General features: G+C 48.5%; 1 protein-coding gene across 1 annotated transcript; it reads left to right on the forward strand.

The window, feature by feature from the left end:
• Window positions 1-16,517: 16,517 nt before the first annotated feature.
• On the forward strand, window positions 16,518-221,256 carry TCERG1L (transcription elongation regulator 1 like). Its single transcript, XM_065894682.1, has 13 exons — window positions 16,518-16,817; window positions 18,833-18,979; window positions 19,746-19,957; window positions 56,154-56,305; window positions 98,461-98,470; window positions 153,405-153,486; window positions 157,057-157,145; window positions 167,390-167,544; window positions 180,042-180,111; window positions 201,729-201,864; window positions 213,357-213,446; window positions 217,377-217,495; window positions 221,100-221,256. Exons 1-13 carry the CDS (start codon window positions 16,578-16,580, stop codon window positions 221,254-221,256), a joined length of 1,659 nt encoding a protein of 552 aa, XP_065750754.1. The 5' UTR covers window positions 16,518-16,577.
• The last annotated feature ends 67,102 nt before the right edge of the window (window positions 221,257-288,358 follow it).

The raw sequence follows: 288,358 nt of genomic DNA on the forward strand, positions 1-288,358 counted from the left end.
AGGATGCTTCATCAATCACCATGGCAAATGGAAGCACCGCAGCCTGAGTCATCCTGGTTAAAATGAAACCAGGAAAACGTGGACAACCACTGGGATGGTGCAGATTTAGGTCATAGTGCAAAGGTCATGCCCACCTTGTCATTAAAATTAGCAACGGGAAGATTTAGGGTCCTGTTTGCTAACCTCCACTTGGTGTCTCACGGGGTGGACATCGAGAGATGGGACTTCAGTCCGGGAGGGAGGAAGCCAAGTTTTAAGAGACGGTTACCAAGTGGTCCACGTTGCTCCAGGTCACATACGTGTTGATGTGTAGGCGTATGTGATAACTACTGGACCTGTTCCAGAGTTTCCACAGGATGGTTCTGCTGTGGTCATCTTGATGATAGGTCTATGGACACGGCTTCAAGGCTCTCCTTTCTTCTGCTATTTTCTTATTCTGTGACATTGGTTCTCAGCGTTGGGTGGAGGGATGTTTCCCCTCAACGGCAATGTCTGGGGACATTTTTTGATAACTATGACTTGGAAGGTTGCTACCGGTACTCACTGGGGAGAGGCTAAAGTTACTAACCATCCTACAATGGCCAGGACAGCCCCCATTCCAGGTTTTTAAAAAAACATTTGTAACAGCTTCATTGAGATACACAATACATCACCCACTTAGAGCGTGTATTTCGGTGCTTTTTGTATATTCACAGATAGGTACAACTATCACTTCAATTGATTTTAGAACATCTTCATCACCTGAGAAGAGACCCCCCCCCCACCCAGACCATGTAGATATCCGTCCTCAATCCTTACATCTCCTCCAGCCTTAAGCAGCCACCAGTCTGTCCTCTGTCCCTAGAGACTTGTCTATTCCAGACCATTCATAAAGGTTGGATCATATCATATGTGATCTCTTGCGACTGGCTTCCTTCACCTAGCATTCTGTTTTCAAGGTTCATCCATGTTGTAGCAGGTGTTGGTACGCCTTTCCTTTTTATGGGGAAGGTTCCATTGTATGGATGTGCCGCATTTTGTTTATCCATTCATCAACTGATGGACATTCAGCTTCTCTCTGCCTGCCTAACTGATTTTTGACAGAGGTGCAAAAGCGACTCAAGGAAGGAAAGATATTCTCTTCAACAAATGGTGCAGGAGTGGTTGAAATAATGTAAAAGCAAAACAAACAAATAAACATGAACCTTTAGCTAAATCTCATGCCTTCTTCAACCGTTAACTCAAAGCGAATCATGAACATAATGTAAAATATTAACCGTGAAACTTTTAGAAAGAAAAAGAAGCAGAGGGACAAATATTTTATGTCTAGGGCTAGACACAGAGTTCCTAGACTTGACACTACAACTATGACCCACAAAAGGGAAAAAAATAATAAAATGGACTTAACAAAATTAAAATATTTTGCTCTATGAAAGACCTTGTTTGGAGGATAAAAAGACACAATAAAGACTGAGAGAAAATATTTGCTAATCACCTGTCCAACAAAGGATTGTTATGTAAACCATACACAGAACACTCATAACTCAATGTTAAAAAAAACCAAACAATCCCTTAGAAAATGGGCAAAGATATGAGGAGATATTTGACCAAAGAGGATATACAGATGGAAAATCAGGACATGAAAGAAATTCAAAATATCACCGATTAGGGAAATGCAAATTTAAACCACCAACTACATGCCTATCAGGATGGACAATTTTATTTTAAAGTGAGAGCACCAAGTGCTGGCGAGGTTGAGGAGAAACTGGATTTCTCGTACAGGAATGTAAAATGGTGACGGTACTCCAGAGAACAACTTGACAGTGTCTTAAAAAGCTAAACTCTCATATGACCCAGAAATTGCGTTGCTGGCTATTCATCCCAGGGAAATGCGAACATGTTTATACAAAAGCCCATGTATGAATGTTTATGGATGCTTTATTCATAGTAGGCAAACATGAAAACAGTCCAGATGGCCTTCCGTGGATAAATGGCTAAAGAAGTTGTAATGCACCCACACCATGAAATACTATTTACCTGCAAAGAACAAACTCCTGACGCATACATCAACCTGCGCAGACTTCCAGAGAATTACACTGAGTGACGAAGAACAACCACAAAGGCTACATATGTCACATGATTCCACTTACACAACATGCCCGAAATGACAAAATTATAGGAATGGAGAATAGATTAGTGTTTGCCGGGAGCTGAGGAAGAGCCAAAATAGCACTGAAGCGGATGTGGCTGTAACTGGGCGACAGCGGGTGTCCTCGGGATGGTGGAAGTGTCCTGTTTCTTGACTGTGTCTCTGTCAGTGTCCTGGTTGTGATGAGGTTCTATAGTTCTGCAAAATGTTATCGTTGGAGGAAGCGGGGTGAAAGTACACATGATCTCTGTATTATTTCTTACAATGGCATGTGAATCGACAATTATCTCAAATAGAAAGTTTAATTTTTAAAAGCATAAAACAAGCGGTTCCATATAATAGAACTTACCCTCCCTAGGAGTCATTTATAATACTTATGCTTTTGTGAGACAAACTTACATAGAGTGAAACACGTAGATCTTGAGCGTAAAATTTGATGAGTTTTGATAAATGTTCACACCCATGTAACCCCATCCACTCAAGATACAGGACTCTCCCATCATCCCAGAAGGTTCCTCTGGGTCCCCTTCAAGTCAGTCTCTACCCCCATAACAACCTCTGTCCTAATTTCTGTCACTATACATAATTTTTCCTGTACTTGGATTTTGTAAAATATGGACTTATTAAGTTTGTATTCTCTTATGTCTGGTTTCTTTCATTCCGTGTATCTTTTTTGGTATTAATCAATCTTGTAGGTATCAATAACATACTATTTTATTGATGAGTGGTAATCCATTATCTGAATAAGCCACAAGTTGTTTTTCCATTTTCCTATTGATGGACATTTGGGGTGTTTCCAGTTTGGGACAGTTATGACTAAGTCTGCTAAGACAATTTGGACGAGTCTATTGCAGACCTATGTCTTCATGTATCTCAGGTACGTAGCTCAGAGTGAGACTGTTGGTCACATGGTAAATGGACTCCCAAAGTGGGGAACAACCAGTAAAATTCTTCTCTGTAACGCATGAGTTCTGGTTACTTCACAGCCTCATGGTGTTTCGTACGGTCAATTGGTCAGTTTTGTTTGTTGGTTTCTTTGTTGATTTTAGCCATCCTGGGGAGGTGTGACATGACACCTCCATTGGGTGTCAATTTGCATTTTCTCTGGTAATTAATGACATTCAGCCAATTTTCATGAGCATATTAATATTTAACTAGCATCAGTCATTTGTATACCTGATTTTGTGAAACGACTAGTCAGGTCTTTTCTTACTGGATTGTTATTTCTTTGTTGTTGATGTGTGGAAGTTCTTTATATATAATGGATATTCTTTATATATTCTGGATTCTTTTGTCAGATATATGTGTTATGAATTTTTTTCTACCAGTTTGTGGGTTGTGCTTTCATGTTCCTGGTGGTGTCTTTTGAAGAGGAAAAGTTTTAAATTTTGATGGAAACTAATTTATCCATTGTTTCTTTTATATTTCATGCTTTCTGCATCCTCTTATATTCTTGTCAGCTCTGAGGTTGGGAAGATTTTCAAACATGTTTTCTTCTAAAAAGCCTTAATACTTTTGGATTTCACTTTTAGTTCTATGACACATCTTGCATCAAGTTTTATGGAGTATAAGGTAGGGGTCCAACACTTGTTTTCTTGTGCTGTGTTTCATTCTTTTATCCAGTAGTTTCAACACCATTTGTTGAAAAGACTTTTGAACAGTTTTCCCTATTGAACAGTTTGTCACGCCTTGGCTATTCTTGATTTTTACACTTGTATATCTATTTTAGAATTAGCATATCAGGTATATATAAAGTATGTATATATCCTCACCTTTGATTTTTTTTTTTTTTGCGGTACGCGGGCCTCTCGCTGTCGTGGCCTCTCCCGTTGCGGAGCACAGGCTCCGGACGCGCAGGCTCAGCGGCCATGGCTCACGGGCCCAGCCGCTCCGCGGCATGTGGGATCTTCCCGGACCGGGGCACGAACCCGTGTCCCCTGCATCGGCAGGCGGACTCTCAACCACTGCGCCGCCAGGGAAGCCCCTGATTATTTTGTTTGCATTAAAGTATGCATCACTTTGGGAAGAATTGACAGGTTTCAAATATTTAGTCTTCCTAGCCATATATATAGTCTATCCACTTTTAAAGTTTTTTTTTTAAATAAATATCTCAAGAAGTTATACAATTTCAGCCATAGAGAAACTATACATTTTTCGTTGTTAGATTACTGTTAGGAACTTCATCATTTTTGTTACTATTTTAAATACTACATAATTTTAAATTATATGCTCCACTTGCATTTATTATGAAAATGCAAATAACTTTTATATACTGATTTTTCAAAACTTGCCAAACTCTATTTTTATGCTTTCAGTATTTGCTCTAGAAATTCTAGCATGCATCTCTAACTTAAAGTTGAAATTTAATAAATATCTTTACTTCACCCCAGATTTCCATGCTACTTCTGTGCAGTGAGGTAGTTCTAGCTTAATTTTAACCCCCACCAAGTATGGTTGGGTTGGTGCAGGCGTATGTCCTGCCCGCACCTTTACCGCAGCACTTACTCTGCTCAGTCTTGCTGGGGGCGCCCCTGACCTTCCTCCTGGCATCATTTACCTTCTTTCTCTAGAACCTCACTATAACTCCCTTTAGCGAGAGGCCCTTGAAGTAAGCACTCCCCGTTTTTATCAGTTTTCACACGTTTTTATTTTGCCCTTGCTTTTGCATTCCACAGATGTTGGGTACTGTGTTCCACATTTATCAAAAAAGGTGAATTTTGTTAACACCTTTAAAATTTTTTCTATACACTTGCTGATTTCTGTATTTGTCAAGCTGGTCTGTTGGTTAGTAAGAGGGATGCGTTCAAATTTCCCGGTGTGTTTACTCATTTTGTCTACTTAAAAATTTCTGCTGATAATTATTTTTTATATTTTGAGGTTATGTTATTAGGTACATATACATTTAGAACGGAATTATCTTCTTATGTCATTATATGCCGCTTCTCTTCAATCTCTAGTCATCTTCCTTATTTTAAATTATACTTCGATATCAGTGTACCTAAACCAACTTTCTTTCGGCTGGTGTTTGTAGCCAGGGCTGTCCCTAGTGTTTGTGGGGCCCTGGGCAAGTACTTTATGTGGGGTGCTATCTATAAAACTAATTTAAATTAAATATATATTAGAAACCCATGGGTCCATTTGAGGTATCATGATTTATCCACGAAGATTTAGAACAATGGACAGAGACGCAGCTTTATTCTCCAATCAGTGTACGTGAAGATGCTTGGTCGTTGGGAGATACCATCTCTTACTGTTCAGGTCCAGGAATCTTCTCTTTGTTGTTTATTGCCAAGGGCACCATTCCCGGCCAATTTCTTGTTTCCCAACAGGAGAAAAAGATGGCAATGCTGTTGTGACTCGCAGTGCGTGGCCCTGGGGACCTGTGTGCTTGGACCAGCCCGCGTCTCTCGCCCCTGTGGTTTAATACTGTGTGTGTTACTTCCTGCATCGTGACTCCAGAAACTGCTCTGTCGGTGCTGCTGGCCACGAACCCTGGCTTCCAATGAGCCACTCAGAGCTTGTCCCTGGGCTTCCTTTGCGGTGATCACACTCTCAAGTCTGCTTCAGAGCACACAGGGGATGAGCTGGGGTCTGTCACACTTCCAGACACCGGGGACTTGTGATTTCTGTACACTCTGGAAAATATTTGGTCATCATCTCTGAATATCGTGTCTCTCCTCTCTTCTTTTTCTCTTTCCTCACTTCTGGGAACTCTTACTAGACACACATTAGCCCTTTCACTTTGTCCTCCATGTTTCCTCTCATCACTTTCACATCATCCGGTGCTTTCTCACTGTGGTGTTTTCTGGGAGATTCCTTCCTCCCCTCATTCATTTACCTCTTCAGCTGTGTCTGATCTGCTTTTTAATCCACATGCTGTGTTTTAAACTTCAAACACAGTGTTTTTCATTTCTAAAAGGTTTATTAAATCAATTTACAAATTCACCTAGCTGTCTTTTATTATCTCTTATTTTTTAGAGGCAACTTTAGTGAATTATTTTAAACTATTTTGGAAGAGCTCACTAAAATATTTAAATGTTATTTGAAGATGTCAAGCACACCTATTTTATATTCCATGTCTTTTCATTCTAACACTCTTCATCTTCTGGGGTCTGATGCTTCTGTTTTAATCTTTTCCCGCAAACCTCCATCGCCTCTTTCCTCCTGTGCTTCCTGCTTTGCGATGTCCCTTTGATCGTCTCCTGTGACATGTCTCTGGGGACTGCATTTACTATTCCTTCCTCGAGAGGGTTTGTATTCCTTACTGCCAGGTGCCTGGGGCCACCTCCCATCAGGGACCACTTCAAATATGTTTTTTTTTTTCATGTGGGACAGTCCGTAGTTATAAATTATCCAAGGAGGCATTCTCCACCCACCAGCTGGAATCCGATGCACAAAGAGCAAGTTTCTGACTATCTCTGTTTGCAGGACAGTCTTCCTGGTGGCTGTGTGGTTCCTGGACAGCTAGTCCAGTGCTCTTCCTTCTATCAACAAGACCAGGACAAATTACAGATGGACAGACTTGTTTGGGGAGGAAAGAGGGTGCCCTCGGGGCCGTCACCCCGAAAGGCCCAGCCCGGCCGGACCCAGACCCGCCTGGGAGTCTTGCGGGCAGCCTGCTCCCCACAGCGGCAGCACAAGAAAGCAGGGGCACTTGGTTACCGGGGGCAGCAAACGCCCAGGTCAGATGACGGATTCAGCTTAATCATGTTTCCATTTTGGGTTCTCTTGTCATTTTTAGCTTCCAGGGATCTCTCTACCTTTTCTTTTTTCCCCAATTCAGCCCTGTCTCTCTCTTTTTAATTAAGTTTTAATCATACTTTAAAAAAATGTTTCATACTAGAAACTCTGTTCAAGACACATTTCATTTGACAAGTGTACGGATGAGTGCTGGTCTGTTGTGTTCCTGGTTCCAAGAACACAATGCACGCGGCTTACAGTCTAGAGATTCCTGTGCTCAGGGCAGGGAGTGTCCAGATGACTTGGGAACCCCAGCGAGTGCCCTTCTTCCTCCCCACACCCTGGGGTGTCACTGTCACTGTCCTGGGGCACCTGCAGCTGCTCCACCTGAAGTAGGAGGATGAGGTGGTGACAGATGGCCCTGGGACAGGTCGTGGGGGCCAGGCGCCTGCAGGCAGCTTCTCAGCGGCTACTGGAGGAGTGCGACTGGAGCAGGGGCCGCAGGGAGCCTCTGAGGGCTGTGCGGGAAGAGGAGAGGGGAAAACTCGGGGAGGTGGGGGGCTCTGACCATCCGAGAGGCAGCGGGCCTTTGGGAGAGCCGGCCACCCTGGGGCTCAGACCCGCTCCTCGGCTCAGCCCCGGTCACTGAGCTGACCTGTACCCCCGGCCCACCACGCCCAGGCAGGTCCCGGTGAAGGTCAGAGGCTCCCTGAGCGAACCCCTGTGCGGTGCCCACACCCACGCGCTACCCAATCGTATATTAAAATCAGAAAAGGTGACACTGCTGCACTGGGCTGAGAGCTGCTTCCGGCCGAGGGGCCACGGACGCGACTTGCTCCCCAGCGCTGGCTTCTGCGTTCGCGCAGACGGTCTCGGGCAGAAGCGCAGCAGCTCCGGGGCAGAGGCCCACTCGGCCTCCCGGCAGCGTGGTGATGCAGCATGGCTGTCACTTCGGGTGAACATTTAACCTTCACAGACTCAAACAGTCACCCTGGTCAGAGAAAGAGAGGGTGGAGAGGAGAGGCTGGGTGAGGGCAGGCGCCACTGGTTAGAACCACACAGCTGGGCTGGGCTCCCGGGGCCCTGCCAGGCTCTGGGCGGGTCTGGGTCCCGCCGGGCTGGGCCTTTCGGGGCGACGCCCCCGAGGGTGCCCTCTTTCCTCCCCAGACAAGTCTGTCCATCTGTAATTCGCCCTGGTCTTGTTGATAGAAGGTAGAGCTCTGGACTAGCTGTCCAGGAACCAGGACGCTGGTCTTGACTCGGCTGCTGGAGGGGCCTCAGGCACCCGGGGCAGCAGCGGGGACTTGGTAAGGAGTGCACAGCTCCCCGGGTTCCTGGAGCCCCAGCATCCAGCGTCGTGGATGTCTCCTCTCCCACAAAGCAGAGGCCACGGCAGCGTCCAGAAGGGTCTGGGGGCCCGGCCTGGGCTTGGTTCTGGAATGCACAAATCTGTGTCTGGTCGAGCGAAAGGACTCTCACCTTGAAATGAAGAGCATGGGGTCTGGGATGATTTACCTGCTTCCCTCCTTCAAGGCTGTTTTCTCCTATATGTCATATTGTGTTGTATTGTCTCGTACCGTAGGACCTTTGCCTTGTTCTCTGTGCTGAGGAAGGTATCCCTAAGAGGGTGGCCATGTCTGGCTGGCCCGGTACCTAGCCAATGGACCCCAGGCAGTGAGCCGGACTCCCAGAGTTCGGGTGCCCAGGGGTGGGCGAGGCCCTGAGTCAGTTTTGCCGGTTGGGAGAGCAGAAAGCCTGCTGTACGATCACCGTCTGGTGGTAGGAATGGCCCTCAACGGCACAGGCTCTTTGGGCTTTTGCACATTTTGTTTTATTTGGGGATGGAGTTCAGAAACCTTTGCACACACGTGCTCTTATTATCGACATTTGTGTGCCTCCCTAAAATCACGGTTGAAAGCCTAGCCCCTAACGAACTGCTGTTTGGAAGTAGGGCCTCTGGGAGGTGATCGGGTGATGAGCTCGTGGAAGAGGAGAGCCCCTATGATGGGATTCGTGTCCTTATAAGAATCCCAAGAGAGCTTGCTTTCCTCCTGCCCTCGGCCATGTGAGGACACAGCGAGAAGACGGCCACATCTGTGGGCCAGAAAGCAGTTCCTCACCAGACATGGAATCTGACGGCACCAGCCTCCAGAACTATGGAAAGCAAAGGTTTGTTGTACAAGGCAAGTCTATGATATTCTGTTGCAGCAGCTGATGGACTGAGACACCTTATCTCTCCATAAGACACCTTAGGTGTCTCCATAAGACACCTTATCTCTCCTTGAGCTACTGTGTTCCAGGCAGTGGGGACACAGCCCCGACGAAGTGGCTTAGGAGCGGTATACATGCTGCTGGACAGAGACGCGAGGTCAGAAGGGCACACGTGTACTTTATTGACCCTTTATGAGCCTCAGCGACATCCTACTCAGTGGATCGGCTGGCAAACATCCCCAGATGGTCTCCCTCGCTTTGCCTCCATCGGATCCCTGCTAAGTTGATGTGACTCACCTCTAGCTTCCGTTGGGGGAAACTGAGCCTGCAAAGGTGGCAGGACTTGTCCAGAAGCAGGCAGCCACTCAGGACACACGGATCGCAGACTGAGCTCAGAGATCCCACGCTGCATGTTAACACTGGCTTGATCCAACTCTGTCTCACGTGTGGACAACTGAGGCCCAGGGATGTCAGGGACTCGGCCAGCAGGTGCCGGGGGCAGGAGGGCCCTGAACTGCCTGATAGGGCTTGGAGGCTGGGCCGTGGGGTCTCTGCCCCCCGCAACCACTTACAGACATCCTGTGGAATGGCTTGCGTGCAGGGCAAAGGCTGCCACTTGGCTGAGTCATCCTGCCTTGTCTGATCTCCTGGTCACTCTGGGAAGCTCACAGAACAGGTTGTTGAGCAGCGAGATGGCCCAGCTGTCCTTCCACCGGCGTCCCTACGAAAACCTCACTCCTGGTCCCCGGTTTCATGTATGCACCTCGATTTTACTACTTAGCTCCTTAAATAATCAAAACTTTTGCCCTGTGTAGAGTTCTGAACATAGAAAAAGGTCAGAAGTTGGATGCCCCCGAGATTGGTCCCAAGGCAAGTCTATTTCAATATATTTATTAACGAGTTGGAGAAAAGGTTAAGTGGCAGAATGTGGTGAACGCACAGAATTATTTAAGTTAACAGTTCAGGGAAGGAGAAACACAGACTATCTTCTGTGAGATTGTACTTTTTCCTTAGCCTAAGAGTATCTCATCGAGGTGAAAACCATGAAGACAGTCAGCGGTGCAGAGAGCACTTTAGGCATATCCACCTTTTCTCCTGTTGAGACATAACTCACCGTTGAGGTTAGAGAATCTGGATTTGAAGGATGACGATCCCTGGGTCCAGGAAAGCACGCTGCTGGTGAAATCGAAGACTTGTAGAGAACAGCTGCCCGGCTCTACCCTGCCAACGTGACGGGAAGCGTGTGAACACGTGTGAGGTCAAGGATGGACGATGTGTCACCCTGTCACAACCGACCGCTGGCGACCGGTCTGCTGAAGGACCCCACTCCCACCCTCCTCAGCGCTCTGAGCGCCGGCACACGGCTCACACCACGGGTTGGATCCAGACGTGGACTAGCGAGCCCACGTGGCAGGCCTGACATCCTGGTGGCTTGGTTGCTGCTGGCAGGCGGGGGAGGGGTGCCGTGATCCTCGGCATTCCGGTCAGCTCTGCTACTGGGAACGGTGAGGGCCATCCTCTCCCCAGGAATCTCGTTTTTCTGGTGCCTCCGAAGAAACGTGTTCTGGACTATGTCATGAATTCAGGCCCTGTGCTTTGGAGTTGGTGCTGATTTGAACCTGGTTGGAACTGCAAAGTGTAGCCTCGGACAGAGGAGGCTGGTGAGCCTGAGAAGGCAGAGGGATGCTCTCAGGGCACTAATTGCTGAAGCAGCTCCCCTGCTCCAGTCGGGCACAGTGGGGCTTCCCCGACCTCCTGTTACCTTGTGCTCCCGGTTTCGCCTCCTAACAGAAAGACTGTGTTAAAAACGCACTTGATAATCTACATTCTTTCCCACTTCAGACCAAGCTGCTTCTCCTCCCGAATTATTTCCAATCAGCAGGGCTGTTGTAACAAGTCTCCCAGTTGTGGCCCCTCTTACGTGTCAGCGTGTGGCCTGGCCACAGTATAATTAAGCAGAGTAACGGCCAAGTGTGCCCTTCACAGGGACATGGACGGTGGGAATTCCCGCCCCCTTCTCCGCTCCAGTTGAGAAATCCAGGGAACGAGCGCTTCACGTGGGACAGGTTGGAGCAGGGTTAGCACACTGGCTTCATCTGGTGTGAGATCAGCATGCTTTGACGAAATAAGATAAAACTATACACAAGCACAAATGTTTGTGTCCAAATAGGAAGTTCGGGTGTTTTCTGACAAAAGCCCTACTTAGCACACATCACGATGGCTTTCTAGCTGTCTGGTCAGGCTCTGTAGAGAAAAGGCAAACGATTTCATGTCTCCAGACGCCACAAATCATGCCACCAGATGTGTATGTCGAGAATAAGGCCGATGAATCGTGTGATTTGTGAGAACGCACGGCACCAAAGGTCTTCCTGTCCCTCCTTGTCTAAGTACCCGTAAATCATGTCCTGATAAGATTAAAGGCCTCCGTCCCCTCCCCCAGCAGCTGGGATCACCAGAGAGCCCTGGGAAAGGAAAGGGCACAGGAAGGGGCCAGAAGCAGAAAGGATGGGCTGGAGGCGGGGTGACCTCAGAGGGCATGCTGGGCCAGGCCCTCTCCCACCATTGGCTCGGGGCACCTAGGATAAGCAGGGCACTGCTCTTTGTTGTCACCTCTTTGGGGTTGTCACCATCTCCCAGACTCTAAGCTTCATGGGGGACATCTGTCTTCCTCACCGTCATTCTCCAGAGCCCAGGCTGTCTTGGTGTGGGTCCCAGGAAGCTGTCCTTCTGGGTGGACCCCAGTCCCTCTCCTGGCCGGGCACCCTTATGCAGGACACAACCTGCAAAGCCCTGGCTGGGTTATTGTCTGTTGGATGGGACGTGGTCAGACAGCTGGCCTGTCTTTGCACCCACTGGGGGCTCAGTAACGATCCCAGGCTGGGGTTTCAATCCAGCATGAGGAGTATTCTGTTCTAGTCACTGGACACTCAGCTGTTGTGGAGAGGAGAGGAGAGAGCACACAGTTCCTGCCATCCGGGGCCTCTGCTGAGCCGACCCGAGATCAGTGTGGACCTGGGGAAGTGCTCCACGGAGGGCGGCGGGTCTGGACGCAGGGAGGGAGGCCTCTGCGCTGTCCTGAGCATCCCTCAATAACTGCCCGGGGTGTCTGGTTTTCAAGGTCTTCACTGTGTCCCACACGGCATCTATGCACTCCAGTGTTTGCGACGTTTTACCTATGACTTAGATCGATGGATGGTGGGAAGTTAGGTGGGTAGACGGGTAGTTCTTTACAGCTACCAAATGGACCGGCTGCTGTGCAGGCTGCGCTGCTGTCCCACGTGGGCTACTGATTCCCACTCAGGGCAGACTCACCCCCACTCCTACACGTCCTCCGTGAGCTTCCTCTAGGTATTTTCAACGATGTGGGGAACCCACTCACGCTATGATGCTGAGTGAAAAATAAGGTTTAAAACGATTTATTATAAAATGCAATTTAATATAAAACGTAATACGATCAGATGCTAAAATATATGCTAACATATATTACTATATGTAATATATATACAATATATATTATCATGCTATATAGAGAGAGATGAGAAGAAAAACATACTCTGGAGGGGAGGTCGACGAAAGGTTCATGTTCCTTTTCCCTGAGTGGGTTTGATTCATAATGCTTTTCTATATTTTCCAGATCTCCTGCAATACCACATCTATAATAAAAACAATAATAATACCCTTTAACAGACGAACACACTCCTGCCCATCCAGGGTGGTTTCGTGCTACCACCTGCCTCGGTTCCCCTCCGTGTGTCCTAGAGAGCTTCACTCCCCATGACGGGGACCCCCCGACGGCCTCTCCTCTCCCACTCTGTGCTCGCCTGGGGTGACCCCATCCACATCTCTGATCTCAGCCACCACCGCGGAAGGCTACCCCTCTCCATCCTTGTGCTAATTCCAGTTCCGTGTCTTCATCCAAGACTTTGCTGCTGACTCCAGGCAACCGCGACACGGATGGATCTTTCCAGGGGTCCCTCGGAGACTTCCCAGTCGTCCTGTCTGGAGCAACCTCTCCTCTCTGCTGCCCATCCCCAAAGGCCCCTCATATGTGGGAAGGGATGCTCAGCTGCAGACTCCCGAGTTTGGCAGAACTTTGGAAAAATCACTCTTACGCCCGCTCCGTGTCAGCCCACACCGAGTCAGGTATCAAATCACCAATTCCTCCTCCTGAAGATGCCAGTCTCCCGAGGCAGTGGTTCGCTTTCGTGGCTTTCATCCAGGGCCTCATCATAGCACAGTTGGCGAGCCTTCAGCAGGGAGGGACCCAGTCGGATCAGCGTTGGTTTTGGAAAGATGTTCTGGCAGTGTGAGCTGGTGGGCAGGACAGGGCCGCGGCTGAGGCAACATCTCAGTTCTCCACCCCACACGTCCCCACTCCCGCCTGCCCCATTGCTCTGGGAATTACTTTAACTCGGCAGGCCTGGAGAAGGCACCTCATGCTTCTCCCTCTCTTTCTTTTGAGGTGGGAGTTTCTCTTATATTTTACTTAGAAAAAGAGTAAAAAAAAAAAAAACTTGAAAAAATCCTTCTACAAGCTGCAAAATCTTACTTCATCCATCTCTCCCTAACACCCAACATTCTTTTTTCCAAAAAGGTGATAAACAATTCAGAACTCATTAGCATATGAGGATAATTCACACTTTTCTCGTGCTGTGGATCTCGTCTTTCTTCAGTCTGTCACAGATTAGCTGGAAATTTCTGCTGGTTTTGCGTGAAAAATACAGACAGACTTAAGGCTGTTTTTATTGGTTAGGAGAACTGGAGACTAGATTGTGTATAAAACCCATTACAAGGAGAATTTGTCACTGATTTTTATAGGGAGATAAAGGGCCTGAGTTTACGGGGCGCTAACCCCCTGGGGGCACTGATAGGTAAGCACACCTGTCCACCAGTGGCACAGCTCTACCTGGCATGGAGCCTCCATGCACAGATGGGAGGTCCCCTGATTTCTGGTCCTCATGGAGAACAAGTCTTCCTGCTTTAAAAGAGTCCTCTTAAATACCCATTGGAAAGACAGTACCCATAGTAAAGGGGGCTTCTCCTATCCACGGGGGTGTCTGGTTGTTCCTGGGTCGAGTGGGGTGTGTGAGGAAAACCTTGAGATGAATGTGATTAAAACAAGAGCCAGAAATAGGGGATAAGTCCATCTCCTGGTTCCCCTGTCATATCCATTAACTAATTAGTGAAAATCGCTCTGCATCTCTGTTGTCCTCTGCTGTGTTCCCAGAATTCAGAGCACAGCATGGTAGGGAAAGGGGTTCAAAACACTGTAATAGATGAATACAGTCAAGCCCATGGCAGGAAGCAGCAAAGGAGTTTGGGCTACTTTGAGATTCTTTGAATGAACATACTTGTAATTTCCCAGCTCTTGTTCAGAGCCGATCAGCTGCCCAAGGCATCCTGTGCTCAGGGCACTGGAAAGCCCAGGGAGGGAATAAATACAACCAGTTTACAAGAGCATACTTTAACAGAACCACTTCAAGGACGGGGCTGTGTGGGAACGGGTGAGACTCCCCCCAAAGCACCTGCTGAAGCACCCCCAGATCATGGCTAAATCCTGTTTCCTGGGAGTGTGGGTTCAGTGTACACTGCACTTGCTTTTGCTGAGGGCAGCATGCAAGCCCGGCACTGCCAGCCTCCAAACAATGGAGAAGGGATGAATAACTCCCATTCAAACAGGACCCTTTAAGGGTTCACCTTAGCCCGCCCAAAGACACCTGCCCCAGTTCCTTAGTCTGGCTGTGGCCACCGAGATCAAGACACATATCAGGAGTGTGTGCACATACAAATATATGCGCATAAATTAAGGGCTTAAGCTGAATAGTAACAGTCTTCTAATCTGCAGAGCTTTCTGACTGTAGGTGAGAAAAAACAAAATCTTGCCAGGACTTTTGCATCAAAGAGAGAGATAAACTTGCTAATTGAAAAATGGTTTGCCTGGAGGAAAACACGGAGATGCCAGCTATGTAAATTAGCATATGCCAGGATCTAAAAGAAATCATGCCAGGCCAGGAGGAAATAAGCAAATTAGAAGAATGAGGAAACAACCCTAGAAGCAAACCGAAAGCACTCTGGTGCTTTAGTTTATCTCAGGAGGGAGGTCGACGGATCAGTCCAGAGGTGAGGCGAGCCCGTGTTTGGAGAGTCCCAGGTGTGTCTGTGGTGTACCTGGGTGGGTGCATGCTCTCCTGTCCAGGTCAGGGTGGGCTTTTCATACAAGCTCTTAAAAGCATGCCTCATAATAGCTTCCTTCTGCTTTAGGCGGCAGGAAGGCCCTTCACCAAATGCTCCTAAGAAACACCGTGCTTGCGCTGTTGACTGTGGTGGGCTTTCTCCGGCGTAGCGACCTAAGCAGTTTATTAGCACGTGGAAGTCTCCAACCAGCTCTGGGCGACGAACAGCCCACAGCTGGGCGGGGTCTCAGAGCCCCGGCATCACAAGGAGATACCGCGCGGGACCGGGGTCTGCGGCAGGAGGGAGGTCAGCCGGGGCGCGCGCCGCCTGGCGGCGACCGCGTGTGACCCGCGCGGAACCAGGCTCTGCTGTGCGGACCGAGCGAGGGTTCTCGCAGGAGGGGTGATCCTTGGCCTCAGGCAGCCCAGGTTGCACTGAAGAGGCCGCGTGAGGTGGGTAAAGGAGGAGTACAATTCTGGGCCCGGTAGAATCCAGGGCCAGTTCACAGTGGGCAATCCCAGCGACAACCGTCTGTCCCGTGCAGAGGCCCAGAGGCGACCCGCCTGGAGTGTGTGGCGCCTGAACTAGTAGAGCGTGGGGTAGGGGCCGCCGGGGCAGAGGACCCGCTGGGGTCGTAGGAAAGTGTTTGGCAGATTTTCCAGGGAGAGAAATCTACCTGTCCCCAGTGGCAATCCGTGCCCGCCGGGCGTCGGGGGCTGCAGGCAGCATCCCCTGGGGACCCTCCGCCCTCGACCCAGGTTACGCCAGGCATTGAGCGGCCCGCGCGCGATCCCCGTCGGCGCCCCCAGCACCGCCCGGCGGCTGGACGTGCCTGGCTCAGGCGCCGCCACTTTGGCCTCGCCGCTGCTGGTGGACCCCGTCTCCGGCCTGGCCGGGTGCGCCTTCCCCGGCGTGCGCTCCGTCCGCGACAGCCGGCGGCCTCCAGCGGCCGAACCTGAGCTCCGGGCGCGATCCTCGGGAGCCCCGCGCCTCCGCCTGCTCCCCGCCCCCGCCCCCGCCGCCGCGGGGGTCCCGGGGTGAGTGCTGGCCGGAGCCCGGAACCTGGGGACGCTGCGAGCCGGGGCCGGGCCTGGGGGGCGGCGGCGGCGCCGGCGCGGGCGGCAGCGCTAGCAGAGGAGGAGGAGGAGGGGCTCCCGGCGCGGGGCAGGGGCGGAGCGTGCGGCCGCGCAGCGGAACCAAGTGAGTTCGCACCGGAGCCCGCGCCGCCGCCGGCCCGTGCCTCTGGCGCCCGCCGCCCCCGCCGCGCCCGGAGCCGCCGCCCGCGCGGGGATGTAGGATGCTGGTGGGCGCCGGGCTCCAGCGGCGGCGGCGGCAGCTGCAGCAGCCGCAGCAGCCTCGGCGGCGGCAGCCTCTCCTCTGGCCGATGAACGCAGACCCGCCGCCGCCGCAGCCGCCCTGGGTTTGGATGGTCCCCGGCTCGGCCGGGCTGCTCCGGCTGGGAGCCGGGGTCGCGCCCCCGCCAGGGCTGCTTGCCTCGGCCCAGCCCTCTGCCGCCCCGCTGCTCCCGGGGCTGCCCGGCTGGCTGCCGTTGCTGCCGCTGCCCTCTGCGCCAGACCACGCCGCCGCCGCAGCTGTGCACCACTACCCCTTGCTCAACGGGCAGGTAATGTGTCCCCCGGCCCCCGGCCCCGGGTTCGGGGTCGCCGGCTTCCCCCCTGGCCCCTGGGCGCGGCCCTCGCCCCGCTCCGGCGGCTCCGGCCCTGTGGCTTGCGCTCTTTCCTCCCGCGGTGGTCCTCGGCTCCCCAGCCCATCACGGCGCAGCCTGGCAGCCATGCATCGGCAACAAAGTTCATGCTTCGACGTCTCGTTCTGCCTCTCGGCAGTTTTTGCAGTATGTCTTCCCGGTTTCTCAGACGAGCAGTTTGGAGACCCGCACCCCGAGCCCAGAGTTGGGACCGCCTTGGCCACAACTTTCGCCCGGGCCGGGGTCGTTGTCCAGAGCGCGGTGCTTAAGTATCGCCTCCGGAGCCTGGCGTTGCAGCTGCCAACTGTGGCCGACTTACCGAATAGAAGTTAATACTTTTACAGTCTCTGACAGGCTTGGAAAGCAAGCTGGGAATCAATAGCTGTTTCTGATTCTGATCTAGTTTTTTATGTTTTTGTTTTTTTCATTTGAAAATAGACTCAGGACAATGCTTAAGAAAATTCAAACCAATGGAAGCCTGCGGGGAAATCCTGCCTTTAATACTGAGAAATGCTACCGGTGATTTCCACTCCCACCCTAGGTCTGCCTGAGTCGACCAAATTACCTAGTGTCATATTGCACTTTAGAAGAGTTTGGCGTTTAAAACCTGGAATTAAAAAGAAAAAGTGACTGTGCCTTTGATTAATGGTGTAACAGAGCAAGGGAAGCTGGTTTGGGCAAGATCCATTGTTTGCTATCTAACTAGGCAGATGCATTTAAATCAGAGAATAACATGTATTTTATTCCAATGACTGTCCTAATTAGCATATTCAAATGAGTGGATGTTAGAATACACCACATAATTAATTTAATTCCAATATTATATTGTGAGCTTTTCTAAAAGATGTTGTTACCTCTCCTAAATTGGTCTTTACATGTAATGATACATCACATATGTGGTACTGGATATGGTATTTTGATGTGTGGTGCTGTTCACGTTGGGGATTTTTTTGAATAAGCGTTGGTAGCTTTTTTGATATTTTGAAGGGGTTGTCATATGCGAGTGCTACCACTAGAGGTATATGGTGTCAAGGAACTACATTTTATTTTTTTTCCGTATAGAAAATGCTTTTCTTTTTCTTGTGTAAATTTAAAACGAAAAATCTCCCCCAAACTTAGTATTAATCTTTAAAATATTTTGTGCTACCATATTTTCTGTTAAATAACTATTTAAACCAGAAGAACATTTTCACATAACAGGAAATTCAAAAATGCTTTTATGATTTTAGAACAAATGCGTACTGAAGTATTCCGTACCATTGAACAATGATCTTATTCTCCACTGATAAGGATTCAGTTAATTTAATTAGAGAGACTGGCTCCTAAATTGTCTGCCCCCTTTCAACGTTTGCTATTTTTTTCTGTGTGTTGGGATCTTCAGTTATGTGATAAGCTCATTTATGTTTTCTTTGCCTCGGAATCTATTTGCATTTGCGAACCTTGGGAAACTTTGAATCCTGACCTCTTATTTTAAAAATATTACTTGTGCCTGTTTTAAAAATGATAAATATAATTAATATAAAATGATATATGGAAAAGAATATCATAAAATATAGCTCTCTGCTTGCTTATAAAAAGAATTCAAGAATTGTAAAAGGAATACCCAGCATTTCACCTTCCCATTGTGGTTTTTCATATTCTCAGGGCAGAAATCCATCTCTTACCATGTTCTCATGGTTTTGTGCTTAGAAGTTCTTCCTTAATATTAGAGAAAGCAGTGTTGTAAATGCATTGTGATGATTCAGATATGAAAATTTTTATGAATTTTGAATGTTTGTGGGGTTTTTTTTGGACTGGGAAAAAGGAGATTTTTCTCATAATCAAATACATGCATTTTAAAATTCCCTTTTAAAGCAGCTATCCCAGCATCTTTTGGTACAAAGGAGAGTTGATGTAGGCTAATGAGCACACCCTTCTCTTTTCTTGGGTTTCAGTGGCTGTTTGGTGGTCATTCTCCATCGATTGGACTGTCCCCCTCTTCCACTGTGGAATTGGTGCCCATTTTCCCACATGTCTGCCCATCTTCTCTTCCACTTCCCATTGGGAAAAGTTGGATAGACAAAAGGATACCTAATTGTAAGGTAAAAATGCAGCTAGCCTGATTGGATAAATGGGCTGTTAATTTTTAAGTTGTTGGGTATTGCCGTAACAGAAATCACTGTGTAATTTTAGTTTCTAACTGCAATAGATCAACCATCTCGGTCTGGAGAGAAGTCTTTTCAGAATAAGATTGGTCTGTTCAAAAGCACCAGTAGATGGTGGTGGTGGGGGATTTTGTTTTAGCTTAGAATATTTGGTTTCCATAGGATAATATAAAATTCCTACTTCTGAATCAGAAGTACTAGTTTTTGAATTTTTCAGTTTTTAAATCCATAACTATTGTTCAGAATCTAGCCCTAAACCTTATATAACTCAAGTGTACGTTTTAAAAGTAAGTTTTCCTTGGTATTATTGCTTTGAGTGTTCGTCTTTCTGATGGTTTTTCTTGGCTTTTGAATTCAGACATACTGGCTCCACTTGGTTTACCTGAAAACCAGTAGAAAGTAGTACACTGACTTGTTCTACAACACACTGCTTGCCTCACTGGGGGGGGGGGTGTGATTCTATATCTGTTAACTGGCTGCTGGGAGGAACTAACCAAGTCAATAGCTGAAGACCAGCCCAGGAGACTTAACTAGAAGGTGATTGGTATCAGAGCCCTGTGGATCTTCAGGTTTTAAGATAGTGGCTTTATAGAATCTCCATGCATAGAATCTCCAATATTCAATGTAAGACAAGTATTTTACAGTCTTCAGCTTTTATTCTGTGCATGGTCTTAAGTGTTATGCTTGCTTTCTCTTTGGACAGATCTTTTTTAATAATTCCTTTGCTCTGGACTCAACATGGATATATCCAGAGGAATCAAGATTGTTCCATGGGCCTGAGAAGCCTCAACTGTTGGCAAATCAAGTAGCCATGTCTCTGTCCAGGCCAGCTCCTGCCTCTAGGCCTCTTCCCACAGTGGTGTTAACACCTCAGCCTGTCCCAGGTTGGTGCCCAAATAGCTGTAAGAATGTGTGGTTGTTTTTTCTTTGTTTGCTTTTGCTTTAGCTACAAATTAGCTTTGGGTGTGAAAACTATGTCGCGTTAATGAAACAGTTCTTTCAGTAGAATAGAATTTCCTTTTTCATGGGCATGATTCCTTTTCATAATGAAGTTGAGGTTGGGGTAGATCATTCACTGTGTTTTTGGAGAATGGAATCTGTTTTAAGGCGAAGAGATGGCTGAGGGGATTTGTACAGAATCATATTTTTGGTGCTGTTTTTAGAGTTGGACCAAATCTGCTGCTAGCTTTTAGTAGGAGCCCTAACTGACCAGGCAACTCATTTAAAAAATGTTCCTTATGTGGGGGGAGGTGCTCAGCTCCCTGGTCCGCAGGACACGGGCGCGTGTAAGACTTTTATACGTTTTGCCTTCACGAATATGGGGTGATATTGGCGACAGTCTATGAACGTGTGCTGTTTGGAAGATGGGTTTCGTTCTCTCTTTGGAGTCTAGTGACCTAAAAGAACAGTTGTCCTGCAACAGACTCCCATGAAATAATCCCTGGTTGAAAGATGGTATAATAAACCTATATAGTAACAAGAGAATAAAATCATCTTATGAATTGTTTAGTTGATTTTTAAAATCGCCTTAACATATGATCATATTAGAAAAGCAGATGTTGCTCATGGGCAAATTATCTTGCAACACCTTCCATTACGGAATATTTTATGGCTTCAGAATTATATTATCTTCCTTGTAATTTCCTACCTACCAAGATTGTCCCAATATATAGCACTAAAATTTAGTAATAAGGACACGTATCTGTGGATAGTTCAGAGCTGGTTTAGGAGACATTTATTTTCTTCTCTCTCTTTCTACCTTATGTATTATAATTTGTTATGTGTCCTGTTTAGTAATAAGTCAGGAAGAACACTCAAGTCGTTGTGTTTTTTCATACGCCTGAATGATTCTTGACTGAAACTTGCCTTCTGTCCTTGTAATCATCTATTACTGAGCTGTTAAAATCTGAATAAGCGTCATACATACATACACTTATAAACATTTTACACGAAGATGATCACATATCCTTTTTAATGAAACGATGACAAAGGATGATCAGATAGCATGTAATATATGGTATTCCAGGGCTTTAGACGTCTTTTTCGGTATATGAAAGGATAATATTTTACTTTCCTAATGCACTGGCAATGCTGTCACCAAAATAATCAGCACATTTAGTTTAAAAAACAGTGAAATTAGTTTAACTGTTCCAACAAAAACTTTGAGTGACCTTTCCTCTGTCCGCTCACTCTTGAATAGCATGTAGACATTTGCATTATACCTCTGTCCTCTTAGAAAACTCATACTGTGAACACGCTAGCTACCAATTTTGTCGAAGAAGCTTATGGCAGGTTATCATAGCCATTGTATCATATGGACATTTTGACCTGCTGTTGTATGGCACCTGTTTCATACTTAAAGCATATTCATGTTAATTTTACCTTTTGACTTTTTTTTTTTTTTTTTTTTGCGGTACATGGGCCTCTCACTGTTGTGGCCTCTCCCGTCGCGGAGCACAGGCTCCGGACGCGCAGGCTCAGCGGCCATGGCTCACGGGCCCAGCCGCTCCGTGGCACGTGGGATCTTCCCGGACCGGGGCACGAACCCGCGTCCCCTGCATCGGCAGGCGGACTCTCAACCACTGCGTCACCAGGGAAGCCCCACCTTTTGACTTTTTGACTAAGCCTTTTTAAAGGACAAAATAAAACAATATTTCTTACTAACATGGTCGATCATAGAATAACTGTCCGCCCCATCTAACATTTATCAAATTTCTGCTTTTATTCTTCCTTGGATTTTTTTTTTTTTCGGACTCATGAACCATAAGAATACAACATGCTTTACTTATCTTTTGGAGAATAATGTATCTGTGCCCAGAGGTATTTTACTAACAGTCGTATATGCATTTGTTCTGAGATGGCGTTTCTGAACTGCTTCATGAAAATTTTGATTTTTTGATACATTTCAGATTCTTAGAAATTACTATTCTAGAAACATGTATTAAGTGACTGTTAGTCCAAAGAACACATTTAGGGTGTTGTTTATATGTTTGTTGTTTATATGTTACTAACTGTTTAACCGGGAACCTGGAAGGGGGAGCAAGTAAAGGTGGAAGGTAGGGTAGCTCCCAGTCCGTTAAAAGTTAAGGTACATTGTTTCAATTTTAATCTAATTAATGAGAAAATATAGCCTCATTAAAACATTTTATATGTAAATTTTCAGCTATGTTGTTAAAAGTTATTGTTATAATTGCTATTAAGTCTTATATCTTGCTATATATTGATAAATTGAAATATTATATTGGTTTACATTACATAAAGTTATGCATTTATAAATATAAATATTTATATACACTATATTAATCTATAATGTATGAATATATTGTATGATTGATATTTTAAGCTGATCCATTCGTAAATTGTTATATTCAGAAGCAGATGGCCTCAGAATCTTAGATATATTTTATTAATCTATAATGTATGAATATATTGTATGATTGATATTTTAAGCTGAGCCATTCGTAAATTGTTCTATTCAGAAGCAGATGGCCTCAGAATCTTAGATATATTTTATTAATCTATAATGTATGAATATATTGTATGATTGATATTTTAAGCTGAGCCATTTGTAAATTGTTCTATTCAGAAGCAGATGGCCTCAGAATCTTAGATATATTTTATTGATCCCCTTTCAGTTAATCAGCGAAGCACTATTGGATTTCCAGGAGAACCAGGGGAGTGAGTCAGACTCGCCTCATTTTATTTTTTAATTTAATTGAATATTTTTTTTAGAGTTTTTTAACATCTTTATTGGAGTAGAAGTGCTTTACAATGTCGTGTTAATCGCTGTTGTATAACAAAGTGAATCAGCTATATGCATATGTATATCCCCACATCCCCTCCCTCTTGCGTCTCCCTCCCACCCTCCCTATCCCACCCCTCTAGGTGGTCACAGAGCACCGAGGTGATCTCCCTGTGCTGTGCGGCTGCTTCCCACTAGCTAGCTATTTTACATCTGGTAGTGTATATATGTCAATGCTTCTCTCTCACTTCGTCCCAGCTTACCCTTCCCCCTTCCCTTGTCCTCAAGTCCATTCTCTACATCTGCATCTTTATTCCTATCCTGCCCCTAGGTTCGTGAGAACCATTTTTGTTTTTTTTAGATTCCATATATATGTGTTAGCATATGGTATTTGTTTTTCTCTTTCTGACTTACTTCACTCTGTATGACAGACTCTAGGTCCATCCACCTCACTACAAATAACTCAATTTCATTTCTTTTTATGGCTGAGCAATATTCCATTGCATATATGTGCCACATCTTCTTTATCCCTTCATCTGTTGATGGACACTTAGTTCGCTTCCATGTCCTGGCTATTGTAAATAGAACTGCAATGAACATTTTGGTACATGACTCTTTTTGAATTACGGTTTTCTCAGGGTATATGCCCAGTAGTGGGATTGCTGGGTCGTATGGTAGTTCTATTTTTAGTTTTTTAAGGAACCTCCATACTATTCTCCATAGTGGCTGTATCAATTTACATTCCCACCGACAGTGCAAGAGGGTTCCCTTTTCTCCACACCCTCTCCAGCATTTATTGTTTGTAGATTTTTTGATGATGGCCATTCTGACAGACTCGCCTCATTTTAAACAGGCTCATCACATTTTCCTTTCTTGGATAGATAGTACATTTGTGTGATAATCATTCTTGACAATGGCATTATGTAGCATGAGCTCCAATGATGTGACACTAGAAAGTGGTTTTGTTTCAGTAAACATGTGGTCTGTTGAACTGAGTTAGAAGGTGTGATGGGCAGAGACGTCGGGTGGGTGACCTCTGAGGCTCATGTTAATATTGCTCCCCTCCTGATCTATGGTTGGTTAAGAAGTAACTGCACTGCAGCAGTGTCTCATATAATATTAGCACAACTTGAACAAATTTGGGTAAGTCATCTAAAATTTAATAAATGTTTTGAAGGACTTTATTTTTGATATATAGTAGACTCACTTATGTTAACGATAGAGATAATGATTTGCTGTTATACTCAGACCTGAAGAAAGCCTGTTGGCCACTTAGAAGCGTGAAGGTCAGTCGTGTTCCCACCTGCATTCATCAGAGGAGCTCCTGCAGGCGGTGCAGACATGGGCTCTGCTAGGCGCCCTTGCAGCTCATGTTCTCCTGGGGAAGTGCACTCTGTAGATCATTACCCAGCACTGCCTTCCTAGGGGCTCTCTGCAGACGTCCGAGGAGGGTCTCAGGAGGGTCATCAGGGAAGGTCTCCAGGGGATGATGTACCTGAAACACACCACAAAGATCAGCAGAACCTGACCAGGGCAGGAGGGGGAATGGAGGAGTAGAACATGTAAAGTCACAAACTCATGACAGATGTTTCGTCAGGTGATGACCAGCAGTTAAGCAGCCTAAACCAAGGAGGAGAGTGGTGGTGGGATGCGGCAGTGGTGGTGGGATGCGGCAGTGGTGGTGGGATGCGGCAGTGGTGGCCCAGCTCAGGGCCACTTCGTGCAAGATGAATCCCATCATCCCACGGGACCTGTGTAGTAAGTCCTGGGCGCTCTCCGGAGTATCCTGGGCTGTTCCATCATCCTTCAGCTTGGGAGCCACATGGTTTCTTCAGGAAAGTGTAAATTTGTCCTCAAGAAGCAGAGCAGACAAAGAAAGGGCCGAGTCTTCTCACCGAAAAGTAAATGCAAGCGTCCAAAAATATGCAAAGTTACAACTGTACTGGAAACTAAAGTCTCCAGTGAGTAACTTAGTGGCTTTTTAAGGAATTATCCCTAATTACAGTGTGAATGGGTTGAACTGAGAAATAAGCTGGGACTCATTCATTCCCAGTCATCAGAGGTTGATGCAGGAAAGGCGAGGACGCATGAGGACACAGGCACCCCCTCCTCTTCAGGAGTCTCTGCACTTAGGATGAGACCCCATCACTTGGTCTCCAATCTCAACATCTCCCTTCTCCCATGCAGTGCTAAGTCCCTCTTCATCCCAGGGAGAAATGGGCTTGCATTGCTTCTAAGGATATGAGGTTTATCACAAGTAGAGGTGGGAGTAGGGCCAGCGTGGAAATCGTGCTTTCCAAAGCATCCCTGTGCTTCACTTCTAAAAATAAGAACTTCAGAGTCCTTCAAGTTATTCAGAAATACAAGTGCTTAGATTCAGAGTATGAGGCAGGAGAATAATTTACTCAGCTTCTGTCCAGTAAGGACACATGGCATTATAGTTTGCTGGAAACTGGAGATTTGTCTAAAAGTTGTCTGTATCACATTGCCTTTTGGCTGAAGATCAAAGAGCCTGATTCTACCAATATCTTGTTGGAAAAAAAATACTGGCTGTGCCATTCAAAGATGACTAGAGAGAGAGGGAGGGAAAGTGGAAGATGAGGTGGGACAACAGAACCTGTTCTGCTTCATGAAAGATTTGTTTACTCAAAAGATGCAGAAGAAAGAAAAATCTGGGAAACAGCTTTTGTACAGGAGCTTGTAAGCATTTTGCATAAATCACCTTTCAGTTTACCTTAATATGAACAAAAGAGCTTTATAGAAAAGCAATAAAAGAAAAATCGAAAGCGAGCTGGTGGAGGTATGAAATCACGTGGCAAGACGGTTTGAACTGGATGATGGCAGACAACATAGACAGATTCTCAAGCATGTGTAGCTGTGGCAGTGAACAAAGGGATGGTAATCATGAGAAGGTGACAGTGAGATAGAGAGCAAACAACACATCAATGTTGATTTGATCTCCTTGAAAAACAAATACAATGTGACAGACATAGTAAATGTGGCCGTGACATATACCTTGCTCACTGTATCCTGGTGGAGTTTACGAATGGGAGAGCTACTCCTTCCAGGAACACCGAAGTGGGCACAGCTTCAGATCAATGTACAGCACTAGATGTGATCACCTAATGTGGAAAACTTTAGAGAATTAGGAGGAAAAACGTTTGTGATCAAAGTAATATATGCCCAACAAGAAAGGCATCCATACGCAAAAGCAAGGAAAAGACCTTCTCAAACAACCGATGGATAGACTTTTTTCACGTCTAATGTTCTCACCTCAAGTTCTACTTTGTCTCAAGTTAATGTTGCTGTCACTCTACATTTCTATTTTATCTTGCTTATCAGTGTTTACCTTGTCTTTTGTTTTAAGCTTAGGTCAGTCGTTTAAAGGCACAGTCTCTTCTTTTGCCTTTAAAAGTGGAGTTTAGCATACCTATATTTGAATTCCTATTTTTATGTTTTTTCTGTCATATTATTATATCCTGTTTTTTTTTTGTTTGTTTGTTTTTTTGTTTGGGTTTTAGTTTTTTTTTTGTGGTACATGGGCCTCTCACTGTTGTGGCCTCTCCCATTGCGGAGCACAGGCTCCGGACACACAGGCTCAGCAGCCATGGCTCACGGGCCCAGCCGTTCTGCGGCATGTGGGATCTTCCCGGACCGGGGCACGAACCCGCGTCCCCTGCATCGGCAGGCGGACTGTCAACCACTGCGCCACCAGGGAAGCCCTATATCCAGTTTTTTATAGTGTTTTGTTATTTCTTTATTTTAGTCTGTTTTTATTCTTTTGCTGTGCCATGTATGTTTTGTTTGATTTTGTTTATTTTTGTTTTTTATGGTGATTTGGAATATGTTCATACTGATCCTATTTTCTCAAGCAATTACCAGTAAGATTTTTAAAGAAACAGATTTAAGCTTTATGTTTCCCTTAATTTTCAAATTATGACAATACTATCACTTTAGAATTCTTTTATAGACTATGAAAAATTTGGGAAAAACTTATATCATAAATTTTTTTTTCTCTTCAGTTTCCTCCACTAATTGAGAAATTAATCGAAAGCAAGAGCTAAGAATGGGGAAGTCAGGTTTCAAACTATCTATAATCGTCAACAATTTTTGTCAGTAACATAGAATATATGTAAATGTTCATTAATTTGGTTACAGGAATGACTGAAATTTTCTAAGCAACTTTTTTCCCCCAAACTGAAGCTGAAAAGAATAATTATAATCTGAATACGTAACCTCAAATTATGTTGGTAAAATTGGGAAGAGGAGAATTGAGAAATCTGAGGATACAGATTATTTCAAAATCCCTCATATAGTTAAAAGAAGCTGAAACACTAGGAAACTCTCATGCTGGAAGCCCAGAAAACAAGGGTATTTAAGACTGACACGGGACAAGACATCCTGCCCCACAGCCAGCCTTATACATATGAGTAAAAGCAACAGCCACCTACCACTGGTGCAGGGACCAGGTATGGAGAGTGACCCTCTTCTGTGATGCAGGAATTTGGTGATGGCTGAAAGTTAGGGGGACACAAATATTAAGACTGTCAGACACCCTAGAACTTACTCTCAGAAAAAGGCATCGTTAAAGGATTTTGAAGCCTCTGGGGCATGGTAGGAAACTGTGGCAAGAAAATTCAAATCCAGGTCAACACCTGAATACATTGACACATCTCATTCAGCTTGACAGAAGAAGGGGTGTGCCCATTTCCAGGAGTCAATCCTAAGTACCTCATTCTCTATTGTTCTAATCATGATGTCTGGCATTGAATAAAAAAGTTACAAGACACACAAACAAAGCAAAAAATGATAAACCATTGTCAAGAGATAAAGTAAGCAACAGAACCAGATCCTAAGATGACATATTTTGGAACTCTCAGACAGGGACTTTGAAATAACGATGATTAATGTATTAATGAGTCTAATGGAAAAGGCGGGCCACATGCATGAAAAGATAGAGAATTTCATCAGAGCTATGGAAAAGATAAGAAAGCCAAACTGAAATACTAGAAAAAATAAAACGTGGTATCAGAAATGAAGAATTACTTTGGTGGACTCATGAGTAGATGTGATACAGCCAAGGAAAGTATGAATGAATTTAAAGATAGGTCAACAGAAACTACTAACATTGTAACACAAAGAGAAAACAGTGAAAAAATGGAGCATACTTTCCCAGAGCTATGAGATAATAGCAAATGGTTTAACATACATATAATTGAAGTTTCAGGAGGAGAGAAAATGAGGGGGGAAGAAAACATTTGAAGTCACAGTGACCAAAGGTAATAAACAATTAATAAAAGTTATCAAAACATGGATCCAAGAGACTTAGAAAACCCCAAGACTGAAAATGTGGCAAAACATATTCAAACTTCTGTTTCCAAGGTTAAGAGAAAATCTTGAAGACAAACAAGGAAAAAAAGACACATTACACAGATAGTAACAAAAATTTAAAATTGCAGGAGTTGTATTGTAAGAATCTATACAAACCCCAAAGCAACAAAGTGACATCTTTAAAAGACTGAACTAAAAATCTCTCAGTCAAGAACTTTATACAAAGCAAAAACAATTATCAAAAACTAAGGTGAAATGAAGATTTTTCCCAAACTAAAACTGAAAAGAATTAATTGTCGGTAGACCTGCAGTTCAAGAAATTATGAAGAAGCTTATCAAGCAGAACTAATATAATAGCAGAGAGAAACTTGCATCTGTACAAAGAAATAAAGAGTACGTTAAGGTAAAATATATATTTTGCCTTGTTTTTAATTGCCCCAAAAGATAATTAACTGTATAAGGATAAGTAATGGTGAGTGATGTAGTATGTGCATATAGCATATGTGAAATCAAAACGATGTCAACAATCACAAAAGATGGGAGGAAGGGGGCTTCCCTGGTGGCGCAGTGGTTGAGAGTCCGCCTGCCGATGCAGGGGACATGGGTTCGTGCCCCGGTCCAGGAAGATCCCACATGCCGCGGAGCAGCTGGGCCCGTGATCCATGGCCGCTGAGCCTGCACGTCCAGAGCCTGTGCTTCGCAACGGGAGAGGCCACAACAGTGAGAGGCCCGCGTACCGCAAAAAAAAAAAAAAAAAAAAAAAAAAAAAGATGGGAGGAAGGAATTGGAAGGATATAACTGCAAAGCTCTCATCATACATTAAGTGGTATGATGTTATCTGAAGGTGAACTCTAATTAATTAAAATACATATTATAAAGCATATAGCAACCACTTATTAAAAAGTTATAACTAATAAAACAATAGAATAACGATAAACAATAAAATTGGAATCATAACAAATACTCAACCCAAATTCAGTCAGAAAAAGAGAACAAAAGATCAAAGCACAGAAGAAGTAAATAATTAAAAAAATAATAACTACAATATGGTATATTTAAATAAAAAGGTGTAGAGTCACATACAGACCGAAAGTGAGAGGATGGAAAAAGGCTCTCCACACAAATGAAAATCAAAAGAAAGCTGGAGCAGCAATACTTTTTCAGACAAAATTGACTGTAAAATAAAACCTGTAGCAGGAGACAAAGGAGGACACTACATAATGATCAAAGGATCAATCCAAGAAGAAGATGTAACAATTTTAAATATACATGCACCCAACGTAGGAACACCTAAATATATAAGGTAAATGTTAACAGACATAAAAGGAGAAATCAACAGTAACACAATAATGGGGGGAACTTTAACACACCACTTTCACCAATGGACAGATCATCCAGACAGAAAGTCAATAAGGAAACACAGGCCTTAAATGGCACATTGGACCAGATATACTTAGTTTATATTTATAAAGCATTCCATCTGAAAGCAGCAGAATAAACCTTCTTTTCAAGTTCACATGGAACGTTCTCCAGGATAGATCACATGCTGGGTCACAAATCAAGCCTTGGTAAATTTAAGAAAACTGAAATCATATCAAGCGTCTTTTCTGACCACAATGCTATGAGATTAGAAATCAACTACAAGAGAAAAAACTGCAAAAAAATGCAAACACATGGAGGCTAAACGATATGCTACTGAAAAAAAGAGAGGAAATCAAAAAATACCTAGAAACAAATGAAAATGAAAACATGATGAACCAAAACCTGTGGGATGCAGCAAAAGCAATTCTAAAAGGGAAGCTTATAGCAATACAAGCTTATGTCAGGAAATAAGAAAAATATCAAATAAACAACCTAACCTTATGCCTAAAGCAACTAGAGAAAGAAGAACAAACAAAACCCGAAACTAATAAAAGAAAATAAATCATAAAGACTTATGATAAACCTTAAATAAATAAATCATAAATCAGAGCAGAAATAAATGAAACAGAGACTTAAAAAGCAATAGAAAATATCAATGAAACTATAAGCTTGTTCTTTGAAAAGATAAACAAAATTGATAAACCTTTAGCCAGACTCATCAAGGAAAAAAGGGAGAGGGCCCAAATCAATAAAATCAGAAATGAAAAAGGAGAAGTTACAACTGACACTGCAGAAATACAAAGGATCATAAGAGACTACTATGAGCAACTATACACCAATAAAATGGACAACCTGGGAGAAATGGACAAATTCTTAGAAAGGTAGAATCTCCCAAGAGTGAATGAGGAAGGAATAGAAAATGTGAACAGATCAATTACCAAAATCGAATCAGTAATTTAAAAACTCCCAAAAAACAGAAGTCCAGGACCGGTTAACTTCACAGGTGAATTCTACTAAACATTTAGAGAAGAGTTAACACCTGTCCTTCTGAAACTTCAAAAAAAATTGCAAAGGAAGGAATATTTCTGAACTCATTCTATGAGGCCACCATCATCCTGACACCAAAACCAGACAAAGCTACCACAAAAAAAGAATATTACATGCCAATATCACTGATGAACATAGATGCAAAAATCCTCAACAAAATACTAGCCCACTGACTCAAACAATACATTAACATTATTGACTGTAGACGTATTATTGCCACAGGCATTAGTTTCTGCAAAAATCCCTTGGTCAATAATGTGTTAAAGGATCATACACCATGATCAAATGGGATTTATCCCAGGGATGCAAGGATTTTTCAATATCTGCAAATCAATCAATGTGATACACCACATTAGCAAATTAAAGAATAAAAACCATACGATTGTCTCAGTAGATGCAGAAAAAGCTATTGATAAAATTCAACATCCATTTATGATAAAAATTCTTCAGAAAGTCGGCATAGAGGGAACATACCTCAACATAATAAAGGCTATATATTACAAACCCACAGGTAACATTATACTCAATTGTGAAAAGCTGAAATCATTTCCTATAAGATCAGGATGCCCACTCTTGCCATTTTTATTCAGCATAGTTTTGGAAGTCCTAGCCACAGCAATCAGAGAAGAAAAAGAAATAAAAGGAATCCAAATTGGAAAAAGAAGGAGTAACACTGTCATTGTTTGCAGATACATAGAAAATCCTAAAGATGCTACCAGAAAACTACTAGAGCTCATCAACAAATTTGGTAAAGTTGTTGATACAAAATTCATATACAGAAATCTGTTATATTTCTATATACTAACCATAAAATATCAGAAAGAGAAATTAAGGAAACAATCCCATTCACCTTTGCATCAAAAAGAATAAAATACTTAGAAATAAACCTACCTAAGGAGGAAAAAGACCTGTACTCCAAAAATTGTAAGATGCTGATGAAAGTAATTGAAGATGACACAAACAGATGGAAAGCTATACCATGTTCTTGGATTAGAAGAATCAGTGTTGTTAAAATGACCATACTTCCCAAGGAAATCTACAGATTCAGTACAATCCCTATCAAATTACCAGTGGCATTTTTCACAGAACTAGAACAAAAAAATTTTTAATTTGTTTGGAAACACAAAGACCCTGAATAGCCAAAACAATCTTGAGAAAGAAGAATGGAGCTAGAGGAATCACGCTCCCTTACTTTAAATTATACTATTGATAAAAAGCTACAGTAATCAAAGCAGTATGGTACTGGCACAAAAACAAACACATAGATCAATGGAACAGGGTAGAGAGCCCAGAAATAAACCCACACACTTATGGTCAATTAACCTATGACAAAGGATGCAAGAATATACAATGGAGAAAAGACAGTCTCTTCAATAAGTGGTGCTGGAAAAACCAGGCAGCTACATGTAAAAGAATGAAATCAGAACATTCTCTAACACCATTTTCAAAAATAAATTCAAAATGGATTAAAGATGTAAGACTGGATACTATAAAACTCCTAGAGGAAAACATAGGCAGAACACTCTGACATAATTTACAGAAATATATTTTTGGATCCATCTCCTAGAGTAATGGAAATAAAAACAAAATTAAACAAATGGGACCTAATTAAGCTTAAAAGCTTTTGCATAGCAAAGGAAACCATAAACAAAACAAAAGACAACTTACAGACTAGGAGAAAATATTTGCTAACGATGCTACCAACAGATTAATTTTCAAAATATAAAAACAGCTCATACAGCTTAATATCAAAAAACAAACAACCCAATAAAAAAATGGGCAAAAGATCTAAATAGACATTTCTCCAAAGAAGACATACAGATTGCCAACAGGCATATGAAAAGATGCTCAATATCACTAATTATTAGAGAAATGTATATCAAAACTACAATGAGGTATCAGCTCACACCAGTCAGAATGGCCATCATTAAAAAGTCTACAAATAATAAATTCTGGAGAGGGTGTGGAGCAAAAGGAACCCTCCTACACTGGTGGTGGAGATGTAAATTGGTACAGCCATTATGGAGAACAGTGTGGAGGGTCCTTAAAAAACTGCAAATAGAGTTACTCTATGACCTTGCAATCCCACACTTGGGCATATGTCTGGAAAAAACTCTAATTCAAAAAGATACATGCACCCCAATGTTCATAGCAGCACTATTTACAATAGCTAAGACATGGAAGCAACCTGAAAGTCTATGGACAGAAGAATGGATAAAGAAGATGTGGTACATATATACAATGGAATGTTAGTCATAAAAAAGAAAGAAATAATGACATTTACAACAATGTGGATGGGCCTAGAGATTATCATATTAAGTCAGATGGAGAAAGACAAATAATATATGATTTCACTGATATTTGGAATCTAAAAAAAGATACAAATGAACTTATTTAGAAATAGACACACAGACTTAGAAAACAAACGTATGGTTACCAAAGGGTATAGTGGGGATGGGGGGAGAGGTAAATTAGGAGTTTGGCATTAACATATACACACTACTATATATAAAATAAACAACAAGGATCTACTGTATAGCCCAGAGAACTATACTCAATATCTTGTAATAACCTATAATGGAAAAGAACCTGAAAAAGAATATATACATATCTGTATAACTGAATCACTTTGCTGTACACTTGAAACTACCACAACATTGTAAATTAACTATACTTCAACAAAAGTAGAACTAAGCCAAAGTAAAGAAATACAAAGGTATAAACTTTATAATTAAAAGGAAAGATTTTCATCCTTATATATATTATGTCCACAAGAAACTCATTTTTAATATAAAAACCTAGAGCAGATGAAAGTAAAAACATGGAAAAGATACAGCATGCAAATCAGAAGAAAACTGGAGTACCGTATTAATATTAGGTAAATTAGAATTCAGAACAAGAAGTATTGCGGGAATAGGAAGGGACACTCCATAACTAAAAATTCATAACTAAATACATACCAAGAAGGCATAACAGTTCTAAATGTGTGTGCATCTAGCAAAAGAACTTCAACATACGTGAACAAAAACTAATCAAACTTAATAAAGAAATGGACAAATCCATAATTATGTTTGGAAATTTCAACACTCATCTCCCAGAAATTAATAGGGCAAGAAGGAAGAATATCAATAAGGATTTACAGAATTTACACAATACTATCCAGTAACTTCATTAAATTGACATTTATAGAATACCTAACAATAATATAATACATATATTTTTTTGTATATATGGAACATTCATCAATACAGACCTTATTCTAAGCCACAAAAATCAACAGATTTTAAATAAAAATATACACAATTTGTTCTCTGGCCACAGTATAACTAAATTAGAAATCAATAACAGAAAAATACCCAGAAAAATTGCCAAATATCTGGAAATTTAAAAAAATACTCCCGAATAGCCCATGGGCCAAAAAGGAAGTGGCAAAGAGAATTACAAAATATTTTGAATTGAATAAAAATGAAAATCAATTTTAAAAATATTATCACAGAGCATAGCTCCAACAGTGTTCAGATGGAAGCTTATAGCACAAATGCCTATATTAAAAAATAAATTTTCAAAAACTATTAGCAAACCAAATTCAACAGCACATTAAAGGGATCATACACCATGATCAAGTGGGATTTATCCCTATGATGCAAGGTTGGTTCAGCATATCCAAATCAATAAATGCGATATAGCATATTAATAGAATGAAAGATAAAAATCACATGATCATGTCAATAGATGCGGAAAAAGAATTTGACAATAATACAACATTCTATTGTGATAACAAACCCCAAAACTTCAGCAAACTGGATATTCAGGGGCCATACTTCAATATTACACTGACAAAGGACATCTATGAAAGAACCATATCTAACGTTGTATGTAAGAGTGAACACCTGATGTTTTCTCTCTAAGATAGAGAACCAGGCAAGGGTTTGTGCTTCCACCACTTCTTTGCAAAATTATACTTGAATACCTAACCAATGTAATAAGGCAAAAAGAAAAGAAAAAAAAAGCATGAAAAGCATACAGATTGGAAAGGAAGAAATAAAGCTGTCTCTACGTGCAGACAAAATTATTGCCATATCCACCATCTCAAAGAGTCTACCAGAAGCTGCTAGTACCAATAAGTGAATTTAGCAAGGCTGCAGGATGCAAGGTCAGTGTGAAAATTCCATAGTATCCCTGTATGACCAGTAATAAACAACTAGACGTTAAAATAAATAGCAGTCTCACTAAAGCACTAAACCCAGAAAATATTTGCGGATTAATCTAACAAAATATGAATCCTGAAAACTACAAAACATTGAGTGGAGAAATCAAAGACTAATATATGGAGTGATATTTTGTATTAATGGGCTGGAAGACTCAATAATGTTAAGATGTCAGTGCTCTCCAAATTAATCTATAAATTCTGTGTAATCCCAAACAAAATCCCAGTTTCACAGAAATTAACAAGCTAATTCTATAACTGATATGGAAAGCCAAAGGAAGTAGAATGGCCACGACAGTGTTGAAAATGAACAGCAAATGTGGAGGTCTCCTATGGAACAGATTTGAATGCTTACGATAAAGCTACAAGAATGAAGGCTTCGTGGAACTGGCAAAATCGGAGGAACAGAGATCGGTAGAACACAATCATAGACCCTTCAGAAATAGACACACACATACATGGTCAACTGATTTTTTTACAAAGGTGCCAAAGCATTCAGTAGAGAAAAACTTGCCTTTACAATAAATGGTTTTGGAACAGTTGAACATTCATCTTTAAAATAAACAAACAAACCTTGATAAATACCTTGTATCATATATAAAAATAGCTCAAAATAGCTTATAAATCTGATTTTAAAACCAAAGTCCTAGAACTTCTCAAACGAAACATAAAAGAAAATTTTCTGACCTTGATTTAGGCAAAATTTTTTTAGATATGACATCAAAAGATGAACCATAGAATAAAATACATTGATAATTGGATTTCATCAAAATTATATACTGTTGCTCTTTGAAATGACTTTTAATAAAATGAAAAGAAAAGCCACATATTGGGAGAAAATATTTGCAAAGCATATATCTAATAGAGAATTGATATCCATAATATACAAGGAACTCTCATAAAACAATAATAAGAAAACAAGTAACCCAGCAAAATATGTGATCAGACACATCACCGACAGAGGTATATAATGTCAAATGAGCACATGAAAATATGCTCAATGTTATCTATCATTAGGGAAACAAATAAAATCTGGAATGAAGAGTCCCTACACACGTACTGGAAGGGCTATCTATTCTATACCCAGAAATCTCACTCCTAGGTATTTACCCAAGAGTAATAAAGAGGTGTTTCCACACAAAAACCTATACAGAGATGGTTATAATGGCTTTATGAGTAACAAAACCTGGGGACAGTCCAAACAGCCATTAACTATTGCATGGATTGACAAACTCAGGCACATCCAAACTGTGGACCACAACAGAAACCACCAGGAATGGACTTCTAACACACGCGGCAACATGATTGAATCCTAGTAGATGGTGCTGAGTGGAAGAACCCAGAGTCAAACATTTGTATCATAGATGATCCCTTTTTTTTTTTTTTTTTGCAGTATGCGGGCCACTCACTGTTGTGGCCTCTCCCGTTGCGGAGCACAGGCTCCGAACGCGCAGGCTCAGCAGCCATGGCTCACGGGCCCAGCCGCTCCGCGGCATGTGGGATCTTCCCGGACTGGGGCATGAACCCGTGTCCCCTGCATCGGCAGGTGGACTCTCAACCACTGCGCCACCAGGGAAGCCCGATGATTCCCTTTTCATGACGTTCTAGGAAAACAAAAACTATAAGACCAAACACAGATCAGTGGTTTCCAGGGATTGGTGGGAGGAGGGTACTGACCACAGAGGGGCAGAGGGCAGGTTTTGGGGTTGTGGACAGTTATCTGATTGTGGTGGTGGTTACATGACTGCCTTTGCAGAAATTCAGAGAACTGTGCACAAAGAGAATGAATTCCACTGTAGATAAATTACACCTGAATGCACCCAACTTTTAGAGAAAGAGAGACTTAAAGAGACATACCCAGTAAAATGTGTGTTTATTTGATCCTTGTTTGAACAAGGCATACAAAAAATTGTGAGACAACAGGAGAAACTGGAACAGTTGACTAAGTGTTTAACAGTTTAAAGAAATGATTGTTTAAATTTATGTATTTTATTTATTTATCTTTATTTTTGGCTGCCTTGGGTCTTCGTTGCTGTGCTCGGGCTTTCTCTAGTTGCAGCGAGTGGGGGCTACTCTTTGTTGCGGTGCGTGGGCTTCTCGTTGTAGTGGCTTCTCTTGTTGAGGATCATGGGCTCTAGGGCACACGGACTTCAGTAGTTGTGGCTCGCGGGCTCTAGAGCGCAGGCTCAGTAGTTGTGGCACACGGGCTTCGTTGCTCCGCGGCATGTGGGATCTTCCCAGACCAGGGCTCGAACCCATGTCCCCTGCATTGGCAGGTGGATTCTTAACCACTGCACCACCAGGGAAGCCCAAGAAATTATTAATTTTGTTAATTTGTAAGTGTTGTTAGAGTGCTATGCTCATGCTTTTAAAAAGAACCTGTATGTTTTAGAGATGCCTGCAGAAACATATATAGCTGAAATAAAATCTGTTATGTTTTATCAGTAATCCAGGTGTGGGTGCTAGGAGTGCAGGTGTGAAGATGAAACAAGCCCAGTCATGAGCTGATAATTATGGAGGGTGGGTGATGGGATGTGGGATTTATTATATAATTCTCTATTATATTACTGTTGAAAACTTTCATAATAATAATTAAAGAAAAAAGAGTAAAAAGTAATATCATGAAGGACACTTCAAGAAATTGCAAAGAGTGATTTTATAGATTTCATATACCTGCCACAGTGCAACAAAACTGAAACCTTAAAATAAGCTATAAAGAGATGCCCAGCAGTCTTGAAGTTAAAAGGCTGCCCCCAAAATAAATGAACGAAACAGAAATCAATATTACAAAATAAACCTTCTATAAAGTAACCAAACATGATGTGCCCATATTAGAAGTCATAATATGTAGCCAACAGTACTGCAAGGCAAAGGTAGAGCCAGAAATGATATGTGAACTATGAAAGCATAGGCACAGAATAAATCAGCTTAAATCAAGGCATTAGAAAAGTTTCCTTAGCGAAAACTAAGGAAAATCTGAGGAAGCAAATGATAAAAAGTAAAGGCAAACATTTATAGTTTCAAAAACGGAAATGAATTAAATTGATGAAAATCTCCCCTCCTGTGATCAGAAAAAAAGAAACGCATTCAATGGAGACATCTCTGCTTGATATCAGCCGCTTTTTAACAATTAGATGAACTGATTTCTGGCAGCTTTTCAACTTGAATCACGATGGAGCAGCCCATCTACACGCCCACAGGTCTCCTCCCTCTTCTACCTGGGCAAGTGTGTGGGAACCTTATCCTCACATTTTCTCTTAGCCTGAGTCCCCTCTACACCCTGACACTCCATGGATTTTATGGGTAAAATCTCTCAAACTCCGAGGAGAATCTTCTCCTGATACAGTTTTTTTCAGAACATAGAAAACGGTGAGGCATTAATATAGATTATGAGGTTGGTTACCCATTTTACCCATGTTTTTCAAAAATAAGAGAAAAGAAGAAGCAAACATATTTTATGGGCAGATCTCAGTTGTGAAGTTAGCTGTACAAATCCTAAAAGTATTATTGAAAGTTTAACTGTATAGTGACATTAACACCTGCCAAGGTTAAGTGGAGTGTATTTCATGATTGTAGAAATTGTGTCACAGTAAGAAAGGCATTGACAACAGCATCGTGGCCATGTGTTCATTTCATTAGACTACAGGAAGATGTATCGTGTGATAAGAGTAAACAGCCATTAAACAATCAGGAAAGTAAAAACTGAACTGTAATTCCTTAACATGATACATAATATTTATCTAAAAACTGCCATATCCCGTGGCAAGCATCATTGCCGTTCCCATGAGAATCAGTCACTATTTTTTCTTTACTTTGACTGTTTTCTGGAAGTTCCAGCCAGTGCAGTAAGAAATAAAACAGAAATGCCACTTGGGTTTATATACTTTTTTGTATTTTGAAAACTCACAAAATTCAACTTAAAAACTCTCAGAATTAAACAGCCGGTTCATCAAAATGGATTGATAAAATATAAACATGCAAAAGACAACATAGTCCCTACATATTAATAGTTATTTAAATATAGCAGCAGGGATGAGCCTCTCTTCACACAGCATGGGCAATGCATAAAGTTCCAGGGCACACTGTCAACACAGGTATACAGATCAGAGCCTTCACTATGAATGAAACCTAAAAAAGAAAACAAAGAATTTGCCGACTTTGATATTTTTCAACTGGAGAGACTCACTGTGAGCTTGGATAGGAAAATGGAACATTGTGATCATATCAATTCTTCTCAGATTAATTTATGGATATAATATAATGCTAATTATATTACTTTTTAGAACATGAGAAAATCATTTAAAATTGTTGATCATGGAAATATGCATGAGATGAACAAATATATACTTTAAAAAATCTATGAGGGACTTCACTTATTATTCTATTTTATTTATTTATTTATTTTTGGCTGCATTGGGTCTTCGTTGCTGCGCTTGGGCTTTCTCTAGCTGCGGTGAGCGGGGACCGCTCTTCGTTGTGGTGTGCGGGCTTCTCATTGTGGTGGCTTCTCTTTGTTGCAGAGCACGTGCTCGAGATGCACGGGCTTCAGTAGTTGTGGCATGCGGGCTCAGTATTTGTTAGTTACTCTGAGGCATGTGGGATCTTCCTGGACCAGGGCTTGAACCCATGTCCCCTGCACTGGCAGGTGGATTCTTAACCACTGCACCACCAGGGAAGTCCCCAACTTATTATTCTAAAGTTACCTCATTTTTTAAAAATGTGGTACTGATATACTAATCTACATATAGATTAATGCAATGAGTTTTAAGAGAATTGTTATATAGGACAATATTCTAATACCATAATAAAAGACAGACATAAACAGATGACTCACAGAATGATTATAAATGGTCATTATGCAATATATGGTTTACTCACAAGTAATTCAGGTAATGCAAACTTAAACCACCAAATATAATACTCCCCTATTAAATTAGCACAGACTTTCAAAAAGCCTTGGTGCTCCTTGGTGTTCGCAATGGGGCAATAGAATGTACACCCATTCGTACGTGGTATTAAATGTAGTGTGTACTGGGTCATGGAAGTTGGCTTTCAGATCCTCTGAGAAAATTAATATAATTTCACTCAGTGGTTCTCCTTCTATGGCAAGTTAAAGGAAGAACAAATATGTGTGCACAGTGATTCAGCACCTCAAAATTTATACCAAAAAGGAAAAATAAAATCTCAGACGTCCATGACTAAGTAACTGGTTAAGTGAGTTACAATATAGCAATAAAAATGAACAATCTTCAACCATTAGTAGAATCACGTTCGGAAGATTCTTTAGACAGAAGAATGCTTTTGTTTTAGTAAATTTTTAAAAGCAGGTTACAACACGAATGAACAGGATGGTACCAGTTTTGAGAGCATTGTACACACACAGTTCACACACATGCTGATGAAAGGCGGAAGGAAACATCCATAAGTGTTCATAGTGGAAATTTCTGAATGCTGGATGTAATATCTTTTATTTTTCATTTTTACTGAGCATGCATTACTTAGGTTATACAGAATTTGCTTATACAGTATAATACAGAATGCCATAAAGTACATGAAAATACTTCTTTCTTCTTCATGCCATTGAAAATGAGAATATTCGGTGCTGTTTGAGCCTCTCATCAGCCGTGTGACTCTGACAGCAGTGTAATGGAGTTGTGTCCATCTTGGAGTTGCTGTTTCCACAAAGAAACAGCCCCGCTGAGGCAAAGCTTGATTTTTTTTAGCCACTCATCATATCTGGGTAAGGAGGAGTTCTCCATCTTACAGCCGCAGCGTTAGACGTCTGGAAGAACGCTGGGCAGAGGTCTCTCATTTCCTCCTTGGAACTACCCTGTGGGGCCTTGGGGTCCAGCGCAGGTGGCAGCAAAATGGTGTCCCCACAGAGCGCCCCTCCTGAACGGTCCGGTCTGACTTCACCTGAGATCGTACGTCCAGGTGCTGGTGCCGGTGTGGGTGTGGAGTGTAAAGTGTAAATAGACTACTCACTCCTAGTCGGGGATCAGCCTCACTCACTAGGAAGTCAAACCATGATGTCCCCGCTGTCCCTCTGCCTCAGCCCTTAGACTGGGGGTTGGGGGGTGACCCGATGCCTCGCGATTTCTGGAGGAAAAGGATAAACAGATACACCTTTCAGGTCCCCAATTTTACTTAGAAAGTCGGGGGAGACACTCTACCTTCCTATCATGGAAAAACATATTTCAGGAGAAGATGCAGATGTGTTTGACTCTTAGAGATAACAGGAAACCCTCAAGGGCACTTCAGCCTTGTGGTGGCCAATTTAGTGCCTGTCCTCCACCCAGCTGGTGTACTCATGCCTCCCTCCAGCTCCTGAGAAAACTATTTCTGGTGCTGGCAACCAGGGCAGGGGGATGCCTGTCCAAAGGCCAATTCCCCCCGTGACAGCCAGTGGGTAAGAGCTTTTCCAGACAGAGGGAGGGGGCTCCATGCAGAAGCAATACAGTCAGCTCTGGCAGTCATCTTGAAATTGGTCATCGGCGGTCTGACCAGCATCTTCTTGATCGTTTTAGGTACAGGGAATCTTCAGTTCCAGGGTCGGTTTGTTCGCATTTTCTTGAGGCCAGGTCTCGGAATCGTGGCAGCTTATGTCCTGGCTCCAGCCTGGGTCATCACGGAGTTAACTTCCTCCACCTGGCGGGGGTTTCCGTATCTACAAGACAGCTCCCAGGATACGGCTCAGAATATGATCTATAGCCCTTGAGGAGGAACTGAAGGTCCTTGACTATACTTAACGACTAAACTATTATGATTTGGTCTCCTTTGATCGTTTTCCTCTGTTTCTGCATTTTCTCACTTCTCTGATTAAACTTATTCTTTGGCTAAATTTTTTCCACAGACAAAAGGCAGGCAGAGGACGTGGGGTCGGGGGGAGGGAAGGACCCTAGGGTCCTGCTCCGCTTCAACTCCACTAAGTATTTGCAGACATCGCTAGTGTATCGGTGCTTTGCCGTACACGATGCACTTTTGTAACACAGTTTTGCATTCTACTGTGATTTACTATTTTAATATATATTTCTCAGTAATAGCGTAAATTAGTAAATGTTATCTTGAATGAATGTTTCAGAATCCAGCAGATGAGGCAATGTTTACTGAACATCAGTGCGCCAGAGAAAACGATTTCCAGATTTTCACTGTCTGAAAATGTTTTGTAGGCACTTTGGCATCATTTCTTGATAATGCTTTCTGAGACTTCTTATAGGCGTCTTGAGCTAAATCGTCAGTCTTTCACTTGCCTTAAAGGATGCAACGCTGCCTTACAGAACCACAGAAGAGTTGATGAACAGGAGAAGGATTTGTTTCTTTCCTTCTACTCTCGGGCTCTTTAATTTCACTTTTTAAATTCTGCTTTTACCTTTGCTGTCTAGGACTTCCGGTGCGGCATCTAACGCAGGAGTGGCGGTAGGGACTCTGCGGTGCCCGTTTCCAAGGGATGCTGCTAACCCTTCCCTCTGTCAATGACATGGATTGTAGATTTTATTAACTACCTTTCCCCGAGCTTAGGAAAGCTCATTCCATTGCTAGTTCGCCAGTGGTTACGTTTTGTTATAGTAATTTAGATATGACTGAAAAGACTGGTCAGCTCAGTGGCCCGTACCCACTTATCTCTAGAACTGTGTAATAAGAAATATTCATCAGAGTATACATTTTTTCTCAGATTACATACCCTGTGGTCTGATAGCCAGGAAAAGAGCTAGATAGATAGGTTCTTAGATTTCTCTTGAGTTACAGATGATCACCACGACTTTATTTCAGTCAAAATTTAGGTTCAAGGCCTATAAGAAATAAATGGTGAGAAATAATGTTTTGGTGAAAATTAAATATTCCGCTTCCCCTACCGTGATTTTCTTCCTTTAAGCATTCAGTGTCAATGTCATTCAGGTAAGAACGTGTGTTCTTAACAGGGCAGTAGCCTTGTCTGTCTAATTTACTACTGAACCTCCAGTGCCTGCTAGAGTGTCTTGTCTCTAACAAGCACATGGCAAATATTAAATCAATAATCAATACCACAGATACGGAATGAGCCCCACCGTGGACCACGCGCTGGCATGTGTGCTGGTGGTTACTGCAGTAAACAAAACCGATGAAAACCTCTGCTTCCCTAGGTCTTACAGCTCAGCTTATTGTGTTAATACTTTAGTGTCTCACTTGTTGTATTACTAGACTAAAATACTCTTAGTGGGAAGTTTTCAGATAGGGAGACCTAGTCTTTCAGGTGTGACCCTTAGGGCTACTGTCCGTGGTTTCTGTAATGAAGAATCAGTTCCCTTCTGCTTCCAAATATCACCAACACTACAATCTTCAAAAAAAAACTGCATCAGGAATCACAGAAAATAATGTGTGTTCCTAAAACTCCCTGCATGCCATGGCCATCTGTGTCATAACTGTATTTCTTGAATGCATGTAAATGTGGCTTCAGTTAGAATTCTGAGAAGCTTGAAAGCTTAAGGTACTCAGTATCTAGCTATCACGTGAGGTCTCGGAGATGAAGATTTGGGTAAAATCTTTCTCAGTGCCTTTGTGGAAGAATGGTTTTACATTTGTATCCAGCAGTATTTACCTTTAGGTTTTGAAGTTGGTAAGTAGGGGCAGACCAGGTGTTTTGGACCATGACATTTATGGAACTCTCTGTCCTCTTTAAGGAAAAGAATACAAAATCCCTAGTCGGAGTTAGGGCTGGAGCCTTGGTAGAGTTTGTATGAACGAAGACCCTGGAGCTCAAGCCTCACCAGCTTAAGGCAGATCTATCTGCCTTTGGAAAGAATAGAAATATGAGTGTTTCCCAAAGTCAAGCCTTGCGTTTTTTCTCGTGATGATGACCTGGTGGTCTTGAGTCTTACTTACAGTTTCCTTTTTCCTCTGGCATCAACTCAAATGCCGTTTATGTAAACAACATATTATTCAATCTTTAAGGAAAATAAGTATTCATTTCAGGCAGTATTATCCTCAGTAGAGTGGATTTTTTACATTGGAAATGAACCTTGAATCTCTTCTGAACTAATTAGCCTATTTGCATCCATTCCCTGTGATAGAGAGACAAACCTACTTGTAGATGTCCTCATGCCATGCAGGCAGTGCAGGGCACTCGTCAGAGGCGTTACTGCGAGACCGTGCACGTGATGGACACTCACAAATGTCCGTTGATTCAGGAAAAGGAAGATTGGATGCAATGTGGGATGCAGAGAATGGGGTTTTACCATTTGCAATAGAAAGAAGAAGGCTAGTGACTGTTGGTGGTAGATTGTTGCCCTTGAGATCCTAAGAGGCATATGGACTTTGACGGATGAGCGAAAAGGAATCCTCAGAGGACCATGGCAACTTTATAACTGAAACCTTGTGATGGACGCTGAAGGCCAAGATATCAATGTTGAGACACAGAAGGAGGGGCAGGGCTACAGGATTCAGTGGATGGCGAACCTTTTCTGTATGCTGGAGGGATGCGCAAAGACAGGGCCCAGGAGCCCTGACTCGGGGTGCCTCTGGCCGCAGAGCCCCTGGTGACAAGTCCCACCGCTGCCTGTCCTGAGCCTGCCACAGGTGGCTCTCCAGGGCTACGCAGGAGGTGGCTCTCCAGGGCTACGCAGGTAAACGTGGTTGTTTCCACACAAAGGAAACAGGTGCGTGTGTATCTTCCCAGAGGCACCGATGTCACGGGTAGCTTAGTATTAAGGATGCAGGCTGGCTCTGCTCGGCTGCATTACAAAGGGAGACTCTCTCTTCAAGGAATTCCCGGTGGGAAGAGGAAACACCGCCTGAGAGGGTGGCTTCACCAGGACGATGGAAGGCGGAGGAGGGGCTGGAAGTGGGTTTGGATGCGTTTGCTTGGGTGTCACGGCCACCTGAGACCCGCTGCAGCCGTGAACGCATCCATGTTTTATGCCTTCGGACTGTTTATGTGCTGTTTCCCTGTCACGGTCGGGGTGGATCTGTGGAAGCGTGACCATCCTCTCTGGGACGCTGGATGGCCGGCGCTCCTCCAGGTCCATCTTGATTTTCCATCTCCTTTGCTTGGAATTTCCATGGATTCCAGGCTAACGTGGCCACAGTCTTCTCTTTGCGTTGGGTACAGTAAACGTGCCGCATAAGTCTGTCTCACCAGTGTCACTTCTCCAGGGACCCTGCACTTTGCTCTCAGCTCTGATGGTATGACTTTTCTTTGGCCTTTCCTGGGATGCTTTAGGCCATAAGAAATCTAGGTGTGACAGGATCCCTGGAAGTTATTGGCAGGAATGACAGTTACAGGTAAACGTATTGCCGCAAACAGTTACTCTCCTGCCTGCCTGCCAACTGCTGCGTTCCTTTCTTCTTTCTTCCCGCTTCCCTTCCTCTGTCCCTTTGTAAAGTCGACACATGTGTCGAATGCCTTAAAATTGTAAGAAAAATGCCGAGTTTTTCTTTGAACATGAGCTACGTGCAGGCACTTTATAAGGACCTTGTTGTGCACGGGGATGACCTCACCGAACCCTCACAGGCCTCTGTGGAGCAGGTAACAGTGTCCTCACCTGCCCTGGGGGACACTCGTTCTACGGTGAGGCTGGGCCAGTTTCCGGGAGGGCAGTGTCGAACCAGATCCACGTGGGCTGCCGGCACTGGCAGTTCTGAGCCTGCCCCAGGCTCCCTGGGCCGGGTCTGCGTGTGAGGGGAGAATTCTGTTCCCTCCTGTTCCTGTGTCAGCAGGGATATCACCCCCAACCCAACCCCACCGACGGATGCCTTGATTCTGCAAACGCAAATACTCGTCTCACTTAGGGCATCAGTTCCACAAGGACAGGCACAGTTGCGCCCTATTTGCTGAAACCTGGATTCAGTGCGGCACATTTGAGCAGCAGCTACGTATGATGAGAACATTTTTCTGAAAATTCCTGTCTTAGACATTCCTGTTCTCAAACACCGGGCATCTTCACTGGGGTTATGTATGGAGCCCTGATCCAGTGGCTGTTTCCTGGGAGTGTGTTTGGGTTTTGAGGAGTGGAGATGTCAGTGTGGACGTGACCCATTAAAGCCCCTTTCGCCGCCCCGACGAGTCCTGTGATGGGCCGCACACCGTTACCCGAGTGGGGCTCGGGGCGGAATCCACCCTTGGCAGGTGCTGAAGGGAAAGGCGGGTTTGGCGTCCCCATTACGAGGCTGTCAGTCATCTTAATTTCATAATGAGGAGAGACACCGTCAAGCAGGAATATTCCTAAAAACCGTCAGCTGGTTGATTGCGTCGCTGTCTAAATGTGTCTCTGAAGAGAAAGACGCGAGCTGAGCATCATTTCCTGTGCTTTATTACTGCCGTGGGATGTTACGAGACAGGTAAGAGGTGAGTGTAGATCGTGTGCATTGAGCATAATGAAGTGGTTGGAAAACAGCTGCCGGGTGCTGAACAGCGTGGTGTTGGTAAACGCCCCGCAGAAGCCCTTCCCACACTTGTGTTGTGCAGACAGACGGGATTGTGTCCTCTTTGAAGGTCAACAAAACCTCGGGCTGCCTGTGACGGATAGAATCCATCTGCTGCAGCTTTCACAGGGAAACGCGTTTATTTCGAGGCAGAAGGTTACGTTTTTGCCGATGCCACTGCGTTCCATGGAGAATGACACTCTTTTGGGGGACAGCCACGTGCACCCTGGGACCCTCCATGGGACAGGTGTGGCCGGACCCCCGAGGGTGACCCTGCTAAGAGTAAACTCAGAGGTTGGAGAATCTGCTTGGACCCACTGAACCCACGAAACCACTTACGGGATGAATCCTTCAGGAGACAAATGTTGCCTGGGAGCCACTCGGTTGCTGTGGACTTGTTAAGCACCTGCTCTATACCCGGTGCCTGGATGTGTCCCATGAGCACAGTCCTGCCCTCAAGGAGTTCATGAGTGTGTGGTCCGGGTGTTCTGGTGGAAAGTGCGTCTGTGGGAGGGGCAGTTGCTCTGCTGAGCCCGCCCTGGGGTCCAGCCCTGGGGTCCGCTTGGCCAGAGTGCATGGCCGTGTCACAGCCCCTTCCCACCCCAGGCCCCTGAGCTGCATGCCCCACTCCTTCCGCAGTGGACCTGGGATTCCAGAGCAGGCGTGGGCCGAGAGCGGGAGGCCGCGCCGCCGGGGCTCCTTAGATGCCAGTGTCAGCCGGTCCGTTGTTTCCTCATGAAGATATAGTTCCTGCGCGGCTGTCTTCCCGTCTTCTTCCCTGACTCGGTTCATTACAGCATCAGGACGGTTCCATTACCCAGTGTCAGGGGCGGTTTGTTCTTCGGGGCGGTGTAATTAATCTCTAGTTTTAATAAAGTGAATATTCAAATTATTGTGTACCAAGTTACGTGAAATCATAAACATAACAATAAATTAGGATTTCTAAGCTGATGCATGAAGCTGAGTGAATTTTCCCCCTCTTAGCATTAGGTAACTCATATGTTCCTGCTGGCACCGTCCGCCATGGCGGTCGGGGGGTGGGGAGGGCTGGTCCATGCGTGACCCTCCCGAGGGGTGACTCTGCTGCGGTGCGTGGACTTCTGTCCCATGGAGGTGGGTGCTGGTTCACGGTGACCAAGTGGGTCCAGCACACCGTTGGCGCTTGTGTCATCAATGTCCCCGACAGAGACACACATCAAAGCCATGCCATGTGCTTCTCTGCTCTGTGGGAGGGGACCCGGCTGAGAGGGGAAAGGGCCGGACGGATCCTGGCTGGGATTCAGCGCCAGCTTCAGGGCCGGGAGCACCTTTCATCCTATGGTCGGTGACCTGGAGGGATCGCCAGTCCTGGGGTGGGGGCTCCGCCAAGGGGTCTTCAGGGTCGGTGCCCACAGACTAGACGTATCAGGGGTCACTGGGGTGTCCCAGTGCTGGGGCACAGCTGGAAATGTGTACGGATGTGCGGACAAAAAGCTGGAGTAAAATGAGTCAAACAGCGGCAGTGCCTCCTTGGGAAGGGCTGGTTCCTGATGAAGTTTTGAGTGAGACAGTCAGACCGAAATCCACCCTTTGCAGAGCAGTTCTGTGCCAGACATGCCTGCAAATCCAGAAGAACCCAGAGGAGGCTCTGTGGGCAGATGAGGGGGATTTGTACGGGAAAGTCCTCTTCCAAATGTCAGAAATGGGGGGAGGCAGCCCAGATGGGTTTAGCAGAAATGAACACGTGCATTTGGGAGCCGGGCTTGTGTTACCGAATTAAGTTGTGTGGATAACCCCCAGCCCGGCTGGACCAATTGCCTTGGAGGGAAAAGGTTCTTTGCCCCTTCGGATTTGTGTAGCCAAATAATGAAACCGAAGCTGAGATGGATGCAGCGCCAGCTTTTTTCAGTGGCCAAAGAATGGAGAAGCGGGAACTTGGTTCACAGGTCGACTTCTTGCCCACGTGGGGAGGGGTTTGATTTTAGAGTCAAGACAAAGGGAGGAGGGGTGAGGCCGAAGATGGGGAGGCCCATGCAGGGCTCTCCCAGGGAGCAGGCTGCCACCCCTTTGTATCCTTTTTCGGTCCCTGACTTCCAGTCATGGCATCATTCCGCTGGGTGTGTCATTTAGTCACTAATGTAGTAAAAACAGCCTAGCGTGAGACCCCGGGTCTGTGGGAGGTCAGGTTCATCACCGTCTTGGTCCCAGCTGGTTCCATCTGGTTTTTGGTTTTCTCTCCGTGTAGCTTCCTTTCTTCATCTCCAGACCCCGAGACTTAAAGATTTACGTTAGTTCCTGTTGGGGGGCAGGGAGGCGACGGGTTCTGATTGATGATCCAGTGTCAGCTGTGGCCACGCTGGTGCATCTCCCCCGAGCAGGCGTCACCCTGAGAGGCGGTGCTGCGATGCTCCGTCGGTCCACAGGTTGGACTCTGTGCTGAGCATCATTTTAGGAACTGAACGATGCTTCAGAAAGTGAAGACGTAGGTCCTTCTAGAAATGCTGTTTCCCAGTCTTCCCTTTCCAGTGCTTCTAGGTGCAGGACCATGAGGTAGGTGTAGTCACGGCCCAGCAGGGGAAATGAGGGGCGAAACTTCAGAGGGCTGTCACTTTTGTATGACACGCCAGACCAACACACTGCTGTTCTAGCATCCAAACAGTGGGAAACGGGAGATTCAAACAGAGAGTTTTACTTCTCCTGGGGCATTCCTCACAGCAAACTGTGCACATGTATCCCTCTCACTGCTGACTCTTACTTAGGGACACATCCTGACATTATTTTCCTATTTCCTGATAAAATGGAGAAGAGGGGTTTCCAGGCACCCGCTCACCCCTTATGCCCAGGCTCACATCGCGGCTGAGCCAGGCCACCAGCGGAGCGCTGTAGCTCTCTGGGTCCCCCGGGCAAGGCAGATGCACACGTAGGTGATTGTGTCAAAAGGGGACACAGAAAGGGGGCTCTTGGGTCAAAGGGCATTGTCGGAGCCCTCCCTCCGGGGCAGGAGGCAGCAAGGTATGAGACTCTGTTACTTGTGGGTCAGCATGTAACGGGGGTTTGGGGGAGATGAGAGGTGTCGCCTGGGAAGGCGTTTGTACTTGCTCCGTGGTGTGGGGGGCTGGCGGCTCTGACAGGAGGAGAGGAGAGCCCCCCCTCCAGCTTGCAGGTTACAAAGGCTCCGAGGCAGGGCACAGTCTGGCAGAAGGGGCAGGGCGATGCCAATGACTGTGAGTGCAGGTTGCCAGGGTCGCCCACCCGCTACCCGTGGCTGTTCTTGGCAGACACACACTCCGTCAGCACCGGGGTGCTGCCTAGGTGCCGGGGTGGCAGAAAAGACAAATGTGGTGCGTGTCTTGCACAGCTCACAACCCGCCAGAGCTGATCATGAAACAGATACTTTGCTGGGCAAGGTGAGAGCAGCCTTGGAGCTTGGGTGACCATCCAGCCCAGCTTACGGGTTTGCTTCCTCGGAACGTGGAAAACTTTACCAGCACCAGGAGCGAGATGTCTCCTTCAGAAAACTGCCGGAATGGCAAACACCAAGAAAGGCAAAGCAAAATCAAACACGTGTGCGGGAGCTTGGCAACGGCTTGTCACTTAGACACCAAGGCCCGTCACTGCTCTTCCTAAAAGGAGCCGGGTAAGCACTGACAGAGCTGGGCGCCAGGGCACAGGGACACGACGCCCTCAGAGCGCAGGGGAGGAAGGAAGAGCCTGTGCTCTTGACTCTGTTCCCCCTCCCTCCCCTCTGCCTGTTGTCAAAGCCTCACATGCTGCCAGAGACCCCACACCCTCCTCCTGGCAAAGCCTCCACATATGGACCACTGCCTGAAGTCACCCCCTGACCGGTCCTGTCTGCAGAAATAATTACCAGTTGGCAGATACACCGCCTGAAGGATTCCACCAGAGCTGAATCATATGCTAAACGGACATAATAAACGAAATTAGCCAATGACTGTTTGCTGTTTTGAGGACGTGGCTGAGAGGAGAGCACAGCATCTCCTGTGTATCAGGTGAGGTTCCTCTTCATCGGAAGACCTGCTGCCATCCTGGTGTTTCCTCCATACACTCTGCATCCCAAGGTAAAGGTCTTCCTCTCTGCGTGGTGTCCTCAGTGTCAGACGCTACAGGCGAGGCCTCCATCCTGCTCTTTTGTAAAGATTTGGAAGCTAAAGGTCTAGCATCTTATCTACTCTGCAGCCCACTAGTGGTTATAATTCTGGGGCTCCTCTGGTGCCAGAGCACGCCTTCCACACCAAGTATTCCTCCAGTAGGGATGAGGTCAGTGTTGTCTCCAGCACTGCCCTTCCCTTCTTGCTCTGGGGAATGCGGCCAGCGACAGAGAACCTGGGGCTGAGAGCAGCTCTGTTCCAGTGCAGGCCTAAGAGGAAGAGAAAACCCAAGGGAGCAGGAACAGACCAGACTGTCCAGCCTGAGCGGACACCCCTGAACTTGCACAGTCCCCAGTTAGCATCTCAGCCTGAGGCCGGATGGTTAGAGCCCCTGCCTGTCCCGCCGTCCCAGGACCACCAGCCTTTCTCTTCCTTTTTTTTCTGTTGAATCCTGGGAAAAGCAAATCCAGCTGCTGGCTGGGTTCCAGTTTTGGAGGCAGGTACCGGGAGAGGTCAGTGGTCAGGGTGCCTGTGAGCACAGGTGGCCATGCAGAGCCTGCCCGCCCTCTCCTGTGAGTCTATCAGTGTGTCAGTGACCGAAGGCCCCTGTGCGGATAGCAGGGTGGCCTCTGGTGGCACAAAGGAGAAAGTCCTCCAGACGCTCCAGCCCGCCCAGGAGTCTAGCTGGGATAGGGCACGCGTTCAGCCAGGTGGGGCCCCAGTGCCAGCCCTGCAGAGGGATTTGGGCAGACCCGCCTGGCCTTGAGTCAGTCACTGAGTCCTGCTCTCCGGCGACAGACAGGGACCGCAGAAGTTCTCTTTCGTCCAGCTATCCTGGGGTCACAAATGCAAACAAAGCCCCTTTGCAGGTCAGGCCATCAGAGAGAGATCTGGAGGGAGGTGGCCGTGACGTGACGGAAGAGGCAGCACAGGGCGGGATGGCTGCAGCCCCCCGCCCCTGCAGCTGCCTGCCTGCAGAGAAGCACAGGGTTAATTACTGTTTTGCCTAAAACATTGATTTTTATTAGTGATGCTGATGGGATTGCATTTCTGGCTTATCTCTTAGCTGGCTTAGCAGGGTTTTTTGGCTGGGCCTCTTATCTCAGTTTATTTACTCAACTAAGGGATTCTCTGCTGTCCTTTGGGGAAAGCAAGTTATGATAATTACTTATCAGTCGACACAGTTTATTGAGTACCTGCCTCATCTTCCAGGACTCAACTCAAGAAGCATCTCTGTGGGAGCAGCTGGCGTCCCAGGGCCCCTTCGGCCCCGCCTGTCTCCTGGCGGGTGATTATCTGTTTGCAGCAGTGTTTCCTATGGTAGCGTCTTCCTGGCCGAGCTGTGTGCCATCTGGCAGGTGGAGATGCTCCGTAAATGCCTGAGCTGGGGGCGGGGGGATGGAGTGGGAAGCAGGAAGTTGCCAGCAGCTCCCGCCCACACGGTGCTCCAGATGGGGATCAGGGGTTACCATTGGTCAGAGGAGGTTCCTGAGCCCCCCTTCCCACTTTGCAAGTTACCTCTCCCACCTGCCGGCCAGGGTTGAGCTCATCTGTGCTGTGTGTCCTGGAGGTTGGGAGCCAGATCCTGTTCCCACACCAGGTGCCTGGGTCTAATATCGACACACAATGCACCTGCGCAAGGCCTGAAGCTGGTGGGAGCTTGGCGGTGATAAGACCCCTTCTTTCCATCTCATCTCATCCACCAACTATGACAGTAATTTTGTCGACGTTGGTTATTAACTTTTTACCTCCACTGATATTATGCAGTCGATTTTGTGAACTAACTGGTGAGTGGTGCGTTTTTATATGGACCCAGATGGATTCAAAGCAGGTTAAAAACTATCTTTCCAGCGTCCTTTTTTAAAGAGGTAGATCAGGTTTACTTATTCTTTTTTCCTTTTTGGTTGACTTGTCATTTCTGACAGCAAAGTCATGCGATGATAAAACTGTCCCCACACTTCGATCTGTACAATGCTCTTGCCGTGGCACTGTTTCTTTTAAGTCACTGTTGTTACTTTCTCATTCTTGGCTGAAGGGTCATCTTCGTTTTGAACAAAAGATCGAGTTCATTCAACAAATTCCTCAGGTAGCCTGTCACTGGGGTCATTGAACTTGGCTTTGAGAATCGCAGTTCTTTGAAGCCCTGTGTCACACCAGTGGAGCTGTCTCTGAACAGGGCCAACAAGTGGTTAAATTGCAGTGGAAACACCTGTGGTAACATAATGTCAATAAAGGAGTCTTGAAGGAGGGAAGCTGAATTTACAAAGAAATATTTGTGTACAGCTTCATAGTGTGTGGACTTTCACAGAATTGCCTCATTAAACTGACACATGCACACTCCAAATGCTCACCCTGTTTGGCCCTGAACAAGCATCCTGGAATGGGCAATAAATGCAGAAATTAACCTTTTACACACAGTTGTTTATAATAGGCAACACCTATTATGATGGGGGCTGGCTAAGGGAGCGTGGCAGATTTGTGTGGCGGTTCCACTGCCTGGAATACTAGTCTCTGATTAATAACTGGACTTGGGAAGGCCATTTAATGACAGGAGAAGTGGGAGGGCAGTGTGTGCAGTGTACTGGTGGTCCATCACCGGTACAGCCAGACCATGCCTCTGGAGACTCCTGGTTAGCTGCATGACAGAAGATCAACAGTGTTCAGCTGGGAGACCATAGGGACATTTTTAGATGCTTATTTACTCCATTTTATACCTTTTCTAGAATGTGTTTTTATTGTTAATTAAGACAATATACATTGAATAGTGTGGTATTTTTGCTGACTTTGAATCTGTATGTGACAACAGTGAGACACCACGACACACCTGCTGGAATGTCTAAAATCCAGGACATTGACACCAAGTGCTGTTGAGGATGTGGACTGACAGGAACTCCTTCATGGCTGGTGGGGATGCAAAACGGTGCAGACACTTTGAGAGACGGTCTGGAAGTTTCTTACAAAGCAGGAGTTAGTCTTACCATATGACCCAGCGGTCACACTCCTTGGTATTTACCCAAATGAGTTGAGAACTCATGTACAAACAAAGACATGCACACAAATGTTTATAGCAATTTTATTCATAATCATAAATACTTGGAAGCAACCAATATGTCCTTCGGTAGGTGAATGGGTAAACTGTGGTACATCCAGACAATGAAATATCACTCGGTAATAAAAAGAAATGAGCTATCTTGCCATGAAAAGACACAAAGGAACTTTGAGTACATACAGGCACACCGCTGAGATGTTGCTGGGTTGGTTCCAGACCACTGCAGTAAAAGGAATATGGCAATAAAGCAATTTTTTTGGTTTCCAAGTGCATATAAACGTTGTGTTTGCACTTAATACAGTCTGTTTACTGTACAATAGCATAATGTGTAAAACAATGTGCATACCTTAATTAAAAATACCTTATTACTAAAAATGCCCACACAATCTGAGACTTCATCGGGTCGTAATCTTTGTGCTGGAGGGCGTTGCCTCGATGTTGACGGCTGTTGACTGGTCAGGGTGGTGGTCGCTGAAGGCTGGGGAGGCTGCAGCAATTTCTTAAAATAAGGATCTACCGCATCAGTTGACTTCCTTTCAAGGATGATTTCTCAGTAGCATGCAATGCCATTTGGTAGCATTTTACCCACAGTAGAACTTCTTTTGAAATTGGAGTCAATCCTCTCAAACCCTTTCACTGCCTTCTCAACTAAGTGTATGTCATCTTCTTTATCCTTTGTCTTCATTTCAATAATCTTTAGAGCATCTTCACCAGGAGCAGATTCTGTCTCAAGGAACCACTTTCTTTGCTCATCCCTAAGCAACTCCTTCCTCATCCATTAAAATTTTGTTGTGAAATTGCAGCAATTCACTCACATCTTTGGCTCCACTTCGAACTCTAGTTCTCTCGCTGTTTCCACCACATGTACAGTAACTTCTTCCACTGAAGTCTGAACCCCTCAAAGTCACCCATGAGGGTTGGAACCGTCTTCTTCCAAACTCCTGCTACGGTTGATGTTTTGATCCCTTCTCACCAGTCACAAGTACTCTTCATGGCATTTTGAAGGATGAATCCTTTCCAGAAGGCTTTCCATTTACTTTGCTTAGATCCACCGGAGGAATCACTGTCTATGGCAGCTGTAGCCTTGTGAGATGTGTTTCTTAAGTAATAAGGCTTGAAAGTCAAAATAGCTCCTTGATCCGTGGGCTGTAGAATGGATGTTGTGTTACCACGAAAACAACATTAATCTCCTCTCCATCTCCATTAGAGCTCCTGGGTGACCAGGTGCATTGTCAAGGAGCGATCATATTCTGAAAGGAATCTTTTTTTCTGAGAAGTAGATCTCAACAGTGGGCTTAAAATGTTCAGTAAACCGTGTCGTAAACCGATGTGCTGTCATCCAGGCTTTGTTGTTCCATTTATAGCACACAGACAGAGTAGATTTAGCATAATTCTTAAGGGCCCTGGGATTTTCAGAATGGTAAATGAACATTGGCTTCAACTTAAAGTCACCAGCTGCATTAGCCTCGAACAAGAGAGTCAGCCTGTCCTTTGAAGCTTTGAAGCCAGGCATTGACTTCTCCTCTCCAGCTATGAGAGTCCTAGGTGCCATCTTCTTCCAATAGGAGGTTGTTTAATCCACACTGAAAATCACTAATGATCTGAGCTAGATCTTGTGGGTAACTTGCTGCAGCTTCTACTTCAGCACTTGCAACTTCACCTTGCACTTTTGTGTTATGAGATGGCTTCTTTCCTTAAGCCGCATGAACCGACCTCTGCTAACTTCAGACTTTTCTTCTGCAGCTTCCTAACGTCTCTCAGCCTTCATAGAATTGAAGAGAGCTGGGGACTGGCTCTGGATTAGGCTTTGGCTTAAGGGAATGAGGTGGCTGGTTTGATCTTCTATCCAAACCACTCAAATTTTCTCCACATCAGCAATAAGGCTGTTTCTCTTTCTTATCATTTGTGTATTCACTGGAGTAGCACTTTTAATTTCCTTCAAGAACTTTCCCTTTGCATTCACGACTTGGCTAATGGTCCAAGAGGCCCCACTTTCAGCCTGTCTCAGCTTTCGACATACCTTCCTCACTGAGCTCGGTCATTTCTAGCTTGTGGAGATGAACAGGCAGAGCACATGGGATTTTTAGTTTTGCATTTGGCAAAACTCATAGAATGTACAACATGAACAGTGACCCCTAATGTAAGCTATGGACTTTGGGTGATAATAATGTATCAGTGCTGGTTTATCCATTAATGGTAACAAATGTAGCACCCAACCCAAAAGGGCGATAAGAGGGGAAACCGGGTGTGGGGGAATATGTGGGAATTCTCTGTACTTTCTGCTCCGTTTTTCTGTAACCCTAAACCTGCTCTATAAAAAAATTAAATTACATTTTAAAAATCTGTAAATGCCCATCATAGGACATTTGGAAAATACAGAAAAGCAGAAATAAAAAGAAATTCAAGGATCTGGGAGTGAGCGTGCCCTTTCGATTTAAAGTGAGAGATGTGTGACTCTGTCCCTAAGAGCTAGAACATGCTTGGCATCTAACTGACCAAATGAAGTTTGTTGACCGAATGACTGTATAGTGTAGAAATGGAAATGACGGTATCATCGGCTTTGTTTACTGAGCATCGTATTGTGAGCTGCGGCAACGTGCTTCTCTTTAAGGCAGGAGTGTCCCCTGGTGACTGTGAGCCTTGTGAGGACACACGGCTCTGTGCACAGGTGACATTCGGGTGGGTAAAGAGCTCATCACACTTATTTCAGGGACAGTGGCCCAGGGCACAGGCTTCCAAGAACGGGGGTTGCCACGGCCTTGTTTTCTGGCTGCTCATATGTTGCATGATGAAATGGCATCATCTCCGGGGACACCGGGCATCCGGTGCTGACCTCCCTGTCCCCCCTCTGCAGGTGGTCATCACAGAATTCTTACGCCTGTCGGCAGCGGCCCCACCTTTGCCATCACCACTGCCACCGCCACCATGGTCTCCGTGGACCCCGAGGGACTTGGGGGCCCATCCCCCTCCAGCGTGCAGCCTTGCCACTTCCTGACCCTGGCGCCCATCAAAATACCCCTGCGGACCACACCCTTCTCTGGTAAGTACACAGCCTGGTCTCTCAGAGCCTTGGGTTGCTTCGGAGTCCACAGCATGGAGACCAAGGCAGGGACCTGCCATCCCCCAGATTCATGGTTCCCTGCGTGCTGGGGGCGTCGGGGGAGGGCTCATCCTCAGATCACGCAAACGGACCTCAGTTCCCTTGACCAAGGTCATGTTAGTCAACCCGGGCATTTTCTGCCATAAAGCAAAGTGTAAAGTTTCTGTTTGAAGAAATGAGACATTCCTTTACTAACTCTTCATGGGGAGTGATGCACATGACTGAGAAATTTCTAATTTTCGTGTGTGGGGCTTGGAAAAAAGCAAAGGCAACATGATGGAAAACAGTTAAGCATCGGAGTTAATAAAACACAAAAAAGTACAAAACTCAGACTCGCATGGGGCCCTCACTGAGCCATCCCTCCTGGGCTGGCCAGCTGGGCCTGCTCTGAACACATGGAGTGGGGTCCTCCCCACCACGGCGGGACTGGTGCAGAGGTCCACCGAAGCCCGTGGCTGAGGAAGAGACAGGGTAACCACCAAGGTTTGGAGCTCACCCGTTCAGCGGGTGTACTATTCTAAGTCCGCGGGGCGGAGGCGGGGCTGCCATACATTCTGGTGTTGTGAGCGATGCTGAGATGCAGGATGAGATGCGGAAGGCCTGGTCCTGGATTGGTTGCAACTCTGTTGTCCAAACATGTTCTCAGCTGTACGCGCACATCTGCTAACTGTCACCAGCACTCCACGTGTCCCAGCTGTCCTGGTGAGTGCATGTTTGGGTCTGTCCTTAAGTGTCACAAAAACAGCGTTGACTTGGAATAACCTTTAGTAAGTACTGGAGTCTTGGGAGCCAGCACTATTACTTGGGTTTTAGTTTTTCACATGATACAGTAAGACTTGGATAGAAATTCTGTGGAATTATAATATTAATTCTATACTAGAGTTAACCCTAGAATTGTATATTAGCACTATATCATTAATTGCTAGGTTATCAGTGATGGAAGCATCTCTAGATTGTGAGATACATAATCTTTTTTTCATGGTAGAGATAGATTAACCTGGTTTCATTACTTTCCAGTTTGGGGAGTGCTTTTGGTTTTCTGGTCATGTTTCTAGTAAAGCTGATGTGGTCTTCTCAACACTGGACCTTGGCTTCTGTGTTTCTATGTTGACCGATATATTCGTTGGTAATAGAATGTTGCATTCTCAAGAACAAAATCTTATTTCTGTTTCAGTGTGTTAGTGAACATGCAGTTAGGGTGTGACGGGGAGAATAAATAAAGCACATGGATAATCTCCTGTGTGGAACATAATTTACAGCTGTGTCAAGATTCTGGTTTTAAAATCCATCAGTCCACTGGCATTTATTAAGGATGACTTACTATTTTCTGAGCAAATTAATCTTAGAAAGAACCCAAAGCCAAGCCCTGTGTACCCCAGGGGCGGCTTCACTCTTCATGTCTCTTATATGATTTATAAAGTGACATAATCATTAGGCATCTTTCCATGTTGGCATTTTATAAGGCTATATAATCAAATCTGCCATAATGTGCATTCAGTTAGAAAAAGACAACCTCCATGTGATCTATCTTGTACAAAACTGCCGAAGTGGACAGTCAGAAGATGAAGGGGCCCTACGTAACAGGTGCTTCTGAAATGGCCTTTGTCTTGCTGGCGTTGGTCCCTTTGATCTGAAACTACAGGGGTTGAAACTGGGGCTGCGGGTCTGGACGAGTGACCCCAGCCCAGTGGGTGGTCCCTGAGCTCTTTGGCCAATCCCAGTGTTGGATATGGTACTGCCAGGGCTGCCCCTATAAGTGGTTCTCTGGCAGGGAGGACCACCTACCCACCTAGAAGTGTTGCCCTGACTCTCCTCTTTTTATTTTTTGTTTTAAAGGAGTAAAACTGTGGTTTTCTTTTTTTTTGAAGATGTTGGGGGTAGGAGTTTATTAATTAATTAATTAATTTTTGCTGTGTTGAGTCTTTGTTTCTGTGCGAGGACTTTCTCTAGTTGTGGCAATCAGGGGCCACTCTTCATCGTGGTGCGTGGGCCTCTCACTATCACGGTCTCTCTTGTTGCGGAGCACAAGCTCCAGACGTGCAGGCTCAGTAGTTGTGGCTCACAGGCCTAGTTGCTCCGCCGCATGTGGGATCTTCCCGGACTGGGACATGAACCTGTGTCCCTTGCATTAGCAGGCAGATTCTCAACCACTGCGCCACCAGGGAAGCCCTGGCTCTCCTCTTGATGTTAGAAGGCATTTGAGAGAGACTGGCTAGGTCCGTGATGAAAACCTTCTCAGAATTTCCCTTGAATACTTTCTGAAAACCAAGCCTTGAAGGAGACTGAGGGCAGACAGTTTGTCCATCAGAGCTGGGGTTTTTTAACCCCTGTCAGTAGCCCCATGGAATGTGAGCCAGTGAGACTGAAGAGTGGATTGTCCTGATTCTCAGTGGAGGTCCAGGTATTCTGCTCAGAAATCCCTAACCCCCCTGAAAACAGATGGAGTGGAGGAGGGATGGGGATAGGAGAAAGGACGGCTGGTGGAGGGAGGGGGGCCAAGGGGATAGAATGGCATCGACAGAAAGAGAGATTTCATAGGCCCAGAAAAACACACCTCTCTGGGAAGTTTGCTCCATATTCAAATTGATTTTATAAAAGCACATGAACTTTAATTTATCTACAGATGAATAATCCTGCTTTTATTCAGAAGATAATAGTTCCCATTTTAGATAAATGAGTTAGACTATTTTATTTACACCCTAAGCTTGGTGATAAAAGCCAGATAACCTCAGAAGCCCTATGTGGTTTAGCTTTATGGTTCTCAACTGGGGGCAGTTTTGTCCCCAGCAGATACTCGCCAGTGACCAGAGACATTTTTTGGTCATTGAAATTTGGTGGTTGCTACTGGGATCTAGAGGATAGAGACCAGGGATCCTGCTACACATCTGACAGCAAAGGACAGCACCTGTGGTAAAGGATTATCTGGCCCCAAATGTTAGTAGGGGCTCCATCAAGAAACCCTAGTTCGTGTTCTAGATGTCTACTTAAATCGCGGAAACCAGGACTGGTGTATGAAGAAGAAGTTCTGGTCCAGTAACTGTAGGACCCAAAAGGAAGAAGGCTCTGTGCTGGAAAGAAGATCAGCCACGAGAGTGGCTGAATCATATGCCTTTAACAAGGTTTAGGATTTCGAGTAAGACACCCTATTTAAAAAAACCCTTGAAGGAGATTGGTTCAAGATGGCGGAGTAGAAGGACGTGCTCTCACTCCCTCTTGCGAGAGCACCAGAATCACAACTAACTGCTGAACAATCATTGACAGGAAGACACTGGAACTCACCAAAAAAGATGCCCCACATCCAAAGACAAAGGGGAAGCCACAGTGAGATGGCAGGAGGGGCACAATCACAATAAAGTCAAATCCCATAACTGCTGGGTGGGTGACTCACAAACTGGAGAACACTTATACCACAGAAGTCCACCCACTGGAGTGAAGGTTCTGAGCCCCACGTAAGGCTTCCCAACCTGGGGGTCTGGCAACGGGAGGAGGAATTCCTAGAGAATCAGACTTTGAAGCCTAGCGGGATTTGATTGCAGGACTTCGACAGGACTGAGGGAAACAGAGACTCCACTCTTGGAGGGCACACACAAAGTAGTGTGCGCATCGGGACCCAGGGGAAGGAGCAGTGACCCCATAGGAGACTGAACCAGACCTACCTGCTAGTGTTGGAGGGTCTCCTGCAGAGGCGGGGGGTGGCTGTGTCTCGCCGTGAGGACAAGGAAACTGGCAGCACAAATTCTGGGGAGTACTCCTTGGCATAAGCCCTTCCAGAGTCCGACATTAGCTCCACCAAAGAGCCCGGGTAAATTCTAGTGTTGGGTCGCCTCAGGCCAAACAACCAACAGGGAGGGAACCCAGCCCCACCCATCAGCAGACAAGCAGATTAAAGTTTTACTGAGCTCTGCCCACCAGAGCAACAGCCAGCTCTACCCACCACCAGTCCCTCCCATCAGGAAACTTGCACAAGCCTCTTAGATAGCCTATCAGAGGGCAGACAGCAGAAGAACTACAATCCTGCAGCCTGTTGAACAAAAACCACATTCACAGAAAGATAGACAAGATGTAAAGGCAGAGGGCTATGTACCAGATAAAGGAACAAGATAAAACCCCAGAAAAACAACTAAATGAAGTAGAGATAGGCAACCTTCCAGAAAAAAGAATTCAGAATAATGATAGTGACAATGATCCAAGACCTCAGAAAAAGAATGGAGGTAAAGATCAAGAAGATGCAAGAAATGTTTAAAAGAGACCCAGAAGAATTAAAGGACAAATAAACAGAGGTGAACAATACAATAACTGAAATGAATAATACACTAGAAGGTCCCATTTGTTTATTTTTGTTTTTATTTCCATTTCTCTAGGAGATGGGTCAAAAAGGATCTTTCTTTGATTTATGTCATAGAGTATTCTGCCTATGTTTTCTTCTAAGACTTTGATAGTGTCTGGCCTTACATTTAGGTATTTAATCCATTTTGAGTTTATTTTTGTGTATGGTGATAGGTAGTGTTCTAATTTCATTCTTTTCCATGTAGCTGTCCAGTTCTCCCAGCACCACTTATTGAAGAAGCTGTCTTTTCTCCACTGTATATTCTTGCCTCCCTTATCAAAGATAAGGTGACCACATGTGTGTGGGTTTATCTCTGGGCTTTCTATCCTGTTCCATTGATCTATATTTCTATTTTTGTGCTAGTACCATACTGTCTTGATTACTGTAGCTTTGTAGTATAGTCTGAAGTCTGGGAGCCTGATTCATCCAGCTCTGTTTTTCTTTCTCAAGATTGCTTTGGCTATTTGGGGTCTTTAGTGTTTCCATACAAATTGTGAAATTGTTTGTTCTAGATCTATGAAAAATGCCAGTGGTAATTTGATAGGGATTGCATTGAATCTGTCAATTGCTTGGGGTAGTATAGTCATTTTCACAATGTTGGTTCTTCCAATCCAAGAACATGGTATATCTCTCCATCTGTTTGTATCATCTTTAATTTTTTTCATCAGTGTCTTACAGTTTTCTGCATACAGGTCTTTTGTCTCCTTAGGTAGGTTTATTCCTAGGTATTTTATTCTTTTTGCTGCAGTGGTAAATGGGAGTGTTTCCTTAATTTCTCTTTCAGATTTTTCATCATTAGTGTATAGGAATGCAAGAGATTTTTCTGCATTAATTTTGTATCCTGCTACTTTACCAGATTCATTGATTAGCAGTTTTCTAGTGGCATCTTTAGGATTCTATATGTATAGTATCACGTCATCTGCAAGCAGTAATAGCTTTACTTCTTTTCTGATTTAGATTCCTTTTATTTCTTTTTCTTCTCTGATTGCTGTGGCTAAAACTTCCAAAACTATGTTGAATAATAATGGTGAGAGTGGGCAACCTTGTCTTGTTCCTGATCTTAGTGGAAATGGTTTCAGTTTTTCACCATTGAGGAGGATGTTGGCTGTGGGTTTGTCATATATGGCCTTTATTATGTTGAGGAAAGTTCCCTCTATGCCTCCTTTCTGGAGGGTTTTTATCATAAATGGGTGTTGAATTTTGTTGAAATATTTCTCTGCATCTATTGAGATGATCATATGTTTTTTCTCCTTCAATTTGTTAATATGGTGTATCACATTGATTGATTTGCGTATATTGAAGGATCCTTGCATTCCTGGAATAAACCCCCCTTGATCATGGTGTATGATCCTTTTATTGTGCTGTTGGATTCTGCTTGCTAGTATTGTGTTGAGGATTTTTTTCATCTATGTTTATCAGTGATATTGGCCTGTAGTTTTCTTGCTTTGTGACATCTTTGTGTGGTTTTGGTATCAGGGTGATGGTGGCCTCATAGAATGAGGTTGGGAGTGTTCCTTCCTCTGCTATATTATGGAAGAGTTTGAGAAGGATAGGTGTTAGCTCTTCTCTAAATATTTGATAGAATTCTCATGTGAAGCCATCTGGTCCTGGACTTTTGTTTGTTGGAAGATTTTTAATCACAGTTTCAATTTCAGTGCTTGTGACTGGTCTGTTCATATTTTCTATTTCCTCCTGGTTCAGTCTCGGAAGGTTGTGCATTACTACGAATTTGTCCATTTCTTCCAGGTTGTCCATTTTATTGGCATAGAGTTGCTTGTAGTAATCTCTCACAATCCTTTGTATTTCTGCAGTGTCAGTTGTTACTTCTCCTTTTTCATTTCTAATTGTGTTGATTTATTCTTCTCCCTTTTTTTCTTGATGAGTCTGGCTAATGGTTTATCAATTTTCTTTATCTTCTCAAAGAGACAGCTTTTAGCTTTATTGATCTTTGCTATTGCTTCCTTCATTTCTTTTTCATTTATTTCTGATCTGATATTTCTGATTTCTTTCCTTCTGCTAAGTTTGGGGTTTTTTCATTCTTCTTTCTCTAATGGCTTTAGGTGTTAGGTTAGGTTGTTTATTCGAGATGTTTCTTGTTTCTTCAGGTAGGATTGTATTGCTATAAACTCCCCTCTTAGAACTGCTTTTGCTACATCCCGTAGGTTTTGGGTTGTCGTATTTTCATTGTCATTTGTTTCTAGGTATTTTTTGATTTCCTCTTTGATTTCTTCAGTGATCTCTTGGTTATTAAGTAGTGTATAGTTTAGTCTCCGTGTGTTTGTATTTTGTACAGATTTTTTCCTGTAATTAACATCTAGTCTCATAGCGCTGTGGTCAGAAAAGATAATTGATACGATTTCAATTTTCTTAAATTTACCAAGCCTTGATTTGTGACCCAAGATATGATCTATCCTGGAGAATGTTCCATGTGCACTTGAAAAGAATGTGTATTTGCACAGCAAAGAAAACCATAAACAAGACAAAAAGAGAACCCTCAGAATGGGAGAAAATATTTGCAAATGAAGCAACTGACAAAGGATTAATCTCCAAAATTTACAAGCAGCTCATACAGCTCAATATCAAAAAAACAAACAACCCCATCCAAAAATGGGCAGAAGACCTAAATAGACATTTCTCCAAAGAAGATATACAGATTGCCAACAAACACATGGAAGAAGGCTCAACATCATTAATCATTAGATAAATGCAAATCAAAACTACAATGAGGTATCACCTCACAACGGTCAGAATGGCCCTCATCAAAAAATCTACAAACAATAAATGCTGGAGTGGAGAAAAGGGAACGCTCTTGCACTGTTGGTAGGAATGTAAATTGATACAGCAACTATGGAGAACAGTATTGAGGTTCCTTAAAAAACTAAAAATAGAGCTACCATACGACCCAGCAATCCCACTACTGGGCATATACCCGGAGAAAACCATAATTCCAAAAGAGTCATGTACCAAAATGTTCATTGCAGCTCTGTTTACAATAGCGGGGATTTGGAAGCAACCTAAGTTTACATCAACAGATGAATGGATAAAGAAGATGTGGCATATATATACAATGGAATATTACTCAGCCATAAAAAGAAACGAAACTGAGTTATTTGTAGTAAGGTGGATGGACCTAGAGTCTGTCATACAGACTGAAGTAAGTTAGAAAGAGAAAAACAAATACTGTATGCTAACACATATATATGGAATCTAAAAAAAAAAAAATGGTCATGAAGAACCTAGGAGCAAGGCAGGAATAAAGACACAGACCTACTAGAGTATGGTCTTGAGGTCATGGGGAGGGGGAAGGGTAAGCTGTGACGAAGTGAGAGAGTGGCATGGACATATATACACTACCAAATGTAAAATAAATAGCTAGTGGGAAGCAGCCGCATAGCACAGGGGGATCAGCTCAGTGCTTTGTGACCTCCTGGAAAGGTGGGACAGGGAGAGTGGGAGGGAGGGAGATGCAAGAGGGAAGAGATATGGGGACATAATGTGTATGTATAACTGATTCACTTTGTTATAAAGCAGAAACTAACACACCATTGTAAAGCAATTATACTCCAATAAAGATGTTTAAAAAAAATACACTAGAAGGAATCAATAGCCAAATAACTGAGACAGTAGAACGGATAAGTGACCTGGAAGACAGAATGGTGGAATTCACTGCCGCAGAACAGAATAAAGAAAAAAGAATGAAAAGAAATGAAGACAGCCTAAGAGACCTCTGGGACAACATTAAACATAACAAAATTCACATGATAGGGTTCCCAGAAGGAGAAGAGAGAGAGAAAGGACCCAAGAAAATATTTGAAGAAATTATAGTCAAAAACTTCCCTTACACGGGAAAGGAGATAGCCACCCAAGTACAGAAAGTGCAGAAAGTCCCAGGCAGGATAAACCAAAGGAGAAACATGCCGAGACACATAGTAATCAAAGTGACAAAAATTAAAGACAAAGAAAAATTATTGAAAGCAACAAGGGAAAAAATGACAAATAACATACAAGGGAACTCCCATAAGGTTAACAGCTTATTTCTCAGTAGAAACTCTACAAGCCAGAAGGGAGTGACATGACATATTTAAAGTTATGAAAGGGAAGAACCTACAACCAATATTACTCTACCCAGCAAGGATCTCATTCAGATTTGATGGAGAAATCAAAAGCTTTACAGATAAGCAAAAGCTAAGAGAATTCAGCACCACCAAACCAGCTCTACAACAAATGCTAAAGGAACTTCTCTAAGTGGGAAACACAAGAGAAGGAAAGGACCTACAAAAACAAGTCCATAACAATTAAGAAAATGGTAATAGGAACATACATATTGATAATTACCTTAAACATGAATGGATTAAAGGCTCCAACCAAAAGACACAGGCTAGGTGAATGGATACAAAAACAAGACCTATATGTATGCTGTCTACAAGAGACCCACTTCAAGCCTAGGGACACATACAGACTGAAACTGAGGGGATGGAAAAAGATATTCCATGCAAATGGAAATCAAGAGAAAGCTGGAGTAGCAATACTCATATCAGATAAAATAGACTTTAAAATAAAGAATGTTACAAGACACAAGGAAGGACACTACATAATGACCAAGGGATCAATCCAAGAAGAAGATACAACAATTATAAATATATACACACCCAACATAGGAGCACCTCAATACATAAGGCAACTTCTAACAGCTATAAAAGAGGAAATCAACAGAAACACAATAATAGTGAGGGACTTTAATACCTCACTTACACCAATGGACAGACCATCCCGACAGAAAATTAATAAGGAAACACAAGCTTTAAATGACACAATAGACTAGGTAGAATTTAATTGATATTTATAGGACATTCCATCCAAAAACAGCAGATTACACTTTCTTCTCAAGTGCGCAGGGAACATTCTCCAGATATATCACATCTTGGGTCACAAATCAAGCCTCAGTATATTTTAAAAAATTGAAATAGTATCAAGCATCTTTTCTGACCACAACGCTATGAGATTAGAAATCATTTACAGGGCAAAAAACATAAAAACCACAAACACATGGAGGCTAAACAATACGTTACTAAGTAACCAAGAGATCACTGAAGAAATCAAAGAGGAAATCAGAATACCTAGAGACAAATGACATTGAAAACACGATAATCCAAAACCTATGAGATGCAGCAAAAGCAGTTCTAAGAGGGAAGTTTCTAGCAATACAATCCTACCTCAAGAAACAACAACCATCTCAAATAAACAAGCTAACCTTACACCTAAAGGAACTAGAGAAAGAAGAACAAACAAAATCCAAAGTTAGTAGAAGGAAAGAAATCATAAACATCAGAGCAGAGATAAATGAAATAGAAACAAAGAAATCGATAGCAAAGATCAGTAAAAGTAAAAGCTGGTTCTTTGAGAAGATAAACAAAATTGATAAACCATTAGCCAGACTCATCAAGAAAAAGAGGGAGAGGACTCAAATTAATAAAATTAGAAATGAAAAAGGAGAAGTTACAAGGACACCACAGAAATACAAAGCATCCTAAGAGACTACTGCAAGCAACTCTATGCCAATAAAATGGACAACCTGGAAGAAATGGACAAATTCTTAGAAAGGTATAACCTTCCAGGACTGAACCAGGAAGAAATAGAAAATATGAACAGACCAATCACAAGTAATGAAATTGAAACTGTGATTAAAAATCTTCCTACAAACAAAAGTCCAGGACCAGATGGTTTCACAGGTGAATTCTCTCAAACATTTAGAGAAGAGCTAACACCCATTCTCTTCAAATGCTTCCAAAACAATTGCAGAGGAAGGAACACTCCCAAACTCATTCTATGAGGCCACCATCACTCTGATACCAAAACCAGACAAGGACTCTACAAAAAAAGAAAATTACAGACCCATTACACTGTTGAATATAGATGCAAAAATCCTCAACAAAATATTAGCACACAGAATCCAACAACACACTACAAGGATCATACACCAGGGCTTCCCCGGTGGCACAGTGATTGAGAGTCTGCCTGCTGATGCAGGGGACACGGGTTAGTGCCCCAGTCTGGGAGGATCCCACATGCCGCAGTGTGGCTGGGCCCGTGAGCCATGGCCACTGAGCCTGCACATCCAGAGCCTGTGCTCCGCAATGGGAGAGGCCTGTGTACCGCAAAAAAAAAAAAAAAAAAAAAAAAGATTATACACTATGATCAAGTGGGATTTATCCCAGGGATGCAAGGATTCTTCAATATATGCAAATCAATCAGTGTGATACACCATATTAACAACTTGAAGGAGAAAAACCACATGATCATCTCAATAGATGCAGAGAAATCTTTTGACAAAATTCAACACCCATTTATGATAAAAACTCTCCAGAAAGTGGGCATAGAGGGCACCTACCTCAACATAATAAAGGCCATATATGACAAACCCACAGCAAACATCATTTCAATGGTGAACAACTGAAAGCATTTCCTCTAAGATCAGGAACAAGACAAGGATGTCCACTCTCACCACTGTTATTCAACATAGTTTTGGAAGTCCTAGCCACGGCAATCAGAGAAGAAAACGAAATAAAAGGAATACAAATTGGAAAAGAAGAAGTATAACTGTCACTGTTTGCAGATGACATGATACTGTACATAGAGAATCCTAAAGATGCCACCAGAAAACTACTAGAGCTAATCAATGAATTTGGTAAAGCTGCAGGATAGAAAATTAATGCACAGAAATCTCTTGCATTCCTATACACTAATGATGAAAAATCTGAAAGAGAAATTAAGGAAACACTCCCATTTACCATTTCAACAAAAAGAATAAAATACCTAGGAATAAACCTACCTAGGGAGACAAAAGACCTGTATGCAGAAAACTATAAGACACTGATGAAAGAAATTAAAGATGATACCAACAGATGGAGAGATATACCATGTTCTTGGATTGGAAGAATCAATATTGTGAATATGACTATACTACCCCAAGCAATCGACAGATTCAGTGCAATCCCTGTCAAACTACCAGTGGTATTTTTTACAGAACTAGAACAAAAAATCTTAAAATTTGTATGGAGACACAAAAGCCCCTGAAGAGCCAAAGCATTCTTGAGGGAAGAAAACAGAGCTGGAGGAATCAGACTCCCTGTCTTCAGACTATACTACGAAGCTACAGTAATCGAGACAATATGGTGCTGGCACAAAAACAGAAATACAGATCAATGGAACAGGATAGAAAGCCCAGAGATAAACCCACACACCTATGGTCAACTAATCTATGACAAAGGAGGCAAGGATATAGAATGGAGAAAAGACAGTCTCTTCAATAAATGGTGCTGGGAAAACTGGACAGCTACATGTAAAAGAATGAAATTAGAACACTCCATAACAACATACACAAAAATAAACTCAAAATGGATTCGAGACCTAAATGTAAGACCGGACACTATCAAACTCTTAGAGGAAAACATAGGAAGAGCACTCTTGGACATGAATCACAGCAAGATCCTTTTTGACCCACCTCCTACAGTAATGGAAATAAAAACAAAAATGAACTAATAGGACCTAATGAAACTTAAAACCTTTTGCAAAGGAAAGGAAACTACAAACAAGCTGAAAAGACAACCCTCAGAATGGGAGAAAATATTTGCAAATGAATCAACAGACAAAGGATTAATCTCCAAAATATATAAAGAGCTCATGCAGCTCAATATTAAAAAAACAAGCAACCCAATCCAAAAGACCTAAATAGACATTTCTCCAAAGAAGACATACAGATGGCCAAGAAGCACATGAAAAGCTGCTCAACGTCACTAATCATTAGAGAAATGCAAATCAAAGCTACAGTGAGGTATCACCTCACACCAGTTAGAATGGGCATCATCAGAAAATCTACAAACAACAAATGATGGAGGGGATGTGGAGAAAAGGGAACCCTCTTGCACTGTTGGTGGGAATGTAAATTGATACAGCCACTATGGAGAACAGTATGGAGGTTCCTTAAAAAAGTAAAACTAGAATTACCGTATGACCCAGCAATCCCACTACTGGGCATATACCCAGAGAAAACCATAATTCAAAAAGACACATGCACCCCAATGTTCATTGCAGCTCTATTTACAATAGACAGGACATGGAAGCAACCTAAGTGTCCATCGACAGATGAATGGATAAAGAAGATGTGGCACATATATGCAATGGAATATTACTCAGCCATAAAAAGAAACGAAATTGGGTCATTTGTAGAGACATGGATGGATCTAGAGACTGTCATACAGAGTGAAGTAAGTCAGAAGGAGGAAAACAAATACCATATACTAATGCATATATGTGGAACCTAGGGAAATGGTACAGATGAACCAGTTTGCAGGGCAGAAATAGAGACACAGATGTAGAGAACAAACGTATGGACACCAAGGGGGGAAAGCCGGGGGTGGGTGGGTGGTGGGATGAATTGGGAGTTTGGGATTGACATATATACATTAATATGTGTAAAATGGATAACTAATGAGAACGTGCTGTAAAAAAATAAAATAAAATGAAAAATAAACCTGAAGAAAGGCAAGTAAATAAATACATACATACAAGCCCCTTGACCAGTTCCAAACTCAATGGGAAAGTGGGTTTTCTCTTCCAGAGTGTCGCCAGCGGGTGCAGCCACGTTAGTCTTCGCTGCTGCTCTTCGGCAGGAGCCCGTGCACACCGGGGCTCCTCAGTGGCCTCGTGCTCATGGCAGTCTGTTCACTCGCCTGCCCCTTCCCAGCCTGTGAGTCACCCGCTGGAGGGCCCTGTCGCCCTGTCCCTGCCCAGCCTGCAGCGGCTCCGGGTGGTTTACCGAACCTCAGGTCCATTCTCTGTATTGGACATCCAAAGGATGAATCCAGCTGATACCACTTATTCACCTAATCTCTAACGCTGTTTCTCTCATGCTTGCTCCTGAATCAGGGGCACGGCAGAGGGAAGCGTGGGCAGAGCAGAGGGTTTACTGTTAGAGGTCTCGTTGGAGGGCATTCACACGTGGGCTGGGAGCCAGCGGTTGAAGGATGAGCAGACAGGGGCGGGGGTGGGGTGCTCTCTTCGTTTCCTCCCAGCAGGTCTCAGCTAATCCACTTTGCCTCATTCCCATCTATTCCTTGAAGCCTTGGAATTTCAGGTTATAGAAGGAACACTTTCGGGGGAAAAGCATGTCTTGTATCCCATCTATTTCTTAGTTTTTAAGGAGAAGGTGGAGTTTATCTGGGGGGAATGGAAGACGTGCGGAAGGATTTGCCCTAGGGAATGGCTTTCCTGGCCCTCTGCAGGCTGGAGCCCTCCGGACCTGCACTCCCTCACCTGCCCCCTCGATGCTACAGGGAAGTGGGAAGTGGGAGCCCACATTCGGGAGGATACAAGCACCAGGCAACTCCAGCATCTGCCCCTCTTTGATGAAATAAGCGAAGTGATTCTTTTTTAAGAATGATGGTAGCTATTTTCAAAACTTAGCCCACCATTTCATAAGCATTGAAGTGAAAAGGATAAAATATGAGTGAGAGCTGTGGCCTCCAGTACAGCAAGTGACTAGCAAATATAACTATTAAAAAGTACCATCTGCCTTGGAAGCCATTTACCACCTGTTCTTTTGCTTCCAGAACAATTTAATGGTCTAAATTTAACATTTTGTCCTGCCACAGAACAGCTGGGAAGTGACGATTCTTTTTTCAATGAGGAACTTATCCGCCAGGCTACATAACAAGGCAGGAAAGTCTCCAAGACACTCTCCATGCAGCCTCTGTGGGGCTGTCCACTCATCCCATTAGCGGAATTCAAGGATGCTGAAATGGGCTCTGTAGCCACAGTAACCCAGACGTTTGGAGATGCAGCCTTTTCTCTTCTTATCCAGGAATTGTTTCCTCCTCCAGTATAATAAAAAATGTCATAATACATATTAACATTTTGGAGATTTGTAGAGACAAAAATACTGCTGCAATGTCATTACTTATACCCCAGAGTGCCTGAGACTCAGCTGCCTTCTGTGAGAAAGACATACGTGTTTCTAATGAGAGAATGAGCTGCTTTTATTAGAAAAATTATTGGATTTAAACAAACAAAAAAGGACTTCGTATAGTTTGCTACCCACAAGTGAACTCATACTATGGATGCAAGATACAAATAGTCAAGCAGGTGGTAACGCGTTTGGGCCGTGCCGGGTGCAGAAGTGTCTAAATGGAGATCCAGCTGTGAGCCCTTCCTATCAGCAAGTCAGCTTGTTTAAGGTTGTCCCTCTACAAAAGTCCTCCTGTGACCTGTCTGCTGCAACCTCCCTGAGGAGCTGCCATCACTTGAGCTGTATTCTTCGTCTGCACTGTTGGCTCCAATTCACTCTTTCTTTGAAAAGAAAAATTGGCAACCCAGCACGCACAGAAAAGCCTGTCTGTGTCTATGCCAAATATAAAGAACACTGATACGGGCTTCCCTGGTGGCGCAGTGGTTGAGAGTCCGCCTGCCGATGCAGGGGACACGGGTTCGTGCCCCGGTCCGGGAAGATCCCACGTGCCACGGAGCGGCTGGACCCGTGAGCCATGGCCGCCGAGCCTGCGCGTCCGGAGCCTGTGCTCCGCAACGGGAGAGGCCACAACAGTGAGAGGCCCGCGTACCGCAAAAAAAAAAAAAAAAAAAAAAAAAGAACACTGATACAGTAGACTCCCAAGTACCTCCCACTGAGCTCAAGAAATGGATGTTTCTGTACCCCTAGCGGTCCTGGGAGCCTCAGCCCTCCCCAGCAATAATTACTCTCCCGAATAGGTGCCAGTCGTTGCTGTGCTGCTTTTGAGAAATCTGTTTACATATAAGCATTATTTCTAAACAATATATTTCATAGTTTAGGCGCTTTTTGAATTTTACATAAACGTCATCATAGTTCGTGCATTCTTCCGTGATTGCCTTTTTTGCTCAAAATGATGTGTTGTTTTTTTGTAAAGTCCCCGCCGAGGGGGGACTTTGTAGTTGTAATGCAGTCACATTCACTGTGGCATAGCATTGGCTGGTTTGTATGAATCCACGCAATGCATCATCCATTCCGCTACTGGTGGCATCTGGACCGTTTCCTGAAATGTCAGGAACAATTGCCCCCTCTTTCCTTTTGGAAGCACTTTCCTCCCCTTCTGATCGTCCTTCCAGGTTTGGGGTGTGGGGGGGTCTTTGCACAGATCTGTAGAGTCTGGGGTGTGCAGGACCCTCCCTCTCTGGTGTCCTGAGTGTTCTTATCCTAGGTAGTAACTAATCCCAACTTCATCTCTGTCCCTGTTTCTCCCTTGAGTGCTAGGTTGATAGACCTAGTTTCCCACTGGACACATGCAGTTCCTGATGGATACCTCAAGCTGCACTTTTCTATAAAAGCAGTATTGATTTCCTACCTGTGCTCCTGCTTAGGAAACAATGCAAAACACCTGGTTTCTCCTGTGGGCTTCTGGGAAAACCCCCTCTGCCACTAGCACCCTGTCATTCCTAAGTAGCACCCCAGTGTGTCCAGTGTCAGCACCCAACACCCCAGGGTCATCCTTGGTGCCTGGTGACCTCACATCCACCCGTCAGCGCCATCTTCCCTCCTAATCTGCATCCCAAGTCCCACTTCCTCGTCCAAAGCGACAGCATCTCTTGCCTGAGCGCACTGCACAGAATCTCTCTGCTTCCACTCACCCTTATCAGCCACTGTTTCCTACAGGAGGCAGAGTTCGCTTCTCAAAAACGTACAGCAGGCCAAGCCTGCTCCTGCTTGAGACTCCCACCGACTGTTCCTGTGGAGCTTAGAACAAATCCCAGACTTCTCCCCAGAGTCTCTGGAAGCCACCTTTCGTGGCCCCAGCCTGTGCTCTTGCCACCGCTGCTGGCCACTCTCCCTCCTCCCACCGAGCCTCAAGCACACTCAGCCTGGCTGCCTCGGGGCCTTTGCACAGGCCACTGCCCTGCCTTAGAGGCCCTCCTTCACCGTTCAGGCCCAGCTGAGAAGCACCCCTACTGTCTCATCCTAAGGACCCTTGGGAACCAACTCCCTCTCATCACCTGTTTACTTCCTTGATAGCGTTTCTCATTGTCTGGAATTATCTCAGTGTCTGTTCCTGGCTTGTTTCCCTCTGCTGCCCTCCCTCATCCCCGGATGTGTGAGATCCAGGATGACAGGGGCCTCTGTGTCTTATTCACCATGAGTTCAGGGCCAAGGTCAGTGCTTGGGGCAAAACGGTCTCCCCTTTGCCTCTGCGGAAGGGGCAGTCTGCTCCCTGTGTTCTCGAAGACAGAGGGGGGGGGGTGGGCCTGCTTGAAGATGTTCGTTCAGCACCCCCGCCCCAGCCCAGTGAGTCCTCACAGACAAGGTGGGAACCGGGGCAGCCATCCCCACGCCAGGGCTCCTCGGTGGTGCTCACGGCCGCAGAACCTGGCTGCTGACGTCGCTGTCCATCTTGGCGTTGATCGGGACGTCCACTCAGGATGCCCAGCAGAAAACCAGGCTACTCTGTGAAGGACTTCAAAGGATGGCCAACACCCAGGTGCTACATCCTTGAAGACTGGTGTGTCCTGAAACCCCACATTTTCACCCTGAAAGTTTGCATGGATCCCATTCTTTAAACTGGGGGACAGAGTGGGAGGTAATTAAAGACCTTCTTACCTAAGTTCCAAAGCCAAGAAGGGCAGAGCGAACCTGGAACTCAGCCCCGTTTCCTGAGGGCCTTGCCTTTCTTTCGTAGGCATCACCATCAACCCCTCCTACCATTGATCCCTCCCGCTAGCCACAGTTCACATTGAGCCATAGAGCCATTGAGCTAGAACCCATGACCTGATGACGGAGACTTTGGCTGGGCTGTTGGCACTATAGGGACATTGACCAAATTCAGCTCTGTGACCAGCCCAGGCAGAGAGGGTGGCCAGGCCACACGCACACACGTGATGCGTGTGGTCTGATCCCTGGAACGGGCCTGAGCTCTTCCAGCGGGTGGGCATTTTTAGAAGAGACCCTAGAAAGACTGAGAAGATAGGTTGGTCTGCAGACAGAGGAAGGAGGAAGGAACCCTGATGGTTGTCGCTTTAATGGAGAGCATCCTTGGTTGCCGCATTAGGTCCCGTTGCTACAGCCACAGGTCAGAGCCTGGTCTTGGTGAGTTCCCGGTAACGAGAGCAGCCACCCCCTCCTGGGCTGGGCTGTCTCATTTGATCTGTGATAACAGCGCCGTTGGAAACAGTATCCGTGGCATCTAGTTGAGGATGCGGGAGGGGATGAGGTGCCGGATGTGCACTCGCTGGAGGCCGTGGTCCAGGAAGCACCTGGGAGCATCTTCGGGCCCAGCTGCTTTGGGCCACACACACAGAGGACACTGCCTTGTGGGAGTGCGGGGTCTGTGTTTATTCACTGGCCCAAGTCAGGGAGGCAGCTGGCATTTTGACCCTGGGTGCTTAAACTTCTGGAGCCCATGGGGAGCTGCTTGAAGCATCCTCAAGGCGCCCAGTCCTCTGGCAGCTCCAGCTGTGGAGAGCAGCTAAGGAAGGGCGAGGACACCAGCACAGGGTCAGTGTCCGCCCTGCCTGTGATGCTGGGTCACGCGAGAAAGAAGTGAGTGCTTAGGAAACTTTACCTAAGGAAGCTACGCCCTGTTGAAATATCCTGTTGGTGGTTTGCAGTTTATAGACGCCGATAGTTAAGAGAGCGAGCTTACTTAGCTAACAACATACGAGCTCCTCATTTCCTCAGGAACTCAACTAACAGCTGTACCTGTCAGCCACTGCAGGGAGTGGAGAGGGGAGGGCGCTGCTTTGAAGCAGACCCTGGGCAGCGCTGGCTTCAACCACTCGCCTCTTCTTCCCTGATGTATTTAAGAATGGCTGTGCTCGAACCTAGGTTATGACCAACGTCCAAGATTCAGTTCGCCATCCGTGTGTCTCCTGAGCTCCCAGGGTTCTTGGGATGAGACTTCTCAAGCTCGGATGCACAGGACGTTTTTCCATTCGGGAGGACTGATGGTGGGGGAGCAGCACGGAGCCCCCGCTTTGTGCTGGGGTCCCAGGCTTCCCCTGGCACCTTGTCTCAGCGCAGGTTGGGCCCATCCAGGGATGGGCTGCAGGCCCACCTTCATGAGAAAAGGGATATGAAAAGGATGCTCCTGGGAGGACCCTCAGAAAGGAGTGAGGATAAGATGGTAGAACTACCACCTACATGCTCACTGCTGGGCTCCCATCTGGCCCTGCTTGCATGGCCTTTCCTCTTGCTCTGTTCACATCCTGGCCTCTCATTGGAAGTCCAGTTGAGAGCTGACCTTGTCCGTGGTGACTGCCTTGACCCCTTCGGTCCACCAAAACCTTTCCAGCCTTCAAACTCCTGTGCTCTCCTTGTCTCACCTGTCACTTAACTGACAGCCAAGCTGTTCACAAGAGTGCGCTTCATCTCCACGCTGAACGTCCACGGGGCTTAAACCAGCACTTAAACCAGCTCTGAGGATATTTCTCAGGTGGGAGGCTCAGCCACTAGAGGACAGGCAGTGACTTCCATCGGTCACGTTAGGCTGGATTGTTACAATTAAATCGCTTTGTAGAATAGCCCCCTCCTTGTTTATACAGCACGTAGAGAACATGTTTTTTCCTGTTCTCCGCTGTGTAAATACAGTCCTACTGACTGAAGAAAGAAACAGTCATCATCCGGTACATGTCCTCCTAAAGGTGTTATTGTGTTTCCCTGCACACAGCTGCTCAGCCTTACTGGGGAGACATGGGTACTCATGATCGCACCTCTAGCCACAGAAGGAGGCATCGGCTACATCTCATTTGCTTTCTGCTGGGGAGAAAACAACCATGCTCTGGGCGGCCGTTCAACATAAAAGAGAGTTAAAGGCACAGAGCCCGAGAAGGCCCACAGTGCTCACAAATGACCCACATCTGGGGGCTTACCTTGACTGGGGCTGGGAAGTCGCCCAGGATCACCTATCGCTATGCACTCAAGCGTGGGCTGGAGAGGAGCCTGCACCGGCCAGGTGCCAGGTGTTTACGTCCCACTAGTCCCAAGGAGTGAAGGGTGCAGGGAAGGCTGGGCAGGTGGAACCTCAGAGCCAGGGAGGTCTGGCTCCCAGGAGATGAGGCGAAGGGGAGCCCATCGCTTCAGGACAGAGGAACAGTTCCTGATCGTCTAGAAAAGAGCTGACAAAATGGTCCAGACCCCACGCCGCCCTCTCCACTACGCCCAGCCTGGGAAAGCTTCCTGCTCTCCACTCTGGTCAGGTCAGCCGGCAGCCCTCGTGGTCAAGCACGTGGTTAAACCACAGGCCCAGGGGCAGTGCTTGTGCACGGGGTCCAGTCTGGGCGTTCGGGCAGGTGTGAGCTGACTTCTGTGAGCAGAACTCTCTCAGGGGAGGAGAGCAGTGTCTGAATTATTCTATGAGCGCCGTACAGGACTGTCTGCTCCCAGGTCCCCAGCTGCTCTTGTTGTCCTGCAAAGATTTGAAAGGAAGGAGACTCGGCTTCCACTAACTGTCCCCTAAAGCAGCCACCGGTGTGCACATGCGGGCGGGGGCCGAGGTCAGGACACGTGTGCCAGGAGAGCCGGCAAGGACTCATGCGCCCCAGGTTTTGACAGCAGATGTATGTATGTAGTTTGCTAATTTACACACGGGGAAGGAAAACACGCACATCTGAGGCTTTTCAAGAAAGAACTGAAACTGTGATAGTGACCAAAAGAACAGAACGTGCTTCTTGTGCTGAAAAGGACCCCTCTTGTCTGGGACTCCCAGACGCTGGGCTTTAAAACGATGCCCTGGAGCCCGCGGAGCCCGCTGTCAGTGGCACTGACGTTTAAATGCTCTGTGAGCCTGGAGGATGGCTTTCCCAAGCCGGCCGTCTTCCCTTTGTTATTCTGTTTTTTAATTGGGACGTTGCATTTGCTAAGGTGGCAGGGACAACCTGCGCAGATCTGCTTAGGATCGTGGACTCTGCAGGGGCAAAGGGAGTGGAAAGAATCTGAATTTTCTTAAATAGATTCATTTGCCCCATTCCCCACTCAACACATCAGCCAGCCACCCCACGTTCCTGAGCAGGTCAGCGCCCACTGCATCGCGCCCTTGGGGGGCTGGTCGTCACGCGGGAGCTGGCCCAGGCACACAGAACCTGCAGGGCTGTCTCAGGCTGGGTGGCCCCAGAAGAAGACTCTGGGATGGAGACTTTATGTGAGCCTGCGTGGAGGAGGGGGCGTGTGATAGGAAAGCAATAAGGCAGCAGGAGGTCTACCACGTTCTTCTAGCAAAGGAGGGAAGAAGCTAGGCTCTTGCCCGTCAACGTCTGCCTGCGTTTGGTTGAGGGCAGCTCCGGGTGGCTCAAATTCCCTGGTATTTCTGCTCACCCCACACCAAGGCCAAAACCGCCCCCCACCAGACACAGCCCTGAGGCAGAGAGAGTCAGTCCTCGTGGTCGCAGGAGGAGGCCTTTGGCATCATGGGAAGGTGAGGGCTTCTGGAGCGTGGTGGGGCAGCCTGTGGACTGCGGACCCTCTGGGAGCCAAGCTCCCAGGGATGCAGGGAGGGATGCGGTGCGCTTGGTTTGTGACCTGACCTCTCTAAAGGTCATAACAACCAAAGATGAAGTGTGAGGTCATGAAGACCTGTGGACTGTTATCACAGCTGTGACATTTCTTACCAAGTGTGGCTGTGGGGCCTGCATGCCGTCCTGTGTGTGAACAGTGAAGGGGACTCCCTTGGTTCACAGTGAATTGAGATGTTGGCCGGGGAAGGAGGCCTCAGGTTCCAGGCCGTCCTTCAGGGCTCCCCCAGGCTTCTCTTGACCTTCAGGACGGCCCTCTGTCTGGGTGGCGGGGCGGTGGCAGTGGCCAGGCAGACGCAGGAGCCAGGTGAGGAAGCAGATGCGGCTGTGCTGAGTGATGGGTGCCAGCACTGGGCTCAGCCCATGGAGCCATCCAGCACACGGTGGGTGTTCAGTGAGCGGCCGTTGAATCAAGAGGTGCCTGTGGACATAAGAAGAAAACACCACCAGAACCACCGTGACAGCAGGGCTCTACGGAGGTCCAAGTCCCAGCCCCACAGCGGGCGGCAGTGGGGACCTGGGGTGTGGCGAAGCCGGGAAGAGCCCCGTGGCAAAAGAGCGCCGTGATGTTAAAGATCTTGGCAGAAAGAGATTTCAGCCTGGGGACCCCGTTCAAAAGGGCTCTGAAATCTAAGGGGTCCATCCGCTTCTCTCTCTGGCATTGCTTTGGTCAGTGGTGAAATGAGACGCCAGAGTGAGGTCATCCCTGAGATGCCCCCGGCGCTACTGAGCCATGAGACCACAGAGCAGGATCCATGCACCCCGGTGCAGGGATGCAGGAGCCTGGCACCTTCCAAGGTCAGGGCAGACCACAGCCAGGATGCCAGGTGCAGCCTTTTGTGAATATCTTCCTGGTTCAATGCTCTTGCATCAACCCCGTTGGGTCTTTGTAGTGTACTTAAGTGTCTTGTGCAGTCTTTATTGGGTTAGTTTATTCTGTTTTGGACAGCCAAGCAGGGAGGGGGCTACCAAGGTGACACGAGTGTGAGATGCTAGAGGTTGGACCAAGCAGATCATGATGGGGGTTGGGGAGCGGTCTGAGTTGGGGTCTGAATTCAAGGTCCACTCAGCAGACTAGTTGCCGAATGTTTGTGGATGTGCGAGAAAGATGGAGTCAGGGGTGGCATCGAAGATTTGTCCTGAGCAACTGAGCGAGTGGAAACGCCCTTCATCACGCAGGGGCCATCTGAGCAGGGCTGTCCTGGGAAGGCAGATCCGGAGTTTTCTCTGACCCTGCTTCTTCCTGTAGCACCAGCCTGCGTCTCTCTTTCCTTAAACAACCTTCCTCTGAGTAAGCCGCCTGTTCCTGGTTATAATTTCTGTCTTCCTGTTTTCTTCTGAGCTCAATCCAAGCAGGTTTTGGCTTCTGCACTCCACTGAAACTGCTCTTATAGACGCGTCACCAACAACTTGGATTTTCCTATTCACATGGTGCATCCTCTGTCCTCCTGTTACTGAACTTTATGCCATTTGACAGAGTTAATCACTCTCTCCTCCTTGACACACCCTTGTTGGATTTGCCTCCGGGTCACCATGAGCCTGGTTACCCCACTTTCCTGGGTGCACCTCCCCTTGTCTGTGCTGTGTGTCTCTGGTGACCCCCCGTCCTCCAAATACAGAGCCGACCTGTGTTCAGTCCTTCAGAGTCTCCACTCAGCTTCTCCAACAAAGCCACCTGAGTTGATGGGTACAACTTCCAGTGAAATCGCCCAGTCTCACGGCTACATCGTCACCTCTACAGCGTCCCCCCCAATTCCAGACGCGCGTGGGCCAGACGTCCATGCGACATTCCTACCGGTATGTTTAGTAACCACCTCGCACTGACAGATCTCAACCTGTGCCCGAGTGTCCTTATAATTCCAACAAATAAGCTATAATTTTTATTGTACTCATTTTTCCTCAAGGCAGCCACTGGGGAAAAATAAAAAGAAAGGGGATGTAGGGTATGAAAGTGGAGGGTATGTAAGGGGCAACGGCTGGGGGCGGGAGGCAGGGACACTTGTGGCTCTTTGGGCATCCTTTGGTAGTAGTTTTGTGGTCACCGAGACTGTGGCCTTGTTCCTGGAGAGGCTGTGTAGACGTTGGTAAGAGGCCTTGGTCTAACAGAGAGGAGCTTGTGTGTACTACCCAAGCCATCCGATTTGCGTTAATTATGTGTATGTAGCTGTCATTTGCCACATGTCATAGAGTTATGACATTTGTTAAAGATTCATTTGGACTTATAAAAGGATATATGCAAGATAAATAACCCAATTAATAAATAAACAAAGGATCTGATAGATGTTTCTCCAAAGGAGACATACAAATGGCCAATAAACACGTGAAAAGACGCTCAACATCGTTAGTCGTCAAGAAATGCAAATCAAAACCACAGTGAGACGCCACTTCATACTCACTTCATGGCTGAAATAAAAAGATGGACAGGTGTTGGTGAAAATGTGGAGAAGTTGGAACCCTCATACGCCGCTGGTGGGGATGCAGAATGGTGCAGCCACTTCTGGAAAACAGCCGGGCCATTCCTTAAGTGGTTAAACAGAATAACCATTAAGACTCGGCAGTTCCGCTTCTAGGCATATACTCAGGAGAGATGAAAACGTATGTCCACACAAAACCGTACACAAACGTTCACAGCGGCGTTATTCATAACAGCCCCAAAGTGGGGCAACCCAGGTGTTGTTAAATGTAGTCGATCCAACAATGGAATACTAGCAATAAAAAGAAATGATGCACTGACACAGGCTACAACATGGATGAACTTTGAAAACATGACGTTAAACGAAAGAAGCCAGTCACAAAAACCATGCATCGTACGATTCCATTTATATGAAATGTGCAGAATATGCAAATCCATAGAGACAGAGGGAGATTAGTGGTCGCCTAGGGTGAGGGTGGGATGGAGGCCTGGGTGGAAAAGGAGAGCGATTGCTAGTGGGCCCGGGGTTTCTTTGCTTGGGGGGTGGGGGCGGTGGCAAAATATTCTGAAATGGTTTGTGGTGATGGTTGCCATTCTGTGAATCTAGCGAAAACCAGCGTCTCGGACGGTTTCAGCGGGTGAATTGTACGGTATGTGAATTATACCTTAGTAAAGCTGTAGTCGAAAAACAAATATACACACAACCCCATCTCGCTCCCCTCCCCCCCGCCGTGTGCAGATTCGCGGGGAGTTGCGGCGCGTCCTTCTGGAACAAGGTGACACGTGAAACCCACTTCAGGTCCCAGTGGTTAAACGTCCCTGCTGGAGGGAGAGCAGGCGTGGTCTGTCAAGCCCATTCATTTCGGTGATCTTTCTGTTTAAATACGTTTTCAGGTCGTTTCCAGCCCTTTCCTGGTAGCTCTGCAGATCTGCGTGATTGTAGCTGTTGTTACCTCTGAGGCCGGGGTCCTTTAGCAAGGGGCGCTCAGGCCCTGAGGGGTGGGATGCTAGCTGCCCCGCTGTGTTGGCCTGGCCACCTGAGGTTCCGGCGCCTCGCCCTCGGGGAAGGGTCCCCTGGGCACTGGGATGGAGGGGTGGAGATTCAGGAGGAGAGGCTGTGGGTCAGCTGGGTGGAGGGATGGGGGATGGGGGAGAGGACTCAGAGGCCGTGGATGTCAGGCCTGGGCAGTGCCCGGATCCCGTCAGCGAGAGGAGGATGCTGACCTCTTGGGCAGCGTCTGCGCCTGTGCAGTGAAGACAGGGGGCGCTGTGACCGGCAGGGCCTCCCGGGACCCTTCTTTTGGAATGGGCGAGAGCAGGAGCGCTGCTGAGGGGACCCGTGACCAGAGTGTGTACCCGGACCAGAGGTGCACGCACATCTGGTCCGCACACACCCTCAGGCACATTTAAGTAACTGGTAAACCTGTGGCTTGAAATTGATTTTATGGTTTTCCCAGTGGCACATAAACTCACTTTAGCATCTTTATGCACGTTTACGGGAGCGGTTCCCTATGTCCCTCTTCCGTAGAGATAACATGGGGAGGTGACCTATAGTCTAGCTTTGCTCGTAGCTAACAGTCCCGGCTAAAGCCTTCTGAAGATCCTTCATTGACTTAGAGAAGGAGTGAAATCTGGAAACGCACAGGCTTTGCCTGCGGGAGGGGCTGAGTTTACCACAGCTGCTGTTTATTTCCCTTTTTTTTTTTTTATCCAAAGAGCCTTTTCCTCCTGTGTGTGTAACGCCCTGCCCTCCCCGGTGCCCCGGACTGGACGTGGCGGTGACGCTTCTGGCTGTGGTCGGCACAGGCGGTAGCCCCCGTTGCTCCCCAGAGAACACACAAGAGGGGCCACGTCCTTCTCAGTAGGGCAGAGCAGAGGCGGGCTGGGTGAGGTTCCAGCCAGACAGAGGCCGGGCGTCCGTCCACAGGGAGCCCCCTTCCTGCCCAGCGCTGCCCAGACGCGGCTGACAGCACCGCCTGCTGAAGGGATGGATTCCAGCACCTCCTGGCAGCCGCCTGTCCCCCGGCCCTAAACCCCTGTGTCTGCAGGTCTGCCCCCTCCGTCAGCCATTCTGGAATGTTCCTGGCTCTTGAGGGAGGGCAGGCCCCATGGAGCTGTGGAGAAAGCCGGGCCCCTAGATGCTCAGGGTCGTGGCTCCCACTCCAAGGGTGAGGATATGGCTGGGGGATGCGTCTCCGTAGCCTCCGCATCAGTAACCCTTCAGGGAAACCTCACGCTCATTCCACGTGTGAGCCAGAACCAGGAACTGTGTTGGTCTTTCTTACTCATTTCAAAGATTATATAGGGATCAGAGGACCTGGCGTTTCTCTCCAGAATCCGTAATGTTTCCTCCGGTTTGCTCAGTGACTCACACAGATTTACAGTTGTGTGCAAGCGTGTGTGTGCTTGTGTGTCCCAGGGTGTGAGATGGTGTGTGTGGGTGTGATTTAGGCCGAGGCTGGAGGCCAGGTGACCATTGCTGGTGCTGGTGGGCGGTGGAGAGAGGGAGCTTTAAGGGGCAGATTTGGGAGCCGTTTGGGAAACAGTGCACGGACAAGGCTTGGGGGTCTGTCCAGGATGGACGTGGGGAGAAGAGTCCAAGAGGATCTGTCCTAAAATCTCCTTGATGTGCTCTCATCCGGGAGGAGTTTTACTCACTCGTGCTTCTTCTCGTCGCTTTTGTCCCATCTTGTCCTATCTTGTGCTTCTTATCAAGTTGTAAATTCCTCTGCCTCAGAAACCCTGTCTTGTTTCCATGCCCCATGGGGCTCGTCCGTCAGGGCTATGGGTGTGTGAGGTCATTTAAGGGAGGGACCCCTGGAGGGAGCAGGGGATAAACACGTGCCCTGTGGACACACAGACCTGTGGACACACGTCTCAAAGTGTGATGACCGTGCACAAGAAGAGCTAAGGCATATACTCAAATACAGAATAATTTCTAGTAATTAACTGAAATAAATTACGCACATAGACACTTTGCCCCAGCCCAGCATAAGGCAGGTTTGAGTCATATGGCGCTAGGTGCCCCTTCTAGTGAAAGTGTGCCAGTTGCTGTGTGTGGTGTGGTGTGGAAGGGGGTGCTGGGTGTGTGCTCTCATGGCTGTGCACATGCATGGTTCATGTTTCCATCTCTACCTGAGATGGTGTTGTGTTGCATCCACGCGCAGTGTTCCGTGAACTCACGTGTCCGCATCTCTGCACACGCGTGAACTTGGGAATTCTTTGAGCCCAGGCTCCTGAGTGCTGGGTGCCAAGGACGTCAGGGGAGGGGTCTGCGTTTATGTTTGAACGCAGAGAACTGGTGACTCTGTCCTTGGAGAGTACAACTCGGGATACCAGCTGATGCATGAAGGCACATGAGGGTGTGGAGGGGAGTTTCACGGCCCCCCGCTTTCCCTTTGCTCCACCATCCTTTCTGCCACCGGCAAAGCCCCTTGGCTTCTTCCGGCCGGCTTCCCCACTCTATCCACGGCCAGGCGTACACTGCAGCCCGAGGGCCGCCCCAGCCGTGTGGGCCCCGCCCTGCACCCCCGCCGCTCGCGAGGCTCCAGCATCAGGTCCTGGCCTGGCATGCGGACCTGTCCCCACCCCGGCCTCTGCTCCCTCTCCAGCCCGCCCACCGTGCTGGCTCTTCTCTCCAGGCCCAGCGTTCTCTGCATCTCTCGGAACCCCCAGGCTTCTGTCCTCAGTGGTCCTGGCCGACACTTGCTCAGCCTTGAATGCTCAGCTGGTGTTGCCCCAGAAAGCCTTCCCAAGTGCACATGGGTTACGTGTGCTGTGGTCAGCACTGTGCCTGTCCCTGATTGGCCGTCGTCACCAAACTGTGAGCCTCTGAGGGCCCAGATGAAGTGTGACCCTCCCTCCTGCCCCGGCCCAGCCCAGCACTCAGGGTGGCCAACAGCACCGTGGCCGGGATGAACATGCTGCACGGCGGTCACAGCATCGCCCCCCAGCAGTGACCCTGGGGACGAAGACCTCAGAGCCTGGAGGTGCTCGATCTTCATGGGGGATACTGACTGTTGGAGGCCCTCCGCCCTCACGTCTGCCCCCCATAGAGACCTCTGCCGCCCAGGCCAGGCTTCTAGTCAAGTACTATCATCCCCAACGCACAGGACACCTTGCTCAGATTACAGCAGCCCACGCACGTTTCCTAAACGTGTGCAGTGCCGCCGTATCCCCGCCGCCAGCGCACACCTTGGGCCAGCCCTGTGTGAGGACTTGGTACCAACTGTTAACCAGAACAAATCACTCTGGCGGCTTTGGGCGGCCCCACCTCTGGTCTGGACGGCGGAGCACCGCGCGTGGTTTTCTGGGAGGGTCACGAGCTGTGCACTTCGCGCGCCTGCCGCCGTTGCCGCACTAGGAGAGCTGCGCCTTTGTGGGGAGGGGCTGCAGATGCAGGAGGACGCCTCCGGAGGAGGGGGCTTTACTGCTGAGGGCAGCTAGGAAGCTAAAGCCAACGCAAACCTCTCACAGTGATTTTGTAATTTATTATTTTAAACCTATTAACAAGCTATGATGTCGGCTGTTACTTCCAAAAACAATTGATTGAACTCAGAGAATTCCGAAGAGGTTAAGCTGGCAGCGCTGCCCCATGGATTAAGTGCTGTGGTTAATATCGCTCCTGCAGCCTCCTTTCACTTGCCTCTGTAACTATGTTTCACCAACACTCCTTCCAGTGTGTTGTGGGTCACGGCGCCCTGCTTCTCACGCCAGTGGCAGAAATACCAATGAGGCCCTTTCGAGAAAGCGTGAGGCCCTGCTGGCCTTTCATCAGTGCAGATGTGTCACCAAGGAATCCTGATTTCTCCAGTGGGGAGGATGGGACTGAGGTCAGGCTCATTTCCAGCGAGCCTACCTAGGGCCTGGGCGTGATTGACAGTGATGGCACCCGTGTATCTCTGTCTCTGGGGCTGGAACATGGCTTTTTCCAGGCGTCACCACAACGGCCCTGAATGGGGCTTCTCTCTCCTGGGTCCCCTGCAGGACCTGCTTCTTCCCGTGATCTCCTCAGCTTCTGCTGCTCCCGGGCTGCTGCCCCAAAGCCACCGTGTCCTGGCCAGGAAGACACCTGGCTCCAGTTGAGCTCGTGAGATCGGAAATGCACCAGGTCTTTCGTGGCTCCCCCAACCCGCAAGGGGAAGGACATCAGTAGTCTAGGCAGCAGCTGAGCCGTCCTGGGGTCACCTGGGCCCTTTAGTCTATGGCACTATTGTGGCCACACAGATGACTCTGTCCAGAGGGAAAGACAATTCAGATTGCTCCATGATTTCAATGGCCATGAGCTGGAGGAAGCCCTCCCCAGCCAGTCGTCTTGACCAGAACCCATCAAGGATGTCCCACCACACTGGGACACCCCGACACTGAAGTCCCGGCTGGGCTGGTAGGGGACACAGCATCGGGAGTGAGCTGGCTGCTGTCTGCTCTCCGGGCAAACTTTAATTTTAATTGTACCTCCAGCCCCCTTTTTGTAAATCTTGGTGACATCACACTGGTATCCTTTACCCATCACACCTTAAATAACCTTTGCAGGCTGCCTCCCTCAGGTACCCCCAAACCACCCCTCCCACTTTACACAGTTCAGTCCCTGGGGCCGCCCGATTCGAACCCACATCTCCCGTTCTCGTGGACATGTGCCCAAACTCCCAGATAAAGCGTGTGCCCGCTATATGGCATGATGCATCCAGCACTTCTCATCTGTGGCTCTAATGTCATAGGTTTTGCACATGTATTTTTACTTATGCCTCTGGGCACATGGGGACAGAAGACTGAGATGGAGAGTGAGGGTCTCCTGCCGCAGGACCTCACCCACCTCCTGCCCCACCCCAGAGGCAGCTTCTTTCTACGGATGCTACTTGTTAGTTTTGCATTTTTGTCAGTTAACTTTTCCACTGTAACTAGACCGTTGACATTTTTATTTCTTGATTTCTCAACTTTAGACAACGGCTGTTGATGTCATATGAGAGATGAAGGATTTTGTTGGTCATCTCCGGCTGCATAATGGAAAAGTGAGCTTTTGATGACTAACCAAACAGCCCGTGTAACGGCTTAAAAGAATGACCACTCATTTAACTCATGACTTTGTGGGTCGGCGATTTGGGCTGGGTTCAGGCAGGTGGTTCTTCTGCTGGTACAACACTCAAAAACTTTGTGGGTTTTCCATGCGTCAGATTCAACAAAAGCCACACCCACGTGGATTGTTGAGACAGACCTGTCAACAGTTACAGGGCTAGGCTTCTGTATGATTGCACCTGCAAAACTGCTTGGAAGCCTCTTTATCTAGCCGCTAGGCATCGCCCTAAATCGTTCAGAGGTCTTTTTACCAAAGTGTTTTCCAGTAACTTCTTTTATTTGGCCTTTGGCATAGGCTTCACTTCACTTTGAAGATCACTTACCAGCTGGGGGTGAGTGATCACTTACCTCCCAGCATGGAGGGAATGAGAAAGAGTTTGCTTTTTCCAGCTCAGCAGGTCATAGCCCCTCTCAGTCCCACTCGCAAATTGCACAGTTCTTCCTTTAGCTTGTGTCCTCCTCTCACATCTCGTCACCCGCAGACAGTGGGCTGTCTGGTACTTGCAGCCTTTGGCCTGCAAATCGTCTTCCAGGGTCAGTGACTCAGGTCCCTGAGTGTATTTTCCATCTTCCAAATGACCACAGGCCATGGCCTTGCTGATTGTTTCGATGCTACATAACAGGATCCGGCATCCACTTTCCAACCGGTCCTGATGTAAATGCCACGCTTTTTAGGTTTTTGCTCTGGTGGCTCTTTCCATACCACTTTCTGTGACAGTCACCTACTGCTACATAATAAACTACCCCAAAACCTAGCGGCTGAAGACAGCTGCTGTTGATTTAGCCCACGAAGCCCTGGGTCAGCACTTGGGGCCGCGCTCAGCTGGGTTGCTCTTCTGTTGCGCCCGGCCGGTCCCTCGTGCATCACTGGCAGGGGCCGTTTTGCCCTGTGGTGGCTTATCCAGGGTGGCATCACCCACATGCCTGCTGGTTGGTTTCAGCTGAGAGGAAGGGGGATGGGCCACGTGCCCCTCCTCTCTGAGACCGCATTTTCCACATGGAGGTTGCAGAACGCTAGGAGCCGCAGGAGGGGGCAAACATGGAGGTTGTAGGATGCTAGGAGCCGCAGGAGGGGGCAAACCGCGCTTGCAGGCACTTTTCAAGTCTCTGCTCGAGTCACATTTGCTCCTGTCCCATTGGCGGTGCAGGTCTAATGGTCAAGGTGAGGGCTGGGGTGTGTGCACATCCAAGGGGCTTGGACGCAGGGAGGCGTGAGCAAACAGGAGTCCGCTGTCTACTGCCACTGCCTCTCAAGAATTGAGTTCACTTACACAGTCCCACACCACGATGCTTATATTGTCTTCGATATTTCAAACCAAATACTCTTTCAATAAATTATAGGTAAATAAAACACTTAAACTTCCAATTCTTCTTCCATAAGATGGCGAGTTTCTTCCCTAACATGGTGACTCTCTTGTGCATAACATGAGGGTTTCAGCCTCCCCATTTCCCTGCCAGCCTTCCCATTGCTAACCTCGGTCAGCTACACTTTTACATGGTCAAGGGTATATTCTACAGGAACCGTGGAGATTTTCTGGGTTCATTCATAGACTGGTTCTACAAGTTAATAAATAAGTAGGTAAATAAATACATTTTCAGTGTTATAATTAAGTAGATGCTGTTCCGGAGAGAGTCCCCCTGGGACTACGCGTTGTCATCAGAGCCAGACAGATGTGTGACGCACCTATAATTGCTTAAAATTATGCCGGGTAACGCCATGGCTTTCTTACGTCTTTGGCTGGCTGTCCTGTCATTCCTCGTTTCTCTTCTCTCACATGTTGCCAATATCTTTTTCGAATTGCTCGCTGTGCTTTTCTATTCTGTTCCTCTTCTTTTTCCCCCGGGGCCCTTCCTTCCTCAGAGCATCCATCTCTGTGATTCACATCCTCCTGGCAGTTCCCTCGGGGCTGGGATGCTAGAGCTCCATGTCACTGCTGTGCTGGCTCCGAGCCACCATCTCTCGAATTCAGAACTTCTCCTTTCCTCGTCCACGGCCACCCTTTCCCAGAGGATATCCTGAAATAATGTCCCAATAGGTCTGATCTCTTTGATGCTTAAAATTCCCATTTGCCTTCAAACTTGGTTGATAGGTTGTCGAATTATAGAACATTTGCTTGAATTGTTTTTCCCTAGAAATTTTGAAGACATTCCTCTAATGTCTCCTAAATTCTGAACTCTCAAAGGGAAAGACACGTTCCAGTTGGTGTTACTTTATAGGTGACTTGTGTTTTCTATGTGAAAAAATACAGTGGTAATGGTGTCACATTTCTCTTTGACGTGTAGTGATTTTCTAATGATATATACACATTTTAAAAATATTCTTTAGCTCTGGGAAATTCTCTTCCATTTATACACACACACACACACACACACACGTATTCACACATGCTGTTAATATATATGTTATATCTTTATGCTATATTTACAGCTTATATACTACATATAGTATAACATAGTATATGGTATAACATATAGTATAAAATGCATATGACATATAGTATAACATAAATGATCTGTTCTACGTAATTTCCCCCCTCCGTGTGTGTGCTTTGTTTCTGGGTCCCTATCACTGGGCTGCTGGCTGTCCTGGATTGTTCCCCTTGGTCTCTTCTTTTTGCTCATGTTTTCTGCCTCTTTGACTTCTTTTTCACATTTTGGGAGAGCTCCTTGTCTTTGTTTCCCAAATCTACTGAATGTTTTTAAATGTCTGTCTGCGCGTCAGAGCACCTTTCTGCATCCTCTAAGTGCGTCTTCCTGTTCCCGTGGCTCACGTGGTGTCTGCCCTGCCTGCCCTGGATGTGGTCACTCATCCTGCTTCACTGTCAGCTCTGCTCAGCTCCCCACCATATCTGCCCTCACTGCTGGGTCTCTTCACGTTTCCCTCCCGCGCTCGGCTGTTCTTTCCTAGTTGAGGCTAGGGTCTCCTCTGCGCTGGAGTAACACGGCCAGAGCCTCTCAGGTTTCAGCCACATTTACCCGATGCCCCTGCCCCCCCCCTCTCCGGGGCCTGAGGCCTTAGCTGCGTCTGCCCCTCACCTCCCTGAACCCTGTGGACCCCCCTGGTAGAGGGACCCCGGCTCCCCCTCCTTTCATCACTTCATCCCCTTGGTGCTTGTATTTCGGGACGGACGGGCAGCAGGCACACGCACCCCTCCATAACCTCGAGGCATCGGGATGGGCGTTAGTCCTTGAGAGCACTGGATTCATGTCCTCCCACGAGACTCAACTCCATCCGGGTGGGGAATGCGTTGGTGGTCATTGTCACATCTGCACACCTCGTCTCAGGAATAGACCATCATTCATTCATTCAGCAGGCACTCATCGAGGTCTTACTGCTGCCAGGGATTGTGTCGGGTGCTTGAGGTTGTCAGCGTATGAAAAAGGCCAAACTCTCTGCTCTCAGGAAGCTTCCAGGGTAGCAAGAGGAGGTAGATAGTAAGCACAATAAATCAGCCCCTAAATGTGCTCAGTAAATGAATGAAGGGGACAGCACTGGGCACGAGAAAAGCATCCCTAACTCCCGTGCTGATAACAAAACACCTGCAGCCAGAGGGAGGACACAGCCGTGCGGCCACATGGCCAGGGCACTGCCCTGGTCCCAGCAGCTTCTGTGCCCAGGACCGGCATGGCAGGTCACTGTGTCCCCCAAACAAGGCCATGTCTCTGCACAGAATTAAAGTCGGGGGGTGACATGGTGTTCCTGGGCTTCCAGGGATGGCATTCTAAGATCCCGGGTCACCTCCCATCACAGGGATGGGCAGCGAGAGTGGTCCAGGGGAAGGACTCTTTCCCCAACCCCAGGGTCGCCTTTTCTGACCCCACCCGACCTGTGCCTGACCGGCTGGGATCGCAATCCTCTGTTTTCTGGGCACCTTATGACCTCCCCCCCACATTGTAAGGGGTCGTGAGGACCCTGGAAGGGTCTCGGTGCTGAGCCGAGCTGGTGCAGGGTCTCAGGAAGGAGCCACAGCCCCCTTTCTGCAGGAGCCTGGGTGAAAGTCAGGCGGCTAGATGTCCACAGTGCAGGAAGCAATTTCTCGCCGGCATGCCTGGCGTCGAGGGCTTTGAGGTCAATCCCATAAAAACCCCTCTGCTCTCTGCTGATCCGCTGACCTCTCATTACTTGGTGTCTCAGCAGTTGAGCTCTGAATGGCAGAGGCGTTTGGCAGTCCCTGCAGATAGAAATTGCGGACCGTGACGATTGGGAAAGATATCTGATCGTGAACAAAGTTGTTTCCACTATTTGACTACTTGTCAAAATCTATGAAAAGATTTCTTTTGAGGTAATAAATAAACACAACAAACGGGACGTATTCTTTGTTTGACGTGCTTTTATTTTGGGGAGATAAGATCTACAGTGACATTTAATGCTCGGTTTTATTCTGGGTGCCCCATACATGCCTTCGGCGGCTGTACCTCTATCTGCTTATCTTTGGTTTCCATATCAGCCAACAAGTTAGGGACTGCTATTCATTTTTTTTTTTTTAATGTCTGATAAAGGCTGCATTCAAGTGAAGGCATGGAATTACATTTCAGAAAGGGGGCTGCGGATATGACTTGTGTCTCTGGTGAGAGCGCAGGGCTGTTCCACCTCGGCTCTGACCTGCACTGTGTCCCAGCTGCGTGGGTCCTGCAGCCCCCATGGCCTGTCCTTTGGGAAAAGGGCTCTGCTTGCCCAACAGCAGATGGAGGGGCACACGCGCTCCTTGGGGCCTTCGCTTTTATGTTCTCAGAGCTCAAGCGTGCGGCGGGCAAGGGGACCCGGGACAGCCAGCCTGCGTGCTGCCGCGCGGTGTGGGCCAGGGACGCCCTCGCGACCAGGAACGATAGCTCATGGCCCCCCTCCACCCCAGGGCACAGTCTCTGCGGGCATAGATGCCCTGGGCCCTGCAGTGCTCGATGGAGGCTGCAGCCAGCCCTCCTTCCCTTCAGCCCAGCCTTCGTGATGGCAAGAGGGTTGGGCCATCCGGGGGCCTGTTTCTAGCCGGTGGCCCCGGCGCTTCTAGAGCAATCACCACCAGACTCCCAGGAGTATACTTCTGGTCGGGCCCTTGTTCCCATCGCTCACACTGACGCTGCAGGATCACAAGTACAAGCGTCATCTCCTACTTCCCACGGAGTCTTGGGATGCTCGAGTGACCCAACCGTGGAGATGAACACGGAGAGAGGCTCGGCACGGACACACGCGCAGCTTCCAGGAAGCCTCTCCCTGGATGAGGCTTCTTCCCGATGTTCTGTGGGGTGCCCACTCGCTGGCCTCGCCGCCCGGCACTGATGCCACCCTGTGTGCGAGCTTCTGTGCGTGCTGGGCTTCGGGGGGTCTCAGGGGAGAGCCCCTGCCCCCCGTTTGGCACTGGCTTTGCTCCATCAGAACTTCTTTTAGGGTGAAAGCTGCGTACCTTCTCAGAAATGTTTCAAAATATCAGATCCAGGGAACAACCAGTGTTAATTGTGCCCCAGTGAAGATACCTTAATGAGATGGCCCTGCAGACTGGACAGCACACAGAGATGCACCCCAAGTTTCCGCCATGGGGCAGCGCCAGACAGAAGGGCAAGGCTGACCCAGGCCTGGGTCGGGGTGGCTGCAGTGGGGGGCTGGGAGGGCAGCAGGAATCGGGCAGACCCCAATGTCACCAGTAGTTCCATGATTTTCCAAAACACAAAAAAGTCTTTTGATGGAGATAAAGTCATTTATTTCACCATGCTTGAGTTCGGAATGCTCTAAATGAAGATTCAAAAATGGATACGATAGCTAATCAAAGAGCACGTGATTAGGGGCGAGTACAGCTCAATTGTCAGTACGTGTGGTGGAAGAGCGTTGAAACTTGCAAACTGTTGGGTGTCACTGGGTGCAACCCCTCTCCACCTGCAGGGGAACATTTAGAAGAGAAGCGATTTGGCCGGTGGAACTGCGAGACTGACATTCTTCTACCAGCTGACCCCTTGACCAGCTGCTCAAGCAAAGAGTGTGGACGGCTCCCCAGTCACTGCAGGCGCGAGCACAGGTCTGGCCATTAGGAGTCCCAGACACATTCTCCAGGCCTGCCTAAAGTCACTGGCTTGTTTTAGTGTCTCAAAATAAACCATGAAAGTGCCCCAACCCTGCCGTTTGCATTAAGGCTGTGAAGTATTTTGCCCTCGGTGCTTCATCGTATCCCTGAAAACTCTCTGCGTGGGAGATGTGGGAACCCCTCAGTCTCTGCCCGGATATAGGCTCGGCCAAGCAAGACACGGTCGCACTTTCAATCCTCTGTTCATTCAACAGAGATTTATTTACTGTCCACCTGCTTCATGTCAGCACAGAGGGCGTGGGGCTAAGCGGCGTGGCCCCTGGCCTTGCCACGAACACAGTTCTGCAAGTAGTGAAAAACACCTACTGCCACAAACCACCAGGCACACCTACTTCAGGTACACCTGAGAGATGTAACGCTTCCTTTTGGAAAACATCAATACCCTTTTGAAGTACTACACAAAATGGTGGAATTTTATGTATGTCCCTCAAATTATCCATCTGCAATTTTAATTCATCAGGTACAATGCAGGTAAATATTAAATTAGTGGATGCATTAACTCATTTTCCTTTATTTATTCATTCACTCATTTCAATAAGTACTCTTTAAGCACCTGTGTGCACAGGGCCGTTTTGGGTACCTGGAAAACCTTGAGAAACAAAATAAAAGTCTCTGCCCTCGAGGGGTATACACTGCAGCAGACGAAGCAAATGATAAACAAAAGATAAAGTATGTCAGGGGAGGATTATATGGACTGTTGGAAAGGGATAGCTTTATGGAAAACAGACTAGCAGAAAAGAGGAGGAGGCAAGGGGCGCAGAGGGACTGTCACAGTTTAAATGGGGGTCGGGTAGGTTCACTGGGAAGATGGCCTTTCGGGCAAAGCTGGAAAGAGGTGAGGGGCTCAGCTGCGTGGCTCACTGGGGGAAGACCATTCTAGCAGAGAGGACTGCCACCACGGAGATCTAAGTCAGGAGAGAGTCCGATGCGCTCAGGGGCCAGCAGGGAGGCTAAGACAGGGGTGGTGGGAGATGGGCCATGGAGGAGGTCTCGTAACTGAGTCCAAGCTCATGCTGCTCGATGCACAACATGTTAAGGAGTCGAGAGACAAGCTGTTGGGACAAGGAATGGTGACTTTATTCAGAAATCCAGCAAACTGAGAAGGTGGGGGACTAGCGTCCCAAAGAACCATCTTCCTCAAGTTAGAATTAGTCCTCTTTTATACTAAAAGGAGAGGGGGTGTGGTTGGTGGCTGCAGACTTCTCGGTTCTGGAATCCTTCGTTCCTGCAGCTGTCTGTGTAGGTCAGGTCACGATGTTCCTGTAAACCTCCGACAAGACAAATGGTATTCTCTGTTCTGCAGCTTTGTATCTCTCTGTGAAGGGAAAAGTGTTATACCTTTAAAGGTCAAAGCGTTGAGAATATATATTTCACATTCTTAACTTGCAGCAAAGGCAATAGAATACAAAGGTTAAAGGAAAAGAAACAGATCCAGTATGGAGTCAGATTTGCTCTTGCCTGTTACGTTTTCAAGACTGACTTTTACTGCAAGTGAAGTGGGGCCTCTACGGGGCTGGGACAAGGATGTGCCACTACGTTCCATAGTTAGAAAGTACTGCTCTGGCTGCTAAGAATAACCCGTGTGGGGGCAAAGGGCAAAGCCGATGTTCACCTGATAAAATTTACTGGAACAATGGATTGTCTCTCCATGTCAAGTTGTTGATTCATGTAAAACAAATGGATCCATTGAAGGTTTTGATTTGTACCGGCCTGTAGGGACATATAGATGTTGTCACTTGCCTGCCTTAGTGGTTTTCTTCTCAGAGTCTGAGTTCCTGGTGGATTCTCCTTGTAGACACAGTTGCCTGTATGCACTGTCCTCACCCTGGGTCATCCATAGCTGTGAACCAAGACAGGGAGAGAGCTGATTAAAAGATTTAGAGCTCTTCCATGCTGCGGGGGTGGCTGGGATTGAACGGATGCCAGTTTTTAGCTGCAATCGTGCTAAACGCTACGATGCTGTGATAGGAGGATGCGAACATCACCTTCAAAGACGGTTATCTAAGTAAACTCTCCATCTCCTTCAGTCCTCCTGTCTTCGAGCCAGGAAGCCCTGGTTTCCTCAAAACTTCCCCATAAGAGGTTTTAATAATTTTGCTCCATAGGCTTCATATTTCATTCCACGATTTCAGCAATTTGGTGTGCTTAACGGCTAGTGATAAATTGCGAAAATATTATTTATCATCGCAGTCATTCATGAAATTACATTAGTAAAATTAGCATATTTTACTATGAAGTGTATTTCCAACAGTGTACTTGAAAGGTGTATTGGATCTTTGGGATGCAATGGATTGGGATTGATTGGAGCAAGAAATAATCAAAATAAAAATACCTGATGGTCAGCTTCCAAGAATTTTTAAAGAATTAAGTAATTTCTTACAAGTTTAATGGAAAGTAAAAGTACAGATTCTTTTTTTTTTTTTTTTGTGGTACGCGGGCCTCTCACTGTTGTGGCCTCTCCCGATGCGGAGCTTGTGGCCTCTCCCGTTGCGGAGCACAGGCTCTGGACGCACAGGCTCAGCGGCCATGGCTCACAGGCCCAGCCGCTCCGCGGCACGTGGGATCTTCCCGGACCGGGGCACGAACCCGCGTCCCCTGCATCGGCAGGCGGACTCTCAACCGCTGCGCCACCAGGGAAGCCCCAGAATCTTTTTTTACTGCAATATATTTGATAGTTTCAAATTTTATATTATAATGTACCATTAAAAATGGATTATAAAGTTACATATAGAAACAGTGCTAACTAGGAAAAATGTCTGGAGAGAAAAGGACTAGTAAACTATAGAACTGAGAGAGAAAAGTCACAAAAAAGACAGAGAGACTTGAATGCATAATCTAAATTTCATATGTATATATGTATGTGCATATGTGTATATATACATGTGTGTCATACACACATGTATGAACACTATCTCTTGTTTATAAAAATATAATGCTGTGAATAAAGAAACAAGAAAACAGAACTACATGAGTTAATAAACTATTGAATAAATATAATATTGGTTTTATTATTACATTTTTATTTACGTTTATTTGAAAAACACAAATTTAACAGTGAGATCTCAATATTTTACTGTATGGCTCCCGCCCTCCCTTCGGTACTGTATTACCACGTGCAGAGGCTGCTGTTAGCAGGGTAAAGTATCTTTTTGAAAACATTTTGAGAATTTGTATCATTTCCTTTATAGAGTTAGTATGATCCGACCAACACTTTTCCTTGGAGGAATTTAGTCTCAGGTCATAGGAAATTGACTCTAGGCAGAGCTCTTTGTTATATGGGTAGCAGCCAACATCTCCAACAGTACTGTATATATGCTATTCTTTGAAGTAACTCTTTTATGTAACCTTTTAAAAAAGCTATTTACCAAGTCTACAGAGTAACATGAAATGCTGACTACACATGGTGTATTTCAGATGTGGAGACTGGAAGCTGGTGGGGAATTTCATGAAACCAGTCTCTGTCCCTGGCCTCCTGTCTCGAGAGCTAAGGCGGGCACTTGTGTGATGGAGATGGGATGGGAGGGGTTTCCAGGCATCCTTGAGCAGCTCCTGGCGACAGCTTTCCATGCACACACTCCTTGAGGAGTCAGCACTGAGAACACAGTAGCTCTTTCTTGGCAAGTTTCTACACACTGCAGTTTAAAAGAGAAAGAACAAAAGCTATTTTAGAACTTTTTTCAGAACTCATCAAACGAAAATGAGCTATGGACCAAAGCACAGGAAATGGATTCGGTTGCACAGACTTCCTCAAAGCCTCTCCTGGGAGGCACATACTGGTTTTAGGTACTTGAGGTGTATCAGTTAGCTATCCTGCCAGTGATGCCGCATAACAAATAACAAGATCCTGGTGGCAGGCAGCAATAAGCGTCAGCTGGACAGCTGCTCGGCGGGTCGAGGGTTGGCTGGCAGTCAGGATGGTCTCATGTAGAATGACAGGTGCTCCACATGGCTCTCATCCTTTTGGCTGCCCGCCAGCCACGTGTCATAGGGATGCAGAAGCGTGAGAGGGAGAAAGCCCGATGGCACAGGTTCTTCAAGCCCCAGCTGCATCGCATCAGTCAACGTGCCACCAGCCCCAAGCCTCCTGGCTGAAGGCCAGGGAGGAGGCGGGACTGCCCCTCCCAGGGTGGAGGGGCTCTGAGCCTTCAAGGCTGCACAGAGTGTCACTACCACACGCGGCAAGTACACCCCCTCGTGAGCCTTGTCTCCTGAGTTCTCCTTCCACTAAACTAAGATTTTGCAGTCTCTGTGTGCAAGTGCTTTATTCTCTTTAAAGATTCAGTCTTTTCAGAAGGAAACTCCCTGTCGCGGTTGGTTAAGACGGTCTCCTTGGATTATTCACTCTTCGGGTGACTTTGGGTCGTGTCTGCCCCTCCGGGAGAGAAGCTGTCGGCCCAAGGAGCTGGGCATCCCAGGTTGCGTGCCTACGGCTGCCGTCTCACTCCAGCACAGTTGGCTTTGCTGAGGTGTGACTCGGTGTCCCCTGTCCCTCCCTGGGGATCCACCAGGGTCACCAAGTGGCAGAATATTTGTGTCTTTTGCAAATGATTGTTTTACCTAGTGTTCCTTCCCCTGCTAGAGATTTGCCGCAGGTGAGAACTGCCCGGATTCTGCTTCTTCACCTGGTCCCCTCTGAGGAGCCCGTGAGAGACATGGCCATGAGGGACCTGAGTGGGGCTGGTGGGCCAGGAGTCGGACAGGCAGGCAGGAGAGCCAGGCACAGGCACGCGGTGGACGGAAGGATTAATGACAGAAGTGGCGCGTGGTTTTTGAAATAGTCCGAACCACAGAGATGTATACATAGTGAGCGTGAAAATACTCTGTACCCAGTCTGATCTCACTCCCCTGGGAATGCGGCAGCTGCTGGTAGAAAGTATGGCGCGTGGTATTCTGAGCTCTCCTTTTTCTGTTAATATAAGCACACACACTCATGCACGCACTCACGTCCTCATCCTTCTACGAAAGGGAGAACACTGACTTTGCGTGTCTGGTAGCCGTCGTTCTTGGAAGCTATCAGCTCTGTTTCCATTCTACGATGATTCCCTCGGCTTATAACGAACACGTGTTTTTACTGTTTATTGGTGTGCAGGCTACTAGCCTCAGGAGTCATCCAAGGCCAGGGTCTGAACACAGCTGGCTGGGCTGCAGGTGAGTTTAGGACAGTGGCCCCGGGGGAAGCGGGACAGGGCGGCCAGTGAGCAGAGGAGGAGCTGTGCCCCTGTGGGAGCCTCAGGCCCTGCCAGCTGCAGCCGGGCGAGCTGTTGCCTCCCAGGGAGGACGCCGAGGTAAGGGTGCTGTGCAGGGAGGGATGCGTCTCTGAACGCCCTGTGGGCTGGGCGCTGGTTCAGAGCTTTCTCCAGGCTGAAGGGAACGTTCTGAGCCAGCGTGACTCACACTGTCATGCCCTTGGGATCTGGGTGACGAGCAGATTCTGATCCCCGCGTCCAGGGGTGGTCTGAGAGCCTGCAGGCCTGATGGTCTCAGGCTGCTGCTGCCGCTCGGGCACAGGCCACCCAGAAGCAGCGCCCAGCCTTTGTGGCCCCCGACATCGGGAAAGATCGGCCGTTCAGTGCTCCATCACACATGAGTGAGGTTTCCCGTTGACACATATTTACATATTAACAATTAGAATCTCAAAATTGTCCATGAAAGTGAAGGTCCCTCTTCACTTTAAAGGTATATACATGCATACATATGTATATCTCATACACTCGTGCATATATGCAGACACGTGCAGACGCTTGTACGTATGTTGTATTATTAAGGGTTCTATAGCCTGAGATTGTAGGATTATAGTGAGATTTATTATACAGTAGTGGCTCTGGGATTATGGCTGCTGAGAAGTCCCACCATCCCATCTGCCGGCTGCAAGCTGAGGCCCAGGAGAGCGGGTGGGAGGTTCAAAGGCCTGAGAGCAGGAAGGCGGATCCCAGCCGTGTCTGAAGGCCTGAGAACCGGAGCGCGAGGACAGGAGCAGAGGACACCCCAGCGCTGGCTCAGGCAGAGCGCGGCTCCTTCCTCCACTCTCTCCCTCCATCTGGGCCCCTGCGATGGACGGCCCCCCTCCCTGTGGGGAGCGCAGGCTGCTTCACCCCCCCACCCCCGCGGGGAGTGCAGGGTGCTTCACCCAGGCTGCCGCTCCCAGGTGGCCGTTTGCTCTCAGGTTGCTGACGCCTGGTAGGAGCACAGCTCTAAAAAGTGCTCCCGCTGGGCTGTGTAGACAGTCAGCTCATCGTGTTGGGGACTGGGGGCCGAGTCTTGATTATCCGTGACCAGCGTTCCCCTCTTTGCAGATCAGAGAAACTTCGGGGCCAGTTGTGGGGGGCAGGTTCTGTTCTCTTAAACGCAGTAAGGGTTGTGGGGGGGAGCCAGACAGGATCCCGTTCTTCCAAGGTCACACTTGTACTCGAATTAGAAGGCTACTCATCCACCCCTTGATTCTTAGTCGTTCGCTTTTCTACGTAGACTGTCCCTCTATTTCTTCGGTGATTTAAGGCTTTCATTCCCCTCCCAGAATCAGAGGTTCATGACTGTGCTAATTAGTCGTTGGCATTTCTGCTTCCCGGCGCACAGCCTTTCCGTTGCTCTGTGTCAGGCGTGTGCAGGGAGCGATGCTGAACAGCCTTCTTGCTGGAGGATGAATGTGCCAGTAGGTACTTTGGTGGCAAGTGAGGGCGGGAAGCATAAGACACGCGAACGTCGCTGACTGCCGACGTTCATGCTGCTTAAAGACCTTGATATTTTATTGAAGGCATTTAGCTTCCTCCCCAATCCATCTATTTGGGGAGAAATAAAAAAATCTGTGTGGAATTCTGAAGGAAGAGCTAACCCCCAGTTTTGTTGTCCTGGGATGTGGCCCCTGCCGGCTTGGAGTGACTCTGACCAGAGGTTACACCGGGAGGAGAGATTCAAAGGGTCACTGAGAGCTACCGTTTCCTTACTCTGAAGTACACAGAAATCATCCAGAGTCATACTCCTGGGATGTTACTGAGAAAGCAAAGGACAGGTGGGGCTGGGCAGGAGAGGTGGTGGCCTTAGTGGGGGGCTGGTGAGAGAGGATCAAAGTCGGGACGAAGGGAGGACTGGGTTGATGAGGGCAGAGGTGGGAACTGCCGGGGCAGCAGGAGTGAGACATGGTTGAGTGTCTCCAGCAGGTGTGTCCAGGCTGCTGCTGAATTCGACTTTAAAGATGCTGGTGCCCGGATGAAAACTTGAATGCTAGACGGACACCATGAGCAGAGTTTCCCTTTTCTGTTAAAAAATGAGAAATAAAGAACATTATTGGTGACTAACTGGATTTAGGGGACAATGACCTGGAGGTACTTCCAGGTTCTGAGTTAGCTTCTGAATTATCTAATAATGATATAAATTTGTTAGTAAGTACAGTAAATAATAACTAAGACTACTGTCATTGCTGAATATATTTTATTATAGTCCAGTTTATTGAGCATCTATTAATATGCAAGGCATTGTGTTACATACATTATCAACGTCTGTAATCCTCTAACAATATCCTCTAATGACTCTGCAAGGCAATTGTTGTTATATTCAGCTTATGTATTTGTGGTTGATAGATTAATTGGGAATATTTCAGTAAGTCTGAACTTTTGTGAATGCAGCCAGGGTAGCCTTAACTTTCCATGTGCTTCTTATGAAATAATGCAAACACAAGAATATACAATAAAACGGAGGTTTTATAGAAAAAGAAAACATTCGTAAGTGATCAGTGTTTTAGCGAGTATGACTGTAATCTTTTTGTAATAATCACAGCACGCCTCTTAGGCCGTGTGCTCCTGTCCGTAACCTGTTCGTCTGTTCAGTCCAAAATGGCCAATTCAGAGACAGCCAGCTTGATGGACTCTGAAGCTTCGGCTGGACTGGTTGTTGGGCTCGGTGGAGAGTCAGTTCAGTGAAAAGCACAGGTATTTGTGGTTTCAGACGTGCTCGGGTTCCGCCTTGGAGGCATTGCCATCTCAGGTCTGTGTCAGGTGTGTGTGAGGGATGGGTGGGCTCTCCCTTCTGCTCCAGCCCTGACACCGGGGATCCGCAGCCCCGCCTGGGAGCGGGCAGAGCCTGGGGCTGCGTGGGGGGCCGACTGTGTCCATGGCCGCCCGTACCTCCTGACCCCCAGGTGCATCCCGCTCCTGAGTTTCTCAGCTCTGCATGCAGCCCGGGAGGATGAGAAATGGAGGCGGCCTTTCCCCAGACCACCCTGCCCGGGCACAGAGATGGGAGCCCTCCACGGGGACAGGTGCTGGCGGCTCACCCCTGGTGGTGACTCCTCACTAAAGGGAATCTCCCTGCCTGAGACCCGTGGCCACCGCCATGGCAAGTTCTGGACAGCAGGCCTCTGATGGGCTGTGGCTCTCTCCTGGGGCCGCCAGCCTTGCTGTGGTGAGGAGGCCAGAGGCAGGGGACACACCGGAGGGAGGACGTGAGTAGCGGGGAGAGAGTGGGAGGCGCGTCCCCCCTGCTCCCGGAGCCCACCTGGCCCGGCGCAGCGACCTCCCGCAGCTGGTAGCTGACACGGAGGCCAGCAGGTGTAAGAATGTCCCACATTCCGGTCTTTGTTTGGCTTCTGTGCTTTTATTTTGAAGCAGGAAAGCTCAGTTCCTTCCAAATTTTGCACAAACATTAAAACACAACATTTTCTCTGTCCATATGCCCTGAGGCATAAACAGGATTCCTCTTTGTTCAAAATGAACCCAGTTTGCATTGCTCGGGCTTTTAAACTTATAAACGATAATTATTATTTTTGATTACGTGTATTTACTGTGTGGCTAATTTACCTTGAATGCCTTGACATTGAACTTGTGGATGTAGTTTTCTCTCCTTCACACCAGCTGTTGCACCGATTATTTCTCACTTCCTTTAGTTGTCTGCTCCGTAAGACGGTGCTTCAGGTCCTCAGCTGCGGAGCAGGAAAAACTGCTTCTTCTCGATTCTGATTTCCATGGCTCTCATCTTAATTTTTATGGCTCTGAAGGAAAACTTGAAAACCCAGTCATTTTCTGGATTCTCCACTGTGCTTTGAAAGGTGGTTACCTGTTTCTAAGACTGACAAGAATTCTGCCGAGTGGAGAAACACAGGGCAAGTTAGGTGCTTAAGGGACATTCGTATGTGGAGTCTGGGGTTTGTGACCCTGAGGTGTGTATCCTTTAAGTCATTTCATCTCATTCAGATGATTTAAAACAAAGTCACTAATTTTGAATCTGCATTCACGCAGCCGAGAACACTTATTTTAGCCTAACTTTGGGTACCGTTACACACACAAAGAGCACTGCTCGTGTGAGGGACGGTGTGTGATACCCAGGGATGTGCAGCGACATGGGAATTTTTCTTCATCTGCATCTCAGGGGGTCCATATTCTAGTACTTTGGGGGGACCACTTCTGTACTGGTTGTGAGATTTGGGGGCTTCCTTCTGATGTGTTGCTTCGGGTGTCAGCGTTAAATGGCAACTGGGTCTTGAAATTAATCGAAGCCTCTCCTTGTCTGGAATAAAAACAAGTGGGAGTGTCACAAGGGCAGTGCTCTGAGCTGGTGTCCTTGGAGCCCTTTCGTTATGAGGAAAATGAGGACGGCCTGCGTTCTCCCCAACCCCCGCCCCCCGGTCTTGAATGCGCTTGTTCTCAGATCAGGTGCCAGTCTTCTTAGATCATTACTGATGATTCGGGCTATAGTTTCTGGTCTGAGCAGCTTGGCCAGGTCACTGTCTCTGGGCTTCGCTGTTGGATGTTCGTGTCTGGGGTACGTGGTCCATCACAGAGGAAACTTCATCAGCCTGTAGCAGTTTGGCTCTCCTCGCAGTGTTTGTCCTCTGCTAAGCTGGTAAGATGCCCGAGGCAGAAGGAAGCCCGTGCTCGTCCAAGGGGAGTGAGTTGGAATCCCAGTGCTGCAAGCTTGGATCCTGAACAAGGGCTGCGCCCTCAGCACCTCCTTGTTCCCACCTGTGAAATGGGACGAGCAGCTTTCCCCTCAGTGACATGCTGGTGGCATTAATGAGCAAAAGTGCCCGGACCAGGACTTGGTGCGGGACAGACACACTGCAGAGTGATGTGGGTTATTCTTCTTATTATAAACCATGTTGTCATTGTCATGTTATCTCCAAATTATTATTACTGTCTCCAGTGATCAGAAACACTTTCTACTTACCACTGTATTCAGAATTCCTAAGGCAGAAGTGCTCTCATTAGCGTAGAAACAGTGATTTTATGAAGATTGAAGTTTGCCAGACTTGCTTTTTTTTTTTGGTTATTTGCACAGGTTATTGGTGTTTTCTTATGTTTTATCTGGGAGATCTGGGGGAGGGACTTGGGACAGAGTGACCAGGAGGACCCTTGGGCAACGCCGGGTGTTGGAGGGGCTCGGTGAGCGAGGGGCAGACTGTGAGGGGGTGACCCTGACCCTGACCCGAGAGCTGAACCAGACCTGCAGGCCGATGGGTCCCAACGATACTTCCCCAGGATGCCCGTCACCAGCATCTAGTCTCAGAGCAGCCATGCGGGCAGAGCCAGGGTAGACCCTGCGCCCTTTGTCTGTCAAGTCACTGCAGTAAGAGCAAAGTTTATCTGATTATCTTGTCACTGGCTGGGGCGGGGGTTAAAGGGGGCAGGACACAGACTCAGAGCAGAGTCTAATGTTTCAGGAAAGTGCCCTGGAATAAGAAAGCTGACCAAGCAGTTACGGGACCCCAACTGGGTCAAAGTGTGTGTGTGTGTGTGTGTGTGCGTGTGTAAGCCTCTGTGTCGGAGTGCTGTGTGACCCTGTGTGAGTGTGCATACACACATACTTTGTTTAATTTTTGTAGTTATTGGTTTTTAGGGTAAAGACTTTGGGATCTGTTTATATTCTAAGAGTCAACAGAGAGCAATTGAAGACACAGAAAAGGGTGGTCTTCAAAGAAAACTTGAATAAATCACAGTGGTGTCGCTTCACCCTCCCTGGGGCAGAACACAAGCCCAGCTGTGGTAATGGGGGAGCCCTCAGGGGCGATGCCCAGGGGAGCAGAGAGGCGAGATGGCCCCAGGCACCCGGCGGTGGGCCTCCGGCGGGTCTTCCTGTACCGAGTGGGACGCTGCTCAGCTGGTCCTCTGCCCCACTGCCCACTGGGACGTCTCTGAGGCCCGTGGCCGCCAAAGCCTGATATGGAGCCATTAGTTAACAGTGAGGAACTTGACCGAGGGAAATGGTGAAACGCAGCTCTGACGAAGTGCACAAATCATGTCTGGTCTCTGCTCCCTTAGACGCACAGCTGATTGGGAACTTTTGGGGTCCCCGCCCCTCCTAGTTGATTCATGGGGAATTAAGAACTATGCTTGCATGCTCTGTGGCCCCAGGGATGGGGCTGGGGACAGGTCGTCACCAAGGATGGAATTCTGCCCCAAGGTCAATGACACAGGACAGGGAGGGCAGGTGATTGACTCGGCATAGCCACTGCCCCCGCCTGACGGGACCCCAGGGCTCCTCTCATGACCTCCCCAGAAGGCTCTGAATTGGGAAGGACCCTGCCCACATGTGAGAGGGGGCAGGAGGGGACCAGGCGAGAATGCCCACGTGAGAGAGACCATGCCAGTGGCTGTGTGCGTGATGTCCTCTCCTGAGAGGGACGGTCCCAAACGGCCAGGCCACATCTTGATTGTTTCACGGAGCTTCACTCTGCAGAGATCCACTGCACTGAGCAAGCCACCCGAAAACCTCGAACTTTCTCCTCTCTCATCAGGAAACTTAGTGCCCTGGCCACACACACCCTGTGGGTGCCTCCTGACTTAGACGGAGAAATTACAGTAAGTCTCCCGTCTGCCAATAGAGATACGCACCTTTCTCAGAATGCTGGACTGTGTGTAAAGGAGCCCACGCGTTTTTCAGACTCGTGGGCCATTAGAGCAGCACGAATTCACGCACGGATAGTAAACAGAACATTGTCCCAAATATAGCCATCGCTATCCAAACAGAAACACCCCGTGTGAATAATTCTGAGGTGTTTGTCAGAGGGGGGACATCTCTGGATGCGTCATCGTGTTTGCCAGGGTAAAGCCAGCACCTGCAGAGAGACAACATCTCAGCGGCCTGGGACCTGTGACTGTTTCGTTTTTACCACGTAACACATCACACAGTTGAGCTCCAGACGGAGGAAGGTAGCCCGGGTTTGGGTTGCTGCAGAATGTGGACTACTGCCAGGGCTTTGAGGGATTCAGTGGGTTTCCGTGTTCCCTGAGGGCTAGGACTTGTGGGCCTGGGGGGACCCGGGCGGAAGGGATCACCCTGTGGCCGCAGCTGGGCTCCTCCATTCACTGCAGGTTGAGGCCAGTGTAGGTGGGGGTGCCGCGCAGGCTCTCGTGCGAGACGGGGCCAGCAGTCCGCAGAGGGACCCCCGCTGCTTCCTGGACGATGTCAGTGCAGCAGACAGTGGCCACGCTGCCTCCTGTCTGAGGAGGACGCATCCTGGGGTCTGTGTTTAGTGGCAGCCCGGGGACTTGCCTGGCTGTAAAAAACATGGTACCGAGTTCATTTTGCGAAGAGCTCAAATCTGTGTGGTTTTTTTAATATTTTATTTTATTTCTTTATTTTTGGCTGCGTTGGGTCTTCGTTGCCGCACGCGGGCTTTCTCTAGTTGCGGCGAGCGGGGGCTACTCTTCCTTGCGGTGCGTGGGCTTCTCATTGCGGTGGCTTCTCTTGTTGCGGAGCACGGGCTCTAGGCGCGGACTTCAGTTGTCGTGGCACGCGGGCTCAGTAGTTGTGGCTCGCTGGCTCAGTAGTTGCGGCACTCAGGCTCTAGAGCGCAGGCTCAGTAGCTGTGGTACGCGGGCCTAGTTGCTCTTCGGCATGTGGGATCTTCCCGGGCCAGGGTTCAAACCCGTGCCCCCTGCATTGGCAGACGGATTCTTAACCACTGAGCCACCAGGGAAGTTCTCAAATCTGTTTTTAATGAACAATAAAAGCACATATAATTTTTAACCTGTTTGGCATATTTTAAGAGTGTGCTACTTTTGGATGCTGTATGCCTGTTATAAACCTTTTGGAAATCTCCCACTTGGAGACCTGGTTGGAAGAGCCCGTCTTTTGCAGGCTCCCTGCTGCTGCTCGGAGGAGGTGGGTTTCTGGGGATGGTGCTCTTTTCTCCTGTGCAGGGTCTTTCTCCACTGCCTTCCCTGCCCTCTCCCTGGGGGGTTTCTCCTCATGGCACCTCTTGGCGGTTTCTGTAGAAGTTGACATTGAGAGGAAAGCCCCTCGGTTCTATGTACTGGTGTTACCATCTCAGGACTGAATCTCCTCCCTAATGCATAACAGCATGTTTCTCAGCATTAAAGCTGTGTTTGTATATACACAAGTAGACTAGTGTAGCATAAAAGAAGAAGTGTGGTTAAAGTTTTGAATTCACAGGAAATATCTTCTTTAGGAATCTTTATAAGTTAAATGCATAGAAATATACAATTGGCGTTACCAATGAAATTGGCTGCTAATAAAGAGATGGTTTCCTTGATAAAACTTTAAGACACATTCTGCTCAGAATGTCTCTAAAAGGCATAGGTTTCAAAATTCTGAATGTGCTCTTTCCCTAAAATCGGCTGATGAACTTTGGAATCAGCGCTTTCCTTGAGCTGCAAACTTTCCGGAGAATTAGGTGGGACATTGGGACTCAGTCATGGAGAGAAAAACACTTTTGAATTTACTTCCTTCTTTCCTTGGGAGACCAGGATCTCTATCCTCACCTGTTACTTGGACACAGAAGCTGCTCTACATCTGAGGTGACCTGCTGACGTGTGACCTGCCCACCCACACTTGTGTTCTGGGGTCAGTTTTCTGGTGTCTGCAGAGTGGAGGCTGCCAGTCAAAGTGTCCTCTCTGTTCATTCTCGGATCAGTCCAGGCCGACAGGGAACGGTCCCCCGTTTGGTCCGTGCCTGGGGTGTTAATCAAGTCTAGGAAAGACAGGGCATCGGCCAGTATTGTAAAATCACACTTACAGAGCACCAAGCATTTATTCAGCACTTACTTAACTAAGTAGTAATTCAGCACCTATGAAGCACTTACTTCGTGATGTGCACTCTTTATACATCTTACCTCCTGTGACCCTCAAGTCAAGCCCAGGGAAAGGTGCTGGTCTTATCTCCACGGTTTACAGGAGAGGAAGCCACAGCCCAGGTAGCTTACGGAAGAACTCCGAGGCGGTGAGTCCAGAGCCGAAGTCCGTGCTCTGGGTCACGATGTAAAACGTGCACAGTGGGTCTGGGGAGCTGGGGTTGAGTGTGAAAGGGATGCAGGGCTCCAAGGTGTCACTGGCAGCGCTGGCTTCTGTTCTGGGTTTTGTTTTTATTTCGCCAGCATCTCCGTGGGATGAGACCCAGGCACATTTTCCAGGTTACAAAGACAGGATGGCAGAATCTAGACAGTGTCTGTCTGTGCACGTGTGTGGTGTGTGTGTGGGTGTGTGTATCCCGCACTCTGCTCTGTGCTGGGTGCCAGGGACCTGCCGAGCAGGCAGGGGTCCACCAGGGCTGGGGTTCAGCCCATCCCCCAGGAGGGTCCTAGGGCGGCAGAGGGCGGCCTTTCAACCACAGCCTTTACGGTAACAATCGACTTTAATTTTGCCTTCCAGTTGTTTCATAACTGTTTTGTGGTGACAACTCTGGTTTAAATCACTTAGTGTGGCATAAATGGGAGATGCAGGTAGATGAGCCTTAACTCCCATGGCCGTGGCCTTGGGGTGCCTGCCCATAGGTGGACTCTGTGCCCCAGAGGCTCCTCGGGGGGAGCGGCTGGGGAAGCTTTCCCCGGGGGATTTGGGGATGTGGACAGGGAGCAGAGAGGAAGCCGCCCAGGGGCCTGAGCACCACACCCTGTGTAGCTCAGGGTCGGAGACCATGGGCTGCTGACTGGTCTTGGGCCAAGGGCCATGCAACCCCCAACAAATATTTATTGAGCACCTACTGTGTGCCAGGCTCCATGACCAGCACAGGGATCACCTGGGGGAGAAGGAAATGTCCAGGCAGCCCGTTGCTGGTGGGGACGACTCAGACCAGAAGTCCACCACCCAGCCTCTGCGTGCGCATACGTCTAAGAGTGGTCTGGTCCTCCAGGAGTGCGGCCGGGGCTCTGCCTGGCGGGAGGAAGACGGGCAGCTCCTGGAGGTGGCATCTGGGTCAGAGTCTGAAGGATGCACAGGACATATTATACTTCTCTAAGGGACAAGGGCTGTCTGGGAAGCAGGGGACTCTGGCCACTCGGTGAATTTTCAGTGCGGCTGGAATGCACCAGGGCTGCTGAGCACGTGCTTGTGTCTTTGTGGAGGACAACATGGTGACTTTAGAAGTGATCTGGGTCCATCTGGGACAGCAGAGCTACTCCAATAACCTGCCCGGCTTTGCCCAAATGTCCCTTGACACTGATGGTCCAAGTTACCCACTGAGGGCTAACTGAAGATGGGAAGGGACTCTGAGGTCTGGTGAATCAGCTTCACGTGGGAGCTCAGGACCAGCCGACCTGGCTCAGACGTGAGCCCCGGCCCCTCAGAACCCCACCCTTCACTTGGCAGGGCCTCAGAGCCACGTGCAGGGGATGCCAGGAAGCCTGTGGGTATCTGCAAGGAGCTGGGAATTCACACAAAAAATGCCCAGTTCTTCAGTCAACAGAGTCACTGAGTTTTGTTTCGTTTTGTTTGTTTTACATGGAAAGCCCCTCCCCATTCTGACACACAGGGAACCTCTGCTGGGTTAAACTGATTCACAGCATCCCCACTGTAGGACAGACCGGTACCTGGGCGGGTTTCTCAGGACCCGGGAATGCGCAGTCCTCCCACTAAGCATCCCAGCCTCTTGCGGGGCAGGTGTCCGGTTTTCCCCGTTTTTGTCTCGAGCTCAGCACGTCAGTAGCCCTAAGCTTCTGCTGACCTAAGTTCTCACGTTCACGTGTCAGTCGCTCTTTGAATCAGGCATTTGTTGAGCAAACAAAGCAGAGACAGGACACAGCAACCACATTTGTTCAGGGCTTACCTTGATCCAGATGCCCTTGTAAGTGCTTCGCTTAAAGAAGTTCACTGAACCTCCCCCGCAGCACTGGACACAGCTCTGGGGATTGTCTAGATCTGCAGAAAGGGACTGGAACACAGCCTGGCTGGACAGACAGAGAGCGGCCCCATCTGAGCCAGAACCCGACTGAGTCTGCGGGGCTCCCGGAGTCTGAGCTCTTAGCTGCTCTCCGATAGTTTACTAGGAATTTGAAGAACAGAATCGTGTTTAAGTACCTTATAGAAGTTCACAAATGGCTGGTCCTAGTGAAGAATTGTTTTATAATATGAGCTACGGCTCCAATTACATCTGTTTTCAGTGTTTGAATTTCTGTAGAAATGTCCTGGATTTCCAGCCCTCCCAGCATCTCAGGGAAGATCGAAATGCAGGCGTTGATTCTGTAGAGTCTGGGTGATCCTTTCTCCCACCCTGAAATGCAAGACATTCCGGGGTGTTGGGACTGCACCAGCCACAGGAGGGGCCCCGCCTGGACTCTAGGGGGCTGCAGCCGCTCCACACCCCCCATTGCTGATGCCGCCTCTGATTGAGGCCGATTAGGAAATGGTTTTCTGGGCTGCCTGCCTCACAGGGGTGGAAAGGGGCATTTGGGGGCTGATTAGTGATTAAAGTCTGCAGATCCGACAAGCGCTGAAGGTCTAACAGTGGGCTGTGGGGAGGGTGTATTTGGAACCTTTCTATAAAGAGTGATCCAGGGGCACAGCCCCGCAGGGGCACCTTTGTCACCTGTCATGGCATGTGTCACCCAGAGCCTGTACCATATCCTCTTGAACTGTCCTAACTACTCACGCCTTAGCAATTTTCATCTTATTGTAAAATGAGCTTTTATTTGCATCTGTGGTCACTCGGCATTCACAAGTTAATTAGTTGTTTTATCAGCCATCAGTAAATAACAGGCCTAATTTAGTAGTTTCAGGTGTAATTAAGAATCTTGGAATAGCAGACTTCTATATGTGCAAATTAGAGGGACCCTGAGACCCTTCAAAGAATTATCGACACACATTTGTCAAATCACCTGGAACCTCGCCTCTTTTATTTTCCCTTCCTTTTTGCATGCTAAATTTAATTATGGGTTCATTAGGTAAGGTCTAATAATTATCATCTTACAGGTGCCATTTCTAAATGAATGAAAGTTCCCATCATGCATTTGGCTGGATGAATGAGTTTCCCATCATGCACTCGGGATACTCAATATCAGGTCATGGATGTGGACGTTGAGGAGGATTTTCGAGATCTTTTCTATAAGACCTTGCAAAATAAACTGAGCCATGGGTCTGAGGGCAATGGGGAGAGGGGACGGCTTTCTTGCCTGGTCTCTGAAGCTGAGTTAAGATGGTGTGAGCAGGCAGAGAGAGAGGACAGGGAAGCAGACACAGCTTGGCTGACCTTACCCGCACCTCAGTGCATCACTCAGGGGATGAGACGGTCTCCTGTCCACCTGAGAGATGAGGGTAACGAGGCTCACTGCACCTTGTGTCTCAAAGCCTTTGTGTGTTGTGTCTGAGTTTTGCTAGAGTGAGAGCCAAACCAAGAATTAAATGTAGCTGGGAGATTTTAGCAGTGGGTACAAACGTAAGCTTCCAGCCCAGAAAGCCAACTCAGGATGCTAAAGTGCTCCCCTAAAATAATCTAGGCTTCTCTGGTGAAACTTTTAATAATCCCATGAGAATAATAATCGTAGTAACAGCATTTATCTTGCTCACCTTGCAAGCCCTTGGGGAAGGCACTGGTAGGTGCTGCTATGATTCTCTCTCCAGATAAAGACGCTGAGGCACAGAGAGGTTGTGCCTCTCTTCTGGGGCCACACAGCCAGAGGGCCAGAGTGATTTCTCCATGGAGTCCCCTCCCTGTGCTTCCCCAGGCAGCACCAGCTTCCACAGAAAGAATGCATGGCCCTCAGTGTGTTTGTGTACATGTCTGTACGAAGACTTAGACTTACCGTGTCTTATCATCTGTCGTTGCTTCGTAACCTGGAAAAAATAAGAAAATCTATGAATGGTTGTATACCCGCTCAGCAGTAGCACAAAGAGGATTTTCCCCAGGACTAGTTCTATGGACATTTCTGTCTGTTTGATGACTTGGATGCTTTACAGTTCTGGCATAATCCTTTCAATCAGAGAAATGGGTGCTGCCAGCCACTGGGTGTCCAGGAGGTGCCTATGGGTGAATGGCCAGGTAGCCAGCTCTCTGGCACTTCCTGGGGCAGAGCCCACCCTCAGGCCTGAGTCCACATCCCAGAGTCATCTTCCTCCGCTTGGGCAATTCCTGTGCGGTGGCTGAGCAGTTAGAGCAGCATTAGGGCAGTTCGAGGCTCTAAATGTTAATGACGTACACTGTATGGATGAAAGAAGCCACTTAAAATCTTTCTTACAAATTTCCACCTTTGGCTGGAACTTGGGCTGCAGCCTGACTTTTCTTCCATGGGTCTGGGAGGTGAATGAAGGTGTCACTGTGCCCCAAGGTGTAACACGTCGTGGCAAGTTATGAGGTTCTATCAAATCTAGCACCTGAGTCCTGGGCCCTGCAACTTTCTACCACCCACGGGTCTCCCATTATGCCGCACCTCTCCACACCATGGATTCTTGTTTTAAAGGATTTTGCCTGCAAAATAAACTGCATCAAAGGCATAGTTCCTTTTCCAATTTGAATTGGGTATTAATGGTTCTGATTTGAATCAACATCTTTTCATCTGCCTGTTGGCCATCCGTATGTCTTCTTTGGAAAAATGTCTGTTCAGGTCTTCTGACCATTTTTAATTGGGTTTTTGTTTTTTTGATGTTGAGTTGTATGAACTGTTAATATATTTTGGATATCAACCCCTTAGCGGTCATATCATTTGCAAATATTTTCTCCCATCCCATAGATTGTCTTTTCATTTTGTCGATGGTTTCTTTTGCTGTACAAAAGCTTTTAAGTTTAATTAGGTCCAATTTGTTTATTTTTGCTATTGTTTCCTTTGCCTTAGGAGACAGATCAAATATATATATATATATATATATAGCTGCAATTTACGTCATAGACTGTCCTGCCTGTTTTCCTCTAGGAGTTTTATAGTATCTGGTCTTACATTTAGGTTTTTAATCCATTTTGAGTTTATTTTTGTATATGGTGTTAGAGAATGTTCTAATTTCATTCTTTTATAGGCAGCACCACTTATTGAAGAGACTGTCTTTTCTCCATTGTATATTCTTGCCTCCTTTGTTATAGATAAGTGGACCATAAGTGTTTATTTCTGGGCTCTCTATTCTGTTCCATTGATGTATGTGTCTGTTTTTATGGCTGTACCATACTGTTTTGATGACTGTAGCTTTGTAGTGTAGTCTGAAGTCAGGGCGCATGATTCCTCCAGCTCTGTTCTTTCTCAAGATTGTTTTGGCTATTTGGGGTCTTTTGTGTTTCCATACAACTTTTAAAATTATTTGTTCTATTTCTGTGAAAAATTGGTATTATGATAGGGATTGCACTGAATCTGCAGATTGCCTTGGGTAGTATGATTATTTTAACAATATTGATTCTTCCAATCCAAGAACATGGTATATCTTTTCATCTGTTTGTGTCATCTTCACTTGCTTTCACCAGTGTCATAGTTTTCTGAATACAGGTCTTGTACCTCATTTAGGTAGGTTGATTCCTAGGCATTTTATTCTTTTTGATGCGATTATAAATGGGATTTTGTTTCCTTAATTTCTCTTTCGGAGAGTTCACCATTTTTGTCAGTGTGCTGAGCTCTTTCACTTCACCTGTACACTGTCGCCCCAGGATCCTCATGGGTGAGGGTTGTGCTCTCTGAAACATGCAAGATGGTCCATGAAGCCCCCACCACCCCTCCAGACTTGGGGGCTGTTTCCTCAGTTTGATAGCCCCTGCTCTTCAGTTACTAACTTCAAAGTGCAGGAGAACTTCACTGAGGCACTCAGCAGAAAGGGGAAGGAGCTTTCCGAGAACACCTGGTGACATTGGATTGATGGACCCTCAGAACGTCGTAAGCTTTTCCAAGAGTGGGTTTTAACTTGTCCACATGCAAACAATTATTGTGGTTCTCTGTATCACTTTGCCTGTTGGCTGATTTCATTCTAAAACTGTCTCCTTTCGCTGATGGGATGTGGCAGGTTGTGGCGGAGGTACCTGCTTCCCAGCCTTATGTATACGGGTCCATAGATAAGCAGAGCAGACGGGGCAGGGAGATAGACAGAGAGAGAGGGAGGGAGGGAGGGAGGGAGAGGGGCTAGACCATGTAAAGGGGACACTCCATGGGAACCTGTCTTTTGTGCTGCCCATCTACACTCTCCTTCCGGGATGCCATCCCCTGCAGGGCCTTGATGGGGGATGGGCTCTCTCCCCTGGGTGCCTTGACTTCCAGGCGGAGGCAGGCCTGTCAGCGTCCAGTGCACTCCCTTCTTTCACCCTGGAACCCCCGATCCTGTGGCTCCGTGCTCAGTCTCTGGCCAGGAGTTGCTCCCTGGGAACCACATGGAGTGATGGTCAAATGTGCATGGCAGAGCTCAGGGAGACCCAGGAGGCTCCACTGAGAAGATGCACGAGGTGAGGTGGGCGTTTAGAACGGACTCTGCTGATTCTGATCTCCCTGCAGGGAAACCAGCCACTGTCCAGAGGACCATGACACCTCCAGCTCAGTTCCAGGACACAGCAACATGAGCAAGAGTTGAGGGAGGCCCCGGAGTGGGACCTGGATGGGCGTCCGGCCACAGGTCACAGGTCAAAGGGGAGTCGGGGCTGGCAGCCTCACCTTCCCATCAGTGATGGTCTGGCACTAGAAAAGAGACATCTGGCCCAGAGATGAGGAGATTGAAACTGGTTAGCACTGGACAGTGTCGGGGCCCTAACGAATGGTTTAGGGCTTAGACACCATGGTCCTAGAATCAGAGGTCTAGGGTTCAAAATTAAGCTTTATCATGTAAAAGCTGTTTGATCTTAGGAAAGTTACTTTACCTCTCTGTTCCTCAGATTCTTTACTATAAAATGTGGATATTTATAGTGCAGAGGGTAGAGGGAAGAATTTAATTAAATGCTACAAGTGAGGATAATTAATGCAGGGCCTTGTACCAAGTAAAGCTCCAAAAGTGTGAGCAGTTATAGTGAAGATGGTGATGGCAGCTGCCATGGTGATGGTGAGGCTGATGGTTTTGGTGATGGTGGTCATGGTAGTGGTGATGATGATGGTGATGGTGATGGTGAGGCTGATGGTGGTGGTGATGGTGACGGAGGTGGATCTGGTAGCAGTGGTGGCAGTGGTGGATGATGTATGTCAGTGTTGGTAGAAGTGCTGTGTTTAAGGGCAGGGCCCCATCACAGTCTGGGTCCAGAACACCAGGAAAGGAATTGCAGCAGGAAGCCCTTCGTCATCTCCTGGGGCGATGGTGGGGTAAGACAGAGCCGTGGGTACCTGCATGTTCAGGTGCCCAGGCACTGTCCTGATTTGGGGCATCTGGTCTAATTTTAGTCCTACCTGCTGCAGGCCTGAGGGCCCAGGATGGTCCTTGTCCCCACCAGGCCATCCTAGTTTTTGTACTTGCAGCTGGAGGGCTGTAGTGCCTCTGGCATCAAGCCCTGGGCCACACTGGGCCTGACCGCACTGCACCAGCCACACAGCATCCCTGGACCGTCTTCCCTGCCCTGCTGCGCTACCCTTTGCTGCCGACCTCAGAGCACAGATGCATACGCTACAGGCAGAGTCCGAAAACAAGCATCAGCAGGTCCCCAGGTGGGACTGAGTCAGAAGGGGAGACTGAACGCAAAGTCTCCAGACATTTTATTTTGATTAAAACATTAAAGTGTGTGGCAGCTCCTCATGGAAATTGTAAATCTTTACAGGCAGAAAATGAGAAAACAGGAAGAACGTGAAATAATGGCTTGGTGTTTCCCAGGCTTGAAGCGCCTACTTGATTTTACAAGGGAGCTGGGTACTGCTGCTCCCAAGTTAATTTTCGGAAAATGAATTATCGACGGCAGATTTAATTTTGCTAATGAGCAAAATATGTTTGTAACCTGGGCCTGATGGGGTGGTTAGCAAAGCCGGAAGAAGGAATGCTAAGATGCTGGCGAGGGGGTGGGCACCCCGAGGGAGAGGGAGAGGGAGAGGGAGAGGAGGATGCAGCCCCAAGACAGCTGCCGTGCTCCTCATCCTGTAACCTGGGCCTGATGGGGTGGTTAGCAAAGCCGGAAGAAGGAATGCTAAGATGCTGGCGAGGGGGTGGGCACCCCGAGGGAGAGGGAGAGGGAGAGGGAGAGGAGGATGCAGCCCCAAGACAGCTGCCGTGCTCCTCATCCTGTAACCTGGGCCTGATGGGGTGGTTAGCAAAGCCGGAAGAAGGAATGCTAAGATGCTGGCGAGGGGGTGGGCACCCCGAGGGAGAGGGAGAGGGAGAGGGAGAGGAGGATGCAGCCCCAAGACAGCTGCCGGGCTCCTCCTGTAACCTGGGCCTGATGGGGTGGTTAGCAAAGCCGGAAGAAGGAATGCTAAGATGCTGGCGAGGGGGTGGGCACCCCGAGGGAGAGGGAGAGGGAGAGGGAGAGGAGGATGCAGCCCCAAGACAGCTGCCGTGCTCCTCATCCTGTAACCTGGGCCTGATGGGGTGGTTAGCAAAGCCGGAAGAAGGAATGCTAAGATGCTGGCGAGGGGGTGGGCACCCCGAGGGAGAGGGAGAGGGAGAGGGAGAGGAGGATGCAGCCCCAAGACAGCTGCCGGGCTCCTCCTGTAACCTGGGCCTGATGGGGTGGTTAGCAAAGCCGGAAGAAGGAATGCTAAGATGCTGGCGAGGGGGTGGGCACCCCGAGGGAGAGGGAGAGGGAGAGGGAGAGGAGGATGCAGCCCCAAGACAGCTGCCGGGCTCCTCCTGTAACCTGGGCCTGATGGGGTGGTTAGCAAAGCCGGAAGAAGGAATGCTAAGATGCTGGCGAGGGGGTGGGCACCCCGAGGGAGAGGGAGAGGGAGAGGGAGAGGAGGATGCAGCCCCAAGACAGCTGCCGGGCTCCTCCTGTAACCTGGGCCTGATGGGGTGGTTAGCAAAGCCGGAAGAAGGAATGCTAAGATGCTGGCGAGGGGGTGGGCACCCCGAGGGAGAGGGAGAGGGAGAGGGAGAGGAGGATGCAGCCCCAAGACAGCTGCCGGGCTCCTCCGGTCACGCTCCCAGGGCTAAGCATGTTCCTAGTGTCCGCAGTGTCAAGAGTCGCCGGGTTTAAATGGCTCAGCAAAGCCACACCACCTGTACGGGGCAAAGCCTGGATGCGCACCCCCTAGTTTCCCCAGATGATCTTCTTTCTCCTGTTTCCCCCTTGGCATTTCCCATTTTGCTGTCTCTCTGCCAGGAGGGGCTTTGCAGAGAGGGCCCCTTCAGAGGTGGCCCAGGTGAGAGCGGGGACTAAAGCGAGGACGGCAGCTTCTCAGCTCTGCTTGGGGTGGGATCAGGGCTGGGGGTTGGCGAGGAACCAGGAGGTGCTGGTGTCGGCCTGTGAGCTGACACTCCCTACAAAGCTGGAGCCCTTGGGGAAAACGCGTCCCTCCAGCCTCAGTGTCTGCATCTGCAAAATGGGCACAAGAACAGCTCCCAGCGTTCTTGAAATGATGGCTGTACTGAGAGAGAGAGGGTGTCAGGATGCGTGAAAGTGTGTTATACTGAATTTCAGATCAGGCCTTTTATATTTCTCCTGCTAATCTTTATCTCCTGGATATTGGTTACAAGAATACCTTTTTGAAAACTAGGAAACGTATTTTTCTAGATTTCAAAATTCTCACTTTTGTTGGTATGACCTGACCAGCCCAGTGAAATTATGGTGTCTTCATCGTACAGTCTGATGCATGAATGCTGCATTTGTAGGTATACAATATAGCCGAACTATAGCTATTTGGGCCGATGTAGCGTTAAGATTCTGATATATTAAACAACGATATTTATAAAGCATTTATTTCTGAAAATTAATATTAAAAACATAAAGTATTCTCTCAGCTTAAAATCAATACTTTATTTAGATAATTTTAAATGTTTTATTTCATAACTTATTTTAATAAGTATTTAAATAATTATAAAAAATAGTGATTATTGTAATCCTCTTCTGTGGTGCCGGTCATTATGCAGGGAAGACAGATAGGGGTGTTTAGCTGTCAGAACCTACACAATTTGATGACTCTTCGGAGAGGTTGGCAGGTCTCACAAGGGGTAGCGATTATTTGTTTTATATCGCTAAGTACATTTATCTAGAATATTTGCATTTGTGATAATAGAATTTTTGTAGTCATCATGCCACGTGCATATAAAAATTTCCATTCCTCCAAGCTCTAATAGTGATTTCGTAATGATTTTTAAACAAAACTGCTATTTTTAATCACAATTACGGTATGCAGGTAAACACTCCCCTTACCGTTACACTGGAAATTATCCGAGAACTAAGTTTGCGTTTGTACGTAAATGGTTCATGGTTTCCCAGATTTTCTCATATCTGTGAAGGATGGGCTGAGAAGGGGGGTTCTGCTGCAGGCAGACTGTGTTTCCCTGTGGTCAGGCAGGGGACAGATGACGCAGCACCTAGACATCAGTGCTGTTGATATTTGACTCTGACCATGAAACTCTGTCTGCTAAGACATCACCTCCACAGAGGCCCACTCAGAGCCCAGGCTGGAGCGCGTCATCTCTACCGACCTGGTGCTTCTGGACATGGCTGGAAGGGGGGAGCCAAGCTGGGGAAGTCCAGGACCGTGGACCCTCCCAGGCATGGAGGCCAGGACGACTCAGGGGACGGCGCTGTCACAGCTCAGGCAGAGAGCTTTTCCAATTGAAGTAATCCGGAGATCCTCCCTGCAGGAGGGGCACTGGATTAGGGGATCCCTTAGGGGGAGGATCACTGGATTTGGGGATCCTTCATGGGGGAGGGGTGTTGGACTGGGCCGCAGCAGAGGTCGGTGGAGGAAGGCCCTCCCGGGCATTGCAGCCAGTGTGACTCAGATGACGCGGCCGACGGTGGCTGATGAAGCTCAGGCCTGTCCTCTTGCAGTCCTCAGGGTCCCGGGGGCTTGGGTGAGGCTGGTTAACATTGTGTCTGGGATTTAATTCATAGAGATGACTTGTGACCACATGGAGAGACAAGTGCCACTGAAAGGCCAGAGCCTTCATGGTGGCTCCTCAGGAGAGGGCTCAGGACCGCTGGGTTGAATGTTCTCTGTGGGCTTTGGGTGCGGGTGGTCTCCTTCAGCAGGGGAGATGGCACTGCTGTGGAGGCAGGTTGGGAGATGGCTGTGCGGTGTAGACTCTGGGTCGGCTGGTGTGCTCAGAAAGGTGCATTCCAGGCCAGAGACTCCAGGAGAAGTTGTTAGGTTGGCCCTGTGGTCCATGGAGGCTAAACAGACCAACGGTCCCCAAGAGAACAGGGTGGGACAGCCCAGGTGGGAGGGGTGGGCCGGCCTGTGGGGCAGTTCAGGCCCCTGGGGGTCTCTCAGCCCTGCTTCTCCTGCCTCAGCCCTGAAGCTGCCTGGCCTGGGGGGGCTCTCGTTCGGAGGTCAAGCCTGTCTCCAGCTGATACTGGTGCCCTCTTTCTTCCTTACGTCAATGCCACCCTGCCAAAGACCCACTCGGGAACCTTGGTTTTTCACAGCTGGCTGCCCCTGGGCCTGCTGAGTCTGTGTCCGAGGGTGGTCACCGGGAGTGCCCTACGTCCGCAGGGGCGGTGCTCGCGTCCAGGCTGGGGTTGCACGTTCCCAATCTGCGTGACCCTTCTCTCCATGTTTAGTTTTTGCCAGTCCGCGTTCTTAAACCCCATGCAGCTCTTCCTTGCCCACTGGTTGCAGCCAGGACAGGATAAAACGGCTGCGACTGAGGCGAGAGAATGCTCCAGCCTGAGTGGAAGGGGGCATTTTGTGACCGGCTTCTGGTGGAGGAACTGAGCTGGCACTGTGCCTGGGGACGCTCCTGGCAGCACGGCCTCGGTCAACAGCAACCCCCTCTCCATGCGCAACACTTCTGCTGATTTCAGCTGGTTTGGAGAGCACAGGTGACAACACCGTGTCTCCAACAGAACCTTCCTTCCTTCGGGGAAGCTGGCATCACCCTGCCTGGAGCAGAGGTTGAAGTGGGGACCCAGGTGTTGGGATCGGAGAGGGGTAACCTCCCCACGAATAAGCATGCAGCTTTCTCTGGGCTCTGCCGACGGGCAGCGTGTGTGGAGCGCCCAGTCCCAGAGTCATAGACAGGGACACAGCACCCCTGGAAGATTCCTGGATCGGGTCTGAGGCCGGGCACTGAGGAAGGCGCCAGCCATGGATGCCGCATAGACCTCTCCGCGGTTAGGAGAGTCTGGAAGACCGTCTGCTCCCTGGCCCTTCGTGGCCTCCCTGGCAGCGAAGTGATTGTCCCAAACCCTACAGCGCCCCACCCCTTGCCTGGATGCACCCCATTCTCTCCCCACCTTCCTAATCCTCTGTGCAGTGAAACCAGCGCTTGAGCTGCTTCCCGGGAGGTCTGTGCCCCGGGGCTGCCCCAGGCTCCCCTCCGCCCCTCGTTGATCTCAGCCCTCCCTCCAGGCTCCAGGAGCAGGGGGCACTTTCTCATGACTCTCTGGCTCCCATCACGGTCACTCGCTGGGGATACAGCCGCCCTCCCCACTGGCCGTGAGCTCAGCCACGCGGGTCCCTGTCTGGGACCACGAGCCCCACCGCCTGGCTCACAGTTGGCCTCCACAAATGCCGGTATGTGCACGAAAGGTCCACGACTCTGCCTTTTGTCGTGTCCTGAAGCCAGGTCCCGCCCGTCCCAGTCGTCAGAGGGCCGTGGAGGCAGGGTCCGAGCTCCCTGAGACTGTTGTCTATCCACATGCCCGTGTCCGAACCAGCAGCCTGTGTCCCCCTGGAGGACCCTCTGCTGTTCCTTGCTGCCTGAGTCCACTGGGTCATGGATCCCAGTCACCAGCCCAGCTGTTCTGGCGGGACCCCTCAGCCGTTCTTGGGAGGCCCCTTTCTTGTGAGGCTGGTTGGTGCCCAAGGCACTGTTTACGTGCGTCTGTGCTCTTTTGTTCTAGAATGCAGACCTGCCAGCTGGTTCTCCAGACCGGGGAATCTTAAGGGCAGGTGCAGGGGGCTGCAACATCCATCCATCTCTGCCCCTGCAGAGATCCCCAGGGCTCTGCAGACCCCGCAGAGGCTCAGGGGTGGGGCGCATGGGAAGAGAGCTGTCACCTGGGCCCTACGCCGTCGGCCACGTGCCGGACGCTGTGTCCGGGGCTCCCTGTGCCTCTGGGTCCCCTTGGGCACTGCATGTTAGAAACAGTCAAGTCCCTGCGATGCTGGGGCTGAACGGCCGGTGTCCTCAGCGAGGAGGCCCCTGGGTCGGGGGTGAGGTGCTGCGGTCCCAGGAAGCAGTGCCCCCTGCAGCTGGGCTCCTTAGGAGGAAGTCTTTATTTTTTTCCAAATAAAATTTCAGCCTGTGAAAGCATTTCAGTGTGAGAGAGAGAGGCAGGAATGAGGCAATTCTACAGAGAAATCATCGTGGGAATAATTTACACCTGATGTCGTTGCGGGGCAGACACTGTTCCCGAGTCTCTCTCCTTCCCCGTTTTCTCTCACTTTTTGACCTTATTGCCATTTTTTGACATTAGGAGAGATTGAAAACCTGTTTAGATTTCATTACTTCACATTTTAGAAGCAAGTGACACAGCCAGTGGCCACGATGTGTCTAACATGCTGCACGATGAGACCTTCCTTCCCTGTTTAATTATGCAGCTTCCCACAAAAGAGAGCTGTCGGGATGAAAGGGTAAAGCACTAAGATGAACATTTTCTTTCCCTTGTTAAGGGAATCGCTTATCAGGAACAAAGGCAATAAACCAGGTGTGATGAGATTGGGTTGAGGGAGGATGGGTCTGCTAACAAAATGAGCCAGTTGACTCGGCTGGGTCCCCAGAGCCACCCCAGGACAAGCAAAGGGGCAGGGTTGGGGGGTCAGTCCCAGAGACAGAGACGGAGTCTGGATCCCGAATATAGGCAGGCTGAGCCCTGGCCTTGCGGGAGCCTGACCCTGGAGTCCAAGAGTCTCCAGCCTTGACAGGAACCTCTTCCTCCACCCACTGATAAAGCCAGGAGGTGGGCGGCATTATTCCCCAGATCCCTTCTTAGTTCAAAGGACCAAGTAACGTTTACACCTTTGAATATCTCAGTGTTTTCATTCCTGTGCAAACCCCTTGATGGTTTCAACTTATACCGACTTGGAAGCAGGAACCGTCCTTGTAACCTCTTCTAGGAAGAAATCTATTTCAGAAGGTGTACAGGGTTGGATAGCATCCCCTCCCACAAATTCATGTCTACCAGGAAGCTCAGAATGGGACTTAATTTGGAAAGAGGGTCTTTGTAATATCATTAGTTAAGGATTTTGAGATCATCTTGGACTTAGGATGGACCATAAGCCCAATGTAAGGACTGGTGTCCTTACATGAAAAGGAAGAACACACGGAAACTTAGGGACCAAGGCATGTGAAGACAGGCAGAGATGGGGGTGATGGGGCCATAAGACAAGGATGCCTGGAGCAGCCAGGAGCTGGAAGGGGCAGGAAGGACCCTCCCCTAGGTCCTCAGAGGGATCTCAGCCCCGCCGACACCTTGACTTAGGACTTCTGGCCTCCGGACTGTGAGATAATAAATTTCTGTTTAAACCAGTTTGTGGTAATTTATTTTGGCAAACCCAGGACACTAATACACTGGGCAATGTGACATTTTTTGGAAAAATTAGGGGTGTGTGTGATGCATATGACACAGCACGGGACATCGTGACCACCCCCCACCTTAGACATCTTCCCCCCACTCCCTAAGTCTTGCTGCATCTTCTGGTCTGTCTGCGCTGCTTTATCTATGCAGAGACCCTTTGATGTCCAGGCTCTCACAGGTCCGGTCCCCAGGCAACCCACTGGCCTTGCAGGCCAGTTGCGAAGGGCTGATGGAAAATATACCCCACAAGGGCGGGGCAGGGGGAGGGTGGGATGAATTGGGAGATTGCGATTGACATATATACACTAATATGTATAAAATAAATAACTAATGAGAACGTGCTGTATAGCACAGGGAACTGCACTTCGCTGTACAGTAGAAACTAATACAGCATTGTAAAACAACTATACCCCAATTAAAAAAAAAAAAGAGGGGCCTCTCCCTGAAGGCTTCTGCTCTGAAAACACTGCAGGTTTATTGGTTTGTTGTATCCTCCAGAGGAAGAATGTTCCACCAAAGTCCTTCAACTTGAGGACACGTGCATTTGGTTCACCCCATCCTTCCACCCACAGAGCTAAAGGGATGGTCAGCTGTGAGCTCTGCTGCCATCTGATAGGACTCCTCCCTTTGGGAAGGGCTGGACAGGTGTTTGCTAGCGCCTGGGATGGGTCTGACCCTCTCACCCCATTTCTCAGTCGTGCATATGGAGGTGGCGAGGACAAGTCACTTGGCAGGGTTTTCGGAACCTGCCGAAAACAAGCTTTCTCTTCTCTGTGGCTCTGGTTCATGGTCAACATCCTCTCCTGGAACCCGTCCCCGGCCACCCCCTTCACTTCCACCCAGAATACACTCAGTTTGCACAGGCCACAGAGAAGAGAAGGCTTATCGTAGATGGGAGGAAACAGACCCCTCCAGGCAGGCTGACCCAGCCCCTCCCAGCCAGGGCCCAGCGGGACCCTTCCCACGGCACAGAGGGTGGTGCACACCTGCGGCCCAAGCACCTTTTATTGTTGGAGGTCTGGTAACAGCACTGGTAGCTCATGAAGGTGCCATGACATTGGAAGTGAATGCAATTCAACAGAGAAGCCCAGTAGGGCTGGATATCCTAGCTACACGCCCACGGCCGACTTCGTCAAAATATTCCACTTATACGACGTAATGGAATCCACGCTGGGTGGCAGCACACCCAAAGGCCAAATGACCCAATTAAAATGACAGTAATTAAGAGCAAACATTATGGGCTTCCCTGGTGGCGCAGTGGTTGAGAGTCCGCCTGCCGATGCAGGGGACGCGGGTTCGTGCCCCGGTCTGGGAAGATCGCACATGCCGCGGAGCGGCTGGGCCCGTGAGCCATGGCCGCTGAGGCTGCGTGTCCGGAGCCTGTGCTCCGCAACGGGAGAGGCCACAACAGTGAGAGGACCGCGTACCGCAAAAAAAAAAAAAAAAAAAAGCAAACATTATAATTCATTGTCTCTTACAAAAATATCCACTTTATCCTTGGGTGAGCCAGTGTCTACAGCAGTGGACCTCCGTACAGCTTAGAACCAACGCCAGTGTCTACAGCAGTGAACCTCTGTAGCACTTAGAGCCACGCCATTGTCTACAGCAGTGAACCTTCGTACCGCTTAGAGCCACGCCAGTGTCTACAGCAGTGAACTTCCGTAGCACTTAGAGCCACACCAGTGTCTACAGCAGTGAACCTCCGTAGCACTTAGAGCCACAGCAGTGTCTACAGCAGTGAACCTCTGTAGCACTTAGAGCCACCAAGTGAGTTGAGGGCATGATGTTGATGCCCCGGACCCCCATCCTGGTTGCTCAAGGGGACCTACATGAGGACCCTGACGGGGGAGCCCTGAAGGGTTACCAGCGATGCCGAGACCCAGGAGCCCTGGTGATCTGTGGACACCTGAGAGGTGGAGCCCGTGACATCAGCCCACTTCTTGGGCTGTGACTTAATGTCCCCACCCCGTGCCAGCTGTGCTGTGCCGAGACACTAGCCATCCACTCAAGGTTGCTCCCCCTGCCAGGTGCAGCGTTGTAGCTGGAACGTGGCTGCTGGCTCAGGACTGCGTTTCCCTGCTGCCCTGAGGTGAGGTCATCCACCGTGGACCACACACCGGCAGACTGAGCAGAGTGGTGAGACCAGCTCCCTGGCACGGTGGCCAAGAACGGGACCTGCCTTCTCCACTCTTGTCCCCCACCTAACTTTCATTCTAACTCCTCTGAGACTCTGGGGATGGCAGGACCCCCAAAGGAAGGGACCATGTCCCTGAGTCATTGGTTCTTACGCGGGATGACTAATCTCCAACCTGAGTGGGTTGACACAGAGCGACATTTTCGTGGCAGAGCTAACAAGGCCTAGACTGCATTTTCTTAAGGTGAAAACATCTATGCGTGCCTGGCTCCAAGCTGGGTATTCCACTGGAAATGGTGTGTCTTATGACAGAAGAGCAGTCTTGGGGACCGCTTAGCCATCAACCTCACTAAACACGCCATCCTTCACCGAGATAAGCTGGTCTGAGGAGCTGGGCCCCCGTGGGCGTCACCGTGGAGCATGCTGAAAGTCATAAGGCAGACCCTCCTCCCACACGGCTGCTCTCAGGGAATGGAGTGCGTGAAGCTCTGAGGCTGGCCGTGGGGCTCAGGCGTCATTCATAGATGCAGTCACTGCTCCTTGAGAAGCTGTCACAGTCATTCACACTCTTCAAGGGCTGTTCTCAGTGATTATTGAGTTTAGAAGTGGCACTCCCAGCGGTGTCGTGATAAACCAAGCAGACAGACGTGCGTCCGCATGGCCTTTGCCCCCGCCCCCCACCTCTCATCGCCCAGGAATCAGAAGAAGCCTCTTCACCCCAAACTACCACTTAGGATGGAGACTGATTGACATAAGTCACCAGGCAATTTTAAGCTGAGATGTGTGTCTCTGTAGACTAGAAACTTAATTATTTAAATGTTTACATTTTTTCTAATTAAACAATAAATTGTGAATATATTCTATTTCAGAAATGGAAACAATTTAGATGTAGCTTCTGCTCCTCAACCCTATCCTTCTCATAAAGGAGACTTCTGTTAGCAATTTGGGGTGATAATCAAATATTTCCTACTCCTTATGGCATTCACATGTATTCTTAAAAATATGAAGGATTTTTTTAAACGAGCGTGGGGTTGTATGGTGCATGTATTTCTGACTTTTTACGTAGCAATGTACCTTGAAGATCCAAATACAGTGACGTAGAAACTGTATGACGTAGAAGCTGTGAGATGAGGCTTCATTTCTCAACCACACCCACTCAAATGCGAGTCCTCTCTGGTCCAGTTATATTTTATAGCACAGCGTATGCACAGTGATGGGATGCCACAAAACAGAATTCACCTGAATGCTTGTGCCTTTGGGCGGGGACGCGGCACCCGCCCAGCATGTCTGCACGTGTGGAAACAGCTTTAGGTGTGGCGACTGTCACCGGTGAGACTACAGGAAAGTGGAATTACGTTTCTGTTCTTCTATAGAGCGATGCGATGATGTTACAAAGTGATCCTATGGAGCAGGACAAGGATGCAGCCTGAAGATGCAGGAGCAAAAATAATTTTAGAAAAATGAAAGGGAGTCGATGTAAATATTATGTTATTTTTCTGGATTTGGTGATACATATATACAATATTTGGTGATATATATACATATACATATACTTTTATGTTATTTTTCTTAATGAGGGCCCAGCATCTACATGAGCCTTCTACCCTGAATCATCTCAGCTGGGTTGGTGTGTTTATCGGTAAAGGTTAGAATGTAAACACAATATTCACTAGGGTTTAGTGATTGTCTCTTAATACTGGATTATGGGTAGTTTTCTCTTTTGCTTCATTTTGCATTTTGATCCTTGACAAACGTTGTGCGGTTAGGGTCAGAGAAAAATAGAGGGAGAAGGGAACCCTTGGGTGATGCTTAGGAAGAGGGAACTGAGTTGGGTCCCCACTGAAAGCTGTGATGAGACCTCTGGTGTCCGATGCTGAAGGACCGGGAGGGAAGTGCCGTGTGCACAAAGGGGAGGCGTGTGTGGGTGGGTCTCCCAACCGGGCTGTGCTCCCATCGGCAGCTTCTTATTGCCCTTCTGCTTCCCTGGAGAAGCCCCGACTCTTTTACTGTCCTGCTGCCCAGTTCCCTCATTCTACCTCCCTATTAGGGCCCTTCCTAAGTACCTCCTACTCTAAAAAGTTCTTCCTCTTCTCTTAGTATCGCTGGTATCAACAACACAAATTTACCCACTTATACTAAGAGGTGAATAAGTGCTACGTGATGTTAGTAGAAGTGATTGGTGCTTGTCTTTAGAATGTTTATGCATTCTAAACATTGCTTGGTGGTGGCATCCCAGCCAGTCTGGCCAGGCAAAGTGAATCCGTTCAGGCCGCAGAAAAGCTGAGACTCTGGGCAGTGACCCCGAGGGGTGGGAAGGTGGGCTCCTGCCCCCGCGGCCCCTCCTGCCCTGTCTCTAAGTCTGCACTGGAGCTCAGGCCGTGTTCACAGACTTTCAGGACCGTGGAGACTGGCCCTTCCGAGCCCAGAGAGCGGAGACGTCCCCGGCACATCTGGGCCGTCTGCAGGGACTACTCCAGCCTCAGGCGTGGGTGCACCAATCACACTAACGCCCCCCGTGACCCAGGCCTCCAGCGTCCTGCCTCCTCTTCCTCTTGGGAGGGGCCCGCACGCCTGCAGACGTGGGAGGTGACTGTACAGAGGCCACATGCCTGCGCCTCTGTCTCGGGTTCAAGGAAGACGGTGATCATCCAGGCTTGGACGAGCAGTGACCAGAGGGTGTTGTCACCAGGTATGCAGATGACGCTGAGCCTATGAAAGCCCCGTCTCCAGGGCAGCGGTCAGATCTCCATCTGCTGGGACAGATGGAGACGCACTTTACAGTGCGTGGAAGTGGAAGTTACTTTCTGCCCTGACATAAAGCACCCCGTACCCACAGCTGCTGGAGACAGAGGCTACCCCAAACTGAAGCTGTCCGGTGGTCAGGCTGTCAAGAGGCTGTAGCGCTGACACCCTGGCATCCACCCAGGGACGGGTCGTGAGCTAGCTTTGTCTGTTACTGGTTCATACTGTATTCAGAACATCTTATCACTTTCATTTCTCCATTAATTTTCCCTTGTTATTGTGTCCCCTAAAATGTGAGTTTCATGAATGTTGGACTTTTTACCAACTGGCACCCCAGTAGGGCTAACGAAAATGTGGGCACAGCCAGTGGTCAGGGTGCTGACCTTCATCCTGGTTTAGGGTGTCCACTGCGTACCAGCCCCCGGCCAGGCTCTGGGGACGGGCTTCCTGTACCCACGTGACATGGTTCTTCGAGGACCCCCAGTCCAGTTGAGACTGGGATGCAAGCGGCTGTGCTCACCCCCTCTGCACTGCCAGAGGGATGAGAGAGGCGTAAGCAGAGCTGACGGCCCCGGCTGTGCAGGGGGGCTCTGCAGAGGGGCGATGCTTGAGCCAGGCATCCCTCATAGGGTGCATAGAGCAGGAGGAAAGGATAGGCTTGGGGAACCACAGTGAAGCATCCCAGGCCAAGGGAAGAACGAAACCCACAAAGAGGGCTGGTGTGTGAGGACCACATCCTACCGCTGATGGGCGCTCCAGGCACCCAGTGGCAGGCGGGGCTCTGTCTTGGTCCTGTGGGCCCCTCCCTGGCAGCCCTCAGGAAGGGAAGCTGGGAAGACCATCCAGGAGAGTCTCTCTAGAGATAAGTCAGCCTTCTTGTGGTCCATTTCAGGAAGGGATTCCCAATGCCAATCAACCGTGAAATTAGGGGAGTTCCTTGTTTCAATGTCAGTTTGATTTCGTTGGCCGGTCTGGTTATACTCACGATGTTCTAAGCCTTTGAGACGAGGGATTTGGTGAGGTGCCCTTCTGTCCGTCAGCACTTGTTTCTGAACTGAAATGTGCACCCACATGTAAGGAAGACGGCACGCCCACCTGCCAGGTGAGGACGGACAGGCTGTGATTCGGGCATGGTGCTCACAGCATCAGGCTCCCGCGTGGGTTTGCTGATCCCCATTTCACCTCTGTTACCCGCACTTGTCAGAACAAGTCTCAAGCACTTGACCTTGAAACACAGCCTGGGCCATTGTCTCGAAGGTGAATTCTACAGACACCAGAAGGGCTGGGTTGCCAGGGCTGTCTGCCTCTGTCAGGGACCTCAAGAAACGGAGTGGTAAAAACCTTGGTGGGTTGGATTTGGTAACATGTGTATCATCAGCCACATTTTACCATCTTAAAATAGCATGTGTGCATGCATGTGTGTGTATGCAAAAATATATGGACAGTACATGCACGCCCCAGAGATTTTGCAAGTTTGGTTCCAGGCCATTGCAATAAAGCAAATACAGCAATAAAGCCAGTTACACAGATGTTTTGGTTTCCCAGTGCACATAAAAGTTATGTTTACACTATACTTCAGTTTATTAAGTGTACAATAGTATTATGGCTAAAACAACAATGTAGATCAGCTCCGTGCTTTGTGACCACCTAGAGGAGTGGGATAGGGAGGGTGGGAGGGAGGGAGAGGCAAGGGGGAAGAGATATGGGAACATATGTATAACTGATTCACTTTGTTATAAAGCAGAAACTAACACCATTGTAAAGCAATTATACTCCAATAAAGATGTAAAAAAAAACCAATGGAAATACCTTAATTTAAAAATATTTCCGTTATAAAAATGCTAATTATCGTCTGACAGTGCAAGGTTGCCACAAACCTTCAATTTGTTAAAAAAACACCACACCTTCAAAGCACAATGAAGCAAAGTGTAATAAAGCGAGGTCTGCCTGTACCTAAATATGTGCGTATAGGTCCAGGGATAGACTCAGGTCCCTGCGGGCAATTAGTGTATGATGGGAAGGCATTTCAAATCAAGGGGTGAAATGGATTGTCAGGGTGATGGTGTTGAGTAAACAGGGAAGCCACCTGCTGAATTACAGAGGTGTATCCACACCTCACACCTTCACCTGAATAAAGTCCAGATGGACCTAACAATGGCATATGCAGAATGAAACCGTGAAACTCCCAGAGAAGAATCACGGGAGAATTATTACCAACTTTTGGAGTGAAGCAAGTCTTTCCCCAGACAACAAAAACCCCGAAGCTCTAAAAGAAAAGAATGGTAAATTAAACCCCTTAAAAAACTGGGGGCGTAGAAACCATAATCACAGGGAAAGTCAGAAGGAAAACAGTATTTTGCCATTCTTATCCTAGACAGAAGGGCCCTTAAATCTATAAGACAATAGAGCCACAACCCAAAAGGGAGAAGAGCAGAAGCACGAGTGTGTAGGTCGCAGAAGAGGAGGCACAGCACGGCGGCATTGACAGCCTTGGGAAGGTGCTCAGACTCGATCGTAATGATACCGTGTCTGCTACCATCAGATGTAAGTTCCACGGGGCAGGGAATTTCATCTGTTCTGCGCTCTTCCAGGCCAAGGACAGTGCCGGGGACACAGTAAGTTCTCAAAAAGTATCTGTCGAATGGAGGAGTGAAAGTTAGGTGAATCTCTTTTAAGACCTGCATTTTCATTTCTCAGGTTGGCACAGGTCATGAATGTCCCCTTGTGAGGCCAGGACGCAGGAAGCCAGGGACTCGCCTCCAGGTGGGAGGCTCGGTCATTCATTACAATTAAAGATGAGACGGTCAATTTGGCCACGTTATCAAAATCACAAGTTCGTGTAGCTTCTGACCCAGCTACTCCCCTAAGGGGACTGGGCTTCAGTAAACTCCCTGGTGCCGGGTGGGTGTGTGCAACGCTGCATGTTACAACAAAAGACTAGAGAAAACAAACGCTGGTGCATCCATGAAATGGGTATCTTGGCTGCTCAAAAGGTCAGTGTGTGCTTTATTCACCTGGATCCCAAAGACACAGTAGTATATCTATAAAAATTTTAATTGATTTAAAAAGAAGAGCCCCGTCCTACCCACACATGCAAAAAATCCAAACTCGAACCACTGAAACATTTGTGTGAGACATTGTTTGAATTTTTCTGTAATAATTGTCCTGAATTCATGTTAATTATGTGCCCATTACTGAATGTAGAAGTAAGTGAAATGTAGAAATTTAGCTGTTTTTGCCACACTAATTAGATGTTGGGGCTGCCTTACCAGTAAAATTATTTTCGTTTATGTTCACCTTACTTCCGAAGCTCATTTCTCCCTGACTGCTGCCCATATATTTCCAAAGTAGATAAAGTAATTGTGTAGGCAAGAGGGAGATTTTATCTCCCTGTAAAAACTTTGAAACCCATTTTCTAGGTGTTCTGCATGGAAATCAGCAGAGCCTATTCATTTTTATTGTATTGTATCCGGCGGTACTTTGATTCCCACTATTTCAACTCGTAAACCTGGCCGTCAATGAAACTAATTGCATCAGAAACAGCCAGGGAACATCACAACCATTCAAAACACATAAATAACACCCCCAATTAGCCGCCATGACAGCCAAGCCCTCCATCTTCTTGTCAAAAGCTGTGTGCTCCTGGCTCTAATTGCACCGAGGCGGGCGATGGAGGTGTCTGCAGTCTCCCAGCACAGAGTGTGCTGGGGACAAAGGATAGGCTGCCTTTCAGGAGAGTAGGAACATCCTGGGGTGCAGAACGCGCACTTAACTCACCTCCAGATGGACCCCCTTCCGTCCATTAGGCAGGAGGCAGGCTGGGAAGGTGTGGGGCTCATGCTGACCGGATAGGCTGTGTGGGGGCACCCCCTCTGCGGGAGACCGTGCGGTCCTTTCCTTCTTTTGACCTGTTCACCTTGAGTCCCCCAAAGCAGGGGACAGAGCATGTCGCAGGGGAGCACAGCACGGGCCTGCGTGAGAGTCCCCAGGTGACCCAAACACCACCATTTAGGGCAGTTTTGTGGGTGAGGGATAGGGAGTGCGGCCGGCGGGAAGTTGGGAAACTGAGGACCTGAGGAAGACCAAGGAGACCCTGGCCACAGAGGCACATACGTCAGCCTCTGGCTTTCCGTCTCGGAGTTAAGGACACAGTGCCGGAGAGATTGGCTGCCTCCTGCGAACTTGCCCTCCTTACAAGGAGCACAGGGAGGGACCGGGCAGTCCTGAGTGAGGCCACCAGGTTGACCGTCAGCAGAGCGGAGTGCCAGGTGGGATGCTCCCTGCTGGGCCTCTTGGACGTCCATTGTCGTGTCCTGGATGACGGGAGGGTCCAGGACAGCTGTGGGTTAGCGTGGACCCTGACTCCGAGGTCACGCAGCCCTAGTAAATACCTGATCCTCCGTGAATCACCCCCTCCTCCAAAAGACCCTCCTGCCCCAGAGCTGGGGTCAGGGTGGCGGTGACAGTGAACTTGACCCAGGTGCCCTGCCATCGCCGAGGTTACTGTCTTTGCTATCTCCAGATTCTGTCCTTCGTCCAGCTTTCAGCCTATGCTTCTCTGTTACCATTGGAGCCACTGTGTGTGTCAGCTCTGGTGGACTTGCCTCTGGTCACAGGGCCAAAGCTGTGTGCTGGAGGGAGTGAGGGAGTGGGCTGGGTGGGAAAGGACCCTCATGGGGTGAAAGGCCACTGGCCTACAGCTGGCAGTGTGGGTTGGGGACTAGATAGCCAGTGGCGGCTCCCCAGATGCCTCTCTCATCCCCAGCTTCCAGGTCTTCAAAACTCTTGCATAAATATCACTTTGCATTAAGCTAACAGCCGTTCTGTGGGGTAAACAGAAGTATTATCTTCACCCCAGTGAGACTGGTGAGAAAAGGCAAAAACAAGCCAATGAGCAACAAGGATGTTGAGGGCATCTCAGTGGTGTGTGCGATGCCCAGTGTAGAGGGGCAGACCCAGGTCTAGAAGCTTCTGTGCTGAGGCCGTTCTGCCTGTCCTCAAACCTGATGCACAAGGACAAGGATCTTCCTATCGACCACGTTTAACGCTCGGCTACCTGCAACCTGTCCTCATCCTTTTGTAGGAAAATAGGTTTTCTTTTTCTTTCTGGAACTTTCTAGATAGATCCTTATCACTGCTGCTCCAAAATATCTCTTTGATGTATACAGATGTAACTCTGTAGCCATTAAATCTGAAGCTTTCAGAAACCCTCCCCTGTCACTCTCTGCTCTCTTTCTGGGCCTTCTATTAATTGGATGTTCAACTTCCTGGATTAATTCTCTATGTCTCCTTGTTTCTTACGTTTTCTCTTTTTTCTTTTGAATGAAGTAAAATTCACATAACATAAAATTAACAGTTTAAAAGTGAACAATTTAGTGGTATTTGGTGCATTCACAAAATGTGCAACCACGACTTCTGTCTAGTTCCAAAACCATTTCATCACCCAAAAGAAGACCCCTCATCCATTAGTTAGTCAATGCTCCCCACTCCTCCCTCCCTCAGCGCCACACAGCTACCAAACTATGGCCTGTCCTATGGGTTTGCCTAATCTGGATATTCCGTGTAAATGAAATCACATAAGGTGACCTTTTGTGTCTGGCTTCTTTCGTGTAGCATACTATTTAAAGTTCAACCATGTTGCAGCAGGTGTCAGTACTTCATTATTGTTTATGCCTGAATAATACTCCATTGTATGGATAGACCACTTTTGGTTTATCCAACCATCCATTGATAGACGTCTGTGTTATTTGCACCTTTTGGCTATTATGAATAGAGCTGCTATGAACATTTGTCTGTAAGTGTCTGTTGAGTACCTGTTTTCAATTTTTTGAGAAAATTTCACACCTAGGAGTGGAATTTCCAGGTCTTCTGTTGATTTATGTTTAACTTTTTGAGGAACCACCAAACTGTTTTCCACAGCAGCTACACCATTTTACATTCCCACCAGTAATGTACAGAGATTCCAATTTCTCCATATCCTGACCAACACTTACTTTCCTTTTTCTGTTGTTATCATTCTAGTGTCTAGTGGGTGTGATGTGGTCTCTAGCCGTGGTTTGGATTTGCATCTCCCTAGGAACTGGTAATGTAGAGTATCTCTCCATGTGCTTGTTGGCCTTTTATGTATCTTCTATGGAGAAATAGCTAGTTAAGTTGTTGCTTATTTTTAAATTGGGTTGTCTTTTTCTTGTTAAGTTGCAAGAGTTCTTTATATATATTTTGGATCCTACACCTTTATCAGATACCTGATTTGGAAATATTTTCTGCCATTCTGCAAGGTGTCTCTTCACTTTCTTGATATTGTCCTGTGATACACAGAAGTTTTCAATTTTGGTAAAGTGCAATTTATCTACTTTTTTTCTTTTGTTGTTCATGCTTTTGGTGTCATATCTAAGAATCCAATGACAAGTCCAAGTTCATGGCTCTATTTTTAAAATCTTTATCACATTCCTCTCTAGTTGGGGATATTTACTTGATAGTGCCTTTCAAACCTCTAGTTATTATTTTTCTGTTTGGATGATATATATCCATATCTATATTAATATACATATGTTAATATAAATATATACATATATTATGTTTATATACATTACAGAGTAAGAAAGTGCTCTTTGGGAAATATAAACATAAATATATATAAATATAATAGGATATATATATATATAGTTTCCTAGAGCTTATTTATGTTTTCTGATTGTTACTTTTTGATAGCACTTTGTTCTTGTTTCATGGATAAAGTACCTTCTCCGGTCCCTCTAAGGACACTATGTAAACGTGCATAGACCCTAGGTGGGATGTCTTGCCTTCTCCTCTGTAATCTGAGATCCACTGTCACCCTTTGCCCTGTGTTTACAGTTGACCTTGTTCTTTCACACAGCAGACTTGCTCAGGTGTCCGGCAGTCCTGGGCTGCCCATCCACACTTTAGAATCAGCCAGTAGAAAAGTGAGCTCCCGCTGTGATCTCTTGTGTTCCCGCAGAGCCTCTGTAGACAGATCTCACCTGAGATGGGGTGTGGGTGTGCTGGGAGCTCGCCTTTTGGTAGAGGGCTCCTTAGCTGGCTGGTGCAGAGGGCTTTGCTCTGGAGTAGAAACCCCACACCCGCTGCCTCGGCTCTTGCCAGGCGTTGCGTCCAGTCTCTTGCTTGTCTGCTGATTTGTTCCTCTTCGTTTGGTTGCCCTCTGCAGGGGAGAGGACAGTTGACAAGCACACTTACCTCTTCCGGGGATAGATTCATCCATCTGTGTGCACATTTACTCAACCATTCAACACTTATTAAGCACCTACTTTGTGTCATTCACAGTTGATTTAAAGAAGATTTAAAGATGAAAAGGCATGGAGAGGGTGTGGAGAAAAGGGAACCCTCCTGCACTGTTGGTGGGAATGTAAATTGATACAGCCACTATGGAAAACAGTATTGAGGTTCCTTAAAAAATGAAAAATAGAATTACCATATGATCCAGCAATCCCACTACTGGGCACATACCCTGAGAAGACCATAATTCAAAAAGAATCATGTACCATAATGTTCATTGCAGCACTATTTACAGTAGCCAGGACATGGAAGCAACCTAAATGCCCATCGACAGATGATTGAATAAAGAAAATGTGGCATATATATATATATATATATATATATATATATATATACATACATACAATGGAATATTACTCAGAGTTATTTGTAGTGAGGTAGATGGACCTAGAGTCTGTCATACAGAGTGAAGTAAGTCAGAAAGAGAAAAACAAATACCATATGCTAACACATATATATGGAATCTATAAAAAAAAAAAAAGGTTCTGAAGAACCTAGAGGCAGGACAGGAATAAAGACACAGACATAGAGAAAGGACTTGAGGACACGGGGAGGGGGAGGGGTAAGCTGGGAGGAAGTGAGGGAGTGGCATGGACATCTATACACTACTGAATGTAAAACAGATGGCTAGCGGGAAGCAGTCGCATAGCACAGGGAGATCAGCTCGGTGCTTTGTGACCACCTGGAGGGGTGGGATAAGGAGGGTGGGAGGGAGACGCAAGAGGGAGGGATATGGGAATATATGTATATGTTTATCTGAAAGCAGAAACTAACACACCATTGTAAAGTAATTATACTCCAAAAAAGATGTTAAAAAAAAAGAGCTCCTTCTGTTTTCAAGGAGCTCACAGCTTTGAAATTAGTCATTTAGAAGTGATATGCGGGAATAGAAATATGTATCACGGATTTTCAAACACAGAAGGACATGAGGTCTTTACTCCGAGTGGCACTGAGTGCAGGCTTTGCAGAAGAAAGGAGCAGTGGTGCTGACAGTTGTGGAGGAGGGAAGGACTTTGTCAGGCAGAGAGGGAAGCAAATTCCAGCAAACAGAAAACTCTAGTGCAGAGGCACAGACACAGGGAGTGTGGAAAAGCCAACATCCCAGCCCAACCAGATGCAGAGAGAAGGAATAGTCAAAGTGGGGAGTTGACTTTGGCCAAAGGGGTCAGATGATCCCTGCTGAACACCAGTGCCAGAGTAGGTACATGGCTCTTACCTTATGGAGTTTATCTTCCAGGAGAGATGCATTGACCAATAATTTCAGTAAAGAGATAAGAAAAGGACAGAGCACAGGGCAGAGCAAGGATGCTCTGCTCAACGTGGAAAGTCATGGACAGCGTCGGAGAGGATGAGCCCTGAGCCCCTTTTGCAGGAAATCATTGCAAACACAGCGGGGACATGAAACTGCACCCTGTGCTTATTCTGGGGAGGGGTTCAGAGCAGCAGGAGTCCTAGAGAACAAGATTGACAAGTCCTAGGACAAGGAAAGAATGGATTGGATTCTGTCCTGTGGAGGAAGGGGTGCCACTAAAGGGCATGGGAGGTCCAAGGTCAGATTTACAACAGAAGGGCTGATTTCTGGACCAATAATTCTGATTCTAGTTGACAAAGAGCTGACCCAGGTGGTAACCAGCCCCACAGAACTGGGGAAGGGTAAACCTAAGATAAGAACCTTCATTTGAGGATTTCCAAAACAAAGGGTCTCTTTTTACCAGGTGCTTCATGGTAAATGTAGGATTGACTGTTTTTCATTTTTAATACCTTTAAAAGAGCTAGTCATTAAAAATGCAAGTCCCTTAGAAAACTTCTCCTATGCTCTCAGCCAGTGCAAGCCCGGTCTTGGGCGGCACCGAGCAGAATAGACAGGACATGGATGCAGTGGATCTCCTCGACCCCGTCATTCCATGCACCTGCACTTGTCATAAAAATACGTTTGTGTGCAGGAATGGGCTGGCTTCTTGATGGCCTCAACAGAGGAATCATTCTCCCAGGTGATGGGTTGTTTACTCTGACGTAGAACCAAATCGGATTATACAGCAGCCATAACAAACCAACTTGTGGACACTGCAATTTTTTTTCTCCCGTAGCGCACAGACCTGCAGTCCCCAGCCTGTATTTTTGTTAAAGGTTATGTTTGCCCTAAACTAATTAAAGCCATTTGTATCGAATGACTAAAACAACTTCCCTTTTGAAAATAAAGAAAATAACTGAAAGATGTTAGCTGCCCCCCCCAAAAAAGTCTGAGTTAATTTCATCAACTGACATAAAACTGCATTGTTAATTTTATTACATCTAAATGTGAAAATAAATCAGCTTGGCCAGGCCTGCAGGTTCATATAGATTAGTCTGCAGAAAGTCAGAGCTGCCTCAGTATGAGCTCTTTGGAGAATAACCAGCCTACAGATGCTAAAGAGGGGGTTATGTAAATCCATGGCCACCACATCAAATATGCAGGGAATCTGCATAGCTCTTTCCAAATCACCTTTTGCTTTAGCCATGCAGAGTTTTAAGAAACATAAGGACACTTTTGTGCATTGGGCATATACCCTTGTAAGTATCTGTTCATTTAAATCGCACCAGTGGGTTAGGTTAGGATGAATTTATCACATATCATGATTTATATCTAAGAAAAAATTTTTAAACAGGGTCTTTTTGTCTCCATACAAATTTATGATCCTTTTAATGTGTTGTTGGATTCTGTTTGCTAGTATTTTGTTGAGGATTTTTGCATCTATGTTCATCAGTGATACTGGTCTGTAGTTTCCTTTGTTTGTAGTATCTTTGTCTGGTTTTGGTATCAGGGTGATGGTGGCCTCATAGAATGAGGTTTGGGAGTGTTCCTTCTTCTGCAAGTTTTTGGAAGAGTTTGAGAAGGATGGGTGTTAGCTCTTCTCTAAATGTTTGGTAGAATTCACCTGTGAAGCCATCTGGTCCCGGACTTTTGTTTGTTGGAAGATTTTTAATCACAGTTTCAATTTCATTACTTGTGATTGGTCTGTTCATATTTTCTATTTCTTCCTGGTTCAGTCTTGGAAGGTTATACCTTTCTAAGAATTTGTCCATTTCTTCCAGGTTGTCCATTTTATTGGCATAGAGTTGCTTGTCATAGTCTCTTAGGATGCTTTGTATTTCTGCGGTGTCCGTTGTGACTTCTTCTTTTTTCATTTCTAATTTTATTAATTGGAGTCCTCTCCCTCTGTTTTTTGATGAATCTGGATAATGGTTTATCAATTTTGTTTATCTTCTCAAAGAACCAGCTTTTAGTTTTATTGATCTTTGCTATTGTTTTCTTTGTTTCTATTTCATTTATTTCTGCTCTGATGTTTATGATTTCTCTCCTTCTAGTAAATTTAAATTTTGTTTGTTCTTCTTTCTCTAGTTCCTTTAGGTGTAAGGTTAGCTTGTTTATTTGAGATGTTTGTTGTTTCTTGAGGTAGGATTGTATTGCTATAAACATCCCTCTTAGAACTGCTTTTGCTGCATCTCATAGGTTTTGGATTATCGTGTTTTCATTGTCATTTGTCTCTAGGTATTTTCTGATTTCCTCTTTGATTTCTTCAGTGATCTCTTGGTCATTTAGTAACGTATTGTTTAGCCTCCATGTGTTTGTGTTTTTTATGTTTTTTGCCCTGTAATTGATTTCTAATCTCATAGCGTTGTGGTCAGAAAAGACGCTTGATATGATTTCAATTTTCTTAAATTTACTGAGGCTTGATTTGTGACCCAGGATGTGATCTATCTGGAGAATGTTCCGTGCGCACTTGAGAAGAAAGTGTAATCTGCTGTTTTTGGATGGAATGTCCTATAAATATAAATTAAATCTATCTAGTCTATTGTGTCATTTAAAGCTTGTGTTTCCTTATTAATTTTCTGTGTGGATGGTCTGTCCATTGGTGTAAGTGAGGTGTTAAAGTCCCCCACTATTATTGTGTTACTGTTGATTTCCTCTTTTTTTTTTTAAATTAATTTATTTGTTTATTTTTTTTAACATCTTTATTGGGGTATAATTGCCTTACAATGGTGTGTTGGTTTCTGCTTTATAACAAAGTGACTCAGTTATACATATACATATGTCCCCATATGTCTTCCCTCTTGCATCTCCCTCCCTCCCACTCTCCCCATCCCACCCCTCCAGGCTGTCACAAAGCACCAAGCTGATATCCCTGTGCCATGCGGCTGCTTCCCACTAGCTATCTACCTTACTACGTTTGTTAGTGTGTATATGTCCATGACTCTCTCTCGCCCTGTCAAAGCTCACGCTTCCCCCTCCCCATATCCTCAAGTCCGTTCTCCAGTAGGTCTGTGTCTTTATTCCTGTCTTACCCCTAGGTTCTTCATGACATTTTTTTTTCTTAAATTCCATATATATGTGTTAGCATATGGTATGTGTCTTTTTCTTTCTGACTTACTTCACTCTGTATGACAGACTCTAGGTCTATCCATCTCATTACAAATAGCTCAATTTCGTTTCTTTTTAAGGCTGAGTAATATTCCATTGTATATATGTGCCACATCTTCTTTATCCATTCATCCGATGATGGGCACTTAGGTTGTTTCCATCTCCGGGCTATTGTAAATAGAGCTGCAATGAACATTTTGGTACATGACTCTTTTTGAATTTTGGTTTTCTCAGAGTATATGCCCAGTAGTGGGATTGCTGGGTCATATGGTAATTCTATTTGTAGTTTTTTAAGGAACCTCCATACTGTTCTCCATAGTGGCTGAACCAATTCACAGTCCCACCAGCAGTGCAAGAGTGTTCCCTTTTCTCCACACCCGCTCCAGCATTTATTGTTTCTAGATTTTTTGATGATGGCCATTCTGACTGGTGTGAGATGATATCTCATTGTACTTTTGATTTGCATTTCTCTAATGATTAATGATGTTGAGCATTCTTTCATGTGTTTGTTGGCATTCTGTATATCTTCTTTGGAGAAATGTCTATTTAGGTCTTCTGCCCATTTTTGGATTGGGTTGTTTGTTTTTTTGTTATTGAGCTGCTTGTAAATTTTGGAGATTAATCCTTTGTCAGTTGCTTCATTTGCAAATATTTTCTCCCATTCTGAGGGTTGTCTTTTGGTCTTGTTTATGGTTTCCTTTGCTGTGCAAAAGCTTTGAAGTTTCATTAGGTCCATGTGTTTATTTTTGTTTTTATTTCCATTACTCTAGGAGGTGGGTCAGAAAGGATCTTGCTGTGATTTATGTCATAGAGTGTTTTGCCTATGTTTTCCTCTAAGAGTTTGATAGTTTCTGGCCTTACATTTAGGTCTTTAATCCATTTTGAGCTTATTTTTGTGTGTGGTGTTAGGGAGTGATCTAATCTCATACTTTTACATGTACCTGTCCAGTTTTCCCAGCACCATTTATTGAAGAGGCTGTCCTTTCTCCACTGTACTTTCCTGCCAACTTTATCAAAGATAAGATGTCCATATGTGCGTGGGTTTATCTCTGGGCTTTCTATCCTGTTCCGTTGATCTATCTTTCTGTTTTTGTGCCAGTACCATACTGTCTTGATTACTGTAGCTTTGTAGTATAGTCTGAAGTCAGGGAGCCTGATTCCTCCAGTTCCTTTTTTCGTTCTCAAGATTGCTTTGGCTATTCGGAGTCTTTTGTGTTTCCATACAAATTGCGAAATTTTTTGTTCTAGTTCTGTGAAAAATGCCAGTGGTAGTTTGATAGGGATTGCATTGAATCTGTAGATTGCTTTGGGTAGTAGAGTCGTTTTCACAATGTTGATTCTTCCCATCCAAGAACATGGTATATCTCTCCATCTATTTGTATCATCTTTAATTTCTTTCATCAGTGTCTTATAATTTTCTGCATACAGGTCTTTTGTCTCCTTAGGTAGGTTTATTCCTAGATATTTTATTCTTTTTGTTTCAATGGTAAATGGTAGTGTTTTCTTGATTTCACTTTCAGATTTTTCATCATTAGTATATAGGAATGCCAGATATTTCTGTGCATTAATTTTGTATCCTGCTACTTTACCAAATTCATTGATTAGCTCTAGTAGTTTTCTGGTAGCATCTTTAGGATTCTCTATGTATAGTATCGTGTCATCTGCAAACAGTGACAGCTTTACTTCTTCTTTTCCCATTTGGATTCCTTTTGTTTCCTTTTCTTCTCTGATTGCTGTGGCTAAAACTTCCAAAACTATGTTGAATAAGAGTGGTGAGAGTGGGCAACCTTGTCTTGTTCCTGATCTTAGTGGAAATGGTTTCAGTTTTTCACCATTGAGGATGATGTTTGCTGTGGGCTTGTCATATATGGCCTTTATTATGTTGAGGAAAGTTCCTTCTATGCCTCCTTTCTGGAGGGTTTTTATCATAAATGGGTGTTGAATTTTGTCGAAAGCTTTCTCTGCATCTATGGAGATGATCATATGGTTTTTCTCCTTCAATTTTTTAATATGGTTTATCACATTGATAGATTTGCGTATGTTGAAGAATCCTTGCATTCCTGGAATAAACCCCACTTGATCATGGTGTATGATCTTTTTAATGTGCTGTTGGATTCTGTTTGCTAGTATTTTGTTGAGGATTTTTGCATCTATGTTCATCAGTGATACTGGCCTGTAGTTTTCTTTCTTTGTGACATCTTTGTGTGGTTTTGGTATCAGGGTGATGGTGGCCTCATAGAATGAGTTTGGGAGTGTTCCTCCCTCTGCTATATTTTGGAAGAGTTTGAGAAGGATAGGTGTTAGCTCTTCTCTAAACGTTTGATAGAATTCACCTGTGAAGCCATCTGGTCCTGGGCTTTTGTTTGTTGGAAGATTTTTAATCACAGTTTCAATTTCAGTGCTTGTGATTGGTCATTCATATTTTCTATTTCTTCCTGATTCAGTCTTGGCAGGTTGTGCATTTCTAAGAATTTGTCCATTTCTTCCAGATTGTCCATTTTATTGGCATAGAGTTGCTTGTAGTAATCTCTCATGATTTTTTTTATTTCTGCAGTGTCAGTTGTTACTTCTCCTTTTTCATTTCTAATTCTATTGATTTGAGTCTTCTCCCTTTTTTTCTTGATGAGTCTGGCTAGTGGTTTATCTATTTTGTTTATCTTCTCAAAGAATCAGCTTTTAGTTTTATTGATCTTCGCTATCGTTTCCTTCATTTCTTTTTCATTTATTTCTGATCTGATTTTTATGACTTCTTTCCTTCTGCTAGCTTTGGGGTTTTTTTGTTCTTCTTTCTCTAATTGCTTGAGGTGCAAGGTGAGGTTGTTTATTCGAGATGTTTCCTGCTTCATAAGGTGGGCTTGTATTGCTATAAACTTCCCCCTTAGAACTGCTTTTGCTGCATCGCATAGGTTTTGGGTCGTTGTGTCTCCATTGTCATTTGTTTCTAGGTATTTTTTTATTTCCTCTTTGATTTCTTCAGTGTTCACTTCATTATTAAGTAGTGTATTGTTTAGCCTCCATGTGTTTGTATTTTTTACAGATCTGTTCCTGTAATTGATGTCTAGTCTCATGGCGTTGTGGTCAGAAAAGATACTTGATACAATTTCAATTTTCTTAAGTTTACCAAGGCTTGATTTGTGACCCAAGATATCATCTATCCTGGAGAATGTTCCATGAGCACTTGAGAAAAATGTGTATTCTGTTGTTTTTGGATGGAGTGTCCTATAAATATCAATTAAGTCCATCTTGTTTAATGTATCAGTTACAGCTTGTGTTTCCTTATTTATTTTCATTTTGGATGATCTGTCCATGGGTGAAAGTGGGGTGTTAAAGTCCCCTACTATGAATGTGTTACTGTCGATCTCCCCTTTTATGACTGTTAGTATTTGCCTTATGTATTGAGGTGCTCCTACGTTGGGTGCATAAATATTTACAATTGTTATATCTTCTTCTTGGATCGATCCCTTGATCATTATGTAGTGTCCTTCTTTGTCTCTTTTAATAGTCCTTATTTTAAAGTCTATTTTGTCTGATATGAGAATTGCTACTCCAGCTTTCTTTTGGTTTCCATTTGCATGGAATATATTTTTCCATCCCCTTACTTTCAGTCTGTATGTGTCTCTAGGTCTGAAGTGGGTCTCTTGTAGACAGCATATATAAGGGTCTTGTTTTTGTATCCATTCAGCCAATCTGTGTCTTTTGGTGGGAGCATTTAGTCCATTTACATTTAAGGTAATTATCGATATGTATGTTCCTATTCCCATTTTCTAAATTGTTTTGGGTTCATTATTATAGGTCTTTTCCTTCTCTTGTGTTTCTTGTCTAGAGAAGTTCCTTTAGCATTTGTGGTAAAGCTGGTTTGGTGGTGCTGAACTCTCTCAGCTTTTGCTTGTCTGTAAAGATTTTAATTTCTCCATCAAATCTGAATGAGATCCTTGCTGGGTAGAGTAGTCTTGGCTGCAGGTTTTTCTCCTTCATCACTTTCAGTATGTCCTGCCACTCCCTTCTGGCTTGTAGGGTTTCTGCTGAGAGATCAGCTGTTAACCTTATGGGGATTCCCTTGTATGTTATTTGTTGTTTTTCACTTGCTGCTTTTAATATGCTTTCTTTGTATTTAATTTTTGACAGTTTGATTAATTGGTTTCCTCTTTTATAGCTGTTAGCAGTTGCCTTATGTATTGAGGTGCTCCTATGTTGGGTGTATATATATTTATAATTGTTATATCTTCTTCTTGGATTGATCCCTTGGTCATTATGTAGTGTCCTTCCTTGTGTCTTGTAACATTCTTTATTTTAAAGTCTATTTTATCTGATATGAGTATTGCTACTCCAGCTTTCTCTTGATCTCCATTTGCATGGAATGTCTTTTTCCATCCCCTCAGTTTCAGGCTTTATGTGTCCCTAGGTTTGAAGTTGGTCTCTTGTAGACAGCATATATATGGGTCTTGTTTTAGTATCCATTCACCTAGCCTGTGTCTTTTGATTGGAGCCTTTAATCCATTCATGTTTAAGGTAATTATCAATATGCATGTTCCTATTACCATTTTCTTAATTGTTATGGACTTGTTTTTGTAGGTCCTTTTCTTTTTTTGTGTTTCCCACTTAGAGAAGTTCCCTTAGCATTTGTTGTAGAGCTGGTTTGGTGGTGCTGAATTCTCTTAGCTTTTGCTTGTCTGTAAAGCTTTTGATTTCTCCATCAAACCTGAATGAGATCCTTGCCGGGTAGAGTAATCTTGATTGCAGGTTCTTCCCTTTCATGACTTTAAATATGTCATGTCACTCCCTTCTGGCTTGTAGAGTTTCTGCTGAGAAATAAGCTGTTAACCTTATGGGTTATTTGTCATTTTTTCCCTTGTTGCTTTCAATCATTTTTCTTTGTCTTTAATTTTTGTGAATTTGATTACTATGTGTCTTGGCATGTTTCTCCGTGGATTTATCCTGCCTGGGTCTCTCTGTACTTCCTGGACTTGGGTGGCTCTTTCCTTTCCCATGTTAAGGAAGTTTTCATCTCTAGTCTCCTCAAGTATTTTATCAGGTCCTTTCTCTCTCTTCTCCTTCTGGGACCCCTATCATGTGAACGTTGTTGCGTTTAATGTCGTCCCAGAGGTCTCTTAGGCTGTCTTCATTTCTTTCTATTCTTTTTTCTTTATTCTGTTCCATGGCAGTGAATTCCACCATTCTGTCTTCCAGGTCACTTATCCATTCTTCTGCCTCAGTTATTCTGCTTGATTCCTTCTAGTGTATTTTTCATTTCAGTTATTGTATTGTTCATCTCTGTTTGTTTGTTCTTTAATTCTTCTAGGTGTTTGTTCTTTAATTCTTCTAGGTCTTTCTTAAACATTTCTTGCATCTTCTCAATCTTTGCCTCCATTCTTTTTCTGAGGTCCTGGATCATCTTCACTATCATTATTCTGAATTCTTTTTCTGGAAGGTTGTCTATCTCCACTTCATTTAGTTGTTTTTCTGGGGTTTTATCTTGTTCCTTCATCTGGTACAAAGTATTCTGCCTTCTCATTTTGTCTATGTTTCTGTGAATGTGGTTTTCCTTCCACAGGCTGCAGGATTGTAGTTCTTCTTGCTTCTGCTGTCTGCCCTCTGGTGGTTGAGGCTATCTAAGAGGATTGTGTAAGCTTCCTGATGGTGGGGACTGGTGGTGGGTCCGCCAGAATGGTTTTGACTTCTGTGTTCTGATTTGCAGCTACATCTTAACATGAGCGATGATGCTTTGGAGCAATAAATGGTCTTTCCTATAGTATTTGCAAAGGGCTGACAAGTTTCCCTTAAAATTTTCATGATAGAATAGTTGCTACTACAATTTTTTTGAAGATCTGGCCAGAAGAACCAGCTATATTTTGCATGGAAGATAACTGGACCTGGGGCTGAGTTTACACATGTAGGGAGCAGGGACACAGGGAGCCCCTCTGCTCCTGACTCACAGGGCCCCTCTTGGGTCTCCATCCAGGCTGGGGTCCTCTCTGCCTGCTCAATGGCAGGCAGACCCTGTGCAGTAGACAAGGCTAGTTTAGGATGATTTTGTCCCAATTATTGCTAGGATCCCATTGCATGAGCACCTGCCTTGACAGACATTGTGCTCAGAACTATAGTATACTCAGTATCTCTGTCCACAGCCAGAATCTTCATGTGGTATTGCTATGGACTGAATGTTCCTGCTGCCCCCCTCAAATTCATATTTTGAAGCTGTAACCCTCAATGTGATAGGATTTGGATGTGGAACCTTTGGAAAGTCATTAGGTTTAGATGAGGTCATGTGGGTGAGGCCCTTATGATGGGATTGGTGCCCTTATAAGAGAGACACAGAGCAGTCTGTCTCTCTGTCGTATGAAAACTCTTGGAGAAGGTGGCATCTGTAGAGGAAGAGATCTCTCACCAAAACCCCAGGACTTCCAGCCTCCAGAAGAGTCTGGAGAAATAAATGTCTGTTGTTAAAGCCACCTCATCTATGGTATTTTGTTATAGCAGCCTGAGCTGACTAAGGTATTATTTTTCCTGTTCTGTTGGAAAAGTTGAAACTCAAAGGAGGTGAGAGAGTGTCCCCATATTTCAGGCCTAAAATAAGTAGCTAAGCTGGGTTTAGACTCCCAGGCCTGCCTAATTCCGAACCCCAGTCTCTGTGTGGAGCCCAACACCAGTCTGGTACCCCAGGATGCAGTGGCTGCTGTGCCAAACTCCCTGGTCCCTGAGCTTCCCAAGCCAGGTGAAGGGAGAGTGTTGTCCCTAACTGAACCCCACTGCAGCTCCCTCCTCCCAGGCCAGGGACCCATTGCTGGGGGAGGGCCCAGCCCCGGCAGGAGAACCAGAGGGTATGTCCCAACCACACAGACCCAGGAGATTCCTCAGACTCAGGACGGCTGTTTCAGTTCCATGGTGGGCAGTGTGTTGAGGGGCGGCTGTGCCCCCCTGTCCTGAGCCCTAAAGTTCCCCAAGATGAGAATCCCCTCCAATGACTACATCAAACCCAAGGGCCCAGCCACACACCTCCTCTTCATGGGGCTGGACATTGCTAATAATAGAACATGCTCAGTGATCATAATTCCCATTCCAGCAACAAGGGTTTCACAAATCTCCCTTTTATATTACAATTGCTTTAATATTGAATTTTTTTTACATAAATGTTCCTATTCGATAAAATTTAATGATGCAATTTAGAATATGAATATATTTAATCATGCGTTTCTCTTCCATATATAACTAAAGGTTATATAAAAAATGTACTTTGAGGATGTTTTAAAATCTGAGGCCATGAATACTTATGCCAAGGTAACTAATGTGTTAAATACGATATCTGAACTCTAAGACTCTAACGCTTAATTTTAGCATTGTCAAAAGGCTCCTAAGACTGCTACAGGCCTCACTTGAGATTCCTTTTCTATGAAATAATAGTAACAGTAGCTAGTAGCCTTGAAAAAATCTTCAGTGTGAAAATAAAATTAGTTATTTTGTTACATGTATAAAGCACTCTATAATATTCTATGTATAATGCAGTATGTATAACATTATTTATATTGACAATTTCACATGCCATTGTCCGTGTATTTTTAGCTTTCACTGCTCCTTGTCATATCCACATGGTGCGGGGGAGGGGGATGGCTGCTCTCTCGCTGGCCTGCGTGGCCTTATCTCCCCACTGGGCCCTGCCTTCTGTCGCTTGCCCTGGCACCTGTGGTCCGAGTCCTATCCCGGATGTGGATCTCAGCTCTGGGACTTGCTATTCCTTGTTTCCATAAGTTGTTCCCGCCCCCTTGTCCCAACCCCTATCCATCTTTGGACCCTCCCTCCACCTGTAGATTCACCTGCCAGCTCCAGAGGAACCTGTCCTCTCCCAGGTGCCCCTGACCGCAGGGTTGGTTGGTCCTGAGGCCTGCAGCTCACCTGGCTTCACGTGCCTTTCTTTCTTTTCTTTTCTTTTTTTTTTAAACGTCTTTATTGGAGTATAAGTGCTTTACATTGTTGTGTTAGTTTCTGCTGTATAACAAGGTGAATCAGCTATATGCATATGTATATCCCCATATCCCCTCCCTCTTGCGTCTCCCTCCCACCCTCCTTATCCCACCCCTCCAGGTGGTCACAAAGCACCGAGCTGATCTCCCTGTGCTATGCGGCTGCTTCTCACTAGCTATCTACCTTACGTTTGGTAGTGCATATATGTCCATGCCACTCTCTCACTTCGTTCCAGCTTCCCCTTCCCCCTCCTCATGTCCTCAAGTCCTCATGTGCCTTTCTTTTCCCTCTACCCACCTTGTACCTCATGCCACCTTAGAGCAGGGCCACACCTGCCACATGTTTTGACCAGAAAATGAAGAAACTGTCGTGAGCCTTTTGGAGCACTGCTGTCACCTGGTGCAGAAACGAGAATGTAGTGACTACTGAACCTACTGGCACTCACCCCTCTGCGGTCAGATCAGAAATGGCTTCTGGGGACTCAGGGTACGTGGGCCCCCTCGCACGGAAGGACCTGCCCTGATCAGCGGTGTGACAAAACCGTCGCTGTGTGTGCACTGTTTCCGTCACTGTGACGTGCCAATGCAGGTTCTATTCGTCTGCTGTAGATCAGAAATTAGTAACCTTTCCATTAACCTCAAAACCCAAATCAAATAAAAATCTGGGATCCTTTTGCTTTAATGACCTCGGATTTGAAGAAATTGCTGGAAGCCCCCGTCTCCCAGCCCTCCACGGTGGTCTTACTGGTGGTTGGGCTGTGCCTGAACTTCCCAGGTTCCTGGGCCTAGGCTGGCTCGGCCTCCTGGCTGCTGTGAGGTTGAACCCAGGGGAACCTGGGGGACCCAGTGGCCTGTGGGGCGGGACAGGCTGAGCTCTTCACATCCCAGCGCTTTAAACAGAGGAGTCTTGATACCTCTGCTTAGTGCATTCTCGAATAGAGAAGAAGAAAGTTTAAAAATGAAATGATACCAATTTGATGTTTCTGTGTTTTTAACTGGAGCCAGTCCTGCCCTTAGGGCACAGCGTGGGCTGTCACCAGGACCCCGGAAAGGAAACAGAGAGGTTCTGCCCTGGGGCTGCTCACGGGTGTAGCTCCCACCCAGGTGGCCTGGGGACCCCACGTGTCCACTCTGTGATGGGGCCCTGCTCACCCTTCCCACCGCAGGGAGGGCAGGGGGAGGTGTTGCCAGGTGCCCATACAGGTCCCCCAGGGAGGGATGTTTGCCTGGTGTCCCCACAAGAGAGAATCATAGGCCCTCCTCGATGGGGACCATACAGGAGCGTGTCCCCAAGGGACCAAAACCAGCGTCAAGGTTCATGTCGAGTTATTAAATGCTTGAGTCCAATGAAGGAGTTAACACTTCTCTCTTGGAGTTGCTGTGTCTTCTCATTAAACAATTAATCTGGGGCTCTTCGGAGGGTACAGTAGGGTCCTGTCTCTTGGTTCTGTTCTTTAACTTGATGATAGAGAGAGCCAGCAGGTGAGGAAACTGGACAGTCATCCTGGCAGCATTTACACGGAGGCAGATGCTGGGTCCTGAGGGATCTGGAGACACCTGGGAGGTGGGGCGGGAGGCGGCCGCCCCGTGTCGTGTGCTTCCCCCGGAGCCCCAGCATTGGGGAGACCTCGCATCTGGGGGATGGGGGAGAGTCTCTGCATTAGACACTCTCTAATGTAGAGAGGTTCTACATTAAAGCCAGTGCCCGCAAGAGCTGGGGGTCCTGTCCCCGAGGCTGGAGGAGCCCTGCCTGTCGAGTGAGACCCTGGAATCATGTCAGCCCCGAGGGGCTTCCTTCAGGCCTTTTGAGGAGCTCTCAGCAGTCGTGAGATGCTCATCGTTACACCTGTCGAAGCTCAGCTGATGGAACGAGAGACGTTCAAACTGCAAAGCATGTCATCCTCGTCCAAAATGACTGCAGGGACCTCAGCCAGCGGGCTCTCTCATTTCTTGCACCAGCCCACGGGAATCTCACCAGTAAGCTCCTAGGAACATCACTCTGGCCATTGTCTGGTTTTAAATTCAATATCCTATTAAAACAGGTAACCTCGGGGTGCAGAGGCTGGACGAAGCTTCCTCAGGTAGCTTCGTAGACTTCGGCTACGAGGCAGAGTTCTCAGGGGCTCAGGGATGGGCCGAGGTCTGCACCTGCCTGGCGGGGAGGCGTCCGGCTTTGCCATTTTGACCACACTAGGTCAGAACCTCCCTCCCCTGTCACTTCAGTCCCCTGTGGAAGCCGCGATTTCTTAAAGCTCTGAGAGGGACGTGAGGGAGCTTGAAAAAGCCTCAGGACAAAGGGAAGGAAGAGACTTAATAACTGTCCAGGAAGGTAGAGGCGACTTAGGTGAAAAATGGCCACATGCCGGCCCTGTTACTGGAGAGAAAAGGACTACGGCAGAGGGGCTTGGAGGCTGGACGGCTACAGTCTGGGAGCACAAGTGTCATTAAAGACGAAAAGAAACTGTAGTCTGGATGTAGAACGGTCAGACGTCGGTGGAGACGGGAGATATGGGGGGAGCATACAGGGGGTATCGGGGGGAGTCCTGTCCTGGGAGCCCGCCCCCCAGCCTTTCACCTGCCCGCCAGCTGACGTTTGTCCCATGCCTGCTGCTCAGTGCCAGCCCCGGAGGTGGCTGTTAGCTGTGGCCGCGGGAGGCTTGCTGGAGGCGGGGGCACAGCACACACTCCACCCGTCACGTGCGTGCAGGCGTGAGCGCCCAAGCAAGAGGAGGTGACAGAGCACCCTCGGAGTCAGAAGAGGGGAAATGATAGACTGTAGGACAATTTTCAAAGATGCTGTCCGTGTTTTGAAAGCAATGCATTGTATATATAGTTCTTATAACAGACAACTTATTTTTGATGTCAGCTGTAGAAAACGTCATCACACTTTCTGCACTCATATGTCAGCTTTTTTTCCATTCTTTTCTGACATGGGTGGACCAGAGAGTAACCTAACTAAGTAGTGGATTTCTGTGTAATGCATTTAACTGCTGCGATGGCTGGAAAATCATCAAAATAGTAGTCTTTTCTGTGTGTGTGGGTACGTGTGTGTATGTCTATCTGTCTGTCTGCGTGTAAGCATGTGCCCGTGTGTGTTGGGGGTGCACCCTTGCCTCTCAGGTGGATGGGCACCTGAGCCCCTGGTGCCAGCTCAAGTCCTCAGGGTAACTGCCGTGACAAGCCCAGCCGTGACTCTTGTGACACCCACTTTGGTGGAAGAAGCACTGCCAGGTGTGTGCTCTCCGGCATCCCCGGGGCGAGGTCGAGTGATGGGCGGATGTTTTCCCTCTTTCGGCAGCTGTAATTCCTGTGCGGCCTTGAAAGGTGGGCGTTGCTGACATAACTCAGCCTGGGACTGTGAAATGGATTTATGCTTTTTGGAAAAGATTGAAGGCCGCACTTCTGCAACATGCTCTACCTGAACCAAAGAGAAGTGTTTTAAATGATGGTTTGCAGTCTACAGGAATGCCTATGAAAAATGGAGGAGGGCTCACAAATGATGTGCCATTTGCCTGAAAATGATATTCAGTTACAGTGGAGGCCAGAAGGCCTTGTCTAGTTTTCTTAGGTGTGAAATGAGGTGATTGTTCCTGCCTTGCTGAAGCATCGCAGAAATTATTTTAAGGCAGCACTTACAGGAGACAGTATTCAAGATTAAAATACCATTCATTATTCTCCTTAAGGCATTTCTTTAAGTGGGTGATATGCTATTGGTTCTTGGAGGTGAGAACATTCAGATATGGAAGTGGGGTCACTAGATCGTGGCAGACACAGAAAATGGGACCCCAGCACTCCAGGATTGCCCCTAGCACCCCATGTCCTACACAGGCTTCTCCAGGACTGGGGGCGGTGGTCACTGGGGAGAAACCTCTGTTTCTGAGCACATTCCCCGGCAGGGACCCGTCTGTTCACTTCCAGTCTTTGCAGCCGGAGGCCTGTGCACACGTGGGGTTTAGTGGTGTGGACTGGCTTTGTCAACCTTCCCATTGTGGCCAGTGGTCTGCAATGACCAGGGAACTCAAGTCATCCTGCTGTCCCCCCAACCTCATGGGCTCCCCCAGGAGGTCACAATCAGGGTCGTGTGGTGCAGACCATCTATGGATCAGGGGTCCCCTTGATCTAAGAGGAGATTCCCCACTAATTCCAAATTCGTCAGAAGCCACTGTTGGTTTTCAGGATAGAAAAGGTTAGCTGTCTCTTCTGCCCTCTTCCTTGGGGTTAATCCATTTCCTTCTTCCCCAGCAGGAAACCAGAAGATTATTCTGGCCCTCCAAGTTCACTGCTTATATCTTCTATTTTGGGGGAATATACCCCAAGCAGTTCCAGATGTCCTGTTGACTTTCAGAATCCCAGAATTGGAAGAAACTTAGGAGATCGGTCCATTTTATAGATGAGGAAACTGAGACCAAGGGAGGGCAAAATTTATTGGATTAAAATGAGATTGAATTTCAGTCACCTTTTGAATTAAAAGATGCGGACGTATTTTTATATCTTTTTGACAAGTTAGACAATTTTGACTCGTCTGCAGTGGTTCTTTATGTTAATAATTAAGAAAGCAACTTTTAGATGTTTAAAACAATCCTAGTGCTTTATTCAGTATAGTTCTGGGTGTATAGTAATTGTCCCATTACCATTGTATATGAGCCATCTTTGGTCTGAGGCCTGATACCAGATAACTTTGAGTCTTCATGTCCCCGGGACTCTAAGGGAACAGGTGGCTTAGATGGGGACTAATGACCAAGAGGTGACATGCTGGGAAACTGACATGGACCCCTGACCTCAGATTAGGACACAGCAAGCCCACCTCGCTCTTCTTTTAGGGAAACGAGGTTGATTGATTGCCGAGCTAGACGTTTCCACGGCTAAGTCTCGCCTATGAGGAGCACGGCTTTTCTGTCCCCTTTGTTCCGCGGGACAAGTTTTGCCGACTGTTCACCTTCCGAAGGCTGTCGTGTATCCCCTCCCGTCACCCTCGCCAACTCCTGCAGCATTTGGAGGGAAGGTGCTGTCTGATTGCTCCCTCCACTTCCCCCCACTTCTCCCCACAAACAGCCAGGGTTGTGCTGGATTCTGTACAGGCAGCAAATACGTGTTTTCAGTGGATTGTGTGCAGGTTTCACACAGGCCCCCTTTCTTCTTCCCGGCTTCCATGCGACCTTTCTGGGCCTCCTTGTCGCTCAGCCCTGCCAGGAGGAAAAGCAAACTATCTGAGAGCCCTTCCTCTCCCAGGGCTGGGCTTGATCAATAGACCAACCACCCCCAAAGATCTGACCATCCTGCCCCCCTCACAGGGTGGAAGGGCATCACGCGCGCCCCTAAGCACTTCAGCACCAGGTCTTCAGACTTGTTGATTCTCTTCCACAAACTAGTTCTCTGTGACACCCAAGGGAGCATCTGATGGCAGCATCATCGGGGTTTGTGGAGAGGCCCAAAGCACAGGGTGGGTAAGCAGGTCAGAGTGGGCCCCAGAGTGGCCCTCGGGGAGACGTAGCATAAGCTCTTCCAGGACGAACATGGAGACCCAGGCTATTACGAGAGGGATCTGGGTGACCCAGCTCAGCCAAGCAGCAAGGCTGCACGAGCCACGGCTGTGAGAGGGGGTGGGCTCTTAAGGAAGCCGCGCAGGGTGAGGCTCAACGTCTGTCACAGGCGCTCTGGGGAGCGCGTGTGCCGTGAGGGCCTTCGGCGTGATGATCAGGGCCGTCTTTGCAAAGAAGCCGTCTCAGCGAGCAGCGCCGTGCATGTAGCCCAAATGCCAGATTGGAAGAGCTAAGTTTTACAAAGATCAAGTGTTTTCAATAAAGGAAAAAGAAATTAATATCCTTTCTCCGAATAATGAGGGAATACACGTAAGCAAGACTACCCTCATTGAGAATCGCGTTGTGATGAGCACACAGGGCCTTGCGGTCAGTTTCCTCGCACTATTTTTACGATGTGTAGTATTTGCATGAGGTGAGCAGACCCTCACATTTCCAGTGACGCCCGATTGCTTTGTTTTCTGTGCGGAGCCCCCGCATTGGCACACAGCCCCTCCCTCCGGGCACGGCCCGTGCGGACTGGGAAGGAGGCCAGACCGTGTGCTCAGGTGGTGGAAAGCTGCTCATTTCTACTCACAGCTCAGGTCTCGGTCCAGCAGTTCGAAAGTAGAGCCCAGGGTCATAACCCAGACCCTTCCACTTCATTGCAAATTCAAGCTTTTCTCCCCTTTCCTTGGGCCTTGCCGGGAGGCAAGGTGGGAGCAGGGAGAGTTCAGCTTCCTTTTTGTTCTCTGGCCTCCTTCACAGAGCAGGGGTCGAGCATCCCAGGTCCTGCGGGCGGCTCTGGGTTGGTTCTGCAGCCTTGGTCTCCTGGGCAAGGCAGTGTCCCTGTGTCCCCGGCCTCTCTTTCGCACAAGAGCTGCTCTGATGGCCTCTTCAGACACCACCCTCCATGGCTCTCTCCTCGGTGCCCCCCACCCCGGCGCAAGCCCTTGCGCTTTTCTGGCCGGTGTAGACCTCTTGCTAAGGCTGCCCACACCCAGGCATCCTTGCAAAGCCCCTCTGCCCACCTTGGGCACCAGCCTCCCACCCTGTTCCTCAGCTGCAGCGGCCCCGCGGATGCCCCCTGGCAAACCCCTGTTCCCGTCTGGCACGGAGTTGGTGGCTGGTGGGATCAGGGCCTGAGCTGAAGCCCAGACGGGGGTCCCCGGCTCTAGACCTCGTGACACGCCGGGCTCTGCAGGACGAATGGGGACAGGGTGTCAGAGAATCTACTGTTGACTCAGTGGAACCACCCGCATTCCTCGAGGCTAGGGTGTGGTTTGTTGACTGAGGTTTGCTTTATAGTCCCTTCCCCAAGGCCGATGGTGAAATGGCCCTGTAAGTGGTGTTGCCAGGCACAAGGCGAGCCTCTGGGTGGTGGTCACGGCTGCCCGGGAGCCCAGTGGTCGACACTTACCGCCCCCGTGTGAAGGGGATGTGCGTTCCAGGCTCCAGACGCACGCGGTTTGGAGATGTGAGGGCAGCCGGAAGCCGCAAGGTCTGGGGTCCACGCTTGGTCTGTTTGCCACCAGCCTGAGCTAAGGTCCCTTTAAGAGCCAGGACCAGCCAGCTGGCCCCTGGGGAGAGCCTGCAGGCCAGGCCACGCTTCAGAGTGACAGCAAGCCTGGCTGCGGTCCTAACAACCACTGTCCGTCCATCCATGTCCGTGACAGGTGGAGGCGGGGCCTCAGGGCTGGCTCCCGCGTGCTTCTGCCTCGTCCAGACACAGCACCTCTGTGGGGACTGGACTTTTGGTCCAGGTCCAGAGCTGGCCCTGGGGCACTGCTGCATCTCTGAGGTACAGTTGTTAGTGGGGTGCCTGCTTCCTCACCCAGGCTCTGGCGTGACTGCCCTGCAGCCTGGACCTGGCTCTGCAGCCACTAGGGTGCCAGGTACCGATGCCCACCATGGCACCATGGCCGGGCCCCAGTTGGGAGCCAAGCCCAAGCATGCACACACACACAGGTACACACACGTACAGTCGTGAGAACACACAGACGTGCACACACACGGAGCGGTGCTTATCGTTCTCTCCTCCCTTCCACTGGGAAGGAGAGACCCTGGGACCTGCTCAACTGTGTTGCACAGACAGGAGCTCCAGGTCAAGCAATCCCTTCCAGACCCTTCCAGGGTCTCCTCGGTGAATTTATCTATTTGCGAGGCTGGTGTGTTTAGGTGGCTTGGTGTTTCTACTAATCCTTGCTCCTAACACCGTGGTTAATCTTGCTGTCCGTCACTGCCCGCAGACGTCTGAGGCTACGCAAGGTCTTTGAATAAGATGAAGCCTCAGTCTGTTTTCATATCTGGAGTCAGGTTGTTTCCACTTTCCCCTCCCTCCTCCCAGACAGTCACTGCCTGCACAGTCAAAGCACTGTGCAGGCCACCCATGGGGGCCAGAGTCCACTTTAGTGATGGGCAAACAACGGTAACGGGAAGTCTGGCCAGCATGGACCCCCAGCCCCTGTTGGGACAGGGCTCAGGGTGGCCCATCACGGCCACTGGCTGTTGAAGCCTACGGAAGCCTGCCTCTGTTGCCCACATTGGCCCCCTTGTCAGGGAGACCTGAGTCCCGTCCATTGTGACCCACGTGGCCTGGTCCAGGATGCGTGCGTGGCCAAGTGCTCCGTGGACAGTGCTGTGCAGGCTCAGATGGGGTTGCCAGGACCTCACCGTGGAGTCGCAGTGGAGGCGTGGCCAGCACCAGTCGGCACAGCTTCCCGTGGGACGCACCGTGTGCACCACCACTCTGAATTCTCCAAGCCACTGTCTGTCCTTGTTCAGTTTTACAAACTGACAGGACAAACAGATGCTAATGACGGTTGTTTTGGCCCTGCAGATAAAAGCAGAGAGCACAGCCGGGCGCCCTGCCCGCCGGCCCTGATGCTGCACGGGGAGACGAAGAGCCCGGCGGGAGACAGACCAGCCAAGGTCAGTGGGCTGCGAAGGTGTGAAACCCCGGGCTGGGGGCTGCGGGGCCCGCACGGCCTTCGCCCCTGTTTTCCCACCTGGCTCTCGGCAGTGGTGCTTTGCAGTCCCCTGTGTGGAACAGGGCCGGATCCAGCAGGACGGCTCCAGAGCCCTGAGGAAGGGAAGGGGCATCCAGGAGCCGGGCAGAAGCAGCCCGGCCTTCCCTTCCTGGTCCGGGTCCAGAGCTCACTGGCCAGCACTGCTCAGAGGAGTAGTGACCCTGGCCTTCTGGGTCCACCGCCCTCACATCTCAGCAGGCACGGGCACGGGCACACGGGCAGCCAGGCCGTGCACTTGGACGCCCCTCAGGCGAGGCTGCGGTCTGCATTTGGTTTCACTGTTATAGGAAAAGCAGCACATGTTTGTGTTTCCTGAACCCATTAGAGTCTCAGGTCCTTCCCTTTGCTCGTTTACCAGACGGCATTTCATAGACTGTGAATGCGTTGGATGCATTTCTCTTCCCACAACTAACCAAGAAATCAGCGTTTATTGCTGCTTTTGAAAGTCACAGATGGCACTTTGGCCTCTGGTCTGATCTGTCAGCTACGCTGCTGGCCTCTGGCCTGCCCCAGTGTCGTGTGAACATTCTCTCTTCCTTTGCTGTTACCAGGTGTGTCTCTGCCTCAGCCTGTTACGTCCCCGTTCCCGCTGGTTGTCCTACCAGTTCCCTGTTAGTGACATCCCTGGGCCCACACTCACCTGTGGGCCACGCCTTCCTCCCCATCATTAGTGCCGATGCTAAATGGTATAAATGGATCATGAACGTTAGTGCAAATTAAACTGTTGCTCCCTGATGTAGGATTTCTCTATAAGAGATTAACATCCGTGTCAGAATTACATGTTTATTAAATAGATCGTCTTTCTTCTGTTTTAGCTACTTTCTTTATCTCTGGGCTCTGTGCCTCTAATTCACTTATATTACTTCAGTGTGGAAGGGGAGTTTTATGCCATGATTAGCCTTTTTTTTTTTTTTTTTTTTTTGCGGTACGCGGGCCTCTTACCGTTGTGGCCTCTCCCGTTGCGGAGCACAGGCTCCGGACGCGCAGGCTCAGCGGCCATGGCTCACGGGTCCAGCCGCTCCGCGGCATGTGGGATCTTCCCAGACCGGGGCATGAACCCGTGTCCCCTGCATCGGCACTGCACCACCAGGGAAGCCCATGATTAGCCATTTTTATCACCAACAGGAAATCATAACCAGCGTGCATCTCAAGAAGACGACCTTGGTAATTAGTGAGAATTACCAAGAGAACCCCAGCTTTGCCAAATTGAAACGTTAGTCCCCATCAGAAATCACGTCCCACCGTATTTACTTGAATAATTAGTGGGGGAAATCTACTACTCAGAGGCCCCTCATTAGGTTTCATTCTTCAGTTAGCTTCATAATGAAAATCCCTCCTCGTTTTTCTGCTTGGATTAGTAATGTAAACGCTGGTCTTGATATACACATATATTTCTAACACAACTGTTTCTGAATACTCCCAGTTATGCTATTTTCTCACAGGAAACAAAGACATTTTCTACCACCCCAAAATTCGACAAAAAGATCGTTCCTCAACTTATGAACTTAGGGATAATTACGTAAATTACAAATCATTTAGTCAGTGTAATTGTACGTCACAATGAATGAAGGGCCCCAGGAAGCCCCCAGTAAGAGACCAGGATGGACAGGCGTGAAAGAGATCACCCCTCATGTCATGGATCTTACCTGTCTAACCTTTAATTGACGCGGTTCCCCATGGTCCTTGCGCAGAGGCCGCGCTAGACCTGGTCCAGATGAGCTCTTCATCCCGGCCCTTCCCGTCCACCCTCTGCCCGGCTCTGCCGGCACTGGCCGTTCTCTCCTGATGTCGCGGGCTCGACTCCCGAGTGAACAGGAGGCAGGCTCACTCCGTTGCCTGTGGTTTTGCCGGAGTTCACGTGACTTGTTTGGGGGGTTTTCCTACCCTTATAGACCCTTGATGATCTTTTAACTTTATATTTGAATTTTATGTTTCAGTGCTCTCATAATGTAGCACTTTGCTTGCTAACGATTCTGTTTCAAAGGAGGTTGGGATGGTGGGAATGAGTACTGGTCCCAGTGTGGCCCTTGGGGGCCCTGGAACAAGCCCGTGGACTCTTGGTGCAACTGCCCTGTCCTTGTGCAGCCGGCCTGGCAGCGGTGCCCACATGGGGCGTGGCAGCATTGGCATCCTTGACTTTGAATCATTCCCACAAATGGCTAACCGTCTCCTCACCCACCCTACCTCATAAAGCACTGACACTGATGATGGTAGAAACAGATCCTCAGATTTTAGGATGACATTTAATTTTTTTTGGAATGAATCTAGAGCTTTAATCGCTCCTGACTTTCTCAACTCAGAACCTGGCTGCTGCTTTGAATAATTATGCACTAGTGTCTTTTAATCTCACCTGATTTTGTGAAAGAGAACACAGTCTTTATTATACTGTTCTAAATTTGAGATTAAAACCATGGAAACAGCTGGTAGAAGAAAAAAAAGTGTTTCCTCACCACTAGAATTTATTGTGCTAACTATGGTTTCATTTCTTTCTTATAGCTGTTCCAAAATTGAGATGGCACTGACTTAAAAAAAAAAAATTCCTCATGGTAATTTTTCAGTTCCACCTGTAGGAGTTTGGTTCTGTTTCCCTTCGTTTAAGAAAATCTGATACATGTCGTACATCAATGCAGCTAAATAAGTTAATCTGAATCTTGGATCCGTGTTTATGTTGGCATCATAATTGCCCATGTTTTCTACTCTCTGTTTCTCTCCAGATTCTGACCATAATGAACAATGATCAAGTGTCCCAGCCATAGTTTTTTTTTTTTTTTTTAACTTTAGGGAATAATCTTCTTTTTCTTCTGGGTGATGTCATATTCAAACATTCTTTATTTTCTACCTGAAGACAGAGACAGTGATTTTCAAACCCAACTGTGCACCACAGTCACCTGTACAATGTAGAACACGCCCTGAACTCTGCCCTCACATGGATGCTCTAGAAGGAGGGGGTGGGGGGAGTCACTGCAAGGACACAGGCTTGTCACTTCCCCTGCCTTCAAGGGACAGGACGGCCCAGCCCAGCCACACCTGGGACCCTCACTGCTCCAAGGTTCCCTGCCACTGAAGGCAGTGTTTGGCCGTAGAGTGACTCCAGCCCCTGGGTCAGCCCATCTCAAGAGACGAATCCAGTGGGAGTTTCTGCCCCCAAGACACTAAGGCATCTGGAAGCAAACTCTCAGCCCCCACCGCCTGTGTCTGTTTCTACAAAAGCAGGCAGCTGAGCCAATTTGGGATAATTAGAGGGAAGCCTTAGTCTGAATCACTCAAGACGGTCAGTGGTGCCATTAATTCTAAATTCTCATGTGACTGCCGGGTCCCATTAGCTGGCTCTACTGAGCAGGTCATTATCTAATAGCTACTGTGGGCAGGTCTGTCTGCAGAAGACTTGTTATTCTTTACTAGGTTGCCTGTAATTGAAGAGGACTGTTTAATTTTTTTTTTTAAAGTTCTCTCCTTCTCTCTCTACTGAAAGGAGGCTCCGTCGATCCTAGTGACAGGCGAAGACAGAGCGGCCAAAGGCACAAGACCCGTGGCCTCCACCCCGGTGCCCGGATCCCCCTGGTAAGATGCCCGGAGGCCGGGAGCGGTGGGAAGGAGCCCTGTCTGATCCAGCATTTGCTTGTTGTCACCAGAGAGAAATGCATACTCCGTCGGTAACGCTGTTTTAAAAAATTAGCTTGCAGCTCCTGGCAGGCGGCTCTCCACACTGTGGCCACCTTCTGCCAAAAAATAGCATTTAAGTGATAAGTTATCCTGCTCAAGTATATGTGCAAATATGTATTCAAGTAGTAATGTTGTTGCATATGTATCCGTGAAAGGCAGTGTCTGAAGAGACGGCAGCACGCCTTGAGCTTCAAAGGCCTTTCCCTCTACTCGAAGAAGAGCGTAACTGAATAGCTGTTAATTAAAGATGTGTCTGGCTCTCTGCAGCTGCCCTGTGAGGATTCCTGATCTTTGAGTACGCCACACTCAAAGCGCCCTCCACGAGGGAGCCACTGGCTTTGGTTTTTTAAATGTCCTTTTATAATGGAGTAATTTGGAAGCAGAAAAGAAGGTTATTATAGTAAAATTAGCTTTAAAACCTGAAGATTAGATTGCAAGATACAGTTGGGAGGAACAGCTCATTTAGAGAACATTGGCATCGTTTAATGCACCATCAGGGCGGAAGCAGCAGCCGTCCGTGGTCCCAGGCTGTGGCATTCGCCCTGCATGGTGTCCTGAGTGACGTCTGGCATCTGTCCTGCCCTGCAGCCCTGCCCCGGTCACCTGCTCACTGCGAGAACCTGTGCTCTTAGCTGGACAGGCGGGGCACCCTCTCCTCTGGCCGGTCAATGGTCGGTGTCGCCGGCACCCGGGGGCCCCCCGCCCTCTGCCTTCAGCTGAAATGCTCGGCACCCTGGGGATACCTCACGGGTCCGGGCTCCCTGTGCTAACACTTAGTGACACAGTGTTTCCAACGCCTACAGAGTGTCCTGCAATTAATTCTGTTGGTTTCTGACACCAACTCCCGGGTTAGACAAAACCCCGCAGGCTGAGTGAGGGCTCAGTCCCACCCCTCTTCCCCTCCTTCAGACCCAGCCGGCTGCCGGCGTCTCTGCCCAGATGATTGCGAACTCAGGGCTTCCCACGACCTCCCCTCGGTTTGAAAATTTGCTAGAACGACTCACAGAACTTAGAAGAGTGATTTACTTATGATAGCGGTTTTATTATAAGGACACAACACAGGAACAGCCAGGCGGAAGAGAGGCACAGGGCAAGGTGTGGGAGGGGTCTCAGGGCCCCCATTCCCTCTTGGGGGCATCACCCTCCCAGGACACCAATGTGGTCACCATGTTCAGCCTCTCTGACCTGAAGGAGGTTTTATGGACGTCTTATTACTAGGCACGCCCTCTCCCCTCCTAGAGGGCGTGAGGTGAGGCCACAAACCAACCCTCTCGACTCGTAGCGGGTCCTTCCGGGCCCAGCCCCGTCCTCCAAGAGTCACCACATGGGGCATGGGAGCAAACTCGAGTGTGCTCAGAGGGGCTCCTTATGAGTAAAAAAAGACCCTCAATCACTTAGCTAATTCCAAGGGCTTGTGCCAGGAACCGAATGGGGGACAAAACAAAATTAAACTATTTATTTTTTATGACGCCACGAATGCTGTTTGGGGTCTTCTGTAACCAGACTCCTCACATGTGTTTCTAAGGCCAGCTCACTTTGCCACAAATCGTACCGGGGGTGAGAATAAATTCAGTGCGGGCGCGTAGCCCTGTGACTGTGTACGTGATGCTGCCCTTGGGGATTATAACTGGGGAGAAGACACGACCCTGGGCGCTAGAAGCTTCTGACTGTGGAAGCTGTGGTGTCAGTTCCTCAACAGTACTGTGTTACAGCACAAAATGCTTCCTGAGATCCCGGAGTCACACCGTCCTCGTCTGCCGCTGCCCCTCTGTGTGGGTCCTTTGCCTTGAATTATTAATCAGGCTTCCGGCCCGAGAGGCAGCCATGGAGGGAGCTATCCTCTCCTGACTCACAGGCTGTCACACTGCACGAGGGAGTCGTGCCACAGGGCAGGCGTGTCCAGGCCGCGGTCCGGACTTTCAGACGAGGCCGTGGTGCGCTTTCTGAGTGGGAGTTAGGCCCGCCGGCCGGACCTGGGCATCTTTCCCACCTCTGCTCCCCTATTTCCCTGCCTTCCTGACTCAGTCCCACCTGAGCGAGGCTGCCCGGCCTCACTGAGCAGCCCGGGGTAGAGGGTGCCAGTGTGTAAAAAACCCCACACCTGGGAGGCTGGGTCTGTGCATCCCCTGAAAAGTGGAAGAGGGACCTGGACCTCGCAGGGAGCAGGGGGGCGTAGGGGCGGCACCAGACCGGCTTCTACTGCAGCCTCCCTCCCTCCCGACTGGGGGAGGCTGTGTGCAGTGTGGTCTGACGCGCCCTTAACCTTGGTGTTGCACCCACGGAAGCCTTGGTGAGGACACACCCTGCGTGACCGCAATCTGCCTCTGGGAAGAGCTCTTCTGCCCTGGGGGCTGCACCTGTTGCACCCAGTGAGCTCGGGTCACCCACCACGACCCCGTCCAGGGAGTGGGCTAGTCGTCAGCCTGTGCCTGGGGTCAGCCAGGTCCTCAGGAGACGAAGGACAGAGAGACCTCCTGGAGGTGCGGGAGGCCAAAGCACTGCCTCCTCCACCCGTCGTCCCTGCCGGCCATCGCAGGCCAGGAAGCTTGAGTTCACCCATGTGTGTAAGGAAGCCCTCGCCCAGACTGAGAACATGCCAGGGACCCGCTGCCTTCAGCTCTCTGGTAAGCAGGGATTCACAGTGGGGCGTCCACGTGACAGTGCGCTGCGGAGACTGGGGGAGGTGACTGGGTCTGTAAGAGTCAGTGAGTCCAGGGATCCTGGCGGGTCCCCAGGTGCTGTCAGAGGCTGTGGTGACCAGAGGAGGGGGCAGGGCCACGGGAGGGCTCGGCTGTCTCCACCGAGTGGGTCTCCACCTCTCACGGCCGAGCGCCCGGAGTGCCTCTCTGTGTCCGAAGTCACCGTGTTCTTCCCTTGATGGTGCGTCCTCTCCATGGAGGTCCCCAGCCGGTCAAACTCCGGGCCCACTCCCGCCGTGCCGACCCCCATCTTGGCCTCTTAGGCCGGCGGGGAAGCCAGCGCTCAAACTTCCCTGCAGTGAGAGACCCCCGGGATGAGGAAGCTGGACTCCGCAGCGGGTCCCCCGCACATTCTCTGCCTGGTTGAGGGCAACGGCTGGTTGATGTAACAGCAGAGGAGGAAACACTGTGACTGTCACTGAAGGCGGATTCTCCTGGACGCCCTGGGCCTTGGTCGAGATGGGGCCGCCCGGAAGGCGTTTGTTCCGTGAAGACGGCCTGGGGTCCTGGACGACGTTCTGATGTGAGAACAAACCTCCTGCGGGGGCCACTCTCTCCGCAGGGCTGCCTGACGCTTCTGTGCTGTCCCCTGTCTCCACCACTTGAAAATGGGACCATAAGTTCATGGTCAATGACTGAGGGCTGGCAGGCAGCATCTTTCAGGAGCTACACAAAGAAGTTAAAGCAAGTGGGGTCTTCAGGGGCACAGGTGGATCCCGTCCTCCAGGCAGCTCCCACACCGCCAGGGTCTTGGGGCCCTTCCAGACGCCTGTGTCCCGAGCTGGGAGCTGAGGACCCGCGGGTGCTTCCCCTGCACACACGAGGCGTCCCTGTGGCTGGTCACTGCCCTCATCTCCAGCCGGCAGGTTATCGGGTCACTGAACGCACACTGGTGTCGGTGGGCGCGGCAGCCGGAGGTGCCCGAGCTGGAGACCAGGCTTAGAGGGTGAAGAACAGCACGCCGGTGTGTCCTGTGCTCTCAAAGCCCCTGAACCTTGACCTCACTTCGGACACAGGATGCGTGGTCCACCCGCATGGAGTGCTTCTGCAGCACGCCCGCCGGGTGTCCCTCGGGTCAACCCATCTGCCACTGTCAGACCCCACGTTCAGGGCTCAGACCCACAAGACTGTACCCCCCTTCAGATGCCGAGTGAACGTCCAGGCTGTCGCCGGTGCTTCTGACCGACCGGCTCTAAATCGAGGTTCGAAGCACCTCCTTCTGTGTTCAGTTAATTTGCTAGAGCGACTCACAGAGCTCAGGAAGACCGTCTACTTACTAGGTCATAGGTTGTTATAAAAGGGTACAACTGGGGAACAGCCAGATGGACGAGATGCACAGGGTGAGGTATGAGGAAGGGGCCCAGAGCTTCCATGGCCCCTCCAGGCACCACACTCCCCAAATCTCCCATGTTCCCCAACCTGGAAGCTCTCCAGTCCTTGTGGGGTTTTATGGGGGCTTCATCCCATAGGCACGGTTGATTAAATCATTGGTCGGTGGTGACTGACTCAACCTCCAGCCCCTCTCCCCTCCCCAGAGGTTGGGGAGGGGACAGAAATGTCCCACCTTCTAATCACAGGCTTGGTCCCCTGGTCACCAGCCCCCTTCCTTAGGGACCTTCCCAGAGTCCCTCACTGACATGAACTCGGGCATGGAGGAAGGAGCCTGGGATGTGAGTAAGAAGACGCTCCTTCCACCTCGACCCCTCCTTCCTCCTCACTTGGGAAGAGTTTAGGAGCTCTGTGCAGAAACGGGGACGGGGACCAGATACACACGTCTGGGCATAAATCACGATATCCCAGGAGGGAAAGTGGGAGCGGGGTTTCTACTCTCTCTTCCTCGAATCTTCGTGTCTGCGGACCCAGTGTGCCTCACCCAACCTGCCCCGTGAAGCCGGGGCTGCTCAGTCCTTCCAGGTCAGCCCTTTCCCAGGGACAAAGGTGGGCAGAGTGAGGAAAGGAACAGAGAGCAAAGGACAGAGAGGTGCTGCCTTTTCAGCTCAGAGACCTCAGCCCTGGGGATGTGACCCAGTGAATGTCCTGCAGATGGGACACTCCTCCTGGGACAGGGCGCTTGGGGGCAAGCAACAGGTGCAGAGAGGGACCTAGGGGTGTCTCTGTCGGGGGTGGCAAGGCATGTACCCCTCTCCCCACTGGGCTGAGATGGACGCTTGGAGAGAGAAGCAAAGATGACTTCCATCTTGCAGAACCCATAGACATCTGGATTTGCAATGTGAAAATGAGTGCAGGGATCCTTTTGTATGACAAAGCAGCAATCCCCGATTCCATGTGCTAAAATCCAGATCTTCATATAATAGGGCTGCTAAGTATGGATGCTTTGTACCGGACCTAACTAACTCTGGTGCACTAATTATGTCCTCTGGGATCTGCGGACAGCTAAAGAGAAGAGGGACTATGGCAACCATCCAGAAGTTTACAGCGGTGATTAAAGCAGAGGAACGTATACGTATTACTTAAAATGTGCATAAAACGACACATAAAATTAATTTTGCATGTCACAGCTGACTTGGTCTAGTTGAGACCAACCATAACAAGTGGATAAGCAGATTTCTCTTGGGGAATCATGTTTATTTACCTGGCCACCAGCTCCTTGCTTCAGTCCCACACGTGTCCCTGCGGCACAGGAACTGGGTTTTTTGTAGCCTAGATAGGATGTAGCCTAGATAGTGGCTAATTGTTGCCACTCCTCTATCTCCCAGGTAATAATCCCCTATTAAGTCCCTAATTAGCTCCTCTCTTCCCTCGCTGGAGAGGCTCAGTGGGTGGTGAAAGTAGGAGGTTGTGAATGTTTCCTACACTGTGGCCCTGGGCACTGGCTCTTCCCTGCGATGAAGGTGTGGTGTGGGCATCCGTGGACGCAGCCCCGGGCGCTTAGAGTCAGTGCGTCCCCGAGGCGGCAAAGGTACAACACAGACCCATCCAGCATCGGGGGAGAATTGGCCCAAGTTAGTCCCCCAGTGGAAAGCTTCTTTCTTAATAGCCAGGCTTGGAGCCAGAGGGGCAGGTACCCAGGAAACTGAGATGCCGGACTGTGTCCACCTGATAAAGAACATGTGGGGCCTCGCGTCAGGGGGACTTTTTGGCGCCCATGTTTCCCTGTGTCTGAGTGTATCCGATTCTTCGGGGAAGGACACCTGCCCAGCTGAGCCGTCTGCCCTCAGCCCAGCATCAGGTGGAGGTGACGTCTGGCAGCATCTGCCTGGGCCGAAAGTTGAAACCCCGTCGCTCTTCACCCCACAGCAGCACAGGACGGGGCCCGTTCCCCGCAGCCAGGGGCCGGGACACCTTCACTCACCCACTTCCAGCTGCTGCTTATTACCCAGGCCCTGCCCCTGCTGACCAGAACCTTCTCATGTCCGGCAGGCCCCCGGCTCCAGGACCTCAGGACGCCCCCCAGAGCCAGTGGGAGGACTGGGGTGTGCTGAGGCTGGTCTCTCACAGCCTTTGTGGGGTTGGCCCGGGGCTGCTCTCTCTGCGCCCGTGGATGCATGACCACCTCCCTGCCTCTGCGTCCAAGGCTGCCGGCTCCTCAGTAATTCTTGCTGAAATACCCTGTCCCCTGTGGGACGGAGTCACATGCCCCGGACTTCCCCACGTGGGCAGATCCTAGTTGACTGCACTTTCTCAGCAGCCGCATCGCTCCCTGGGTCCTTCCGCTGCTGTAGCGATGGCGGTACCGGGTCTGGTGGGACCAGGTCTCATCTTTGAAAACCCAGAGTGCAGGTCTTTAGGGAAGAGGGAGCTGGTGGGGGAGGGTGGCCCGTCCCAGGCACCACCCGCTGCCTTGCTTTCGGAAGGTCTTCCTGAATACTTAGTCCTTCCTCACCTTTGGGGTCTATCCTGAGTCGGGGTCCCCAAGCAGCACCTGGGACAGCGCTCTGGGTGCCTGTGAGTTATCAGTTACCTGAGGAATGATTTCCAGGGAGGGGGCAGTGGGGACGCAGGGCAGGAGGGGGCTGGGCTAAGCGAGGATGTGGTCTCAGCTGGAGGCCAAGCCTTGGGTGCCTTGGGCCATGAACACCTGGATTTGTCACATGCTTTCACCCCCTGGCTGTTAGGGGAGGCGGCCCTGGGGTGGGCATGGTCTCCAGGTGAGGCAATGACCCACTGAGCACGACTTTCCGTAGCCCAGGGCAGACCAGCTCAGGGGGCTGGGGGTGGGTGCGCCTGCCCATAAGGTTGATCCACGGGGAGGGCACCGACTTGACCATGACTGGGGCCCTGGACCGAACTGGAAAATTAGGAGACAAGAATAGAAGCTAGAATACAAGTCAGAAGGAATTTAAGAAATCACCTGGGGCTAGAGCCTCGCCCACTGAGGCCCAGGAGGCTGAATTCACTGTCTGAGGTGTTGAGACACAGAGAGACAGCCGTCCTGGAAGGCAGGTCTCCACGCCCTTGGGCTCCTGCATGCACGCCCCCCGCCCCCAGCTCCCCTCTATGACTCTTAGAGGAGGGAATAGACCAGTCGGCTCTGGGCATGAGGCTGCTGGGGGCTGGGCTGTGAAGCCCAACTCTATGGTGTGTGCGTGTTTGTGTGTGTATGGGTGGTGGGGACAGGATGACTTCCTGCCAGGACAGCGGTACCTGTCAGGTGTATCAGCTGCAGAGCTACGTTGTCCTACAAGTGAGGTCAGGGTTCCTGGGGTCCACACAGCAGCTCTTAAATTTTTAAGTGTATAGACAGGGATGCAGGGAGCCAAAGATGCTTCTAGAAGTTTTCACTCAGGCCAAGTGAAGTCAAACATTGTGAAAAAAAAAAAATTCAAGCCAGACTGTTACAAACGGAGCCTGGTGGCTGCCAGGAGCTTTGGTCTTGGAGCAAATCTTTCCAGCCACAGCCCAGCCAAAGAAGGCTTCAGAAGGCTGAATGTGGGCGAGTGGGCAGCTGCCTTTGTGCCCCAGACAAACCTGATTTGATGCGCTCAACAGGTAGGGAGGTGCCCGGGTGGGACCTGCCATCACCCCTGTGCTGCTGCTGGTCTGCTCGCCTCTTACTTGACATTCACTCAGGGGTGGAGCTACACATAACCTACAGCACAGCATAATTGCCTGCAGCTTTACGCTCAATAAAAACGTCTTATGCCAGCTGAGTTCTGCACCAGAAGACACGCAGCTTCCTCCAGGCCCCGAGAGGTTACCTGTCCCCTGCCTGGGCTCGCTGGGGCTGGGGGGGATCCAATCCATAGGCAGGGATCTAGTCCAGTTTGCCAGCGTTGCCCCTCGACTTCCAGCCCCTGTGGGCCCATGAGCCGCCCAACATCTAATAAAGGCGGGACCCTCGTGTCTTGCCTGAATTTTCCCGCAGCGGTGAGCACGTCAGAACAACACAAATCTCCATTCCAACCCCTGCCTATGCAGATGATGGAACAAAGGCCACAGAGGGTGAGGGTGGCTCTCAAGATCACCTGAAGGTCAAGGGCAGGTCTAGAGCTGGAGGGTGTGTCCACCGAAGAGGCGGGTCGTGGCCTTCCACCTGGCTGACCAGGCCAGCAGAGGCCAATGCTGTGGGCACAGTGCTGGGGTCTGGGTCACTGCTGGAGGGATGCAGGCCCGGATGCTGGCACCCAGGACGGAGAGGGGCCGGAGGTGAAGCGCGCTGGGTAGTCTACCATAGACAGAGATTTCTTCTCCACAAATCTGTCATCTCATTGCTCTGGAGGTCAGAATCCAACACGGACCCCACGGAGCTGAATCCAGGTGTGGGCAGGGCTGGTTCCCTCCGGAAGCTCCAGGCAAGGATCTGTTCCAGGCCTTCCCAGCTTCTAGAAGCATCGGCATTCCTTAGCCCTTTCCTCTAACTTCAAGGCCAGCAGTGGAGCATCTTCCAATCTCTCTCTCCCTCTACCCACCCACCCCAGGTGTGTGCGTGTGTCTGCCTGTCTGTCTGTCTTACTTCTGCTTCTGTCCTCACACCTTCTCTGACTCGGACCCCCCCCCTTTCTCTTATGAGGACCGTGTGATGACACTGAACCCACCTGGACAGTCCAGGCTACTCACCCCATCTCAAGATACTAACTTAATCACATCTGCGAGGTCTCTTTTGCCATGTAAGGTAACATTCAGAGGTTCTAGGGAATCAGATGTGGACCTCTTCAGGGCCATTATTCGGTCCACCACTCCCATGAACCTGGCCTGGCCGGGTAGTAAATCAGACAGACCATCTCAAGGTCATTTCTACGAAGGAACCTGGTCTGTACAGAGTTTCCCTAACATGAGGCTCATCCCCTGAACCCTCTGTCCGGCCCATGGGAAGTGGCCGTCTGGGCTGAGCATGGAGATTCATGGGTGGAAATGATTTTCTCTTTGGGAAGCAGAGTGGCTTGTGCTGGCTCAGATGCAGAGAGAGGGCAGACACCCATGTGTGTCTGTCTGGTAAGGCCGGAGCTGGTTGCTGGGAGCCCTGGCACTGCCCAGAAGTGTCCCTGATCGGTCTCCCCCCAGAGAGTAATCAAAGATCAGAGAGTTTCAGGTCACGTGGACTTGTCCCGCCCCTTCCCGCAGCTTCTGAGGAGCCCGAGGAGAGTCCTGTAGCTTTCGGGGCCCTCAGAGGTCACTGGGGGAAGCTGAGGTCCAGGAGGGGGAGAGGCCTTGCCCAAGAGGAATCTTCTGGAAGGCCCAGACCAGAAACAGGTACAGAGCTCATTTCTCTGCACCATCGCAAGACTGGTCACAGGACACAGCCAGAGGCCAGTCTGGTGGCCTTAACTGGCCTTGTTTGTTGGGATACATTGAGGCCAAATCCGAATTTCTGTGTGCATTCCCACGTTACAGACATCTTCCTTAGGAAGGAAGCTTTTCCTTTCTTTTGTTTTTCTTTTCTTCGCTATTTTTCCTTTGTAATCTTTTTCTCCTCCCTGGTAACCTTTCACAGATAAGAGGTCTTAAAATTGCATACTACTCCTTTCGGAGATTTTAGAATCCTACACGTGAAAACACAAAGCTTAATTCCCTGCTCTTCTAGAAACAAACCAGGGCTGAGCTGACTCGAGCAGCCCATTTGCTAGTTCTCTGCCGGAGAGGGGTGAGCTGCCCGCCTGTGTGGGAGGTTTACCGGGCACCACGCTCCATGTTACTCGGTCCCTGGATCCAGGGCCGGAGCGGGAATTCCGCTAAAAGGAGAGAGCTGGCCTACAGGAAGAGCTCAGACCTCCTGGGGTCCGGCTAAGCCGCTCACTTCTCTGAACTCTGGTGTCCTTACCGGTGAAATGAAGGTGAGGACGATGTCTGCCTGTGAATCAAATGAGATGACATATGAGAAATATCTGTAAATCACCCTGAAAGCCAGACATCGCTACTATCGGTCATACTTTGCGTAAATAATCTTTGCAAATGTGTGGATTTCAGCCCTGAAGGGCTTTTTGAGGTAGGGCTCATGCCAAGGGTCTTTGAGGGAAACTTAGAGGAGTTTCTCGATTCACACAGGTGTGTGGTCTGGACGGGCGATGACCGGGTTTTCTTCTTCAACCCGACGATGCAGCTGTCCGTCTGGGAGAAGCCGATGGACTTGAGAAACCGCGGGGACCTCAACAGGATCATCGAAGACCCTCCCCACAAGCGCAAGCTGGAGGCAGCAACAAGTAACTAAGAGACGGGCCCTGTGAACCCAGTTTTATAAGATTCTAAACTGTACGTTCCCAATGAGCATGAGAGGAAAGCATGACTCTCCAGGTTATGCTGGCAATTGACTTTGAAGGAATCGTGGTCCCTGTTTCAGAATTTAGTCATTAAGTTTTTATGGTGCTTTCTGCAGAGACACTGATCCTTCCAAGGGGGAGGCTCTGGCTTTCTTTTTTTAAATTTAATTTAATTAATTTATTTTGTATACAGCAGGTTCTTATTAGTTATCTATTTTATCCATGTTAGTGTATATATGTCAATCCCAATCTCCCAGTTCATCCCACCCCCTGCCCCCACTTTCCCCCCTTGGTGTCCATACGTTTGTTCTCTACATCTCTATTTCTGCCTTGCAAACTGGTTCATCTGTACCATTTTTCTAGATTTCACATAAATTCATTAATATACAATATTTTTTTTCTCTTTCTGACTTACTTCACTCTGTATGACAGTCTCTAGGTCCATCTACGTCTCTACAAATGACCCAATTTCATTCCTTTTTATGGCTGAGTAATATTCCATTGTATATATGTACCCCGTCTTCTTTATCCATTCGTCTGTCAGTGGGCATTTAGGTTGCTTCCATGACCTGGCTATTGTAAATAGTGCTGCAATGAACATTGTGGTACATGACTCTTTTTGAATTACGGTTTTCTCAGGGTATATGCCTAGTAGTGGGATTGCTGGGTCCTATGGTAGTTCTATTTGAAGTTTTTTAAGGAACCTCCATACTGTTCTCCACAGCGGCTGCATCAATTTACATTCCCACCGACAGTGCAGGAGGGTTCCCTTTTCTCCACACCCTCTCCAGCATCTGTTGTTTGTAGATTTTCTGATGATGGCCATTCTGACTGGTGTGAGGTGATACCTCACTGTAGTTCTGATTTGCATTTCTCTAATGACTTTCTTTTCGCACGAAGTTACTAACCTGGGGAAGCCCTCTCATCTGTCAGCCACTCAAAACTTCCTTTCCGGCACAGACATTAGCCTGCATTTAACTTTTTTTTTTTTTTGCTTTTAAAATCTGTTTTCTACTATCAAATTAGTGTGTACTGGTTAAACATTTTAGAAAATGCAGAAAAGTCTCACCTTTCAAGCTCACGCATGGTGCTCATTTTGATGTACTAATTCCTGTTTGGTTTTTTTTCTCCAGCATTTAATTTTTGTTCCAAGTGTCATAGGAATGCCCCTTGAGACCACATGTCACGAATGGGAGCACGTAACCCTTCCTCCTCACACACCCACTTCAGAGCTTTGTATGAAATCCATCCGTTCCTTATTTGAAGGGATGCTTGATTTCTATGGAAGTGCATGTGGAGAGGAGAAAGATTCTTCTCAGCTGTAGAGGAATCAGATGCTTGCAGAGCGCTAACTGTTCCCGATGATGCCCCAGCAAATCTCGTTTCCCCAAGAGTCAGAGGAGAACACTTAACATTTTCAGAAAGGATCCTTTCCGATTAGATCTCGTACATTTTTAATCAGCTGCTGTGTTGGGAAAGGCCCACTCCCTGAGCACAGGGGTTGAAACAGTACTGGCTTCACTGGGGAAACTTGAGATCAGCGGTTCTCCCTGACTGACCCGCAGAGCTTGGCTGAAAGGCCTGGAAATAGGATCTTGACCCCTTGAAGAAGTGTTTGTTTTATTTTTGTGGGTGTTTTGTTGGGTTTGCAGTGATATTTTTGATTCTGCCTCGGGTGGGGCTAACACAGATGACAGAGACCAGCCCCCATTTTTAGTGAGAGCCAGAGGTATTTGAATGGAAATTTAGGAAAAGGTATCGTAAAAGTTTTAACACTTTTATCAGTGCTGAAAGACATGGCAAAGGTTGCTCTTGCAAAGCTGGTAGCAGTTTGCTCGGATGGAGAGATTGACACGGTTAATAGGCCCCCCCACTTAAGATAAAGAGTAAACCCCCGTACCCGCCACCCCACCTGCTGCCAAGAGTCAACTCAGGTCAGCTGCTGTGGAGAAGAAGGAACGTTCTAGGTGCACATCCAACTGAGTCTGTAACACTGAGCTGTGCTCAGGGACAGTAAGAATTGGGTTTGTGATTTTGTTTCCTCCTTTGATTCAGTGGCATCCATTTTTAAAAGGGATGCTTTGCATGCTGAGTGGAGGCTTGAACCCCAAACCCCTCGCAGACACCCATACCCCAAGGCCCTCACTCTGGGGCAAGAGAGAACAGCACACCCTGGGAGGGGGTGTCCTGAGACCTACAAACCTCAAGGACAGTCGGGTGCAGTTTGTTTTGTTTCTTGCGGTACGCGGGCCTCTCACTGTCGCGGCCTCTCCCGCTGCGGAGCACAGGCTCCGGACGCGCAGGCTCAGCGGCCATGGCTCACGGGCCCAGCCGCTCCGCGGCATGTGGGATCCTCCCGGGCCAGGGCACGAACCCGCGTCCCCTGCATCGGCAGGTGGACTCTCAACCACTGCGCCACCAGGGAAGCCCTGGGTGCAGTTTGTCATAGCCATGATGTTTCTTTTCTTGGTAGACGCAAACAATGCAGGCAGATTCCTTGCTCCTTTCTTCAGCTGTCATTCTTGGAGATAATTGGGTGCTGTTTCTTTTTCTTTCCCAAGGCCTGGAAGGAATGAGAAAGGAAGGCACTCATTAGCGGTCAGTATACAGTTGCTGGCCTGTTTCTCTCCTCTGGACCAAGTCGAGTCAGGGCTGCGAGAGCAGAGAGGGGTCTGCAGAGTCCCCCACTGAGTCTTCTGCCCTTTCGAGGCTTGTGAGGACTGTACGTGGAAGACAGCGTTAAAAGAGTAACAGGCATGTCAGAAACGCGAAGGGTTCATTTGAGCAAAAATCGATTCCAATCCCGCAGCACCAAACTGGACGTGGTTAGAGCCTGGGAAGGCTGACCTAGTGAAGGTGCAGAGGCAGAGAAAGCAAATTACCTGATGGGCGACAGGTAAAGCCCAGCCAGCTGCCAAGACTGGTCCTCCTTAGCGTTTCCATGGATTTGTAACCTTGAGGCTTCTACTGGCTTAGATGTTGGTCCAATGGCCTATATCAAGTCATTTTGTCTGCCGCCTTTATAATGGCAGCCCCTTAACTACTCTAGGTAGATAGATGTGCGTTACGAGCAGTTACAAAATGAGCTTTAACCTTACGTACTCTTATAAAAAGAGGAAGACACTGCCTTAAACCAGTGTATTTTAACCTGAATCTTAAAGATATGCAAATGACCTCAATTCTCAACTTGCTGTTGCAGAGTAGAATTGGCATTTAAATGCATTACTTCTAATTTCCTGAGAGCCACTCACCTCAATTGTTCTGTTTGCTGCGAAAGAGGACAGGAAGTATTTCTGGAGGACTGATTAGCAAAGAGCAGGCAGAGTGGATGACCTCAGGCCACCAGCAAGGGGCGTTTTTCCCTGGCTGGTCATCCGTCATGACTCATCCAATGATTTGACCCTAATTATTATAAGAACTAGCTCTAGAAGAGATTGTTCTCGGTGGAGAATTTTGTTTTTCACGTTTTGTTCAACTATGAGTCATTATAGATTTGAGTATTGAAGCCTGTTTCTCTCCTGAAATGGAAGCATTAAACATTCCAGTTGATACTGATTATTTTTCAATAGACAAATGAAATAAATGAATTTGACAAAATCGCTGCCACGTTTAACTGCTAGTAGGTTTGAAGGGGCGTGCGTGTGTGTGTGTGCGTGTGTGTGTGTGTGTACTAGGAATGTCAGCTGTGGAAGGGAGAGCTAAGGGTGTCAGACAACTACGGGGAAAAGGATACAGAGGGGCCAAAAGTCCTAAGCGGTTCATCATTCGGCAACTCAGGGCAAAGCCGCCCTTTTCTGCATTCTGTTTTCATTGCTGAGACGTTCAGATGAAGGCCTGAATTATTTCCTAATTACCTTGCAGCACATCCAGACTCTTTGTGTCTCTAGCAGACACACTGTTAGTTGGGAATAAGGGCCTGTGGAGCTAACGTGAAACGAGAAGTACCGCCTTCACCCCGCCTCCGTTCTATGTCCTGATGTTCTCGGGGCTGCCACAGGTTTTTCAGCGTGGAGGGTACCATACCCATGTGTGTTTTTCCGCCAGCTTCAGCATTTCTCAAATCTCTTAGAGGCTCAGTTCTTCCACTGTATTTACCTGCACCACCAAAGACCTCTCTTCTGAGCGATGGGTAGTGTAGACTGAAGGAAAACTGAAAGTTGTGAGTTAACGTTTTATTCGGGGACCTACTGAGGACTAAAAGCCAGGGGGACAGCCTCTCAGATGGCTCTGAGGATCTGCTCCAAAGAGGCCAGGGAAGGAGCCAGGGTATGTAGGAGGTTTTGTCGAGGAAAAACAAAAACGACACACACATTTAATGGAACGTCAAAGATTACAGCTAATCACAAAAACCAGACATCTCAAGTTAATGATCCTGGTGCTTTTCTGTGGGAAGATCCCAGAGTCTGGGCTCCTTGAAATCATTCCTTAGCTGTGCATCTCAGCTATCTAGGGCCAGATCCTGCTTTTCTCCATCCTGAAGTCCCCTCAGGGCCCACCGTCAGGACAGCTGCTGTGGCTCATGGCTTGTCAGCGGTCAAACAAACATTCTTCGTTGACTGAAATGGCAGGAGACCTCTTTTTTTGTCTGAGGTAGAAATCTTCCTGCAGTCTAGCTGAGGCACCTGCTGCCTGGTCACCTGCACCGTCCACAGCGGGGTTCCGTCCCTTCTGCTGGGAGGGTTTGGTGCAGTCTGGTGGGGTGTATCAGAGGGCGATCAGATGAAACGCCTGTGGGCCCATCCTCTGGGGTGGGGGAGACAGGAGGCAGGCGGGGACAGAGATTAGGAGGAGTGTCTCCCAGCCCCTCTCTCCTGCCTTTCGTCTCCTCCCAGTGGATGAGGAGGATAGGAAGCGGGGCTGGGGCGGGGAGGAGGTGAGCTTTGGCGGGGGGGGGGGGGGGGGGGGGGGGGCGAGATGTGCTGAGCGGGGAGCGGGGAGGGAAACCCTGCACGGAAAAAGGGGCACTTGTTTCCTCATGTTCACTGCAGCCACAGGAGGTGGGCGCCATCTGTATCAGCTTCCTTTTGCTGCTGTAACACATCATCACAAACTTAGTGGCTTAAACCAACACCAATGTATTACCTTCCAGTCCTGGAGCTCAGAAGCCCAGCTTACTTCTCACTGATGTTGTTGGACCTGCATTCTTTCCGGAGGCACTAGGAGAGAACTCGTTCCCCTGCCTCTTCCAGCTTCGAGAGGCCACCTGGTTTCCTGGGCTCCATGGCCCTGCCCACCCGCTCCAAAGCAGCAATACATCTTCAGCTCTTCTCTGTGGTTGAGTCTTCTGCCTCCCTCTTCCACTTCTCAGGGTCCTTGTGATGACACTGGGCCCTTCTGGATGTCTTAGGCTCACCACCCGTCTCAAGGTCAACTGGTTAGGAACCTTCATCCCCCTTGCCTCGCAACCTAATGTATTCACAGGTTCCAGGGATCAGGTTGTGGACATCTTTGGAGGCCATTATTGTGCAATCCGTCATCTTTATACCTGTTTTACAGAAGAGGGAATTAAAGAAAGGAGACCAACTGATGTGCTCAAGGTCGCACTTCTATCCGGTGGGGGACCAGGGTTTGCACCCCGGAGGGTCTGACTCCAGATCTAAGGAGGGGCGCCTCGCCAGGCATCTTATGAGCATACGATAAAAAGGAGCTTCTGGAAACCGTTTTGCTCCTTGCGCCTGACACAGGACAGTCAGGTGCGGGGAGCCTTGCGCTTCCACGTGGCAGGAAGTCACTTGGCTTCAGTTGCTCTGTAAACATTTCAGTCGTTTATATTCAAGACAAATGTACATTGACAATGACATGCATTTCACCAAGGAGGACGTGAAACCGTCCCTGTGAGTAATCCCAGCGAGGACTTGTGAACGGGTCACGTTCCCGAGCATTGTTTGCCCAGGGACGGTGCACTGATCACCACACAGTGGGACCAGGTGCCGGGTACTCCAAAAGACCCAGGACTGCTGAAAACACAGATGCTGGGTGTTCTCCAGAGTGGCAGATAGGTGCCTCGTTTTTCATCCGCGAGGACTCAGGTGGATGAGAGGGGCTCTCCCCATGCAGAAGTCACCTGCCCTGGCTGTTTGGGAGGAGCCCTGACCATCACCTGGGACCTGTGTTCCATCCACAGCCCGACGCCACCTGGCAGCCTGGCCTACGCCTCCTCTTTGCACAACGAATGAACCAGGTGGCTCGTTAACGCCGTTATCAGCATCCGTGCCCACACTGGTCAGCCCCTGTAACAGGACCGCAAGTAAGGGAGGTGAGTGGAGACAGGTAATCCCTCCAGAGAATCGCTTATTGACAGAATTTACCAGGCAGCCTGTGATGGGAAAAGGGAGGAGCCGGACGTGCAGGCACCGCGGGGTCTTTAGGATGCTCTGTAACACTCGCCTTCAGTTTGCTGGACGGGCAGGGCCAGGGCTCATGCAGGTTTCTGGATCCCATCCTGAATTAGTGCTGGTAAAGGGGTTATGTCCTGTCTCTGTGCCTTCAAGACCCAGGACTGCTAAACAGGTGAGACAGGAACAGCATTTTTCAAAGCAGTTTCCCCAGAACTTAGTGCTTCAAGCTGCCCCGCCCTCCTGGCCCGGGAATGAGGGCAGCCGTTGTGCCGGTGGAGCTGGGACGGCCCAGCCAGTTTTCCACCCGGGGCCATTTTCCCCAAACGTTCCAGGTGGGCAGAGCACACGTTCTCTTGGCAGGGTTCCCAGGTCACAGTCTCAGGAGCTGACGAAGGCTTCAGCTCAGTGCTGCCTCATTGGGCAGGCGACCCACTAGGGGCTGATGACTCGCAGAGGCCGGGATGGAAGCACCGCATCACTCTGTCTGCTAGGTTCCCAAACTGCCTTGTTTGCAGACACCCCGGTGAAAGGACCGAACTTCGGCCGGAGGGGCCATCCCACTGCTGTGACAGCCCCATCTCGGGCCAGCACTCCTTGTGGGCTGTGAGCATTTCCAGGGGTGGAGAAACTTTGAGGTCTTGTTCTGCTGAGCAGACTGTGCATTTCTTGAATATCAAGGCTATTTGACCCGCTGTCAGTCTTTTCAGCCAGATGTTTGCAGACGCCCCTAGAACTTCGCGAAGATCTCAGGTCACATGCTTTGCTCATGTGTGTTAAGGTGGAAGCTCATCTGTGTTAAGGGCGTACGGCTGCCCTGGAAAAAGCTAGTGAGTCTGGAAGCGGAGGAGCGGAGCCCACTTAGGTGATGGACGCGACCCCAGCCTTGGCGAACAGCACCTGCCATTAAGGAGTGAACTCTGGACTCGCGCAGTTCACAGGCCGGAGCGCCACTGTTCCTAGGTTCCCGGCGGCAACTACAGCCCTGGACTCTTCCGAGTTGCGTCTGCCTGGGGCACAGGTGTATGCCGCATACCAGGGTTCTCCTCTGAATGCAAACGTGCCTCCCCCAACAAATCCGCTCCTGCAGTTCTCCAGCAAGTTTAACCAGACATTGTGCCTTCCCTTCTGAGAGAGGGGACCGAACATAATAGGGGTCATCACCTCCACTTGCCCAAAGGAAGACATTTGTCTCACAGACTCAGGAGAGCTTTGACCACCTGCTGCAGCCTCACTGCATGCTCAGTGCCTTTTTTTTTTGTGGTACGCGGGCCTCTCACTGCTGTGGCCTCTCCTGTTGCGGAGCACAGGCTCCGGATGCGCAGCGGCCATGGCTCACGGGCCCAGCCGCTCCGCGGCACGTGGGATCTTCCCGGACCAGGGCACGAACCCGCGTCCCCTGCATCGGCAGGCGGACTCTCAACCACTGCGCCACCAGGGAAGCCCGCTCAGTGCCTTTTTTAAAGAATGTACATGACTTTCCTTGCCGGTTAAAGGCATAAGACAATAAATTTTGAAAATAGGTAGATGTCTGTGAGTATGTATTGAATGTATTTTTAGTAGGACAGCTGAGGGATTGACGTGTTGCACTTTCTGCTTTTCACCATTGTGGGTATCTTTCCGGCTCCCCGTGTTCTGAGCCCCGCTCCCCCCATAGCCCATCTCTCTCTCTCTTTCTCTCTCTCCCCTCTCTCTCGGCTGGATAGCCATGACTCTTTCCAGTTGGGGGACTTGTAGGTCATCTGTTTGTGCGTGCACACACAGAACGCTGATATGAACACCTTTGTACACATATATTTATCTTAGGAGCATTTTTACGAGTACTTTTCTTGTATAAATTCATACGACTGGAATTGCCAGGTCAAAAGGTACATGCATTTTCTTTTGACAGATATTGCTAAATCGTCCTCCTAAAAGATCACCCAGTTCACATGGCCACTAGTAGACTCTGCCTGTTCTCATGAAGACTGTACATCATCCAGTCTCAAGTGTTTAGGCCCATTCATTGTGTCAGTTGGCATTTCTTTAATTGTGAGTGAAATTGAACCTTTCAGCTGGTTGATTGGCCATTTGTGTTGTTCTGTATTCCTGTGGAGTGTGTGTTTGTCTTCCGTATTGAATTATACGGAGTCCTGTAAATCAAGGAGATCAATATTTTGTCTATAGTGTGATTCCAATATTTTTCTCTTGATTTCTTTTTCCATAAAACGAATTGATCTTGAATTTTTTTCTTACTGTGGTAAAACATGCATATCATGAAGTTTGCCTTTTCAACCATTTTTAAGTGCACCGTTCAGAGGCATTTGTCAGTAATACCTTCACAGTATTATGTAACCATCACCATTGTCTCCCATCTTTTTCCTCCCCCGAAACAGAAACCCTGTAACCGTTTATTGATAATTCCCCTGGTAACCTCTATTCTACTTCCCATGTCTATAGATTAGCCTGTTCTATGTGCCTCATGTAAGTGGAATCATGCAGTATTTGTCCACTTGTGTCTGGTTTATTTCACTTAGCATAACATTTTCAAGGTCCATGCATGTTATAGCACGTGTCAGTGCTTCATTCCTTTTCACAGCTGAGTAGTATTCCATTGTAGGGATAAACCACACATTGTTTATTGATTCACCTGCTGATGGACTCTCGGGTTGTTTCCACTTTTTTGCTGTTGTGAATAATGCCGCTATGAACGTCGGCGTACAAATATCTGTTTGAATGCTTGTTTTCAGTTCTTTTTGGTGCATACCTCAGAGTAGAATTTCTGGCTCACGTGGTAACTCTATGTTGAACTCTTAGAGTAGCGGTCAAACCTTTTACCACAGCAGCTGCCCCATCTTTCATTCCCACCATTAGTGCCCACGGGTTCCACGTCCTTCTCCATATTATTTGCCAACACTTGTCTTCCTTTTTAAAATTCTTCTTCTTATTATTTTATCACCATCAGAGTGTGTGAAGTGGTACCTCACTGCGGTTTTGATTTCCATTTCCCTAATGACTCCGTGCTGAGTACCTTTTCATGGGCTTTTCGCGTGTCTTCTTTGGAGAAAGGTCCATTTAAGTCTTTGCCCGTTTGTAACTGGGCTGTTTTTGTTTTAGTTGTTGTGGCTGAGTTGTAGGGGTTTTATATATATTATGAATATGAATCCCTTATCAGATATTTAATTTGCAAATGTGGTTCCCATTCTGTGGTTTGCTTTTTCACTCTGTTGATAATAGTGTTCTTTTATGCAAGAAATTTAAAATTTTTTATTAAGTCCAATTTATCTGTTTTTTTCTTTCACTGCCAGTGTTTTGGTGTCATATCTAAGAGACCATTTTCAAATCCAGCATCATGGCTTTTACCCCCTACGTTTTTGTCTGAGATTTGCATAGTTTTAGCTCTTAAGTTTAGCTCTTTCAGCCATTTTGAGTGAATTTTGGTACTTGGGCTTTTTCAGAGACGGTTGCTGTCAAATTCTTTTTTTGTCATGTGAATGGACCATACTTTCTTTCTTATTTCTTTGTATGCTTTGTAGTTTTGATCGAGATCTGGACTTTCTGAGTGTGACGATGTGGCAACACTGGAAATGTGATTGTCCTACTCCTCAAGGATTTCTGATTCCTGCTTGTTGAGGGTTGGAGCCGCCCATTTGTGACTTTTCCAAACTAGTTTGTTAAAATATTTATTCGGCTGCGCTGGGTCTTAGTTGCGGCATGCGGGCTCTAGTTCCCTGATCAGGGATCAAATCCGGACCCCCTGCATTGGGAGTGCAGTCTCAGCCGCTGGACCACCAGGGAAGTCCCTCCAAACTAGTTTTTATGTGTGTATTCCTTGTCACTTTCAGTCCCCAAACTGAAGTTTCTGTTCCGTTATCTCTGAGGTCAGCTGAAGGACAGCAGCCTCTCCCCCCAGCCAGCACTGCCCTTGATGTTGAAGGTTCCAGAGTTCTCAAATACTCGACTCCAGTCACTTTTCCAGTTCAGCAGCTGTTTTGGTGGAGGGACGGACCCGAGAGTCCCCTATTCCACCGTTTTTCCTGACATTCCTTTGGTCTTGTATTTTTAAAGGCAGTAAATTTGTGTTTTCCTTTATGACTTCTGAATTTTGAATCTTGATCAGGAAACTTCACTCATGATAGAATTCTTCAAAATGAACAAAAATACCCTAGAAAATAACCAACATCTTTATAATTGTGTGAACTCATGTAAAAACAGTATTTCTTCAGTTTTCCTGGCTTGCCTTTGGTCTTCCCGAGTGTGTCCTGTGCGGGGTGTGGGGAAGGGCTGCCTCGTCTACACCTTAGTAAATGTCTTGATAATGATGTCTCTGCGTATCTGCCTGAAGGACAAGCAAACACAACCCACTCCTTCTTCAAAAGCCAGCCAGAGCCAGTGGGGGCCAGGAGGGGCATCGTAAGGGAGAGTCGCAGCTCCTACGTGGAGGGGTGTCGGTGGACTGGAGGCTAAGACGGGAGAGTGGTAGCGAGGGTAGATCCAGGTGGAATGTGCTGAGATGAGGGGCCTGTGGGACACGGAGGTGGAGAGCCAGGCAGGAGCCGGGATGGTAAGTGTGCCTTCTGGGGTCACAGCAGAGAGGGGATTGACTATCGGCGCCACGTATGGGCGCGTGGGGAGAGAGCATAGGAGTGAAGAAGAAAGCCCGTCCCCTGCCCGTCAGCTCGGTCACCGCAAAGGTCTCTCTCTAGACCACTGGTTCTCATCAGGGCAGGGGGTGGGGTGAGGCTCCGTCCCTTGGGGGACATTTGGCAACTACTGGAGACATCTGTGGTTGTCAGTACTGGGAGGGGTGCCGGGTGTCTGGGGGTCAGAGACCAGGGATGCTGCCCAATACCCTACGGTGCACGGGACGCCCCATCATCCAGCCCCATGTGTCACTGGAGCCAAGGTGGGGCGAGCCCCACTGGAGAGCCCTGAAAGGCCCACCTGGGCTTGGGCTCTCGCCGAGGGAGCGCTTACTGGTCCCACAATGCTGTACTGGGCAGGACCCGCTGTGGACGGGCCGTCGGTGGGAAGAGGCCACCAGATCCCAACCCTCTCAGCTCGCTGCAGCCCCAAGCTCTGCACCGAAAGCGAACCGGAGAGTAGATAGGGGTTGGAGCCGGAGCAGGGGGGCATTGCTGGGATTGCAAACCGCGTGTATGGAGAGTTGTCAGGTTTTATAGAAAGAAAAGGTGTGGAGGGCTTTGCAGTCGTGGAAATTCATATTTTTTCCCATAAGCTTCACATTCATTATGAGCTCATTACAGAGCGTCCTCAGGAAAGACGTGGGTTCAAGCAGTCCTGGGGGACGGCGGCAGCGGGTGAGGACATGGGTCACGCACTGCAGAGCCCAGAACCCTGCCCCTGTGCCCACACAGGACGTGGTTATGAGAAAGTGGTTTCTTGGGGATGACAGACACAGAATAAAAAGCAGGCAAGGAGGCAGTTGTGATGCCAGGGAGCGTTTGGACATCATTCAACCTGTCAGCACCGAAACAATGATGCTCTAGAACCATCTTTATACTCATTTTTCCTCTTTCCTTTTGGAGACAGATACGAAACACCGAAGCACCTTTTTACTTTTTCATTCCGAAAGCTCATCAAACATTTATAGGGCCAACCTCTTCAGGATGTAAGTAGGGGACCTGACTTCAAAATCAATTTAGCTTTTAGAAAGCAGACTTGTAGACAGCAGTGGCGGGCACGCCGCGTGCAGGAGAAATCGGGTTGTTCACTGCAGGAGACAAAGCGGGGAGTCCGGGTCTGTGGTTCAAGCACGAGGACGTGAAGGCAGCGTGGCTAGCAGAGCTGGTCCAGGGCCTAAGTCCTGTGAGGGGTGGGGCCAGGTGGACGCCCCTTCCCCCTCCAGCCCTTCTGGAAGGTCCAGCAGCCTCTACACAGCCGGCAGCTAGAGATGACTTATCCGCACCAAAGCACATCAGATTTCTGTTCCGCTGGAATGTGAAAGGGGTGCGCCCTAAGAGCGTGGTTACAGGATTTGAGGTCCACCTTTAAGGGAAGTCTGTTTTCTTAATTTCAAGATGAGTCTGCTTGAAAGTGGTGCTTCCCGACGGTTTGTCAAAGCCACAGGCTCCGTGTTAACAGGTGAACTTGGCTTTCTTTCAGCCAAGCCCGGCGACGGATCAAGTTCCGAAGATGGCAGGGAAGACCCCCACGTGAAAACCAAGAGGAATCGGTAGGTGGCCACGTCCTTTCCTGCGCGTCTTTCTTCGAGGGATGACTAGGTGGTGGAGAAAGAGAAGGGATCCCTTTGACTCTGTTGACTGAGCCAAGAACGGATCCAACCCCTAAACAGAGGGCGGGAGGTCCCAGGTCTGTCTTAGCAGAACCTGCCCTGGGTGCCCCGGGTCTACACTGGATGTCGTCTCCCCTCCCCTGGCCTCCCCGGGGCCACGTTCACCCCTAGCCTTGCTTTGGGGCCCTGAGGAGTGGACAGAGCACGGAGGTGAAGGTGGCGCTGGGTGAGTGGTGGGTTGTGTGTCTGTCAGCCCCGGGTTGGAGGTCCAGCTCCGTGTCTTACTTGCTTAGTGACTTTGGGCAAAGTAATTTCACCCCCACATCAGACTTCTCGTCTGCAAAGTGGGTGATGCCCTCATGCGATGTTGCCCATGTGACTTCCTGTGGCACCAGGAGAATAAGTTCTCCATCCACGTTTGCTTGTTACGGTTTGCTTGTGGCCACAGCACAGGAGGGAGGGAACTCCGCCCCTTCCTTTCAAGCCGGGGGCGGGGAATGGTTGTTCCCGCTTTGGCCCTCCTGGAAGGCCCGGTCTGTGGTCCCTTTCCTACTGAGTTCTACGTAAAGGGGTAAAATTCGGGGTCTGTGTGTCCCAAGTTCCCAGAACGGGGAGGTGGGAGGCACGAGGCAGGGAAGGATGAAAGCGAATCTAAAAAAGGACCCACGAGGCCACTTCCTGAGCCAACGTGGTTCCGATGTCCCGGCCTAGCAGTGCAATCAGTCCTGTACCGGGTGCCCATTTATCAGCCCCCATCATGGGACACCCCAGGCCTGCGGCAGGAATCCCTGAGCAGCTGTCAGGATGTTTGCAACTGTGCGTATTTTCTCTTTTAAAAAATGTGCCTTAGAAGAAGTACTTTTGCAGCAACAAATGTTCGCAGTGATGGAGGAAAATGCAGTCTTGACTCAGAACCTGTGCCCGTTCTCACCTCTTCCACCCTTGCCCTGTGGCTTCCCGGTGAAAGATGGTGGGAGAGGAAAGGAGAGAGGAAGTGGAGGCAGGGCTGGCAGCCAGGGGTCAGGGTGCCTGTGGAGACACAAGCCTGCAGAATTAGTCCTAAGTGGGTACATTATTCCTTTTATTTCAACACCTTTGGCCTTTTTCCACTGTGCATCCCTCACAAAACTATTTCACTGACCAGGGCCCAGGTATATTGTCATTTTAACTGGTACCAAGCAGACACCACAGAACTTTCTGGAAGCAATGCAGGGAAGGGTAAGCAGTGTCCTTCCCAAGACAGGAAGGCAGTCTGGGTGGGGGGTGGGGTCTCCTTGCGCGGGTGAAGGAGACCAGGGGCAGCAGTTCGGCGGGACCGGGGGCTCCCTGCGGTGCTGGAGCAAAGCACCTCCCACCCAATCGCCCAGGCCTCTGTTTTTCTGCTCCCCCGTATCCTCTGCTTAGACAGTCCCTTTTGGGGTCAAAGGACACTTGCGTGGGCCGCAGAGGATGGACACCAAGTGTCTTCATTGGGGACCAAGGGCTCCAGGAAAGGAAATCAAGCGTCGTCTCCTTATTGTTATGTTCACACCCTGGTTGTCAGCTAAGCCAGTCTCTGTGATCTTTGGATAAATGTATATAATTTTAAAAACAAGATGAGCTTCCTGAGGCACAAGGGAAGCAGCACCCTAGCCATTACCGGATGCGTTTTGAACTCGTGCAGGAGGGAGGTCTCGGCTAGCTCCAGAGGAGTGGGGATGTCTGCCTGTATCACCCAGTTTTATCCGTTTTCCCGTGCGACTGGCCCCAAACTCTGAACACTTGGCATTGAAATAATGTCAAAGCATTAGTCTCGGTTTTCATCATCTGAAAGACTTCTTCCGTGACTCAGCACTGACTTTGAAACCAACACGGGTGTTTGCATGAAGCTTTTGGCCATCATATGATTCCAAGCCCCCTCGGCCCTCAGGTGCCCAGGCACCTGGCTCCCGCCATGGTTCAGGCCTCGGTCCCTGGGTCACTTTGTTCTGCCACTGAGATGCAGGAGGAAAAGGTTTCAGCGGAAGTTGGGGGATCTGCTCTCAGGGTCTGGAATGTTCCGTGAGTCCTGGTCATTCACTTCTGAGCCGCTTGGCAAACTGCACCCACTCTAGGGGAAGCTTCACCCTCGTGTGGCTTTTTCCAAAGCTTCCTCCCAGCCTGGGCCTGCGTGCCCCTTGCTCAGAGCTCTTCACTCGGGTGCATGGACACCAGCATCGTCTTGGCAGTTTTGTCCTTTGGGGGAAGGTTGTTGTCAGTAAGCCCAAGGACTCCTCAAGCTTCCAGCTGCTTCTGGGCACTTGTATTTAGTAGATGCTGTATAACTAGTAAGAGGCCAGGCTCCAGAGAACCTGCCAAAATCAATCCATTTTGACCTTCCCTTTCGTATACATAGTGTAATTTTTCACATCAAAAAGCACTTAAATGCTTCTGCAAATGACGACTCTTCAGCGGCCGTATCCTGGCCTCTAAACTACAGGGCACGTTTTGGACGCAGCTCTGTGCTCCCTGCATCTTCTCACACCCTGGCCCAGTTCATATACATTTTGAACATTCTTATGCAGATGGGATTAAATCAGTTGTGCATATGATTCGGGTCCAAATGATAACTTTTCCTAAAATTCCCTGGGAAGAGAAATATGTCACAATGACAAGCTTTCAAATTACCCAGATATTTTCAGCTACCTGGTAAGCGCTGTTTCAGATGGCTTGTTATTTACTGTTTAATGGAATGGGTTCGTGATGCACGGTCGTGCGTCTTCCCCGGGACCGGAAAATTGATTGTTTGCGTCTCCCCGTTGTGTGCAGTGCCCAGGGGTTCGGCTGGTTTCTGACGTGTAGGTTGTTTTTAGTTCAGACCTGCTTTTCAAATGTGCTGTCTACTTAAGGAATTTAGAATTTATTTCAAATCATTGAGTTGAATTATTTGGAGGATTCAGCAAACGTATGTCATTTGGTTTAAAAGCCAGAGTGAAATGGTCACTCTTTACAAAACCCGTTAGTAAAGAAACTGTCAGTGGTACGTATGGCTTCCAGCCCCTTCACGAGGTACCAGTTTTTGCCAGTTGCCGAGCCAGGGGATTCCTGCTAAACTAGTGGTTTTCTGTAGTGTGACAGGGTGCAGTTACTTGTTTGAGTTTTTCAATATCATCGGCCCCACGGCTTTGGAAATGCGTTTATGTTTCTAGGCCACTTGGTACAGGAGCCTTTTATGGTAAGTGACTAAAAGAAATCTCTTGGCTTGGAACATTGTTTATTGTGGTAGCTGGTAAACTTTGGGGAAGCCCCGCTGATGGCCTTGGATGTAAGTGGTAAAGTTGACCTTCTACAGTAGGTGCTTCCATGGAGTCATATACAGCCACGGCTGGAGACACAAGAGCGTGGAATTAGCAAGAAGTGCCCTTGTGGCACTTTTCCGCTTTCCTCAAATACGCCCTCCATTACTCCCCTCTTGACAAACCAAGGTGACCAAGTCACACTGAAAGCATGTCCCCTGGACCAGGCTGCATCTTTAAGGATTTGGGGGCAGCCTGAGGAGGTAGTCCCCAGCCCCCACGCCCATCTGTGACACCGAGGTGCCCTCACAGAGCTGTGAGGCTATGATCCATCCACCTGCAATTCTGCATCCCACCTGGGGCAGATGGCATCTGTCTAGGACAAAAAACGGATACCGCCATCCAAAAGACAGGACAAGACCAAACAATCTAGTGTCTGGAGGTTTTGTAGCCGCCACCCCTGAGCCTGTCCCCAGATCAAGCCCACACACCTAGAGAGAGTCAACTGTGACAGAGGAAAGGAAACCCTCTGTTCATAGACAGCTGCTGCTACTGCCACCCAAGGTGCAAAGGCAGAGGATGGTCAGTGAGTGTGGGCAGCAAGGAGGGGCCAGCATGCTGCACCTGTCCTCACATGACCTGTGAGACCAGCTCTTTCACTTCCACGTACATGATTTCCAGAATCCCAGACAAATTAGCTATTGAGGAAGTAAGAGCACGGCTCCTCTGAAATGCTGTAAGGTGATGCTAGGAAGTCTGTGCGTCCCAATTAAGATTGCTATAAAATTACATCTTGGGGGCTTCCCTGGTGGCGCAGCGGTTGGGAGTCCGCCTGCCGATGCAGGGGACGCGGGTTCGTGCCCCGGTCCGGGAAGATCCCACATGCCGCGGAGCAGCTGGGCCCGTGAGCCGTGGCCGCTGAGCCTGCGCATCCGGAGCCTGTGCTCCGCAATGGGAGAGGCCACAGCAGTGAGAGGCCCGCGTACCGAAAAAAAAAAAATTACATCTTTGATGTGTCCCAAGATAACAAGAGAATGATCTACAGTCCAACGCCAGTGCCGGAGTCTGGATTTCTTCATAAGATGGGGCAGTGTGCGTCTCTTTGTGACCTTGGACATGCATGGAAAATGAATTATTAACACCCACTTGCCTTGTAAGTGAGTCTCTGTACATAGTTCATGATTTTAGTTTCTATAGAAACCTGCGGTTTTGTAAACCGTACAGAGTCTGTGCCCTGTGTTATTAGGACATCCTACCTGGGATGGACGCCTCATTGATACCTGCCCATGAGAAGACTGTGTGCACAGTCGTTTGTCATGGTATTTTAATTTGTCCTTTCAGACTGAAGCATAAATATTACCTGGCATTTATTTTCTCTCCAAAACAGGATTATGAAACATGACCCCCTGGCTTCTCCTTAGGGTCTCCGGGTGGACAAGCCTGGGTCTCTGCATGTTTGGAGCAGTAGCTGCTGTCTGATTTGAGTTCCTGCCCTGGGCAGGGACGGCCCAGGGGTCAGGTCTCTGAGATTCCCATCAACACCAGAGCTATTGCATCCCAGCCAGTGCTGTATCCATGATAAAGCAGTTCGGGGACTTCGACAAGGCCATGGGGACATCAGGCAACCAGGGAGGTGACGTGTCAGTTGAGTCTTAAATATAAAGTAGGTTTTTGACAGATTTCTCAAGGGAGCAGAGGACTCTAGGAAGTGGGCACTGGAGGAGATGTGCCTCCTTGCAGATGGCGGGTCTGTCTTCAGCAATCCTTCTGTGTGATCGAGTTCATCCTTATTTATTTTGTGATTATGGTCTGCCGGAGGTTTGTTGCACCTCATCGCAGGGGCACAGAGAGACATCGCCAGGTGGGAAATCCATCTCTTATCGACCCACCATCCTCTCCCTAAGACTGGTTATCAAGAATCTTGGCCCATTCTGTACAGCCCCTTGGAGGTATAACTGTGCAGTCAGCTGAGAGTCTTCCGTTGTATCTCCACGTATTTGGCCTCTATTTGTGGTAATTAATGGTTTAACTCTGTTCAATCTTGCAACGCCTTCTGCCGGAAAGCGTGCTCAGCTTGGTGTTTGCTGCCCCAGTGATGGGGACGGAGGCTGGTCCTGAAGAGGATGGAGGACGGTGAGAGATTTGCTGTCAGCACAGGGAGAGGCCACGGAGAAATGAGCGCCGAGGGAAGAGGCAGCTCAGGCAAATTCAAAAGGCCCAGCTGAGATGACTTCTAGTAAGGCAAAGAGATCTTCATATGATGGGAGGGGAGACAGAGAGCGGCTATGAGTTTATTCCACTGTCAGACACGGTGCTGGAAAAGGCCCAACACAGTGGAAATGGCTCAATATGCCCAATGAAGAGATCAGAGTGGATTTGCCCATTTTTAACTTTTTTTTTTGTTTTGGCCACACTGCATGGCTCGTGGGTTCTTAGTTCCCCGACCAGGGATCAAACCCGGGCCCTCTGCAGCAGACCACCAGAGAAGTCCCTTTTAACTTTTTAATATGAAAAGTTTCAATATAAAAAATGGAACAGGGAATTTAACCCCCAGGTACACATTTCCCAGCTTCAGCAACTATCTCGAGGCCAATGTTCATCTTTAGTTCTCCTGCCCCCTCAACCCAGATGATTTTGAAACAAACCCCAGCTGTCATATAAATTTCATTTGTAAATATATCAGAGCACATAACTAAACAATAAGGATTTTTTTAATGCAACCATAGTCACACCTAAAAAATAAACAACAAATAATAATTCCTTTCTATTATCAAAGAGCCTCCCAGACATTGTTCAGATTTCCTTGACTTTTATTTTATTTTACAATTTTATTTTTCAAATCAACATCTAAATTAAGTTTGTACATAGCCCTCTGTGGCTCTCTCCTAAATCTATTTTAATCTGTAAGTTTCCTTCCTTCTGCCCCAGCATTTTTTTGTTTTGTTTTGTGTTTTTTTCATTTGTGTTTAAAGAAACCAGAATTTCTTCTCAACTGTGGAGTTTCCCATAGTCTGGACCTTGACCCACTGGTAGCACTGAATCTCCATGGTGTGCTTTAACTGGTTCTCCTGGCCCTAGTAAGTTCTGTAACTCTGTAGTCAGACCAGGAGGCTGTATCAGTTCAAGTTTGATTACTGTCTAGGGAAGGATTCTTCATGGTGTTAAGTTCCTTCTATCGAGAGGCATGTGATGTCCGGTAGTCTGTCTTTTGTGATGTGAGCAGGTGACTTGTCCAGATCCTCTATTTCTAGAAGGACTTTTTCATGCTAATATTTTAATTATATTATTTCATTTGCATTTATTACCTTAACTACTTTTATAAAGAAAAACATACCCTCATAAACCATTTGGTTCCACTGAGGTATAGTTCAAACAGGAAAAGCAGGGTAAATGCTCGATTCCTTCCCTTTAATACTGAGTTTCAAAATACTATGTCAGCTCTCTAGCAGGAGAATCCTCCAATGATGACAAATTTATCATGAATCCCTAGATTGACACATAGTTGATGTGTTTCAATCCATCTTAGTTTTTAATTTTAGCCTTTAAATGACACAGTATGTCTCTATCTTGGTGATTCTTGGGTAATTGTCCCAGGTATGATATGCACCTTTTCAAAGTGTAGGTGTGCATCTTTTCTATATAAAGGTATTTTTTTGAATTACATTTTAGTATTCGTTCTATTTCATTGCTTTGAGTTTCCACGTCGGCAGCTCCAAGTATGCTGTTTGGTTCTTCTCTGCCCTTCTGCTGTGTCACTTTGTTTTGCATCCTTCTTATGTATTTTCTTGTTGTTTTTTGATTTTCTTCTCCTCACCTTCTGTTAGTCTTAAGGCATTACCTGTGTGGCATTTATTCTACTGAAGTTTGTGCAACTTCTGGTTTATTCTTCATTTCGGAAGTGTTTTTTTTCCTTTTTTATTTCTAATTTCTTGGATCTCTGAGATGTCTTTTCAGACCTCTCTTTGGTCCAATAGCCTTTCTTTCCCTGAATTTGTCTGATATGTGCTGCTATTTTTTGGCATCCACCATTTGCTTTGAAAACTTCAGCTCATTTTCAGAGTCAGTTAAGATTTCGTCAGAGTCTCGGGCTGTCTTCCTGGCTCTTCTGCCTGCGGGAATATGTCTGAGGGAATGTGACACGACTACGTCTCAGCTGGACTTTTCATCGCTCAGAGTCTGGTAACAGAGCCCCTAAAATACAGCCTTGGGGACACGTCCAAGGTCAAACGCACAAACTGGGTGACAAGCATGGACCAAAGGGCGCAACCTCATGTGCAAACCTGCGTGAAGCTTGTGATGTCAGCAGGTCAGAGCGTCTGTAAAGCAGCAAGGGGAATGCACGGTACTAACAGCCCCGAGAGCCTCTGCAGGAGACGCGGGGTCTCTGTGCACGCGCTGCACCTGTCAACTCCGTCCTTCCCCGCAGGCAGCAGCCAGCATCTTGTGTGCCGCCTAGAATAATGAAGGAGCTGGAAAAGCACACCAAGGAAACGCATTCAGGAATCGTTTCATGTCCAGGAAGCGTTTGGGAAGACGTGGGCTGGCGAACCTCAGCCCCCCCGGAGTCTTGAGGATAAATACCACGTGCTCCAGACGCAGGCCACGGTAGGGACCCCACGTCAGCTGCCCGAGCCGACCCTGGACCTCACACCTGGGGGCGTTGCTGGCCGAGCAGTCGAAGGGGCAGAGGGCCGAGTCAGGGGTTGGGGCAGCGGGGACCGTAGGACACACCACGCCTAACCTTCCGGGTCTCCCCACTTCACTCGGGTAACAGGCCATGTCCCCCCGCACCGTGGCCCAGGAGACCCCAGGGACCTGTGAGCACTCAGGTGCTCCAGCCACGTGGCCTCCTTTTGGCTGTCTCTGGAACATTCTGGATGCTCTGTAGGGCCTTTGCACAGCAGAGCCCTGGTCCCCTTCTCCACATGTGCACGGGCCTCCTTCACTCTCTGGGATGTGCTCCCAGGCACCCTTTTCTGGAGGCAGCCCTGACCCCCAGGGACGGGACATCCTGGGTCCCGCCTGCCTCCATGATGGCCCCTATCCCACCCGCATGTGGGTTTTTTTGTGTTAAGCTTCCTAGTCGGGTAACATCTCTGAACACCCCACCTAACTGCACACTTAGTAGGTTGATTATTTATTACTCCCTGCCCCTCTATCATAGGTGAGCCTGGGGACGTGGGGGGGCCTGTGTCCATCCTACAAGTGTGCCCCTCGGGAGCTCTTCCAGGGCAGGGAGATTAGCTGAGCCCTGCAGCCAAGCCGGGGTCACTGGGGTCACCGATGAGGGAACGGTGGCGCCCGGGAGCCGCGCCGGCTGCCCTGGCTGACGAGGGCCACACCGCTGCACAGGGTTGATACACACTGAGCTGGCCGCTCCTCCTGACGGCACTGCTCTGGCCCGAACCCCCTGGAGTCAGTGCAGAGCCCCCGGTCAAGGGCTCAGTCCCAACAAGACGCCCCCCCCACTTTAGATGTCAGTGGAAAGTGGAGTCCCCTGGCCGTGCCCACTTCTGGCTCACTTGGCTGTAAACTCAGGGGTTCCCATGACCACTCTGCAGGTTTGATGATTCTCCAGAATGACTCACAGAGCTCAGGAGAGCGCCATGCTTAGGGTGACGGTTTTGTTATAAAGGGTACAGCTCAGGAACGGCCAAAGGGAATAGAAGCAGGGGGTGAGGTCCAGGAGGGGCCCGAGCACAGGAGCTGGCGTCCCCGTGGAGTCGCAGTGCACCTGCCAGCCCCTCCCTTTACACGGCTATGCGATCCAGCCTGGAAGATCCCCAGCCCCATTCTGCAGAGTTTACATCCGGTGTCGTGATGCAGGCCCGAGCCATTCAATCACTGGCCCGTCCTCAGGTGGGGGGCGTGAGGCTGAGAGTTCCAGCCCTCTAGTCAAGGGGTGGGCCACCCCTCCTTTGAAAGCATCTCAGGCCCACTCTGCATTGCCTTGTTGGCATCAACTCAGGTGTGGCCAAAAGGGCTCCTTTCACGCAGCAGTTTTCACACCTTTTTGAAGCTCTGTGCCAGGAACGGGGGTAAAGACCAGGTACATTCTTCGTCGTCTCATAGGACCATCCTTGCAAGGACACCGCTCTGCTCACCCGCCCTGGGGGCTGGCGGCTTGTGGCCCCCAGCGGTCACTGTTTATGGACAGCTGGTGGGTTAAGCAGGAATGCGTCCCAGCCGCCCTAGCAGGGAGGGAGCAGCCTAGGGGCAGGGAGGGAGGAAGTGTGGGTTGGCACAAAACCCAAGTCACTCAGTGGCCCTCCTTACCCGGGGCTGCACAGCCTCGGAGGCCACCATGGGCCGGCCACCAGCGGGGACCCCAGACGGTGGCCATGGCAGGAGCAGACATAGACTGTGCGGGAGGCAGACCAGGGCCCCCCAGACCTCTGGGCGCGGTGGCCGCCCTGCCCCCGCTCATCACCAGCAGGAAAGCATGGATTGGACCAAGAGACAGGAGGCTCGCTTATCACATTTCTAGGAACTGCAAAGTTGGGAGACAGAGCTAATAAATTGATGGCAGAATCAAGATGTTTAAATATTTCAACAGGACTGAAGAACAGGATCGCATTTGCGTCACAGAACTGCAGTGCCTGGAGACGTGTAAAGAGCATCCTGTCCAAACTATCGGTTTTACCAATAAAAAAAAAAAAAAAAGGTCCAGAGCGCTCCCATCATTTGCCCCAGGTTTTGCAGCAAGACGTCCCCACCTGGGAAGCGTCTTCAACCCCACCGGCCACGTTGGTTCTTTCTCCAGAACCAGGTGATGCTCAGATGTCAGCATTGTCTTTACAGAAGATGGAATCACCAGGGCTGCAGTCGCCAGCCTGAGTCGGCATTTATTTCTCTTCCCATCTCAAGTTCTGCGTTCAGGCAATGGTCAAATCAAAAGCCTTCTATTTCTTCAAAGTCTCTCAAAGTATAGTATTAGGAGGGAAGGACAGAAGGAAGAAGGAGAGAGGGAAGGAAGGAAGAAAGGGAAGAAGAGAGGGAAAGAGGGAGAGAGGGAGGCACCCGCTGAGTGAGGGGCTGCCCTGAGGGAGTGACCTGGATTATTTCATTGAATTCTCACAACGACCCTACAAGGTGGGCACTGTTGATGCCCCACACGAGGACATGAAGGTGTACAGTTTGCCCCAGTTGCCTCTGTACGCATTCCGCTCTGTACTCTGAGCTCCTGCCCATCTGGGTGGTGGGATGATGACACGTGTATACAGTTGTCCCCCCTTACCTGAGCGTTTGCTTTCTGCAGTTTGAGCTAATCTGTGGTCAAACGAGGTCCAAAAATATTAAGTGGAAGATTCCTGAAATAAACAACTCATGTGTCTTAAATCACATGCCGTTCTGAGTAACGTGAAATCTCATACCGTCAGCTCCATCCTGCCCGGGACGTGAATCATCCTTCTGTCCAGGCTGTCCCATCCGGTCGTCACTCGGTAGCCGTCTCGATTGTCCGACCCACAGTCACAGTGTCACAGTGCTTGTGTTCAAGTAACCCTGATTTTTCTTAATAACTGCCCCAAAGCGTAAGAGTAGTGATGCTGGCAATTCGGATCTACCAACGAGAAGCCAGAAAGTGCTTCCTGTAGTGAAAAGGTGAAAGTTCTTGACTTAATAAGGGAAGAAAAATAAATTGAATGATAAAGTTGCTAAGATCTCTGGTCAGAATGAATCTTCCATCCATGAAATTGTGAAGAAGGAAAAAGGGAATTCACGCTAGTTTTCCTATTACACCTCACACTGCAATACTTCTGGCCACAGTGCGCGATGAGCTCAAGTTAAGATGGAAAAGGCATTGAATTTGCATAAGCCATTTTGAGAGAGAGAGACCGCGTTCACGTAACTTCTATTACAGTATATTGTCATCATTGTTGTATTTCATTATTGTTGCTAATCTCTTACTGTGCCTAATTTATAAATTAAAGTTTGTCATAGGTATGTCTAGATAGGAAAAAACCATAACATATATCTATATCTTTAGGATTCAATACTAGCCAATGTTTCAGGCGTCTGCCGGGGGTCTAGGAACATACCCCTTGTGGATAAGGGGGCACAACTCTGTTGATACTTGAGTCAACTGGGGGGCCTCAGACTTGCTGAGAAATATACCTCCCCAGTGTGCACCTGCTGAAACAACAGTGCAGTCTTCTGTATCAATGTCTCCCTTCCCTCTCTCGCCCTCCCCTCCCTCCCTCCCTCCCTCCCTTCCTTCCTTCTCTCTCTCTCACCACCTCCCCTCATAGACTGGACAATAAAAAAAAAGCCACTCGTCAGTGGCTATAACTTCTTTGCCAGGGTGACCATTCCGACCCCAGGATGGCTCCATGGGAAGATTCAGGAGGCGGAAGGAGGCGTGTCTGTGCGTCGGAGAGGTGGCCTCTGGACAGGTAGCAGATGTGCCAGGTCCAGAGGCCCGAGTCCCCTCAGCCCCAGATAAACTAATGAAAGTTTGTTGTTCGTGAAAGTACTCGCTGTGTCTAGAATCCAGTCGCACTGCATGTGGTCTAGTGCGTTGGACAGAATGATGTGCTGTACTGAGCACACGGGCAGAATCCGAAAACCCTGGCCCTACAGATCACCCACAGGGGACAGACACGCGTGTGCACACGCACACCCGTCGTTAGGGGTTCAGCTGGATAAGCTCAGTGGCAGTTAGAGGGCTGGGGGAGGGGCAGTGCAGGGTGTGTTTGGGGGCAGAGCTCCAGGAGGGTGTGGCCACCATGATGTCTCCAAGAGGGGGACAAGGTGCACGGGACATGAGGCCCCTCAGAGTGAAGAGACCCCAGCACTGCAGCTGTTCCCAGCCCGCCACAGCCAGCAAGGCTTGGGTACCCAACTGTGCCCCAGGGGATGCTGCCTCTCACCCTCCATACAATTTTGGCTTGAGCTAGCTTTTATTTTAAGTATTAGAATTTACTCTTTTTTTTAAACATCTTTATTGGACTATAATTGCTTTACAATGGTGTGGTAGTTTCTGCTGTATACAAAGTGAATCAGTTATACATATACATATATCCCCATATCTCCTCCCTGTTGCGCCTCCCTCCCTCCCACCCTCCCTATCCCACCCCTCTAGGTGGTCACAGAGCACCGAGCTGATCTCCCTGTGCTATGTGGCTGCTTCCCACTAGCTATCCATTTTACATTTGGTAGTGTATATATGTCCATGCCACTCTCTCACTTTGTCCCAGCTTACCCTTCCCCCTCCCCGTGTCCTCAAGTCCATTCTCTAGTAGGTCTGAGTTTTTATTCCCATCTTGCCCCTAGGTTCTTCATGACCTTTTTTTTTTTTTTTTTTTAGATTCCATATATATGTGTTAGCATACGGTATTTGTTTTCCTCTTTATGACTTACTTCACTCTGTACAACAGACTCTAGGTCCATCCACCTCACTACAAAAAACTCAATTTCATTTCTTTTTATGGCTGAGTAATATTCCATTGTATATATATATGTGCCATATCTTCATTATCCATTCATCTGCTGATGGACACTTAGGTTGTTTCCATGGCTATTGTAAATAGAGCTGCAATGAACATTGTGGTACATGACTCTTTTTGAATTATGGTTTTCTCAGGGTATATGCCTAGTAGTGGGATTGCTGGGTCGTATGGTAGTTCTATTTTTAGTTTTTTAAGGAACCTCCATACCGTTCTCCATAGTAGCTGTATCAATTTACATTCCCACCAACAGTGCAAGAGGATTCCCTTTTCTCCACACCCTCTCCAGCATTTATTGTTTGTAGATTTTTAGATGATGGCCATTCTGACTGGTGTGAGGTGATCACTCATTGTAGTTTTGATTTGCATTTCTCTAATGATTAGTGATGTTGACCATTCTTTCATGTGTTTGTTGGCAATCTGTATATCTTCTTTGGAGAAAGGTCTGTTTAGGTCTTCTGCCCATTTCTGGACTGGGTTCTTTGTTTTTTTGATATTGAGCTGCATGAGCTGCTTGTAAATTTTGGAGATTAATCCTTTGTCAGTTGCTTCATTGGCAAATATTTTCTCCTATTCTGAGGGTTGTCTTTTCTTCTTGTTTATGGTTTCCTTTGCTGTGCGAAAGCTTTTACGTTTCATTAGGTCCCATTTGTTTATTTTTGTTTTTATTTCCATTTCTCTAGGAGGTGGGTCAAAAAGGATCTTGCTGGATTTATGTCATAGAGTGTTCTGCCTACGTTTTCCTCTAAGAGTTTGATAGTGTCTGACCTTACATTTAGGTCTTTAATCCATTTTGAGATTATTTTTGTGTATGGTGTTAGGGAATATTCTAATTTCATTTTTTTACATGTAGCTGTCCAGTTTTCCCAGCACCACTTCTTGAAGAGGCTGTCTTTTCTCCATTGTATATTCTTGCCTCCTTTATCAAAGTTAAGGTGACCAAATGTGCGTGGCTTTATCTCTGGGCTTTCTATCCTGTTCCATTGATCTATATTTCTGTTTTTGTGCCAGTGTCATACTGTCTTGATTACTGTAGCTTTGTAGTATAGTCTGAGGTCAGGGAGCCTGATTCATCCAGCTCTGTTTTTCTTTCTCAAGATTGCTTTGGCTATTTAGGGTCTTTTGTGTTTCCATACAAATTGTGAAATTGTTTGTTCTAGTTCTGTGAAAAATGCCAGTGGTAGTTTGATAGGGATTGCAATTAATCTGTAGATTGCTTTGGGTAGTATAGTCATTTTCACAATGTTGATTCTTCCCATCCAAGAACATGGTATATCTCTCCATCTATTTGTATCATCTTTAATTTCTTTCATCAGTGTCTTATAATTTTCTGCATACAGATTTGTCTCCTTAGGTAGGTTTATTCCTAAGTATTTTATTCTTTTTGTTGCAATGGTAAATGGGAGTGTTTTCTTATTTTCACTTTCAGATTTTTCATCATTAGTGTATAGGAATGCTAGAGACTTCTGTGCATTAATTTTGTATCCTGCTACTTTACCAAATTCTTTGATTAGCTCTAGAAGTTTTCTGGTAGCTTCTTTAGGATTCTCTGTGTATAGTATCATGTTGTCTGCAAACAGTGACAGCTTTACTTCTTCTTTTCCAATTTGGATTCCTTTTATTTCTTTTTCTTCTCCGATTGCTGTGGCTAAAACTTCCAAAACTATGTTGAATAATAGTGGTGAGAGTGGGCAACCTTGTCTTGTTCTGACCTTAGTGGAAATGGTTTCAGTTTTTCACCATTGAGGATGATGTTGGCTGTGGGTTTGTCATATATGGCCTTTATTATGTTGAGGTAAGTTCCCTCTATGCCTACTTTCTGGAGGGTTTTAATCATAAATGGGCATTGAATTTTGTTGAAAGATTTCTCTGCATCTATTGAGATGATCATATGGTTTTTCTCCTTCAATTTGTTAATATGGTGTATCACATTGATTGATTTGTGTATATTGAAGAATCCTTGTATTCCTGGGATAAACCCCACTTGATCATGGTGTATGATCCTTTTAATGTGCTGTTGGATTCTATTTGCTAGTATTTTGTTGAGGATTTTTGCAGCTATGTTCATCAGTGATATTGGCCTGTAGTTTTCTTTCTTTGTGACATCTTTGTGTGGTTTTGGTATCAGGGTGATGGTGGCCTCGTAGAATGAGTTTGGGAGTGTTCCTCCCTCTGCTATATTTTGGAAGAGTTTGAGAAGGATAGGTGTTAGCTCTTCTCTAAATGTTTGATAGAATTCGCCTGTGAAGCCATCTGGTCCTGGGCTTTTGTTTGTTGGAAGATTTTTAATCACAGTTTCAATTTCAGTGCTTGTGACTGGTCTGTTCATATTTTCTATTTCTTCCTGGTTCAGTCTTGGCAGGTTGTGCATTTCTAAGAATTTGTCCATTTCTTCCAGGTTGTCCATTTTATTGGCATATAGTTGCTTGTAGTAATCTCCCATGATCCTTTGTATTTCTGCAGTGTCGGTTGTTACTTCTCCTTTTTCATTTCTAATTCTATTGCTCTGTGTCTTCTCCCTTTTTTTCTTGATGAGTCTGGCTAATGGTTTATCAATTTTGTTTATCTTCTCAAAGAACCAGCTTTTAGTTTTATTGATCTTTGCTATTGCTTCCTTCATTTCTTTTTCATTTATTTCTGATTTTTATGATTTCTTTCCTTCTGCTAATTTAGGGGGGTTTTTTGTTCTTCTTTCTCTAATTGCTTTAGGTGTAAGGTTAGGTTGTTTATTTGAGATGTTTCTTGTTTCTTAAGGTAGGATTGCATTGCTATAAACTTCCCTCTTAGAACTGCTTTTGCTGCATCCCATAGGTTTTGGGTAGTCCTGTTTTCATTGTCATTTGTTTCTAGGTATTTTTTGATTTCCTCTTTGATTTCTTCAGTGATCTCTTGATTATTAAGTAGTGTATTGTTTAGCCTCCATGTGTTTGTAGTTTTTACAGATTTTTTCCTGTAATTGATATGTAGTCTCATAGCGTTGTGATCAGAAAAGATACTTGATATGATTTCAATTTTCTTAAATTTACCAAGGCTTGATTTGTGACCCAGGATATGATCTATCCTGGAGAATGTTCCATGAGCACTTGAGAATAAAGTGTATTCTGTTGTTTTTGGATGGTATGTCCTCTAAATATCAATTAAGTCTATCTTGTTTAATGCGTCATTTAAAGCTGTGTTTCCTTATTTATTTTCACTTTGGATGATCTGTCCATTGGTGAAAGTTGGGTGTTAAAGTCCCCCACTATGATTGTGTTACTGTCGATTTCCCCTTTATAGCTGTTAGTATTTGCCTTATGTATTGAGGTGCTCCTATGTTGGGTGCATAAATATTTACAATTGTTACATCTTCTTCTTGGATTGATCCCTTGATCATTATGTAGTGTCCTTCTTGGTCTCTTGTAATAGTCTTTGTTTTGTCTGATATGAGAATTGCTACTCCAGCTTTCTTTTGATTTCCATTTGCATGGAATATCTTTTTCCATCCCCTTACTTTCAGTCTGTATGTGTCTCTAGGTCTGAAGTGGGTCTCTTGTAGACAGCATATATACGGGTCTTGTTTTTGTATCCATTCAGCTAATCTGTGTCTTTTGGTGGGAGTATTTAGTCCATTCACATTTAAGGTAATTATCGATATGTATGTTCCTATTACCATTTTCTTAATTGTTTTGGGTTTGTTATTGTAGGTCTTTTCCTTCTCTTGTGTTTCCTGCCTAGAGAAGTTCCTTTAGCATTTGTTGTAAAGTTGGTTTGGTGGTGATGAATTCTCTTAGCTTTTGCTTGTCTGTAAAGGTTTTAATTTCTCCATCAAATCTGAATGAGATCCTTGCTGGGTTGAGTAATCTTGGTTGTAGGTTTTTCCTTTTCATCACTTTAAATATGTCCTGCCACTCCCTTCTGGCTTGCAGAGTTTCTGCTGAAAGATAAGCTGTTAACCTTATGGGGATTCCCTTGTATGTTATTTGCTGTTTTTCCCTTACTGCTTTTAATATTTTTTCTTTGTATTTAATTTTTGATAGTTTGATTAATATGTGTCTTGGCATGTTTCTCCTTGGATTTATCCTGTATGGGACTCTCTGTGCTTCCTGGACTTGATTAACTATTTCCTTTCCCATATTAGGGAAGTTTTCAACTATAGTCTCTTCAAATATTTTCTCAGTCCCTTTCTTTTTCTCTTCTTCTTCTGGGACCCCTATAATTTGAATGTTGGTACATTTAATGTTGTCCCAGAGGTCTCTGAGACTGTCCTCGATTCTTTTCATTCTTTTTTCTTTATTCTGCTCTGCAGTAGTTATATTTCCACTATTTTATCTTCCAGGTCACTTATCCGTTCTTCTGCCTCAGTTTTTCTGCTATTGATCCCTTCTAGAGAATTTTTAATTTCATTTATTGTGTTGTTCATCGTTGTTTGTTTGCTTTTTAGTTCTTCTAGGTCCTTGTTAAACATTTCTTGTATTTTCTCCATTCTATTTCCAAGATTTTGGATCATCTTTACTATCATTATTCTGAATTCTTTTTCAGGTAGACTGCCTATTTCCTCTTCATTTGTTAGGTTTGGTGGGTTTTTACCTTGCTCCTTCATCTGCTGTGTGTTTCTCTGTCTTCTCGTTTTGCTTGACTTATTGTGTTTGGGGTCTCCTTTTTGCAGGCTGCATGTTCGTAGTTCCCATTGTCTTTGGTGTCTGCCCCCAGTGACTAAGGTTGGTTCCATGGGTTGTGTAGGCTTCCTGGTCAAGGGGACTAATGCCTGTGTTCTGGTGGATGAGGCTAGATCTTTCTTTCTGGTGGGCAGGTCCATGTCTGGTGGTGTGTTTAGGGGTGTCTGTGACCTTATTATGATTTTAGGCAGCCTCTCTGCTAATGTGTGGGGTTGTGTTCCTGTCTTGCTTGTTGTTTGGCATAGGTTGTCCAGCACTGTAGCTTGCTGGTCATTGAGTGGAGCTGGATGTTGGTGTTGAGATGGAGATCTCTGGGAGATTTTCACCATTTGTTATTACATGGAGCTGGGGGGTCTCTGGTGGACCAGTGTCCTGAACCTGGCTCTCCCACCTCAGAAGCACAGCCCTGATGTCTGGCTGGAGCACCAAGAGCCTGTCATCCACACGGCTCAGAATAACAGGGAGAAAAAAAGAAAGAAAGGAAAAGATAAAATAAAGTTATTAAAAAATAAAACGTAATTATTTTAAAAAATTGAAAAGTAATACAAAAGCAAAGAAAGAAGAGAGCGACTATACCAAAAAACAAATCCACCAATGTAAACAAGCGCTAAAAACTATACTAAAAAAAAAGAAGAAAAAATGGACAGACAGAACCCTAGGACAAATGGTAAAAGCAAAGCTATACAGACAAAATCACCTACAGAAGCATACACATACACACTCAGAAAAAGAGAAAAAGGGAAAAAATATATATATCGTTGCTCCCAAAGTCCACCTCTTCAATTTGGGATGATTGGTTGTCTATTCAGGTATTCCACAGATTCAGGTACATCAAGTTGATTGTGGAGCTTTAATCCCCTGCTCCTGGGGCTGCTGGGAGAGATTTCCCTTTCTCTTCTTTGTTCTCACAGCTCCCAGGGGCTCAGCTTTGGGTTTGGACCCACCTCTGCATGTAGGTCGCCGGAGGGCGTCTGTTCTTCGCTCAGACAGGACGGGGTTAAAGGAGCCACTGATTCGGGGGCTCTGGCTCACTCAGGCCGGGGGGAGGGAGGGGCACGGAGTGCGGGGCGGGCCTGCGGCGGCAGAGGCTGGCGTGACGTTGCACCAGCCTGAGGCCCGCGGTGCATTCTTCCGGGGGAGTTGTCCCTGGATCCCGGGACCCTGGCAGTGGCGGGCTGCACTGGCTCCCCGGAAGGGGGGTGTGGAGAGTGACCTGTGCTCGCACACAGGCTTCTTGGTGGCGCCAGCAGCAGCCTTAGCATCTCATGTCTGTCTCTGGGGTCCGCGCTTTTAGCCGCGGCTTGCGCCCGTCTCTGGAGCTCCTTTAAGCAGCGCTCTTAATCCCGTCTCCTCGCGCACCAGGAAACAAAGAGGCAAGAAAACTTTTCCCCGTACTCCCTCCCGGCTAGCCGTGGCACACTAACCCCTGCAGGTTGTGTTCACGCCAACCCCAGTCCTCTCCCTGTGCTCCGACCGGAGCCCGAGCCTCAGCTCCCAGCCCCCGCCCACCCCGGGGGGGGAGCAGAGAAGCCTCTCGGGCTGGTGAGTGCCGGTCAGCACCGATCCTCTGTGCGGGAATCTCCCCGCTTTGCCCTCCGCAGCCCTGTTGCTGTGCTCTCCTCCGCGGCTCCGAAGCTCTGCCCCTCTGCCTCCCGCAGTCTCCGCCCGCGAAGGGGCTTCCTAGTGTGTGGAAACCTTTCCTCCTTCACAGCTCCCTCCCACTGGTGCAGGTCCCATCCTTATTCATTTGTCTCTGTTTATTCTTTTTTCTTTTGCCCTACCCAGGTACGTGGGGAGTTTCTTGCCTTTTGGGAGGTCTGAGGTCTTCTGCCAGCGTTCAGTAGGTGTTCTGTAGGAGTTGTTCCACTTGTAGATGTATTTCTGGTGTATCTGTGGGGAGGCAGCTGATCTCCGCGTCTTACTCTTCCGTCATCTTGAAGCTCCTCCCAGAATTTACTTTTTGTACCAAAATATTTCAGCCATAAGAATGTTGAAAATATATTTAGCAAGTTTTCATTTGCTTTTGATTAATTCTAATTGAACTGATAGCTTTGCAGTCTGGAAGGTGCCCAGTGGTTCCGAACACAATATTTTGTGGAATAAGCTGTAATCCGTGATCATTGCCACACTCACAACGTTCCTATTAATCTTATTTCAAGTTACAAAAATGCGAGGCTTGTTTCCACACTTCTATTTTTAACTAATGAAAATTTATTACAAAGAAATCCTAATTATACCCTTTGAAGTGTAATTCAATGGCAAATCCACTGGTAATTTTCTTTTTTCAAAATTCCGCATAATTGCATAAGAAGCTAAGAATATAAGTTCTCCTGCAATAGTTGGTCTGTAAATAAGATTCCCTAATGGGCTGAGCAAGCAGGTTTTTTTCTTTGCACATTTTGCATGAGGTTTGATTAACCCACGTTATAACCCTGATGCGTGAAACCCTTGTTAGACGTAGCACATGGGATACCACGTTCTCATAACGTTCCCAGATTGGTAACCTGCGTATTTTCACAGCACCCTGGACAGAGGTGGAAAAGCTGCAGATTTGGTGGGCGTCAGGAGGTGGGGCTGCCCTGGTTGAGTCGTTAAGTGACTGTATGAGCTGAACGGGCCGTCTCCTCCCGAAATGCGGGAGTGCAGATGTGCCCAGGTCCTGTGTATCACTGGCCTCTGTCCCTATGTGCCGGAGCACCTTCCCAGTGGTGACAACCACAGATGTCTCCAGACACTCTGCCAAAGTCCCCCAGGAACAAACCACCCGGGCCTGAGCCCTGATCTTGACCTACATCAGAAAACCCGGATGTGCGTGGCGTGGGCACCTTCAGCCCTGCAATTCCCGGGTTGAGGCTGGTTTTGCAAAGAGGGGGGGAAGCGCCAGGCTTTTGATGTGTGTGTGCCCTGCTGTTTGGGACCTCCAAGCACTTAGGACGCTGTCGCGGATGCAGGAGACACAAGGTCCTGGTGCTTCCCAGCAGGCTGCTCTTCAGGTTTGACAGCCTCGCTTGACCTGAGCGCATATCAGAAAGGTGCCCTCAGGATCAAGTTTGCACCAGCCTGTTGAAGTCTCTGCCCGAGGGCCCAGGTCCTGGGGGCGGGGTGGGGGGGGCGGGCGGGCAGGGCTAGGCCAGGAGGAGGCCCCGCAGAGGGGTCTGGATGTCTAAGCAGGGCTGCTCTCTGGGCGGTGGAGGTCCAGTCTGTGTATCCTGGCTGAGAACAGGCTGCCTGGGAGGAGACCGGGGGTGGGGCTGGGCAGACCCTGCTCCCAGGTTGGGGAGCGAGACGGACAGGAGTGGGGGTAACACGTCTGCATTTGGCCAGATGACTTCTTCCAGCAGCAAACGTCAAGGTGCTTTAGAAGGAGGTTTCCAGATGCTTTCAGAAGAAGGTGTAGAACCATAAAGAGACCTATCAAATGGCCAGTTAAATAAAAGATGCAAATTGCCAAGCCGGTGCTTCGTCAAAGCAGCCTCTCTCCTTCCTCCCCGCCGCCCTGCCTGGCCCCTGCCCTGGGTCCGCGCCGGGCCCCCCTCCTCCCTGCCCCTTGTGTCCGGGCCGTGGCTGCGTCCACCCCTGTGGAGGGGGACGGACCGGCTCTGGGCTCACGTTGCCCAGCTGTCCCCGTCCCTGTACCGATCGCCCAGGTGGCATCCCGTCTCCCCGCTGTCACTGAAATCTCCCTCGCAGGTTAGACGTCGGGACAATGCTTTCTGTCCCCTGAGTGTGGATAGAATAGTCTCCTCATAAATGTCTTCCATGCATTTATCCGAAATGAAACAGTATCTGAAAACAAAAGCAGAACCAGGTAGAAGCTCCACCGCTTGGTTCAAGTGACAGGCTCACTCCGTTCCCTCGGGTGATGACTGGTCTCTGGCGGTGAAACAGTGAGGGACTCACAGCCTCCTTCCTGGTGGCCCAGCAGGGTGCCCTCGGCCCTCAGGCTCCCAGCGCTGCCTTCCCTCCCGAGAGCGTCCATCCTGTTAGGGCTTCAGTCTCAACTTTCCGCCCCAAAGGCAGCAGAGCTGTTTGCATCCCAAGAGCAAAATCTCTGCTCTGTTGGGCTGACTGTTCCAGGCTTTGCAATGTGTCCAAAGAATCCTTGCCCCTTACAGGGTTACCAGAGGGTTTTGAAAGCTTGCAGTGAGAAGCAGTTGGGTCTCCAAGGTCACGCTTGACTCTCTGTGTCTTGTGCCCTGAAGGACGGAAGGCCACGTGAGTCCCGAGCCCGAGGAGGCGGAGAGGAAGGACACGGGTGCCAAGACGCCCCCGCCCCAGATCCTTCTGCCCCTGGAGGAGCGGGTGACCCACTTCCGAGACATGCTCCTGGAGAGAGGGGTAAGGATGTTACATGATAGCAGCCCTCAGTGGGAGTGGCTGAGCTACTGTCCCCCAGCCCAAGAACCCTCCCCTTCCTCACCGAGCCCGCAGTCACGCTGCCTGACATTCAGGGGCCACGTGATGTGAGGCCAAAGCAAAGGAAAATGAATCCTGCCTCTTGTCCTAAAAGGGAAAGGAGGCTTTGAAGGGTGTGATGCATCGCGGGGTAGCTGTCGCCACCTGTCCAAGGAAGTGGCTGAGAGGTGAACAGGTGTGGGTCACCTGGAAGGGACGGTCCCCGGGACCATGTGGAGAAATGATTGGTCTGTGTTGATGGCCTTCCTGCTGGAGCCCTGCTGGCTTCCGGGTTCCGCACCCCCAGAGGGAAGAGCCCTCCAGTTCACTAGGGGAGGGACTTATACGCCTCTGGATCAACCCAACGGTTTTCGTACACCTGGGATGTCTTAATTGTAGTTGACTTCTGAATCTCATTTTGAATTGAGGAGGAAAAAACAGTTTATAATTGAATCTCCTTCCAATGACTTGTAGTTCCTGTTTTGGCTTTTGGGTATAAAATGAGCCCGATACAATAGTTTAGCCCAGTTGGATTTCTTCATAAAATGAGACCGAACGCAGAAGGCAGTAATAGGAACCGGTGTGTAATGATAATTATAATGAACACTGTAAATGGCCTTGGGAATTCAAAAGCACATTCCCTCTGCAGTCAGCACCCACCCAAGGCTGCTTCCTGCGCGGCCTCTCCCAGAGCAGGTGCAGCTGGGAACTGAGTTGGGGGGGCAGTCTGGAGAGACCTCCTCTACCCCAGAGCAGCGGGTCTGAGCAGTGCTGGCACCTGGGCAGGGTGAGGCCCTGGGGCTACAGGGAAACTAAACAGTGCCAGCACTTAAGAATTAGGAGTAAGAAGGAGATTATCTCAGGCACCTTCCGTGGAACCTCTTTTCCTCTGCACCATGAATTTTAATGCATGCATTGCTCTATCTGTCTAGAGACTCACTCAAAAATAAAATACAGCCCTTGGCACAAGGACCTGGAAGGAAAAGTAGGCTTGTGAGCTTAAAACTGCAATGCAATGGATTAAGCCTATACTCACATATATGCCGAGTAACCCAGAAGTGCAAAATGGGAAGACCGCGAACACAGACGCACGCACGCTGGAGTGGTCCCTGGTGTAGATGGAGGACATGTTTTTGTAAAAAGGCATAATTTTAAAAACTACATTTACTTGGCTAAAATTTTATTTTTAAAAAAAGACTCCCTCCCCATGCAACTTTCCTTTTTTTTTTTACCAAGACATAGAGATGATTTGATTAAACAAATCCTGCAGGATGAAATAGCCTTGAAACAACTGACTCTTGTGAGAGGTGTGTCTCTGTATGTGTGTGTGTGCGCCTGTGAGTGTACATGCTTGTGTTTGTGTGTGTGGTGTGGGCTCCCTGCCCGACGCACCGAAGACTCCGCACGGCAGTTGGGAAAGGGCTCCGGCCAACCTCTCCCTTCGCCCATTGCTCGGCCCTCGCCCCCTTCTCAGCCTTCCCACTTCAACAGCAGAGACGTGCTGACAAAGCCAGTGTCACTACCTGGCTAAGGAGAGGAGGCCAGGAACACAGGCCGGGGCTCCGAGCTCTGGCCGTGCAGCCCCTCTGTTCCTACAGCGGAGAAATGGGTCCAGTGCCCGCGTTCCCTTCTCCAGCCACCCTGGGAAGATTCTGCCAACAGGGCATTGACTCCATGTAGATGTCGTCACTGCCACTCGATGAGGTTGCTTATTCCGTGGCTGTCAGTGTCCTCCTGGTCCTGGAGGCTTGTACCCAGTGTCACCACCGGTCACCATCCCTGGTGGCCGCCCTCAGCTGTCTCACAGCCCGCCTCACCCACCTTCCACTCTTGGCACGGGGTCCCTTCCCTGGCAGGCCCTCCCTCCCTCGCCCCCTGGCTGCCCAGCTGACACGTGATGCCACACGGCTGCTCAGTGTCCCTCCCACGTCGCCAGGTCACCACGCTGGCTCGCAGCTCCTGGAGACGCGGGACTCTCCAATGCGCCGTTGGGTTCCCAGGGCCCGGCTCCCAGGAGGCGCTCAGTGATTTCCCAGGACTCCCTTCGTGTCCGAGCTCTGGTCTTGCTGCACGTGCCCCGGGCCGGCCCAGCACTGATCCCGGAGTGGGCCCGTGAGCCTGGATAAGGGGGTTTATCTCCTGGAGCAGCTGCCGTTTCTGTTTCCTTCTCCCCCACTCGTGTGGCCCCAGAGCGTCTGCACGACAGGGCGTATGGCATCACTCGTGTGAAAGTGATAAAGCAGATTCCTCTGCCCGCAGAGCCACTGAGAATACGACTCTCTTCTGCAAACCCATTGGGAGGGACACTCCCGAGTTTTGCTGCCACACCTCTTCCGATTGCAAGGACAGTGCAGAAATATTCATAATTCCGAGTATCTGAGTGGACCCAGCCAGTCTGTCCCAGTGGAATTAACTGGGCGGCATGGCCCGTCCTCCGTGAGACGTGATGGCCTTGTGAGCATTTGAGAAATACATGCAGCATCCCTCTCATCAACGTCTAAGTTTTCCACCTCTTTGTTTTGGAACCAACCAGGCCCATGTTACCGGCACAACATCAGACTAAGCCACGTGGGAGATTAGGGCCGCCGGAGACGCCTCCCTCTCCTTCCCAAGGATGTGAGTCTCTGACGGTATCCCAGTGGCCTCAGCTGAGCAGTTTTACTAAGGAGATTGTCAGTGTGTTCTTGTCTCGTTGAGGTGGCTGATTCCATTCGCCCACCCATTCCATAGGTACTCATGCGTGATCCTCAGCAAAAACACCCTGGGAATGGGAGGCACCAGCTGCAGTGTTCTGGGTTTTCTCTGGAGAGAGACTGGGGTGAGCCTAGACCCCTATCTCACAAGGGTTTCAGAAGAAGCCCGTATGCCGTTCACGAAGAGAAAAGGCCAACCTGAATGCACACTGATGTCGTAAAGCAAAGCCAGCATTTAGGACTTTTGTTGTTTCTGTTTTTGTTTGTTTGTTTGCGGTACGCGGGCCTCTCACTGTTGTGGCCTCTCCCGTTGCGGAGCACAGGCTCCGGACGCACAGGCTCAGCGGCCACGGCTCACGGGCCCAGCCGCTCCGCGGCATGTGGGATCTTCCCGGACCGGGGCACGAACCCGCATCCCCTGCACCGGCAGGCGGACTCTCGACCGCTGCGCCACCAGGGAAGCCCCATTTATGACTTCTGGACTTTATAAAGTCCAACAGATTCCATGAGTCACTCATGCTCAAGAGGGCTTGATAGCTAAGCCCATCAGATTTCCAGTTGCTTAAAAATGAGGCCGAGAAAGGTCACTGTTTTCATAGGTTGGGTGATAAATAAGATTTTTTTCATTGCATTTGTTCAGGGCTTCAGCTCAGAAACTCATGTGCTTATAGAATGATGGCACTAGGTGTGTGGATTTCTAGTAGTTTAAAAAGGGCATGGTTTGGGGCGTTCCATGGGGATTATGGCTTGGGGAAGGGGCCTTCGGTTTTGTGGTTTTGAAATGTGTAAGTGGTAGGTTTTGTCTTTATATTGTTTCACTAGTATAAACCACAGTAGGGCTTTCTTTAAACTTTGGTCTATAAAGAGGCAGGATTCATTGAGTAGCAGAGGATTAATTTAACCCTGTCTATTTAGATAAATGCATTAGAGACATTTTATTGAAGGTGTCTTCCTTCTGCAAAGTATCCCTTGGAAGTGGCTTTCCCAGGCACCAAGAAAGAAAGACTCTTCCATAACCCTGGACCTTGATTCAGGCACTCCAGGGTCCCTCTGCGGGTGACGCCCAGCCAGCTTCCCAGCAGCGGGCAGCCTTGGGGAGACTGACTGGCACAGAGGCCAGCTCTGCAGCTGAGACCCCTCGACTTGGGTCCAAGTCTGTGTTGATATATGGAACCCACAGGCCGCAGGCCCTCGCCAGCCCAGCCACGATGGTCTCTCTCTGCACTAAGACAGGCACCCACCATGAGGTTTCTGGTGCAGAGTTGGTCCAAATGAAGGAGAGGTTCTTTACCAGGTGTCCTCCCACCATCAGGGAAGCTGCATCTTCTCCCATGTGGCAGGAAGACCCCCTCCCTGGTGGGGGATGGCCGGCGCTCCTTCACTCAGATGCATAAGTGGTGTTGCCTGGAGCTGTAGCGGCACTTGGGCCGAGACATATGAGGGAGGGTTTCGGTCACCCGCAGGTGCAGGTACACATCACAGGTGAGACGGCTCTGGAGGTGAGGTGCCTGAGCCGTAGCTCTTGAGTTGTGGACACCCGCAGGGTCTCTTCCACGAGGTGAATCTTTGCTCCTTGGGAAGCTTATGTGCTTCGTGTTCCAATGGCAGCTCTTCAAAGCCTCACCAGGCACATACAACTAATAAAACAGAATCGTGCTCTCAAAAGAACAAACACATGCTCATCGTAGGAAAATGGCAAAACACAAAGAATAGAAATAAGAAAAACATCACCTGAAGCCCCACCCCAGTTATCATCATCAATGGGTACATTCCTTCCAGTCTTTCTTTCTAGAAACAGATTTTAAAGGAATAGCGAGAATAAACATTTGTATTATACAGTATAATCAAGATTGAACTATAGTTGAACATGGCTGAACCAAAGTTTTTTAATATAGTCAATTTCATAAGGTTCAACCTAACTTATACATTTGTCCACTGTTTTCTCCTTTTACCCGTTTTTTAAATATTACTATAAACCTTTGGAAACATTTCTGATGAGGGTATAGTAGCCAATTCATTGTCAGCTCAAAAATCCCTTTTTTCATTTATTTAGTTTATTGCCCGGTTTTGCTAGTTTAAATAATATTCTGGTGACCATATCGATGCCTTAATGTTGGTTTTTTTGTGTGTAGGATTGTTTCCTACACGCTGTCAACATTTGACCTATATTACCAAATTGTTTTGGGAAAAGTCGTTTTCTTACAGTGTATTCTCCCAGCGGTGTTTGACCAGCGTGCTCCACCAGCACTGAATAGTAAGAAGTACAAATATTTACTGTTGGTTATTTTTTGAATCTCATTCTTCTTTACCTTTGATTTGGGTTTTCTCTTGGTTTCTATGCTGTGGTTTTTCTTTCCTGAATTAACTCTTACGGCCTTTGGCGATTCAGCTCTGCAGATATTACTGTGGTCACCTCTCTATTAGTGAGTAGATGGCGGTCTAATCATGAAGATGACCTTGGGGGAGTTGTGGACCACCCGCTCTAATGCCTGGAAAGGGGTTATAACTGTCCCTAACGTGAAAGAAAAGTAAGTAAAATTAGCTGAGGTACGGTGGAATAACAGTACAAAATTTTATTTATCAAATCAAAATACCAACAAAAGCGCCAAAGTTGGCAAAATACCATGAGTACTGGGAGTTGAAGGTGGGAATCGACATGTCCCAGAGTTTGGGGGAAGTACGCAGCCCCTTTCTCACTTCTGGATCACCTGTGGGTCACCTGGCTCACCTGCGCTCAGGGGAACCTTCCACATGCCGACCACTCCCCCCTTTAAATTTAGAGATTGAGCATCTCCAGGGGCAGTGCTCCACCAGGGAGGGTGGGAGCGGGAGGTAAACCCCCACGTCCCCGCCTTCGGTGGGATGAATTGCAGGCAGATTCCAGCGTGTTCTACATGAGTCTCCATGGTTCCCTGGGGACACGGCGCCCTGTGGTCCCCCAGGGCCACCTGCCCATTTATGCACCGTCCTTGGTTCTTCTCCCTCCACGTGTCAGTGTCCTGCACGCCTGGCATCACCTCCCCAGTGCGCCGCCGTCACCCAACCTCCCTTCTTGCGGCTGCTTCTAGATGATTGTGGAGATGACACCGCCTCCTGTCCCGGATGAGCCAGGAGCACAGTCTGCTCACTTCATCCTGTGCTGTGTCCACCTCAGGCCACCTTTAATTGTCAGGAGCTCCAGAACCAGAAATAGAAGACACAGCTGTGCGTTCCAGGAAATTGGATAAAGAGGGTAATGGCGTGAGTGCTAATTACAAGCAACACGCCATCTGTCATCAGCAGAGCCTCCAGGCGGCGTGGAGGACAGAGCAGAGGATCAGAGGATGCTGCGCACGTCCTCACACGTGATCCGCAGTGTCAGGGCGGCGGGGTCTGGGCTCTCAGGAGGGTGGCCCCGCAGGGAGAGCTAGTGGGCAGGGAGGGGGTCTGGACTCGGGAGGGGTGGGGTGAGCACCGACGGAGGGAGGTGGTGTTGGGGCGCAGGTGGTGGCTGGAGGTAGAGAAGCCAGGAGGGCAAACCTGGGCAAATGCACGGAGGGGCTGTGGCCACGGTCTCCGGCCCCTGGAAGCAGAGGGCAGTGGGCTCAGGCTGGAGGGAGATTCAGGGACCGTCTTCAGGGGCCACTGGGCCTCCTGCATGGCTCAGCATGTCAGGTCCCACCCAGTGGCCTCGTGCCCCCTCAGAACTCCCGCACCTGCTTCTCCCCTTCCCAGGTGAGAGAGGCCTTCATACCTCCCGGCTGAGGCCTTGGTCCGTTTCCCTGAGACCAGGAGAGACCAGAGGTGATAGGAAGGGGAGAGAGGGTGCCAGCCGAGGCTCCGACCAGCACGTGCAGGCAGACAGACAGGCAGACGGGTGCCTTCCTCTCTTCCTTCGGCTCCTGGCCTTTTCTTTGACCCAAGGGTTGACAAGCCCTCAAAACTGCCTTTGGTTTCGGAGACAAAGCATGCCTGCCTCCTTTGGGTGCCCAGCCTGGGGGCAGGACCCCGAGGGGACGGCCACGGCCCCGTGGCACCCACGGGACTTGCGTTATCATCTCGCTCTTTAGCCTTAACCCAACGCTCTCAGACCACGTTACTTAACGGAGTCCCTTTCCCCAGGAGCAACGCAGGACCCACTCCTTGGCCTTCGGAGAGGTTTCCGTGAAGGTGGGGCTGAGGTTGGAGGTGGTGTCATCCGGGGAAGGGTCATCTCATGGTGGCTTCCGAGGGGGCGTCACCCTGCCATGCCCCGCAGGTGGAGTGGGTGGAGGGGTCAGCCACCCGGCGTGGGACCCTCGCTGGTGGGGGTCGCTCAGGGCCGCTCAGCTGGACAGGACGCTGGGTGGACAGCTGGGGCCAGACCCGAGAGGCCTCAGTGCTGGCCGAGTGGCCGACCCGTTGGTCTGAGGGCTCTTGGAAAGATGGGGGCTGCGGGTCAAGGGAAAATGATGCTGGGGGGCGGGGAGCCATCAGGAGGCCACTGTGGTCGTCCAGGCAGGAGATGACCACCCCCAAAGGCGACGAGGATGACGCTGTCATTTTGCTACTTGTGCTGGCATGATTCTTTGGGGTTTTAAAACAAGGTTATTTTTCTGGGAGAACCTTGACAACAGCTATGACAGGAAGGACCTGGTGCATGAGGCCGCAGAGAGAGTACCAGTGTCTCCCCTTTGATCTACAGCCTCGCTGGAACTGTCACCCCTCCAGCAGTGACACCTGTAGGTGCAGACATTGCCACATGGGATGCCCACGTGTCAGCCAGCCAGGCGGCAGCCTCGGACCAATGCCGGGGGTGGACGCCTGCTGACAGTTTCCACTGTATGGCGGCATCTGTCCAGGTTTGGGAACTGCGCCCTGGCCGGTCCACGCTGCGGCTCCTTCTCTGTGCCTGTGTTTCAGACCACCAGCTCTGGTGTCTTCTGTTGTAGAAATGGCAGGGAACACAATTCAGACAACTGAGGATGACTCAGAGGGGAGTCTGCCGGCGGGAGAAGCACAAGACTGCAGGAGGCTGGCCTCGAGTACAGCTCAAGGGACCCGCTGCCCATGTGTCCCTATTCCCAGCCCATAGGGGGTGATGTTCCAGAGGGGAGTTAAATAAAGCTGTGCATGAGTGTTAACCAGAGGCCAGCGGATGGGCCAGGACAGTGTCCAAACACACTCTCACCAAGACAGTTACTGCTGACCTTCGCCCACGGCACAGAGTCACCTGGTGTCAGCACCCTGAGATGGAATAGGTTGCCAAGTGTCAGGAGATGAGGTATACATCACAGAACACGGCCCAGGAAGGGAGACGGGCGCACTACACAACACAGTCAGGCTGCAGGGAAGGACGGGACTTCTGCAGGAAAGGGTCTAAAATTGGCTGAAGAATTCCATGATCCTGGACCAAATCACATGTAAAATGTCAAAGATTCGAAGGACTGTTGGGCAGACGAGGGATGGAGATCACTGTTGAGAAACGAAGGCCAAGTTAGGGGCAAGAACATGCATTTGTCTTGGGGACCTGCTGTGTGGGCAGAGTCCTAGGGTGGCCCCAAGACTCCCACCCTGGGGCACACATCTTGAATAACCCCCTCTTTTGAGAGTGGGCAGGACTCCAAATAGGATGGGGGGCCACCCCCATGTCGGTGTGACACCATGTTATGTAAGATTGGGTCTCATATATAGAGATTCTCCCACTGGCTTTAAGGAAGCCAACCTATTGTGGAGGGCCCACCGTGGAGAACTTGGGGACCCCTGGGAGTAGAGAATGGCTCCCCACAGGCCTCCAGCAAGAAAGGGGAGGCCTCAGCCCCTGCCCCATGGAATGAACCTACCAGACAACGTGACCGTGGGGACACAGGTCCAGGGAGGCTGGGCTTCCATCAAGAGTGAGTCTCACAGTCGAGGGAATGACAGTCATCAGGGTCCTTCTTTGGGAAGAGTCTGTCTCACAGACAAGGCTGTGTCCACCCACAGGCAGTGATGGGCCCCGTTTCACACTCAACTGTCCAGACTTCCCTTCTGCTCCAGCCTCTGTCGCAGGTCCCAAGCCCGGCTGCCCCTCTGTCCAGAGCTGCCACCCTCCTCTGAACTTCCAGAGCATCTGTTGGTGTGGCTGTCAGGTTATGTGATGACGTCTGTTTTATCACAAATTACAGTCATTGGGGAGATGGCTCATCTTGCCTTGTATACAGATTGTAAATTCCTCTGGAGGCAAGGACAATATATTATTTTTTTAAAATATAGTTTATTATACATCTAGAACTCCAAAACTTCTCAACTAACTGGTGGAATCAGTTATGTGACACCAATTCTTAAGAATCGTTGGCCTTCCTTACAAAACTAGGACCTTGGAGGGGTTTACAGGTCTCTACATGGTGGATAGATGCCCATCTGATTGGGCTGTATTGAAGTTGGCCATTCCTTCTCTCCATATCCACCCTAGTGCTCACGTGGTCAAGTGTCAGCTCTCGAAAAACAGAGAAATCATTCTGCCCTGATGCTTTTCCAGAGCCCCTACCCCCAATCCCTGTAACGTGTCAAAATTTCACCATGTTTTTAGTCAACTGAAGAAAGTCCCTGGGTGGAGTTTGGGTCACCCTGCCTGATAGAAGAGCTCATGAGTATTAAAAAGGGCTTTCCTTTTTATTACTGAAGATAGGAGTTGTCAAGTTTGAAAAAGCATTATGTTATGATGTACAAAGCAAAGCACAATTCCTATTGAAATAATATCTCTACCAGAAATATTCTAACCTGCTCAAAGTAAGAATGTGAAGGGATCTTGGTTTTGTAAACTTTCCATTGGCTTCACCTCCCCACGTCCCGGGAGTCCCTCCCCTGCCCCGGCTCCTAGATACACATGACATCTGGCTCTTCTTCCCCCGTTGCTCTCCAGACAAGGCCCTAGTTCCTAAGTAGGTCTGGGAGTGTCCTGCACATCTGCTCTGCCCGTCTCTCCTGCGTCTTCCCAGCCCCTCATAGCCTCCTTCATCCCAACCATGTTCCACCCTTGTAATCCCCACATTCCCCACAGTTCCTGGAGCCTGGCCTTCGCTCCACAGACACTTCCTCCTGAACACCTCCCAGACCCTTCATGGGCCCAGTTCCAGCACAGTCATTATTCGAGACAACTTCTCCCCAGGCCCTTCTCTGTGTCCCCTTGGCTCCTGGGCATGTCTCTGGAAGGACGCTAATGCCCCCCAGGAGATCCTGAGTTATAGCTTTTCTGCCTCACCCTGGACCGTGGGCCTCCTTACGTCAGTGGCCTTGATTTACCCAGCATGGGGCCTAAGGCACAGTCAATATTTGGTCAATGCTTTTAAATGAATAAATTAGTTTTGGATGACTTAAATGTTTCACTGCTCCATCAGCTGAGAGAGTCTGGATCAACAACATCCCAGCAGCAGTGAGCTCACCCGGCACCCAGGTCTCCAATAAGAGGGACCAGGGCTTCTTGGGGAATGCTGATTCTAGGGCCAAGGTAGGAGCGATATGAGATGACCCTGGAGCATCTTGAAGGGCCCAGAAAACAAAATGATGGGGTACGTCCCAGGGACACAGGAGCCAACTGCAACGGCCAAACCAGGAGCAGATCGATAATTATGTTAGATTATAACCCAAAGTATGAAATAAATATCCATGAGTCATATTGATATAAACAAATGATTGACCAAATAAGTAAATGGGAGAGAATGGACAAACAGCCCACCCAGAAGAATGCCAAGGGACTCCTACAGATACTCCCACCTCAGGAGGTGGAGCCGGACCCCTTGAGTGTGGGCTATACATTGTGACTTCCCTCCAAGGAGGACAGCATGGGCTAGGGGAAAAAGAATAAATTCATAGAGGAAAGACCTCAGCTGGTCGGTCAAGGTCAACGTCAGCTCTGATAAGTTACATTGACAGTATGGACCTTGATAGGATGTGACAAGAAGGGCACATTTTCTGGGGTCTTCCTCCCCAGACCCACAGCCCCGGTCGAACCAAGAGAAAAACTGAGACAAATCCCAGCAGAGGTACATGTCACAAAATACCTGACCAGTACTCCTCAGAACTTTCAAGGTCATCGAAACCGAGGAGAGTGAGAAACTGTACAGCCCAGAGGAGCCCGAGGAGACATGAGTGATGTGGTGTCCTGCGTGGAATCCTGGGACAGTAAAAAAAATTAGGCAAAAACTAAAGAAACCTGAGTAAGGTGTGGACTCCTGTTAATAATAGTGTAGACACATGTAGCATAGTAACATTATATAGGAAGCTGGGTGTGGGGTAGACGGTAGCTTCATAATAGTTGTGAAATTTTTCTATAACTCTAAAACTATTAGAAAGTAGGGTAGTTTGTCTAAAAAGGTGACCTACCTAAAAAAGGTTTAAATGTTGATTAAAAATCATTTGAAATTGTGCCAAACTCTGATTATTTCTAAAACACTGTCCTCTGTTACGACCTGCGGTGTCCTGAAAAGTTTTCCAAATACGTCCTTTCACAATGTGGCATTTCAGAATGTCCCAGCTTCACGGGCGTAGCTGGGGTTTTAGATCAGGACGCACGGCTCTGGAAGATATCCAGGGAGGAAATAGTGTCATGAGTCTAGAAATTCGATGTTCAAATGCTCTAAATATTGATTTTCTTAAAAGTTTGACAAGTTGAACACTTTTAAACGATGCTACATCCCTCAACCCCTGGTTCCTTAGTGCTGTGTCTCACCATTGATCATTTCAGTGTGACTCCAGGCTCAGCATGAGATGCTAAAAGCAGCTCTATTGACTATCTTTCTTCAGGTGTCAGCGTTTTCTACCTGGGAGAAAGAATTACATAAAATCGTGTTTGATCCGCGCTATCTCCTGCTAAATTCCGAGGAGCGGAAGCAGGTAAGGGGGTAGGAGGTGCGGTGATGGACTCGAGGACGCAGAGCTGAAGTGATGCTCCGTCCTGAGGGCTCTGCGGACGAGCAGGTGCCTGTCACCTTTGCCGTGTCAGTGGGGAAGCCGTGAGAATTGATTGCTGGCCTGTGAGCTTGTGAACGGGAAGAGCTACGGGTGCAGCGGGAGGCTACCCTGGCACCTGCTCTTGGCGAACCGCCTGGTCGTGACCCCATGAGACAAACACAGGGGTGAAAACTCAGCTTTGGGGAACATTGACCACGTCCTGGGTGACTGTATTAAAAAGACTTAAGATCTGATATAATAAAAGTGAAATAGGAGAGGGTCCAGGGAACAACGGTAGCAAAAGTAAAGGATGGACTTTTCTAGAAAGTGGGTCCCCAGAAAAGCAAGAATGGATTAGAGATAGCTGGCCCGGAGGTCACTTTAAATGGACACTTGACAGGGGTCCGCCCTGGCTTGTTGAGAAGTCAAGTCACGGAGCCAGAACTGTCTCCCGGATTAAGCAGACAGACAGAGGGATGGGCTGTGCTGACCGGTGGGGACACTTGAGCTTTCACAGCCCTGCCAGGATCTGGTGGCTCCTAGAGCACATCCAAGAAGGGCCCCGAGATAAATTCCAGAAGGATCCAGATTCTGCGTCTGCATCTGTGTTCCCGCCCCAATCATGCGTCTCCCTCCCTCTGCCCTCTGAGTACAGAGCAGATACATGTGGAAAGTGGGTGACCAGGCGCCATCACTGGAGACACAAGCCCACGAGGGTCATCTCACCTCCGATGTCGTGGCCCTGGAGGCATCCATCTGATTTCAGACAGTAGGGTCTGGGAAAGCCCGGGCCAGGAGGATGGAAAGTGCAATTTTATTTTCAATTCTGTCATCAACTCGTGAAATTCCCTTAGGTGTAGACCAAGGGGCTCCATGCAGGCCAAGAGGGCGGGGCCTCGCTTTGTGTTTGGGTGTTTTATATCTGTCTTTCCCACAGCCGAGGAAACTCGGTGATTTTAATCATTGGTAATATCTCACCCTTTTGTTGCCCTGTTACAAATCACAAAGTTCAGCTCTCCAGCTGTGACCAGAGAGAAGCCCGTTTATTTTGGTGACAAGATCACTTTAAACCGTAACAGATAGAGGTCAGCACAGCTGTAGACTCTGTCACCGACTGTCGCGATCAATGCTCTTCCATCTCTAGTCCATGGATGGTTTTAGAGGCCATCGGCCTCTTTAAAGGAAGTTGAAGAAGTAAGACCCTTCCCACCACACCCCCGAGAAAAGCCGAGCTGATGATTCAATGCTTAAGCCCCGTCTCTCAGACGTCAGGGAGCTCAGGGCGCTGTTTGCCTGGAATGGACCAGGCTCTTGGGCAGGGCAGGGTCTCCTGCCCTCCGGGTGTCTGGGGCGGGGTCATGGCACAAGACTCACCCACGGGAGCAGGGCGGCTGGACTCCCACAGCCCCGGTGAGAGAGACAGGCGCTGACCGGGAGGGGCCGTGACTGCCAGGGTGCTCTCGGGGCAGACAGATCAGACTAGAAGGTCAGCTCACAGCCAGAGCCCGCCGTTTGGTGGGGGGCCCTCAGATGTCCCTGTGAAATCATACAGAGGAAACATCAGGCCTGTGTTCATACCACAGCGTGGTCCCAGAGCCCCACAAGGAGGAGGAAGCAGGCTCCCCATAGCTGAGACACTTCAGCACCAGAGAGGCCTCAGATTAAATGCCTGCATCGTAAGGGAAACCCCACCCCAGCAGATCGACAGTGTTGTGTTTTCTGAGAGGCACGGGGCTGAAGCTGAACTGATGAAGGAAGCAATATTTGGGCCCCGTTCAGAAAACACAGTCCTATTTATGAATGAATTGGGCTGGCAAGCACCAGACGTGGACTCTGGGTGGGACCTACTGTCACATAGTGTTTGTGGGAAAAGCCGAGGCTCATGGTGTATGCATTGCATCCATCCTTCCATGGGGTCTGCAGGGGAGACGTGAATGAGCCGAAATAGAGAGCAGGGGTCCTGGGAGCGCTCATCAGACCTGTTTCTATGGTAACACAGAGTGTTGCATCTTATTTCACTAGAACACGCCATGACGAGATAATGGCCAGTGGTCTCTCTTTTAAAAAGTCATGCCCCGTTTTGAATAAAACTGGTGTAATTTGTTAAAGAGGAGGGAAAAAAAAACCTGTTACATTAAATTATAGCGGCATAAATAAAGCAGCAGAGCAAAGGCGGAGGAGAGAGCAAATCTGATTAGAGGGATAAATGGTTCCAGGCAGAGAGAGAAGAAGGCCTTTCTCACCAGCTCTGACCCCACCACCAGCCAGGGTTTCTATCCAGATTTAAAATTAATAGAGCAAAACTCTGACTAATGATGGACCCACACGCTTTTATCTGTATAATAACCCTACATTTACCTTTTTTATTAGCTTAAATTATAGAAGAACTGGGGAGTTTACATTACCACTTGCCTTGAAGGTGAAACAAGCCAATCGTTCTTACTCAAATATATGCGCGCGCTCTCCGGCTAAGGCCTGTTCCTGAATATTTCATTTCGCTGGTGATCCTTCAGGAGGCGGGTAGCATTTTGTATTTATACTCCTGTAAAGGCTGTATTTATACTCCTGTAAAGGCTGGCCATGACTGAAATGCAATCTGAAACCATCAGGCAGAGCCGGGACACCCGTTCTGCAGGGGAGTGATGGGGTTTCGGCCAAGTCGCCACTGCCTGGTTCCATGTCCTCGGCAGGAGGGCGGGAGATTCCCTGAGCTCTTCGTCAGAGTCCAGTATCTGCAGTGGCCACCGACTGGGTTGGTACAGAATTGCTATTCATTGGCCTCATAGGATCAGATGTGGGCTTTTTGTTGATCTTCTTATCTGCGTTCGTACACACATCTAAATCTTCTCCAGTTTATTCTCCTTTCAACGTTTTCGAGGCTTGGAGAGCTTTGGGAATGAAACAGCTGTCTCCACCTCCCTTTGGCTTTAGTCTACAGATGACAATTTTCTGATATTAGAACAATGAGCGGTCTTAATCCAAGGCAGGGAGGCTCACGCCACGGTCTACTGCAAAGGGTGATTCCCTGGTGGCATTTTGTCGTGTCGGCTGCCAGTACCCAAGAGAAACCTTCCCAGGGTCTTGGATGGATTTGCCTACCAGACAATATCCATACCCTGTGGGCTAAGGGTCTGGTTTTCCTGTGGAGGTAGCCTTCAAAGCCCACTCTCATCGAGCTGGGGAGGGGGAGTGCAGTGCCCGGTGGTCGGGTCTCCTCACTGGGTGTTTCCATGACACCAAGGAGAGGCTCACCTTGCCCACAGGAGCCCCTGGGGGACCAGACCCTTGTTCACAAGTGGGTCTTCTTGAAGACTAGAGTGTGGGAAACCAGAGATGCTGGGTTGACTTTCTTTTCACAAGTTCAAAGTCATTTTGGAGACTCAAATGCCAGTTACATTGCCACAGGGATTACTAGAACAAAGTACAGACTCTCACGTGTCATGGTACCGCTGGCCAGGATGTGAAAGTCGGTGAGACAGTGCGTGCAGGTAAGTGGTGCTCAAGAGGCTCCAAAACAAGAAATATCGGAGCACTGGAGCTGGAATTTCCAAACTGTCCACTGGTCCCGCCACACCTCTAGAGAGGGCCACCCACTCAGACCCAGGATTTCCAAGCAGGCTGATTCAGCGTTTGGCCCCCAGATGGTGTCTGGACGTGGAGAGGCGCACTGGCCTCGTGGGAGAGCAGGTGTAATTGTCCAGACACTTGCTTTCACGGAGAGGCCAGGTTAAAGGCTCTGGTTTGTAGCTCCAGCAGCTGTGAAAAAGACAGGCTTATCTCAGATTCTTGCTGTGTTTTGTGTGGTGTTTGAAGCACAGGAGATCATTTCCGAGACGCATTCTTGTAATAGTTCTGTTTTGTGTGTGTCTTAAGATATTTGAACAGTTTGTCAAGACAAGAATAAAAGAAGAATACAAGGAAAAGAAAAGCAAATTGCTGCTGGCCAAAGAAGAATTCAAAAAACTTCTAGAGGAATCTAAAGTCTCACCCAGGTATGGAAAGTGAGTTAAGGCCAGGCGATTTCTGGGGCTGGGAATTTACCAAATTTTGTAAGGGGTCTTTTAAAGTCAGTTTGGGTTAAATCATGTGACCTATGTTCCATAGACATCAAATGTGTAATTTTGGAGCGGGAAGCCCTTCTCCCCTGTGCCAGCCGTGAACAAACCTCCCAGCCCTGCTTGCTAACCAAAGGCACCCCAGCAGCTCTGTCCACCTTACGTGGTGGTTTTCCACAGGTCAGCAGCCCTGACTCCAAGGCCACAATAACTCATCAATAGGTCAGCCCTCGTGAGATGGGGCCTAATTCCCCTGATCTAATGATGGAGGAGTACAAATGCAAAACAAACGATACACAGCAACAGCAAAATAAACCCCACCAGCCCCTGGGTTCCACACGCCTGGGCAGCTGTCCAGCGTGTGAAGTGAAGACGCTCCACACCAGCAAAGGGCCCGAGTGAACTTGGCTGTCAACCTCACCAAAGATAATCAGGCATTACTGCCATGAAATGCAACAAACTAATATGAAGACGATGTTAGAAACGAGAAGAATACATAAGCTGAACTCGACTTTAAAATTAACTTTAATTGACATTTAAAAATTAATGCAAGAACTATTTAATTATACAAGTATAACTTTTATGAGTGAAAAATGGTTGATTTTGATGTATTTTTATTTTAAATTGGGACCTTACTTTTAAATGGACATTTACACATTATGATTTTTAATAATAAGGCTGCCATCATGCATTTTTAATAATGCATAAATAAATCATAGTTAAATGAACATTAATTGATGTTTGCCTTCCATGCAGATGTAGGCATCTACATTTTGATCAATAATTGGTTAATTCATTGGCCAATAATTGGATAATATAATTTAGTGCTGGTTACATAGGCCTCAGAAAACTTCTTCGACTATTTAACGGATAGATACTTTCTGAATGGGAAAAAAATTCGCATGAATTATCCCCATCACCAAATGCTAACCTCGGAAAGCAAATGTGGGCCTAACGATTTGTAAATTGTGATTTTCTATGAGAACTCTGGGTTCTAGCCGTGGCTTTGCTCTGTCCCCCCAGCTGGTGACCCTGGGTGGGAAGGGGAGAGTTGGATCTAGAGCCCCTGCCTCAGTGCACAGCAGCCCTGCCCATCCTTGGCCCCCGCTGCCAGGTCAGGCACTGGACCTTCACAGCTCAGGTGTCTTGATCTGAGGGGGTGTAGCTGCCCTGCCACCCGGGCCACTAGGAGGATGGTGTGTGGGGCTTCATGGCAGATCCTGGAGAGCTCCCATCATTACCACTGGTGCTGTCTGCGTCCATCCATTGGTAAAATGTTAACAAGAGCCAACCTAGTCCCCCTCCCATGAATATGTTATGAAGGCAAAGGAGAAATATTCAGAATGTATTCAGCAATTACGAAAACGATTACACACACGGAGAAGGAAAATCAGTGGTAGAAATGAAGTTACTCTTCTTTGAAATTAGATTTAATTGCCTGCTATTTGTTAGAAATGTACACTGGGCATATATTACTTTTATAATTATAAAACTAGTTTTTATTTCAAACGTAGCTAATTCTGCGACATTTCAAAACCCTCTTCAGGTCTTCTTTACATCCTCTTCCCGCCATTTCGCAGGCGTCCACTGGTCGCCAGCGGGCTCAGCACAGGCGTCCTGAGTACCCTCAGCCCCACCTCCAGTCATCCTGGCTCTGATCCTAGCCGTGGGGATAGTCCAGGGCCAGATCCCAGCCCTGCCCAGCTCTCGGTGTCTTGGAGAGGGGAGAGGAGCCTCCGGGGACCTCCCCGTGGGCTGGCGGACTGGTGCTCTGGCCACAGCGGCCACCTCCTTCAACTGCGGGTGGCCACGTCCCCAGGGGAAAGGGAGATGCAGTGCAGGTGACTCAGAGGACTTCCCCAGGCTCACTGGACGGTCCACCAGGGTCAGCAGTAAGCCAGGCTGTCCCCTTGGGCACGGCTAAAGGGTCGGAGTTTTCTTTTTTCTTTTCAGGGATACTTCTATTTAGAGGTGCCCAGAATAGGACCTCTCTAGAAGGGGCTCCGCCCAGCCCCTGATTGAAGATGCTCAGGCTCCCCCTAGACACGCGACCAAAATAACAAGCCCCCTGTGTCTCTCAGCATCTTACTTTTCCCAAGAAGGTCAGTGATGGAAGCCCAAATAAGTGTGTGTTAGTCACACCTCATGGCAATTGTGAAATCATGGAAGGAAGGGAGGGAGGGAGGGAGGGAGGGAGGTAAAGAAGGAAAGAACGAACAGAGAAAGTTGAAAACCGGAGAGAAGAGTTTTCTCTCCTCGGGAAGCGTCTGGCATGCTGAATTCCGGGGTGTGCAGGGAGGAGAGCAGTGCTTGGTGAGGAAGGAATGAGACTCATCGTTTAGTGACAGCAGTGAGGATGGGTCTACTAATTATTCATCTTGTCTCCTAACAGCCATGTCAGTATAATCTTGTTATTCACGTATAAAGAAAGAACCATTAAGTTATAATAATTTAATGCAACAATTAAATGTCTGCAATGGAATATACATTTCTCCACGAAGGGAAATAGGAGGAGCAAGGGGCCTCCCCCGGCACAGGGCGAGCACGTTTCTGCTCACCCAGGGGCCCTCCTGCAGCTCCAGCCCAGCTCTCTGCAAGCAGAAGGCAGGCGGAAGCGTCTGCCGGAACCTCCGCTCTCCCCTCCCGCCCCCGCCCCACCGCCTGGAGCCGCCCCAACCACCGGCTTCAAGCTCCGGCCTGGGAGAAGAGGAAGCCATGGGGAGCCGCTGCTGGCAAACTGCAAAGCCACATCCACTCCTTCTGCCCTTTGAGCTGCCCCACCCGCTCTGGCCTGGCCTGGCTGGTGCACTGAGTTTCTTACAGGGGACTCCCTGGCCTGGCAATCATGGGTTCAGTCAGTATTTGGGTGCCGAGCACACGCCGGCCACTGGGCTTAGACGTTTGGGATGCTCCATAGAAAACAAAGCAGGTAACACACTTCTACTCGAGCAGGGAGAGGCGAGTACCATCGCACAGTTGAGGCTCATCGAGATGGTACCCAGTTCTCTGACCCGTAGATAGGACGAGTTTCCCTGAGGAAGACAGGCTGGTCCTGACATCTAATGAGGAGAGGGCTTCACATGGTGAGTGAAGAAATGAGGGAAGGGTGTGCCAGGCAGAGGGAACAGCATAGGCAAAGACCACGGCAAGTTGAAGCACAGTGAGAGTAGTGGACAGAAGACCTGTGTGGCCGGAGCGGTGACGGGGGCGGGGAGTGAGAAGCTCGGAGTGACACCAGGCCCAGGAGGCAGGTGAGGCCAGGCTCATGCCCACGGGCCGGTTGGATGCAGAGATGGGCAAGTGTGTGAGTTACGTGGCTCAGGCCCCTGCCGGGCCGAGTGGGGAATAGCAGCCAGTGGAGGGAGCAGGCAGGTGGTGTCGGAGGCCCAGCGCTGTTTCTTCTGCCCGTCCTCGTGCCAAGGGTCCTGCTCCCGGGTCTGGAAGAGGGAGCTCGCCACCCTGAGCTCGGGCGGGAGGTACTCAGAGCACCAGGACCTGCTCTTCTCCAGGAAGGGGTCTCAGGATGCTTTTGGTCTTTCAGGACCACATTCAAGGAGTTTGCTGAGAAGTACGGCCGGGATCAGAGGTTTCGACTTGTCCAAAAACGGAAGGACCAGGAGCATTTTTTCAACCAGTTCATCCTTATTCTCAAGAAACGGGACAAGGAAAACAGACTCAGGCTACGGAAAATGAGATGAGTGTGTACAGATGCCATCAGGCTGGCGTGGTGGAGGCTTGGCGGACGGGCACCCACGCAGCCAGATCGGGAGCCCCAGGGGCCGTGGGCTTCGTTCTCAGAGGGTTATTGTTTCATATTGAAGCTCTCTTTGGTACAACTTTCCGAGTTTGATGCATTTCTAATTGCCATGATATGTTGCTCCCTTCATTGCTTTAATTATGCAAATTACTTGTAATATAGACAGATTCTAAATCTGCTGCAGGTTTGTACCTCAGCAGAAACAGACACCATCTCTAACCATCTCAAGGTGTTTTCGTGAGTCGAGCTGATTATCTGAAACTTTTCTGAAAATCTTCATGAGTTCCTTCCATCCTTCAGGAGTTCTGTGGTGTTGGGACGTCCCGGCTCGGGTCCCTGGGTCTAGTTTTCTGAGTAGTAGTTTATAGGCTGTTCATCACCATAGTGACACCTGTGACCGTTGGACACATGGACCGTGGACCACCTACAGGTCAAAGGGCGATCGCCCCAGCCCCCTCCGGGGACATCGGGCCTGGGGAAGGGGGCTGTGCTTTCTGTGGGAGGTCCTACTTAAAAAAGAATTATTTTGTACAAAATCATCCTATTAATATTTAAGTTATTTTTCTTGTATGCCCAGAGTTTGCATGAGATTTTTCTCACCATCTTTGTATAAAAAATTAAAAAATTTTTTGAATGAATAAATATTTTAAACCAGTGTATTTTTGTGGCTTAGACTTCCAACACAATCTTAGGCAACAAAACCGTGTCTCAGCTAAAGGTGCTCTATTTGGAAAGATTCATAAAAATATTTACGATTGCACGTAAGGGCTGTGATAGTACTACTCAAATAGAAATCTTGCTTTTCAAATTACGAGTTCCGGGTGGAACCATACTTGATAGAACTCCAGCTAATTAATTGCATTCTGTAAGTTATTGAACATCTGTCTATAGATTTCAGGTTTATGGAGTCACTATCGGATACGCTGTCTTTGTCCCCAGCTCACAGTGGCACCTCCTCCACACCTACCTTTTTTCTCATCAGTCAGTTCCCAAAAAAAGAACACTTTTTGCCACACATATTAGGAGGGAAGTGGGCAAGGAGGCATTCTCTCTTTATTGGGGTATGCCCTGGTCTTAATGTCCGTACTGTTAACTGGTTACCTTCTATGCCAGTGACCTCTGTGGGTTCCGGAGCTATGGCTCAGATTCAGACCATTACCCGGTGGGGCTGGGCGTCTGCGGCCATCAGCGCTGCAGGGATGGGCTCTGAGATATATATGCCACTGGCAGATCAGACAGGGTCCGTCAGGAGATAGAAATCCCCTTGTAATGTGAAGGGAGGAACTGAACAGGAAGGGAACTGGGGTGATGAGGGCTGTGAGTAGAGACAGGTCTGAAGGACATGGGAACAGCAGAGGTAGGAGCAGCCATTCACACCCCCTGCCCCGGCTCAGACAAGCTTCCCCACCAGTGCAGAGGTCCAGACACAGCCAGAGAGGGCACAGCTCAGCTGAGCGGACTGCCAGGAAGCCAACGGGAGCCGCTGGTCAGCCACCCTCTGGGGGAAGGTCGCCCTGTGGCCATGTCTCATTAGCTGCACTCTGCCCAGAACCACCAGGAAAGGTGTCTGGGAGGGGAGGCTCTGGCTCCCCAGCCCTTGGGAGCTGCAGTAAGGGGCTTCCGGGGACCCCTGGGGCTTCGCACAAAACCTGTGCTCTCTCCTGCCGTCTGCAACATCCATCTGCCAAACCAGCTGCTTGCTTCTGGCCCAGGGTGTGGGGAGGTGCTGACCACCTGACCACAGAACACCAGATGTCTGCAGCCCGAGTCGCCCTCCATGAACTGCCGTCTGATCCCACAGCATAACACCAGATGTGCACGACAGCGTCGTTTAAAATGAACGACTACAGGGCTTCCCTGGTGGCGCAGTGGTTGAGAGTCCGCCTGCCGATGCGGGGGACGCGGGTTCGTGCCCCGGTCCGGGAGGATCCCACATGCCGCGGAGCGGCTGGGCCCGTGAGCCATGGCCGCTGAGCCTGCGCGTCCGGAGCCTGTGCTCCGCAACGGGAGAGGCCACAGCAGTGAGAGGCCCGCGTACCACAAAAGAAAAATAAATAAATAAAATGAACGACTACAGCCGAGACCGGGCCTCAGCCGTTCTGGAGGCATAAGAGAACCCACGGTCCCCTCCGGTTGCCTCTCCCCGTCTACGGCTTTGCCTCCTGCATCCGGAGCATCACCTAGAAGGTGCAGCCTGGGTTAGTGATCTAACTCACATGCCGCTGGCCCCAGCCACGAGCTGCTGTTTGCCCCTCGCAGCCCTGGTCAGGAGAGACCCCAAAAGCACCAGTGGAGGGAGAGTCTCTCTGTGGGGAGCTTGCGGCCGTTCCAAGCAACCGTTCTGGAAATTGCGTCATCCGCTGCCCCAGGGGGAGGTGGCCCGAGGCAGGAGTCCACGCTGCTCTGGGCTGGGGTTCGTGCGACACCAGTGGCTGGGGTGATGGGTGATGGTGAGGTCACCACAGAGCTGGGGGTACTGATGCCCCACGAGCGTCACAAAGAGCTTTCAACGCCAGGTGGGCCAGGTGGGCAGTCCTGCAGGATGTCAGCCGCGTCCTCCCCTGGATCCTTGCTCCGTGGTCCAACCTGCAGAGAGACTGCGATGCTGGGGGTGTGTGTGTGAGTTTAGCAACATTGCTGTCACCGTGGTGTAGCTGTTGCCACAAGAGGTGGCCCTGAGTCCCCACTGCAGCCCCCTTCCAGGCAGATCACGTGGATCCTCCGGCTGTTAACGGGCCAGCAATTTCTCCTCGTGCAGAAATGAATCCCTAAGATGTAGATTCCTGTCCTGCTCAAAGCGCTTCCGCCATCATTACAGTCCACGCTCTCGCGGGAGGACTTGTCTATCGTCCTGGCTTCCCACAGAACGTCCTGTTGACCACGGAACTATTTTTAAGGGAAACAAGGCAACACTGGGCTTCTGCCCACCAAATTCACTGGTGCGACCGTGGGTCTCATCCCCCGGAAGCAGCCGGCTTGATGAAGTGCTGGACAGCCCGCTGAAGGTGTGGACACAGTGCCACTGGAGGGACAGACCCCGTGAGGCTGGGTGATTCTCACAGGAGGTGGTGAACCCGCGGCTGGGGTGTGGGGTTGTCTCCCCGTGCCGACTGCAGTGGGAGGGGAGGGGGCAGGGCCCCCTCTCAGTTACCCACGCAGGGAATTCTTACTCCCACTGCCCACAGCTTGGTACGTTTGGAGGGCCTGGTGCCCAAGGGCAGAACCCAGTGCCTTGGTTCTGCTCAGTTAGGCACAGTTAGTCAACTCCTCTTGGAACTGAAACTGTAACGGGGAGGAACAAAGCTGACTCCACATTGGATCTGTTTCTTTTACTTTAACCTTTGTATTCTGCTGCTTTTGCTACAAGTTAATCACTAAAGGAACGTTGCCTATAAGCTTAAGTTATACATATCTTAGTGCTTAGAAAGACACAGGCACCTGATGGCCTGTAGGAAAATTTCTAGACGTTTTTGCTTTTCACCCAAGTATTTGCAAGCTTACATTTTAGTTCACGTAATAATCGTGATTTTGAATCTAAGAAAATTAAATGGTGTACAGTTGTAGATGGAGAGACAGATCATCTCTATGGTTGTCTTTATATCTACATCTAGATTTGCACCTATCACTTATCAATCAGTGTGCTGCAGGAGGGGAAAGGGCAGCTAGGGTCTGATCAGACCAGCCCTCAAGCAGAAACACAAGTTTCAAAAAAGCTGGTTTATCTTTGTACATGGACTATATTTGAAATACTTGCTCCTTTTCAGGCCTGCAGAAGTAATCAACATTTTTCAGACTTCTGTATATGTTTAAGTCATTGTAAAAATACAGTAGACGAAGATTTCTTTTAAATGGTAAGTTCCTTTAATGTTTGCATATTTCACTTTCATTTTAAATGCCACTAGCATAGATTAGGTTAACACAGTAGTGACTTCTCAGCTGTTAAAAATTAGTAGGAAACTAACCACTGATTGGTGGTTGCCAGGGGCAAGGGGTAGAGGTGGGAGAAATGGGTGAAAAATAGAGAAAAAACTTAAACCTCATTTGTGTCTTCTCTTAAAAAAAATTTAGCAGGAAACTGTGAGCATGTCACTCAGTTAACACCGAATCCAATCAAAGGACAAAGGTGAGTCGCGGAAGAAGAGGTGGGTCTTTCTGTCATTGATCATTGCATTAAACCTCCTTTCACGCCCCAGAGGCCAGAGCTTCAGGACACGTGGCTCTGATCCTGGTCCCCTGTCACCTTGTACCCGGAAGTGGGGTCCGGCTGCTCGATGCTCAAAAGCCAATAAAGAGGCAAGTTGGTGGAAAGGAAAGTTTGCTTTATTTTGTATGCCGGTAACCGGGGGCGGGGGTGAGGTTGCAGAGCGGACTCCTGTCCAAAGGCCGCCCACCCCCACCCCCGGCCGTCCCTCCCCCCGCCTCTGACAATCAGGGGGCAAGAGCTTTTACAGGAGGAGGGAGGAGGCTGCGTGCAGAAACAGCCCAGGCAGCTCTGACAGTCATCTTGAAATAGGTCATCGGTGGTCTGACCAGCGTCCTCGTGATTGCTTTAGGTACAGGGACTCTTCAGTTCCAGGGTCGTTTGTTCCCATTTCCTTGAGGCCAGTTCTCAGAATCGTGGCAGCTTATGCCACGGCTACAGCCTCGTCATCATGGAGTTGGTGGGTGGAGGGTTTCAGTATCTACAAGACAGCTCCCGGGATACGGCTCAGGATATGATCTATAGCCCAAGAAAAGGAACTAAAGGTCCTTGACTTTGCTTAATGACTGAACTGTTATTATTTAGTCGTGTTGGGCTGTTTTCCTCTGTTTCTGCATTTTCTCACTTCTCTGATTAAACTTATTCTTTGGCTAAAGTTTTTCCACAGACCAAAGGCAGGTGGAGGATGATTAGAGGGGGAAGGACCCTAGGGTCCTGCTCCACTTCAACCTGACCCCCTCCCTTTGCTTCTCTTCCCGTGTGTCACCCAGACAAGAACCTGTCCTCCAGACCGTGCTTCCCCCGCTATCCGGCCACACACCACTCACAGGTGGGGTCCTGTCTGCGGTCCCTGGGTCGGCAGTGACCCGCTTCCTCTCTCCACCTGACAGTTTTCAAGTCCTTCTTGGTGATGCCACGTCCCTCACTTCCTCATCAACTTAGGACCTCTCGCTCAGGGCAGACGTCCTGGGAGAGCTCAGCCCCTTCGATCTCCCTCCTCCGGTCCCCAGCCCTGCAGGGAGGGTCCTTGGAAGGCGGGCAGCGGGCCTGGACCTGGGTCTTACTGGCCTGGAGCAGTGATATTAGGATGGACCTTTGAACTGTCTGCTGACACGAGCGAGAATGACAAACACGAGTGGATTCCTTCCCACTTGTGTCCTTATTGGCAGCTGTGACAGATTTCTTGTCCTTGATCTGCTGAGTGTTTATTTTCTTACTAAATGTTTACTGTCTTTACTGTTCATTTTCTGGTTGCTTCATTGGAATGACATGCTTCAAACAATTCATCAACAATAATGAAGGAAAGTTGTTCCTGTGTCTTTTTCCCCCCAGATACGTAAACTTTGCTTTGTTTATATTTTCCCCATAAGATATTTAAAGTGTCAACTAGGTTAAAGCCTCCTGACGATTCATGAAACAGCTGTCGAGATAACGAAGCGATGATTTTGCAGGGGGTCACTGCTATGAAAGAATGCTTAGGGGAAAGCCTTTGAAAAACCACCGTGCTCGCCTCTGCAGACAGTTATAAGGTCCAAAGGCAGAGCCGGGGGGTGGGGGGCAGAGGGATGATGTGGGGAGAGAAGAGGGCGGGTGGGCACGAGCGAGGGGAGGGAGGGGCTCAGACAGCCTCTCAGGAGAATGGAATGCGGGGCAAACAGTTGATTAAATGGAACGTTAGAGATTTTTGCCGTGTGATCGTTCTCCTCCTCCACTTTCTATTTCCCAAGAGACAATCTTTAAAAATTGCATTACACTTCAAAATGTTTTCATGACCACGAAGAGGATCCATGCTCTTTGCAGAAGTGGGAGAACATGGAGCTCTGACCTCTCCTAGGACCTGGGTGTGCTTTTCTCAGGCACAGGGCCCAGGAGCATCCTCTTGTCCACTGAACAAAACGCACGGCCCAGAAGGTGAGGCTTATGTTTTATTCGGTGGACAAAACTGAGGACTTAATCCCGGGCCACAGGATCTCAGATCTCTCGGAGGGACTGCTCTGAAGAGGTAAGGGTGAAGCCAGGATACAGAGGAGTTTTTGCAACAAAGACCAGGCAGTCAGAACATCAAAAGATTACTGTCAAATAAAGAAAACCAGACACGTCTCAGGTGAAGGAATGGAGCACTTTTCTGCGTGTGAGAAGATGCGGGAGTCTGGGCTCACTGAAATCCTTCCTTTGACGTGCACCTCAGCTCTCTGGGGCCAGCGTCCTGTGCTTTCCATCCTGAGTCTCCCTGGGGCACCGCTGGCTGCAGGGGCTGACAGCTAGGTTGGGGAGTGGGCGACAAATCCTGCCTCTATCCCAAGTTCCCTCCAGGCTCACCGTGGGGCGGCTGCCACGTGACGGCTTGATGGCGGCAACATCCTTTGTTTGCTGGTATGGCAGGGACACTTTTAGTTCACGCACTTCCCTCTGGTGCAGTTTTGTGGCCAATCGTGTTTCCCCGAAATGAACGCCCCCCTTCGCGCCCCGCCTGCTCGTCTTGCCTGACACTCCCAACAAGGTGGGAGCTGGGTGGGAGTCTGCACCCGCCTGCACCAGCAGAGTGGCAGATGCGGTGCCGAGGCTCCCCGGGCCAGGAGGGGAGAGGATGCCGCCTCTCCTAGCTCCTCCAGGGAGCCGCCGTGCTGTGCGGAAACCCTGGCCCCTGGGAAAGGCCCGGTGCAGGGGTCCCACTCACGGCCCCAGCTGGGGGCCATGCACGTGGTTCCCGGCCTCAGAGAGGGGGGAGCAGACACCAGCCTCGCCCAAACTGCAGGCCTGGGAGCAAATCGGGACATGCCCTTGCTGGGAGCCGCCGCGGCTCAGAGTGACTCGGTAACCGGGACAAGCTCCTGGCTCCAGGTGACCGGCACACTTGATGTGCAGATAACGGAGACACCAGTCATGGTGGCTGATGTCACGAACGCTGCTCCGTGCCAGGCACTGGCCGAGGGCCTCACGGCTCCTCTCAGCAACCTCTGGGGTGGGTTCTGTTACCATCCTCCGTTCACAGGAGAATCTCGGGTCTGGAAGGGTTAGCAATTTGCCCAAAGGCACCTAGACTGCGATGCGGGCAGGGCTTGCACAGAAGTCGGTCTGACTCCGGAATCTGTGCTCTGAACCACCACCCTCTTTGACCCCCGACCCCACCAGGGCACGTAGGACTCAGGCCCCTGTGGTCGGAAGTGGTCATTCCTTGCTTTACTCAGGGACGTTCACGTTTTACTGTGTGTCTTCCCACCAGGCCCTGCGGGAAGGAAACCCCAGCAGCGGCTCCCAGGCCAGCAGGAGGGTCAGCCCGTGATGGAGCGGTTAATGCAGAGCTAGGTAGGTGCTGCAGGAGAGGGCGCAGGGCAGCGTGAGGAGGGGAAGGGCTGGAGGGGGAGGGAAGAGCTCAGCAAAGGCTCAGAGGAGGGGGCCGAGATCAGCCCCGGGAACTTCCCACAACATCCTGCCCCAGCATCAGTGACCCCGCGAGGGCATGTCTCATGCACCTGAGGCCCAGGGAAGACCCAGTTCCCGGCCCCTCCTGGGGAAGCATGCAGTGCAGACACACCAAATGGCTGAGTCGGTGACATGGCCCGGGAGGCTTCTTCAGAGTCTGCCACATGTGTGTCCATGGAGAGCAAGGTCATAGTGTTGGTTGGTCTCATTCATTCATTTGACCCACGGATATTGGTGAGCTTCTAGGAGGTGTCAGGCAGGAAACGAGGAAACGAAGAGATGTGACCCCGCCCTCTGGGAATGACCTGGCCCGAATGTGGGGTCACAAAGGGGTCGTGGCTGGGACAGAGGTCCAGGGGCATGTGCCCGGTGTAGATAGTCAGAAGGAGCCTCCCAGGGGGCGGAGATGGGGCTGGGCAGGCACGGGAGGGGGCAGGTCCCGGGTCAAGGGCTCAGTGGGACCAAAACCCCAGGGCCGGTGAACCTGCTGAGCCGTGGTTCTTGGGAGGATGCGGCAGTTGTGGTGGGAGCAGAGAGCGCCTCCTGTAGGTGGTGCCTCAGCCACAGGGGTGCGGGGGCTGCACGTTCACCCCTGTGAGGGGACAGCCTTCCCCAGGCGCCCATGGTCCTCAAGGTCATTTCACGCAGCCTCTACCCTGGACGGTACTTGAGTCAGCACCATTGGCACCTGCCCCATTTTCTCCCAGGTCTTCCGAGCCTCACGCCCGCTTGTCCTTTAGAAGCATGGAGCCCTCCGTCCCGGCGGAGCCAGACCTCGCTGGCCACTGGCCGGGAGCCCGGCTCATCTCTGCCCTTACCCTGATTCCAGTTCACGTCTGATTTGGGTCCAGTCACGGGACCATTCTCATCCGGTCCCTGCCCTGCCCTCCGTCTCATAGGCTCAGGCCCCGGGGGCTGGGACGTCAGTGCCCTCTAACCCCAGGAAAGGGAAGGGGTGACTTTAAATCCACTGTGTCCCTGGCCTGGGTGACGCCAGCTGGCAGCTCCTCAGCTCCCCCCCGTCTCCCTGCTATCGTGTGAGAGAAACGGTAAAGCCAATGAGCTGTGCAGCCTCCCTGTTCACCCAGCACACAGGCTCCGGGTTTTCAGATGCAGTTTGTGTCAGGCGGCTGTGAATTTGCAGCGCTGGCCGAGACTGTCCTGAAATGACCAATTACTCCCAGCCCGGTCACCTCACCCCGAGGCCTTCAACCTGGTGACCTCCTGCAAACCACAGATGAAAACAGCTGCTTCCCCGCTCCGTAACACCTCGCCCCGACACAGAAAACTTGTAATCAGATGACTTTATCAACTCGTTCTCTCCAAAGCCCGGCACACGCGTTTTGCTGTGAACACTGAGAGAATAACCTGAAAACGGAGTGTGCAGAAGCCGAGCCCTCAGCCGAAACTCAGCTCCATCTCCATCCCACCCAGGGCATCAGGACACACCCCGAACACAGCTGGATGACGGCCCCTCCCAGGAGCTGCTGTGAAACCAGAGCGACCCCTTTAGAAATGGCCCATATCGTCTCGTGGAGGGGGGGTGACAAGGGTGCTCATTCATTAGCAGGTTGGACCTAAACCAGAGGGTCCTTATTTTTCCATTTTGCCCCTGTCCCTAGGACCCTGGCTTTATTCCCAGGCCGGCATGATCTGGGATATCCTTGTCGCCCCAAGAACAGCAGAGGGTGTCCGATGCAGTACCCAGGAGGCACCACTCTCCCGGCAACCCTAGCAGCCCCCCGGCCGGGTTCCAGCCGCTGCTCATGGAGAATGTCCTTGGGGGCTGCCATCCTAATTCCCCCTTTATTCCAAATGCCCTCCTCCACGTTCTCCAGGAACACTGTCGCCAGCAGGTAAAGCCTCATGCCAGCGGTGCTGTGCCCTCATGGTCAGTCCTCAGCCAGCTGTCTGCCAACCTTCTGTCCAGGCCAGCCCTCCACCCGCCCCTTTGGTGGTCTCTGTTTGGGGATATCGTCAATCCTCCGGGAGCTCCGGACACGCAGGTCAGCCGACCCCCGCGCACCTGGTGGGAATGCCCCAGACGCGGGCTCCAGCAGGCCACCCAGCTGCTTCTCTGAGGACACACTGAACTTTGTCACTTTTCAATTTGTGGTGGATCGGGGGTCAGGAGGAAAGGGAAATAAGGATTGAGTAACATATCGGCAGGTCCCTTGTTTTCAGAAATGCCACGGAGCTGATGGGAAGAGCCCAGGTGACCCTCCTGCTGCCTGGTGGCCAGCAGCACATGTGCCCCTTCACCTGCTCTCACGGGGACCCTGGGTTCCAGGTGCCCCGGCCTGGGAGTGCCTGTGCCCGGCGGGCCTGCCAGCCTGGGGGACACCTGCCCGTGTCACATCCTCCACCGCAGCCCGAACCTCTTTCCTCCGGGGCCAAACACCAGCTCCTCCAGGACCTTCTCAGCCTCCACCTGCCGAGAGGAGACGGGGACCCACAGCCTCCGTGCTCAGCTTGCTGCGCGGCTCAGCTTCTTCCCTTGCAGGGCTTTTCCACGCGAGAACGTGTCTTTTCTGCGAGAACCCAGAGGCGGGATTTTAAAGCAGTATCTCCACCGGTAGGTTCACATCAGTGAAATGGGCACCTACTTGCCATCCACTGCTCACGCAGGCCTGGCTCAGATGGTCCAAAACAACGTCTCTGTTGGATGGGGGGACTCCTATCCTTTGGTCTGTATTCTTGTTTCTCTGCTTTTGCTGGGCTATGACCTTGTGAGCTACAGGAAGCCGGCTCCCTGGACACCGGTCAGAGCAAGAGGGCACTCTCCACCTGCTTCCGTGCCATCCCTCGGTCCCGGAACCATCCTCACTGCCTCCACCACCCCTCGCAGGAGGGGATTGTCTAAGAGAAGGCAGAGGGGGTCGAGGCGCCAGCTGCGGCGAGAAGGCGTAGAAACATTTTCATTTCAAGAGGATTGATCGCATTATCAGGAGAAATAGCCCCGTGGCTTTGTTGCCCTGGAGAGCAGAGCTGGGATCAAGGCCCCTGTGTGCCCGGTGGCCGGCGGCGGAGGTCCCAGCAGCCGTGCTGCTCCCGCCTCAGTGAGTGTGTGTCCCCGTGTGTGAGGTGTGTGCGGTGTGTGTGTGAGCAGCCCCGTGTGCCCCAGAGCAGCGCCGTCTCCCTGCACGCTGTCGCCCACCCACCTGCCCTCGGTGGTCCGTCCCCTCAGAGGCTGTTTCAGAGTGAGCATCTCAGCAGGATGGGGGGGCCATGAGTGTTTCCGGTTCCCCTGTGCCCCACCTGGGTGTGTTTGTTCTCTGAACTCTCTTCCGTGAGCCGTCCTCCAGGGGCCCTGTCTTGGTCCTGTGTGGACCAGTCTTAGGGAGATGATTGCCACCTCGTGGGGATAACAGCCAGGACCCTGCGACCACAGACGGGACGACAGTTCCCCGGGGAGGACAGACACTCCCTACAGTCACAGGTGGACTGGGTGGTGGCGTTGGTGGGTAGCGCTACTGGATTCACCGGGATTCATCTCTACATCGTCCGAGGTGAACCTCTCCGTTCCCGTCCTCCTATTCTGCCAGCGAAACCTTAGAATGTGGGTGTCCCATATGCCTCTTACCATAAATCGCCTTCTGGCCAGGTGTGTCGAGGAATGACACACACTTCCACCCCTTCCAACTTCTACTACTTTGCCACCAATACCCACACTCCATATGCAAGTCTGAGGCCCACACCAGCACCCCCCATTTTGTAGGTCTGACCGACAGCGCTGAGATGCTCTCTGAATCCAGCTGTATTTGCAAACATACTGTCTTCACCTTTCTTATCTTTTACACAACGCACTGCCCTCCGAGATCTGAAAACAGAAATCCTGATCTAACCATGGCTCCTGAAGGCAGGAATCAGCATATCAGAGGCCACTTCCCGTGTTTTTGTTTGTTTGTTTTTTTGTTTGTTTTGCGGTACGGTACGCGGGCCTCTCACCGCTGTGGCCTCTCCCATTGCGGAGCACAGGCTCCGGACGCGCAGGCTCAGCGACCACGGCTCACGGGCCCAGCCGCTCCACGGCATGTGGGATCCTCCCGGACAAGGACACGAACCCGTGTCCCCTGCATCGGCAGGCGGACTCTCAACCACTGCGCCTCCAGGGAAGCCCCACTTCCCGTGTTCTGAAAGCTGTCCCTCTCAGCCATGCCCCCTGCTTTCCGCCCCCCCAGGGGTCTCCCTTCGGGGCAAAGGTGATGGAACCTACTCTGGGCACCAAATGCTGACAGCTGCCCGGGGTCGGGGGAGCCCCACGGTAGCTCACGTTCAAGGCCACTACATTTTGGCTAAATCACAGGACGAGGCCCATAATGGGAAGACATAAAATAGGCCCACAAAATGCCCAGGGGTTTTAGGTTTTATTTAGGATATAAAAGAAATATTTGTTACGGTCCTGCACATAATAAATATTTCTTGCCACATGCATTATCACTTGGCAACTGACACCACATTTTAGAAACGGAAACAGCCCATAAAGAAGCCGGTGAGTCCGCCGTGAACGCATCAGCATAGCCCGGGAGGCAAAGGGAAGGGCCGCTTCTCTCCAGGCTGCTCGCAGTAAAGCGTAAAGTGTTCCTGGCGCCAATTCAGGGGACTGTGAACTCCGGCAGCCGGGACGGTTTCCGTGAGGTCAGCTCAGCAAACCCTGGGTTCTCAGCCTGAGGAGCCCCTTGCCCAGGGGGTTGTCGTCTGTCTGAATCCTGCCACCACCCTTATCTCTAGCTGTGGATGGTGGGACAACTAGGTCCCACGTGGCAACTTGGCAAAACAGATGCTGCATCCCTACCAAGTGTCAGGGCCTGTTATGTTCTGGAGATGGAAGGGGCAGACCCAGCCTCTGCATCCAGGGCTCACAGTGGAGACAAGGGAGAGGTGAGACGGGGCCCTGCTGACCTAGCGCAACCAGGTCCAGGGTGTTATGGGCCGAAGGCAACAATGGCCCTCAATGCCCTCAGTGCAGACCCTCTGCCAGGCATTTCGCTGCTTTACACTGCAGCCTCCTGTGATCCTCACGCGCACCCAGGAGCTGGTCAAGATTATCGCCCCATTTTATAGATGGACAGACTGAGTCAAAGAGAGGCCGTGTGTGCTGGGGCAGTGACTGGAGCACAGCTGGCTGTCTCGAGGACCTGGGTGTCCAGCCACCGTTCCACACGGCCCCCTCACAGTCAGTACGGGAGGTGACCTCCAGGGAGAGAGACCTTCCTGTGATGGCAACTCTGGGCCCAGAGCCCCATCAATCCTTTTAACCCCTCCCCTCCCGCACTCACCCAGCTCTCAGGAGTCCTTTCTTATGCCTTCTGAGGCTCAGACAGAAGGCATATACCTAGGGCCACAGACCTAGCCCACACCCGACCTCGTGGTCCCTCCAGGGCTGACTCAGGTCCAGTGTTGTTTGGAATAGAGCTAGAGGGTCAGCGAGGGCTGGTGGGCAGCCAGCAAGCTAGGGCTGGCCCTGTAAACTCTCGGAAGAGGCAATTCGGTTCTTCTGCCGCCAGATAGCGATTCCCGTCTCGTGAGGGCTGCAGGGTGAGGGGGTCACACGTGCAGGTGGCTGGCACAAGAGAGGCCCAGCCGATGCCACGTGCACAAAACATCTTAGGCCTCCAAGACGTCCATATCTCAGGGAAGGAACCCTGGGGTCTGGACTGCCCTGGGCGTGGCCAGGACCCTGGGCCTGCGGAGGCGGACGGTGGAAGCGGTGCGGTGGAGGTCAGGGAGGTGGCAGGTATGGGGACAAAGGTTCCCCCCGCTCAGCTCAGATGTGGAGGAGGCCAGCCTTGCTGCATTTAATCGCCCCTGCAGAGATCCTATTATAATCCCATTTTCTTATTATTCAGGCAGAGTTAGGATAGAGAATATGTAACCCGATTATGTACCATATAATATATGAAGCCAGGAAGCTCTTAAAATTAAAACATTTAAAAAGAACTATCTGGGGAGGTAGTTAAAATCCATTTATATCCTTATCAAATAATGAAAATATGTCCAGAAAAAACATCAGCCTTTCAGCTATGGTGTTCACTTCCACAATCATTTGTGGTTTTAGTATTAAGTCTAAAGACAAATTTACGTGAAAATATTTAGGATTTAACTGTTCCTTTCATCCACAGGCTGAGAAAGCAGGCCAGGTGCAGGGTGGCTTTTTAAAGAGCCTCTGATCAGGTGGGGGTCGTGGCTGGGGGGAAGCGGTGTCCTCGCCTGTGCTCCGCGCCCCCCCGCCCCCAGCAGCACCGCCTCCTCCTGGTCCGGGCTTGGCCTGGGGGGCGGCATCCAGCAGCGCAAGCCGGCCCATCCCTCCTCCTCTGCGGGACTGTAATTCTCCACCCGTAGGCGAGGGTTTGGGTTCCATCATCTCCAAGCCTCCTTCTGTGGGTTCTGTGCTGCTTCCCAGCCTCTGGCAGCATCCCTGGGCTGTGAATGAGGTCGCCGCAGAGGCCTCGCTGAATGCTCCGAGCTTGGTGGAGCCTCTCGTTACCTTTATGCATATTTCATGAATTAGTCACCTTCTCAGCAGTCCTGGCACCAAACCGAGAGAGGCTGTCTGGGAGCAAAGGCAGGGAGGCAAGGGACGCTGTCAGATCAGATCACGCTGGTGACCGAGGGGCCCAGGCCAGGACTGGGCCGCTTTTATAGCAGGCTCTGGCTGCGTCTGGGTTGCTCAGCCCGGGAGCGGATGGACCCAGGAGGCAGCGAGGCTGGGACCGCCTGGTGAGTAACACGTCTCCTTTTGGCAAGCAGTGATGGCCCTAACCGGATGGAGGCACGGCTGGAGACCGGGACGGGGAAAGCGAGGTCCCAGGAGGGAACGAGGGCAGACTCAGCACCAGAAGAGTGAAAGACCAAGTCCTTACATGTCCTAACCTTCACCCTTCCCTGTTTCTGAGCAACACTCAGACGAACTAGACGAGATGCTGACCTGGATGAATTAAGGCCTTTAAAAAATGTTAAGATGCCGGGCTTCCCTCGTGGCACAGTGGTTGAGAGTCCGCCTGCCGATGCACGGGACACGGGTTCGTGCCCCGGTCCGGGAAGATCCCACGTGCCGCAGAGCGGCTGCGCCCGTGAGCCATGGCCGCTGAGCCTGCGCGTCCGGTGACCGTGCTCCGCAACGGGAGGGGCCACAACAGTGAGAGGCCCGCGTACCGCCAAAAAAAAAAAAAAAAAAGTTAAGATGGCATTTTTCAAGCATGTAGAAGAGTGGAGAGAAAGCAGTGATCCCCAGGACCCCAAATCTCACGTCAGGAGCCCCAGTCCCCACAGCTGAGCCTTTGGGTGCCCCCTCCTCCTCCAGATCCAGACTTCAGACTCCACAGAGCTAGCACCTAGGGTCAGGAGGTGACAGAGGAGGGCTCCTGGGCACAAGCCCCGCATCAGCATCCCTCTCAGCCCTGCCTGGAGTGGAGACGGCCCTGACCCTGTGGTTGTGACATGAAGAGAGAAACAGTCCGGCCCCCAGGCCCCTGCTCCTGCCTCGCGCTGCCGAGGGATGACCAGCCCAAGTCTACCTCCCAACAAAGCCCACCTCCTCCTAGGCCCGCGGAAATCCAGCCTCTCGGCCCGCCGGGTCCCCTGTGCACCGGCTGGTTTGATGTTTCTTTCCGTTTTCGGTTTTGCGTGCACTTGTTGTTTGGGCGGCGTTGTGCCATGTAGACCAGTTTCCATGGAGGTGACATCTGGGTGTGGCCGGCCCAATTCTCCTGGGAAGACGAGCTTCAGCAGGTGCAGAAACCGCTCGTCCGCGTGGGCAGTCTCTCAGGTCCTGCTGGGTCCTCGGTCATCAAGGGCCTGACCCCGCACTGCTCAAGGTCAGCCGACCTTCCTGCTGTTCCTTGAGTTTAGAATCAGCTGCTCGAAATAGAAATTTGTGATGAAGGGCCAATAAGGAGCTTAGGACAAAATCTACATCTTTAGAAGTTTATTGATAGTCTCAGCAGCGTCGTTAGACAAACTATTGATTAACTAAAAGACTTTTCTTTCTACGAGAGAGGCATTGAGAACTCTCTTGGTCAGACTCAATACAGAAACGCAGGAAAAGAATGTCTCCCGAAACCCCTGGACCGAAAAGCTTGTGTTTTGAGTGGACTGGAGGGTAGTTACTCGGCAGCCAGGGCCGGATGAGCTCCCCCCATCATAACCAGGCCCTTCACTGAGGTGCAGCCCTGCAGGGAGGGTCGTGTGTGCAGTTGTGAGGCTGGAGGGACAGTGCCGGTGACGGTGGCGCGTGTGCGCCTCTGGCTTCAGCAGCCTTCGTGGAGGTGACGCGAGGACTCTCCCTGTGACTAGGGTCTTCTGTAAGGGAGTGCTCGGGGCGCTTTGCCGTCGGGAAAGGAGTGGGCTGCAGAGATCTGGAGGAGGGGCCGGGGATCTGCTTGAGAAGGGAGCGATCTGAAGATGGGGTCATGTGCAGGAAGGAGCACAGCCCCGAGGCTGTCCCACAGACCCCACAGAGCCGCCTGGTTCTGGGTGGAAACGTCTGTGTTCCTGGGCTCTTTCCTCCCGTGTTCTAGACGGCCCGGTGCTGGTCCTCAAGGGGCCACAGCAGCCCCTTTTGCGTTGCAGGGACACATGCCACACCCTTCCCTCCAACAGAGTCCCTGGGGGCTGAGACCATGGCCAGAGCACATGTCCAGTGGGGCTCTAAGGTGGGCCCTCCCCTGGAACATCACACATGGGGTCTCTCCGTCTGGGTCAGGGTCATTTCTGTCCTTGCTGACCTGTGGCTCTCAGCCACTCATGCCTGTTGCCGTGAGCCCCAACCCAAAAATTTCACTCTGCTTTTCTCAATTACCTGGACGACATTTACTGAGCTCAGCCTGGACAGACAGGCAGCAGTGGAGGCCAGTCCAGGCTGGGTGGAGGGGTGCTCAGGGTAGAGGCCACCAGGATGCAGGGACCACTGACCCATTGGGCTGGGATGCTTTGAGCTCTCACACTCTGGAAGCATGGATGCTGTAGGGACCCGCTGTACGGTCTGAGCTATGAGGGTTAAACATGCAACGTAGAGTTGAAAGCACCTGGGGAGCAAGGACGCACGTGTGTGTGTGTGTGTGCGTGCGCACGTGTGTGTGCATGGAAAAGAAAGGAGAAGAGTGCCACGTGATGGGTGATCTGTCCACATCTGGACTGCAGGATTGGATGGCAGGCAGCAGCAAGACAGGGCCTGTGGTTTCCTGACAATGGGGAGAACAAAGCCCTGGATGTGTGTTCATTCAACACAAGACCCAGTGCGCCCTATGTCCACACACACTGGGAAATGCAAGTGTGAGATAATTTGGGTGCAGAAATGATTAGAGACATTACTTCCTTTTGAAGTATGAATTTTATTTTGCTATAAAAATATTTCGTAGTGAGCACATGAACATCGGACATCACGTAGCTGTTGCGTGAATGGAATCATGGGCGAGTAGCTTCGTGCCGAACAATTTTCCAAGCGTGTATTTAGAGGGATACAGCTTAGGGAAGGGGGTGCTTTCGAGGAATCTCTGGGCATTGGAAACAAACCACCCAGCCGGGGATGGGAGGGCAGAGACCAGGACACTCTGCCCAGGACTGGAGGAGGATGCGGCCGCCGTCCACATTGTGCCCAGCGCCCACTCTTCCCCCGTGTCCCAAAGGGCCAGAGGCAGTTCCGGTCCCTGTCGGGTGGTGGCCTGAGATACTTGCTTTTCTGAGGGATTCCTTCTTTTCCAGCTAGAATCAGCTCTGACTCGCCTTTCATATTAGTGATTAAAGAAATGACCTAGCTTTGTGTACATAGAATTATTCTCTGTTACCTGGCTTCTAGTTTTAAATTTTGAAACCTACAAAAAAAGTTTAAAAATTGTAAAACAAATAGTCCTGTACTTTTCAAATTCGTAAGTTTTCAGCAGTTTGTCATATCTGTGCTCTCTCTTTATATATGTATACACATACGTACACATACACACCTATGAGCACACTTACCTTTGTGCTAAATTATTTGAAAGTGAAATTAAGACATCATGACATTTTACCCCTAAATGCTTCCTCATGAGTCTCCAAAGAATAAGGACTCCTGTCCACTTAGCCAGAAATGCCGTTGTCACACGTAAGGCGTCTTGACATGGATGCAATAACATCAGCTCACGGTCCACATTCAAGTTTTTTCTATTTATAAAAACATCAGGGGCTTCCCTGGTGGCGCAGTGGTTGAGAGTCCGCCTGCCGATGCAGGGGACGCGGGTTCGTGCCCCGGTCCGGGAAGATCCCACATGCTGTGGAGCGGCTGGGCCCGTGAGCCATGGCCGCTGAGCCTGCGCGTCCGGAGCCTGTGCTCCGCAGCGGGAGAGGCCGCAACAGTGAGAGGCCCGCGTTCTGCAAAAAAAAAAAAAAAGTCAGACTTTCTCCTCCCTCAGGATACAATCATTTTCACTCACTGGATTTGGTCAGTTGTCTTTGGACATTTAAAAATCCAGACCTCCCTTTGCTTCCCAGTCTTTTGTTTATTTTTCAGGACCTTGGTTCTTTGGAAGATCAGCAGCGGCACTTGGGATTGTCGGATTGTCCCACGTGGTTAACCACGGAATCAGCATTTTCACCCATCCTTCTCAATGCGTTATCGCCCTTTATCACCAGTATTCTTTTTGATGCTCAAATGGTCTCAGATGTGGCCAGTTGGATGCCCTTGAAATGGGCATCTGTGTCCTTTTGCCATGAAGTCCTTTGGCTTCGGGCTCTGCCTTATTTCTGGGAGAATGAGATGTCCTGGGTTCATGTGCCACTCTCCCTCTGCCAGGCTCCAAGGAACACTGATTCCTTTTACTGGGCAGATACAGGAGATTATATATGCATACACGTATAGGCACACACATCACACATATATACACACAATTACAGCAGAGATACATGGAATTTTATTCATATATATATATATTTTTTTTTTTTTTTTTTTTTTTTTGTGGTATGCGGGCCTCTCACCGCTGTGGCCTCTCCCATTGCGGAGCACAGGCTCCGGACGCGCAGGCTCAGCAGCCATGGCTCACGGGCCCAGCCGCTCCACGGCATGTGGGATCTTCCCGGACCGGGGCACGAACCCGCGTCCCCTGCATCGGCAGGCGGACTCTCAACCACTGCGCCACCAGGGAAACCCCCTATTTTTACATTTTTAATTACAGAATGTATACCTTTAAGATCATAGGCTATACCGACATGACTATTTCAAAGCCAGCATCACAGTTTTCTCTTACACCCTCTGTTGTTCTGCATTTTATTTCCCTTCCGCCACAGTGAGAGCTCTCATTCATTTGCTCTCTCCTACAATACACACAAAATCATTTCACAATTACTACATCATTGCCACTTTCAACAATAAATCTAACTAAACTTTAAAACTTTTTTATTTTCTTTCTCAAAATATATCCCACTACGGGTAGACAGAGTGCACTATTTAAAAGATCTTTGAATTTTTTTCCTGTTTGTTTTCTGTTATAAATTTGACATACATTTGGGCCCATGTAGCTCTGTTCGAATTCAGTTTTATGGCTTGCTTTTATTTCCTCTTTCTTTCTTAACTCATTTCATTTCTTGAATATGGAAAATATTTACACGGCTCAAAATTAAAATCACAAAACAGATTAATCAGGGGAGCCTCACACCCAGTCCTGCCCCTTCACCCTGTGTCCTTCCACACCACACAATTTAGTCTTCCTGGGCTTCCTTTTGTAAAAACAATAAATGATTGTGTACTATGTGCATTCTTTTGTACTTTTTGTTTTTACTTACAGACATAGAAAACAAACTTATGGTTACCAAAGGGAGGGGAGGGATAAATTAGGAGTTTTGGATTAACAAACTACTATATATAAAATAGATAAACAACAAGGGCCTAGTGTATAGCACAGGGAACTCTACTCAATATTTTATAATAACCTATAATGGGAAAGAATCTGAAAAAGAATATATATATATATAAAACTGATGCTATACACCTGAAACTAACACAACATTGTAAGTGAACTATATTCCAATTTTTTTAAAAAAGTAAAAGTAATAATAGAACAGGTCCTGCCCTCTCAGCGTAGAGAGGCCCCTGGTCATTTCTCCAGTTTCCTGACTTCCCACCAGCAGGAGGTGCTGTGGTCCACATGACTATCCCCGGGATGCTTCCACTATTCCCAGAGGGAAAAACGCTGTCCTGGTGAATGTGTGCAAAGGTGGGTTCATCTTTGAGGGGATTCCTAGACGTGCACCCTGAGGGCAAATTGTGTGGTTATGCCATTTTCTTAGACATTTAGTTTACTTCCCCGCCACAGGGAAGCAGCATTCTGTACACCAACCATCACTGGGGAAGGGGCCCTTCCTCCCGCAACCTGCCAAGGGGAGTGTCGTCAAACTTATGAATTCGTGTTAATCTGAGAGGTGAGAAATGGGATCAACACGTTGTTTTAACGTATTACTCTCCTTTATGAGTAAAGCTGGAAATACGTTTTCACAGTTTGCTCTTTTCCTGAATTTATTTATGGGGATTTGTACCACACAATTTTAAAAGTGTGCTGCTGTGTTTATCAATCTTTCATTTTATTGTTTCTAAATTTTGATTTCCAAATTGAAAAGCTTTTCTCATCTCTGGGTTACAAAGAAGTTCACCCCTGCTTTCCCCTAATGTTTGCATATATGTATTTTTATCTTCAGATCTATCTGAACTGTGTTATAATGAAAGATGAGAGGGATGGCCAAATTTTCCAAGTGGCTGTCAAGTCCCTAAAATCACTAAACAACTTTTATATTCTCCCCGGAGATTTGAGAGATAGTCAAATATGCTTTAAAACATACTGAATTTCCACATATAATTGTGTTGACTTATAGATTTCTATTTTCATCTATTGGTCTGTTGATTCATGTCCCAATATTACACTGTTTTAATCATAGATGCTTTATCATATTTTTAATATCTAATGTTTCCCTTCATTGCTCTTCTTTTAATTTTTTTACAAATTTATTTATTTATTTTTGGCTGCATTGGGTCTCCGTTGCTGCGCGCAGGCTTCCTCTAGTTGTGGCCAGTGCGGGCTACTCTTCGTTGCACTGCGTGGGCTTCTCATTGCAGTGGCTTCTCTTGTTGCGGAGCACAGGCTCCAGGCATGTGGGCTTCGGTAGCTATGGCGCATGGGCTCAGTAGCTGTGGTTCGCGGACTCTAGAGCGCAGGCTCAGTAGTTGTGGCGTGTGGGCTTAGTTGCTCCATGGCACGTGGGGTCTTCCCAGACCAGGGCTCGAACCCGTGTCCCTTGCATCGGCAGGTGGATTCTTAACCACTGTGCCACTAGGAAAGTCCTTCTTTTAATTTTTTGAAAGATCTTTTGCTTTAGCTTCCATATGAAATTTAGAATCTACTTGTTTGTTTTCAGAAAAAATAAACTCTTAGTATTTTTATTGGTATCGCAGGAAATTTATACATTAACCTGAGGGACCTGGCGTCTTCATAACTTTGAATGGTCTCACCCCGAAAGAGAAGACGCCTTTCTACTCAGGCAAGTCTAATTTTATTTTTCCTAAGGACTTAAAAGATTTCCTCATAGTAGTTCACATTTTCGTTAAGTTTAATTTTTGTATTTTTTTCCTTTTTATTCTATTTAAATGGTGCTCTCTAATCCACCATCCCCTCTATGTGGTCATTGTTACTGTGTTAATTTTATATCCTGATACTTCACTGAATTAGCTTTGCTTTTGTACATCTAGGTTTCAGTTTTACTTTAGTAAATTTAGCTTTATCCTTGATCCTCCTGGGTTTTCTAGGGATATGCTTACACAGCTGCAAACAGGAGGTTTTCTTCCTGCCCCTCTATTCTTTCCTCCTGTCTGATTGCACTGGCTGACACCTCCAGTGCAACATCCAGCAGGCATGGAGACGGTGCGTGCGGCATCTCACCGTGTTTTCTTATTAGGAAACAGCTTGGCTTTGGGACTGAGGGGTATGTTATCACATCAAGGTTGTTACCATCAATTCCTACCTAAATGAGCATCTTTGTTGTTGCTGTTTTAATCAGGAACTGGCCTTGGGATTTGTAGAAGCCACAAATCAAGCATGAAGTTTCACACAGGGCTGTCTCCAAGCACTGTGTCCTTGGAAACTACAGGGTGAAAACAAGAGGGGATCACTGTGTCTGCTTCACCGGCTGTGCAACCTCTGAGATGTAGACCTATCATGGATCAGGACTTGGGTCGACTGGCAGAAAGGAATAAAAGACTATAGGAGCAGAGGCCTCAGCTTCTGTGTCCCACATGCAGGGTGGCCCTTGTCCATGGCAACCAGACATGCTCAGGTGGGAGAGGCCCAGCTCCTGAGAGAACTTCCTGTAAGAGGAAAGGGCCGTGTGCACTGAGCCCAGCCAGCATCCTCCCTCAACATTAAGCAAATCAGGCATTAGATGAACACCTATTGTGCCCATTGAGTTTGAGCACCAGCTGAATGCACTGATGGGTCGGGGTTAAGTTCTTTAAAAAGCTATATATAAAACGGATAAACAACAAGGATTTACTGTACAGCACATGGAACTATACTCAATATTTTGTAATAACCTATATGAGAAAAGACTGAAAAAGTGTATATATATAACTGAATCACTTTTCTGTACACCTGAAACTAACACAGCACTGTAAATCAACTATACTTCAATTTAAAAAAATACAGAAAAACTTAAATAAGCAACAAGGATCTATTGTATAACGCAGGGAATATAGCTAACATTTTATAATAACTGTAAATGGAACATAACCTCTAAAAACTGTGAATCACTATGTTGTACACATGAAACTTATATAATATCGTAAATCAACCATACCTCAATTAAAGAAAAAGAATGTAAATTCAATGAAAAGAAAAGCTATGTCAATTCCTCGGTTTGGTGCTCTAGGCTGGTTTTTTGTGGTACGCGGGGCTCTCACTGTTGTGGCCTCTCCCGTTGCGGAGCACAGGCTCCGGACGCGCAGGCTCAGTAGTTGTGGCTCAGGGGCCCAGCCGCTCCGCGGCATGTGGGATCTTCCCGGACCGCGGCACGAACCCGTGTCCCCTGCATCGGCAGGCGGACTCTCAACCACTGCGCCATCAGGGAAGCCCTAGGCTGGTCTTTAATCTCATGGCAAGCTCCCCCGCTCCGGACCCCAGTGTTCGTGAAGAAGTGCTTGTGTGTGAGTGGGAGGTGGCTGGGAGGAGACCCCCATAGCACTCACCCTGTGCTGGCTGCTCTGGGGGCCGAGCTTCCAGGGAGCTTTCAGGAAGCACCACTCTGTGTCTGACCACTGTTCCCATCCTACAAAACTCTGAGAGGGAAGCTCTTCCTCAGAGCAGGTGCTGGCCCTGCTGCTGTAACACAGCCCCGAGTGTTTGGGATCCGGCTGGGAATGGGGCAGGATCCACAGTGGCCACAATTCCAGACCCTGGGGACCACCTGGTCCTTACTGGCCCCACAAAGCCAAGTGTCAACCCAGACACCCATTTCCTGTGTGTCATCAGCAAACAGATCTTCCCACAATCCAGGGCGCCTCATCCGTGGTGAGGATGCCAGAAGAGCTGGCCCCACAACCACAAGTGTTTCTGGCGCGTGTGCGGTGAGGGCAGGGGCACTGGTGGGGCTGAGAGGTCGATGCAGAGCCGAGCTGTGGTCGGCTCCTGCCTCAGTAACTGCTGTGGAATAGCGAATCCTCCCCCACACACTGTTGGAGACGCCAACAAGATGACAGGTGGGAGAGTCACGTCAACAGCAAGCTCTGAAGGTTGCCGGGACGGCTGCTTCCCACTCTTTCAACAACGCTTATCAAGTACGTAGCCTGTGCCAGGAACTGGGCACCACGGGCTGAAGGAAAGTCCTGGTCCTTGCCCCACAGAGTTTAAAATCGAATCTTGTTTTATTTTCAGTTGTTTACACATGAGGGCAGAGAACCACTCTTACTTACTTCTGTGTTTCTCTCAGAATGTTGGCATTTAAAACTCTCAAGAAAATTTATTCATTGAATGATCACTGGTCAACCTTGAATTTTCCTTTTGTGAGCTAAGTTAAAGATGTATGCAGGATATAGTCTCTTCTCCTATTTTTTTAACAAACAGTTTTTCCTATCTTTCTAATAGTCATGGATTTTATCATGTTAGCATTCCTGCTGGAATACGGCACTCAGATGAAATGTACAATTTAAGGCTGACTTTTTCAAAAAGTGTCCCCAGGTTTCCTGATGAAAATCCACACTTCCAGCCTCCTTCGAGGTTATTTCTTCAAATTTCCTCATCGGCTTATAGTCACTCCTGTTATCTTCTGTATCAGAAATGACATTTTCCCAGCCCAGCTTCCTTATCCAGACTCACGCAATGCACTGTCTAAAGGAAGAAACCGTAAGTCTGGTCCTTAGAAGGCATCACTTCAGAATCCATCTCCTAAGTGGTCCAAGGAGCAGAAGAATCTCCCCACTGCCGAAAGTCTGCGTCCTGATAGGCCCCGCCCTGTAAACTCTGTCTCAAACTTGGTTCCATAGACTCTGGACCATCTTCACGGGGGCAGTAGTGACTCGCTCCCTGTGGCTCTGGAGGGCTCAGGTCCTTGTGGGTGGAGGAAGCCCCAGAGGGGTCAGCAGCCCTGAGTCACCGTGAGAGCCACCAAGGATGGGGCCCTCAGGGGCCAGGGCGGGGGCAGGCGGCAATGCCACAGGCCTCGAGTGGGGTACGATTTAGGAGTTGGACTAGGTGGTCCTTGAGCCTGCTTGCCTCCAGCATTCCACCCCCTTGTGCTTGCAGGTGGATTGGAAAAGAGCAATTCCCATGAAGGGCAGGGGCAGCGCTCCCTTCTTAGATGCCCATCGGACAGTTGCTTACACTCGGTCATTCAGAGAAATGTGTTTGAATAATCGGCAGATGAGAAGAGCTGGGGCCATTTTGGGAAAAGTCTTCAGATGCTGTAGTCCTGAAGGAACTGGAACAGTGCGATGCCTTTGGAAGAATGGAGAGATCAGAGAAACAGAAAAGACTTTTCACAGATGGACCCAGCTGAGTCTGAGGGCTTAATATTTAATCAGAGAATTGCTGCCGCTTAACCAGGGAGAGATGCATTCGTCAGTGTAATCTACCGAGACATTTCTTATCTTGAAAAAACTAAGGGGGCCGTAGGGTTCTTACACTACACGATTATAACAAAACAAAAGCCACGTGGAGCTAAAGGCAGAAGCACAGCACTGAGGACAGGAGAAAAGAAGGAAATTTAGGAGATTATCACCTGATATCTGGATGAGTGGAAATTTCTTGTTTGCTGTTTCTTTTTTGGTTTGAAGTAGGTAAACAATAAAAGAAATCACGAGAAGGTGATGTTCTGGATAGGACGAAATCAATGTTTAAAACATTATTTGAAAAGCACATGAGATGATTTATAACCTGGGGAGCAGGAGTTAGGGAAGAGAATTTCTACAAACAAGCAAAGAGTTAATTTCCTAAGTGACAAAAACTCAAGAGAAATCAATAAAGTCTTTTGTTTTCCTTAATTGAAAAGTGGTTGAAGGAAATGAGTAGATTATTTACAAGGAGATCACTGATAAGCCAACGTAAAAATTATTCAAATTTGCTGGTGATTAGTGAGAGACAATTTATCGCAATAGTGAGATATTTGTTACTTACTAAATCAGAAAAGTTTAAAAATAACGACCATCGTTATTACCTGTCAGGGAAGAGTGCAGTGAGCTTGCTTCTGCTACTTAAGGATTAACTGGCACATTCTTTCTTGACTCACAAAATTTGACCCAGTGATTCCTTTTCTTAGTATCTGTTTTACTTTTCTTAGTATCGGGAAACAGTCAAATTGACCACCAAAGACTTCTTGGTAAAGGTACTCATCTTGATATGATCCACAACAGTGAAAAAATGCACAAGTCTTACGTCCAACCATAGGGAATAATTAAATTGTGCTAGATCACTCAACAGATAATCGTACCGCCAAGAAAATATTTCTCGAAAATTGTCAAGGACACGTAAAAAATTGTACTACACCATATTGACTGAAAAACATCAGGATACAAAATTACACATGCAGTAGAATTCCAGTTACGCACATCTCCGTGCACAAGCCCAGCAGCAATGCGGGTGAATTTAGCAGTGCTTGCCCCTGGGTTACGGCATTATAGGTCTTTAGAATACATTTCTCCTTCAAAGTATGTCTCTTCTTTATACTTCCTTATAAGCATGTATCACTTCCTAAAAATAATAGTAATGACAAGCCCTCAGTCCAAAGACAGCCACATCAGTAGAGGCCCAGAGGGCCAACAAGTGATACTGCTTAACCAGCGAGAGGATGCTTCGAACCTGTGCAGGAACACGCGGTCTCCGAGCATCGGCACAGGGAGATCTTAGCAATAACCCATATCTGCCCCTCGTGTCACAGTTGAGGAAACCAAGGCCCTTGCTTGAAACTCAAGGGAGGGAGATTATCACCCAGGGTGAAAGATTTCCAGTTCTGATATTCCATAGCAGGTCATTTTTAGACCGGGACTGACGTCGTTGTCTCGGAGACCTGAGCACCGTCTCTCCGAAAGGCAACAGGGGCGCGGAGCAGCGAGGGCTGAGCGACACTTTTAATCAAGGCCACCTGGGCCTCGTGCGCACGCTCTTAACCCAATGCATCGCGCCTCTGTTTTCTGAGGACAGCAGCTTCTTTCTCATCGTCCTTTCTCAGTAAATAATATGTAGATGCTCTAACCCAGCGGTCTCCAACCTTTTTGGCACCAGGGACCAGTTTCGCGGAAGACAATTTTTCCACGGACTCGGGGTGGGGTGGGTTGGTTCAGGCTGTGATACGAGCGATGGGGAGCGATGGGCAGCGGCAGGTGAAGCTCTGCTCTCCCACTACTCACTTCCTGCTGTGCGGCCTGGTTCCTAACAGGCCGAGGCCCAGGGGTTGGGGACCCTTGGTCTAAACTATACTCTGCAAGTAATTCCTACTGGGAAATTCTACAAGTTACTAAAGTCTAGAAGTTCAGTGGTTCCTCACTATATATATATATATATATATATATAATCATGGATCGCTGTGATTCTGAGCAAAGTTATATTCTACTGACACATGCTTATAGAAATTTGCATACAATTGTGGTATATCACACCAGAGACAACTATCTTTTTTTTTTTTTTTGCGGTACGCGGGCCTCTCACTGTTGTGGTCTCTCCCGTTGCAGAGCACAGGCTCCGGACGCGCAGGCTCAGCGGCCATGGCTCACGGGCCCAGCCGCTCCGCGGCATGTGGGATCTTCCCAGACCGGGGCACGAACCCGTGTCCCCTGCATCGGCAGGCGGACTCTCAACCACTGCGCCACCAGGGAAGCCCCGACAACTATCTTTAATAAAAACAAATGTCCACATTTTGTAGGAAATGTCTTTTAGCCTTCATTTTTTCTCATGCAAAAATTGATTTCCAGTTCATGTAAGATACCTTACACAAATGTTAGTTAGACCAGTAAGACAAAAAAGTGCACTTAAATAATGCATAACAGAAAAAGTCAATGAGAAGATTTCCACAGATGGACTTAAGTGAGTTGGAAGTGAAGCTGGCACTTGGACATGGCAGCCTGTCATCCTTGACCTCCGAGGTGGCTCACCAGTCCACGCTCCCTGCAAGGGCACGGTCTTCCCGTGTCTATAACATACACAGCATCTGGGGTGGTGGTGGACTTAGTGGGATGCACAGGGAAAAGTTCATCTACTCCATCTTGCTGGAAGAAGCCCCAGATTCCTTTTTAAAGAGAAATGGAAAGATATTTTCTTCTGGACTTTTGTCTGCAGAAATATGGGAGAGGCAGCCCTGAATTTCTGAAGCGGCACAAGGCTCTCTTCCGTGGAAACTTTGCAGTCGCACTCAACGTGGTGACGGTGGGACTTTTAATCACATTGCTTACCTTGCCCATATGTCAGCAGAGTTCACCAAGCGAGCGAAGCTGTGAATTACATCTCTCCTGTCAAACTGTTCCCAGAGCCACCTCCTCGTCTCCCGCAAAGCGAAGTGTATGTATGAGTTTCAAGTGGGCACCGAAGAACAGATTGAAAAGCAAAAGGATTTCTGCGGAGAAAAATCTTACATCTTCCATTTCTTGACAAAAATCTCTTGAAAGGCAGTAATTCAAGACTGTCCCTTATGAATTTGATAAATCCATGGTCATAGACATTTTCCAGGTAATTGATGGTGTTGGAGTGTAATCTGATATTGGATGCGAAGAGACAGGATGGTTCATGGCACTTATTCCTACACCAAAAGCAGCACAGCCAGATGGGTTGCCAGACACAGGAGGCATCCTGTCTGTGTATTGAATACTAAGATTTTTACTAGAGTCAGACTTACTCTTGGAATGAAAACTTTCCACAATTTCAAGGATATGTACATCCTTTGAAGTTTAAAAAAGAAGCAGGAGATGGAAGAGAAGGACAGGCAGCGCACAGATCACGATGGTGGAGTGTGAAACCGAGCAGGACCCTGTGGGACCCTCCCGGGGACAAATCCTTTCCATGTCCCCCACTTCCTGTTTGGAGGAAATAGGTATCATTCAGCCTCCTAGAGCTTCCCTGAGTTCCAAGGGACAGATTCAAACAGTTGTTAATCAGAGAAGGGAGGGAATGCAGAAACAAGGTAGTCAAGAAATGGTTGTCCAACAATTAAAGCAGGGTCCTGGCTCCTCCTCAAGGGATATACATAACAATATCCTTGAGCTCTTCTGCGGGAACTGAGGCCTGCCCCCGGGCTGAGGATGGTAACTTCAGGCTGAGCACAAGACCCCTGGAGCACCACCACTAAAAAATCAGAAGAAAGTCATACACCCTGCAGCCCTCGCCTGAAATTTTGCCTAGAAACACTTTTCCCCCAAAGCCATCAGTGAGTGAGGGTTTTTAGACCATGAACAACCCGTTCTCATTGCTCGGCCCTTGTAATAAAACTTTCTTTGCTCCAAACTCTGATGTTTCAGTTTGTTTGGCCTCGCCGTATGTCGGGCACGTGAACTTGTGTTGGGTAACAAGTGGACACAGTGGAAAGCAGGTACCAGTGGAGTCATCTGGGTGCATGAGGAGGGGACACCTGCTCAGGTGTGTCACATGAAATGGCAGCAGTTCTGGAAAGGGCTGCCTCATTAAACAGAGGCAGTGCTTCCCTTCCGTTCCTCCACTCTAAGCTACAAATCCAGTTTCTTCCAGGACCCAGGATTTTTTCATGGCTTCCCACTTTTATGTGGCTTTTTCTACTTGGCAGGAAATGAGCAGCCTTTCAGGGTGTTTCAAGGCAAAGTTTCTGCCTTGGGACCAGTTTGAGTTTTGCTTAAATTACAGTCTTTTCAAAAAGAGCAATTCTCCTCTGAAATGATCCATATTCTCCAATGTACGTATGCAAATGCACAGAAGTCAAGTACTGCTAAGTGTGTCAGTTGCCAACAACCTTAACAAGAGGGTCTGTGCCCTTTGACTCCCACTCCACTCAGGGACAGAAGTAAGTTCCATGGACACTTTCTCTCTGCTGTGCTTTCCTTTCTTTGCTTACCTCAATTATGTTAAAAGAAATGTCCAGAAAAACATCAATAATGACAAAGTCGTTTTTAAAAATTCTGGCTGCTGGACATAAAGACTATTAGAGGCTATAACATGGTGGTAACGGTTGATATTCTACCTGATTCTGTTAGGGAATTGTTGAAAGAAACCACTGCCTTGGCCAGGCACAAGGATAACCACTGACATGACTTGTCTCACAGCAGGAGGTCTGATAAGGAACACGAGGTGCTACTGCCACCAAAAACTAACTGGGAGAATTCGGGAGGGGACACGAGAGGGCGGAGACGCCAGCCCATAATATGTCCTGCCAACCTCCCAAAAACCCTCGTGCTGGAGTCCCTCTTGGATGAGAGATATTCGTGCCCCCAGGAAGGACCCTGAGTCAGACCAAATATGGGCCAAGCAAGACGATTGGCCAGAGACAACCTGAAAACTAACCCCATCCCCATAAACCCTGAGACTGCAAGCCAGCTCCCAGCCAACTACTTAATTCTTCATTCTTACTTCTTTTAATCTAGGAAAAGAATCAACAGGTTAGGTAAGGCATGGTGCGCATGGAGTGGAGCATGTCAGAAGTTAGGTTAAATTGCCTGGTGACCACATTCCTGTAATCAGGTTCTTTTTAAGGTTAGAGGGGAACAGGAACGGGCAAATAAGAAAAGGGCAGGGCTTCCCTGGTGGCGCAGTGGTTGAGAGTCCGCCTGCCGATGCAGGGGACACGGGTTCGTGCCCCGGTGCGGGAAGATCCCACATGCTGCGGAGCGGCTGTGCCCGTGAGCCATGGCCGCTGAGCCTGCGCGTCTGGAGCCTGTGCTCCGCAATGGGAGAGGCCACAACAGTGAGAGGCCCGCGTACCGCAAAAAAAAAAAAAAAAGAAAGAAAAAGACAAAAGAGTTGCTTTCAAAACCATGGCTGCGGCGGGAGCAGCCCCACTGTCTTGCCCAATGGGCTTCGGGATCCCAGACTCAGCACTTCCTATGAGACAAGCGCCATGACACATCAGGTCCATGAACTACACACTGGTATTATGGTATCTTTATGGATAAGGAAACCAAGTCTTGGCGATGTGAAACAACTTGCCCCAGGTCACCAAGAGGAGGTGTAGCAGGATTTAGCCCAGGTGGTCTGACTCTGCACCCCACAATCTGAACCCCTGAAGAAGCAATAATAAGTCAGTGAAGTTCTTGCACAGAGGATTATGGCAAGCGATGCCCTAGACCTGTGAGGCTACTGATCCCTTGAAATGGGCTGAGCGAGGTTGAGACGTGCTCTAAGTCTGAAATGCGTGCTGTTCAAAGACTGTGTGCAAAAAACGGGAAGTGTTTCATTAACAATTTTTATATTGATTACATGTTTTAACCATAATAATTTTGATATATTGGATTAAATAAAATACTATTGAAATTAGTTTCGCCTGTTTCATTTTTTTTTTAAATGTGGCTGCTAGAAAAATGTCATTTTGGGTTTTTTGGCAGCACCACGCAGCATGTGGAATCTTAGTTCCCTGACCAGGAATCGAACCCACACCCCCTGCAGTGGAAGCACGGAGTCTTAACCACTGGACCACCGGGGAAGTCCCCAGAAAACTGTTAAAAAGTGATATTAGCGTCTTGCCTCATTGCGTGGAAAATACAACTGTATTGTATCGTACGGTAGCGTTTCTATTGTTGAGTAAAGTGTTGCTTTGAAGAATCAGACCAGGAGAGGGATTAGGAGAAGAGCCAGGATCCCTGGAGAGCGGGGACCAGGCACCCAGACAGCACAGGGCAGCACCCACTGGGGTCTCTCTAGCCTGAGTCATCCAAGCACAAGGGATGAGTAACTGAAAAATTTTGTCATTTGTCCCAATCATCATTCCCCCTGCAACCGGCTGGGCCCACTGAAGTGTGCCCTCCTGTTGACAATCCAGAAGATGAACTCTGTGGGGCGCAGCCTGGAGGAAGAGTCCGCTCATTTTCCCGTTTGTGATGCTAAAGGGATTACACAGTGTGCAGTGGAGGTGGGTGGGCGGAAACCTTTCGTTAGTTCACTGAGCACAGAGGCAGGGTTTTTTCCAATAGAGCAGATAAAAAGCAAACTCAGAGAAGAGAATTTACTCTTTAACGTGGAGGGTTCCTACTTTCCTGTAAAGTGGCGGTGTGGCTTTACTTTTGAGCAAATGAAGGCAAGGTGCCGTGAGAACAGCTACTGCAGTCTTTGCTATATACTGATGGGCATTGTCTCCAGTGTCCACAGTGGAGGGGGGATATTTGGATTTTGATCTTTTCTCAAGAATGGGATCAGATCTAAAGTGCTGGTTCCTGTGTATGTGTTGAAAGCACCCTGCCTGCTGGACTTTCACTTTCAGAGCGTATTGCCAAGCTTTCCCTCTACACTGAGGTCTCATTCCTCTGCAGCCCCAGTTCTAGGCCCCCTGGTGCTCAGGGGAGCTTAGGGGGGGTGGTCTGAGCTGCAAGCGCCCCAGCTGTTAGCGTGGCACCTGTGCCATCCACTGCTGCTGTGGCTGAAATTGGAACAGGGTGGAGAGGATGTGACTTGAACACCAAAGGCATCTCCCGTGGTCATTAACCGCTACTCCAAGTTCAGAGGAGAGAGAATGTTCATTCTCCTTCCAGGTAATGTTCCATTTTTCTTCACAAAACAGGAACAACAAAGCTCTGTTTTCCTTTCAAGGCTCGTGTTCTCTTGAGAAAAGCTTCCCTCTTCCTTATCTGCTATCTACTCTCGTCCTGGTCGCCCTGAAGACGGTGTTTGGACAGTATGATGCTCTCCTGGACCCGAATGCCCGCCTGCATCCGGAGTGACCTAGGTCCTTGGGAACGGGCCATCCGAATGCCTGGGCCTCGTGCCTTGTTCTCACCTCTACACGCTGCAGCCCCCGCACCCCGTTTCGCCATGGCACGGGGGCATCTCTGAGACCGGAAATTAACATGTTCCCTGGCGCCTGTCATTCTGCATCGCATGTCCTGGTTCCCAGCACCCCTCTTGGACCTCATCAGGGCCAGCAGCCCCGGGTCCTTATTCTGCCCCACCAGTTCCTTCTCGTCTTCACGTCCATCTCCACCTGGTCTGGACCAACAACACATCACTTTATCTGAGCCCCGTGTCCTTCCCTAGGAAGACAGTTATCCTTTCCTGCCTGCTCCATCGCCTGCCAGGCCCTGCTGATGGGGAGGAAAAAGAAAAACCTTTGAGAAAGACAACGAAATGACAAATGTAAGTTAGATACGCAAATACATATGTATAATGACAAGAGAAATCACAACAAATTACAAAATCTGAAAATAATGGCAACTACCAGAAACATCACAAACCCCCTCCCCCCAACAGAGAATCCACCATACATGTATCAGCAGCCTGACATTCATACGATCCTTCGTATTTCTACTACATTTTTGACTGTGGGCTCTTCAATGACTCTTCACTTAACGGGGTTTTGCAAAACATTTTCTATGTAGAATATAAGATGAATCAGTTCTTTCCTCGAGCACGGTAGATCAAACTTTTCTTTTTTTCTTTTTAATTGATAGCTTAGACAATTGCTTTCAGCTTCCCGACCTCTTGGGAATGCTGTGTACATTTTAGGACTGCGGTCAAATGTGGGAAAATCTTGTCAGGTTTCTTTCATATACGAACCCTGATACTTCAGGACAATGAGTCATTGAGTTGTCAGCACTCGTTAACTAGCTTGTCATTGACGGACTCAGGCGGTATGAGTCTTATGTTATCTTCTTTGATGCAAACATTCGTGTCATCTGAACAGAGAATGTAAATACTTGCCCGGTGGGTTTATGTGAGTGCGTGAGAGCAGCGAACTGGGTGGGTAAAGGGGCTTTAGGCAGTCCTGCTAATTGCGTGCCATATAGGATGCGAATTTTGATAAATTATATTCCGTGCAATTTCAGTCAAAAGTAATTGTAGGGCTTCCCTGGTGGCGCAGTGGTTGAGTCCACCTGCTGATGCAGGGGACGCGGGTTTGTGCCCAGGTCCGGGAGGATCCCACGTGCCGCGGAGCGGCTGGGCCCGTGAGCCATGGCCGCTGAGCCTGCGCGTCTGGAGCCTGTGCTCCGCAACGGGAGAGGCCACAACAGTGAGAGGCCCGCATACCGCAAAAAAAAAAAATAGAGAGGGACATGTGAACACTTCACTAGGGTCCCTCCCAGGGCTTTGGGAGGAGAGGAGCCATCTGGGGACCTAGAGTTTGGAGGTGCCATGGGGCTCCAAGAGCCCCGTCAATGTCCTGACCGCAAACCTGCAGGTGCTCCTGCCTCTGACACTTCCCTGGCTCCTTCCCATGCACTGGGATCCAGAGGCACCCTCCCTCTGGTCCTGTCTCCTCCTCCCACCTGGGCACCTCCTCCAGGTGAGCTCTTCATGCATCTCTCCCAGGTCTCCTCCAGGAGCGTCCTCCCCTCGGCATTCACATGGCTGTGTCTCTTGTCAAAAATCTCTCTCTGGAATCTATGCCCAGAGCCAGGGTTCCCCACCACACGCTCTTTTCCTTCAGAAATAAGCATCATAGAAAATAATGCTTTGCTTTAGGTCTTCTCGCCTCTTCAGCTCGCGTTCTTCCCTCAACGTGTGACATCTGAAAGAGGGCTTCGGCCTTGGTGGGAAAGCCAGTGCACGTTTCCTCCCTTTCATCTCCCTCTTCTGGAAGAATCTGGCACCATGTCCATGCTTTAATTTTCAAGATGTTTTGTCTTGGCTTCTTTGACCCCACATTCTCCCATTTCTGCTCCGACATCTCTGGCAAGCTCTTCTCACCCTCCCCGGAGTCTCTCCTCCAGTGCCCTCCGAGGACTTCCCCCCGTCCCTCCTCTCGTGCCACCATCACAATGCTTCCCTTGGAGGCTCAGCCACTCTCTTGGCTTTAGGTACCATCTTTTACTCATGAGACCCCAACTCTATTGTTCTTGGCCCTGATTTCTGACAATCTACATAGTTTCATTCACAACCTCTCAAACTCAGGTGTTCGAAAGTCTCCCACCCATTTTCCTTTGAGACTCACTCCACTTTCTCTGTCCCCTACTGGAACTAACCATGGCTTCTGGGGCCCCGCTTTCCTGAGCCAGAGACCTGGCTACCCCATCCTTCCCCTTAAGTCCAGCATCTATAGTTATCCCTCATCCCACTGTCCCTTTCGCACAGTGCTCACAGCATCGTAGCCTCCTCCCCGACCGTGGTTAACACCCTCCCAGCCCACCAGCCACTTCCCGCCCAAGCCTTTGTTCTCGCAGCTTCTTTCCTCTGTAATCCTGCATCTTCCTCTTCCCCCCTGCACTGCTGGCCAGCTCTCAATCTCCCTGGCCACTGCCCCCCAGGATTGTCCCCTGGCCCCCGGCTAGGCCAGGAAAGTGGAGGCTCCATATGGACAAGGCTCCACATGCACGAGGTCACCGTGCCTGGGGACGGTCAGTCCTCGTGTCCAGGATACAGTGACAGCACTCTCAGTGTGGCCTTCTGCCCCTCACCTGGGGGACCAGGCACATGGCATCCATCCATGGGGGCCTCCCTGGAAGCCCACCTCGCCAATGCTGTTCCCCCTCCAGGTGTGACAGCTTGGCAGAGCGGTCTCTGAGCTCCTCAGTTCTGTCTCTTCCCCCACGAGATTCTCAGAGGCAGAAGGAAGGTCCACTGCAGTTATGACAGGGACTAAACTCTTGTCTTAAGCGTTCCTGGTGGTGGCCAGAAAGGGGAGTAGCAAGGAGGGAAGCGAGGGAGGAGAAGTGCTATTTAGAGGCAAGTTTCTTGTGAAAGGGATTTTGGGGGCACTGTGGGGACATTAATGGTGCGGGGATCAGGCAGAAATTTTGCTCTGAGTTACACGATGTCATTTCTCGGTACAGCCCCCTAAAAAATGCCTTCCTTGAATACTCATGTTCACTTTAAGGCTTCTAGAGGCAAATGTATTTCTTTCAGATGTGGAACTAGGCTGAGATGGGCCTTAAAGCAAGTAGGAAAAACCCACAGATTCATTTGCGTTTCATAACACCTGGGAACTAATCTGTGAGTGATTGGGTGTTTCACATGAAAAACATGAACAGGAAAGAAATGTTATAGCAAATCCATGCTCCTCTGCATAATTCTATCAGATGACTACTTTGTTTAATGTGTATTTTATGATTAAATTCTGTCCCTATGCTAGAATTTAGATAATACAAAAAGGGAGGCAGTGCTGGGGAGACCACACCTTTTCTGGTCACTATTTCCCTCCACAGTGAACCTACACATGCCAGGCAGAGAGCAGATGCAAAATGCATATTTGTCTCAAAAATTAGAAAATTTGCTCTATTTTTCTAGTCATATGTTAAGGTATGAATGGTACCTGCTACCCTCATTTAATAGTTGTTTTGTAGTACTTTTCTAGTGGAGAAATTTCTCATTTACAAGCTGTACGCCCAGGATGCCAGATCAAGATGCTTAAAGGCGGAAAAATTGAACAAGAACTGCCCGCCTTTCTCTCTTCTCCGCCCTCCCCTCCCCCTCCCCTCCCTTCCCCCTCCCCCTCCCCTCCCTTCCCCCTCCCCTCCCCCTCCCCTCCCCCTCCCCCTCCCCCTCCTCCTCCTTCTCTCTTTTTGTCTCCCTCTCCCTCTAATGAGATGCCAAAGGAAGGATGAGGTAGCCCATCCCCTCACACTGGAGGTGCTTGCGGCTGAGTTCCACATAGACCAACAGCATGATCTTGGCTGGAAGGGACCTCAACAGGGCTGTGGGAGAACCCATCTGCCTTCCTCATTGCGGTGCCCTGGCCTGATCTGGACTCAGGTCAGCTCCCCAGGCTCTGCGGGGGTCCTCACTCACGTGGAGGGGGCAGACGCACCAACCACGGGACCAGGGGTCTGCACAAGAAGCCTTTCTGGACCCTGGCTACTGGTGTGGATCCAAGGACGTTGTGGGTCAGGGCGCCAGCAGCAGGCCCGGCTCACAGTGGGCTCCACAAATGTTGGTTTCCCTTCTCCTGGCCCTGTGGCCTAATTTCTGTGGCTATAATTAGTGCAATATTAAAGATCAGTGATCAGAAGCTCAGGTGCACCCACCCAAGTGCTCTGGCGGAGTGAAGGAGAGAGATGAAAACATCTGCTCAAATTGCCATGGTGACTGCAAGAAAGAGGGGGGCGGGTAGGGAGGAAGGGAGGGAGAGGTAGGGGTTGGGGGAGAGAGAGAGAGGGAGAAGGAGAAGGCCTGAGCTTCTTGTTGTACTTTACTGGCCCATGTTACGGGGAACAGGTCCCTGGGGACGACAAGGCAGGGGCAGGTGCAGGCCACCCGGTCCTGTCCCTCACTTGCACTAACAGAGCAGCCGGGAACACGAGCATCTCTTCCCCGGCAGCAGCTGCCTCATGGAACAACAGCAGGAGGCGCTTCCTTGTCCCAGGGGCATCAGCGTCTTCCTACAGGAGTGTGACCCCGGGGCGCCCAGGTCCTCGGGGAGGCACAGCTTGTGTCCGGCAAGTGTCCAGCGAGGCTCCTGACAATGAGTGCTTCGTGGCTCTGCTTTAGACAAACGAGCTCAGCCAGTGACCTTGGACACAGTGACCAGCCTACGACAGACAGCCTGGGAACTGCGCAGGTGTACCTGCAGACACTGGGGTGCCTCCACGCCTGGCCTCGCTCCCCTCAGTTCCTGGGACAGCACTTTGGACAGGGCACAGGAAGCTTGCAGTGAGTCTTGCAGCCCCGGCTCCCGGAAAGGAGAAGCACTGAGGTGATGGTCTTTCTACACATCACGTGCCCTTTCTCGGGGAGAAGAGATGGTGCCTTTACTCAGGCAGTGAGCTGTGAGCTTCACACCAGTGAGCACAGGGGCTGAGGGTGTGGGCGGGGACGTTCTTGAGAATGCCCTGGAGCCAGTTCTGTGGCTGTGGGACTCACCTTCCCTCCTGCCTGTAACCGTCAGGAAAGGGGAGAGGCGGTGCCCCGGTTGACTGGATCTAGGTAGCGTGATCGCCCCCCAGCAGTCTTTGCTTCCGAATCTCCGATCCTGTTCTCCTGGGCAGAGGCTGTGGGTAGAGGACCCGCTGGAAGCCTCCTTCTCCATCAAAGGCAAGAGCATGGCCCCCTCCACACCAACCACCCACGCAGGCACTGCTCCACTCCCATCGCACTGACTGCTGCGCCCACCCACCTCCTAGCAGTCCTCACCCCTTACTAGGATGACCGTCAACGCCAACAGCCCTTGTCTGTGGTCCTGGCCTCTATGCTCCTTCATCTCTCCTGCCTGGTTAGTCTTACTAAAGCATCGCTCAGATTATTCTCCTAATCAAAACGCCTCAGTATCGCCCCGTGGACTAGATTAGCTGAGGCAAATAGAGTCCAAGTCGCCTGCCCACCCCGAATGACCCGTGATGGCTTCCCGGAGCGCTGCTTTGGGAATGATTGAGAGGCCAGTGGTCAGGAAATGCGCTCTGGTCCACAAGGGATGCTTTCCTGGGAAAGGAGGAGCACGGCCAGGGGAGGGGAGGGGAGGGGGAGGGGAGGACGGAAAAGAGAGAAAGGCGGGCAGTTCTTGTTCAATTTTTCCACCTTTAAGCATCTTGATCTGGCATCCTGGGGGTACAGGTAGCTTTAAACTCCCTTATCTAAACTCCTTTGCTGGGCCCCCGTCAGGACACATGAGGAGCTGCTATTGCTACTTAGACTGTGAGTTTCCCTCCACTTGCTCCCTGCTGCGCACTCCGCCTCTGACCATCTGGAGGCAGCACCTCCTCCAAGCCTCCTCAAAAGCAGAGGTGGAGGCATATTCACGGGATGGACATCACGCAGCACGTCTGCGTGAATTCACCATGGGGCAGATGAATGGATGTATGATGGGGAGAGAAGGGAGAAAGTTTCCCCTCCATCTCTTTCCTGATTTGAAAGAGGCTTCCAGGGCCCTGAATGGGACGATGGCAAGGAGTTTCCATGCTCTCCTGTGAGATTCCACAGTTCAGAATGAAACCAGTCTCCAGTCAAGACCCACCCTTGCTCAGCTGTCCCCAGCCCCACCCTCTTCCTTCACCCGCATCCTCAGGGCCATCCCCACAGCACATCAATGGACCATGCGTTCCCATCTCCAGTGCTGGTTCTAGGGGACCAGACCTGGGCCAGTAGCTATGCAGATTTTATAAAGTCTGGGTGTCTGGAGCATTTCTTAGACTACATCTTGAGCATTTGAGATCCTCACGTCTCAGTGCTCATGCCAAGTTTTCCTGATGCCAGAATGGTGAACAGCTGAGCCATGAACCCCCTCTCCCGCCACTCTCTTGATGGCCGTGGACACTCCCAACTTCTTCTCTCCCACAGACACACTACTGGGTCTAAAGTTATATTAGAAAAGAAAACCCAGCTATATTCTTAAGGGGAGAAAAACAACACCCTTAGAGGTGCTGAAAGTATGTTTGGCCTGGTGTGAACTCCCTGTGCTAGAAGTGTCTGTGCACAGCGGCTAGGTTCGCCCAGGGGGGCACACTGCAGCCCCGGGTCCCGCCCAGAGCCCAGACAAGCAGGCCCTTCTGGAGGGTCACTACTGTCGCTCTCCACCTATGGCTGAAAGACAGGGAATCCAGTCTTGTCTGGGATCTCCTCCGTATGCCCAGCTGTCCTTTCTGGAGGCCACGCCACCCCCGCACGTCATAGCCCCCCTACCCCGAGACACTCACCCAGAACCTCCCCAAGGCCCCAGTGCTGTCCTTTCGTGGTTATGCTGGAAATTTCCACTGTAGGCTGAACAGAGACTAGATAATCGATAGTTCCCTCTTCTGCAGGAAAAACACAAATTCTCTAAAGCACTTGAACTCTGATCTCAGCTCCCCATTTACTGTTGGGCTCTTTACCACCTGTCCCCATTTTACCACCGGAAACCAAGCATCCATTATTTTCACACAGTCTGTTTTTATTTAGATTGAACCCCATTCACCAGTCTTGCTGCCCCCTCAGATCATCCACCTGAGAGCACGGTCCTTCCCCTTGAAGTGCATCTCTTAGGACTCCCTAGAGCAGGCTTTGAGGGTGGTCAATTTGCCTGGTTTTATTTTCCTGAAAACATTTTTTATTTCAAGGTGGTCCTTCAATACAATGAATTTGCTGTGCCTGCAATTTTTAAATGTGCCTTAGACTGTGTTCTAGGCAGCCTGGCTTTAGAAACTGCCTTTGTTTCCTGATTTGAAATTTAGACAGCATCTTTGAAATTTAGAGTATTTACCTTATAAGAAAGTTGCGGTATTAAATATTACATCATTTCTTAAAGTACTGCCTTGCACATAGTAGGGCTCGCTGAGAGAAACCTTTTATCAGAACATGTAGCTCTTTCCTTTAGTTATATTTTACTAAGTTATTTTTATGGTATTATAAGTGCCAGCAAATCCACTGTCAAAAACAAAAATTAGGATCTTGCCCCCAAAAAAATTATTCTTAATTTTCATTACTCTTAATTTTCATTACTCTTAATTTTATAAAAATGTTATTTTCTTGCCTGTAACCTTCAGGGATTTAATTGTTCGCTTAATATATGTCGCTAAGATTAAGCCGTATCAGGCTGTATTATTGTGTTTATTCACTTTGATTTCTAGAAAATGCTTTGCCGAGTACACCACAGTTTTTATCCATCCATTTACACTGATGGGCATTTGACTTATTTCCAGGGCTTTGCTATATCAACAGTGCTGCTAAGACCGTACTAACGTGTGTCTCCAGGTGTCCATAGGCAGGAATTCCCCTTGGGTATTTATCTAGGAGTGAAATGTCTGTGGAAAAAGGCATATGAATATTTGACTTTAGGAGAGAATGTCAAACAGTTTTCCAAAGTAATTTTACTAATTAATACCCCCCCCCCGCCCCCCAGCAAGCCGACAGGAAATCTTGTGGAGCTCCCTGCTCTCCACACCTGCGTTGATTCCCGGGTGATGAGCATCTTTTCAAATGTTTATCAGCCAGGGAGCCCTTTCCATCCAGGAAGGCAGGCAGGGGTCCTTTCCTAAAGGGACCATACTCTCTGCCTCTCTCTGGAGACAAAACAGCTCGATGACATCTGATGCAATAAAAGACATCACAAAGGACGCAAACAAAAGACTTTTAACTGGTCCGAGCTATGCACAAAATGGATTTGTGTGCAATTGTGCACTAATCCCTGTGTTAGGGTCTAGCATTCAAAAGCGAACGAAATACCCTCAGGGAATCACAATCCAGTTCAAATTCTCGCCGTGTGTTTAAGCACTGAAATCATTCCCAGGACGGAATAAAAAACCCACAGGCATGGTCTGTATGACCCGGGCTAATGTATCAATAGTTTGGGTGCAGGTTCTGGCTCCACCACTCTGAGCTCTTAAGCAAATCTCTGAGTGCATCCCAGACTCAGTTTCCCTTCTTGAGCATCCCAGCCTCATCCACCCCTCTGTGCCCGCCCCCTGCAAGCGTGCCGCATCTGCTCTCCCTGCCACTGAGAGAACCAGATAGGGTCACGGAGAGCAAGGGGCTTTTCCAGCTGCAAGCCCCACCTCCAACACTGTACTTCTTTGCTGCCAACTGGAGCAGAATGGTTTGCAGGGTACAGTTAACCGGCAAGACTTATGCAGCTCCTTGAAAACACAGGCATGGATCAATGGAGGGGGGACAGTCCAGGGGATGTTGCTGCTGCACCCTCGCCCTGACCCCCCGGGCCCCGTGTGCTGGGGGCGGGTAAGCTCCTCGGGAGTCAGGGCTCCCCGGAAAGACGCCGCGTTTCAAGCACCCGTCCTGCTTCAGTGAGAGGAGAATCCAGCGTCTTCAAGGCTGCCGAGGGGCCTCAGCTCTCTTGCTCTGGAGCGTAAATCTGATTTCTCTCCTCATGGCTGGCAGCATGAAACAGACCCAAAATGGCCATAAACATCAGATTAATTTTGTTCTCTTCATTTATCACAAAACTTATGACTTAGACGTGTTACTTGTGTTTCATTCCCAGCTTATGAAAACCATCTATATTTTAGCACCTCAAGGTCAATGTGCAGGTAATTTAACTTCCTAAGGAAATAACATATCGATTAATGCAAAAGAAACAATCTTTCACAAAACAGGTTCTTATGTCATCGGTGGGGATGACCCATCCTGTGAGACTGGCAGAGAGCGGGTCTGGCAGGAGGGGTGGGGGAAAAGAATATTAACATCGGATCTCTTACCACAAGTTTGCAGCCCAGGGGAATGATGGGCACATAGAATCCCTTTAGCAAGCCTTGGGGAGAATCCAGGGGCTTCGTCAGAATAGAAGCCTATTGGCTTTTTCTTGTCCTCAAAACCAGAGCCCAGTTGTGACATGAGAACATGGAGAACCATTATAAGAACCAAGATGGTAGCTCTGAGAAAACTATATTAAGCCACGGTGGGGTGACATGAACTGAAATTCACACCCTCATCATTTCTGAGACCAGACAAGCAGGAAAGAGAGAAGGGTCATTATTTGCGCGCTGACACTTTGCTTCTCCCCATCACCACCCATGGATCACTCTCCATCCCTAACAGGTCCTTAACCAGCAGCAAATTTGGCCCGGAGAGATCCCGCCATTCGAGCAGGAGGGGCGATGCCCTTCCTGCAGCTGTTGCCCACAGCACTGCTTGGCCGTGACAAGGCTGAGACAGGTGCAGACTGGATTGTTGAAAAGATTTGCAAGTCCCTACGCTGCCTTTGAACTTGACTGTGAAACCAGATTATATTTTTGTGCAAAGCCAGGATGCAAACGTCTGTGGCGTGGCCAGGCTGGCCCCCAGAACTGTCAGAGGCATTCGTGAGGCGTGAGAGGGGTCAGGGCCGTAAATCTCTTGGCCTCAAATAGTTCAACAGGTGGAATCGTATTTCCACCAAATGCTTCACCAGAATTCCATCCCTGCCTATGTCTGTCTTGTGTCTAATAAGTGAAAACAAGAATACTTGTTTCCTTTCTTCTTTTTCTTACAGATCCAGTAAGGGAAGAACTCGTATCCTGAATACTGAGCGGCGGCCTCATGCAGGCGTGGGGATCCCCCCAGGACCACACAGACCAGAGCCCTCCGAGGATTACGGGGCCTCTTCCCACAGCCCCGAGCCCCCCTGATCCCACCAGGGGTGCTCTGTGTGCAGGAGGCTCCTGGCTACACGGTGCACAGAGCCTACAGCTGAGGAAGGAAGAGAAAGCCCCCCTCTTCCCCCCTTTCTCCGTCCACACAGACACATCTCCAGGCAGCTCTGAGTCCCTGGGGCCAGGAACCCAGGAGTGACTGAGATTCAAGCGGGGGGACCACAGCAGGCAGCCAGAAATTGGAGGCTTCAAAGGCTTCATCAGTTCAGCAAAGCCCGTTCTGCCTCAGTCATCTCTGGTGGAGGAAGCCGGTCTTTTGCAGGGAAGCTCGCTATTCTATGGTTCTTTAGGGGACGTGAGTTTCTAAGAGAGAGAACACTTTGCCACTGTGTATGAAACTGGGCTGGATCCCTGGCGAAGCCAAGACTAGGAAAGGGTTCTGGGAATCAAAGACCTATGAAAAGATGTCCTACCATTTAAGGGGGTGCAAAGTCACGTGACACATGGCTTCTCCCACAGGGCAAGGACCCTTGGGGGGATGGGCAGGGCTGGGGACACACCATCACGGAGTAAATGGATAATTGACGACCAGCACGTATTCCACCCAGGCAGGGGGCCTCCTGTTCTGCCCGCACTTGCCTTTTGTGGGGGGACCAGGGAAGCCCTGCCTGTGTGTCCACCCGTGGCTCTGAAGAGGAGAAAGATGCCCACCAGGCCGGCAGGAGCCCGGCTGCCCGAGGGCGTCTCCACCCCCAGGCACCCCAGGCAGGGAGTGAAAACACCAGGTCAACTCCTGGACCCGGTGGGGATTGTGTCTGAACCAGGGGTAGAGCAGGGGGTCTGGAGACCCAGAGGCTGAGAGGTATCAGAGCCACAGAGGAGGTGAGGTGAGGTGAGGCCAGCGCCCAAGACGGAGGCCCCGGGGAGCCCGGCTGTGACTTCCCCTGGTCCTCTGTGGCTGTGAGTTGTCACGGGGTGAGAGGGGAAGGAGAAAGGGGGAATCCAGTCCTGGCCACTCTTCCAAGGGAAGACCCCACCCGACCACAGAACACAAGAGGATTCTGAGCACAGAGAACCCATCACAGAAACCCCTGACTCCCGCTGACATGGTCACTTCTGGGCCCCCGGCAGCCCCTCCAGTCCGCCCTGCAGGCACGTCAGCCGGGTGCCCAGCTCTCGGGCTGTACCGAAGCTTTGCCAGGCCCCGCGTCTCCTCAAGCTTCTGCTTCTCGCTCTGCGTCACAGACGGGTTGGAGCTCAACCTCCCGCCCCCGGAACAGGGACCCCCGCCCCCCAACCCTGTTCCCACACCTGCTGCCTCTTCACAATATCTTTCATGGTCTCCTTGAAAACACAGCTGGCCTCCTCTAAGACTTTTTTCCTCAGGAAGAGGGAAAAGAGAGGAAATGTTTATTTTTGTCCCTATAACGATGACAACGTTTCTTAAATAATATGAGAAAAGGCTTGGAACGTTGGTTTTAGAAAGGGGGGAGAAAGAAGCCTGTCTTATTGAGAAACAGGTGCTTTGAGCAACACGGGAGAAAAGATGATGCTTGACAAATACCAGTGGAGATTCTCTTAAGACGCTGGTGCTGACGGCTCAACCATCAGAAGTGAGAAACCCGAACCTGGCAGCCCACGGGGCTTCATCTCAGGACAGACAGGCTGCTTCAGTGAGGGCGGATGGCTCCCACGTGGACAGCTGGACACAGGGACCCAGCGCAGCCTGTGAGTGAGTCGGGATGACGGATCCCTTTGAGGACAAGCCCCAGAGCCTGGGCAGCCCCCGTGGCCTCCCGGGGGCTGTTGGAGGGCAGGTGACTCCCGGGTGGGGCAGGGCAGTGAGCCAAGATAAGCAGGACCACCAGAGCACCTGGCGGCTGGTTATTCCTCATGCCTGGAGCCCGAGGTCTGAGGACTGGTGAGCAGCTGTGCCCAGATGGAGTGGGGCCTGAGCTCTCCTGGAATCCTCACTCTGCCCAGCTTTCCAAAGAGGTGTCCACTGCCAGTGTCCACCTCGGACATCCCCGTGTGGACATGACACACGCTATTCACTCGTGGAACGTAAGAAAAGCCTGGTTTTGTGAGGGTCTGGTTGTTTCTGTCTCCCCTTTGCATCTGGCGACCGTGCGCTTGGATCTCCAGAGGGCACCTCACTGTGTCCCTAACCCCTCCAACCCTGGACCGCAGGTGCAGGGCAGCACGGCCTCAGTGGATGCCATCCTGGAGTGTGTACCTTTGCGAAGAGAAGGCGCTCAGTACTGGCTCGTGTTCAGTGTTCTAAACAGGAAACGCCGTGCTGTTCCTCGTGCGGGCTCTGCAGTGAACGTGATTCTGCTGACAGTTTCTGTGCCCACAGCAGAGTTGGGATGGGGAAGCTCGGGGCCTCACTCAGGATTTTCCCAGGTCCTGTCTCAACCTCTGTTCCTCGTCCTGAAGATAGAATGATGGCATGTCAGTCAATCTTTAATTCTGCAGGGATGCTTTTCTTTCTTCTTGTAACCTGGCAGGATGACCTCTGTGCCTTGCTTTCGGATGAGAAGGTGAGAACAGCAGGGGTCCATCTGCCTGTGTTGTCTCAGTAACGAGGGAAGCAGGAAGATGTCCTCGCCTTCCCACGGCCCGGTACCAGGCACTGGTGTTGCTGATCGCTCACAAAGTGGGGTTAATTCTCACCTGCTAACATCTCTACCGGCACCCCTCGCTCCATCTGTCACTTCTGTGGAAATGGAGCAAAGCCACTCATCCCACTCAAGGTCCCTCCATCCAAACCTGAATCCCACTCCCAAAGCCCTTTGCAGACCCTGTCCCCACATTTACGCCTTCTCCTCCTGTATCACTAAATACTCTCTTTTCATTTCATCCTCCCCAGCCTATAAAGGAGTATTTTTCCCAAATTTGGAAGGACAAACACAGAAAGTAAACAAAAACCTAGGAAAAAAAAACCAACTCTCTCCACCATCGCTCCTCATCGCTTCCTGCAGGCTTTTCTCACTGTCATCAGGGTGAAATCCCACCTCCGCAGCCAGGAGTGGGCCTGCTCAGATCTGCATCTGGCCCAGCTCTAACGCCAGAGAGCAGCCCCTCCTCCCCCCCTGGTGTCCCATGAACAGCCTGTGTCCAGAACTCTCTGCTCTCGGGGGGAAGCGCCCACGGGCACTCACACTGTGGAGTCTCCCTGTGGTTCAGGAAGGAAGTGTCTGGAACCCCACGGGCAGTCGACTAGCTCGTTAGGTACCATGCATCAAGGAGCACAAGTACCAAAGTAATTGATGGAATGGTCTCTGACACAGTTTGATTTGAAACCCTAGCAACAATGTTTTGTGGGTACAATAATTATACTCTGATTTTAGCACCTCATAATTTAATCACAGAATGATTTTTTTAAAGCTGACTAGTAGAGGTAAATGATTAAGGTTATTGTCACCATCTTGTTGAGTTTCTAGCTGTTGCCTAAACCTAAAATATTGCCTTTTAAACATTCTTCCTTAAGAATCCAGAATCAGTGTTACTTAACCAGATCGTTAGCAAAAAGCTATTAGAGGTTAACGACCTTTGCTTAGCAAACCAACTTGCTCACAGATAATAATCACAAATGTTAGACTAAAAATATTTTTCAAGAATATAACTTTTGGCAGGCACTGAGGAAGACTGGAAACTAGGGAAACTGGAGGGAGTTTCTGTTGAGCACTGAACTGCAGTGGGTGAGGTTTGCCAGTTTGCAGGGTTTTGACTGGGGTGGGAGAAGACCACTCACGCCAGTGAGACCTGACTGCAAACAGAATGCTCAGGGCAGCCAGAAAATCAGTGAGGAAAGCCGGGCAGGGAGGGAGCCTCCCAAACTGCGTGTAAGACCTGACAAATCCCTGGCTTCCATTATACTAAACCTGCGTGTGGAGGGACAGGGGCTGGTAGAAAAGAAGGATTGAAAATTGAAATAACTGAGTTTTCCACCACAGAGGAAACAGAGAAGATGGTTTGATTCCAAGTAAGTTAATTGCCTTCTAAGACAAAAATCACTCTTCAGATAATGTAAGAACAGCCAGGGTCTCCACAACATATCACTCATAATACCCACCATCTAATTGTAATAATAATAATGATAAAAAGTAAAATGTAACCCAAACTAAGAGTGAAAAGGAGTTAAATAGAAATTGACGTTGAGATGACCCAGATGTTGCAATTAGCAGGTGATGACACTGAGCAGCTCTTCTTAACGTGTTCAAGGACTTGAAGAAAAATAAACACACAGTGTAGAAACAGAGATGCTCAGCGTATATGTAGACGGAAAAAGAACCGAGTGGAACATTGACAGCTCAAGAAGTACAAAAGTTAAATGAAAAAATTTACTAGGAAGGCATAACAGAAGGTTTGAGAAGAAGAAAAAAAAGCAGACTTGAAGATAGATCAACAGAAATGATCTAATCTGAAGAATAAAATGAAAGAAAAAAGATTAAAAATATAAAACAGAATCTCAAAGTCATGCATGGAAATATCAAGCATGCTAGCGTATATATATATAAAATTGAAGTTCTAAAAGGAGACAAAAGAGAGGGCAGAAAAAAGTACTTGAAGAAGTTGGCAAAGATGTCCCCAAAGTTGATGAAGAACATTGATTTATAGATCCATGAAGATCAAGAAATGCTAAGCGCCCAATAAAGATGTTAAAAATAATAAAATAAAAAATAAATTAAAAAAAGAAAGAAATGATAAGCAGCATAAATAAACAAACAAACAAACAAATAAACAAACAAACAAATAAACAAATAAACAAATAAACAAACAAATAAACAAACAAATAATAAACACATAAACACATAAACAAATAAACACATAAACAAATAAACAAATAAACAAACAAACAAATAAACAAATAAACAAATAAACAAATAAACAAACAAATAATAAACAAATAAACAAACAAATAAAGAAATAAACAAATAAAGAAATAAACAAATAAACAAATAAACAAACAAACAAATAAACAAACAAACAAATAAACAAATAAACAAATAATAAACAAATAAACAAATAAACAAACAAATAAGCAAATAAACAAATAAACAAATAAACAAACAAATAAACAAATAAACAAATAAACAAATAATAAACAAATAAACAAATAAACAAACAAATAAACAAACAAACAAATAAACAAACAAATAAACAAACAAACAAATAAACAAACAAAAAAACAAACAAATAAAGAAATAAACAAATAATAAACAAACAAACAAACAAACAAATAAACAAATAAACAAACAAACAAACAAACAAACAAATAAACAAACAAATAATAAACAAACAAACAAATAAACAAACAAACAAACAAATAAACAAACAAACAAACAAACAAACAAACAAATAAACAAATAAACAAATAATAACTGTACCCGGACACATCACGATCAAATTGCTTCAACCCAAATACAAAGAGAAAAATCTTAAAAGCATCTGAAGAAATACATTGGATATAAGAGAAAGAAATTATACAAATGTAGGTGGACTTTCCATCAGAAACAATAAAGCTTAGAAGGCAATGGAATACTGAAGGGAACAAAAAGTCAAACCAGAATTCCATATCCAGTGGAATGACCCTTCAAACACAGAGATGAAATAGAGACACTTTAGGTAAATAAAAATGGAGAGGATTTGTCAGGGGCAGATACTAGAGGAAAACTTCACGAGGAAGGAAAATGAGAGCAGAGCGTCACAAGGAGCAGCAGGTGTGGTGGTCATGTGTATAAACTGACTCATGAACGCAAACAGAAAATGAACTCATTATTGTGCTTTAACGGACGTAGAAGAGCAGAGAGGACAGTGAGCAGGTGAGTGCAGCTGTGCTGTGGCAAGCTTCTTGTAGTTTACACAAAGCAATGCATTTTAATTATTGTGATAATGACGTATCATAATCTGAAGAGCAACCACTGAACAACACTGAACAATAGCACTCTACCTCCCAAGTCAACAGAGGAATCTAAGTGGAATCCTTAAATATATTTAATTAACTCAACAGCAGGCAGGGAAAGAGAAGTAGAGGAACGAAAATAGATGCGATGACTAGGAAACAAGGAGCAAGTTGCAAGCCTAATCTAGCATCAGTCATTACATCAAATGTAAATAAACTAAACACTCCACCTAAAAGGCAGAGATTGCCAGACGGATTTAAAAAAGTAAGACCCGATCAGATGCTCTCAGCAAAAACAGATGCATTTTAAAAACAAAGACAACACTAGGATAAAATCAAATGAAGGAAAAACATATACTATGCATTCCTTTCTGTGTCTGAATAGTGTTCCATTGTATGACTAGACCACATCTTGTTTATCCGTCACCTGTTGATGGACACCTGGTTGTTTTCACCTTTTTGCTATTATGAATAAGGCTGTTGTGAACATGTGTGTACAAGTATCTGTTCCAGTCCCTGTTTTCAGTTCTTTTGGGTAGATACATAGCATTGCACTTATATGAACTGTCTAGAGTAGGCAAATTCATGCAGTCAGAAAGTAGATTAGAGGCTACCAGGGGCCAGGGGGAGGGGAGTTATTGCTCAATGGGTACAGAGTATCTGTTGGGGATGACGAAAAGTTTTGGAATTACTGGTGACAGCTGTACAACAGTGTACATATGATTAATACTGTAGAATTGTAAACTTAAAAATGGTTAAAATGTAAATTTTTATGTTATATATATTTTGCCACAATAAAAAGGTGTATATATCTTTATATATGTGTGTGTTTATAAATTTTATATGTATTAATTATAAATTATATATATGTATATGCAAACAGTAATTATAGGGAAACAGAAGAGGGCTTACCTGGTGGCGCAGTGGTTGAGAGCCCGCCTGCCGATGCAGGGGACGCGGGTTCGTGCCCCGGTCCGGGAGGATCCCACATGCCGTGGAGCGGCTGGGCCCGTGAGCCATGGCCGCTGAGCCTGCGCGTCCGGAGACTGTGCTCCGCAACGGGAGAGGCCACAACAGTGATAGGCCCGCGTACCGCAAAGGGAAAAAGAAAAAAAGAAAACAGGGGAGGCTATATTGTTAATATCATGCAAAATAGAACAAGAAATACAACTAAAAGTCAAATAACATTTCATGATGAAAAGAGCCATACATTTGCTAAGACATAACAATCATAAACCTGTGTGCCTAATAACAGAGCTTCAAAACATATGAAGCAGAAAGTGAGAGAGGGAGGTAAAGAGAGAAATAGACAAATCACAACATGGGGTCACCTAAAAGACAAACGTGAGAGCAGTTTTAGGGGCTGAAACACACAGGAGAACGTCTACTACAGTGAGACACAGGTTCTCCATCAACATCTATTCTGTCCCTTCTCTTACTGCTCTTTGGAAGCGTATTTTCATCGAATACTTTAAATCTCTCGGGAGCTTCTGAATGTGGTGCCTCCTGGGTCTCACGGGCCCCTGGCCACGGGGTCCAGATGCAGGGCTGGTGCAGCTCTGTCCACAGGGAGCAGAGGCAGGAAGGTCCGTGGCTCACACAGTCAAGTTTGCTCGGCTGTGGAAGAGTCACAGCTAGAAACTGTGCCAGCCTCCCAACGCCTCGGACTCCGCACTCAACTTTTAATATTCTAGTCTTATTCTCTTTCCTAGAGGCTTAGCTCTGAGCCTTGCAACCTGAACGACATAATCTGATTTTTCAACATAATAACATGTTCTACATGGTGATATGAGGTGAAACAGAGGAATGTGAATTTGTGATTAGAATAGGGAAATTGTCTCATTTCTGGTGTTTTGTTCTCATTTTTAAAATTTAACAAATGGAGCATTGAATTTATTAATACTGAAACGCTAGGAGTATAAATTATTGACTTGACTCCTTTATTTATTCAGTCACTCCTCGGAACACCGCTGTTGGCATTGCGGAGCTGGGCAGGGTGCCGAGGAGTTTAAACTTTAGGGAGAGGGCTCCTCCGCACGCAGCGCCCACACGCGGCCCCCTCCTGAGGGCCAGCCCTCCCAGGGCTCTCAGAGGAGCCCTGTCTCCCCATGGCCCCGCTGCAACCCGCACCTCACCCTGCTGGCCGTGGGGCTCGTTCCAGCCTCAGCAGGATAAAAAGCTCCCGTCTCTAAATAGGCCCATGGTCTCTCTCCAGTTCTGCTTTCTGCCTTCTCCCCCTGTAGGTTGAGGACCCCCAAGCTGTCTTCTTCTGTATGCCCCCAGCCATCCTTAGGAACCAGAGTGCGTGGGTACCAGAGTGGATTGAACAGTGCACCCTCAAAACATGTGTCTTCATCGTAACCCCCCAACCTGTGAACGTGGCCTGATTTGGAATTAGTGTCCATGCAGGTGTAGTCAAGTGAAGGATCTTGGATTCAGGCTGGACCCCAAATCGAAGACAGTGTCCTTGCAAGAGAAAAGAGAGGGGGACCTGAAATGGGGAGTCATGGGAGGGAAAGGCCACGTGGAGATGGAGGTAATGATTGGAGGATGTGTCTACAACCCAGGGGGTACCAGGGAGGGAGGGGCCACTGGAAGGGAGGGGAGGGGTGTGACAGATCCCCCTCAGAGCCTCCAGAAGAACCAGCCCTGCCGACACCTTGTTTTCTGTTCTGGCCTCCAGAACATCGAGAGGATGGATTTCGGGTGTTTTAAGCCCCTGCAGTGTGTTGTGTTGTGTTTTGTCACGGAGCCCCAGGAGAGTAACACAGGGGCACCACTGTCCTGCAAACAGAGGCTCCGATGCTGGTCCCCTCCCAGGCAGCTCCTTGGACGTCACCCCCCAGGCCCCCACCATGGGCAGCGCTGGCTCTGTCTCCTCGGCTCACCCCCACCCCCAATACTCTGCTTCCTGGTAAACACCCACTGCCGCAATCACACTGGAAACAAGGGTCAGGTCCGCCCGACGTGTCCCCCTGACCTTGCCCCCAGGGCTGGGGTTCAGCCTGGCTGCCCCGCTGGGCCTGGGACAAGCTGATCTCGAGACCAGGCTTCTGCAAACGCCTTTGCCAGAGATCATCCCGGGGTGAGTCCGGGGCACAGGGTGCTTTCTGCAACTTGGTGATGGCTGGCCTGGGCATCCTGGCCCTGGGCTCCAGTCCTGCTTCTGAGACCGTTCAGGACCTTCATTTCCTAGAGTTCAGATGAAGAGGTGGGGCTCCCCCAACTCTGAAATACTATGCTTCTCCTCCAGCCCTTCCTCGATGACCCAGGTAGCTCCCTCGGAATAATGTTGTGGAAAGCGCTTCTAGAATCAATCAAACGACCAGAAAGTGGTGGGACAGCATAAGCTGTCTTTCCGGTACAGTGCACTTACTCAAGAAAAAAAAGGCTGTGCCTCGGGGCGGGGGGGAAGAGAGCAACTGCGGGGAGGGCGATGCATGTGCTGTGTGGCCCTGAGAATAAGAAGAGTCCATCCGGGACATGAGCAGCAGATGGGCACCGGCTCCCCCCCGTGGGTCCACCTCCATCATCGCACTGACTGAGGCTTCGTTCCTAAGACCCGGCCCAGCTCCGGGAGGGGCTCCGAGACCAGAGACACAGCCCACCCCCAGGCCCTTCTCCTACAGGGGAGGAGATACGTGCCCCATATTGTCTAACTAAGGGGTTCAGGGTTGGTAGAGTGTGCCAGGTGGGGGGCTTGGGGGACACAGACAGTTGTATGCAGGGCATTTCAGGGGCTCCCAAGAAGAGAGGATGCCTACGTTGGGGGGCTGTGACCTGCTGTGCCCCCAATTCTATTTCCAGCAGAGATAGGGGATGTCAGGGTGGTAGCTATACTTCTAGAATGAAGTCAGATGCACTGTTTCAGTTTCTAGGTGCAGGAGGCCTCCACCTTGATGAAGCAAGAGTGAGAGCCTCTGACATGTCTGCAGGTGTCTTTATTTCCACCCCCTGCATCACCAGCTTTCTGGAGGTGCTTTTAATGGGCTCCATATTTATCTGCAGAGCAAATATCTACAACTCAGTTCCTTCCGGACCCAAGGGAGAATCAGAGCTTCTGCCCTTGATGACAGAAAGCACGACCTGGAGCTTGCTTTGACTAATGAGGTGTGAGGAGAAGTGACACATGTCACCTCTGGGCGGAAAGGTGAAGAGCCCGGGGCCAGTTTGTTGTGTCCCCTCTTCCCTCCTGAACAATCCAGAAACAGGAAGTTATCTCCTCCAGCAGCCTGAGTCTCTAAGCAAAGACGACAGAGCAGAAGCCCCGTCTGGCCATCACATCACAGACAGGTGGTGAGAGGGACAGGCAGGTGCTCTTTCCTGCACTGAGATCTTCGGGTGGCCGGCGGTGGCCGCGTCACCCACCTGCGTGACCGACACAGCAGCAAACGCCCGTCTTGGAAGCGCTGCCCCAGGGCTGCAAAGCCAGTACATGCTGCCAAGACTGGTCAGGCTGCTGTGGAATGTCAAATTCATTTCTGATGAGCTGGGAACAGTTTTTAAGTTTAAGTGACAGCCTTGATTAATTTCCACTTAGAAGGAATAAAATGCAATTTCCAGTACTTACTGGAATTGGAACAAGAAACACCTTCTGGAATTTTCTAAAGCACGCACAGCTCCCTTCTGCGCCTTGTGCAGATGTGTTGCTGACTCAGTCATAGTTAACAGGAAAGAACACCCCTGACCATGGAGAATAACTTGGTGAGCAGTTGAACCCGAATGTCCCCTTTTTACAAGACCTTTAAATCCAGGAATAGAGTGGACAAAATTATAAAGCTGTTGACTTGGACCATTTGAACAAATACGTCTTTAAGGCAATCGGCTGAATGGTGGCAGGATCGCATCACAGAGACGGGCAATCCCAGGTGGGGCCCGGGAAGGTGTTTCTATTTGACTTTTTTTGACCAACGAAAATACTAAATACAAGAGAGCTCAGGCTTACGGTTTAAACAAAATGCATCAGTGCTCCTCCTCCCCAAGCGCCACCATCAATTTCGTTAAAAAGATAATAGACAATTTAGGATCAAAGGAAGGGGTTACATGCACTACCTCTTGTCACCTCCATCTGTCTGCTGACGGCTGAGGGGAAAACCTGTGATTGTTTTCCTCAGGTTACCTTCTCTAGACCCTCCTGTGTGTGTCCTGGACGCACCTGGACACGCGGCCCATTTAGCTCCTCAGTAAAGGTTAGGAAGCGGGCCCCTGTTAGTTTAAGGTCAAGATTGAACTGTGCCTTGGGCCCCCTCCAGCTTTCCTACTGGCAGAATTGCGTGTGTGTGTGTGTGGGGGGGTGTTTCTGTGTGATATTCCCCACGTTGTTTGGTCTCTCTATGCATCTGAATAAATTAATGTTTATTTTATATATATGTATGTGTATATATATGTATACACAGCTGTACACATACATATGTAACTATATATGCATATAGCTGTACAACCAAACCTCAGAGGTATTGTGGGTTTGGTTCCAGGAAAGCTAATATCGCAATAAAGCAAATCACATGAATTTTTTGGTTTCTTCCTGCATGTAAAGTTGTGTTTACACAATACTGTGGCCTATTAAGTGTGCAACAGTATTATGTCTAAAACATGTACACACCTTAATTAAATATACTTTATTGCTAAAAAGTGCCAACCATCATACAAGCCTTCAGCATCTGACTCATAGTAACCTCAGAGATCACTGACCACAGCTCTCCACAGCACACGTGATAATAATGAAAAAGTCTGAAATATTGTGAGAATTACCGAAACGTGACCCAGACATGAAGTGAACAAACGCTGCTGGAAAAATGGTGCTGTACTCTTGCTGAAAGCAGGGCTGTTACAAACCTTCCGTCTGTAAAAAGCACAGTTATCGTAAGTGCAGTGAAGCAAAGTACGATAAAATTAGGTGGGCTTTTGCACACACTAACGCACGTATAGACACTGTATGTGTCTGTCGTGGTGCACGTATACATACAAAACATACAATTATACAATTTTTCATCCAAATATACATGAAGAAAAATATTTTGCTGAAATGTCCTTGAACCAGTTCAAACTTGCACTCCTGGATCCATCACACATGGGCGCTGCTCCCAACCCCCCCTCCCAGTGTGCGGTCCTTCCCAGTAAAGGTATATCGGGCAACAGGTGCGTGGACAAGAGAAGCATTTAGCAAATCTGTAATTTTAGTGTCTATGGCTCTGCTGAGGTCTCCCCATTAGGTACGTGGCAATCCTGGGATATAGCCTCTTCTCTGTTGATCTCAAGAGAATCATCCTTTTATCCAGAAAAGTACTTCTCAATGATATGTTGAGTGGATTGTTCTGTTCTTATTGTTTCATAGATGGGACGTTTGTGACAGTCATAAGCTTGTTTACAAATGTTTTTATTTAAAGCTGAGAGAGGCTGGGAAGCAGGTCTGTGGATAAACAACTTGCCATTTTAAATGGTATTCCCCAAATATTTGACGGGCCAGGAGTCCTTTTGGTGAATTCTGTCCTGGGAGGAGTGGAGAGAGGGAAGGAGGGAGGGAGAGAGGAAATACAAGGAAGACTCTGAGATTCAGAGGGCCCAGACAGTCTGTCTTCAGAAGGCCTGCGGCAGCCCTGCTCTGAGCTCTCTGAGTCCTGCCCCAGCTCACCGCAGGGGCCAGCTCCGCCCCTGGAGATCACGCGATTATAATCAAGAACTTTAGCAACATGGCCTCTTGTGTTCTCATCCGAATCTCCAACTTCATGCAAAAGACTGTCTGAATCAACACGTGAGCCAGGGGGAGGTTGTTTACCAGCTTCTCTGCTGGTAAACAGCTTGCTCTGGTTTGGGCCGGTCCAGAGCCCAGCCTGGGAGGTGGGTGGGTCTCCAGATGGAGGAGCCTTCCGGAGCATCAAGACGCATGAGGGCCTCCAAGTGCACGGTCTGGATCAAGTCATTGAGTTCACTGCTCTTTGCATGGCAGGACTGTGGACAAGATGATCCAAATGCTTGCCTTGGAATCAATCCATCCTTCTCCTGGGTGGAGCCCTGCCCAGCTGCCACCTTCATCAGCCAGCTCGTTAATCCTCATCCACTCAGCATTTGGTCAATTGTCCATCCTCTGTGTGAATGCAGGGGTTAGTAGATAATTTAAATACCACTTCTTTGTCTTCAGACGCAGCTCATGGTTCCACAGAACTGTGCTCCCAGGTAGGCTGAATTTCAGCCCTACTCTCCGGCCTAAAAGGGAGCGGGGAAGACCAGGAAGTTGCAGAGTGCCAGGCTCAGACGGCTAAGGGGTAGCTGAGAAGTGGCAGCGCAAACAAGTCTGTGCAGTGAGCTTTCCAAGAATCCATCAGCGGGCTTGTCCTGCCCTTGCCAGTTACTCAGCAAGCTCCCAGGTCTCTGGACAGCCCTTCGCTTATCCTGCGGGAACACACTCGTCACACGCACCGTCAGGGAAGCATCCAGAAACCTCAGTCTTCTCTGAGGCTTGGTGTGCGTCCCTCTCTTCCCACGTTCGGCAACATTCTATACTCCTTTGGCTCCTGGAATGATCTTGGAGGCGGTCAGCGTTTAGCAGAGACAGCAAGTCACTGTGCTTTTTCCACAGCAGACCTTTGGGAGTGGACGGTGAATGGACGGACGGTGGCCACGCAGAGGGACGCGGAGTCAGGGCGACGGGGAGCATCTCTGCACCACACTGGCCTCACCGTCTCAGATCCTCTCATGCCAAGGGTGTACTGACTGCTTTTTTCCTGATTTCAAAAATAATTTCTGCATCTTATATAAACTTCAGTCATTAGAGAAATATAAGAAAAGACTATAGAAGATGAACAGCCCTCCCCCAAAGCGTATGTCGGTGCACATGCCCCCTCGTTCTCTCTGCAGGCACACACACACACACGTGCACACACATCTCCCGTCTCTTCTAGTACCCTGGTGTTTGCTTTGCACGTCATCATGAAAGACTGCATGTAATATGCTGCTCTGGGAGAGTCTCCAGCTCCCCGTGGGTGGGGTGACGGCCCTGCCATCCACGTAGGCGAACGGCCCACGGGTTTTGCGGGCCCGTGTCTGGTGTGTGTCCTGCTCTGAGAGGTCACAGGCCACAGAAGCAGATGGACCTGGTCATTCAATGTCACTGTCGGAGTTCAAGGTCAGGGGGTCCCCTGGAGCCGGAAAGGGCAGCCCCTCCCTGGGCAGAAGAGTGAAAGGCCCGGCCAGTGTTGGGACCCGGGGTCCAGGGAGGCGGCCCGCACCCTCTCTGTGCCCCAGCAGGTAAGGAGCCCCAGGCAGTGTCTGGCTGGCCCTGCCCAGGCTCAGGAGCCCTGAGAGTCCTTGACACCCATAACACCTGGTTTTCTCCAGGAAGGGGCTTGAAGAACCCAGACGCTGGGCTCAGAAAGGAGCCAGAGGCCCTGGGGAGGCAGGGCTGTTCAAGTCTCAGAGAAGCATGTGATCTCTGCCCCCCCAAGGAGCCTGTTTTGGAGACAAAACACCAACCTGACAAACCCTGGAGGGGGGCAAGCACCGCGGGTTGTCCTGGCTCCATGCCCCTGGGGTCTTGGAAGGTAAGCCTGCCCCGGACCAGCCCTAAGAAGCCATCCTGGGGTCACTCAGCTAGTCCCGGGGCCTCAGGACGGGGATGCGAGCGGCCGCGGGCCTGGGTCCCCCAAGAGCACCGAGAGTGGGGGAGTAGAGGAGAATCCTGGAGGGCAGGGGCCGCGGAGGGAGAGGGTGCAAGGCCGTGGAGGTGCGTCTGATGGGATCTCAGCCAAGAGGCCCCGAGAGGGCAGAGAAACACGAGGAGATGCACATCAAAATGGACGTTTCTCTGCAGCTGCATCGCGGTGTGGCTGGGTTCTCGATTTCACAGCTCACAGATGAGTTAGGGGAAAGCGTGGTGCCTACACCTGGGCTCAAGGCGGGGGCGGTCAGGGTCTCTGCCACACGGAAGAGGGGAGGCGGAGTCTGTAGTAGTTTGCACCGCGTGTGCTGGGCTCTGCCGTCAGACCGTGATGGAGATCGATACTCCTTGTGGGTAACCTTAAGGGAGCCCAGAGGATCCCATTGTTTCCATAGCAACTGGAGGGCTTCAGAGTGGAAACAAGAAAGCCGGAAAGATGAACAAAAGCACATCGGAGCCGCAGCCACTCCCGCTCGGCTGGAATCTGCTCCGCCATGTATTAGGCACTCGGTCTCACAGTGGCTGCGGCTCCGGCTCCAGCCCCGGGAAGTGACCCAGGTGCCCAGGAATGTGCTGTCGACCCGTCCTCTGATTACATACCTGCATCTCAGACGAGCCCGGAGTGAGGCACTGAGGACCCCTCGATTGTGCAGCTGTTTTTACAAGGAAGACTCATCAATGCTCCCACATTGAAAGTTAGTCCAGAGAACGGGAGAGCAGGGCAGGAAATGAGAAGGGGGATGAGGCATGTGTGGCGGGGCTCATTTCCAGGCGAAATGGAGTAGCTGGGGGCAAGGAAGACCGGAGAGACACAGTCCAGAGGGAGCGGGGCCGGCGCTCGGGGCACCTTGGGCTTGGTGCTGACCCTACAAACTGCCCTTGCGTGTGGCACTTTCAACTCCCTCTGCTAATGTCCTTTGCAGGTGTTCTCATACCAACCACCTGGCCCTCCTCAGCTGCTCTGGGGTTGGGAGCTCTCGTTCGTTTGCAAGAAGACGGAAATAGCTAAGTCACCAAGTGGCCTTCTTGACACCTACAGGGCACAAAGGAAGCAATGAGTCTATGCCAAAGAGCAGATGCTTAGGCATAGAAGATGGGGCGCCGATGAGCAATGAGAAAGGCTCTTCGGGATCGGGGGGCAGTGCTGGAATCCCTCCAGACTTTAACGCTTGGGTGGTCGGTACCCTGGGAAGGTTTTCTTGTCCTGGACTCAGAGGTTGGTCCGCCTTGTCCTTGGGGGAGGGGAGGTGTTCTACCTTCATTAGGGCTTGAGGGGACCCTGCGAATTCTAGGAAGAGATGGATCTGACCTTGCTGGAGAGGCGGGTGCTGGTATTGGCTCCCACGGTCCAGGTAGGAACCACCTGAGGGCTGACCCTCGGTCCAGATGCAAAGGATCTGACTCGCCACCGTGTCCTCCTGGTGGCACAGAACCAGGCCGGGGCGTCCCAGCACCTGAAATGGCCTGGCTGGTCAGACATCACCCCCCCCACGGGGGCAAACACGCTTGCTATAAACATAGAAAAGCCGGCTTGTGCACAGGAAGGCCAACCTGGTGAGAGGTTCACTTTGCACCCTATCCCTCACCATCTCGCCCGAGCTCTTCTGCCTAATCGCTCGCCAGGGGAGGGAGACAAGAGAACTCACTTGGCAAAAATCATGCAAGATTTTTTACGGAGTGCAGCTCTCCTGCTTCTCGTAATAGCACTCTTTAGCATCACTTTTTAGCTTCTCCAGGCCTGGAGGCAGCTAAAGAGTGATGTTAAAGAGTGGCTGAAATGATAAATTTTTTCTTTATCTAGCTTGATTCCTTACCACCGGGAATCCTATTTTCTCCAGGTATCCTGTTCATGACGAAATACGACCACCCTTTTCCCCCTCACACAGCACATCTGTCACTGCTTGAAGGAGGAGCAGCGTTAGAAACCCGGCTCCCCCTGCCCCACCCTGCTGGCCCGCGGTGCCGAAACAGCTGGAAGACCCTCTCCAAAGTGAGATCATTCATCCAAGAATGGCAACAGCCAGTCCATCATCTCACGAGAGAGACAAAATGGGACAGGTGATTGCTGTTTTCACTTTGGATCTAGACACCTTGGTGTGGTGTAGCCCGACATACAGGGGACAGAGCAGACCTGGATTTCTGGGAGCTCTAAAGGAAAACGGAAGTTTGGGCGGGTTCTGGGCTGAGCATAACTGCGAAGGGCCTGTATGGTGGGCGTCCTGGTGGGTGTCTTGGTGGGAGCCTAGCAGGAGGATGCTCCATGGTGCTCCCTGAACCTGTCCAGTCCAGAGGAAGGATGAGAGCTCCGAGGTGCCTGGAGAAATGCTGGGAAAATACTCCAGCGCCCCACACGCTCCAGCAGTTTTATCCACTCTAGCTTCTCTAAGAGTCTTCAGGATGTATTTATCAAATGCCAGGCTCAGCCTCTTGATGTGCAATTACAAGCTTCAGAAGTAATGGGTATGAGATGAGATGAGTACTGAATTCCTGTCCAGGAGTGGGTGGGGGACTGGCCTTCCCCTAGTGGGGCCGAGGCATGGACATCCTCGCTGGGGTGGGCGGCATCTCCCTCTGTAAGTTGTCCCCGGGGCAGGGAAGGAGTAATGGAGAGAGCACCTTGGGTCCCAGCGCAGGGTCACTAGGGGGGCTCAACTCCTGTCCAGGGCCCCCTGGGGTGTCCCCGTGCACAGGCTGAGCACCCAGTCCATCTCCTTCATTCCACAGCCCCCGAAATTTGACGCTGGGCCTCTAAGAAGGCAGCACGAGAGCTGCCGTCTGCTTCCAAGTAATGCAAGCTTTATAGGCGGATGTCCTGAGCGCCTGCTGTTTGCCAAGCACTGTGCGGGATGCAGGGGTCCTACGGTACATAAATAAAACCGGAAGTGTCTGCCCTCCCTGTAGCGTGGTCTGGCAGCAGGATAGTGACCTGAGGGCAGTGGGAGAGATGCAGCCCCGAGAGCTCTGGGGCGGCTCAAGAGGGGAGTGGTCCGGGGTCGGGACAGGGGGCACGGCAAAGGGACCTCGGCCAGGGCTGGGGGCAGGGAGGGCAAGTGACAGCGCCTTCTTCTCGGCCACCCCAAGGAGCCTGGGCTGTCACACCCTCCTTGTTGGGGGCACACGGAAATCCATCCGCCGGAGCAGAAGCAGGGAAGCTGGGGCGCCATGTGCTGCAGGACACCAGGCGACTCTCTGGGGAACATGCACAGGTATTCAGAGGCATAAAGCCTCAGGAGAGCCCGGAGAAGCCAAATGCAGCTTCAGGGTCTTTACTCGTCTCAGCAAAAATGACAGAAAGTGCGCCCGTGGCTCTGGTAGAGTTTGTGCTTCCAGGTGTACACACGGTGCTTCCTGCCCCACAGACACCTCCACCTGCCCGTCCTCCCGAAATGCCCCCCTCCCCTGCCCCTCTGTCTGGGGAACTCTGTATAACTTTCTGAGACCCAGTTAAACTGTCTTTTCATTCACTTTTGCTTGATTCTCCTCTGGCATTCATTGCTGTCCACAGCACAGGAAGAAAAGGTCAGTTAACTTGAAGACACAGGGATAGCACTGATCCAAAATAAAGCAGACAGAGGAGAACCGCACAAAAGTGGAAAGAGCATCAGTAGCTGTGGGTCTAGTTTAATGTGCATGTAATTGGATGCTCTGAAGGTTGGAGATGATGGGGCGGGGCAGAAATAGTATTTAAAGAAATGATGGTCAAAACTTTTGCAAATTCAATGCAAACTATAAACCCGCGGATCCCAGAAGTGGAACAAACTCCAAGCACAATAAATATGAAGAGACCTACACCCAACACAGCGTAATCAAACTGCTCGAGATCAGTCATACAGAGAAGATGCTAAAAACACAGAGAGAAAAAAGACACAGTGCATACAAAAGACAACAATAATGGAAACTTTCTTGCTGGAAGCAACATGAGCTGGAAGACAGTGGGGTTAGCAGCTTTAAAGGACAGTGAAGGGATGGGGTGAGGGAAACCCGTCAACCGAACCTACTAAAGTTCTTTAAAACAGGGGAGTGATATAGGATTTATGTTTTTCGTTCATGTCTGTCTGAATTATTTCAACTTTTGTATGTCTGAAAGTATGTTTATTTCATCTTCATTTTTGAAATATACTTTTTCTAGTTATTCTGCATAAAAAGGAGTCACACAGCCAAATAAATTAGAGGGAAATACTTGCTATACACTTTTCTTCAATCCTCATATGCTTAACAGCTCTGTGAAATCCTACAGTGTAGGAAAGTTAGCATCTTAAAGTATACGTTATTTATTATTTGCTACCCATTTTAATTAAGAATTAAGATACTGTAGTGTAAACCATGACTGTTTGTTTTGTAATGAAAGTGCCTGGCTTAAGCTTGGGTATTGGAAGAAGCACCCACTTCAAGGCTGGTCTTCTAGGACAGACACCTTGCAGCCATAAGACTAGTTAAAGAGACAGGCTGCCTCCTCTGACCGAGGCTCTTTTGGTTAGAGACCTTGATGGATTTTGATAACTGACCATTCTAGCCACTTGCTTTTTCCCTTCCAGTGCTTTAAACTCCTGCTCTTGTGTTTTCAATTCCCCACTAAAGAGTGAGCCCACATAACCCTGGGCCCCACCCTTGACCCCAATAAAAGCAGCACCCCGGGGTCCGCTCTCACTCTCTCTACCCATGACCTCTCTGTGTGGTCCCAGGTGTGCTGTGTAATTTGCAAGCCCTGCATGTAATAAACCTTTATTTTTCAGTTTCTGAATGGCTGTTGCTGAAGGGTATCTTGCAGTCATAATAAGAACCACAAGGGCTGGTACAGCCACAGGGTTGTTTACTGACAGGCTGAGACCCACACACAGTGGACACTTAATGAGGAAAACATTTCCTGGGCCCCAGGCTCATCTTATTTAGAAAACAAGCCACACTGTTGTACACTATTTGGATTCAGTTGCCTCGTGTAGCTAATTGAGGTCCACCTAGGGCAGGCACTGTGTCTCATTTACCCTCCCAGCTCTAGCTTGGGAATTGGAGCACAGTTCACACTTTAAGAATAGTTGTGGATCCAGGAGAAATAGATCTGCACCTGTATCTGCAACAGCGTATTACTTGTGAGGAGCTATCCTTATAAAATCTTTAGACTCATTAAAAAATATATTTATCACCTAAATATATTTTGTTCTCTATTGGGATGACCTTATGTTTGCTATTGATGTAACAGTAAAGGAGAATATTGACTAATTCCAGTTTTCTTAGGAGAAGCTCAATATTCTAAATATATAATGTCACGCAATCTTTCAAATTTTATGAAGTGCTTTGATGTGGCAGGCCTTTTCCATTACCTAGAAATATAGCAGCAAATGGGCAAAGTCCCTAATTAACTTACATTCTAGTCAGGAAGGAAGATAATAAACAATCAAACAGATAGATAAAGCTTTAGGCGAGTGATGCATTATAGAAGACAAATGTAATAGGAGAGGGGGTGGAGAATGAGACAGCACTGGTGACTGCGTGAGTCAGATGTAAAATCACTAAAGAAATGAAATCTTCCGTCTAAAGCCCTACCAAGGTCTCTTCTGTTCCCCACTCTCACTTTGCCACCAAAGAGAACGTGGCCGGGTCCATGTAGTGTTACACAACAGTTCAACCCAACACTCAGAAATGAAATAATCCTTATCTTATACAAATAACCTCATAGTCTACAAAATAAATAAATAAAACAGGGGAACATACCTAATCCATTTTTTTACGCCAGCAGATCCAAGATATCAAATTGGAGGAAGACAAAAGGAAAAAGAGAACGTGCAGTCTGGTCTCATTTGTGACAATAGAGCCAAAATTTCTAAAAAATATCAATATGTTACAAATCTCATCCACCCATGTACCTGGCCAAGAAGGTACATCCTGTCGAAGCAGAGTTTATCCAACATATCCAAAGATGTGGAATCACTAACTTTTTAAAAGTGGAGTTCCTTACAGTGACACTAAATCAGGGGAATGTTTTTCAATAGCTGTGAAAAAAGCATTTTTAGTAAAAATTTATATTCATTAAAAAACTGAGGAAATTAGAAGAGGACACACCCTGGTTATGGTGGACAGAGAGGTGTCCTTGCCCTTCTCCTACAAGGAAAGAGCTTCTGTCCAGCTACATGGAGTGGAGTCAGCAGTGAGTCTTCGGCCATCTGCCCCTTCGGGTGTAGCCTCAACAGTTGCGGTGCCTCTCCCCAAGGATATGCCACTCTGGGGTAAATCTCGTCTGGTGGATGAGCTGGGAGGGGAACTAAAGTTATGGCCATTTTGGCCCAACATGGAATAGCTCTGGTGGGCAACTCTCACCCTAGAGTTTCCCCAGGAGGCTGGCCAAGCTTGACCTGGTCACAGTTAAACTTCCTCTGCCCGGTCAACCGCCTCCCCCTTCACGGTTATGATCCAACATAAACATCCTTTGCCCCAAGTTCTCTCTTAGCATCTACCTCCAGAGAGTCCACCCTGTGACACTATGCGTGATACATAGCATTGACCACAATATTAAAATATGATATTTACAGATTAAAAGGCTTCTTTTTTGTAGTCAGGAATAAGGTAAGAGTGATTGTCACATCCCTCAGTGTTATTCAACATTCTATTAGAGTTTCTAGAGAGGAAAGTGAAATAAGAAAAACAACTTGTAAGGCATGAAAATGGTGAAATACGCTTGTCAACATAGCAGATATATGAGATTTTTCAGGCAAAGTGTTCAGATGAATAAGAGAGTTCACCAAGTTTGCCAGATACAATAAAACAGAGATCAAATGTTCTCCTAGACACAGCAACATTCATTAGAAAGCACAGTTTTAAAGAAAATCCTACCATATAACAACACAGAAAGTAAAGCAACTAATAATAGACTTAACAAAAACAAAACTTTATGTAGAAAACTTTAAAGTTCTTTTTGTTTGTTTTTTGCGGTACACGGGCCTCTCACTGCTGTGGCCACTCCCGTTGCGGAGCACAGGCTCCAGACACGCAGGCTCAGGGGCCACGGCTCACGGGCTCAGCCGCTCCGCGGTATGTGGGATCTTCCGGGACCGGGGCACGAACCCGCGTCCCCCGCATCGGCAGGCGGACTCCCAACCACTGCGCCACCAGGGAAGCCCCATATATGAGAACTCTCACACCATTGTCGTGCAAAGAAAAAGGGAGAGAACTTACCTGCCTTATTGGTAAGATAAAAAATATATTTTCGTATGTTGGAAAGCCGTATGGTATTTTAATGAATGAGCTGCATGTGTCAAAATGGATAAACACAAAATGAAATGATGATTGGAGTTTGGCTTTCAGAACTGCCAAATGACACACGCAATGTTTCCTCTTCTTCATGAAACAACCACCTAAGTGCTGAACATTATTTACAAACAAAAACAACAACAATAAAAACACCATCTCTGGAAGCTGTCCTAAGAGGAAGTGGCAAATGCAGAAGCGTCTCTTCAATAAAATCTAGTAAGTCTCGCTGAGAACATTGAGAGCTTATGGCATTTGAGTGATACTAACGCCAACCTCCTCCCTCTTCAGTCCACAACCCGAGTTCAGTGTGGCTGAAATTCTTTGTGTGTGCTCAGCCAAGAAGACCAGAATGAAAGAAAGAACATTATTACCTGACATTACAATAATAAGAGAGGTTACAAGATAAGACTATGAAAAATTGTGTGCCAATGAATTAGGTAAATTAGATGAAACATATGCCTAGAACAGACCTACAACAATAGTGATTGAATTAATAACTGAAACCTTTCCACAAGGAAAAGCCTTTGTCTACATGACCTCACTGATGAATTTTATGAAGCAATTAAAGAAGAATTATTATCAGTCCTTCATAAACACTTCCAAAAAACAGGGGAAAAGAAATCCTTCCCAAGTCATTCAATAAGGCCAGCATTACACTGATACCAAAAACAAACAAACATTTGACAAGAAATAAAAAATACTTAATACAGCTTTTGAATAATGATGCAAATGTCCTCAAAAAAAACCCAGAAAACAAAATCCATCAACACATAAAAAAGATTATGCACCATGAGTAAGCAGGATGTATCCCTGGAATTCAAGATTAGTTTAACAACTGAAAATCAATCACTATAATACACCATATCGAAAGAATAAAGGACACAGTTCACATGATCATCTCAATATAACATAAAAAGCTTTTGACAAAATCCAACTCCCTTTTACAATAAAAAACACTCACTAGAATAGGAATCAAAAGGAATTTCCTCATACTGATAAAAGACATTTACAAAAACCCAAGCTAACATCATATTTCAAGATGAAAGACTGAACACTTTTCCCCTAAGGTCAGGAACAAGACAAGGAAGTCTGTTCTTGCCTATTATCCTTTTCTATTCTATTCTATTCTATTCTATTCTATTCTATTCTATTCTATTCTATTCTATTCTACTAGAGGTTCTATCCAGGGCAATCACGCATGAAAATGAAATAAAAGTCATCAATATCAGAAATGAAGTAGTAAAGCTAACTCTATTTGCAGATAGGATAATGTGTGTTAAAAATTCCAAGGAATCTGTAAATAAAACCTATTAGAACTAAGAAACAAGTTCAGCACCCTTGAAGGACACAAGGTCAATAAACTAAACTCATTTGTATTTCTAGTCACTAGCAATAAGCAATTAAAAATGAATTTAATAAAACAATTCCATTTATAATCGCATAAAAGGAATAAAATACTAATAGAAATAAATTTAATAACATACGTGCAAGGTGTACCCTGAAAACTATAAAATATTGTTGCAATAAATTTTAAAAGGAAGTGGAGAGACAACCCGTTTATGGATCAGAAGACTTAAATATTGTTAAGGTGTCAATACCCTCCAAATTAACCTGTAAATTCAACGACACGTCTGTCAAAATACTAGCTGGCAGTTTTTTAATGCAGAAACTGAATACGCAATCACTGATTTTGCTCTCTGCCGTATCCCTGGTACCTAGAAGCGTATCTGGTATATGGTAGGTACCCAATAAGTATATGTAAAATAATAAATAAATTTGAAAACGTAAAAAGAAATTAGATAACATTCTATCATATTCCCTCTCTGGATGACTTAAAGTGGCACAGAAGTAATTGATTCCCGGGGCCTTGGGCAGAATTCCCCAGTAAGAATGTCTGTGTCAAGAATTTAAGGTGTTATCATTCTTTAATACCATTCTGAATCCCTTGAATTGAGTGAAGAAACTTGAAATAAATGTTTCTTAAACATTTGAACAATCAAGGGGCTAAAAAATGTATCTCATTCATACTTATTCTTTTGGCTTCTTGTTCAAGACATCTTAGTGAGCAGTTTTGCGAGAACAAACCATACTTGGCTTATTTCCTTATTGAAAACCACTCCAGGTTGTTAAGACATCAACTTTGATCAATTTTATTTTACCTAGAAATAAATATATAAATGTGATATTGCCACTTTATCTTTGGATAAACATTTTATCGAGATCCTATCTGCCCAGCTGTTTGAGTCCCAGAAGCTTGACAGATATGGGTGGACGTGTGTGGCCGGCATTCTCTTGTTGGTGTGCTATGGACCGTCCATAAGGCAGGATCCCCTCTCCTCACATTGGACGTGAACTTGTCACATTCTGTGCATCAGCACCGTGCCCATCTGTTCCTGTGTCTCCGTTATGGGAAGCGCATCTCTCCCATGCACAAACCACCAATGTGCCTCATGTCTCATTTTAGAAAAAGATAAAATACAGAAGCCAGGTCTTCCAAAAACACATGCCCAGAGGCTAGGTGACTGGAGAATGGATGCTTTGTCATGTAAAGAACAAATTTTATGGGTAAATTTTGTCTCTATTTCATCCGTTTTGTGGACAACAGCATTTGGGAGAGAAGTATACAAGTGGACATCATATGGTTTAATATCTCTGAGCAGCTGCATACATATGGCTCTGTAAATTATTTTTACAGGGTGACTTTTTTATTCCACCCCTTTTTGTCATTTGCACTCGTCCCAGCTGCAGACTGAGTATCCACTGAGTTTGCCTCTAGGTGACCGTCTCCCTCCCCCCACTGTACTGCTTTAAGGAACTTGACTGGACCTTGATTTAATATGCCTCCTCTGCAAAGGGTCACCAGTCAAATGGGTTCTGAGCTTCCTCGGTGACAATCTGAAAATGCAAAAGGGCACTTAAGGGGGCCTGGGGCCTGGACACTCCCAGAGACGGGTCCTTGCCAGCTCCGTCCTGGGGAGGAAGGCTCCAAGACGCACCCTGAAGCCTCACACTGGAGCAGGGGGGCAGGCAGCCCAGCTAGCGCACCCCAGGGCAGTGCTGCGCGGGCTCCAGTCTGCGTCTGCTGTCGGGACTT

The sequence above is a fragment of the Phocoena phocoena genome, chromosome 16 (assembly GCF_963924675.1).
Source record: "Phocoena phocoena chromosome 16, mPhoPho1.1, whole genome shotgun sequence".
Classification (NCBI taxonomy): Eukaryota; Metazoa; Chordata; class Mammalia; order Artiodactyla; family Phocoenidae; genus Phocoena; species Phocoena phocoena.

What these genes read in the sequence shown, in the direction of transcription:
- TCERG1L (XM_065894682.1), top strand. Translation starts at nt 16,578, where the DNA reads ATGAACGCAGACCCGCCGCCGCCGCAGCCGCCCTGGGTTTGGATGGTC. An exon ending in CAAGCTGGAGGCAGCAACAA is followed by an intron (nt 167,545 to 180,041) that starts GTAACTAAGAGA and finishes GCTTTCTTTCAG; the next exon opens with CCAAGCCCGGCGACGGATCA. An exon ending in GTGAAAACCAAGAGGAATCG is followed by an intron (nt 180,112 to 201,728) that starts GTAGGTGGCCAC and finishes TGTGCCCTGAAG; the next exon opens with GACGGAAGGCCACGTGAGTC.